The following is a 288358-nucleotide window of genomic DNA, read 5'->3' as shown; positions in this document are numbered from 1 at the left end:
TATTCCCTTAACACTGTTACAATATCAGAGCTTTGAGTAAAAGTATTTCAGTTGTGTGATTAACTTTTGTTCTTAACGCCATGTAACAATTACGAAACGTTTCAGAATAAAACTTTTTAACTAATCAAACTTTTCTTAAGGGTATTTTACTTGTGAAATAGCTTTAAACAAGAAAGAAATATATTGCAGAGAAATATATTGACTAAACATTTGAGTGAAAGCAACACAACCATGTTAAAATGCTAGTATCTCAATATGTTAAGAAGTGTTCTGAATGAAAATTATTTAGTTTTAAGAAGTATAGGCTTAATTTTTTTAGATATTTTGTACGCTCTATATATGAGAAGTTAAATGGTGAAATTTAGTTATTGTACTTTCTTATTTCCTATGTTAAACGACATTATAACGATAGTATGTTTAGAGTAACTGTTTATATTATTCAATGTACACTTTACCGTCTTGCTGCTTATTAAATGACAATGTATCAACGATAGAATTTGTAAAAAAAAAAAAAGTTGTTCCTTTAAGAATTGTCTCGATTTCACGTTTGTTTATCAACAACGTATCAACGACAAGAATTTACTTAATAAAAGTCTTTCCTCTATACTTGCAGTTTAATATCAACGAATCTAAACCCATTTCAAGAGTTTACTAGTTAATGATATTAGATCAGAGAGAAACATAAGGAGTAAACATGTGTTACCTCGTGTACTGCATCATAATAGAATTCGTAGTAATAATCTTAAGATACGATTATCTTTCTACGTGTCATCAGCTTATTAAACGACGTAACTATTAATGACAGGTTTTGTGAAAAATGTTTTTCATATAACTATATTTAAAGCTTAGCTTGTTTAACAACGCTGTATCAATGTCGGAGTTTAAAGAGTAAAAACATTTGTTACGCATTTAGTTTAGTAGTTTCTGCTTTTCTGAAAGAAGTTACGAGATATTTCAGTAAAATTTAACGTTCCTAAACTCATTTGCAGGAAATCCTGATTATTGAATAACATTAAATCACAGACAACGATTTCAAAGATAAATTCACGAGTAAATATTAGTTTTATGTAGTGAATGGCATCTCGTCCTATTTAGGTTTCTCAGCTTGTTGACGGACAGATTATCTGAATGATTCCTATGCGACTGTATATTTATTTCAAGTAATTTCTACGTTTGATAATAATTTATCAGTATACGAAGTCGATGTTCAAATACAGTCATTCTACTTTCGGATTTCTTTTGTCAAATGACGATGCATCGATAATACGTTTCTCTCTTTTTTAATTTGTTTTTTTTTTTTTTTTTTTTTTTTTTTTTTTTTTAATTACGACTTGTAGATTTTGTGGAAGGTTATGAAGTTCGTTTCAAGTTTCATTATCTTCCTTTAAAAAACTATATCATTATCAAAGCCTATTTATTAAAAATATTGCTGTTATGCTAATATATTATTGCTTATTAAACGACGTTAAGTTAGTACGAGGTATTTGCGAGTAAATGTTCAATTCTGGTTATTACATGACATTGAATCAATGACAAGTATTTCTGAAACAAAATAATAAGTAAGCTTTTGCTAACTTTTAATGAGTTCGTATCAAACTTACCGGTCACGCAGATTGAAGACTCCTCCGTTTCCAGGGTCCAACTCAAGATACTGTGCCAGGATGTCGGCGCCCTTGTACACGTTGATGATCCAGAACTGAGCGGTGTAGGTGACCGAGTTCGAGTCCGGAAAAGTGGCGATGGCCAACCCGTGGAACACGATCTGGGCACGGCGTGCTCGCTCTTCCACGCTCACCTGTCGCCAGCCGTCCAGTAGCTGGATGCAGCCGAGACACGCTCCCACGGACGCCAGGAACACGACCGCACGTAGGCACGCCATGACGACACTGACCGCGGCGGAGGACTGACTGACACGGTGCGAGGCGAGCTTCCGACGCCGCAACTACCGCGCACGCGCAGGTAACTCGTCGCGCATGAGTCCTACAACATATCAAAATCACTCAAGTTCACTTAACGTGTATTTTTAATTACAATTGTACTTTAGAGTTACAACGACTGTGTCTATTAAATGGATATGTGTACAGATGTGCGTATGCTCCGCCAAAATTGTGTGGAAACAATTAAGTTTAAATAGGATAAACGTGACATTCGGGTTACTGTGACACCAGGTGTAAAATGTTGCTTGTATGAGATGCAATATTGCTATCTGTGATGAAATATAAGACCTACTTTCAAATACAATGTTTCAAGTTCTATTGAACTGGAAAAGTTAATACAAAAAATTGGCTTCATGCATTATCAAAAGTTTACATTTCAGATACAGTTTCAAGATTCTCAAGTAACTCATGATTAGTAGGAGAGAGAGAGAGAAGAAATGCTACAAAAACTAAGTCATCATTACCATCATCATTTTTATTACTAGGCATTTACAATACTTGAAACAAGCAGACAAAAAGGCAATTAAAAAGATTAAAAATGCATTGTAAATTATAAAAGACACAATAGGCATCAAAAACGTTAACTAAAAATAATGTAAGTATAAAAAAGCATAATAAAAAAGGTTATATGGTTTCAATCAGTAACTTATCGAAGTGTATAAGTACACAGTGAATTCTATCACATTACATTAAATTATATATTTCACGAATATTTTCAACTTTTAAATTTAATTAACTTACTTGTTTAGTATTATACATATAGCTCAACTGATGAATGATCGTTTGCATTTGTAAATTTCATAATCTGATTGGCTATGTATTGTATATTTTTAGTAGAGCCATCGATGTAGCTCAATCGGCAGACTCTCTGGGCTGCTGATCCGGAGTTGCGTTCGGGCTTGGGTTGGATCCCCCTTTGATAGGTTTCTTCCGAGGTTTTCCCCAGCCGTGGGACTGAAGCCGGATGGTCTATGGCGAGTCCTCGGCATCAACACCTTTGATTTGATTACCTGGTTGGGGTTTTCCGAGGTTTTCCCCAACCAAAAGGCAAATGCCGGGTAATCTTTTGGCGAATCCTCGGACCTCACCTCATCTCACTACATCTCGCCAAAATATTGTAACAAATTGTAAAATATTGTAAAAATTGTAGTAAAATACTAAATTGTAAAACTGTAAAAATTTGTAAAAATTGTAATTGTAATATTGTAAAATTTTGACTTGTTCCACATCTTAAAGCTTCATTGCTCATGTAACATCTATGGAATAAAATGAATGAATGAATGAATGACTGAATGAATGAATGAATGAATGAATGAAATATAAAGTCATCTTCAGGTAATAGACACGATAAAAGCAAACAAAATTGAATACAGGTGATATACATTAGGTGGACACTTGTATGCATTACAAAATTAAACGTGTATAATCTTTGTAAGAGAATATAAGTGTGGCTTTAAGTCACAACTGCATGCAATATATAAAAATTAATAGTGAGTTAAAATAGTCTTATAATATAAAGACCACACTTGGATTAAATTACATAAATGTTGTATTACTAATAACAGATTGTATGCTTATATTTAAAATTAAAGTGTAAAATATCTGTAAGTTTAAAAGCGACGAAATGTATCCACAAGTAATGCAATGTTCAAACAAGCAAAGTCTTTGAGATGAAGATATTGGCATTCTATGTGTGTTTTCATTCGCTCGTAGCGATGAGTTGCAAAAATATCTTAAATTAACCAAAAAGATGTTTGTTTTTAATGTAATTTGGAAAAGAGAAAAGCATGATTAGTACTTTATATTAATACAAGACATAAGACGCTGGTGTATCCAGATGTTGACGCCATCTCATCGCTGCGTTACAAATGTGACTGATCATGTATACAAGGAAACGAAAGGAAGTAGCTTGGCAAAACTACTCGATGAACGGTTATTTAGTGATGCGGTATAGGGGGTTTTGAAAGTTCGGAATCTGTTCATTAAGTAATTTTATGCTCGACCATGCCGAAATGTAGTAATTATACACCTGGTAGTAGCCCTTTAATGCACCTCATTAAAGTACATCTATTCATTATAGTTCAGTTGTTCAGCCAATGAGAAATCACCATTGCAGCATTATAAAACCGCAAGTATCGATTATTCTCGGATATGCAATCGAAAGACAACTAGCGAACCGTCACGGAGGCTGGAAATCCAATACTGTCGCAGAAGATTATGTTCTGTTACTATAATAATTAGCGTTAATTGTAAATAATATTCAAATAAATTCAATTTGTCATCTCGTTTTTCAATTCTAAATCAATTTCCAGGTTATATCAAGATTAATGTTCATGTTATTCTCTAGATTATATCAAGGTCAATGACATTCGTTCTTGGAAAAAATCAAAACTTTCGCGTCTACGCACATCTCACAATTTAGAAGGTAAGTTCCGCTCCTCACTTAGATAACCATAACATGAATACTTATGAATAATTTCAAGTTAGAAATATGGTCGAGCATAAAAAGTCGTATAATAGTAATTAAGACGCTCGCTTGCGCTCGTTTCATAAACAAACATACTCGCGTCTTAATTACTACCATTATAGGCTCGTTGCATAATGTACTAGTATATTATGATTATAGTTTCTGACGATGAAATACTCTTCTGCTGTATTCATAATTTGCTGGTCATTCACTATTTTCAAAATATGAATACTGTTTAGTTCGTGGTCTGTATTACCTAATCAAGTGTGTAGCTAATTTTTATTTATTTCTATTATTAATGAGTTTAAGAGTGTATATTTGTTCTCCATAGGAAAGACTGAAAACAAACGTAGAATGCCAATATCTACATCTCAAACACTTTGCTTGTTTGAACATTGTATTACTTGTGGATTCATTCCGTCGTTTTTAAACTTTTAGGGTGCTATTCATAGACATTTCGCTAGCCCGGACTACGAGCGTGCTAAACAGGATTCATATCATATCATATCGCTGAAACTGGTTTATGAATACGAAAAATGTTAGTTCGCTGATCATCCACCGAAAGCCCGTGCTAAGAATGTCTATGAATACGGCCCTTAGATATTTTAAACTTTAATTTTAACTTCGGCATATGTATGATAAGAACTTTCTTGTGTTTAATTTTAAATATAGGCCTACAATCTGTTATTAGTCACACAACATTTATGAAATTAATCCAAGTGTGGCCTTTATATTACAAGACTATTTTAACTCACTATTAATTGTTATATATTGTATGCTGTTGTGTGCCACACTTATATTCTCTTATAATGAGTATACACGTTTAATTTTGTAATGCATACAAGTGTTCACTTAATGTATATCACCTGTGTTCAATTTTGTTTGCTTTTATTGTGTCTATCATCCGAATATGACTTTATATAAGTTGAAAATATTCGTGAAATACATCATTTTTTGTGATGTGTGAAATATATAATTTAATGTGATGTGACAGAATTTATTCTGTACTTATACACTTCGATAAGTTGCTGACTGAAACCATATAACCTTTTCTATTATAATTCCAACTTATCTGAAACCAAATATGACTTTCAAATGAAAAAAAAGTATTAACATATTTTATCAGCTAATTTACATTATATTCGTGGTAACACATATCGCTACTGTTTGCGCATCACAACGTACACTATATATTACGAGTGTTAAATTCTGCCTTCTGTCGGAAACAACAGTTTTAATCAGTTTTCGTTCTACATCAGCTGACATAACTGGAGCATGTTTGAAACAAGCTAGTTTAGACGGGCTTTTAGCATGATTGTAATAGCCTATCACCCTTCATTATTTGGCAGATTTGTTTAATTTTCTATAAGCCAGCATTTAGAGACAATGCGTGTTTAAACTTTTCACTAATAACATTTAGGTAGGAGGGAGGAGATTTTAAGCATACTGCTATTACTTTTATACAGAGTGAATGTAAGTGATGTAATTTAATTTCAGGGGGTTATTCTTTGAAGTATTAAAAAAAAAAAAGAGTTTAATATAATTTTTCTCATTTTTGAAGCTGAAAAGGAACTGGCCATCCTACTCCACTATATCCTGGCTTAGTTTCTCATGAATAATGCCAAATTGCCATCACTTATGAGGTTCCAACCTGTCTTCGGACAGTTGAGTAAACAACAACAAATAGTTGCAACTTTTTTTTATTTTACTGGCCAGAAGCCATTTTTATATAGTTTTCTTTGTCTTACAGTTTTCCTTTTTTCTGTTTTCTTTTTCATAAACTAATACAAAGACAAGACCACTGCTCGAGGCGGAACTCGAAATCACAACCCTTCGGACGAGTGGTAGAGACATTCCGTGTCTCTATCGCATGCGCCACCCAGATATAGTCAACATTAAACTCGCATATACTGTAAGAGAATGGTAAATTGAAAGCAATCAATTTCAGTAGGTTATTTTACGACGCTTTAACATCTTAGGTTATTTAGCGTCTGAATAAGATGAAGGTAATAATGCCGATGAAATGAGTCCGGGGTTCAGCACCGAAAGTTACCCAACATTTGCTCACATTGGGTTGAAGAAAAAAAACCGGAAAAAAACCTCAACCAACCCCGGGCCACCTGGTTTCGCAGCTAGACGCGCTAACTGTTACTCCACAGATGCGGACGAAAGCAACCAAAATGTTGGTTGTTAACATCACTCAGAATAGCATACTTTCAATTTATTACCTACAACAGCTCATCAGTATGAGTAATAGTATAGGAGGTATGAAAGGTAGTAGTTTTAAGTGCCTCTTTCTGTGTTTTGAATGGATACGAATCCGTCTCAAACTTAAAACAGTCTTGCAAATCAAGCTTTCAGGTATAACTCCCTGTAAAGTTGATTTGAATAATTTCGATACCCGGCCCCGGAACAATTTTTCCCTCGAAATTATTTAAAACAGTCTTGCTCTTTCAGTTACTTAATCCGTAGGTATATAAAATTGATAGCGATTCATTGCTTGCCAGCAGATGGGACCATAAATAATATATTGCAATTAGTGAACACTTGCATACAGCGAGCAGAGACGAGTAAAGATGCGCTCACACGCCGCTAATTTTGCAGTTTTGTAGTAATAATACCACAGTCTAGTATATACAGTCACGAAGCTGAGTTGTGAGAGTGCTAGGAACAATAGACTGTGCCGGTACTATTTCGCATTATCTGTAATGAGGCGATAGTAGCGATCCTAGTGGGTAGCAACTATCTATGGATGCATATTTACTACGTATTGAGCTTCGTGACTGTATAAATATTAGACTGTAGTAATAATACTGCGCAACTCTTATACTGCGACGTGTGAACAACAGTGCAACCCGAAAACTAGAGGCTGCCACAGCAGCTGCCAACTACATTTACGTGCTGCACTCAGCATAGAAGTAGTGACGTGTGAACAGGTTCTCAGGGTTGCAACCACAGTATGTTTTTATCGTTTTTTTTTATTTCTGCGGTGGTCACGAACAGTGCTGCCTCCGAATTGTGACAATAATACTTTATTTATATTCTACGTAAGGATTATTTTTATTGTTTCTATATTTTATTTTAGTGTCTGACGTGAGCTTCGTGACTGTATAAATACTAGACTGTAGTAATAATACTGCGCAACTCTTATACTGCGACGTGTGAACAACGGTGCAACCCGAAAACTAGAGGCTGCCACAGCAGCTGCCAACTACATTTACGTGCTGCACTCAGCATAGAAGTAGTGACGTGTGAACAGGTTCTCAGGGTTGCAACCACAGTATGTTTTTATCGTTTTTTTTTATTTCTGCGGTGGTCACGAACAGTGCTGCCTCCGAATTGTGACAATAATACTTTATTTATATTCTACGTAAGGATTATTTTTATTGTTTCTATTTTTTATTTTAGTGTCTGACGTGAGCTTCGTGACTGTATAAATACTAGACTGTAGTAATAATACTGCGCAACTCTTATACTGCGACGTGTGAACAACAGTGCTGCCTCCGAATTGTGACAATAATACTTTATTTATATTCTACGTAAGGATTATTTTTATTGTTTCTATATTTTATTTTAGTGTCTGACGTGAGCTTCGTGACTGTATAAATACTAGACTGTAGTAATAATACTGACGTGAAAAATATAAATTATTTGTAGACTAGCCTACATTTGATAAATGTTCAACGTATGCAAAGTATCATGTGGTGATTAGATCTGAGATTTTAGGATAATTGCCTACTTCGTTCATTAAGCATTAATTTACATAACTTACTATTTTAAAATTACAATCTACATTTTTAATGAAAACCATGAAAGCTGGTAGAGTTTTATAGTACCCTAAAATGCTGTTTGAGTCTTTAGTGTATAGTTTATTATTTTAATGCCTAAGAATAATAATAATGATAATTTATTTTATTTTACCTGGCACAGTTAAGGCATTAAGGTTTTCTCTTCCACCAGGTTGTCAGATTTTAGATCTACCAAGGAGGAACATCCTTTTCCCATCATATAGTACTTACGTTTTGTCTTAAAGAAAGAGTGATTGGTACAGTTGACATTTTCATGACTTTACAAAAACAATGAATAAAAGATTATCCCTTTTTTATGCAGTTGAAGAAAGTAATATGAATTTCAAAATTGGAGTTTAATAAACAATATTGTAGGTACAGATTTCCAAGTACAAAACAATATTTATCTGGCTGTAAGTTACATCACGTTTCTCTGGCGTCTTTCCGAAGGACTTGTGGCAATAATTATGCCAAATTATTAACTTAATGACTTAATAACAGTTATGACTCATTAGATTTCCGCAGCTGTTTATTATTAATTGTAAAGCTCAAATTCCAAAAGATGATAGCACATGTAACAGAATATTATAACTTCAATGTTTATTAATTCATTAAAATTACATAAAATTTATTGATACTGAAATTCATATTTTTTTCTGTGACTTGACGTATTACTGCTCCAAACCCATCATTTAATATACGGTACCGTATACATTTTCAGAGCTTCTATACATATTTGTCACTGGATTTTAGCATTTTCATCCATTCTCTGAGTCATGCATTTCTGAACGCCTGTTTTAAATGTTTAGAAATATCATATTCATCACTGAATTCGCTGTCACAAACCTTACATTTACCAAAATATTATTTTTTTCCAATGTACAAACCTACATTGTTAAGAAAATTGATTTAAGTGTAACGTAATTATTTAGGCCTAGAAGAAAATAGTTAAATAGGTAACGGTAAAATTATACAAGTGATTTTAATTTGAAAGAGGGACTTTTTCTCGTCCCGTCTCGAATCGAAGTGGAACTCGGGATTTTTACATAATAATTGAGACATGTCCCTCCAAATCGGGAGACCTAGCAACCCTTCCACTCAACCAACAATTAATATAAATGCATAAGTAAAGCGTCTATTTCCACATAATTTTTAGAACATACACTTTAAAAATATTTAATACCTAGTATAACAGAAGACGAACTCAACAATGCACACCCCTTCACGTCTGTGCTGTCTACACTGTTACTTTTTGTTTAGTCAGCTGTTCGAAGACAGGTTTCATCCTCGTGACACCAATAAGGCATCATTCACGAGGGAACTAAGCATAGTAGGTAATGGGGTAAGATGATCAGTTCCTTTCCCTCTCCATTGCATACATCGCTGACTAGTAACATATTCCACTAACCATACTTCAGATGTATAGTAAAGTAAATCCATGACGCTACAGCCCTTTGAAAGGCCAAGACCGACCAGTCGGCTGCTGGCCTTACGTCCACATACCGAAGCAGAGGTAGACGATCATCCAATCAGAATGGAGGTAACGTGTGGTTAGCACGATAATCCCCCCAGTCGTTATAGATGGTTTGCGAAACCGGATTTTCACTACCTATCGTAGCTCCCCAAGTGCATCACGATTCTGGGTGGGCACCGGTCTCATACACTGGCCGAAATTTCATGAGAAATTTATTCCCCCATAAGGACTCGAACCAGCGCGCAACCGTAACGCGAGTCCTAGGCAGGCTGCCTTAGACCACGATGCCACAAAGCGGGACACTTCAGATGTATACAGACAATAAAATTGTTCTTCTTCTGACACATATCGTCAAATGAGATTTATAATCCAGCTCTGAAAGAGTGGCATCCACTCAGGAACCTATTTTCGTCTTCCTTAGGAAAGGTCCTACTTTTTGGAGTAGAATGGGGGTTATGGGTTAATATGAAGTTGGTTCTCGTGCAATGAGGTTGCCTCTCGAGCTGTGTTACTACCCGATCGCAATACATCAGCTAACTAATTTTTCAGTATTATATTGTACTAATGTCGGCCTGGTTGACGCAGTTGGTATAGCGCTGGCCTTCTATTCCCGAGGTTGCGGGTTCGATCCCAGGCCAGGTCGATGGCATTTAAGCACAGTAGATTTACTAGCATGTAAAAGAACTCCTGCTGGGCAAAATTCCGGCACACTGGAGACGCTGATATAAACTCGGTAGTTGCGAGTGTCGTTAAATAAAACATAACATTTTAACATTTATTATACTAATATGATTTTGTAATTCTCAATTATTACTCGTTTATTATTTATTTCATTTCATTAATGCTATACGCGTGAAACAAAATAAATCTTACAATTTAAAACTACACGTAATGTTTAGGGAACTATGTTTTCTATCATAACTTAACAAAGCTTCTAACCCACGCCACTTCCTTCTGATCGTCATCTGCTAGGAAAAGAGAACTGTCCCCACCCCTAACCCTCCTTTCCTGCCGGTTTACTTGTTTCGCGCAAGCGAGTGCCTCAGTTTACAGCTGATCTATACTATCTGATAACAGAAGCACATTATCAGTCAGAATCTCAGTAAGAGATAATACTGTTAATATGGTATCAAATTAACAAGAATCAATATTTTAAATTATAAGCAGCTGTTTCAAAACTCCTCAATTTATCGAATGACTAGTAGTTTTTTATATTTTTTTTAGTTGTTTAACGACACTATATCAACTACTAGTTATTTAACGTCGATGGAATTGGTGATAGCGAGTTGATGCTGGGGATTCGCCATAGATTATCTGACATTCGCCTTACGTAAAAGAACCCAACCAGGTAATTAAGTACAAGCGGGAATTGAACCCTCGCCCGAGCGCAATTCTGGATCGGCAGCCAAACGCATTAGTCGACTGAGCCACGCCGGTAGTAAGGTAATGGTTTTTCCACAATTGATTTAAAACTGTCAAAATTCAGACATTCTGTTTTCTTCATTACCCTGTGTTTTCTTAAGATAGAGATGCCTAGAGAAAAATCATCAAAGAGTAGGGCCTACGCCGCTTAACTAGTCGAGGTAGTCCCTTCGTAATCCGCTAATACACTTTAAATTGTTTCCCAGCTGTTTCTTCAGTCATACCAATATAACTTAGCGTGACATTACGAAAGTTTCACGCTAGTGTACGTTAGGTTTTGTTACCTTAGGTTAGCTTTGGTTAGATTAGGTTAGGTTTCGTTATCTTAGGATATTTCTGTACTATTGCGTTAAAACATTAAAGGTATAAATGTATTTACATCCTTGGCTTCTAGTTGAGTCATACTTGTCATAAACAAAAAAAAGTGTGCCAATGCCAAATTCACACAGAAAATTAGGGTCGAAAGTTGCTGTGAAAATTGAAGCCTGCGAAGAGGTGCAGGAATCTATGACAGGTTAGGTTAGGCTAGATTAGTTTAGGTTTTTCGCACGCCTTGTATATACGAATTTGTGACAGGTTAGGTTAGTTTAGGCTTTTGGTAGCCTTACATATACGAAGCAGTGAAGGTTAGGTTGTGTGTCTTGCATATATGAATGTGTGACAGGTTAGGTTAGGTTAGGTTAAGTTAGGTTAGATTAGTTTAGGCTTTTGGTATGCCTTAGATATACTCAAAATCATCTAAAGATGTGTCCTTTCTTCCTCTCCGTTTTCCTTTAGTAACGCTATTGCAAACATTTGCCAAAAGGTTACGTTAGCTTAAGACCCTCTATCCCGACTGTCTACGAGAAGATTCGGATGACAGCGACTGAGTTCGGGCATTTTCAAACGCTGGGAAAGGCTGGTGATTTTTTGTTTAGTAATGATGTTACTACTAGTCTGTGGCCAGCTAGTCCTATTGTTATATGTAATGGCGGATATGCAAACTAGGTCACATTAAGAAGACTGTGTTTATTTCATTATTATTTATTTTGTTTTATTGTTTTTACTGCTTATTCCATTAATATAAATTATGTCTATTTCAATAACATCGTATCGGATGTTTTATATTCTAGTTTCCTTTTTTCACTAGAAATTACTAAGGTAAATGTACCAAAGGCTGACACTTTAAGAAACAAATTATGAATTTTGCTTCATTACAGGCAAGTTAATTATTTATATGAGTCGATACAGGTACCAGAGAGAAGGTACTTATTTCTGTGAATTGGAGAATCACAAAAACTAAAGCTATATGAAAGCAAATATTTTTTTGCTTTTTACAAATACATGTTACTTGCACCAATAGCTGACACATCAAAAATCGCTTTGAACCAAAGGCTGACATGTATGTGCTCCAAAGGTTGACACTTATAAAACTTTTCTATATAAGTTAGATTAATTTATCACTGACAAATAAAACATTTATATTAAACAGTAGAAGGAAACTTGTCTTTGAAATATATCATACAATGTCCAAAATTCGTAATACCGTTCATACAAAATTATCAGACTTTGAGGTCAAAAGTCAATGTGACACGGTGTTTTTCAATTTATTTCACTAGATTTATTTCGTTCTTATTGTCATATTTTGAAGGACTGATTTTCTCGAGGACAACCTTTGAGTTATACCATTAGATTGTCCTCTGTCGCCATTTCCCTCCATTGTCACTCATTAACTATACTTTAACATGAGCTGTAATTTCGTTTCTGTTTAAAACAAGACCCGGGAAAAATTCTTCTTCATATTGCACAAATATATAATCATTTACTTTAACATTCATTGAAGCAATGTTAGAAAAGCTAGTTGACTTCTCTACACCCCTGTGATCTCCTTCTCTTTCGGATTCTAGCAACACATCAATAGAAGATTCAGATGATTCTTCAGAAGGTATATCATTCCTCTTTTATTTGGTAGCACCTTTTTCTGTTCCTTTGTCTGCTTGTTTTCTTCTGTTTTCTTTCGTCTTTCTTCCTTTTCTTTTCTATTTGATCCTTCTCTTCTGTACTCTTTGCATGCTATTTTTTCCACTCATAAGATGTCGTAACTGATAGAACCGTCTCTTAATTCTTTTGTTAGGTGTGCTTGTTCTCTGAGGCAAAAATTATGTCCCCCCCCCCCCCAAGGGAAAAGGAATCATTTGACCACAACTACTTACTGTATTTCCTTCTTGGACTTTGTATCCTGAATGGTCATTTCAAGCATTAATCGAGCCTGGGATAGAACTTCAGGAGTGTGTTCTGAATTATAATTCAGAAGTGATTTCAGTGAAAGTAGAGATTTTTTATGATGAACAAGAAAAAAATATTATTCTTTACTAGCAAGGAACCTCACAGTGACAAAAATATTTATTTTACAGGAACGAATTTAATTAAAACCAGAATTCATTCATTCATTCATCCATTCAGTGTTCTGCCCAAGGGCAGGCCTTTCATTGCAAACCCAACTTTCTCCAATCTTTCCTCTTTGTCTCCGCATATGATCCATACATCTTAATGTCGTCCATCATCTGGTATCTTCTTCTGTCCCGAACTCTTCTTCCGTTCACCATTCCTTCCAGTGCATCCTTCAATAGGCAATTTCTTCTCACCCAGTGACCCAACCAATTCCTTTTTCTCTTCCTGATCAGTTTCAGCGTCATTCTTTCTTCACCCACTCTTTACAAAACATTTCATTTCTTATTCTGTCTGTCCATTTCACACTCTCCATTCTTCTCCATATCCACATTTCAAATGCTTTTATTCGCTTCTCTTCACTTTGTCATAATATAACCACAATTATTAAAATTTTAATTTTAAACACCGGTACAGATAAAAACGTAGTTAAGGAAAGTATTCAATGACTATGATAAGAGTTTATGGAATTCAGAGAGAGCAATACAAGAAAAGAATTTGTTGAAATAGACTATTTAAAATGATTACTTGGGGGACAAAAACTTCTGTCAGTCTTAGGAACAGAAGTTTTGAAACTGCTCTCATAGTTGACACCCCCTGTCAGCTTTTGGTACAGAACTTCCTATTGGCAATAAATTCAAATACCAGGTTCTTTTAACGTTTCTGGAATAATATAAACAAAAAATTCATTTAAATGTGATTTTTTTCATTTCACCAAAAGCTGACACATTGTGTCAGACATTGGAACATCTGTGAAAGTAGAGTACCAATGGCTGACACCCCTGTGGCAGGTTATTCTAGCTTCATTTACAAACGAATCATGTTCCTACTATCTTATGCATACAATTTTACATAGTCAGTGTTAATAACTACTTAAAATTCCACATAAAATTGGCATTTATTATTAAAATACTTATATGTGTATGCTTAATATTTTGCTTAACAATAAAGGGGTATTCCATGCAAAATGCTCAACAGTCTACTGTTTGCAGCATCCATCTTGTTAAAATCAGGTGTATTGCCAGAAGAATACTGTGAATGTTGCCAAGATAACAGGAAGTTAAAACATGTTCAGAAATTCTGTTTCTGACTACATGTAAACTTATTATGACACATTGAAAATGAAAGTGTCAGGCTTTGGGTCAGTGTCAGCTTTAGGTGCAGTTACCTTACATATTCACTTTTATACGACTTGACTCCTGGAATTCCCAGGGATGTCTAATGAAGGGAAAATAAATTTTGACAGTACTGCAACAAACAGGTAAGTAAATTGTATAAATTATTTCTAGCTAGATTCTTTACAAGGTGATGCCTTCTTCTAAAAATATACCTAAGTCTGCCATAAATTTCGACTGTCGACTTTTTTTTTCGTAAGGAAATTGAAGTCAAAGTTACTATAAAACGTATTAAGAAAGACTGAAACAAGGGAGTTAATTTAAAAAAGTACACTATTGCCTTTAAACAATGTTTATTTATGTCAATTAATTTATGTCACTTGACAGTCCTTTGCACTTATTTTTTTGTTTAACAGTAGCCTGCGTTTCATACATAGTTCATTCATGTTTGCTGATTTCAAAATCAAACATTTGCAAACATTTATACAAATAAAAACAATAACTTTAATATTAACTTATGAAGTAAATCGTAGATAAATTATTGTTTTTACATTATGAAATAAAATTTGATTAAAATATAGGGCTTCTCGACAAAATTTGAGAGGACACCGGTCACCTAGGCCAAAAAAGGAAACTGTCTCGTTTTTTACGGGACGTAAGATAAGCTTAAATATAGCCTACTGTTAATAAATACTATCTACAAAAATTCATTGTTTGTACTTATGAAGATCATCAGTTTTACATTTATTATCAATTTAAACGATTTCTAAGTATTCAAAACGTAGCTTTTCAGTAATATTTTCTATTGAGTTTATTTCCCGGTGATTTTAAATCTCGTCATATTGAGTGACTTTTCTGTTGAGCTATATAGCCTATTTTCACTTTTAAAATGATGCAGGACACAAAATTATATTGACAAAGGACACAGCTTGGCATGGACAATTTGGAGATCATATTGCTATGTACTTAACAAATAACTTTTAAAGAACCCAGAGGTTCATTGCTGCCCTCACATAAGTCCGCCATAGATTCCTATCCTGAGCAAGATTAATCCAGTCTTTACCACCATATCCCACCTCCCTCAAATCCATTTTAATATTATCCTCCCATCTACATATTTTATAATATGTTAGTATTCTTTCATATTACCGGTTGTTCTGTATGGTTGTGAAACTTGTACTCTCACTTTGAGAGACGAACAGAGATTAAGGGTGTTTGAGAATAAGGTGCTTAGGAAAATATTTGGGACTAAAAGGGATGAAGTTACAGGAGAATAGAGAAATTTATACAACGCAGAACTGCATGCATTGCATTCTTCACCTGACATAATTAGGAACATTAAATTCAGACGTTTGAGATGGGCAGGGCATGTAGCACGTATGGGTGAATCCAGAAGTGGATATAGAGTGTTAGTTGGGAGGCCGGAGGGAAAAAGACCTTTACGGAGGCCGAAACGTAGATGGGAGGATAATATTAAAATGGATTTGAGGGAGGTGCGATATGATAATAGAGACTGGGTTAATCTTGCACAGGACAGAGACCGATGGCGGGCTTATGTGAGGACGCCAATGAACCTCCGGGTTCCTTAAAAGCCATTTGTAAGTTAATATTCTATCTTTAATTTTTTGTTAAATTTCACTGCTTCTATACTTTGTGACCTAGTAGTGTGTAAGAGAAGGCCCTATGCCCTTAACTCTGCCAGTATAAATAAATAAATAAATAAATAATTGTTATTATTATTATTATTATTATTATTATTATCAGGGAACGGATTTATATGGACTAAAAATATATGAAATATGTAAATATATATGTAGTTATTTTTACCAAAATATGGAATTAAATATGGATTTTTACCAAAATATGGAATTAAATATGGACTTAAAATTATAAAAAAATGACTATGTACGTTAAATATTGGTACATTTTAATCAAACTAAACAAAAAATATAATGGACGTACCTTATCTTCCAATGTAGTTTCAACAAAACACAATTTTTATTGTCTGTTACCATAACAATAGGTTACAAACATTTCTTTCAAGTGCTGAAAAGTGAATCTTCTTCTATTGTCTCTGAGGATAGATTTATACTGACTAAAAGAGCGTTCGACGTCACAAGAAGTAACTGGTACATAATTCAATTTCACAATGTCTGCTGGGGATAAGTCCAAGTTAATCTTCACTGTTGATTCACCACTCATCACAGCAACAACCTTTTGTAGTTCTTCGTATCCAGGGTTTTTTGAAAGTACAGTGTCCACCTTAGCTCTTACTGCATCTGCAACTTTACCTCTACCACGATTCAGTTGTTCCACAGTACTATTTATAATTTCAAAACTTTCAGATAGTGAAAGGTGCCTATTTTGGAGACTTTTGAGCGTTTTTATGATGCATGAAAATGTATGCTGAATGTGAGCTAAGTCATTCTTCACACTTATGTCACAGGTAACTGTTTTCGCAGTATCAATTGAGACTGCATCTTCAGAGTCCAATGCAAGGAGAACATTGTTAATAGAGTCTATATGTTCGGCATAATATTCAACTGCTTCTAGCCATGTACCCCATCTAGTTAAAATTGGCTTTGGTGGCAATGGAATTTCAGGGTACATTTCTTTCAACACGTTAACTCTACTGGGAGCTTTGAGAAATACTTTTTTCACTGATGAAATCAACAAATCTACTTTAGGGAAATTGTCTCTGATCACTTCTGCCACACGATGAAATGCATGCGCCACACAAGTAAAATGAGTCAATTTAGGATATACAACAGATAATGCTTGTCCAGCTTTGACCATATAAGGGGCAGCATCGCTAATAAAGAATAACACATTATCGTACATAATACCCTTTGGCCACAGGATACCCATAGCTTCGTTGAACAGTTTAACTATAGTTTTGTTATTGCACTTTTCTAGAACATCACAATGTAAAAGAATTCGTTCAGAATATTGTTCACTTAACAAACCGATAACTACATTACCAACAAGTCTACCTTCTTTGTCGGGAGTCTCATCAATGGAAACCCAAATTGAACTATCTTTAATTTCATCTCTTATCTTCTGTATTGTCTCATCGTAGATGGATGGAGCATACGTCTTCCTAAGTGTTGACTCATCCGGGATTGTATGTTGAGTATATTTTTCAAGGAATTCCCTGAAGACCTTATTCTTTAGTTTGTAGAGAGGAATATCAGCAGAGATGAGAGAACGGCACAGGTCGATGTTAAACTCAGATCTTACATTCGATGTTGTTGGTTGTGTTAAAAACAATTGTCTCTGCTTGGAATTTAGTTGTTTGTTGGCCTGATGTTTACTAGTTGTAATGTGTTGTTGCACCAGGAACTTTTGTGTAGATGATACTGCACACTGACACAAATTACAAAATAATATTTTATTGTCAGTTGATAAACCATCTTCTTTAAATTCTGAAATGTAACTTGTTAGTTTTGATTTTAAATTGACTGAATGACGTACTTTTGGCATATTTACCGTCTTTATAGTATGATTTACAAAACTGAACCTATGTGTACTCTGACTGGCATTTAACTGTTGAGCTGCACAACTGAAGTCTGTTAAAAATTTTAAATTAAATTAATACAGTTTTGTAACTTACTTTCCCATTGTTGATAGGACTGCTAATTTCAAATAACTCTGATGTTAAAGGGATTACTGAACATGTGTTTAAATCTCTATTGTTGAAATGTATTTTTAAAAGTTAATGGAATTTTGTTTTGTTTTATTGTTAAACCTAATATAATATGGACTGTTTTATATGAAATATGGAAAATATATGGAAATTAACGAAAATATGTACTAAACTCTAAAATATGGAAAAATATGGAAAATAAAAGTAGGATTTTCAACCCTACACATTGTGAAACATAAAGATAATGCAAAATATAAATTATATTAGCTTTATAAGTAAATATGTATTTACATATAAATCCTTTCCCTGATTATTATTATTATTATTATTATTATTATTATTATTATTATTATTATTATTATTATTTCTCAACCTCACCAAACGTCTTTTTCCCTCCTGCCTCCAACTAACACTCTATATGCATTTCTGGCTTCACCCATACGTGCTATATGCCCTGCCTATCTCAAACGTCTCAATTTAATATTCTTAATTATGTCAGGTGAAGAATATAATGCGTGCAGTTCTACCTTGTGCAACTTCCTCCATTCTCCTGTAACTTCAACAATCTTAGCCCCAAATATTTTTCTAAGCACCTTATTCTCGAACACCCTTAGCCTCTGTTCCTCTCTCAAAGTGAAAGTCCAAGTTTCACAACCATACAGAACAACCGGTAATATAACTGTTTTATAAATTCTAACTTTCAGCTTTTTGAGAGCAGACTGGATGACAGAAGCTTTTCAACCGAATAATAACAAGCATTTGCCATATTTATTCTGCGTCATTTATATTATTTATTACTGTTGCTCCAAGATATTTGAATTTTCCCACTTCTTCAAATGATAAATTTTCAATTTTTATATTTCCATTTCATACAATATTCTGGTCACGAGACATAATCAAATACTTTGTCTTTTCGGAATTTACTTCCAAACCTGTCTCTTTACTTGCTTCAAGTAAAATTCCCGTGTTTTCCCTAATAGTTTGTGGATTTTCTCCTCCTCCTCTTCTTCTTCCTCTTCTTCTTCTTTCCCTTAGTTTAACCTCTCCCTTTTAGGTTCTTATTACACGATCCACGCCTCCCGGGTCTTACAGGGCCGAGACCTGTCGGGAGAGGCATTTTTTAAGTAGGTTATTTTACGACGCTTTATCAACATCTTAGGTTATTTAGCGTCTGAATGAGATGAAGGTGATAATGACGGTGAAATGTGCACCGAAAGTCCAGCACCGAAAGTTACCCAGCATTTGCCCATATTGGGTTGAAGGAAAACCCCGGAAAAAACCTCAACCAGGTAACTTGCCCCGACCGGGAATCGAACCCGGGCCACCTGGTTTCGCGGCCAGACGTGCTGACCGTTACTCCACAGATGTGGATGGAGAGGAATTGATCTATGGATCACATACATACTTTTTTTGGCTACTCAAGGACATGGAGGGTCTCCCCGGATAAGGGATCATCTCTATGCCAGGGCCACCTCCGATACAACACAAACATTTAAGACATTACACATCATTCACTCACACATATGAAAGGATTAAGGGAAGGATTGCCGTCCATGGCCGGACTTTCAAGAGGTACAATCCCGGCATTTGCCTGGAAATAACTGAGGAAACCATGAAAAACCTGTTAGGATTGCCATCCCCCGGGATCGAACCCCGGACCTCCCGAACGCAAGGCCAGCCCTCTACCACGCCGCTAGCCCGTTCGGTGTGGGTTTTCTCCTGAAGATTTATTAAAATGCAGAATCGAAAAACTATCCCAGCGTTGGCAGAGAGCCATTGTTAATGTAGGAGAATACACTTACTTACTTACTTACTTACAAATGGCTTTTAAGGAACCCGGAGGTTCATTGCCGCCCTCACATAAGCCCGTCATCGGTCCCTATCCTGTGCAAGATTAATCTAGTCCCTACCATCATATCCCACCTCCCTCAAATCCATTTTAATATTGTCCTCCCATCTACGTCTCGGCCTCCCCAGAGGTCATTTTCTCTCCGGCCTCCCAACTAACACTCTATATGCATTTCTGGATTCGCCCATACGAGCTACACCTCCTGCCACGGCCTACTTGATGAAAGGCCACCGCACTGAATGTGGCAACGCCGCTACAATGCATTTTTGGGGGCCGACATCTGTCACATTATAGTCTGCTTGAATGTAAAATGTTTCTAAATTCTATCATGAAATAAAAGTAGATTCTCAAACTTTGTTGGATATGTATTCATAAAACATTAACCATGTTATATCAGTGAGCAAATTAAAGACGATTCCAGCATATAGCCTACTTAATATCTCACAATTAAGGAAATAATTCAGTTTTTAACGCCATGTAGGCACGATAATACGTTTCATTATTATTGTCCGAAATAATTTTGTTATGAGCTTTACAAACAATGATAATAATAATGATAATAATAATAATAATAATAATAATAATAATAATAATAATAATAATAATAATAATAATAATAATACAAAATTGAGGTAACACAAGTCATTTTCTTGCAGGTCTGAAGACTGAACTTAAAAACATAACATTAATTAATTAAAAAAGGCATTGTCCATAATTGTTACATTTTTATTTAATAGGGTTCGGAAACTCTTTCCATCAAGAACTGATGGAAAAACTATTTTGGACAACTACTAAAATGTACATAGGCCAAATAGAAATTATTGGGACGAAATTCAAATACAATCTGCTGAGTCATTTATACTCGAACTCACACTTTATAAAGTCGAAATTGCAATAAAAAACCTGAAAAAGTACAAGCCTTCAGCTATAGATCAAATTCCGGCAGAATTAATAGGCTACAAGAAGGCGGTAGCGCATTATCTAGCGAAATTTATATGCCTGTATTAACTATTTTGGAAAAAGACATTGTACCAGAATAATGAAAGGAGTCCATAATTGTACCTATCTTTATAAAAGGGGAAAAGACTTACAGCAGTAACTTTCGAGGAATTTCACTTTTGTTGACTTCGTGCAAAATTTTGTCCAATATTCTTTTGAGAAGATTAACTCCTTACTTAGATTAAATTATTGGGGATCATCAGTGCGGTTTTATGCGTAATATGTCGACTATAATTGACCAGATTTTTTGTATTCGACAGATATTGGAGAAAAAATGGGAGAATAAGGGTAAAGTACATCAATTATTCATAGATTTCAAAAAGGCATATGACTCGGTTAAGAGAGACGTTTTATATAATATTCTTATTGAATTTGGTATTCCAAAGAAACTAGTTCGATTAATTAAAATGTGTCTCAGTGAAACGTACAGCAGAGTCCGTATAGGCCAGTTTCTGTCGGATGCTTTTCGAATTCACTACGGGCTAAAGCAAGGAGATGCACTATCACCTTTACGTTTTAATTTTGCTCCACATTATGCCATTAAAAAAGTCCAGGATAATAGATAGGGTTTAGAATTGAACTGGTTACATAAACTACTTCCTTATGCGGATGACGTGAATATGTTAGGAGAAAATTTACATACTATTAGAGAAAACACGGACATTTTACTTGAAGCAAGTAAAGAGATAGGTTTGGAAGTAAATCCCGAAAAGACAAAGTATATCCTTATGTCTCGTGACCAGATATTATACGAAATGAAAATATAAAAATTGGAAATTTATCCTTCGAAGAGGTGGAAAAATTCAAATATCTTGGAGCAGCAGTAACAAATATAAATGATATTCGGAAGGAAATTAAATGCAGAATAAATATGGGAAATGCCTAATATTATTCGGTTGGTTCAGAAGCTTTTGTAATCAGTATGTTCTCAAAAATCTGAAAGTTAGAATTTATACCGGTTTTTACCAGTTGTTCTGTATGGTTGTGAAACTTGGACTCTCATTTTGAGAGAGGAACAGAGATTAAGGGAGTTTGAGAATAAGGTGCTTAGAAAATTATTTGAGGATAAGAGAGATGAAGTTACAAGAGAATGGAGAAAGTTACACAACGTAGAACTGAACGAATTGTAGCTATTCTTCATATTCGTATTAGGAATATTAAATTCATACGTTTGAGATGGGCAGGGCATGTAGTACGTATGGACGAATCCAGAAATGCATATAGAATATTAATTGGGAGGCCGGAGGGAAAAAGACTTTGGGGAGGCCGAGACATAGAGGGGAGGATAATATAAAATGTATTTGGGGGAGGTGGGATATGATGGTAGAGACTGGATTAATCTTGCACAGGATAGGGACCGATGGCGGGCTTATGTTAATGCGACAATGAACCTCCGGGTTCCTTAAGAGCCATTTGTAAGTAAGTAAGAAAGTAAGGGTTCTGCAATATATCATGGAATTCTACACAATATTTCTAATTTTTCCTCTTTGCCAGAGCAGCTAGTACTTGCAAGATCATTTTAAATTTTGTAGTAGGCCTATTATTGAGTAGTAGGCTACGACAGATATTATTTGTTTACAAATATCGAACACTGGTTTGCCACAACGGCAGACATCTGAAACTAATGTACTAAGATTTTCATCCTCATGTGATCCTTGTTCCACCAATTTAAACTACGCCTACCTTTCGTTAAAATATCAACATGTCTCAAATGACAAAGAATTATGTATGTGAAATTATCTCTACATACATAGCTACCTCAGGTAAAGATTAATATTACTGATGACAGTGATATCTTCTGTAAGCAATCTTCCAATCTGCCACAAATCTGAGCCCCCATGTAACGTTGCCACAATTACAACGCGGTGGCCTTTCAATCAAGTAGGCCGTGACCTCCTGCCCATCTCAAACGTCTGGATTTAATGTTCATAATTATGTCAGGTGAAGAATAAAATGCATGCAGTTCTGAGTTATGTAACTTTCTCCATTTTTCTGTAACTTCATCCCTTTTAGCCCCAAATATTTTCCTAAGCACCTTATTCTCAAACACCCTTAACCTCTGTTCCTATCTCAAAGTGAGAGTCAAAATTTCACAACCATACAGAAGACTCGGTAATATAATTGTTTTATAAATTCTAACTTTCAGGTTTTTTGAGAACACACTAGATGACAAAAGCTTCTCAACAGAATAATAACACGCATTTCCCATATTTATTCTGCGTTTAATTTCCTCCCGAATATAATTTATATTTGTTATTGTTGCTCCAAGATATTTTAATTTTTCCACCTCTTCAAAGGATAAATTTTCAATTTTTATATTTCCATTTCGTACAATATTCTCGTCATGAGACATAATCATATACTTCGTATTTTCGAGATTTACTTTCAAACCTATCTCTTTACTTGCTTCAAGTACAATTCCCGTGTTTTCCCTAATAATTTGTGGATTTTCTCCTGAATATTTATTGAAATTCAGAATCGAAAAGCAACCCCAGCGTTGACAGAGAGTCACAGATAATGTAGGAGAATATATTACGATCAATTTCTGTCTTGTATTCATCTCAAATAAAAACTTTTGTGACAACGAAAAAACACTACGAACTTTTAATCCAATAAAACCGCTACGAATTTATACATAAACTTAATTGTAGCATGTAAGAATTTGGAAAGTTTCCTGCAAAGTATGATCGCATAATCTACAGAGTAGTGCTAGTTCTCCCTACTCCGACTCTATTTGCACCTACAATCATTTTTTGCGTTAGACAACATGCTTAGCTACTACTTTGCACTGTCACTACTCCCGAGGGGCCAGAGCCGGCAACTGTGCTACCAGACCGGAAAGGAGTAAAGCGTGGTCACAGTCACGAGTCCCACAGGTGTTATTAATCGTATTGTCTTCATCCAGAGTTCATCACCTAATGTGACTCCCCAATTTTTCCGATCACGAGACTGGGTGGACCCCGTTCCATATCCTATACCAGACGTGAACAACTAGCCAACTTTCGGAGTCGCGCAATCTAGGGGAAACTTTGAAGAGAGCAGCATTTATTTTTTTGACGTTATAATCATATTGTGAATTTTATTAGTTACAACAATGTAATTTATTCGCCACAACAATAATTCTTTTCTACAATTCACCTTAAACGCTCTCGTCAACCATTGGATCTTCACTCAACACAGTATTCGTTATAGCACTCCACCGACGACAATGACAATTTACTTGGACTATTACGCACAACAATGAACTGTTAATCTTAACTAATATTTACAAAGCACTATTTACAAATCAGAACTATCAGTTCTCAGTTCACAGTTCTTCTATCTCAGTCACTCGAGTTCACGGTATCTCGAACCACAGACCTTCAGAGACAGTTCACTGTACTCGAACTCGGGTCCCTCCAACTGCGGTCCACTGCACTCGAACTCAGGTCCCTCCAACTGCGGTCCACTGCACTCGAACTCAGGCCTTCGGATGCTGACGCAGATGCGGACGCACACTCGAGTCGAACTCCGGCTGGCTTGCTTGCTCTGGCTTTCTCACTGACTGAATAACTGAAAACTGGAAAATCTCCTCTAGTTCGCTGGCGCCTGCTCTTTTATAGCAAAATCATAGTTGCGAGAACCTTCTACAGGTGTGTAGAGAATTATCTCGATATCTCTACATCGACAGACGTCTGGAATAGTCGAGAAGGTCGTTCCACATTCACTGCGTTAAGTAGCAGCTGCGCGCGCAGACTCGCTCCACTCTCTCGCCGTGTTGGCCCTTTCCCCTCTTCGCCGCGCGCCATTACAAAGTGCTCCGCGCGATCTTCTCTCTTGCGGGACGCTGGTCGTGAGTTCGAATCTCACGTCGCTGTCACAATATTATAATCATAATATTATAACTCAACATTTCGAAGGTTAAAATACCATCGCTATCAAGTGGACCAGTCACTTTTTTTTATTTTAGTAAGTTATTTTACGACGCTTTATCAACATCTTAGGTTATTTAGCGTCTGAATGAGATGGTGATAATGCGGTGAAATGAGTCCGGGGTCCAACACCGAAAGTTACCCAGCATTTGCTCATATTGGGTTGAGGGAAAACCCCGGAAAAAACCTCAACCAGGTAACTTGCCTCGACCGGGAATCGAACCCGGGCCACCTGGTTTCGCGGCTAGACGCGCTAACCGTTACTCCACAGGTGTGGGGACCAGTCACTCTGGTTCAACCATTTGTAAAGATTTTTATGAGCAGAATAATTTTTAATTTGTTTATTTTACGATGCTTTATCAAGTGCTATGTTATCCAGCGTCTGAGTGATATGAAGGTAATAAGGTCAGTGAAATGAGTCTAAAGTCCAGCCTCGAATGTTACCCAGTATTTGCTCTTAATAGGTTGAGGAAAAATTCCGAAAAAAACCTCAACCAGGTAATTTGTCCCAACCAGATTATGAACCTGGGCCCTCTCGTTTCACGGTCAGGCATGCTAACCGTTACTCCACAGCGGTGGACTATGAGTAGAATATCCTCACCAATATTTTTTTCTTGCTCGAGGAAGAGTTCGATACAATTTTCAGAACGTCACGACTACTTGACAAAAACATTAAAAAAGAATCGAAATATCTTAAAAAGGCGGACCGCATAGCAGCGCCGAATACGCTCGCGACTAGTGAACGGGACGTACCGGGTCATATGAAAAAAAGACAATCGAAATGTTGGTAGTAAAATTCGCAACTATATTCTTTAAGAATTGAATGCACTAGTTAGTTAAGTGCAAGATTTACGGAGTATAACGGCTGTCTTTTGAATGCACAAAAAAAAAAATGGATTTTACAAGATATTATATCAGGTTATCACAGCGAAATGAAGGAAAAATATGTGATTCAGGGATTATCATTGAAATCGAATTTCGCGACAATCTTCGCCACATTATAACCGCATTGGCTTTGTATTGGGAGGCCGGGTAGCTCAGTTGGTAGAGCAGCTTGCTACGGACTGGAAGGTCCGGGGTTCGATCCCAGGTGGTGACAGGATTTTTTCTCGTTGCCAAACTTTCAGAACGGTCCCGAGGTTCACTCAGCCTCCTATAAAATTAAGTACCGGGTCTTTCCCGGGGGTAAAAGGCGGCCAGAGCGTGTTGCCGACCACACCACCTCATTCTAGTGCCGAGGTCATGGAAAGCATGGGGCTCTACCTCCATGCCCCCCAAGTGCCTTCATGGCATGTTATGGGGATACCTTTACCTTTTTTACCTTTTTTATTGGCTTTGTATTTTTGGTTCTTAGAAAATACGGTAGCTCGTCTTTTTACGAAAAAAAAACTCTCAGCGGCCATAAAATTATTTACTGCTTTGATGATAGTTTGTTAATTTTATGAAACAAAACTATCATAAGGGCCATGGCCGACTAGAAACATCACTAAAGAAGCGATAAACCCATTGTATTGTGGTGAAACAAAAGAAAATGAGAGCGAGGTTTCAGTTCGTATGCAATATGTATCTTTTCACTTAGCTATCCTTTTAACTAACCCACTCTAACCTTGTCACAATCCTCGTCTCCTGTCATTTATCTATTCCTTCAACCAACCTAACCTAACCTTGTCACACCCATCAGTCCCCTGTTACTTATCTATCCCTTCATCTAACACTAGCAATATTTACGCAAATACACGCCGTCGGAGAGAAAACATAGTCGAACACGAGGTTCTTTCAATGCTAACGAGAGTGTATTTAAAAAGATTAATAAAGAGCAACATAATATTAACGAGAGTAAAAATAATAATAAAATAAAGAACAACATAATCCCAACGAAAGTATATTTTTCAAAATACTAATAAAGAATAACGTAATACTAATGAGAGTATTTCATAATATTAATGTCTCATCACCGTCAGTGCGGTGCGTCTAATTTACCACTAACATAATATGTCATCAAACCCTACATAATTTTGTCGCTAACAGTGGCGGTATCTCTCAATAATGTCCAGAACGAGGGAGTGGAGAAGAGAAAAAACCCTATTTCTTCTGGTAACGACGTCATAGGCAAAAGCCATGTCCATATGTTGGCAATATTGTGTACCTGGTATTGTACTTGGTTACCATCGTAACGGCACGGGTGAAAGCTGCGGTACCTCTTTCTCCAGTCCAGCGAAAAATTTCAAACTACACCTCTTCTGAATAATATTGTGTATTTGCTTTTGTACTTGGTTACTATCGTAATGGCACGGGTGAAAGCTGCGGTACTTCTTTCTCCAGTCCAGCGAAAAATTCCAAACTACACCTCTTCTGAATAAAATTGTGTAGGCCTACTTGGTTACCATCGTAACGGCACGGGTGAAAGCTGCGGTACTTCTTTCTCCAGTCCAGCGAAAAATTCCAAACTACACCTCTTCTGAATAAAATTGTGTAGGCCTACTTGGTTACCATCGTAACGGCACGGGTGAAAGCTGCGGTACTTCTTTCTCCAGTCCAGCGAAAAATTCCAAACTACACCTCTTCTGAATAAAATTGTGTACTTGGTTACGGGTGAAAGCTGCGGTACCTCTTTCTCCAGTTCAGCAAAAAATTACAAACTACACCTCTTCTGAATAAAATTGTGTAGGCCTACTTGGTTACCATCGTAACGGCACGGGTGAAAGCTGCGGTACCTCCTTCTCCAGTTCAGCGAAAAATTACAAATATTTATTTAATGTACCGAAGTGTTTCGATAAAACGTACGATGAAAGAGTAGTGGAACGGAGAAAAATTCTCTCCGGCACCGGGATTTGAACCCGGGTTTTCAGCTCTACGTGCTTATGCTTTATCCACTAAGCCACACCGGATTTCCATCCCGGTGTCGGATCGAATCGTCTCAGTTTAAGTTCCACTAGAGGGCAGGCCACTAGAGGGAACCCAAGAGGTGGAACTTAAACTGAGACGATTCGATCCGACACCGGGATGGAAATCCGGTGTGGCTTAGTGGATAAAGCATAAGCACGTAGAGCTGAAAACCCGGGTTCAAATCCCGGTGCCGGAGAGAATTTTTCTCCGTTCCACTACTCTTTCATCGAAAAATTACAAACTACACCTCTTCTGAACAAAATTGTGTACTTGGTATTGTACTTGGTTACCATCGTAGCAGCACGGATGAAAGCTGCGGTACTCTTTCTCCAGTTCAGTGAAAAATTCCAAACTACACATTTTGTGAATAAAATTTGCACCAACTCATGTGACAAACATTGGCATATAAACACGAACGTTATCATTCTTTTCCATAGTGTAACAATAGAAGATGTATGTACTGTATGTGTTCGCAACAGCGCAGCGGCAAGTTCTTTGACTGCAATGTAAACCGAAGCAAGGATTTATTTTTATTTTTTTATAGCGGGTACTGTCATTGCAAGTTAACTTGAACCTTACATCCCCTAAGTCTGTCTTTGGAACTGCTCGGTACGGCATGTACTCATCAACGTAACGGCACGGCAAGGATGCCCCTCCCTCGGGTAACGTGACTCTTTTCAGAAAACGTTGGTTCTTTTACCTTACGGCTCTCTACTGTAAAAGAACTTGGTTCAATACAGACATCATCTTCTCTCGATACTCTGGTTTTGAGAGGAGAACGTAGTTTCGTAGCAAGCTTTAATTAACCTGTAATGAGTAAGTATTTAAATATATTCGTGTGTACACTCCTCTCTCATCCGGGCTGGGGACCGGCAATGGAGGAGTTACTACAGCTACTTCTATACATTATATAGGCCTCCATGACTTACACCTTCAGCTAATATGTACATATTCTTATAACAATATTTTACAGGCTTATTATTTGAATTTACATTAATTTACAATTATACACAATCCATATCCCTATCATTGCTGTCATCATCGGTTGTTCGAAAATTAATTATTTCGCCAATGGCATCATCCATTCGGAATTATCTTCTTAATCGTAGGTACTACTTTCTGAACAAGATAGAATTCTTCGATTGTATCCCGAATAACATGTTGATCGAAGTCGTCCACTTCAACTTTACACAAGTCTAATTCTGGAACGAAATAATATGTTCAATAGAACTATAATAAAATAATAACTTGCAACAGTAATTCATTATGTCGCACTCAATACACACACTATTGTACATAACTATTACAGCAATAATTTCTAAACATTACATACCTATTCTTTCCCGGAGTAGTGTGAGGTTCATTCGGTTGTAATTCAATATTATTTTTAATTCTCTTCACGGAACTACTATTTTTCCCAGAGTATTTAGCCGCTTTCTCATATTCCTTAGCAAGAGGTTCCAGTAAATATTTGTTTAATTTTTCCTCCTCGCAACGCTTAATTTTATTATATTTGCGATAATTTCTCTTTCTCGGCTATGGATAACAGCGTTACTTTTTCTCCGCGGTGGTGTGATTTCACCATAATTACTACCCTGTGGTTGCTGCTCCATGTTAACACTACTGGTACGCAGTGAAGGAATTAGTTCTATGTTTCTTGACAAGAGATTATGCTGCGGAGCATGCGCAAACAACTCAGTTGGCTCCACCCGCGTTACGCGCTTCCTTCCCTCTGCCCCTCTGTCCCCGCTCAGAAGGTTCAAGATAACTTGCAATAACAGTAGATACCTCTAACTCTTCCATTGACGACAGAGCCCTCGGCACAGATTTTTGCGGATCTCGAAGTTAAGTGACCGAACTTGAAACTACCGAGCTACCGTATGTTGTCAGAATGGATAACCACGCGATAAGCAGATGCTGACGTTAAATGACGGACATTAAAACACTGACAACATTATTATATTTGACATCCTATACAAAACTGCCACACATAAAAAAATTAACTAATCATCACACACCCTTCGCATAATGAGCTATTACAATGTAACTTACACTTTAAAAGTTAAAATGCACTCGCGAATGAAGTATAAGTGTAAAAAGAAAAACAAGATTGCTAACAAATTGGGAAGCTGTGAATCACATTTTTATAATTTTTAAATCACCGGAGAATAATATTAATAGCCGTCCACATCTATGGAGTAACGGTTAGCGCGTCTGGCCGTGAAACCAGGTGGCCCGGGTTCGATTCCCGATCGGGCAAGTTACCTGGTTGAGGTTTTTCCGGGGTTTTCTCTCAACCCAATATGAGCAAATGCTGGGTAACTTTCGGTGCTGGACTCCGGACTCATTTCACCGGCATTATCACCTTCATCTCATTCAGACGCTAAATAACCTGAGATGTTGAAAAAGCGTCGTAAAATAACCTACTAAAATTAAAAAGATATATATTAATAGCCCACACCGTGTGCGCAACGAACGGTGCCGAGAGAGCGATTGAACACCCAACACGTGGGAATGAGTCATTCACTGTAAATTATAAAAACTGGCAAGACAGCGTTGTTGCTATAGCAACAGGCCTTCTGCGATATGTGAAATTCAGTTTATACTGAACGTCTCGCCGGTATGATGATGCTTATGATGACGATCGGGGGCTTGTTAATGTGCCTACAGAAAAAAAAATCCTCAAACACCGCCTTTGTTCACCAAAACTTCCACTTGCACTCACCAACATAGAACCCGGGTCTCTTACGTACAAAGTCAACGCTCTGGTCGTTCGACTACCCGTACCCACAAGTAGGATATAATGAGAATTATTTCAAGTAAACGTTAAACTGTCATCATTATTACATTCATCGTGATTAATTTTTACCTCATTTTCTGATTATTACTCAGAGCAACGAAGTAGCGGTACCTATAGGGGAGCAACTTAGTGAACTCCGTTGGTCTGCGCATGCGTCAATCTTAAAGAGTGACACAATATATTATTCACCTCCTCCTTCGTATCTGTCAGCCAATGACGAAAGAAGGCGTTACTTACATAAACTTTGAATGAAGCAGAATATTTTCATATCTTATATACTTAATAATAACTAAAAAAAAAAAGTAGTCGTCAGATTCTAATAAGGAAAAAAGCATGTTGAAGAGTATTGTTTGCAAATTTCTAAGATGCTTGGGTCGCCGCAATATAACAAATGTAAGAGTTATTATTTGAGGTTTGTTTTATACTATTGTAATGTCAAGTGTGGTAAAATATGTTTTTGAAGTATAAAATCAATCAACGATAACTTTTTTTCCTTGAAAAGATAAGTGGTAGTTGCAGTGTATGAAATCGTCTAAATATATTAGACCTATACTTTATGTTGAAAAAAACATGTTAATAGAATGAGTCTACAAGATATTATCACTTAAATGTTTATGTCTGACTGGTCGCGGTCCGTCACGTGGCGCGTACATAAACATTATTTATCTTCAAAACCCAACAGAGCTTTAAAAACAAGCATTTATTGCTTTGTTTGGTTTCATTTACTTAAGGGCAATACTAAAATGTTTAGCCAGTCTTTTCAATTGTTTTTGTAACAAAAATCCCACTTACCTTAAAGGAACGATTCTATCGCCGCCTTTTCGCAGAATATGGAAAAGACGAGTGGAAGAAATGCGTTCATCACGTTGAAAATAACTAAAAACAATATTTTTGTAGTGCTAATGTATTAGACAGTGAAACTGACAGAATAATTGCGTTAGCAGTTTAAGTGATAGCAGTGATACATCAGATGACTTGTCAATCAGTGCGACAATTGTCCAGATTAATGGAGGAAGACTCCGCCTCCAGCGCAGCGGTGAGGTAGTAACCTCCTTCAATGGAGTTATGCCAGTTGTTAATGGTTAACCTATAGTTAGTTTATTATTGTCGTAAGCATTAGAACGATGCTACATACACACACTACTTTATACGTAAGTTCTTTACAATCATAACTCACAATATTCAAACGCTTATTTTTTGGCAATTAAGCAAAAACTTATATCTGACTAAGGTACCATTTGGCAGTAATTATTTTAAATATGCCATTTATTATCATTTTAAATATTAATTACTTTTTTAAGTAAAATCGTTTGTTTTATATCATTTTATGAATTATTAAAGAATAAATAATTTTTTTAATGTTGTCAGTTACGTTATGATTCTAGAGGACTCACATATATTATATATATATATATATATATATATATATATATATAATAAAACACAATATAATACGTTTCCTCTAATTGAGGTCCTGGTTAATATGTACATCTATTATCAGGCAGTACATCTCACTTGACGGTATGTGTCAGAGGAAGAACAATTGTTTGTATACATGTGAAGTCCGGCTAGTGTAATATGTTGCTAGTAAGCGATGTATGCAATGGAGGGAGAAAGGAACTGGCCACCTTACCCCATTATGACCTGGTCTAGTTGCCTCATAAGTGATACCTTCTTGGTATCATTTGTGAAGTTGAAACCTGTCTTCGGACAGTTGACTAAACAATACGTAGTACAAAATATCAAATTCCAATATTCAAAGAAGATAATTCAAGAAATGTGTTATGTCTAATATTGTAAAAAGGAATTTCAGTAATTATGTAGTAAGAATCCCCAAGCCGTCATCTTCCCGCAAAAGGGGTCCAGGAAACATTTTCCCGTTAAAGTAAAGAGGCTGATAATGTCAATCATAAGAAAAACATTAAAAATTTAATTTATATATATATATATATATATATATATATGTGTGTGTGTGTGTGTGTGTGTGTGTGTGTGTGTGTGTGTGTGTGTGTGTGTGTGTGTGTGTGTAGAGAGAAAGAGAGAGAGAGAGAGAGAGAGAGAGAAGTACAACAAGGATGTCCTTTATCACCTACCATGTTCAACATCTACTTGGAGAATTTGGTGAAAAACTGTTTTTAGAACATGGGAAGGTTGATAGTAGGAGGAAGAGAAATAAAGTGTATGATTTGCTGATGATATAGCGTTGTTAGCAGAAGAGGAAACTATATTAAGGGATATGTTACTGGAGCTAAATGAAAGCTGTGAGCAGTATGGGATGAAGATAAATGCAAACAAGACGAAGACCATGGTTATCGGAAGAAAAATAAAGAAGGTAAACTTGCAGATATTAAATGAGGCAGTAGAACAAATGAACGGCTTCAAATATGTGGGATGTACTATAAGCAATAATATGAGCTGCTGCCAGGAAGTCAAAACGAGGCTAGCAATGGCAAAAGGAAGCTTTTAATAGAAAATGGAGCATCTTCTGCGGACCTCTGGAAAAATAACTAAGGAAGTAACTAGAGAAATGCTTTGTATGGAGTGTGTTATTGCATGGGGCAGAAAAATGGCCATTACGACGAAGTGAAGAGAAGCGACTAGAAACATTTGAAATGGAGAAGACTGGAGCGTGTGAAATGGACAGACAGAATAAGAAATGAACCTGTGTTGGAAAGAGTGGGTGAAGAAAGAATGATGCTGAAACCGATCAGGAAGAGAAAAGGAATTAGTTGGGTCACTGGCTAAGAAGAAATTGCCTACTGAAGGATGCATTGGAAGAAGTGGTGAACTGGAGAAGAGTCCGGGGCACAAGAAATCAGATGATAGCCGACATTAAGAGTTATGGATCATATGTGGTGACAAAGTAGAAGGCAGAAAATAGGAAGGATTGGAGAATGCTGGGTTTGCAGTGAAAGACCTGCCTGGGGCAGAACATCTATGTATGTGCCCTAGACCTCTATTGCTGAAATATGCCCTGGCCGATGCTTACTACATACAGGTAATTACCCAGCATGCAATATGTAAAACACTGTAGCCCAGCTATAGTTCCAAGTCATAGAAGTTGCGGCACGAAAGGCACACCCTAATGAAATTCTCTGTATCCGCCTATGCAACAGTATATGATGCATAAGATAAATTACTGTCTAAATTGGTACCAAGTAGCTTGACAAAGAATGTGGATTAATGTTACAAGAATTAGGCCTACTTAAAGCAATTATTAACCATCTCTGCGTTTAAAGCAAAGCTCGTAAGGAAAAAAACAATCCTTTTCTTTTTTAAAAACAGTGTCCAATAATAGTGGAGGAAATAAGCAGTAAAGCGATTTCATATTTGAAAAGTATGGTTAGATGTGTATTCCCCTACCTGTCAGACGCGAATGTTGCAGCAATCATGTAGTAGGCACATCATGAGTTTTTCTATCCGAACGTGTAGAGACGAGAACTGCAGCAAATCCATAACAAAATTATATCCGCGGGCGCGCTTTGCTTCCCGCTGCACGAAATATAAAAATAGGTGTTGTAATGCTACAAAGAATCGATTTCGATATTTTCATGTTTTGAGCATTCCCAATACCGAGGAAGTTCTTCTAGGCGTGTCTTCTGTACCTTAAATTACAATATTAATAAAGCGCCAACATTTGATAGTGTTTTATATCTGTTTTTTCAACCACTTTTCCATAACTCACTGGCCTGAACACACTGATTCGCATGACTTCACTCACTTACCAGTTTTTTTATCGTTAGAATTTCTACTTAAATGATAAAACAAAACACTCAGGAAATGCACAGATTAACAGGTTAGACAACATTACAATCCCAATACCTGCTGTGATACAGTCTACTATTATAAACTGGAAATAAACTGGAAACCCTGACGTCCCAGAGCGAATATTCAATATATTGTTCTCTCTTTTTAGCAAAGTGTTGTCCTTGTCTCTCTGCAACAAATGCATATACTGTGCACATTAGCTCATCGTAATCTTTAAAATTATCTGCAAACCCAAAACTATTAATGTAATCTATATTATTTCGATGCACATTATATATTTTAAACTTAGTTCTCAACATTGGAGAAATGAAAACATGAAATTCATATTAAACAAGTAGAAAAATAACACGATTTATAACGAAATACATTAGCGTGCCTACGAAACCTGCTTGAAATATAGCGTAACACTTCTTGTAAGATATCTTCCCAACACTTACGCATTATAAATGAGGATTCGCTGCAAGAGGGTTCTCTTGATTCGCTGTTCTGATGTGTACTACTGCATTTGCCACTAGGTATATGAAGTGAACGTTCCGCCTGTGGCGTCGTGGACTAAGGCATCCTGCCTAGGACTCGCGCTACGGAATGCGCGCTGGTTCGAGTCCTCAGGGGGGAAGAAATTTTCTCATGAAATTTCGGCCAGTGTATGGGACCGGTGCCCACCCAGCATCGTGATGCACTTGGGGAGCTACGATAGGTAGCGAAAATCCGGTTTCGCAAACCAGCTATAACGGCTGGGGGGATCATCGTGCTAACAACACGAAACCTCCATTCTGGTTGGATGATCGTTCATTTCTGCTTCGGCATGTGGACGTGAGGTCAGCAGCCTGCTGGTAGGTCTTGGCCCTTCATGGGCTATAGCGCCACGGATCTGAAGTGAACTGCACACATTGGAGGTCACCTGCACATAATGGGGCGCGCTTCCATACCTGTATAGGGGCAGCGGCATTTTTCTACGGTTAGAGCCCAGTGTATTAATCGAAAAAATATCATACAAACATGCGTTCTATTCTCAATATTTTCTAGCTCCTAATTTTGGATTAATACACACACACCTAAACTGGGCTCTAACCTTAGAGAAATGCCGCTGCTCCTGTACGGAAGTGCGTCCTATTAATGCTCTAACCTTGATTTCCCTTCAGCCTGTGTTATCGGTCCATAATACTCAACACAAAACCTTCTCACAATCGATCCAGAGGAAATGTACATGTTGTTTCTTTGGTATACTGAGTCATAGTGCCATGATCAAAGGCATCATGCCTAGGACTCGCGTTAAGGAATGCACGCTGGTTCGAATCCTCATTGGGGAAGAATTTTTCGGTAATTTTCTAGTATCGGTGATCGGATTTATGACGTCATATATAATTTCCAAGCCGAGGTATGTGACAAGGTTAGTGGGTTAGTTGGAGAGATTATTTAAGTCAGTGGTCATCAGCACTCGCTGAAATGGGCAAAGGGTAAGCAGAGTCGTCCCGGGTGCCCCATCGTGCAGCAAGAAGAGGTAGAGAGCATACCCGCTAGCAGCTACGAATGCACCATCGTGCACTGTGTTCTCCACGGTTAAGAGACACTAACCCCAGGGTGCTCTGTGCTGATGACCGCTGATTTAAGTGATATGAGGCTGAGGAATTGTGTAGTGTGAGGAGATACCAAAGTTTCACAAAACTTTTTTTATAATAATGACGATGATAATAGTGCTTTATTTTTTCTGCCGCTTCCACTCAACTAGAGAATAAAAAGGAAACACATGATAGGCCTATATGCGATCACTGATACTAAAAAATTACCAAATTTTCTCATGAAATTTCAGCCAATCTATGGGACTGGTCCTCACCCGGCATTGCATTGTGATGAACTTGGGAAGCTGTAATAGGTAGTGAAATCCGGCTATCACAGCTGAGGAAATTATTAAGCTAACCACACGGTACAACCATTCTGGTTGGATAATAGTTCACCTCTGCTGAGGCATGTGGACCTGAGGCCAGCAGTTGGCTGGTCGGCCTTGGCCCTATTGTGCATTGGATTATTAAATTTGTTTCTTTGGCAGTCATAAGAATAAAAAAGGCTGATGGTATTTACTTGAGTGAAACCTGTTTTCTGGTGCTCTGTATTTCTATCAATTTTAAATACAGACTGACTGTGAAACAAGCAGGCCTGGATTCAAAATCTAGCTGGGACAAGTCACCTGGTTCAAGTTTTTTCAACCCTTTAAGAGCAAATGCTGGGTAACTTTTGGCACTGGACCATGGACTCATTTTGCTAGCATTATCACCTTCATCTCACTCAGAAGATAATCATAGCAGTTGTTACAAAGCAGTAAAATAAACCAATTATATACAAATATTTGTTAAAAAAAAAAGTAGTCTAATAGTAAAAGTGAATACAATATCGACAGATGCATCATGGAAATGTGTAAAAAATTCATTGTGCTTCAATTTAGCCATAAAATGTATAGATTAAGTCAACTACCTTAATTTTGGGAATAAATCATGTTTTTTGAGTGCAATAGTCATTCTCTGTTTGCATTAATATAATTCATATAATTTTTCAACATTCCTGAACAGTTTCTGTAGTTGGAAACTGTTGTTGTTATCTAATGCCGGGCTTTGGCAACGAAGCGTTCTTGCTCTCCAATATTTCTCTGTGCTGGATCCATCAGGTAGAACTTCACAGGTTATGAGATGATCTTCAGTCATTTCTTCTTCTTTGTTGCATAGAGGGCAATTTGGATTTGTGTAAATTCCTATTTTATTCAAGTGTTTGGCCAAATAATCGTGTTCTGTAAGCAGTCTGAATTTTGCTACTGCAGATTTACGTGGGATTTCTGGAATAATTTCTGTTTTTTTTTTTTTTTTATTAAAATGCTCTATTTTTTATCTTTGGCTTTGGTACATAGTGCTTGGTTTTGCTTGATTTTATGTTTATTTTTAATTAGTAAAAGGTAGGCTTGTATTTGTATTCTGAATTAAATTGGATCCTTTTTTGGCAAGAAAGTCAGCAGTTTCATTTCCAGCAATTCCGCAATGTGCAGGTAATTGGAAACTTAAATACAAAATTATGAGTTAATTCATGTTTATTTTTCTATCACACTATTTCTCCATTTTATCAACGTTTCCTTTTTATCTACTACTTCCCTTATCATCATCAGCCACCAATGCCACCACCACCGCCACGGTAACATGTGAGTCAGGCATCAACCTTCTCACATGGAGGAAACACGTGGTGTTTGCGATTTAATCCTTGCTTTCGCGTATTGAAGAGTATATACAATTTATGCTGACTTTTTCTTTTTAAGTTTAAGCATAATATCAGCCAAGTACCATGGATTTCTAAAATGGTCCTCAAAAACCTTTGAAACAGCAGAAGATATAGAACCAGAAAGGAACGAAATGGTAGATGTACCGGTAGCTTCATTTTTTAGAGTTATCGAAGACTCTGATACTTTTAGCTTTGAAGCTGATACATCCAGCCTTCTGTACATATCAGGTTACGCCTCTTTCAAGGTATCCTCAAAGTTACACTGCTCACTTTGTATTGATTACTTGGTAGGGAAAGAAATCAACAGTAAAGATATTTATTTTGACACTTTGAATCTAGGAGGACTTACTTTTCCTTCAGATTTTGTACTTTACCTACTTTGCAACAATTGCTTACTGCATTGTAAATACATTGATTTCATGAAGAAAAGTTTGTAAAATGTGGAAATCGAAAAAAGTTGTTGATATTACTCTCAAAAACAGTCTTGTGTAGTGATGCTGGTTTTGTAAATGATGTATGTTCATGTGGGATGAGGTATGTTGAACTTGGTGATAAAATACTTTCAGTCATTATGAACATAGCTAAATAATTATTCGAAGGCAAGGGATGATATCATAACTGTCAGTAAATCAGTGTATGGTAAGAGAAAATTGCAGACATTTTAGAAAAGGATGGTGAAAAATGAGATAAAACGTATTTAATGTAGTGTATAACCTAGGCCTAGGAATTGTACAGTATGTGTTTGAGTATTTCACATAATTTAATGTAATACTGTTTTGAAAAAGAATATAGAACTGCTGTATAGATGTTGAAAATAAGATTAAAATATCTGATAATAAAGACATGACTCCTTCCTTGTAAGTTATCTACAGCGACTTTTTATAAATTAATATTATTATTGAAGCTTGAAAAAGGTGCCCTAGCCTAACAGGATAGACCCATTAATTCTGGCTGAAAACCAACATAGGCCTACGACATAAATAAGATACAACGTAACAAAATGTTTTAATATACACGCCTATGAATTGTACATGTTTAAGTTTTGTACAAAATGTAATGGAATCAGGGGCGGCTTTCGAAGAGGGGCTGCGGAGCTGCAGCAACCCCAGACATTTGTGGCCCTTGTCTCGTTTTATGTTGTGAAAAACATTTATTATACAGTCTTTATCTAGCAGCTCGAATTTTTAAAAACATTTCGCTCTCAATGACATGCACGCAATTGTTAGTGAAGTCACTTCCTCCCCTGGTGCTGCCAGAGCGAAACCAGAGACAAGGACTGTAGGGTGAAGCCACTTCCTCCTCTGGAGCTGCCAGTCTCGTCTCGGATGCTTTGCGTGTTAGTTTTACCCCTCCTCCCTGTTGCCCCTTGCCATGAATCCAGACTTTCCAGGCGCTGCAAAATTTGCAGCAGTTTGTCAGTAGCGTGGAGTTTTAAATACATTTTCTTTAACAACAATGTTTAATTCTGTACAATATTTACAGTCTATTCAGTTCAGTACCTTAACAATTCAGGAGAAATGTGAAATTAAGTGCCCATCAGTTGAATCTCATAATGGAAAGAGCCGCTAAACAAAATACAAAGGCTCGCATATTTTTTTATAATTTATTCAATATCCCTGATGAAAGAGAGATGGAACGGAGAAAAATTCTCTCCGGCGCCGGGATTTGAACCCGGGTTTTCAGCTCTACGTGCTGATGCTTTATCCACTAAGCCACGCCGGATACAATCCCGACGCCGTTTAGAATCGTCTCAGATTAAGCTCCATCTCTTGGGTTCCCTCTAGTGGCCGCCCTCTGCACTACGTCATAGATGTCTATGAACGCAGGACCGAAGTCCATACATGTGTTGAGGTGCACTCAGATGAGTGACTGTTTGGCCGGGATCCGACGGTATGGGCGCCGTCTTTAAATCACAAAGTGATTTATTACGCATATCATATATATTTTGATGTACCGAAGTACATATGATATTTCCACGCAGATATTCTGCGTCATCACATGATGAAAGAGAGATGGACTTCGGTCCTGCGTTCATAGACATCTATGACGTAGTGCAGAGGGCGGCCACTAGAGGGAACCCAAGAGATGGAGCTTAATCTGAGACGATTCTAAACGGCGTCGGGATTGTATCCGGCGTGGCTTAGTGGATAAAGCATCAGCACGTAGAGCTGAAAACCCGGGTTCAAATCCCGGCACCGGAGAGAACTTTTCTCCGTTCCATCTCTCTTTCATCATGTGATGACGCAGAATATCTGCGTGGAAATATCATATGTACTTCGGTACATCAAAATATATAAAAAAAAATATATATCAATATCCCTGCTTTCTTCTCTCGATCTCCATACAGTCTGTATTAGATTAATGTGTTTCAAAGACAATTCCATCAGCTGGGGCAACAAGATGGATTTAAAATAAGAACAGTAAATGTTGTTCATGAGAAGAAGGAGCCATTGCTAGAATGTTTTCAAACCATAATGAATCTAAAACAACTAACATCACAATAAATGAGGCAAGCGCTCTGGTGCGTACTCTTGAATATCCTGAATTCAATTTCTGGCCCAGTTATTTTTTTTCATTTATTGATGTATCATGTATATATATTATACAACAAACTACAACATCGCCAGTTAGATATTTCTAAGGTTCAAATCTGCATATAAAAAATTAAATTATGGTTTATTTAACGACACTCGCAACAGCAGGGGTTATATCAGCGTCGCCCGGAATTTTGTCCGTAGGATTCTTTTAAATGCCAGTAAATCTACTAACATGAGCCTGTCTCATTTAAACACAACTTACAAGATAAGGCGCATGGATGTAATCTTTAAATAAAGTAAGTTGCTTGGTTTATTTTTGTATGCAGCCCCCCTTAATTCAATACCCACGAGCCGCCACTGAATAGAATATATTTATAAACAAAAAAATAATAATAATGAATACACGACATACGGGTTGTACGATTAACTTTTTAACTGTTTAACTGTTTGCTTCTGATGGTGAAGTACTGTCACTTCCCATAATTATGGTCCTGGAACACAACTATGGTCCATTCAAATTTTGTATTCTATAACGTAGTACCTCGTTTATCTGTATTTTTGCTGTACTGTAGTTTGAAGTCAAGTCACTGCAACTATTTACAAACGGTCTATGTTACTTCTATAATGTTCTTTGAGTAGTTGTATCATGGGCCATAGTTGTGTACCAGGATCATAGTTGTGGGAAATCATGGTATGACAGCAGTATGACTAACAAGAGCAGACGACACAGTGTTGCCAAGTTGGGGAATCGATCATGGGTAAGGTTAATTAAGCGTAAATATTGTGTTGCTAGCCTTGTGATATAGCATTGTGGTCTAAGCCATCATGCCTAAGACTCGCGATATGGAATGCAAGCTGGTTCGAGTCCTCATTTTTTTTCCCCGTTGTTGGTAACTCTATAGCATCTATTAGATGCTTTATGGTTGTGCTAACAGATGGAGTTACATGTCAACAATGTGATGTTGAAACGTGTGTTCAGGTTACTGCCCAGCGACAATCCTGATGTATTTTTATATTTGTACTGATTGGTTAATTAATATTAACCCGGCACACTCACAATCATACAAATTTCCAGACTCTAGACACCCAGTCAATTCTTCTTCTTCGAGTCCTCATGGGTAAGAAATTTTCCATGAAATTTCTGCTCTTATATGTTTATCTAGGATTGTGATAATTTGTGGTGCTACAATAGGTAGTAGCAAAATCTGGTTATGAAAACCAGCTATAATACTATAAACATCATTGTGCTAACCACACAATACGTCTGTTCTGCTGGGATGATGTTGAGGCATGTGGATATGAGGCCAGCAGCAAGCTGGACGCTCTTTCCCTCCATGGGCTGTCATGCCACGGATGATTATTATTATTATTATTATTATTATTATTATTATTATTATTATTATTATTATTTATTGTGTTAGTGTTACTATCTTTGTTACTCATTTTAACAGTTCTATCTGTATCAGTTAGTCTGATTCATGCACGATTAACTTGAACTTTGCATATTGTATAAATGAAAATTTCTTATATTCGATTTTTTGTGATTTGTGAAAAATTCTGACATGAGGACAATTTGAAAATAGGTTTCGAATTCAGTACGAAATATCTGATAAGAAACACTTTACAAATCGAAATCATAAGAACAAAAGTTTCAAAATACAGGACAGTGTAAATTATTGCAACTTTGCTGTTAATTTTATACTTACCTGCCTCAACTATTAGCTCAGACTCAATGGATCCTTTATTCTTCTGAGTTTTGAGTGTATAACATGATTGTGTTATGATATAGTAAGATATATGTGCAGAGACCCGAAGTATAGTACCGTATAATATATCTGCATTCGTGCCCTAACTGTAACCTGCAGAAATTTGTCAGCATTTTTCCTGATGTCAGTGACTTTGTTTTAAAGTGTAGAATTACATTGAACTTTACATTAAAACAACAAATGTCTCAGGACTCAGGAGGTTATGTATTAAATAAAATAAAAAGAAATGAACACCATATTAATATAGTCAGCATGTGTAAAAATGTGCAGCATTCTTAACAACACTTCTAACACCAAATTGCGCCTGGTTACAACTGCCTGTTGGTCACATTTAGGAACTCCCGAATTTGAGCTACATTTTTTGGATCCTCCCGGCTCCTGTATTGATATCCTAATCTTCCCGTATTTTTCATCAGTCATGATTGCTAATTTTTTTAATTTAGTAGGTACCAATCAATTGATGGTCTATAATGTTTGGTGCAAATATATTACACGTATCATTGTAAAGAGTTTTTTTTTTTCAGCTTGTAAAGCAAGATAAGAAATTTAACATACTGTGTCATCATATTGACAATTAATAAAAATAAGTTAAAACTAAGAAACATGCATTGTTTTATGGTATAGATATTAATGTAATAACTATTGTAAGCCAACCGTATTCAATTAGAATTAGAGTCTGGCTGGGCGGAAGAGAAGGCCTGTTGGCCTTAGCTCTGACAGATTAAATAAATAAATAAATAATTATTATTATTATTATTATTATTAAATTATTATATTTAAATATTATTGTACCTACCCAACATTGTGACATAACTGATATTTGTATTATAATTAAATAGAGAGTATGATATTATTTAATGTAAACCATTCTTATTAGAACTGCACTCAATCATTCAGATTAGCCTGGCATACGAGCCCAATAGAGTAGGCAACTTCTCTGGTCTTACCCTGATGATGGAACCTGTATGTAGTTCCAATATGTTGGAAATGTCAAGTTCCAGGAGACAGTGGATCACCCGAAAGCCTAATTCTAAGCACAGTGACCGTGAAAGCCTAAAAACTCGTATAAACCATTCTATCAATGGATTCTGGTTTCACACACCAAAAGATTGTGCTAAACTTTGCCATGAAGAAGTCTCCTGTAATTTTGTGATCGGAAGTTGGTCATCCTAGTCACATTTGTCTCGAAGACTTGTGTGCTGACCACTTTATTTACAGAGAGCTGCATGCACGTCTACACTGTATGCAAGCTGCATTGCACATATCACAAGATTCAAACAGCTTTAACATATCAAAATATTTACTACTCTCCTAAAAAACCTGTAAAATCAATTAAAAAAAAAGACTGTCACTGCAATTACCTCTATCATTATTATCATCTGTTGTCCGTTCTGTTACAGTTTCACCAAATTGGGGTTTTACTTTAAAATTTGTTTTGAGTTTCTGCTAGTATCATATTATTCCTCCAATGTGACCCTTCCTACTGTTATGATAATTCAGTACCTTCTTTTCTTAATTCGTTAAACTTCAATCTGTTTAAGATAAGTCATGAGTGAAAGTTGGACCAAATTTGATAGAAATTTATTTTTAATTTTTTTTTTTTTTTAAGTCTTAATAAATACTCCATACTGCAGAAATGTCCAAAGAAGAAAAGAAAGAGAAGTCTGAAGGGACAACATAAGGAGCAGGGAGTTTTGAATAATTAGGATACATTAATTTTTTTTTAAATTTATTTTTAAAAAATGCTGCGTCTTACATCATGTAAAAAGTTCCAGGTGTGGTACTTTTAGTCCTATTGAAAAAAAAATTTTGCAGTCAAGTTAAGAAAAGTATGAGGATCAATAATAGGTTTTGTGTTCTGATGCAAAGGTTAATGAAATGCACATTTCATATGTTTAATTATGTATTATGATTATTTTTATTCGATTATGAAAAATCAGAAAAGAAAAAAATTTACATGTCAAACTAATCAAGATACATAAAAAATTGATATAAAATTTAAAATTTATATCCATGGGGAATGTCTTCACAAAAAATCAACACACAAAAAAATTATAACATGGGGAATATTTTTTGTGACATAATTGAAAAAATATATATATAAATTATTTTATAACTCAGAAATTATTTAGCCTACAGATTTCAAATTTTGTCAGATTTTTATTGTAATTTATAAGAATGTGTGGTAAAAATTTCAAAAGAATTGGGTGAATAGTTTCAAGATTTCCAAATTTCACTCATGATTTACCTTAAAATGAATTTAGTTCAAAAGTTTGAAGACAACAAGCACCTTTTCTTCATAAATTTCATTTCTGTAACTTGCATAATTCTTTTGTCTTGCTGTCTTAATATTCTCTGCTATCAATCTTATAGGCTATTGTACCAATCTTATGAAAATCTGAAACCTGTAAGAAAAAATGCAGTAGAAGGAAAATAGAAATTCGTAGGAATGATTGAGAAATAATATGAACACTTAAGTTGTAGTTCTGTACTTGCAACAACTATTGTACACACAGTTTCTCCTAACAATATATATTACTCTGCCATCATTCCAACAGTATGCAGCGACACAAACACACACATATATACTTGAAAATTTACAGCTGCAGTAATGCTTTCTACAAGATGTGCTAAAATCCTCTGTCAAATACATTTCATCAACTTGCCATTGAATAAGTTGCCCCCTGTGATAGTGTTTTTGCCTTTTTATAACGAGAATAAAATTTAAGCATATCTCTGTTATAAAGAATATTCGAAATATTCTAAAAAGTTGCTGCCTGTGATTGTGTTTTTGCCCTTTTATAACGAGAATAAAATTTAAGCATATCTCCGTTATAAAGAATATTCGAAATATTCTAAAATGTATATATAATAAAGCACAGATTCCGGTGTTTATCAGTTCACTGCTTCCTTAATACATCAGAAATTTTTACGGTACCACTATTTGTAGATCAAAAGGAATACATAAAAGCTAAAGGCTCCATTGATTAAGTAGTTATGGTGAAACAGTAGCTAATTGTTTGAAAGAATAATTAATATAATATCAATTAAAAGAAAAACTGTAAGTAACTTCACTTTAAAATAATTATACACAGTACACCACACAAAGGCAGTGAAGCAAAATAGTATTCTGCGATACAAGTGTGAGATGGGAAGTGAATTATAACAGATCGGAGGAAAAGTTTGAAAAAATGAGCTCTGCTCGTTTTTTTAATTTCCGAGATTCTGTTGCACTACACACACATGTATTACATACCATTTTTTGGACGAGCATTAATTTATATTAATTAATTAATACCTATATTTTTATGTTATATTAATTTTAGATAAAGACTGATTTTGTTTCCTTTGAATTTATATTTTAACAGGGCTTTGAATGTTGTTGCTATGATAAAAGGCTACTGTTTTTATGTATCATGTGGTTATAATTAAATTGACAGTGTTCAGTGTGGTACAGCACGGACTGTAACGATCATAGAAGTGTGAAACCTCGTCAATATGCTAATTAAGCAATGCGCTCGCGAATTATATTAAAAAAAATTAGTTCCAAGTCTTACCACCAGTGGAAATATGGCGCTGTAAACAGTCAGAACGTGGTATTGGCGCAGGAAAAAGGCAGGAAAGATTAAACACATGAACACTTTGCAGGCCTGTTAGGTATACAGTGTCATCTGCATATTATAGGGACTTGCTTGTGCAACACATGATTCCAGCTTTGCAAGAATACAACTGTGACAACACCATTATTTTCTTGCAAGATGGTGCAACACCACATGTCGCTCGCCAGGTAAAAAATTTGCTGCGAGAAACTTTCAGTAAGAACAGCATCATCTCTTGGCAATTACCAGATGCGTGGCCTTCAAGATCCCCTGACCTAAATCCATGTGACTTCTGGTTGTGGGAATATTTGAAAGATCGTATCTGTCAGAGACATATCCGGTCTCTGCCTGATCTAAAGGCTAGCATACGACACGTCGCTCTGATTTTACCAAAATAATATGCTGCGAGCAACTGTCAACCATGCATGTTACGGATGCAACATGTTGCTGAGGTGGGAGGCCATGTTGAAGTGTTTATAACCATAGTTCCTAATAAACGTGCCAGAACTTTTACCTGCGCCCATACCACGTTCTGACTGCTTACAGCGCCATATTTTCACCTGGTGGCAAGACTTTGAACTAATTATTTTTTTTTTGCATAATTCGCGAGCGCATTGCTTAATTAGCATATCTACGAGGTTTCACACTCCTAAAATCATTACAGTCCGTGCTGTGCTACGCTGAAACCGTCAGTTTAATTATAACCACCTGATACAATTTCATTATTGTGTTTTGTCTTCCTGCACAAGTTGTAAGTTACAAGATTTTCAGTTGATCTTTTCAACCATTTTAACCTACACAGTTCCCATCTCCAGGACATTGGGCAATAAATCTTAAGAAACTTATATTCTTAAAAATTAAAATGTAATAACTTCTTGAAAGAGATAGCTGCCCACTCAAAATGAAATTACATAAACAGAACAAAAATAGTTAATTAAAATTATTAGCATATATGAATTAAAATATTATCTTCTTTGGATTGATCAGTAAGCTGTATCTTCAAGGTAATCCTTAGGAAGGACTACTATAACATTTTGTTAGCTCTCTCTACTAGCTTTGATATTAATCGTAGAATTTATGGCACAAATGATTGTAGATAACGATTATGCTGATGCAATGGAATGTAGTGATATAGTGTTCAGACAGTAATAGCAATGGTAGATTCATTCTGTTATCCAATGCTGTTTGAAGATTGTGTGCTGTGTGGAGATTTCACTATTTACTGAAAATAAATGTCAGTTTCAAAACCAAAAAACGTCCACGAAAACTTGTGTTTAGGGAGGAATGGGAGGATAAATATTTGTTTCTGTTGTCAAAACGAGAACGTGAAATGTTTTTTTGTGCTTTAAAATATCAACAGCAGTAATATGCTACGACATTATATATCATGTCACAAAGGTCGTGACTTCATTACAGGTAAATTTAACAGTTATTAATATGCAAATTGAAGGAAATTAATACTGTGGGATCCATGTCAAGTGACAGAAAATAAGTTTCATTTTCCATGTCTGCAGTCAATAGGGTTGCCAACTTTTTTTTTTTTTGAAAGAAAATACGGGAGATTAAGGAATCAACAAAGTTTTACATAGAAAACTGACAAATTATTCCGTTCAATTATTAAACACCAATTATACACTTCGCCAGCTAGGCTTAAATTAAGAGTATTTTGAGATAGATTTTTTCAGTGTAATAGTTGAAGTCGATTACAGTTTGCAGCTCTGATTTGAGTAGATGTGTCATGCTCCTGTTTCGAATATCTGTCCAATTATTGTTCACGAGATAAAACATCCTCTTTGTGGCAATATTACTACTTGGTATGCTTACAACAACACCAGCCAGTTTTTCTAAATTTATAATATTAATATTGTTTGATTTTAAACAGGTGAGCACTAAAACACATTTCTGGCAAGCATTACTTTCTAAAAAGACAGCACATTTCAATGCATCTCTTGAACAACAAAATTTATCACATAAACAATCATAATTCATGCCAAAATCAAATGTCTAGAATAATGATTTTTACATTACGCAAAAATAAGGGAGAAAAATGCTTGAAGAGAATAAAAATACGGGAGCCGGGACATTGTTAAAAATTGGGGCAAATATGGGAGAGTTGGCAACCCTAGCAGTTAATTCCAAAGTTTTCTAAATAAAGAATAAATAAGTACTGCGATATCCCGGAAATTTATACTGACTGAAATTTTAATGCTGTATTTCACTTGTACTGGAGGATGTGTCACTGTGAAATTTTCTCGTTGAGTGATGATGATGAGATGGTTATAGACTATGCTTAAAAAAAAAAAAAAAAAAAAAAAAAAAAAAGTAAATAAGCAGTATGACAAACAGTACTTCGAGAAAACCCATCCATCATTAATTTCAATTGGGCTCACTATGATTTGAACTTTGGTTTCTAGCAAAGTATGTTCTTGTTGTTGTTTTCTAATCCCAGGCATTTGACAATAAAGTCAAGTTAATGTGGACCTCTTGTACTTCAATATGTTTAAAAGATATTGTCATGGTCAGCCACTGAAGCACAGATTTTGAGGTGTTCCGAATCCATTTTTTTGAGTTGCACAACGGGCAATTAGGGGACTGATATATTCCATTTCTATGCATGTGCTTGGCCAAACAGTCATGGCCTGTTGCCAATCTAAATGCAGCTACAGACGATTTGCATGGTAAATCGGGAATTAACTGTGGATTATATAGCAAAATATCAATGCTCTTACTTTTCAGCTAATGACACACCTTTTTTTCCCTCTAGCAAATGATGTACATCAACTTCCTAAGGACTGCAAACTCTATGTCCGGATTGATGTAAAGTACTGAACAAGAGGATTTTTTTTATTACATTTACACTAAAGCTAGCATGCGACTTTCTGTTAGTTGTTAAAATATTTTCTTTCTCTGTTACAGTATTTTCAAAATCAAATTTAATTCACATAGCAAAGAAAATGGGCCATTTCTATACAATACAATATAAAATCTACTGTCTTGCGTATCCACAGAAGCAAACATGAAGGTTTATGGCTGTATGGTCACACAATTCAGTCTTGACAGAAAAACATTTGGAGTATAATTTAAACTGACAAAGTGGCCTTATCTTCATAGCCCTTCCAAAGCTCACAACTGCCGTCCAAGTCCATCTACAGTAGTTACACAATAAAAGGCACATCAAGACTGGGCCATGAAAACAAGGTGCCACATCGAGTATTGAGGACTTTGTTAATGTGGAAAATAATATTGTCTATCCCACAAGCACTACTCGTCACACTTATACTTGAACACAGTATTTTCCAGAAAATAAGTTCAAAGTCATATGCAATAAATCTTACAATAGTTGAAAGTTGAAGTGCATTTAACTTGTAAAGTCTCCACACGCAATCAGAAACTGTCTAGTACCTATATGTCAGTGCATCTTTAATAAGACATTCATTAGAAAAGCTTACAGCAGGCATGTTCAGATGGGTCTTTAAACGAGGTGCAACAGTGATGTAGAATATCTTTTAAGCATGTGCCTGCATGCGATTCTGAGATTTTAAGTCACTGTTGCACCTCGTTTAAAGGCTATAATTTCCCCTGCTGAATATGCATGAATTATAGGAAGGGTGCTGGTCAGCAGAAGTATATTTTTCTGCTACCACGCTTTCATAATCTAAACATTAATTGTTCTCCTACTTCTCATTGTAACTCCCTTGTATCTCTATCTTCATCTTTTCGTTCTTTCCTTTTCCTTTCTCTACCTTCACCTCTCCCCCCTATCTTTTACCTTGTTTTCATCATTCCTTTCTTTTACTCCTCCTTCACTTCCTCTTGTGCTTTTCCTCTTCTTCGTCTTCTTTACTTTTTGCCTCATCTTTTTCTCTTTTTTCCTCCTCTAAACCTTTAGTGTATGTGTGTATCCACACTGGAACATACTCTTCCCCAAATAAAGGATGAACCGACTCTTTGTGGTGGAAAGTCAGCACAATTCACAAGGTCTTGTCAGTATTTTAGAATGACACCTGCCTGCGGTGAGACTAAAAGGCTGGACAACACTCGTCTCTCTATATCGCCTCAAAGGGTCATACGGTTAGTATTTAAATACAGATCTTATTGTTATTTAAAATCGATTCCTTAATGAATGTTGTTAAAGACACTTTAAATTTCATTGTTATTGTTAAGAATAAAAATCACCCTATTTACAATGGCACTGTAAGAACTACATTATAATTATTATTTTGTTGAAACATATTGTGAAAATAAAGCCATAAATTGAAAATTTTCTACATTTCATTTACAGTTGGGAAGGAAATGAAAATAAAAGTGAAACAAACCATCTCTGTTCAGTTCATTTCCTTTGTCATAAACAAAATAAAAATTAGAGCATTCTTTCATTTAGCTATTTATATACCTCTATTGTTACATGTGTCTTTTAGAAACCCGTAAAGAAACTTGATCCACATTTAATAAGGATATATTTGAATCGGTCGGAGCTAAAAGGAACTAAGTCAAAATATGCAGTTTTGGGTTATGCAACAACTTGAACAACTGATGTCATGCGCATCGAACGGTGGAAGAAGGAACTAAGACTTTTAAATATTCTTTTGTCTTCTGTAGCATAAAATATGTACATTTGTGTTATTAGTGAAAAGTTTTTTGCTCCTCCTGAAAAGTTGTGAAAAGTGGCTTAGTTCCTTTTAGCTCCGACTGATTCATTTTCTATTACTGTTATACTGATGGATCAAACAGTTGTCTTCCTCCTGATTCGTTATGTTCAACACGATCGTCTTTCATTACTGTCACATCAAAGAATTGCGAATGGCAGTCAGGGAAAAAGGTTTCGTTTTATAGCTGCTGCAGAACTAGAGATAATAAAATACTTCGATGCAATGAAACAGCCAAAACACCTCAAAACAATGTATACCTATACATGGAACAAAAACAAGTGAAGAGCAGCACACTAATCGACGAACACCCAGCACCCTATTGGTGTTTCATAAAAGTAGAGCTTAAGTCCAGACCGATGTCCTTTCTTTTAAAAACGCTTACATTACAATCACAAGTACAAAAAAAAAAACTTCAGTTTGATTTAGAACACATCTTTGTCCGCACTTGGTATGGGGTACTGTACCAATGGATTGGATGTAACAAAGAGGTTGAGAAAAATTATCATGCTTTGCGCCATTCTGGCAGCCAAAACTCAGCAACTGGAGGAGCTCAACGATTCTTGATAAACTGACCTACAAAACAGTAAACAGACAACTGCAAATAGGGATTGGAAACAAAAGCAAAAATTTTGATTTCATTTCAAAATGTCGAAAACATTTACAAAGAAAATATTTAAAATCTGATAAGATTCAAATGCGGGAAGAAATAAGGCAAAACGATGAACAAAATGAAGAGCTACTCAGTGGTGAAGTGAACACAGAGGTGGTGGGAGCACTGCAAAGAGCCGACTGATTATTAAATTAAAGATAATTCTGATTCTGCAAAAAAGCAGAGACAAATGACAGTCGAGTATGTGCAGAGCCATATTGATAGAATCCATATTTATATGAACCTCAATTCGAACTGAATTCCCATTTACATAGACAAACTCAATTATTATTTAAGGTATTCATCAACTCTAGAAATGGCAAATTTCTTCAAAACTTTGGTAAATAATGTTTTAGCCTCATTTGGAAGCTCATTTCTTCTAGTTTTCAAAAATATATAGATTGTACCCATTATCTCAATAATTTCATAATTATTTGGGCATTTATAATATAAGCACACTATACTTTGTACACCATATGCCATCTTCAGTGTCGTTTTTTCCTATTTCATATTTTATGACATTTGTTATTCTTCCCACAGATAAAAAGTAGACTTCCAACTGAGGTATTAATTAAAGCTGAAACATGTGGCTATGTTGTAAGCTCAAATTATTATTTTCAACCGATTATAATTATTTTTTCCCAAAAATATGCAAATAGGCTTATTTCCAAAGTACTCATATAACGTGGCACAATTTCTGAATGGTTCAAGGTAAATAAATAATTTTAGTGTGTAACATTCTCCATATGTAAGAGATCATTTTGGTGAAAGAAGTTTTACATTAGGTCAATTTCTAATGGAGTTAGGTCGATCCAAAATGTTATTATTTAAAAAAAAGTTCTTTGGGCTCCCAAATTCGAGTTTCAAATTTCAGTTATATATATTATTTAGTTTACTCACAAAAATCATGTCACAAAAGTTTGAAAGACATTAAGGAAAAAAATGTGGATTTCTATCTTCAGAGTCTATGTATATCTTAAATTAATTTAAAAACTACAATCTGTAAAAGTGATAATTACGAAATTGTATGTAAACCATTGTTTCATTTATAAGAACCCATGTGACAAGATGTATTCTTCATTACAGTATATTCTCTTGATTTATACAGGGCTTTTGAAAAGACTGCAGTGGACTATACTGGACTTCATGTTGTCAGCAAACAGCTGGATACATTAAGAAGATTGATTTCATTCCAGAACTTCCCAGTCTAAATAACTAATTATTTAAATGGAATTCAATTTAAACAAAAAAAAACGTCAATTTAGACATTCAGGGGGACGTCTGAAACCAGGTTACTTGCATTATAGATTTCACGCCCCACCTCCACCCACCCCCACTTTGAAATTTCAAATAGCACCCCTATATTTTTATACTTAAATATGAAAGAGCATTCAATTGTTTAAACACCTCATTCTTTTGTTTTCTATCATCACCTCGCAACCTGTATTTTTATTATTATCAGTATATTGTAGGATGAAAGCAGCTTATTTTGTGTAGTTTCCTAAATTTAATCAATAAGAATTATTTAATTATGTTCCCTCTTGAAGGGTATATATCATTTTAAAATAACTTAATACACAAATACAACTATTTCATGAAATGCTCAATAAGTTTTTCTAGCTTTATTCTCTTCAGCTCTAATCAACAATAACAATCCAGGTTTCCAGGCGACGATAGAAAACAAAAGATGCGAAAACGAATGAATTCAATTTAAATAATTAGTAATTTAGATGGGAAGTTTTGAAATGAAAGCCCAGCGCATGCACGTACGTATGCACGCACACATAAGGGCTGATCAAGAAAAACTGAGACTGAATTTTTTTTCACAGAGTTAGTTAGTGGTGTTTAAAAAGGGCGAGTCAGCTACTATGACTATTTGCACCTTTATCTAAAATCCTTCACAAAACAGAAACACAGTACAATAATCAGAATGCTTAAAAGAACTAAAAAGGATTGTCACATTTTTCACAGATGTTTATCACTCTAATGTTTACATGATCTTTTTCTTCTACTTGAATGCACTTGTTACAGTGTTTCTTCCAGTCCTCGAACACATGATGCAGGCCATTCTTTGTCAGATCCTTGGGCATCAACTAAGAGATTGGCTAGTTCTTCTATGCCCACTAGCAACGAATTAGACTTTTCCTGCCAGAAGCAGATATGTAAACGACAGTTTAAAAACTGACCCATGGTCAAATGTCTATAAAAATGCAGTATATGGCCGCTAGGATATTTGAAAATTTATACTTTCATCTATTATGCAGGAAATATTTCTCAAGTATATATCCAGAAAATGTCACAATTTGAAGTATTTACTACTAATATTAAGCCATTACACAAAATCCATACCTGTTGGGGTGTAGAGGAAGGGAGCATAATTCTTCTCAGGACAACTGAATACCTACAGGCAAAAAGGTTATAACACGCATTTTTTTGTAAAATTAATTTTTCCATTCAAAATGATTATGTGCGCCATGAAAACTTTATTGAGTTAATATTGGCAAACCTGATATCTTGCTAGCCACATTTCAGCTGTGAATGATTGTGCAGGAGCAGAAAGGTTGTAATCAGTCTGTAGCTAAAAGGCTGTAACTTACAATGTAAGCAACTATTACAACCTTTTGCACAGGAAAAGACATCGTTTTGTTCACTTTAGAAAATGAAGGCCTTTTTATGTTTTTTTTTTTTTTCCTTTTTTTTTTTTAACTCAACATATTGTTCTGTTATACATGTGCTATGAAATGCACAGTAAATTTAGGAAAGTTTTTCAAATAAAATTCTAGCAAGAATTCAATTTTTTTCTCTCTCTCTCTCTACTGTAAAATTTAGAATTTTCATGTTAAAATCATTTTGCTCAGATTCTGTGTTTCTTTATGACGTGTCTAACATCAACCCTGACTCCATTCTGAAGGTTTTCATGCTTTGCCCTACCATCACCTAGAGCAGACCCATGCATGCTTTGCCTGTACGAGTGTGCTCTTGCCCCACTGGCAAGATGAGTCTATAGTTCAGCTATCTGCATCAGTGGCATGCATTGTACATTTTTTTGATATGGAATGTTTTAAAGTTCAAGGAGTAATATGCTACATAAAATACAATATTCTCATTAACCTACAATTTTGATCAAATCAGTGACGCATTTTTAATGCTAAATTCTTAATAATTGTACTACTAGCAGTAACATGAGCTGCTGCCAGGAAGTCAAAAGGAGGATAGCAATGGCAAAGAAAGCTTTTAATAGAAAACGGAGCATCTTCTGTGGACCTATGGAAAAAGAACTAAGGAAGAGACTAGTGAAGTACTTTATGTGAAGTGTGGCATTGTATGGGGCAGAAACATGGACATTATGACGAAGTGAAGAGAAAGAACTAGAAGTATTTGAAATGTGGATATGGAGAAGGATGGAGCGTGTGAAATGGACAGACAGAATAAGAAATGAAGCTGTGTTGAAGAGTGGGTGAAGAAAGAATGATGCTGCAACTGATCAGGAAGAGGAAAAGAAATTGGTTCGATCACTGACTGAAAACAAACTGCCTACTGAAGGATGCACTGGAAGGAATGGTGAACGGGAGAAGAGTTCGGGGCAGAAGAAGATATCAGATGATAGACGACATTAAGAGATATGAATCATATGCAGAGACAAAGAGGAAGGCAGAAAATAGGAAAGATTGGAGAAAGCAGGGTTTGCAGTGAAAGACCTGCCCTTGGGCAGAACACTATGAATGAGAACATTTCAAGTATATATCTGCTCATACATTAACTTTCACATTTCTTTAGCAAAACATATTTCTGCATCTCACAGTCCTGTATGACATGGCAACAGACTGATACATTTTCATTATGTTAGGGAAAGATTCTGCTGCAGACATGATTAAGCATTCGTTAATGATATCTCCATCATCAATATTTTTAAGAGGCCTTGCTTAATGTAAACAAATGCAGTAACTAACCTGATAAGCTGGCTTGCTATATATCTGTTACACAGTGTCTCTCTAAAAGAAAAATGCATTTAAGATGCAATAGACATATTGAGGCATAATAACAATGGTTCCTGGGTAGGTCAGTTGGTAAGAGCTTTGGTGCATTCAGCCAAAGGTCCCGGGATCAATACCCGGGCCCCAGAACAATTTTTTCCTTCAAATTATTAAAGTCTGCTTCACAGGGAGCTTTACATGAAAGCTAGATTTGCATAATACATACATTACTGTAGGTACGTTAACAGAAAACCACAATTTCAAGTCACACAGAGTTTGTGTGCACTCAATGCGGGTTTCTCGCATCTTGTCAGCCCACTCGAATTAGGTGGACATAAAGGAAAGAACTGAGACGTTGTCGAGTAAAGTTCCTGGGCAGCTCTGTTGGTAAGAGCTTTGGTGCATTCAGCCAAAAGTCCTGGGATCGATACCCAGCCCCGGAATAATTTTTCCCTTCAAATTGTTCATTAACACGAAATGTTCACCAATCCACAATCTTGGGAAAGAACACACTCCAAATACAGTGGATATGGGTATTCATGTAGTTGGATACATACACTAGGAAGTAAAAAAGTATGCATTACCAAGAATATTACTCTCAAGACTCGAGTCTTGGTAACAGATCCAACAGTTAAGTTCCCCTTTCCTAACCTTCATTATTGAAATTGATATATAGTTCTGAAGCAAAAAAATATTTCATACCATGCTGACATGAACGTCTTAAATCATACTTATTTCACAGTAGTGTTTGCATCCAACTTCTGTCTCTAAAGAATATCATGTGAAATGCCACTAAATGATGATTAGATCCTAAAGCTAAGACCATGCCCAGGATTTGTAAAGGAGGCAGGGCTTGAAGAGGGGAGCGGGGATTTGAGAATGAAGTAGTTCTGATATTTTTGCTGTGCATGGAGAAGGAATCGTTCATGATATCAAGTGGTGTGTATATCTCTTTTATTGTATATCACACTAAAATATTTCACTTTCTAACACGTTAATTTCTTCCCAAATGGAGGGGGTAATCACCCAGCCCCTTCCCCCTTTTGCACAGCCATATCTGAAAGAACTTACTGGTATTCACACTTTTACATTAAAGTTCTGAAAACCCATAATTCAAGTTTGAACTGTTTCATACATTACAAAACAAGCTTCCCACCCTCAATGATGTCAATAAAAGATAATAAAATATCGTTTCCTTGACAAAGATAAAATATAAAAATAGTTGCCTTTGTTGTCGAGTAGTGATACTTTGTTCATCAAAATATGTCTAATTTTCCTCTCGTATTTAGATACTAAAATATTCGGAATGTTTTTTTTTTTTTATTTTTTTATATATATTCAATGCAGTGGCATTTGACTGGAGTCATTGGCTGTACAATGGCGATTAAAACCAAAATGAAAGATAAAAAACAAAATAAAGCGAACAATGTGCAAAGTGAAACTACGAAGGAGGGATGTCAGCACTGCTGCATTCTTTCTCTGGCCTCCCAGTATCTATCCACAAAGCTGACATATGAAAGCGCTCGACAAGTCTTAATGTGCCTTGAGTCCATGATATTCGGAATGTATGTAATTTGATTCTCTCCCTTTTAGCACATCTAATCAGAAGCATCAGCACAAATGCTGCTATTACTGTAGGCCGATCTATAATCTCTATACCCCTACAATCTGGGTTCCATGCAAACCAAACTTCACTTCTGAACTGCATGTAGGTATTGATACAGGTTGGAGGTCAAGCTGTGGGGATCCCCTGTTGCCTTTATTTCCTTCACATTTCATGAAATTTCTTTCACCCAAAATGTTTAGTCAAGAAACAAAGGGATTTTGTTTGCACTTTATTTCTTTTGTTTTGGAACAATTCGAACATTTTACGATATTCCCTTTCTAATACCTCACTCCATGTACTCTTGTTTGCTATGCTGGATTACAAAGTCCATTTCAAACAAATACCACAACATGTGATGTAATAAAGTAATATGCAAAATGTATGGTTTACCATAATCATATGTCGAATATGACTTGCGCATTAGATTTAATATTTCCAAGCACAAGTGCAGACAGCTTCAACTTCATTTAATTCCAAGTGACAATATGAAGGGTTTCAAATCAGACATGACTAATCCACATGAAATAGTTTAGGAGATATTCAAGGTTTAAATTCAACTGTGAACGGTTAAATCCACATGGTGTCAAACTTAACTGCACAATTCGTTCTATTACTAGTAAAACCAATTAAGTCCGCTTTTTGTGTAAAATAAGTTAAGTATAATCCCCAACTTGTCTTTCCGTGCTCTGTATTCCAGTAAAATCAAATAAGTCTGAAATGCTGTAGGTAACAAACCAATTACTTTATTTAAAGAGTTTATTATGATTTTTCGTGGATTAGTAAAGTTTCAATTGTTGTTTTTACAAAACTTGCATTACTGAACTTAACTGGTTTTACTAGCAATAGGACGAATTGAGCCTTCAGTAATGAAGAAAACAGCCATTCATGTTGACCACAAGGTAGATTACGATAAGGGTGATTAAGATAAGAAACTTCATTTTTATGTATTGTGGAATAGTCATGTCTGGTTCGAAACCCTTCATATGCAAATAACTAACCGCCTTTAATCTAAATTCCAGTTCCTCCCTTTCCTCTAAGAAAGTGGGACTAATGCAAAACTATTCGTACTTAAGAACAAAGAGTAACAATTTTTTCATTATATATTTACGCGTTTTAAAAGTGATTATGGTGTAAAAGTGACTTTTGTATATTGTTCTGGTTATCTTTTTCATCATCATCATCATTATTATTATTATTATTATTATTATTAATATTAATCATCATTATTATCATCAATGCTTTTCATCTGGAGAAAAAGGTGGTGGAACTCTGTGTAGAATATATTATAGCCGAAGGGAGATTATTACTTTCCAGCGCATGGGAATTTTGTCGTTTTTAATCTCCTTTCCATCCAACTTTAAGGTCTGGTTGCAGATATGCAATTCAAATCAGCCCCTGATCACAAATCAGTTGACATCTGATTTATTTGATTATTCATTGTGTTGCACGAATCTTCAATCAACTTGTCTCGATTTACTAAATCAAATCAGCCCCTGATCACAAATCAGTTCATATCTGATTTATTTGATTGTTCATTGCATTGCACGAATTTTCAATCAACTTGTCTCGATTTACTAATTGCTGATTTAAGAAATAAATGCATTTGGCAACCATGCCCAATTTGATATTCTTTAAGAGGAAAAAAAAAATGCATTTAGTGGCCGCTGGTCAAGAAAACATTGATATGCTGTTTTGTTGCTTTTCGTAGAAGTAAAACCAAATACCTTACTATAATAATACTGAACAGCTAGCAGTTCTGCGTGCGAATGGCACAGGTGCTGCTACCTAGATTGCAACGTGTGCTGAAACCCCAAAGCAAGCTGTAATCTACTACAATGTAGATTGTTACTGGGTAGTAAATAGTTTTATTAATTAGTGCTGTGTTCAAATGTTAGGGTGTATAATATGTGCTGTTTATAACTGTTACAATCACAGCATTACAAACTGTTTCAAATAGAATTTCTTAAGTGTCTCGTATATTATTCCATATTAGTACCTCACGCTTTTAAACAATAGTCCAATTCCCGCTATGTTAAGTATATTTATATTTGTGGACGTAATTCCACACCACTCTGCTAGATGCCAGGTCCGCAATATTTCGCACTCATGTCAATGCTGCTAGTATACAGCTGTCCAGTATTATTATAGTAAGGCATTTGGTAAAACAAGCAGATTTCCATCTATATAGACTACAGAATACAGTAAAAGAAATGAACCGAACTAAAAACGAGAGGGGCAAAATTTTTCTGATAATGATAGAGCCTTCTTATTAAACATCGTACAAGGCTTTATGACTAACAGAAAATAAGAACACGAATGGTATTTGAATGATGCAGAAAATAAAATATAATTTTCCGATCCCAGTCTTGGAAATCATGAAGTCTTTCACCATATGTCAGACATCACTTATGGATACTTAGCAAATATTTGTTTGAAAATTTATTCATCATGAGAATCTACTAGGTCATATTATAACAATGTAACTACCTATTTTTAACTATTTCTTATATAAATAACTATAACTGCACTAGAATCAACATACACTTGGTCAGTGATCAGTCAGTCACTACTCAGCAAAAATCTTTTCATCAAATCTGATGGAAGATTGATTTCCAATCAAATAGGTACTGACTGTTCTTTCTGCAACGAAAATAGAAGTGATAGTCAATCAAGTCCTCCTTGATCGTTTATCATATCCGATCGATGTTTCTGCAACCGGGCCTAAGACTTTCAAAATCTAAGTGGAGTTCAAATAAAAATATTCAAAAACATAATTATTAATACGTTTCTCAGTTCTAAGATAAAATATACAACAAAAAGGTGCCATAACATCATTCTGGCATATTCTGCCAGAAAAAAAGCACTGATTATTATTATTATTATTATTATTATTATTATTATTATTATTATTATTATTATTGATCTCGCAAGCACGGAATACCGACAGAAGGAATGCAAATGAAACACTGCGATAAGGAAGAGCAGGCAACAGGAAAGGTCACAAGATAACTTGAATGATATTCAAGAGTACAGTTGGAAAAGAAATGACATCGATAGAATCAGTCTTGCATTGTGATAGTTACATTACGGCTTTAGTTTGTTCCATTGCATGTGAATAGGTGTCTTGTATCGCACGGTATTATTATTTCATTCGTAAACATATGTTGCACATTTAATTAGCTTCGAATTTTTCTCTTGCTAAGTTCTTTATTTCCACAGCAGTCCTCATTGGTTCATTTTCTTGGAAGAGGCAGTACTTCCATCAGCCTGCACCTCTCCCCCCTCGGAGTGCCTTTACACACATCAAAACAGACAGCAATGCCACCACTGTTTTTCAATAATCGTTCCTTGCGCGATCTATATTATTATATCTACCCTCTCTCCCAATCAGAAGTTTCTAATCCACGTGCCATTGAATGACTTTGGCAGTTTGGGAAATTTTCATAGCTTTCTTAATTTTTGGTACCACAGAATCAACAAAGATTGATCAGTAGAGATATATGCTGTGGAAAGTAGGAGTTATAGGCAGATGATGTAATTTTAATTAACTATCTTTTAATTACTTCAAGAACTCTTTCTGGAAAGTGCTGTATTCATTAATTTACATAATCAAACAAATCTTCAACCATTTCAAACAGAGGCCCCCATATCAGTCAATAATTCATCCACACAACACATACTTTACAAAAAAAATACAACAATAATAAATCCTCATCTTACCAGAACTAGTAGGTAAGGAAATAAATAAAGATTCATTACACCTACACACACACACACACATACTCAAAAAAATTATAACAACAATAGGAAATCTGCTGCTGCAGAAATCCTGTTTTGTAAATTCATGTGAATCGTTTTTTATGCTTTATCCTACAGTTCTTTTTTTGTAATTATTATCACAGAGCATTGACATCATTTCTTACAAAATAACACACTCGACTCAAGCACACTGACACTTTTAACACTTAGTGATGTTCTAAATGTGCGCTAAAATGATTGGAATGTTTACGTCACTGTTCTCAATCCTATAACGTCATGGATTCGATGTTTTCTGTTGCCCCCAATTTAAAAAAAATAATAATAATAAAATAAAAAAAGAAGCAGCAAAATTTTCAAGCCTGACCAGAAAACAAGTAATGTTTTAATTGAAGATGCTCATCTGTTATCTTTGGTATCTTCTCATTGACTTTACTACATTGTACATCCTAAGGACTCTTCTGGAGAGAGCAAAATCGAACTAAACGCCCGTTTAAAGCTCTATGAATGGGAGTCAGGTTTCCATGGTATTTATTCAGACACTGGGCATCAGGGATGGGAGAACTCTAAGTTGTCAGCCATTGCTACTTATGAGATTATTTTTCTTCTTGTAGCCCAATGACAAGCAAAGAGTATTATTCAATAAAGTGTCAAATAGAGGAGAAACAACGTATAAAACTGAAAATACATTTTAAAAATATTGTATGTGGATTGCCCAGAAATTAATGCCTCACATATTTTTTATCGGCCAAAATAATACGTTAAGAACACGACATTTGTTGGTACTAGTTATTTAAGCAAAGTTTCAACGTGTTCTGAGAGATAGCAAAGTTGCTGCAACAACGCAAAATGGAATCAATCAGTGAGACTTGTCACAAACAACGTGCTCTAATAGAATTTCTTGATTCAGAACAAGAAACTGTGGTTAATATCCACAATAGTTTGTGTGAAGTCTATGGAAGGTTTGCAATTAACAGAACACAGTCGGCTGCTGTGCAACAACAGTGAAGGCTTCAGGAAGAGGAATAATAAAGCTCAATGATCTGTTGCGGTCTGGAAGACCAGCTACGGTTGTTAGCCCTGATATGTTTTAGCATGTTGATGCTATCATTTGGATTGACACATTACAAGTCTACAACTGGGACTCAAGCTTTCAGTCAGCAGAGGAAGTGTGGAGGTTTCTTATCATACTCTCGGATATTCAAAGGTGTGTGTGAGATTAGTCCAGCTAACTCTCACAGTCGAACACAAATCTCAGAAAAAAAAGACATTTCTTCTGAGTTGTTGGCAAGTTTTGAACCTGAAGAGGAGGCCTTTTTGTCACGAACCATAACAGGTGATGAAACTTGAGTCCATCATTTTGAGCCAAAAACGAAAAGACAATCCATGAAATAGCATCATCCTCAGACTGGTACAGACAAGGTAACATGCATGCTCTTCTTTCTCGGTGGCATAAGGCCACAGAAGTTGATGGGGATTACGTGAAAAAATAGGGTGCGTAGAAAAAGTAGCCCTTTATAATTATCATTTTTCTGAAATAAATATGTACTGAGGAAAAAATGTGCGGCACTACCTTCTGGGCAGAGTAATAACATATTTCCTCCAGTTGGATGGAAAGTATAATGGAAGCACCAACAGCCATTATTTTAATATGATGTTAAAGACGATGTATAAATATGATGTAGTAATACAGGCACATTCTACCAAACACATCTTGTAGCAGACTTGTCAATGAAGCAAGTAAAAATGTGTTTATAACTATTATCAACATTCAATATTTATTACAAGTTTTTAAAAAGTTTCCAAACAAAAATTATGAATGAATTCAAAGAGTGTTAGCATCCAGTACACAACCAAAGTTTTGTAAAATCGTTTGAAAATTGCATCTATTTCATCAAAACATCAGTTTAATCAAGCACAGTCCGACATCCAAATGAATGAATACGTGCAGGAAAATGCTATTTGCTGGTACTTGCTCTATTAATAAAACTATGAAATAAGTATATTGGCAAATTATGCTACATTATACAAGCAGTCTGAAATCTGCATCTAGATCTTGTGCAAGTGCATTAGTTTGCGAATTGAGAGGCATAAATTAAATCACAGGTGCAGATATATTCTTTAAACCTTTTTTTTTTTTAATATATATAGATTTTCAACAATGTATCAGGTGATGTATCATTCAGTGTGTTAGAAGTAAAAAATCTAGACTACAGCCAACGATAAAAGATTACGAGGGGTGCTGTAGACATGTTATAAATTATTTAAATAAACACTTTCTAAAAAAAGGCTGGTTCGATGTAGAGTTTTGCAGACCAGTTCATCACAACAGATTCAACAAAATCTGATTCATCCATACATAGAGAGACTAGATACAAAGACTGGCTCAGATAGCAACATAAGGCAATTTTATTCTTGCAGTTCCATTATAGCTTCGAGGTCAATTTACAATTTACTAACAATTCACATTAGAATATTACACCATGCCTCTAAAAAAATGTTAAAATTTATATGGGTAGCGATTCAATTTATGTTTATGTAATCATGCATAGGACCTTGAGAGCAACATGTTTACATTTTTTTTTTTTTTTAAATCAGACAAGTCATGGTATTTCCATGGTTACAATGAATTTGTTTCCATCTCTATTGTAAAAATGACTACAAGATTGAGGGCAGAGCAAACACGACAGACTGCAGCATGGATGGTGGTGTTTCAGTCCCCTACAATGGTTCACAAAAAATATGAAGCCTACTTCAACAGTGATTCACCATCTAGATTAACTATTTACCGCATTTTTGGCAAGTTCGTTGCAAGCTCAGTTGCTGAGTGAACAGCGGTCGACCACATATAGGCCGATCCCTTGGAAACATAGTTGCTGTACAAGAGGCTTTCTAACACAGTCCAAAAAAATCAACAAGACAATACAGTGCTAAATCTGGTCTGTAAATTATACAGGTCGATCTCTTGAAGACAAGGTTGCACAAAGACGGATTGGTAAAAGAGGACCAAAACAATGGCCAGCATGTTAACCGGATCTTAACTCACTGCGATTTTTGGCTGTGGGGTATCCTAAGAGACCATGTATATGCAACCAAGCTATGTAATGTTGACAATTTAAGAGAGAATAACGGATGTAATTGCAGAAATTCCACAAGAAATGCACATCCAAGCTCTGTATTCCACATGAAAAAGGTTCATTACATGTGCTGAACATGAAGGAAACTAGTGGAGAAATTTTGAAGTTAGTGTACATAATTAATTGTAACTGTAAGTGTAAACATTTTTTACAGACATGCTGTATATTAATTAATTCATATGTGATGCTTCTGATGACGAAGATAATGGTAGTAGTAATAATAATAATAATAATAATAATAATAATAATAATAATAATAATAATAATAATAATAATAATGTGGTGATGACGATGTTGCTCATTACTAAGCTTCGAGACTTTGGACCCAATAGAGCAGTTCAGTGGGAAATCCACATAACGGCACTGTGTATAGTGGTAAAGCATACGGTGGGTAAGGGTACTGTAGAATGAATACCAACAAATACGTAAAGGAAAACGCTCTGGATTTGAAGATTCTGACGAATAATTTGGTTTTCATACAAACCTATTTTCAAACCGTGTCTGAAACTATTACACGATTAGAAAAGTCAGAGCAAGAGATGCTGGAAGCCCTCAAATTAATTGAGGAACTGAAAGAGAGAATTAATGAGACACCAAGCACACCGGTTATTCAACGTGTAAAATAGAAGTGCAAATCAATTTTATGTAAAAATAACGGATATGGAACATTGTGTGATATAAACAGCAAATTAGTGGACATAGAGTCACCCAAGAATAAAGGACTGTCTCTTAGAGATTGCAATGATATTAGGTTTTTTCGTTTTGCTCCTATCACATCATGCAACGAAGAGCACAGCTTTTACAGTACAAACTGTATTTGGCAGATAACCGAAAAAGATTTATGTTTGAGAGACTGAAAATGTATCTTGTAGTACATTGCAATTCGGTACTGTAACTCCACTTCCTAAAAACGACCAACAAGATAAATGAAGAAATTAAAATTGCTACATGTTTATTTCCACCATTAACACTGTGTATAATTAAACAAAAATGCTTATAAAAGGCAGGACAATAAATGCTTTTGACATTCTTTTGACACTGTCATTGTGTAATGTATATTTACTTTCAGAATGTACATATGTGTGTGTTTCCCCATACTACCGTACTCTACTCTAAATAGCAACATTGTTACCTCAACACATCTCTACCTTTCACTACCTGCAGTGAGTCAACAACCTATAGTACATGCACAGTAAACTTATTGTATTGGGTCCCAAGTCTCGAAGCCTGCTCATTACAATGTTTCAGTTTGCAAACAGTGATACGAGGAAAGCACAGACAAAAATTTCAAACAAGATTACAGAAGCACTCAGCACCAAGTTGTCTAATGTGTTTAGCATGGATAATATGGTACATTATTAAAAATGTCCTATGAAAGGCAGGCAGTTATGATTACACATCAGCATAGCAGCCAATGTTTGAGTTACAGTCCTTTTGCATTCATTCTTTCAGATGTCAGATTGTTCCTTAAGACGTATCTTTAAAGACTACTCAATTGTAAATGTTATCACTTCAAGACAAATATAATCACTTGTTATGGTGGTTATGTATTACATGCTTTCACAGCATTTCCAATATGGCACTCTTAATTAACTTTTCTTTTCTGGCCTGCAGAGAAAAAAGTTCTCCCACCCCTACTGTAGATACTACAGAAATAGTCGTGTTTTCCACAACTCTTAAATTCGTTTTAAACACACTTGTTCAGTGTTTTTGTTAAAACACTCACACACTCGCTCTCTCACTCTCTCCCTTGTGCTAAAGAACAGCAACAAAAAAAAATAATATTAACAAACCTCAATACAAAATATATGTATATGTATATGTATGTATATACCCTTTCTGGAACATTCAGACCTTCGTGATGTGAAGTCCATGAGTCTACACTAGCTTTCTTCTCCTGAAAAATACTTATTGTATGAAAGGGGAAGAAAACTCTTGTGTCTGGGTCACTTCTGTTTCCTCCCCCTCAAGTCTTGCATCTTCTTTGTCTCTTCAAATCCTGGGTTCATTCCAACTTGAGTCGTTTGCTGAATTCTTCTTGTTGTTTTTCTTTCCACTCTGGTTTCGCCTTCATCCTCTTCAACTGACCATCCCTGTGAGCAATAATGACATTGTTTAATTCACCCCAAATTTCAGCACAAAGATGATAAATTCTGCTGTTACTGGTTATACAGGGTATTTCCGGGCTGGTGTTACAAACTTTCAGGGATGATGGGCACATATATCAATTTCAGATAAAGAACCCTGGTCCGAAAATGACTGAGTCGAAAGTTATAAGCAAAAATAGGTGTGTGGAAATGAAATTGTAATTTCGCACCACGTGCCCTCCTTCCCCTTTGGAACAGTCATGGAAAGATGGTATGGGCCGGCTGTCTCCTACATGGATACTTAACCCAATACAATCTGTGAGCTTGTCTACTGTTCCCATTGGCCTATCCTCATACTCGTCTTCTTTCACTGTGGCTGTTCCTCGACTTTGGAATTCCCTACCGTAATGTAAGAAACTGTCAGATATCAAACCAATTTAAGAATAGACTGAGGAAATATTTTTTAAACAATTCTCGTTGATAATAATGGTTATTTCAAGTTTCTAAATGATTAATGGTTATATATATCACAGGATAAATATTTAAATTATCTCATAATTATTATTATTATTATTATTATTATTATTATTATTATTTTTATTATTATGATCATTATTATTATTATTATCATCATCGTTATCATTATTATCATTATAATTATCATTATTATTAATATTATTATTATTATTATTATTATTATTATTATTATTATTATTATTATTACCATCGACATTAGTATTACTCGACCGAGGCCAGTGGAGTCCTGCAGCCCGGAGCACCACTTATATTGCTGCTGCATTCATAATACATCACTGGGATAGTTCACAATACACTTATGGCTCCACTCGCCTCGGTCGAGTAATACCATATCAATGGATTACCATTTGTTCTCATCATCTCAAAAATGTAAAGTTTAAAAATAGAAACAAATCCGACCATACTTCATGCACTTGTCAAAATAAACTAAAATTGACAAATCTCACAGATAAACTTCTGAAGTCACTCGTCATTAATCATGTTTTGGAAATAAAACTGTGTTTGTTACTACTTTTCTTGTTACTTTTCTGACTTATTGCTTTAAAAAACAATAACATTTTGAACTCACCACATGAGGTCAACAAGTCCACCTTGACGAGCAATGACACTCTTGACTCTATTGGCGAAGTCAATGGCACTTTCGCCTTCCTGTTGGTACATGGGAGGCAGATACCACACGTCGCACACAATGGCCCAGCTGGTCATCATCATATACAGGTACTGCATCATGGAGTAGCGGCTGCTGTTCCAGAACGCATCTCCAAATTTGGGGTCATACTGCAAGCACAGACACATTAGTACATATACCCAACCATTCAGCCAATCATTCCATTATCAATAAACACTTTGTTCATTATACCATCCATCAAACCGTCCATCCCCATCTTTCCACCCATCCATCCATTGTCTTTCCATTCATTCAACCATTGTATTTCCATTCATTCAACCATTGTATTTCCATTCATTCATCCACTATCTTTCCATCCATTTATCAATTGTCTTTCCAATCATATAACCACTGATTTTGCACTCATACGAGGGCTGGAGCATAAGTCATGGCAACTATTTTTTTTGTGAGAATGCAAGCATGGTTCGAAATTTTGAAATATGCGAATGAAAGAGCAGAATATGAGTATGTACCATTTGAAAGGGCAATATGTATACCACACCCAGTGCATTTCGAAATGGAGGATCAAGGTCACGTACAAACCATGCACGAATCACTGAACTGAACTGTGATCTGAAGTACTGGTAATTCCGGCTGTTCCAGCCGACTTTAGTTGAGGAAAATGGTCCAGGGTTGGGGGTAAGCACACATGGCAAATGCAGTCCATTGCTTGATCTTGATCCACTAGTTCGAAATGCACTGACAATAGTGGGGTAGGATTGGGTATGGCAGGGATCAAACATCCATTAACTATGCAGCATCATGTTACTCGTGCTTAGTTATTACAGTAGTTGGAGTATTACAGCACACATATCCACCCTAAAAATCCATCGGGTCACATCAATTCTCCATGGTGGTCGACTCACAACTACATTACTCATTACGTGTAACATTGCTTTCTGTGCAATAACCATATCACACTGTGATCCCTGTAGTGATGCGACCACATACTGGTACTATTGATGCATAACACAGCAGTCAACTCAAAACTGAATTTACATTGCTGTCTGTGTGATAACCTCACACAACGTGGATTTAGAGGAAAGAGCTGGACATTGCTGAAGATGACATCTCATGATAGTCATGATATCACTTAACTTTAAAAAAAATATGTATCTATAGTTGCCATAACTTATGCCCCAACCTTTGTACAACTATTGGTTTTAAATTCATACAATCACTTCTTTTTACTCACAGCACTGACAGATTTATGATATGATATTCAGTGTTTACAGCAAATTCAGTTAATGATCGTCTGCAGCATCTTTGTGCCTACTAATTCCATTGACTGTGGAATTGATATCTGACATAGGAAACTCACATTCTAACAATAGATCAAAAATTATTTTTACACAATTTTCTTCAATATTAGCTTACATCATATGAATGTTATGTATGTGATACAGAAGAATCTCTCTTAACTGGCACCAAAGGGACCAGGCTAGTTCCAGTTACGACATTTTGCTGGATAATTGAATAAATACCGGTATAAAGTTCGTATTTCATGGTGCCAAATGTTGAAACTGTAGCCATATGAAGCTTACTTCTCTGTCACTTGCTCATAACTGAATAAACATAAAAATTGCGTGGATTTTCCTTATTAAAACAAATCACACAACCCAAATAATACACTAATTCCATGTTCGAATATTTACTGAAAATGAAAGTTCATGCGAACTTCCTAATATGGCAACATGACGGCCCGAACATAATTAACTAAACATAAAAACTGTGTCGATTTTCTTTATTAAAACACATTACACAACACAAATAATACACTAATTTTAGGTTAAAATATTCACTGAAAACAAAAGTTCGTGCGAACTTCCTAATGTGGCAAAACTGACTGTCCAGACTGTGGCAATCTCGCAGATTTAACTCCCCCTCCCCCCAGCCAAAAGTGCCTTGTTTTGGTTTTGTCAGTTATTTAGGTGCCAATTACGAAGGATTTTATTGTACAAACTAACATTCAAAACTACACATAGCCCATGAAGTTTACAGTTTGGGTTTTCACTTCATACATATGTATTCTAAGCATATAGCATACTTTGAAAGATCAGAGCTAATTTAATAGATTTGAAATCTTAAGCTGTTTCAGAAGTTAATTCGAATCCCTTTTGATGGTAATGGGTATATCAAATATAGAGGCAGCAGATCACAACTTTTTCTGCCATTAACTCTGCAATCTTTGAATGTTGTATAATTTGTCTTTACTATACCTAGGACCAATTTCACTAACATGTTACTAATCCATAATTAACTAATTGCAATTTAACTTGAAATTGGAAGTTAAAAAATATTTAATTCGTTTGCATTTCACCAAACCAATATGCATTTAAAATAAATTCAATTAATTTAATTCCCAATTAAGTCATCACAACCTGCTGTATAGTAGTAAAATTATAATTTCGAAGGCCATATGCCTTGCCAATGTAGACAATGGCCTTTTTTAGTGGGTTCATTTGTTATATTACAACAACAGAATGTAACCAGAAATGAAGGCAAAGAAGAGAGTGAGGAGCATTTTTTCAGAAATTCAAAAACATTTATTTTTGGAGGTGATCTCGTAATATATAAAAATTATAGAAAACAATATAAAAGCAGATGCAAGAAAATGTCAAGTAACAAGCAAAATGCAAAGACTTGATGGATTTGCGCCATTCCAACACCTTCAAATCAATGCCTGCTGGATCACATCCTATGGCTGCTTACACTGCTCAATCAACGCTTATGTGCGAGTAGCCACTAGGTGGCAGGTAGTGCCCACCACTGTTAGGAATAATATTAATAGTGGAAAGCACTACCTGCCACCTAGCAGCAGAATAACTTTAATTGAGCAGGCAGTTTACACAGCCATAGCTCAGTCTAGTAGCCTATATACAGTCACGAAACTTGAGCTGTTGAGGGTACTAGGAACAATAAACTATGCCGGTACTATTTTGCATTGTCTGTGATGAGGCGATAGTAGCGATCCTAGTGGTTAGCAACTATCTATGGATGCATATTTACTATGTATTGAGCTTCGTGACTATATATACTAGGCTGTGATCCAGCAGGCAGTGCTTCAAATACACTATTACATCATAAATTTGTTATTCATATTACTTCAGTTGTTGTATTTTAGGCAACCCAAAATTAATTAAACATTTCTTCAATAAATACATAATTTAAATATGAAGTAGGCCTACTTACATATCAGTTGAAATTCTAACTCCCTTCTATACTACATATTCAAATATGTTGTTCTTGTTGTTTTCTAATGCCAGGCGTTTGACAATAAAGTCATTTGACCTCTTGCACTCCAATATTTTTCAAAGATATTATCATGACCAGCCACTGAAGCACAGATTTTGAGGTGTTCCGAATCCATTTCTTGGTTTGAGTTGCACAATGGACAGTTAGGGGACTGATATATTCCAATTCTATGCAGGTGTTTGGCCAAACAATCATGACCTGTTGCCAATCTAAATGCAGCTACAGACGATTTTCGTGGTAAATCGGGAATTAACTGTGAATTTTGATGCAGAGAGTTCCATTTTTTCCCTTGGGATTGTGTTATCAAATTTTGTTTGTTGAAGTCTAAGTATGTAGATTTAATAAATCTTTTTACAGAGTAATACGTAGATTTAGTAACAGGTCTGTAAGTAGCAGTGCTGCCCTTCTTTGCTAAAGCATCTGCATTCTCGTTTCCCAGGATTCCACAATGGGATGGTATCCATTGGAATACAATTCTTTTATTGAGTGATATTAATTGAGAGAGCATTTTAGTTATTTCTGCTGTTTGAGATGAAGGTGTGTGTTTAGAGACGATTGATAGAATAGCTGCTTTGGAGTCTGACAATATAACTGCATTCCTAAATTTACTGATGTGGCATAGAAGATTCCTGAGACTTTCACTTATTGCAATGATTTCTCCATCAAAACTTGTTGTTCCATACCCAAGAGATCTATAAAGTGAGAAGAGACAGCACGTAACACCTGCAGCGGCACCTTGTTCTCTGGAGATCAAGGATCCGTCAGTGTATAAATGAAGCCAGTTTTGTGGAGGGTATCTAATATTAATTGTCTCTAAAGACAATTGTTTTAGTATTTCAGTGTTTACTTCTGATTTCAGTATTTCTTCTGTTAAATTTAGATTATATTCCATATTTAATAGAGTTAAAGGGTTTGGTTTAATTTGTAGGTTTTCTTTTAAATTCGGGATATTGATTTTCTGTTTTAATTCTTGAACAATGGATATGAAACTTTTTTGAGTTTTCAATCTACAGAGAGGACTGTATGAATGCCAATTGTTTCCTGGTAATCTAATAAGTTTTTCATATTGAATCAGTGCTTTTTCTTCTATTGTCATTTTGATGCTGTTAATATTAGTGAGGAATCTCATAGAATCTATTGGAGTTGTTTTGATTCCACCAGTAATGATTCTGAGAGCTTGGTTTTGAACATATTCTATTTCGTTTATGAAAGGTGAAGTAATTAAAATTTCTCCGCAGTATGTCAGCATTGGCTGTATAAACATTTTGTATGTAGTGTTCAAAGTATTCCTAGAGCATCCCCATTTCTTTCCTGCTAGTCTTTTTAGAAGGGAGAATCTTTTACGAGCTTTTTCAGAAATGTATTTCAAATGGTTGCTCCATGTTAACTTACTATCGAAAATAACTCCAAGATATTTGGATTCATAAGTCCTAGGAAGGTGTTGGCCATTGTATTGGATATTGAATTCTCTTTCTTTTTTACCAAGTGAAAATATTTGGTAGTTACTTTTGCTTAAATTGAGTGTCATCAAATTTGATGTATTCCATTCATGTAGTTGATTCACTCCAATATTCAAATATTCAGTTCTATGTTTTGCTTAACCTAAACCTCATTTCTACAACTTTACGTCCATTTTATTCAAATAATCTTCTCTTTCGGAAATTATCCTTGCCCATCTTGGTAAGAAATCATAATTTTCAAATGTCACGTCCATCATTATCTTTGTCATTATGAAAATTATCGCCGTTAAAGCAGGATTAATTATTTAAATTTCCAAATATTGACCAATTAACTTAAATGCAGTTTAATGAAAGCTTAAAGCCTGTGTTGGTGAAATGCATTGCCCCTTTAAGTGTCAATTATATGAACTAAGTGACAAAGTTAAATATGCTTGATGAAATTGGCCCTTACATCATGAACTTACTGATGCCATGACGTATTTCAATAATTAATTTAATATAGATCCATGGTGTCTAACCTTGATTGCCACAGGATAGATGACGCTGCCCACTTCAAAGCTCCCCTTCTTGAATTGCATGACTGAAGTGTTGTTGATGCAGGTACCCTCTGGGAAGATCAGGATTGGTGGATTCTTGGGATCTGACACGTGCTGCCTTAGTCTCTTTGCTACTGCCTCTCTGTCCTTTACTTCAGACCTCTCAAACCAGATGTGAGGGGAAGCTCTCGCTAGTGCTCTTTGCAGGATGCCCAAAAAACCACCATGTCGCTGACCAATCTAAAGTACAACAAAAATAAGTTAATGTGGCAAGGTAGTACCTTCTGGTCTACATGATTCTGAAATAATGTTATAGTATAGAAGAATGCGGGATTTCTAACCATATATTGAGAATTAATATTTGCAATATTTCAAAACCACTTGTATTTACAGATTCCATTATCTGGATAATGTAAACCAATACGAAAAATTTCCATTTTACTGGATCAGTGTTATGTGGCTAACTCAAGAGAATAAGAGGTTACTCCTACAATAGGTACTATTAGCCTGGCTACCAGGTAAACTCAGAGTCAAATGATTAACTTAAATGAGCATTTGAGTGTTATGTATGATATTGAAATGATGTAAAATGCAATACTTCTCAAAAGTTAGAGCATCCTTGTAATTAAAAAAAAAAATTGGTAAAATGAACACAAACTTTTATTTGACAAAACTGACTGTTGTAATAAGTGATAAAGGATTTAAAAATAAATGTTTTGAGACCTGACTTAACACTTTTTTATTCCCTTTTCATGTTCTTGGAAATGTAGCATCTTTAAAGCATAAGTCATGTATTAAGAATTAGCCACGAAATCCCGTGAAAGGCAAGGGCCTCCTGACTATGCAGGGTGGCTTCTCAAGCAGTTCCAGGTTAGCCACTCCGGGAATGATGGTCACTTTTGTAATGTAATAGTTTGGGATGCTGTCTGGGTTAACACTGAAGGGTCCACTGTCAACTAGTCACTGTTTGGGGCGCAAGTCACTTTGTGATTAGTTTTGATTGTTGTCGGTCTTTCGCTGTTATTGATCATAGATGGCCGAATCTTGATCTAAGTTTGTCTGCCCACCTTATCTTCTGTCTTCTAGCATTGCGTTTGCCAATCCTTGGGTCCCATGTCATAAGGATGTGTGTCCATCACGTGTCCTGCCCATTTCTTCTTCAGCTTGTCGGCCGTTTCTGCTGCGTCTTTGAGATGTGTTTGGCTCCTTAGGTCTTCGTTACGTAGTCTGTGTCTGAGTGTGATGTTCAGCATCTTCCTCTCCATTTTCCGCTGGCACTTCCTCAGCATGTCCCGCTCTCTTTCTGTTAGAGACCATATCTGTGCTCCATATAGGAGAACTGGAAGGATGCAGCTGTTCATGACTCCACTTCTTAATTTTAAATTGTAAGCTTTGTCTGTCAGAATGAAACTGTGGCTCCAAAATCTCTTCCATGCGTTTCTGATTCTTCTTTGAATCTCATTCTGTCGTCTGTTGTGAAAGGACATTAGTTGGCCGAGGTAGATGTATTCAGTCATGTAGTCTAGTTGTTTGCTTCCTATTGTGATTGGTATTTTGGAGTTGTTAGTCATGACTTTTTTTTCTGTGGGTTTAGTTGTAGTCCTACTTCCGTGCTGAGATTCTGTAGCTTCACTATCATTGCTTCTAGTTTTTTGGTTGACATGGCTAGGAGTACAATGTCGTCTGCAAACCGTATATTAAGCCATGTATACTGATCATCAAATAAATTTGTAGGAAATTGAAATACACGTGGAAAGTTTTTAATGTAACTTCAACAAAAAAACTCAGCACAATAATTGGGTTTTATCAAAATTTAAACAAACCAAGATCGAAAACTGCCAACTTTTAGCATTACTACAGTCCAGGAAGTTTTAAAAGTTCCAAAACATTATTCAGTCAGCCAGCAGCTCAAGCCTAATGTAATCACTGGCATTCCTTTTCATGAAAGTGCAGTGCACTTCCAATCTGCAATCAGTTATGAGTCAGATTTCATTGGTTGTATACTACAGTCGTCAGTGAGATTTCATTAGGGAGTACAATAGTGTTGTGCAATGATAAGATATTAACTGGTTGTCATATATTCATCTTGAAGATGCACACCAAATGCAGAAATATGATTTTCAAGGACTATGTTCCAAGGAAGCTCTTATTTGATCAAGTTTTTCTTCTGTAAGCACGACTGCAATGTACAAACCTCATGGTCGCCTATTTTCAACTCACTCTCCCTGCCCAGTATTGGTAAAGCTGTGCTCTGTCCAAAATTCAGCAACTTGGTAACAACTAACTTAAACTTGAAAAATACTACATTTCCAAAAACAAAAAAATGGTAGCAGCTACAGAGTTAAACTAGGTCTCAAAACGTTTATTTTGAAATCATCTATCACTTATTACAGCCGCAAGCTTTATCAAACAACTATTTCTATTGATTTTGTAAACTTTTTAGCTTTACAGGGGGTTTTCTAAACTTTTGAAAAGTACTGTATCTGAATTGGTCTGTAATATAATTGTTGACAATTTATTAACTGTTGTGAAAATCAAACAGGTTCAAATAGCACCTTCATTAAATCAGCAAACTAAGACAAGTGACCAACATCACAAATTAGCATGCATGAGGTCTTGAGTTTGTTTTCTTATGTCACTTTCTCTTGTTATTTTTTAATTGGTTTCTACCTTACAATAGTTTTATATTTTATTTATAATAATAATAATAATAATAATAATAATAATAATAATAATAATAATAATAATAATAATAATAATAATAAATGTAGTACAAAGATAGACTCACATTCACGTGATGTACCCTGGAAACTAAATATTTCGGCTAAGTAGTCTATCACAGCACAAAAGAAATGAATACCAATAATTCTATTACCTAATTAATTTTTATTGTGTTGCTGATGATTTATCTGTACTTATGGACAATGACAAACTGTCAAGTCCCACTGCATTTGAATAAATAAATAAATAAATAAAAAATAAAAAATAATAATAATAATAATAATAATAATAATAATAATAATAAAGAAAAAGAAAATAATTTTGGGATTTAATGAAATCACATAAAATGTTCAAAATGATAACTGGCAACCTTCTGCTTGAATAAAGGCTCCACATTTAGAAAATAAATTTCTTGTGTACTGATGGATTGCACGAAATTTTAAATTTCAGTTTTAAATTCGTCTGAGTTTCGTGAATTATCCAATTATGGACTGTATATGCTGTTATCTTGCTGAAAATAACTTGTGTTTTCATTTTCCTTTAGTTCTCTTCAGGAAGAATGGTTAAAAAAAAATCTTACTTATCTTTCAGAATTTACAGGATAATTTAAAAATCGGACAAATTACCCTGCAAGCACTCGCAGCATGCTACACTTCCATTTCTACATCATAGTGTCATTCTGAACATAGTTATGTGAATTTTCTGTTTTGTTGATTAACATGACCATTTAAGTGAAACTACATTCCATGACAAAAACAAATTTGGATCAATTATAGCGTCATGAACTTCTTGAATTTTCCAATTGCAGAATCTAGTCCTTGCAGTGAAACCTGCTGGCAGTGATCTGCAAATCACTCGAATACAGTATGGTTGGAAAGTAAAATGTTTTATGCTCTCTGCACTGAGACACCAACTTCCTGAGATAATCACTAATCTTCGTCCAACACAGAACCCTTATTACGTCATGCGCGAACATCTGGATCGATTCATACAGCAGATTTTGGATATCTGTGACAAAACTTACGAATGCACATTTTAACTTTAATAATTTCAAGGAAAAAATTGTTCCAGGGCCAGGTATCAATCCCGGGACCTTTGGCTTAGCACATCTATGCTCTACCGACTGAGCTACCCAGGAACTACACCCGACACAGTCTCAATTGCAGTTCTGCATCCCAAAGTAAATACTACTTCCTGACAATACTTCCAATATAACAACTTTATACAAGTTTTAATATCAGTACATACTACAAAACACAAAGAAGTATTATTATTATTATTATTATTATTATTATTAAGCCACCAGTGTGGCTCAGTCGGTTAAGGTCCTTTCCTGCTGGTCTGAAGTTGCGCTCGGGTACGGGTTCGATCCCCGCTTGAGCTGATTACCTGGTTGGGTTTTTTGGGTTTTTTTCGAGGTTTTTCCCAACCGTAAGGTGAATGCCAGGTAATCTATGGCGAATCCACGGCCTCATCTCGCCAAATACCATTTCACTATCACCAATCTCATTGACGCTAGATAACCTAGTAGTTGATACAGCGTCATTAAATAAAGAACTAAAATTATTATTATTATTATTATTATTATTGTAAATTTAATATTAATTGTAATTGTATTCTTCATATTGTAGTTGTAATCCCATGGTAGAGGGGAAGAAAATGCCTGATGGCCTTATTTCTACCAGGTTAAATAAATATATACTTTCCCGGGGGTAAAAGGCGGTCAGAGCGTGGTGCCGACCACACCACCTCATTCTAGTGCCGAGGTCATGGAAAGCATGGGGCTCTACCTCCATGCCCCCCCAAGTGCCTTCATGGCATGTTACGTGGATACCTTTACCTTTACTACTATTATTACCACTACTATTACTAACCACTTCACACTCGGGTACAAAACATATTTTCCTCACCACAAATACCAGTACTTCCAGAACCAAGAGATAAATTTTAGACTATACCGGTACAGGTATTGCATGGACATTCCTTGGTTTGTATGCACTCGTACGTAAGCTAACACTAAGGACCAGTTATATAAACAATTGATCTCAGATTAAGATATCAAATTAATCTTCAATTATACTTAATAGAGAATTTTTGGTTGCATAAATACTAATGTTAGGTTATTTCATCTTAAGATTATGTCAAATATAAGTAATTGACAAATGTTCTCAAGTTAATAATATTAACTAAAGTTTACAGAAAATATTTCCAAGAGAAAAGTTTCTCCTTATAAGTAAATGGTGAATGAAGTTAATTTTCATTGTATTTTATTAATTTTTAAATTTCGAGTGTGGTAAACGATGTTATACGCATTTTTAACCCTTAAATTGACAAAGTATCCTATAGGATACAACAGGTTAATAGGATATATGCTATAATTTTAAATTTAATAGAACAATAGAAAAAAAAATTGGTAGGAAAATTAAAATTTCACAATACTACAATATTGTACAATATGATTTGATTGTAAAATTTATACTGTTCATATAGGCCTACTCTTTTTTGTTTCTTTATTTATTTTTTTTTTTTTACCTCTAGATTCATTGTAATTATTATATTGTGTACTTTGTTTGTAATCTTCACTGCTTGTCTTGAATTGTTCTGTATATGAATATTGTGGTCGTAAAAAGTTATGTGACCTAAAATAAATCTTAACATATAAAATATGGACATTGCAATAGTTGTTTTCTTTACAGTCCGACAAGGTTTAATAAACTAGTGTGAGAAATGAAGTTTTGCCAATTTAAGGGTTAATATATTTTTTTTTTCTATTTAAGTCAAATTACAAATTTATATATTTATTTCCATGTTTCTGATTATTCTGATATTATGATGATGATTATGATGACGATGACGATGACGATGATGATGATGATGATCTGTTGGGATGTCTTCGGAGTATCTAGAGAAAACCTGTACTGCTTGGACTACAGGCTTTCCCAACAGAAGTTATGAATTCAGAGTAGATTGAACAGAATTTGAGCCCAGGCTACCTGGCTTATAAACCCAGTGCGCAAGCACTAAGCCACCATGGCAGTACTTGATAAGTTGTATGAAAATCACCAAGAACAAACATTAAATTAAAGGAAATCGCTTTCGATATTAATTTCTAATGAATGTTTCAAAAGATGGGTGTCATGAATCATGATTTTAAAAAAGTTTGAAATTTCTGCATTAGGCTACAACTGTCTTCACCAGTCAAAGAAGACTGAGTGAGATCTATTAAGTGTCATTTCACTAGGAATGCCCATGCATTTCATCACTCAACATACCAGGGCATAGCAGTTGTCGCAGGCAAGGACTAGAACATCAATGGGTGAAGTGTGGTTGGCGACACAGATACCACACTTAGGCCGGTTCTCTGGGTTATGGTACGTGATAACGGCCGAGAGGGCGCTCGACAGCACGCCGAAACACATGATCGAAACGTGGTTGTTCAGCCAGCGCTTGAACGCCCCCTCGGGCACATAGCCCACTATGCCCGTACAAACTGTCAGCCACATCACCTGCAAGCAATCCAACAATGACCCAAGCATTGCCCCACTACACATAAGCCCTGCTACTGGACAACGACATGTAAATGTTAATTCAAGAGACAGGAGCACTGGAGTCTTGTCACATAGGAGGGATTTTCTTTGCATATTTCCACTGCAGTAAATAAACCTGGAAAAAAATATATATATTTCGAGACCTGAACATACCATGCAAAGGGAGGTGCCTATAAGCTGGAGAATTACAACAAACTGCTCGTATTTTACTGACTAACGTCTAAGAATTCTGAAATTATATGGAAAGTATCATTAGGTTTTAAATACTGATGTAAAATATCAACGAATTTATTGACGTATAAATAACCAAAGTTTACTGAAGAAATTTGCACTGATGAGGTGAAAGAGGCGTGATGAAAATAGCAGTTATGATGCCGTGGTGCGATTCAGGGCTGATTGTGTCAGTGTGACTTGAGATACAGAAGTGAGCAGTACCTCATTCTGTAGCTTAAATACAACACTACAGAGGATATAAATGCCATTTATCTGCGAGTTAAATACGAGACCCAGTTTGTGAGAGTAGTGGTGAAAATTTCAAACATGGCCAAAAAATTTGGAGGAAAATATCGCGACCAACAAAATGCACTAAAAGGGGTGACCGAAGGTACAAGAATTCAGAAAAGACTACATATGTCAGAAGCCGAACGAAAATGAGAGTACAGAGCCCAACTGAAGGTATGCACAAGCATGGAAATTCGCTTCAGTGTGTAGTGGAAATAGAGCTAGGTTTGACAGTGATATTATGATGTTTCTGTGATTCAGATTTTTGTAGTTTTTGTTTTATTTTTATTGTTAGAAAAAGAGAAATTAAATGAGAAATACAATTTATGGAGGGAGAAAGGAACAGGCCATCCTACCCCTGTCTCTCCTGGTTTAGTTTCCTCATGAGTTACGTCTTATTGATGTTACTTATGAGGTTCAAATCTGTTTTCGGACAGTTGACTACATAACAACAATCTATTTCAATTCTTTTAGCACCAGGCAGCAGTTCTATGTTTAGAAGTGTGCGTTTTTTTTATTTTATAGTTCACACAATTACTACAACTTTTCTCACGATTCTAGTTGTTGCCGAATTGTTGTAACATCGTCTTGGTTGAGAACTGGGCCAGCGTTCATGAAAAGTACTTTACTCAAAATAACTTCAAGCATAAACTCAGTAAATACCAGTATAACATCATGAAACTACCTCATATGCTGGTGACATAATTGGAAAATACGTTTGGAAAATTCCAGGGTAAGTCCCATGTTATTTAACATGTTAGAATGGAAAAAGAATGTTAAACCACCTGACCATATCCCAACCACAGAATCCATATCTGTAAATACACAATTGTTAACCTACAGAACATAATGACTATAACAAGTACGATACGTCACAAACACAGAGTTAATAAATTAATTAATGATGCTTCCAAATCACCAGCTGAAAAAAAGACGACACAACTATAGTGACAGCACAACCCAGCACCCGACAACACAGTCACCGCTGACTCACCAGCGAGAAGCAGTTCTCTGTGGACAACATCACTATGTCGATGGGCGAGGTATGGTTCGCGACACACACCCCACTCGATGTTGGCTGGTACTGCTTGTTGTGCACCTTGATGATACCAGACAGCGAGCGAGCCAGAATGCGGAATGTTATCAGATATGCATGCTTGTGCATCCAACGCTTCACACACCCATCGGGCACCGTGCCCACCACAAGGCTCGCCACCACAATCCAACATGTCTGAAGTAACAATCTCAAATTCACCACGAGGTACTTACTAATACAGTGTAGTTAGATGCTCCAGTTCAAACTTCGGAGTTTTAATACATATAAAACAAAACACATAACACTTAAACAATGTAATAAAGATGAGAAACTGGAGGAGTAGAAAGTGAGAGGAGGAAGTGAAAAGAAAAGAAGAAGAAGAAAGAAGGAAAATTGAGAAAAGATGAAGAACGAAGAAGACAGAGAAAAAGGAGAAGGAACATTATAAATATTTATAAACATCTTAAATAAAAAAAAGATACACAAATGCTGTTTGGATAAATACTTCAAAATGTTAAATATTGCCTTTAAATTTTAATTACATACGTGGCAAAACATAAAGAAGACAAAGCAACATTTTAGATACAGATAAATGCCTAGTATCGAAAGTTATTCAAATTATAAGCAACAAAATATGTATACAGTAGTACCTCGATTATCCATCACTCGATTAAATGATCATCGGATTATCCGGTGGTCTTACCACTTTGTCCCACCCAGATTAATCACAAGAGCCCAGCTGAAATTCGATCTGCTCTCTTGAGTATAAAGGATCTAGCAAGAGACTCCGTCCGAGGTTATTACTTAACAGTAAATACGGCACTAGTCATGTCCAGGACTTCAAAATCGAAATGTGTATAATCTTGACTTTGGGGAACTTTCAGACAAATTTCAAGGGTTTGAAGAGAATGACGGCAGTTGGAAGTTTATTAATGAAAGATAAAAATGACCTTTTCTTTGATGTGGATGAAGAATACGACTATTTTGACTAATTGTACGAGGTACGACTGAGCTGTATGTTGTATGCAATTTTGTAAGACTATTTCACTGAAGAGAAAAAATAATTGGGAACTTATAATGTTGGTTTATAATTAAAATTCGTCCCTTTTAGATAAGTTTTCTTAATTTATTATGTCCTGGACTAATATGAAAGAAACATGCTTTCAAGAGGGAGGGGAATGCTTTTAAAATCTGGAAACTATACTTGCCATGGAAGTCATAATTTATCATCTTGAGTTTCACGTATATGGCACAGTTATACTAAAGTAATATAGGTTTATGGTGTGTGGATAAGCTTCAGGGCTTCTACCGCGTTGTCTTGGAGTTATTGGCTGACGTTTCGACCGCTGTGTTGTGGCCATCTTCAGAGCAGTTGTTGGCTCAACTGCTCTGAAGATGGCCACAACACAGCGGTCGAAATGTCAGCCAATAACACCAAGACAAGCGGTAGAACCCTGAAGCTTATCCACACACCATGTACACCAGCCGCAGAAGCCTACGCGAACACTTAATATAGGTTTAATTTTATTAACTTCTTTGTTTGTTCGACAAAGGAAGTCTTTTACAAGTATCAATTAAACAGTACTGCAGTAGCATTAAGAAGTCCAAAAGTGCTGCATACGTGTCAGGTTTGAGTGAACTGTAGATAAATTAAGTTGATATAATTTTCAGCCGCCGCATTTATTGATACAAGAATAGGGCTATCTGCTGCCGCGCCGGCCAAAGATCAAATTTCTGCTGACTTTAAAATATAACAAAGTTGTTTCTAACAAATGTCATCGTGCACGTCTTATGGCGATGACAGTGTTGATGATAAAGAAATGGGTGGTGATTTGTGTTTCAATCCTGAATGTCATTGTGGATGTGAACAATAATTAGTAGCATACAAATCTGTCTTTCAGGTAGTAGCTCCCTGTAAATCAGATTTGAATAATTTCAAGGAAAAATTGTTCCGGGGCAGGGTATTGATCTCGGGACCCTTCACTTAGCGCACGAATGCTCTCCCGACTGAGCTACCCCAGAAACTATACACGAAATTATTCAAACCTGCTTTACAGGGAGCTACCACCTGAAAGCCAAATTTGTATAATATATTTCGTTACTGGAGGTACGTTAATAGGAAGCCACAATTTAAGTCACACAGAATTCATGTGCACTCAAAGTTGGGATATGGCGTCTTGGCAGCCCATCTGAGTTGTGTGGACATAAAAGGAAGTGTCGTGTATAGTTCCTGGGGTAGCTCAGTCGGTAGAGCATTCATGTACTACGCGAAGGGTCCCAGGATCGATACCCAGCCCTTGAAATTATTCAATAATTAGTTGCATTTTTAATTCGAAATAAAATTTATTGGTAGACATACACACACACACACACACACATATACATACATACATACATATAATATTGTCATCTTGAGCTATAGGTTTCAGGTATACGACGCGGTTATATCAAAGGAATACGAGTTTAATTTTATTAACTTCCTTGTTTGTTCGACAAATAGGTTATATATATATAGGTTTATTTTGCGATTATTTATCAACTGTGTAATGACATGCCGGCCCGCTTGTTTCAGTCAGATATGCTAAACATTATTACACAGCGGTGGACTAGAAATACATTAGGAAGTTGAGAAATATACGACAATTGTATGCTGAAGTACGACAATTTTCAAAAGTTAGTATGACGGTTTCGATTCTTTTATCTGGAAACTCTGGGCTGGATACAAACTTGGCTTTTTCCAGACATGAAATAAAAAATGACATTACTGCTGACACTGTGTGTGTGTGGCTACAAATGTGACAAAGACGATGGTGAAGGGGAAGAAGAGATAGTGCCTGAATTGTGTGTTCCACTACACTGAATCAGCTCAAGCACTAATGAGATATTTGGAGCAAAAAGATGACTCTTCATTTCCAGACATTGTCTTATTTCGGAGAACTGGAACGGAAATCATAAAAAAAAAGTTGTTGGTAGTTCAGAAAAAAAAGTGACAGACTTCTTTAAAAAGGACATAAAAATAAGGTAAGAATAATCAGAATGGATTATCCGTCTTTTTCGATTAACCATTCCTCCACTCCACTTTATTATGACAGATAATCGAGGTTCTATTGTATACTTTTGTTGTAAAGTAAAAAATTTATTTAAAATTTTCTGCAGTGTTTTTCGAAAGATTAGATCAGAATCCTAAGTTCACAAAAAATCTAGTACAATGTCCAAAGATTCTACTGGAGTATTTAAAACAGGTAAATTGCAACACAACATGAAACCCTGCAAATAAAATATATAAACAGAACTGCAACATATGAAATATTGTCTTCATAGTTCTACCATTGCTGGAACTCTGCTGAAATCTAAAATCAGGTATGTTAGCATACAATACAAAATAACATGACAAATTAATCGGCAATAATGCTCAAGACTCAGAATACAAAAAATATGAACAGAAGCTGCAGTTCTAATGTTTTGCACTCTTGTACCAGGATTTCACAAATTGCGGGTTGAAGGTCAAAAGTTTTAAAGTCATAAAAACAAGTTGCAAGAGTTTCGCAAAAGTGTGGACAAAGTTTAAAAAAAAATACGAATCAAGTTCTTTTCTTGGTAACAACAAACTGTGGAATTACTAGACCATCCTCTCTTCTCAATTTCTGGATCAGCAGTGTGTTAATTACAATGAAATCTAATGGAAGACGGAAGACAAATTATAGGAAAATAAACAAAACAAAAAAGAGAATGTGAGACTAGGAAAAAATTAAAAGGAACAAGAAAAGCAACGAGCTAAGAAAAGAATGAGAAAGAGAAGAAAGAATACAAAAAAAAAAATTAAGTGACAAAACGAAAATAAAAAGAATAAGATGAGGAACAAAAGGAAATAGAGTGAGAAAAACAAAAGAGAAACAGAAGAGATAAAGACAGAAAGAAAAGAAAAAAGAGATCAAAAGGGAAAGGAATAATAATAATTATCATTAGAGTAAAACTGAATGCTATTTTTTTCAGTTCTTCTAAAGTACTCGTATGTGGATGATTGTGTACACTTTGTCTTTTAGCATTTCCTAGAAATAAAAGTCACAAGGGATTAAGTTGGGAGATCAATGGGGCCACACATTCCTACAGATCATTCTATCCTCAAAACTTTATGAAGTTAGTCCACAGAATAGTCAGCTGAATGTGCTGTATCAGAATCCTATTGGAGAGGGAGAGTGTTTTTCCTCTTTCCTTGACTTTCATCTCTGAAGAACTCTAATAGTGCTATTCATGGACATTTCGCTAGCCTACGCTACAAGCATGCTAAACTAGCACCGGCTATCGACTGGTTACTTGTACAGGATTCATATCATAACATATCGCTAACACTGGTTTATGAATACGAAAAATTTTAGTTCACTGATCATCCACTGGAAGCCTGCGCTAAGAATGTCTATGAATACAGCCCTAAAAGGCAAAATGTACAAGAATAATCTACATAACCTACAAGAACTGAAAAAATTACATCCAGAAAAACATTGCCTGCATTTCTGGAGAAGTGCACTGAATAAAGTGTCACTTCTTAAATAAGTGCAAGAAATGTTTGGAAACAGAAGGCAGACAGCTTCAGCATCCCTTTCTTAACTTGGGTTTGTAAATGATGTTTAAGATGAGATGAGAGATCAAATTGTGAAGAAAAAAAAAAATGAAAATTTGGTTTTTGGTCTCAAATAATTATATTGAATTTTCTGCGTATTTTTTTTTTTTTAATTTCGCAATAAGTTTTATGTGTGAAGTGCATTTCATAACCTCTCCTATACAAATTCCATCCTCACCTATCAGTGGTATAACCTGTTATTACAGACGAGACTCTGGAGACTGTTTAATCAATACTGAGAAAAAGCAGTATTAAAATGGTCCATAACTGGACTTTTCACTAGCCTATCACGGCGAAAGAGCATCTTTTGGGTTGCGTACAGAAGATATAGTCGGTGGATATACTTCAGTAGTCTTTCTAGCTGGGTTCAGTGAATCTGTTGACCAACAACAGCTGCGATCCTTCAAGTATTTTGGAGGTTGATAATGAACAATGTAGTTGCCAATTCATGAAAACATGGCGTTCATTTAAGAGACTGATTACAGTAAGCTCATAATGAAAAAAAAATATTGGGAAGAAAGAAAGAGAATAACTTTGTTGTTAAATAGACAGCATTAAACACAAAATACATTCTCATCCTAAACTAGTGCATAAATATCTCTGAAGCTATTTGGCAAAAATAGTTGTGGTTGGTGCGTTTTGTAGCTGAATGTATGTTTCATACATTGACATTGTTGAAAGCTGATTTTAATGTGAATTTTCAAAATAAGTTTAGTATTCTGTGTTTTTGAAAATACAAGTTTTTCTACTGTTTACTTTGTTGTTCATTTCTCGGTAATTAAAAATTCAGAACATATGTAACTTTTTCTCAGAAACTAAGATAGCCGGGAACCACCAGTGTAGCTCAGTTGGCTAAGGCGCTTTCCTGCTGATCTAGAGTTGTGCTCAGACACGGGTTCGATTCCCGCTTGGTATGATTACCTGGTTGGGTTTTTTCAGAGGTTTTTCCCCAACCATAAGGCAAATGTCAGGTAATCTATGGCGAATCCTCGGCCTCATCTTGCTATCACCAATTTCATCGATGCTAAATAAGCATGAAAATTTTACATTGATTGCTGAGCTCTAGTTTCAGGTTATTTGGATAAAAAAAATGTTTGTGTATAATTGTAATTCCAGTTACAAAGAATACAATAACTAGGGCTCTGATTTTTAGGTGCTAAAAGTCGGGAAAATATTTATTTTTTGAGTGCTAAAAATCGGGAAAATATGTGACAAAAAATGAAAAATATTTTATTATGTTTCAATTATTTTGTGTGAATATAAACAATATGCAGTACTCATCAGTATAAATTATGCTGTCTCGCCAACTTCTGAACAATTTCAGTATACAATGAGATTCATCCTCAAGTTGTCCATCACAAATGACTAACGATTATCGCGGAACACTGCCTTGTACTTGGAAAAAGAGCGCCCTGGCCATTGAGAAACAATATGTACTCCCTAGAGACATGTTTATGACTGGAAACGAAAACAGAGGCAGCTGACGTTTATGAAATTATAACCGCTTCCTGAATCAGCATTATGTTAACTTACAAGACAAACTCCTAAATGACACATCATTGTTTGTGTGTGTTAGTTACAGTACAATTTTTTAGTGGTGACAGCTCTTACTTATCGCTTGTGGTGAGAGAGCAGACTGCATTTCCACAGGTCCACAGATAGGCAGTGTCTAAGCAACTGCACTGAACATTCGGGTGACGATTAATCTGAAATGGGACTTTTGTCGAAAATTATTTGATGAAAACTTAATTTTTATGTATTTTATGTGAATATATGAAAATATGTATTTACATTTAAAAAATTCAAAATGTGTTTTTATGTTAAATAAAATTTAAAATATATACTCAGGTGTTCTTGTCCAAAGCTTAAAACACAATTACGAGTTTCTATTACAGTTCAAATAAAATATTTGTTTACCTAAGAATCCTAGACCTAATAATAACTTATTATTTTCATAAAGTCACTGTTTCTAATACCTCTGATTGAGGTTCTGGCTGATATGCATTCTATTATCAGACAATACATCTCACTTGACGATATGTGTCAGAGGAAGAACAATTATTGTTAGTATACATCTAAAGTCTCATTAGCGTAATGTATAACTAGTCAGTGATGTATGCAACAGAGGGTGAAAGGAACTGGCCACTCTCCCCATTGTCTCCTGGCCTAGATGCCTCATGAGTGTTGTCTTGTTGGTGTCACTTGTGGGGTCCAACCTTTCTTCGGATAGTTGATTAAGCAACTCTTTCTAAACAAGAGCTCAGCACTTCTAAGATAATAAAGAATCAGCAGTAAATTTCCACAGAGGTATCTATAATATTTTCTGAGATAAAGGTACTTAAAGATAATTAAACACTTGTAATTTTTTATCTAGTCTATTTTACGACGCTTTATCAACTTCTATGGTTATCTAGTGTCCGAGTGAGATGAAGGTGAAGATCTGAGCTAGGATTCGTATGTAGTAAAAACTAAAAATTTTAGTCTGTATAGTTTATAAACATGCAAGCCATGCCCCACTCCTTATACTTGCCATTCTTGTCAGTCAGTACTTCCATTAGTTAGCACTAAGGGTCTTTAATCCTCTTAACCATCACTTACAAAACAACGGGGGGTTTAAAAGCTGCACTGTCTAGTCCTTGTGACTTTTCTTGCATTTCGAGTCTTGTCAACCAGGCTTAAAACCTTCTTAACCGGCATCACATCGACTCAACTATATTTGGCGTCATTCTTTGCTCTTACTGCATATAAGTCCTAGATCTAGTGATGATGCTAGTGAAATGAGTCCAGGATCCAATGCCGAAAGTTACCCAGCATTTGCTCCTAATGCATTGAGGGAAAACCCCAGGAAAAACCTCAACCAGGCAACTTGTCCCAACCATGATTTGAATCTGGGCCCACTTGTTTCATGGTCAGATATGCTGTTACTCCACAGCAGTAATAACCTAACTGGTAAAATGGTAATATCTCCTCTAAACTGCATATATTTAGTAACAGTTTGTGGTGTGTCGAAATACCAATACTGCTCAACATATTACTGATAGCATGCTCACCGTGTAAGCAGAGTCTTCAAGCAGCTCTGCTGAGAGCCAGGCACCATATCATGGTTTCTCAACAATCTATTCACCCAATACTTTAGTTTCATATTTACACCACGAAAAAGAAGTCCTCCATTCCAGTGGCAATAGATGTGTGTCTATTCATCTGCACACAATTAATAATAAAGTGGGGGAGACAACTATTGATTCACAACCAGATTAAAAGAGAATGGCATCATTCATATTTCTTATATGAGCTCTGGAGAACAAAGAAGTATACACGAACTTTGTAGCAAATTTAATCAATTTCACATACTATTAGATTACAATATATAACTTAATTGATATTATTCTTTCTTATCTTTCAAATAACAGAGATAATCTATGATATTGGAAGAAACAAGTGTTCAACATAATTTTTTTAAGACTATTATCTTGATGATTGCCATTCTTTGTTGTCTATAGATATTATCAAGCTGGCCAATGGAAATTTAAGCAAAGATCTCTGAATCATCTGTTACCAAGTCAAGAATGAAATAATGGACTGCCTAGGCATTCAATTTTGAGTGAGTTTCATTCGTCTTTATTTATTAACAAAGGGATCTTTCACATGCGGTAATTATACTACATTGAATTAATGGATTTATTTCCTCATCCAAGAGAAGCTGCAATTTTTTTCATCTAAATCCATCACCCATAGCCAAAATCTGCCTAATTCAGAAATGGTAAACACAGCAAACACTAAACCACCAAGAATTACAATTCGAAAATGCAGAGTATTTTAGTTTCTATAGTACAATTCTTTTAATACTTTCCCTAAATAATGGTCTAAGGCACAGTCGCACAGATACTTTATAAGCCCATAAAGGAGGCAGTGCGCATGATCAGAGGACAAGGACCTGGTTCACAAGAGAACGACTAGTTGAGGTTTTCCCTTTGTAACCTGATTCAAAGTTCGACATATATGTTGACATATATTAAGTCAACTGCCATTATACTCAATTGAATGTGCTCCTTGTATAATGGCAGTTGACTTAATATATGTCAACATATATGTCGAACTTGGAGTCAGACCACAAAGGGAAAAACACTGGAGGAGAAGGATTCGATCCGGTGCTGTAGATTGAACTTCGGCGTAGCTCAGCAGTTAGAGCACTTGGTACATAGAACCAAGGATGCGGGCTCAATCCCCATCGCTGGAGCGAATTTTTCTCCTCTAATAACCATTGTAACCATAATGAAATTGAATTAACAAATTATTATCTACATCCCCCCCATCCCTTTCTGAGGAGGGGAGCTGGAAGGCTTGCACCACAGATCTGAGGCTTATTGTGCCGACCTCCTTAATGTGAGATAATTATCAAAGTCCTTAGGACTGCATTCCTGTGAGTAGGTGATTCACTGCTTGGTGCCATTTTATCAATTCAGCTACGGCATTCAGGTCTGACAGTCTCTCCCTGTTGATATTCCTAAGCCTCCTCAGACTGATGACATCTGTTCGCAAATCACGTACTACTTCCTACAGCATCCTATATTGACCTGAAGATCGCAGCACAGTAGACACCGTGATTCACCATCTGCCCGAGGGAGCTACACAGACTGGTGGCTCCCTGGTCTGCTGTGAAAGCTCCTATGTCTCCGGGATCTATGCAATTTCCCGATCCCCAGACAGATGATCTACTAGATCTTTTGGTCAACCTGAAACTATCGTACTGAAGACGATACATGAAGTTGAAATTAATGAAGGCGAAATAGGTCCGAGGTCCAATGTTGAAAGTTACCCAGCAATCCTACTTCAAGTGGTTGAGGAGGGAAAACCTTGGTAACTTGTCCCAATCAGGATTTGAACCTAAGTCCGCTCGTTTCACGGCCAGGCATGCTACCTTTACTCCACAATAGCGGATATTACTTATGTTAATAAACACTTCGACTACTTTACACACTCCTTCAGAAAATATACTCGCATAGTTTCCTTCTCTGGTGTTTTTCGGCCAAAAATTACAGGAAAAAGGGGAAGGAATTACATGGTAATATATGGTATGTCACATGCATGGTGCAACAACTTATAAGAAAAAACCACGCATTGTGTGTTTAAGCCGAAATTCTGATAAGATTCTCTCCATTTTCTTGTATAAACATGCAAAACATCACTTGCTAGACTGCAGTGCCAAGACACAGTAAGAATGTTATCCACAAAAGCTGGCGAACTGCTTGCTGCTCACTGTACAGCCTAGAAAAGGCATGCATGTTGTCCCTTAAGTTCTTTCTGTATTAAGAGTTTGTACTTCAGGAAAATACAGTATGAAAATTCTGACAAAATGAAACATCTGCCTCATGTTCCAATACAAGGTTCATAGACCCATAATCTAAGGCTTAAATACAAGACACTTACACCAATGAAACAGATGAGCACTCTCAAGGGTAGCAGAAAGCAGTAGCGCATGAAGAAGCCAACCATCCAGATGAAACTCAACCTCCAGCTGATGAACTCATAGTGACGGTTCGTTCTCGTCAGAAGATTCCATGACTGCAACATAAACCAATATTACTCAGTCACATGAGTTCAACTACAGCCTATTTCACAAAGTAGTAGTTGAATAATTTCAAGGGAAAAATTGTTCCACGGCCGGATATCGATCTCGGGACCCTTCACTTAGAGCGTATTCCGAATCTCACCAGTGAGCAATCCGATGGCATCACGGTGTTCCGAATTCCACTGATGACGTCATTGATGCTCCACCAGTGTCGCACTGGTGCCATCAACTTGCAGAGGTGGTGGCAGTCTCCATCAGCCGCCATCAGTGAATCTGACTGGTTCTTGTATAGGGCGGGAATTAGCAGATGAATAACATCGTGCACTGTTGTGTCATGGCAGTGTGTTCTGCTTTAGTTCTGCTGTATTGTTTGTAATGAGCACAACGTAAAAACAATATGTTAATGGCTTATGAGCGAACATGTCAACAGACCCATTATTACTACTGGTTCAAGAAATAAATTGTTTATGCTATCTTTTCTTTGAACGAGATGGGAGTACGAAAATTTCGCAAAATGTTGCTAGCGTAGCACAGACAACAACTTGTACAGTCGCCATGACAGTCATCAATCCTTCCAGCAATTTTGTTCCTTATTTCGCTGCAACGTGACGTCATTGATGCCACCGGACCGGTGAGATTCGGAATATGCTGTTAGCACACGAATGCTCTACCGACTGAGCTACCCAGGAACTATACACGACACAGTCACAATTTTTCCCTTTATATCCACACAACTCAAATGGGCTGACAAGGCGCCAGAAACCCAACTTTGAGTGCACACAAATTCTGTGTGAGTTACTTTCTGTTAACGTACCAACAATAACGAATATATTATGCAAATCTGGCTTTCAGTAGCTCCCTGTGAAGCCTGAACCTCATAAGTGACATCATAAGACATCACATATGAGGCAACTAAACCAGGAGATAATGAAGTAGGGTGGCCAATTCCTTTCCCTCTCCATTGCTTACATTGCTGACTAGTAATATGTATAAAATTGGAAATAAAAAGTGCTATGAAGTATTAAGTTGCAATTTTCTGTTCCATAAATTAATATTAACAAATCCAATGTGTCAGAATTATTTCCCTACTATAAGGCTCTTTACTTTCACAGCTATGTTATGTTATCACTTATATGTTTCCCTCATGCACCTCACGCTGTGTATGCCCGCGCACATAGACATAAATACACGTGCGTGCAAAAAGACAAAAAACACGAGCACGCACACGCACGCACACACACACACACACACACACACACACGCACGCGCACACATACAAAACACATCGCGCGCAAAAAAAAAAACACACACACACATAAGAGAAACAAACACACACAAACACACTGTATCAGTACTGTACACATACAAAAAGTTATGTGATAAAGTACGTAGTCCATATTGTTCGAGGTCCTGCCTCCTGGCCACTGCAATCAATTTTCCAAGAATCACACGTGTGCGGAGCACATCACTGCGACTTTGAGCAAAATTTTCCATCTTGCGCTAAATCACTCCTCAGGGTGATGTAACATTCAAGGAACAGCGCACGGCCTCTCCTTGACCTTCTGATTTGTTTTATCAGTCTCTCACACTCTCGACTGAACAATGGGGGGGTGTTCCATAGGAAGACAACATTTACGGCTTACGCCAAGATATTTATAGCGACAGCTCAAGTGCCTTGCATTGAAACAATCTGAGGTGCGTTACAGTAGGCTACGTTAAATCACAACTTTTCCATACAAATGGGGAAAGTAGAGTCTTTGTTTCTGTATATGCACATCAGATAATTTTTAACTAGTATTGGGTCAATTACATTCAAATCTAGGAAGAAGGGAAGAAATAAATCCAGAGGAGAAAGTAGAGGAGAAAAACAAGAAAGGAAAATAGAAGCTAAAAGAAATTGGTAACTTTCGAATTGTAATGACTCAATTACGTGCAAATCGAGGAAGAAATAAAACAGAGAGAAGAAAAAGGGGAAATACAGGGTAAAAGGAACTGATAACTTTCGAATTATTGAGTAAATTTCGTTCAAACCTAGGAAGAAAACACGACAGAAACAGAGAGAAGAAAATAAAGAAGAGAAACATGAAAATAGAAGATAAAAGGAATACATAATAAGAAAAACGAGGAATATCAGAATCGAAAGAAAAAGCTAAAGAAAAAACAAAGAAGAATGAACAAAAAAGACAAAGATAAGAAATAACAGAAGAAAAGCAAAAAAAAAAAAAAAAAAAAAACAGCGAAAACAAAATTCAAAGAGACTGCCTCTGTGGTCTGTTGGTCAGCATCCTGGATCAGGAGGTCCCGGGTTCGATTCCCGGGCTGTGCTCTCGGTGAATTTTTCTTGAAGAAGAGGAATTCCCTGGGTGTCTAGAGTCTGGAAATTTGTATGAATGTGAGTGTGATTGTGAGTGTGCCGGGTTAATATTAATTAAGCAATCATCACAAATATAAAAATACATCAGGACTGTCGCTGCGCAGTAACCTGAACACACGTTTCAGCGTCACATTGTTGACAAGTAACTCCATCTGTCAGCACAACCATAAAGCTATAGAGTTACCAACAACGAAAAAAAAAATTCAAAGGAAAAAGATAAAACGAGAATGAAAAAAAAATTAAAGTAAAACAAAACCAGAGGGACAAGAAAACGAAAATGTGCGAAAAGAAAACGAAAATAGAATGAAACAACAGCAGAAAGGAAACGATAACAAAAGCGACAATAAAAACTAAAACAAAAGCATAAGAAAGCAAATAAAAGGAAACGGAAAGAAGTTGAAGGGTAAAGAAAAAAATGAAAAAGTAAAGAGAATATAAAGTAGAAATGAAAAAAAGAATGGAAGGAAAGAAAAAAACGTAAAGGAAAGAAGAAAGAGAATAGAAAAGGCAAACAGGAGAAAGAAAAGAAAAGGAGCCAGAAGAGAAGAGAAAAAACGGAAGCAGGAGAGAGAAAAATGGAGACAGGTGAGAGAAAAGAAGAAAGAGGCAGAATAGAAGAAAGAAATTGGAGGCAAAAGATAGGAAAGAAAAGGGAGACAAGAAAAAGAAAAGAAGAGAGAGGTAGGAGAGAGAACAGAAGAAATAAGCAGGAGAGAGAAAAGAAAAGGGAGGCAGCAGAAAGAAAAGAAAAAGGGAGGCAGGAGAAATAAAAGAAATGGAAAAAGGAGAAAAAAAAGAAAAGGGAAGCAGCAGAAAGAAAAGAAATGGAAGCAGAAGAGAGAAAAGAACAGGGAGGCAGAATAGAGGAAGACATGGAAGGAGGCAGAAGAAAGGAAAGAAACGGGAGGCAGAACAGAGAAAAAACACGCACGCACGCGCACGCGCACGCACACACACACACACACACACGACTAGGCTATATAGCAGATTGGTCATTCCTATGTTATGAATTGGCAACATATAAAAGAGAACAACCACCAAGATCTCCAATGTCAAAAACGTATTTTTTGGCAACGACCGCTAGGTGGAAGTCATGCTGCAATCTATTATCACAGTCTAGTATTTACAATCACGAAGCTCAATACGTAGTAAATATGGATCCATAGACAGTTGCTAACCACTAGGATCGCTAATATCGCCTCATTACAGACAATGCGAAATAGTACCTGCACAGTCTATTGTTCCTAGTGCCCTCATAAACTCAAACTTCGTGACTGTATATACTAGACTGGGCTATTACTCCATGCAATTCCATTAGAGTTATAACGTGACTTCTTCTGCAGTCGCTAGATGACAGCATAATGAAACTGATAAAAGTTGTTGCCATGAAAGCCCATTAAGTTATATGTTATCAGCAATGAAACACAGATTTCACTATAGTTCTCATTTTCTTCGTTCTTACCTTAGAACGTTTGATTAGCCCGTTTTACAGTTACTAGAATGGAAGAGGAACCTCCACGTAATGATGGGAAGAAAAGAAAGAACTAAGATAGAAAAAGGAAAATGGAATAAAAAATGCAGGAAAGGGAATGAATAAGGTCAGTAGAAACTAAAAATAGAGAAGCTGAAAGAAAAGAATAAATATTAGGAAAGAGTCAAAATAAGAGGAAACGGCGGGGGGAGGGTGAAGAAAAATATAAAATGTAGTAATATGCAAGTATGATGAAGTGAAACTGCCCACCTTGAGTTCTTCGGCCTCGAACCGATGCGTCACCTGGTCCTCGATGATGGCTTCAACGCCGGCCTTCACGTATTCCAGGCAATCCGACAGCTCGAACTCTCTCTTCAGCGTTTCGAATGATCTTCTCCGAGGGAAGTTCTGTCAACGAGAAAAACAATGTGTGATCTAGTGTTATTATAGAGTTCTTTACACAAACTGTTCTTGCTAAGAAATTGCACCATAACGGTAGTATATTACTGTATATAGCGAATCCAGAAATGCACATAGAGAGTGTTGGTTGGGAGGCCGGAGGGGAAAAAGACCTTTGAGCAGGCCGAGATGTAGATGGGAGGATAATATTAAAATGTATTTGAGGGAGGTGGGATATGATGGTAGAGACTAGAGATGAACAAAACTAACAGCCGCTCTCGCTCGCTGTGTTCGCTGCATTTGTCTTTCAAGTCTCGGCTCGTCATTCTCGTGCGCTTCGAGTCTCGCTCGTCATTCTCGAAATAGCATTTGGTCGGCGTGGAAGGATTTCGTAACTTTGAATAACATACATCATTGAAATAAATAACGTTATAAATGTTTAAATGAGACAAAAAGACAAAACAGAACAGTATCTTAGTCATCAAAATGTTCTAGTTCTATTATATGATATTACCTATGGTTATATAAATAAAAAAAAATCTCAAATAAATTTGCATTTCTAAGAAACATAAAATATAACATTAATATATTCTTACTTGAGATTGCACACTTGATCTTAAACATATGAAAAGAAAATTCCTAGCCTTTTAATAAGGACCTAATAATTAAATAAAGACTGGGGAACGGATTATTATACACTGAAAGGTAGAGATGATGTTTCAAATAGGCTACTTGACTGTTTATACATACATAAGTTGCCAAAGTAGATAAAAGTTCAGTCAGGTATAAACTGCTGACTTCGGGGGATGATCAATATCGAGTCTCTGAAGACTCACAACCAGTCTTTACGTCAAGGACGCGACGTAATACAACATTGTCGTGAGGGTTTTCAGCTTTGCGGGCGCTGTTAGTCTCGTTTTCTCGATTGTTGTTTATCTCTAGTAGAGACTGATTAATCTTGCTCAGTATAGGGACCGATGGCGGACTTATGTGAGGGCGACAATGAACCTCCGAGTTCCTTAAAAGCCGTAAGTAAGTATATTGTATAGTCCTATGTATAGAAAGTCAGTATGTCTAAAAATAATTTTAATTGAAGATGCATTTACATCAAATTCTTTGAAACCAATGTTCCATTGTCAATTTTTCTAGTTGGTTACTTAACGACGCTTTACAAACTACTACTAGGTTATTTAGTGTCGATGGAATCTGTGATTATGATTATGATGATGATGATGATGATGATGATGATCATCATCATCATCATCATCATCATCTGTAGCTCTAAAATTCGGGTCGAGCCATGGCGGCTTCCTTCAGGATCTTTCTCCATAAGCTTTTATCTTTGGCTGTCATCCACCAGCGTTTAACACCAAGCTGGAATTTGTGATAGCGAGATGGCATTGCAGATTGAAACGTGAAGTACAAATTAGGCAAGTGAACAAAGACTAATTGTATCAACTAAAATGAGCTGTGTCTTGCATAAAACTAATCGCAAGTGCAAGATAAAACATCTTAGATTAAATAGTTAAGTTTAGAAATTATATTAAAAATTGTATATCTATGTGTAAATTATAAAGTATGTAATATAAAGTTTCAATGATTATATGTATGTACTTTTTTGTCTATGAGCTATAATAAATATCACTATCACTAAGATACCGAGATGGTATCTGGAGAGATGAGACCGCGGATTCATTATAGATTATCTGATATTTGCCTTAAGGCTGGGGAAAACCCAATAAGGTAATCAGCCCAAGTGGATATCGAACCCATGTCCGAGCGCAGCTCAGGGATCAACAAATAAACGTGCTACCGCCTGATATATATTTTTTATCATTCTCACGCCAAAAACCACTTTTCAACAGTGCATTTCGTCACTGGCGTAGCTCAATCGGCAGAGACGCTTGTCTGCTGACTGGAGCTGCGATCGAGCGTGGGTTCGAATCCCGCTTGGGCTGTTTACCTGGTTAGGTTTTTCCCGAAGTTTTCCCCAACCATTAGGCGAATGTCAGGTTATCTATGGAGAATTCTCGTTCTCACCTTGCTATACCACTTCCATCGACGCTAAATAACCTAATAGTCTGATACAGCGTCGACAAATAACCAACTAAAAAATGTATTTCTGCTGACAATGTTCACGTCTTTGAAAATCTTGAAATCCATTTGTGGAGCATTACAATACTTTTAAAATGTTGTATAATGAATTACAGTAATCAGCAGCAGGTAGTAGTAGTAGTAGTAGTAGTAGTAGTAGTAGTAGTAGTAGTAGTAGTAGTAGTAGTAGTAGTAGTAGTGGTAGTGGAGTTGTAAGCCTATAATAGTAGTAATAGTAGTAGCAGTAGTTTGTTACCCAGGAGTGGAGCGCAGGATGAAACGGCAGAGGGGAAGTAAGTGATATGAATGCTTCCTACAATAGCGATAGGTTATTATTTGTTAACAAATAAACAGACTTCATCAGTTGCTGTTCACTGCTTTCGTGCTTAATAAGTGAAAAGTTTATGTACGTCGTGCTAGATTAAGGAATTATTAATAGTCATTTTTTATTAAAATAAGAATCAATTGATTTCCATGTTTTCGGCAGAGTAATAACCTAACTACTGGAATGTTTATCTGAGTGATGTTCATCATAATCAGCACCCACAGTTAAGAAGGTCATATTCAATAGTAACAGTAATAGGTTACGTGGTCGTCGCAACAGCAGAGCAGTAAACGGTACGTAATTAATTGAGGGCTTAGATGGAAGAAGAGCGTAACTCAGAAAACATAGTTTTGAGATAATTAACAAAAACTATCTGTACCGCGCATCTCTTGCTGGAATATGACACTATTGATATATATTGTAGGGTAATACGTTCTCTTGTGATTACAATGAGTTCCATGGTTAATGTTTAAATATTGTACGAGAACGAAGCATTCAATTTTTTAAATTACGTCCTTCTTCCATACAAGAGGGCTGAAAATAATGCAATACTGTTAACTGTTCTATATTTCTAATATTTCTATAGGAAAGGCTAAATGTAGGTATATAGGTACTAAAATAATGAAGATAATTACAATGTATGTTCTACAATATATATATATATATATATATATATATATATATATATATATATATATATATATATATATATGTTCGTTTACTAAATTTTTATCACAGCATTCAAAGTAATTAATCCCACTTATTTCACGTTATCATTTTTTAAACTGAACGTACCTAGAATATAGGCTTACAAACACTATACCACTTTATGTGATCTAATAACCTAACATAAACAACATCTAGAATCTTGTGAGGCCTATTGGAGTGTTTGCCTCTCATATCTGTCATTACAGTATCATCTAGTTTCACTATATTTTGTACAGTTATCAGTCGTTTCTTAGATATTGTAAACAATGACAGAATAAAGGACTTGCATAAAAATTCTTCTCAGTCAAGATACAGTATACCCAAGAACATTCTCGGTACTGTGGTTTTACAGTTGTCTGACGTTGCTTAATGGTCCTCCTCTCCAAATATCCCATGAGAAATGTAGTCTGTTGGTTTTTGATTCCAGTTTCTCAAAATCATCAATAGAAAATGGCTTGTTCCTCTGTAGACATCTCATATTTATTCTGGCAGCAACTGGCTTAAATGTTTTGCTGCTAACCTGTCAAAAATATGGTCGTTCCTAAATGACTGACTGCTAGCCTGGATCTAACATTTTATAGCACTGCATACGCCTATATTTATAAGTACCTTATATTCATTCGCCATTGACAAAAATAAATAGAAATACTGTATTTCTTTCACCATTTTTCCTGACCTGCTTGTGTAAGCTTTGCCGTAATTTCGTCGTCGTTTACTAGATTATTGTTTCATAGTTTGTTCAACCGTTTCCGTTTTCTACTTTTCCGTATATAATTCATTTTCACGGATACTTTCAACATCAGAAATGTTATATTCGCTTCCCTTAGGCGAAAGATAGGATAGATCAGAACATTCGTCAGACAACGCGAACACCCTTGCAGTTACCTTCGCCGGTCCTCGAACCACAGTAGTGAGATGGAAGACGGACGCAATTCAATAATACCTCTCTATTGTAATCTATTGGGAGTAGAGGCATAACATTGTGGTGGTTAGTAGAAACACCGCCAAAGAACGCATATAGCCATTTTACGGATAAACACCGTAATTCGAATTACGCCCTTCTTCCAGCTAACCCTTCAATTACTAATACTACTTTCTAGTGGTTACTTTTCAAGAATATAGGTTCTATTTGTAAGTCTTTAATTATAGAGAATAAATTAAAAAAAAAATCGAGGTTGTTGACCTCAAAATCGCGATTTCGAAAGAGCTATAAGAAAATGTTATGAAACGCTATGTTTGTGTAACGAATATAGTATTTTTTTTAATTCAAGCGATACAAAACAAATTAAACAGCTCAAGGTCTTTCAAGCTTCTTCATAATTCATTATGTGATGACACAGATTTCCGATAGCATATGTTTATATTGCATGCATACGTATTTATATCTCTGTCTCTTGTTTTATGTCAACGAAACAATATTGAAGGCTCACCTGATGGTAACCTGACCTGCATGAGTCATGCTTACATCATGCCTATCAGTTGCAAGCAGAATGCAAGCCAATACCATCGAACACAATAACCTGTTCCAAGGATAAATTAATAACCTAAAACGTAACTTCAGTATTATTATTATTACTCTCGGTTTTCTGTGTCATAAATAAACTTAATCTTAAATGCAAACCGCAAGATTATAATTCTGACTTCCTTCGAGAGGAAAGTAGCGTTATAGGAGGGCAGCTCATGTTTATGTGTTTATTATAAGAAAATTATCCATCTTGATTACAAAACTTTTAACACTATATCACTCTGGAACACATACACTCTTTGACTCCACATTATACTACACAAACACACCCCCACAGGAAACAAAACAAAAGGCGCCAAGACAGCAACAACCAGTTCGGAAGATGGCCAATAGCAGGCCGAAACATGTTAACAAGGTAATATAAAGTTTAACACGTGAAAGACACATAATACGTTTTCCGAAGAAAATTATCATTTTATTTAAAATTTCTGAATATAGATTGATTTGTCATCACTGTATACTATTTTCGTTAATGTAATTTTAATTGTACTTGTCAATTTTTGTATTTATTAATTCTGTTGCCTTAAGGGGGTAGGTACAGCTTACAGCAGTAAAATTGTGGAAATATCCAACACTTTTTTCCTCCATTAATGTATCTTGTACAATAAAGAAAATTGGTATGTGTAAAACACTGTAATGCTTGCTGCAACTTTTGTGAATCTGCGAGTATTATGACTTTGTTATCTGCTAAGAATATCGTACTAAATTAGGGTTAAATCATCGAAAACAAAATTGAATAACCACGTTTGAAAATACACTAAGTCCAAGAAACCAAGTTTTACAGGAGAGATGATTACTTTCGTAACAAATTAATGACTGTGAAAGCGTTTTATAGAATTGAAGAAATGGGTTGGAGATGGATCACCTTAGTTTCCATTCTCACCACGATTTGTGTCACCAAGAAGACTCGCAACTGTGTAAAAATGCTTTTGCGGTTTCGATGAACTTAACTGGTTAAATTATTTAAAACTTTCAACTATTCTTTCAAAACATGGATATATTTTTGTGAAAGTGAAATACAAATATTTATGACGAAAACAAACTCTTACTAAATAGTAATATCATCATCATCATCAACATCATCATCATCGTCATCATCATCATCATCGTCATCATCATCATCATCGTCATCATCATCATCATCATCATCATCATCATCATCCCACTGATCCCATAATGTATCAATTTAAAAGTTACAACTCAATAAATTTACGAGAACTTCTAACTGTATCAGAAATACGAGTAGACTTTTGGATATTCCATCATGTCGTGGAACTTAACATTTCCAACGTTTCGGTACTAGGCCATGGCAAATAGGTATGTGACCAGAGGGGTCGCCTACTTTGTTGGGCTCGTTATGTATGGCTACCCCAAACAACCAGTAACGATAATTATTTTCTAATTCTTATACAAGACAACTGATGGAATAAAATGAGACATCAGAATATATTTTTTTAGTTGGTTATTTAACGACGTGATATCAACTACTAGGTTATTTAGCGTCGATGAAATTGGTCATGGTGAGATGGTATTTGGGGAGATAAGGCCGAGAATTCACCATAGATTACATGACATTCATCTTAAGGTTGGAGAAAACCTCGGAAAAACCCCAACCAGCTAATCAGTCCAAGCGGGAATCGAACCCACGCGCAAATATAACTCCGGATCAGTAGGCAAAAGCACAACCGCCTGAGTCCCGGTGGTCTCAGAATATCATTTTTATTTGGGTTATTTTACGACGCTGTATCAACATCTTAGGTTATATTTAGCGTCTGAATGAAATGAAGGTGATAATGCCGGTGAAATGAGGCCGGGGTCCAGCACCGAAAGTTACCCAGCATTTGCTCGTATTGGGTTGAGGGAAAAACCCGGAAAAAACCTGAACCAGGTACCTTGCTATAAAAAAATGCATTCGGGATTAAGTTCCAGGACATAGTGGACTACTCAAAGTCTATTTCCGATTACATGCACCGTCAAGTCTAAGAACACATATTGTGGAACTGCATTTTCTGTTCCAGAAAATATTTAACATGTCTGACATATTATTAATACACATTTCCTTTCTGTTAGTTGTAGGTGGACCACCACCGTCCTAATCATCATCATCTCCTTGCATTAGACATACTTACTTACTTACTTACTTACGGCTTTTAAGGAACCCGGAGGTTCGTTGCCGCCCTCACATAAGCCCACCATAGGTCCCTAGCAAGAGTAATCCAGTCCCTACCATCATATTCCACCTCCCTCAAATCCATTTTAATATTATCCTCCCATCTACGTCTCGGCCTCCCCAAAGGTCTTATTCCCTCCGGCCTCCCAACTAACACTTGCATTAGACTAGACGTATTAAAAAATATGTATGTATCTAATGCCTACCCATTTCACTTCCGTAATTCGGGCTCCGCATATTGCGGATAGATGGCAGAACTGTAACACATTTTCAAGTTGCCCATCACTTTGGCGGGTCATGTTATGCGTGATGTGATCTGTAGGGAATGGGTGAGGATGATGAAGGTGAGGAAGAGAGAAGGAGAAACCCAGTGCCATTTTTTTAGAGTGTTTGGCAAGCTGTTTTAAAAAATATAGACCTGTAACGATTACTCATCAAGAAAAAGCTTGAAAGTATTATTATTTGACCTCGATCCTCTCCCTCCACTGCTCCAAATGACTGTCTGAATAACTATAGGCCTATAGCTGGGATTCATATGTAGAAAAAGCTAGTATTTTTAGTCGGTATAGTTTATAAACATACAAGCCATGCCTCCCCCCACTCCTTTTACATGCCATTCCTGCCATTCAGTACTTCCACTTGAACCATTATTACAGTGGCGAAGCTAAGGTTTAAATAGTGGGCAGGCTGAAAAAATCGGCTTACCTTACTTTTTTTTTTTACACCAGATATTTCTCAGCTTTTCTATCAACATTTTGTGACACAGATCCACAAGAAAATAATGACTACTCATTTTCACCCCCAAACAGAATACAGGTATAAATATATAACTTAATTATCTCAGAGCACCCTGTTAGCAAAGGATATTTCTTATACCATGAAAATTGAAATTTTCTATTTTGTCTTCCTCCATCCGCTACTTCAATATGTAAATGTAGTGTCGACCTCGATCTTCGTAAGCTCATTTTGTTTCATAAGCACAACTTGAAAACGGTTTCTCTTTTAATTCTGCAAATAATGACCTCAATGTCCTCTCACAAGCAAACATTCTGATGAGGGCAGATAAAGTTAAATTTTTTCTTCCAGCATGTTAACAATGTCAAAAGAAGTGCTTATACAAATTTTGGCCACGCAACCGCAATTACGAAGCCGTCCAGAAAGTGATTTTCCCTGTGGCCGTTTGCCAAAGAGAAAAAAAAAGTTGCATGAAACGATTTATAGAAACAGATAGAGCAATTGTTGCGCCATTTGTCAACATATCCCCCACTGTAATTGAGACATTTGTCATACCATGGGATCAATTTTTGTATCCTTGTGTCGTAGAAGCCAGCTGCCTGGGATCAGAACCAGCGTTTGACAGCCGTCTGCACTCACTGTCGATCCCATGATATGACAAATGTCTCAATTCCGGTGGGGAATATGTTGAAAAACAGCTCAACAATTTCTGTGTCTGTTCCTTGGAGAACTTATTTTTTTACGGTCCTCGTAATTGAGGTCGAGTGGCCAAAATTTGTGTAAGCACTTCTTTTGACATTATTAACACAGTGAAAGAAAAAAAAAACTTTTTTATCTGCCTCCATCATAATGTTTGCTTGTCAGTATGAGCCATTTTACACAAAATTAGTATGTAAAACACACACACACGCATGAAGCTAACACTCAACAATGCAGCGCATTCACAGAACATCAACACAGCGCGGCGTATTACATTATATCGTGGTTGAAGCTAGCCGCGCTTCCTACTACTGAGCCGCAGCGAATCGATATCACCTCCTCCCCGGTCTCCCCTCAAGGTTGCGAGTATCTTTGCCTGTGGGCGAGACCATCGCTACGAGGCTTCTGCCACAAGCCTCTTCCACTGAACTGTGCATCGCATGACTGCCAACAGTGAATTAATATATGGAAGGATCAGAGTGAAACCAAGTGTTACGATCGATACATCGTCATTACGAACATACTTGTTACTAGATATACTAATAAGTCAAATTTGTAGGCTAAGCCTTAAAAGCCTCTTAAGAGCTTCGCCACTGGTCTTCAGGGTCTTTAATCCTCTTAACCATCACTTACAAAACAGCGCGCGGTTTACAAGATGCATTGTCTAGTTTTTGTGAATAAGTCCTCTGTCGTTGCATTTCGTAGTTTTGTGAACAAGACTTAAAACCCATTTAACAGACACTAAATCCACTCAACTATACTCGGTGTCATTCTTAACTTTTAGTACATACAAATCCGAGCTTTAATAATAATCGGAGTGGCGAGTACGACACACACGAGTAAAATAACAAACACGCGGTGAGCGGTATAAGCTTAAGTATGAAAAGGTTGCCGCCATTAGTTCGAATGGGAGAAATTCGGTTTTTACTTTTTTTATTTGTTTGTTTTAATTTGATTTGGATTCTTTGGTTGATTCGTTTCCTTCTTTGAATTTTTTTATATTTTGAGTAATAATTTAGTTATATTAAATGTAATAAAGGTAATTTTACGATTATACCATTAGGGGGTGTGAATGGCCACTCCTTCCCCTGTCAGTGCAATGCAACTTTTCCAACATAATGCAGTGGTTGGCGTGCATGAATATAAATACAGTACCTGTTTTTTTAAGATGGGATGTGACAGGAGCGTTGCGATCGGAAAAACAACTGAATATCACATAGCATGGTAGGCCTGTTGCTATGGTAACAACGGTTGAGTTGCCAAACTTGTCGTTCCCATGTGGCAAGTGCTTAATAGCTCTCTTGGCGACATTTATTGTGCACACAATGTTAGCATTGGTACATTTCGTCTTTGATTCTCTATCGATTTCTGTATTGTCTTCTTAACTTCACGTCAATTGTCAATGAATGTTTTAACGTCAGCCAGCTTAACGTCAATTGCTAGCTTCCATCAGCTGGCAGCGTGGTAGTCGATATTGGCAACATAGCACTGTAGTTCCAAGCTCGGCCGCTTAACTGTCATGTCCCATCTTTCAAAAAAACAAGTAGCCTATAGTAACTCACATGCGTAACAGTCGCATGATCCTCCTCGGCCAGATGGTTGCTGGCGCTAGTGTAGTTCTGCTCGGGGTCCGGCACCAGTATCAGGTCATCTCTGCTGATGAGGCTGGTGCTGTTGTTCGCCAGAACGCCGTTTTTCAGCTTCTTGTCCGTCTTTTGGCCAACATGGTTGCTATGACTCACGTGGTTTCTCACCACTCCGCCATTCTCCTTGGCGTCGCCCTGTCCTTTGTCATCGCCCTCGTCTTCGTCCTCGGAGTTGTCGCAGCTGTGCAGTCGCACCTTCTTCGCTATCTCGATGTTCTCCCGCCCATACTGCAACAAATGGATCCCATGTTCAAAATATAATAACCCTGCTGTATGATTTACTGCATGCTAAGATGAAGTGAGTCAATTTTCAACAGTGAAAAAAAAAAAAAAAAAAAAAAAAAAAGCAACTCTTAACAAAAGGAAAACCGAAGCACTGAAGAAATATCGCTTAGGAGTAGTTTTGTCAAATACAAATTGCACATGATCTGCTAAGGATCAATAATAATAAAATAATTATTAGTTATTTATTCATGTACGGTTTCGCTCGCCGACTCGCGCACTCTAGGTTTATCCGTTCATCCAATACCATGCATTCATTCTCTCATTCATGTTATCTATGATGAATTCAAGAGGATTTCTTCCTCTAGAGTTACCGGTACGTAAAGAATCGGCTGTACATCAAATTCAGAACATCTCTACGAGATATGAAACGTCGCGTAATCCCAGCTGCGAAAGATAGTTCAAGCCCACTGAAGTAAAGCAAACTTTGTAAATTGTTTCTTCATGTATAGAAAATGTAGGCTACTGCAGTGTCTGTATCCATGTAGGCAAAAATAACCTTTGAAATGTCTCGAAATCGTTATCGAGAGTAAAAGGTAGTCATTTTGCCAAATTACCGCCCCCTCTTTTCTTCTCAAGAAATGGATCTTTTAATGCCCGAATCTTCAATTAAATGTTGGTCCCATGCAAGTGGAATCCTTGTGGTAGAAGAAGACAAGTACATGTAGGGAGTATTAATTCAACAAAATCTTTCTCGCAGAGGTAAATAAGTTAGTGTGATGATTATTTGACTCAATCTGGTGAACAGATATGGAAATAATTATAAAATTTATTAAATATAACTTTAGAGAAGAAAGGTGGTAGAAAGATTATATTTTTAATTTATCTGTCTCTAAAAGTGGTTTGAATTCTCAATAGAGATTTTATATTAATATTACCGATTATTATTATTATTATTATTATTATTATTATTATTATTATTATTATTATATTACTATTATTATCAATTTATTTCATACATGCGGTAACGGGACTAATGAAATAATATTGCCTCTTAATAATTTATTATGCTGGCTAATGGGTAAAATGCTAAAAAATTATAATTTTCAATTTATTGTTTCAGGATAAATCACTTTTTAATTTTATTTAAATGTGAAAGACACAGACAGTTGAAGGCCAGATTAGTTTTTATGTAAAATAGGGTTTTTATGTGGGAGGGAAAAAAAAACTCAAGCGCAGTATCTATGCATTATAAACAGCATGCTGTGCTGAGTACTATCCTCTGTTGGGAGACTAGATATCTGGAATGTGTGTTTTAATTTGTCTGTTAATTTTAGCCTATATATATATATATATATATATATATATATATATCCCTAAAACCATGAAATTTTCCCAATTTTAGACAAACAGTTTAATATTTCCCCTTTTTTCTTTTCTGTGGAAACGATGACAACATTTCCCCGCAAAAGGGAAATTTTACTCCACTCCTTTTCAGACGCTTCTTCTTTCCAGTCGGTTATTTAACGACGTTGTATCAACTACCAGGTTATTTATCGTCGATGAATTGGTGATAGCAAGGTGATATTTGACGAAGTAAGATCGAGGATTCACGATATAATTAATTACCTAAGATTCGCCTTAAAGTTGGCGAAAACTTCGGAAAAAATCAAATAGGTGACTAGCCCAAGATGGAATCAAGCCCATGCCCGAGCACACCTCCGGATCAGCAGACAACAAAGACGTTGTAGTTATATATCGCAGACAACCGCCTGAGCTACGCTGATGGCCGGACTTTCCTTAAAATATTATGTAGTATTATATGTAATAAGATGAGTAATAACACTAATAACATTATATAAACATTATTTATATTGTATTGTAAAAACATGCACAACATGGCAAAACACCTGGTTCCTGTGAAAGGAATCTCCCTATAGACTTGTTTATGACGCGACCTGATTCTCATGTTTAATGTATAAACTTCCAGCCTTGACTCTTGCGACTCTAGAACTGGCGTGCTGTCTACCACCTCACTGACTTGTTGCTGGTGTGTAACAAAAAATATTTAATATTGTAGAAGTTAATATTGTAGAAGAGGTCGAAATAAAAGGGGACGAAGATTTTTTCAAACAAGGCGAAGACCATGGCTATCGTAAGAAAAATGAAGAAGGTAAACACGCGAATTCGAAATAAGGCAGTACTTACATAGAACAAGTGGACATCTTCAAATACTTGGCGGGACTTGGGATGTACGGATACGGAAATAAAATTCGGAGCTCCCTTATTGTAGAAGTTTCGCTTACAACACACTGCGCATGTGCAGTAAACAAGAGCCCCTGTAGATATGCTACTTTTGGACAGTCGTGCGAAATTATTGCCTATATACAGGTGGACTCCCATTAAGACTCGCTCCAAATTTTAATTCCATATCTATACGAGTACAATTAGTAGTAACATGAGCTGTTGCCGGCAAGTCAAGAGGAGGATAGGAATGGCACAGAAAACTTACAATAAAAAAGAGCATCTTCTACGGACCTTTCAAAAATATCTAAGGAAGAGACTAAAGTGACGTATTTCATGTGGAGTTTGGTATTGTATGGGGCAGAAACGTGTACAGCTGTCAAAAGAAAAAGTGGCCGCTCTCCTGTATCAATGTTCCCTTCGGGTATCTTCGCTACAATTCGGAGACAGGCGATGTTACATGTTGTTGGACCACGTTGCCTGATATCTACAGTTATAATTGAAGTATACTGTGTGTTATTCGATAGCATATGGTAGCGTTCAGGCGTCTTATTCATGAGGTCCTGCGTTCGACTACAACCTCGTGCTTTTTATGTCCTTTTTTGTTCTGTTTTTGAGAGAGACAAACTAGACATAATGGCTCCTTTTTCTTTTATGATTATTTTAATAATTAACATCAGGTTCATTAATATATTATGCCATGACTTTATCATTATCATTATGATATTGTGGCTGCAAATGGAAAGAAAAAAGATTTTATTCTCAATAAAATATCTTTCGTGGCATAAACATAACAAATTTACTGGCGTCGGCCTTAAAACATTCAAACAATTAATCGTTCAAAAAACAAAACAAAAGGCCACAATTCAATATTTAGTCTATCTTCCTCTTATCTCGATCAACTTGCAGTCGAGTGGGCATGGAATTGACTAGTCTTTGCAAATAGCGACTGTTCTGAGACACGATATTCCAGGCATTCTGAACATACACACATAAATGTTCTGTCCATGGGCAGGTCTTACATTGCAAACCCAGCAATCTCCAATCTTTCCTATTTTCTGCCTTCCTCTTAGTCTCCGCATATGATCCACATATCCTAATGTCGTCTATTATTCTTTTCAACCAGAGACCCAACCAATTCCTTTTTCTCTTTCTAATCAGTTTCAGCATCATTCTTTCTTCACTCACTTTTTCAAACACAATTTTATTTCTTATTCTGCCTGTCCACTTTACACGCACAGTTCTTCTCCACATCCACATTTCAAATGCTTCAATTCGTTTCTCTTCATTTCGTCGTAATGTCCATGTTCTTTCCCCATATAATCCCACACTCCACACAAAGCACTTCGCTAGTCTCTTCCTTAGTTCTTTTTCCAGAGGTCCGCAGAAGATCCTTCTTCTTCTATTAAAAGCTTCCTTTGCTCATGTTTGCAGTTTTCTTAGGAAGGATAGGCCTAAATGCGGTAACATCCCGTTGCTTTCCGCACACCACAATCTCTTTCCCATTTTATTAAATTCCAAGGGGCCCAAGCGTGGAGATGAGGAGAGTGGATTTGACTAATTGGGCCCTCCGGACTTCACCGAAAGTCACGGCAAGGGTTAAATATTAATTCTATCAGGATGTTTGACCCGGTCAGAGACCGGGAAATCTCAATTAGCCTTTGCCCCCAGCATCCTGGACTAGCTTCTACGAATCATCAGAAGATCTTAGAGTGTGATTGGGCCAATTTTTCCAAAAATGTTTCCACACTTTTGCTCTCGTAGCTCAGCGGACGAACGTCGGAATTTAGATGTCAACGTCTCAGGTTCAATTCCTCGTTACTCCTTTTCTTTTTATTGTGGTTCAATTGTATGTAATAATACAAAAAGAAAAACTAATACCAGTATTATGCAACTGGATTTTTCCAAACCTAATATTAAATTTATATTATTTATATCGCTAAAGAACGATTACAATATAAATAACTTGAATATTATTTATACAGTCTCACTAAAGAACGATAACAGAATATAAATGATAAATATCGGTTTGTTTAATTAATATATTGCGAAAGAACAATAACAATATAAATAACTTGAATATTGTTTTATAATGCTAATGAAGGAAAACAGAATATAAATGATAACTTGAATATTATTTAAATCGCTAAAGAACGATAACAATATAAAAAACGTGAATATTATTCATATCGGAATTTCACAGATTTATTACAGATGTATTTAAGAAATTGTAGAAGAATAGTAATTAGTAACAGTGTCCTATTTATTCTTCTTGGAGCCAAATTTGTAACTTTTAAAAGTGTGGTTACTATGTTGAAGTGTATGTGTTGTAACGGATGCTTGATTTGTTATGTATGTGAGTCAGTTATGTGATGCTTGATGTCGTCGCAATGTCGTAATTATGGTTTGATTGTGTTTGTGTGACTATTGTGTATTAATGTATGATGTATGGTACGGAAAGCTGCATATTTGTGTTATAGAAGTGTTACGTATGTGTGTTGTTAATGTTTTTGTATGTTACAAATTGATACCTGATATTTGTTTTGCAATCGCAATGCCTAATTTACGGATTGTTTACGTTTTGTTTACATCGCGTAAGCTAATTTAATTTTCTTTTCCATTTCTCTTTATGCTTATCTTTTTTGTGTATAAAACTATAGCCCTAACATACATATGTAAAATACGGCTAACCCCCATTGGAAATACAATAATAATTATTATTCATATCGTTATAATACGATAACAGAATACAAATGATGACCTGAATTTTGTTCATATCTCTAAAGAACGATAACAAAATATAAAAAACGTGATATCCATAAAGAACGATAACTGGATATAAATGATAATTTGAATATCATTTACATCGCTAAAGAAAGATTAAAAAATAAAATGAAAACTTGAAGAAGGCCCGAACCCACGACCTTTGAATCATTAAACAAGCACTCTACCGCTGGTCTACGAGGCGTAGATATGGAACACTTTCATAGTTCCGGAACTGCTTGTACAAGCACATGCATCGTGTAACATCGCCGCGACCCGAAGTGCACTTTGAAAATATTCGCTGTTCACGAGTGCGGCCACTTTTTTTTTTTTTTTTGACAGCTGTACATTACGACGAAGTGATGAGAAACGACTAAGAAGCATTTGAACTGTGGATATGAAGAAGAATGGAGAGTGTGAAATTACACACAAAATAGGAAATGAAGCTGCTCTAGAAAGAATGGATGAAGAAAGAATAATACTGAAACTAATGAGGAAGCGGAAAGGAAATTGGGTGGGTTATTGGCTAAGAAGAAACTGCCTGCTGAAGAGTGCACTGGAAGTAATAGTGAACGAGAAAAAAATGTTCAGTGCAGAAGAAGATATCAGATGATAGATATTAAAATATATGGATAGTATGCGGAGATGAAGAGGAAGACGGAGAATGAGACTGGGGAATGCTGGATTTGCAGTGAAGGATCTGCCCTTGCACAGAAAACTATTAATGAATCAATAGGCCTACATAAAGGAAACTAAATGTTTGCGTGAAGTCCGTAATTTTAGGCAAAGTAGTTGGCAGAGCAATATAAGATTTCAAACAGTTCTTTATTTACATCATGTTCTCTTCTAAACCGAGACTATACTGTAATCTGTTCATGCACTCAATTTCTTTTGTTATGCTGTAACAACTTCTTCATAACCAATTTTCATATATTTTTCCCTATGAATGACAGGTACATAGCTTTACTTAGAATTAAGTGTAGATAGTGGGAGAAATGAAACAAGGAGATCAAGGAGAGTATGAAGATAACATGAAGAATACAATAACATCATTGTTTTAATTTCCATATTTCTTCCTAGAGATATTTACTTCGGCTATTACTTTTTTACTTGGTTATTTAACAACGTTGTACCAACTACCGGGTTGTTTAGAGTCGATGGAATTGGTGATAACGAGATAGTACATGACGAAATGAAGCAGAAGATTCGCTATAGATTGCCCGACATTCGCCTTACGACTGTGGAAAACCTCGAAATAAACTCAACCAAGTAACCAGCCCAAGCGAGAATCGAACACACGCCCGATCGCAACTCTAGATCAGCAGGCAAATGCGCTACCGCCTGAGCAACGCCGATGACGGCTATTACTTTTCATCCTAATCAGTCATCTTAGAAGAGAGAGGCCAGAACCTTGTCGACGGCCTGTATTTTATTTCTAGACTGAAGACTGACTTCAGACTTATTTTTATTTTGAGTTTTAATGTTAATTAATGTTCGATCATACAGAAATGTTATAGCATTAATTAAATTCAATTGTATGTTATAACTTGCCAATAGTTTCCTTATTTAGACCTGTTTATGCTGTCATAGGCTTTCACACAATCTAAAAACAAAATTGCGGTATACACGTGAATTATAACTTCTTTATTTCTGTTAGTAAAAATTTCAAGCGCTAGTAAGCATTTAAAATGTTAACATTGTTTATTATAATAGACCTACTATTGACAGAATCAAAATCCACAGGTACTTGTGGTTTATAATTTATTCTTACTACGCCTAAGTATGGGTGGAATGCAGATGGATAAGCTAGGCAAACTTACGTGTATTTATGCCATCCTAAGTGCCCACTGTGCTACCTGCAGAATGGAATTGTGACGTAAAGGAGAAATAGCTCTAATTTGTTTTCATAATTCTTTCATTCAGGGACAGGATTCATTTACTTGCCGTAAATCCATTACAGCAGTGGTATTTCGCGACACACGAGCAGCGTGGAGGAGTAAGGCGTGGTCTCCCTCCCCTTAGCCATCAGGCCGTTCATTCATGCCCGTGTGCACCATTCTCGATTAAAATTTGACCATGGTTAAGTCGGCACTTGACCATCTTCAACGCCAATTTGCGGAGCATCAATCTCGATCAAAGTTAAACAAGCGAGTTGATGATGATTAAATTTGATCACGGGTCTGGGACCGATTATCTTGAATTGAACATGGCCAAATCGAGAAAACCAAAATGACGGCACTATTTGACGTACTTGATGGAATTGACGATGAAATGATGTATCTTGAACACGCAAATCACTGCGGAAATAACAGAATTGGTGTTATTGTAGAAAGAGCAGGCTAAGTTTGTAGATGAATAATAGAAATGTTCTTTTTTCTCAAAATAGACTAATGTTTTATATATGTTTCTGCTTTGGAAGATCGGGACTTTACTTGAGGACAAAATATTATTTAGGCCTAATTGTCCAATTTTGTTAACATAATAATAAAGTAGTTATCCTATGCCGGTAATAATATAGCAAAACTAAATGACCATTTTGTAGAATGTGAGATTATCACTTATTAGCTATAGATTTGCCGTTTGAAACTATTAGGACCTACATGACGTTTTGGACAATTAGGCTATTTACGCTTGAATTAAGAGAAATTTCACGGATACCTTCCTTTCCCTCTTACTCCAAAATCCCAACCTTGTGAACACAAAATAAATGGATAAATTTCAGAACAAGGATACTTTCCTTTCCCTCTTACTCCAAAATTCCAACCTTGTGCACACAAAATAAATTGGCACTAAAAACACCCTTTTCGTTATGCATGATGATGCGTATTCGACATACACAGACGAATTGCTTTATATATATATATATATATATATATATATATATAATTGTTAGCGAGGTATCCGTATACTGAAATTTTCCCAAATAAATGATTGGCACTGAAATATGTCTTTTCGTAAGCAAGATGATGAACATTCGACAAACACATACAAATCTGCTCGTTTTAGTAGCCTATTTCAAGATAATTGTCAGTGAGGTATCCGTATACTGAAATTTTCCCAAATAAATTATTGGCACTGAAATGTGTCTTTTCGTAAGCAAGATGATGAGCATTCGACAAACACATACCAATCTGCTCTTTTTAGTAGCCTGTTTCAAGATAATTGTCAGTGAGGTATCTGTATACTGAAATTTTCCCAAATAAATTATTGGCACTGAAATGTGTCTTTTCGTAAGCAAGATGATGAGCATTCGACAAACACATACAAATCTGCTCTTTTTAGTAGCCTATTTCAAGATAATTGTCAGTGGGGTATCCGTATACTGAAATTTTCCCAATTATTATCAATAATATGAAATAACCACTGTATAATTTACGTTACAAATTATGTGAAATTATGTAAACACGTATAACTCATTGTGAGGTTAAATCCAACCAGGTAGCCTGCTTTTCTCTTAGAGAACTTCCGTCAGTACTTCATTCTGTAATATGGATGCGTAATTGCTGACGAGTTCTAAAGGAATTCCCACTTCGAGCTGTGAGAAGTTCGGTGCTCTTTTCTTTTTTCTTCCATGATTATTGAAACTTATTATTTGAAAACTGCGAGGATGTTTGAAAGCAGTCCGACAAACAAAAACGAAGCGATAATTGACAGAGTGCGTTCGTTCGCTGTTTTATACGCGGTAACCTAGCGCTCAGATGATTCTTCTCAAGCGAGCGTGCCGTCAGCTGACGGTACTGAGTTGATCGAGGGAAAATGTGGTGCACCGCATCTGTAACTCGATCACTGTCAAGAATTAACCATGTTTCCGTGATTGCTGATAAACGGGCTAGATGATCGAGAATGGTGCACACGGCCATCAATGTTAAGCAGTTTTGGTATCATCCCCTCCTACCTTCCCCTTTTATGTGTACTGCGGGCTGCATTTTATATGACGTAATCTTTGCCGACCACTGAATTACAGGTATCTGCCAGTTATTTTTGCTCCACTTGCATTCGGAAGGAATCATGCTGAATATTTTATCGCGAACTTGACAAGCATGATGAACCAACTAGACAACATTAGTAGGAGGTTCTAGTTTTTATTAGTAAGAACTAGTATAAAAGAATTCAGGTAAAAAATTAACACATATTCTTACAATCTGCTGATTGTTTCATCAGCGTTGTTGTAGAATAAAGGTACCGAATAAAAAGACTGCTACTTTGTACTTCATAATAGTGTGAAAGTAAAACGTGACATCATTGCAGAATGAAATAGTAGAAGACGTGAGTTATGAAGAGTGACAACAGCAACACGTGTTGTGGCAGGCGGAGAGTTTGATTGAGATGTCTACCGTCAAACGAAGGCCCGAAGGCGATGGCACAAGGCGGAAATTTCCACAATGGCGATGGAATGCAGTCAAGACTTACGTAACCGCATTATGGAGAACGCTGTTTGTATACTTGAAGTGCGTTAAAAAAGATTGCGATTTTGAAAGAGGACACTTGTATGATTTTTAAAACTTCCACCATTTTCATCCAAAACTTGTGACATTTCAACTACTATCATCTGTTCAAAATTTGGTGCCACTAGTTATAATAATTTTGAAATTAGATTTTTTAAATATATTTTATCGACATCATTAAAAAGGCTGCTTGCGTCAAAGTTTTCAAAATGATTAATTAATTTTTGCTCAAAAGCTTGAAAACGGTCATGGAAGTCATGGAAATAAAAATTAATTAGCTTTTGAGCTCAGTCTAAATAGAGAGTCACAATTTTGTTTAATTTCATGAATTTACCATTACAGCACATTTTATCTAAGTGTAACATTAATATGCCCAGAAGGAAATTAATATTACTATTTCATATAAACGCTAATTAAATTTTATTTACAAACATGTACGGTAGCCTAATTGACCTCTGTGAAAAGTTTCAGACCAATCTGACAATAACTACTGCGCAAGGAGCTCTTTTTATTCAATAAACTGCTTAAAATTTTAAAATCAAGAAAACGTTAAAAAAAAAAAAAAAAAAAAAATCTCTCAACTCTCTTGTGCGCTGTGTTTCACTACATTTGATTATATGTTTAGATATTTTAAAACAGTCTCAGATGTAGCCTAATTACGATCATAAAACAAAAAAAAGTGGATTTTCTTAATTTTTCAGCATTATTTCACCATAGTGTCCCCTTAAACATTATTTAAGGCTCCACACCCTAAATTCCGTGTATATTTGTACAATAAAAGAGAAATGTAATTGATCATAACTTACCCCCGAATTAAACTGAATCGTGAATTGCAGCAACCCCACTTGTCCATTTAAGTATTTTTTTCAGCATGCACAAAAAACTTATTAGCTTCATTTTGGTATTTTGAAGTGACTATTTTTTTTTATTAAAACATAATAAGTTCTAGTGTTTGATGTACATGAACTTCATTTTTTCTTTAATATTTTCTGGGGAAAAACCTGAATTGCCTGGATATGTGGAGTTCTGCAATTCACAACTAATAACAATATTTGTGTTTCTTTAAAATAATTTTTAGGTAAAGAATACGGAGAAGGACAATTTTCTTTACTTTATAAAGAGCTCTAATGTATATTTAAGCAAAGAAATTTTAAAAAATACAATCATACAACAATGCAAAATTATGTGAATAACAGATTTAGTTCCTCAAAATTCCTTTAATCTTACACAAAAAGAAAAGAAGAGCAAACTGATTTTTCGTTTTTTAGTTTCTTAAAAAATTCCACATATCCTGGATCTGTGGTGTTCCTACAATTCACTGTAATTTATTGCCGCAATGAAATGATCCTATGGGATTTCCGTACTACTTGAAAGACCTATGTATCAATATTACAACCGTATGAAAAACTGAATTTGAGAAAAAATGTGACTTGCAGGATTTCTGCAATTCACAATTCAACTATGGTCCACGCGGTGAAGTTCCTGAAAATCAGTTAACCGTATATCAAGTTTCCACAAACCACGGATTCGTGAAATTAAAAGCAAAACTTTTATGTTCAAACCTTTCCAGGTCAAAATATTGTAGTTTAAACTCGCATAATAAAGTGACATTTTCTCTATAAGTGAAATTTTTGTTTTAGCGTGAATTTATTCGAAGTTAATGTTTTTCAAGGGGATTGTTTTACGAAATTTTAATTTGAATGTCCCAAAAATATGCCTACTTATTGGAAGTCAAATATATGCATAGATTAATACAATAAACTTTGGTGAAGCTACGAACTTCGCCACACTCGAATAACTTGAATCGAACATAGTGTATGTAATGCACGTCGCTAATACTTTCATCATCTGTATAATCACACAAATATTGTCACCGAGCAACTGTGAGTTATTTGAATATTATGTGAACAATGTATCCTAATTATAGCTACTTTCTGCCGGAAATTGGTATAGTAAAGACTGTCAAATATTTTTAAATTAATATGATGTACCTATGTGTACGTGTATTTCTGTAAATTTCACCAGAATAAAAATATTATTATTATTAATCATATTTTGTAATAAAAATTATCTGTCCTTATATCTAACTATAACTTCACAAGATTTGTTCTAAAATCCTTCCTTACTCAACCAAAAGCATGAAGGGATGGAAGGGAAGAGTAGGAGAAGCCGACGAATTTCAAGGGCACAGATCACACAAGGAGTACTGTACTCCAACCACGAGAAAGTCTCCAGGGAATGAGAAGGAGCTGGGTGATGCTGTGAATGAATGTTGATGTCATAAGGTCACACACGTGGGCACTCGTATCTCTATTGGCTAGCTCTCACAGCACAAACAATAACACTATACCCTAGTTACAAAATTAGATCACGGTTAATCTCCTGGTCTTTTAATCCCTCCATACAGGAAATAACATATGCAGGAGAGCGCATGATTTTTAAACTGACGTTATAACTCTAATATTATCTATCTACTTCGCTCCAATAGATGACGCAATAGTAAGCACATTCCCTTCACGGTTTATCTCCTGGTTGGAGAACAGTAAATCCGAGCGAACTGAACAGATCTGCTTGTTCAAACCGAAGTCACGCTCGACAAACTTGAATCGAACATAGAGCTTGAAATGCACGACACTAATGACAACTCCATGGCAATTTTACTCATATTTGTTGACAAAGAATCATACTACAGAGAGTTTGTGCACGAATCTACAGCTACTCATCTTACGTCTTCTAACTCTAACAGATTCTAAATGTCTCTCTCAGCTGACAAAGCATTAAATGCTTTGTCAGCTGATAAATTCTATCCTCTTTAAATCCCACAACTACAGAACTGATTACATGAGCATGACACAGCAGTGTACTCCATTATACCGTTAAGCACTAAACTCAGCCGTGTCTCGGATGACCCCAAAATGCCAAACAGTTACCTCTGTCTCGAAGAATGTATAACATTGTTTGTAAACACTTCCCTCTGGGTAGTGACAAGGCATAGTGCTAGCAACTTTCACATTTCGAGGCTTTGAACAAAATACGTAAATGCGCTCAGCTGTGCCACGAGACAGCTGTTGACCAGACCAAAATAGCTTGGCCACAATCGCAACACAATAAATTTGACAAAAATATATCACAAGCACCAAAGGATAGCATAAAAAAGACAAAAAAAAAGCAGCTTCAATGGTTCTTCATTTACAAACTAGCTTCTAGCTTTCATGAAATCAATAATTGTAAATTAGACAATTTTATTACGAATTCATGCTGTAACAATGCAGTACAGGCCGATTATTTAGTCCTGATAGCTCAGCGACGCGAAAGACGGATAGTAATAGGAGTAGTGGGCAGAACTCCTGAGTAGAGATAAGGGCGATCGGTCGGTAAAGGAATGCAGTACAGCTTAATTGTACTAGAAACATACCGCTCTACCGCACAAATGACATCAGATCGCTTCGAAGACAAGCGAGTGACTAACCCAAACACCCCTTGACGTAACTAAATGGACTCGCCTGTCCCAGGCGCACATCTCCGGCGACTGTCAGGACTAAATAATCGTACTGTCACTTCCAACAGGATCATAAACATGATGAAAACAGAGTAACTAGAGTAATGGCAGTCCGTAATTTGTTGCAAAAACTGGAGCAAAGCAGGTTTGCCACACAGTGTTTGTTAAACGAGTTCATTTCGTAACTTTTGATGACATAATGATGCCTCAGGAAATGCATTTCCACATACCTACGTAATTCCACGTGTCAAATACAGGGATTATTTTTTACGCCGGATCCTCAAATGGCACATTACGCCTTTCCAACTCTATACTCCTTCCAACTAGAGAACGAGGTAAATGTAAACAAAACCACAGTCTGTATTTTTGTATTACTCCTCGGACACACGTGATTCACAGCATGAAAGAATGCAGACGGAGTAGTTTACGTAAACGAAGACAGACGAGTGCCATCGCTTTGGCTGAATATGTTCATAGGGCATAATAGAAATACAGCATTAGTGTGATAAAATGATTGACATAGCCAGCATAGCTAGTTTTATTATGCTGCATATCTTTACGTAAAACTACGTACGGGTGCGAATGCTGTCGACAGATACACAACTTTACTATGCTGCATATCTTTACGTATAACTACTGTACGTATGAGTGCAATCAGCTGTCGACAGGTGCATACTGTACCTTTATTATACTGCATATCTTTATGTAGAACTACGTATGGGTGCGATTCAGGGGATAGGTCCATGGCTTTACTGTATACAGTACATTTACGTAGAAAAGAGTTAGGCTACTGACGAACAATGCGCGGAGAACAAGGGGAATATAAGGAGAAGGCGGATACTAGGCGAATACAAGGAGAACAATGAAAATAATAGGAGGGGAATGCAAAGAGAACGACGGGAATGCAAGGAGAACGAGGGGGAAGAAGGAGAACGGGAGGAATACAAGGATAGTATGGGCCATGAAAGGAGAATGGAGGGAATAGGTACATGGAGAACGGAGGGAATAAAAGGAGAACGGAGAGAATACAAGGAGAATGGTGGGAATAAAAGGATAATGGTGGGAATACAAGGAGAACGGAATGAATAAAAAGAGAACGGAGAGAATAAAAAGAGAACGGAGAAAATAAAAGGAGAACGGAGAATGGCGAGAATACAAGGAGAATGGTGGGAATAAGTTTTCAATAAATATATTAATCGATTCTTATTGGAAGGTCAAATAATTGAATTAGCATGAACAATTGCCCCTGCAGTAATTCCGGGAATACAAGGAGAATGGCGGGAGTACAAGGAGAATGTCGGGAATACAAGGAGTATACGTGGAATACAAAGAGAACGGAGGAAATACAAGGATAACGAGGGATATGAAAGGAGAATGGGGAAATACATGGAGAACGGATGGAATACAATGAGAATTGAGGGAATAAAAGGAGAATTGTGGGAATACAAGAGGAACGGAGGGAATACAAGGAAAAGGGGAATACAAGGAAATGGGGGAATACAAAGAAAACGGGGGAATACAAGGAGAACGAGGGGAATACAAGTAGAACGGGGGATGCAATGATAACAAGGAGACAAGGATGACGAGGGGAATGTAAGAATAACGAGAGGGATACAAGAATAACAAGGGGGAAACAAGAATAACAAGGGGGAAACAAGAATAACAAGGTGGATACAAGGATAAGAAGTTGGATACAAGGATAACGAGGAGGATACAAGGATAACATGCGCCCAGAAGTTAAATTTGCGTCCCGTGAATGTAAGAAATGAGCGCTAGTATAATCTAACCAAGTGTTATGTTGTCGCGGGGAACGTTCGTACTATTTAACAGTATTTACTCACCACGTACAGTCGCGGTCGTTGCTAATTTAAAGTTCATTGTGCACAATGTCGACAGAAAGAAAACTGCGTGGTCAATATAAAATATAAAAAGGAATAAAAGGGTAACAATTGGGGTTGCATTTTCATGTCGATGATCAATTCCCAAGTTAACCCCCATAAATAGTGAGAAAGACTTAGTTCTATGTCAAAAAAGTAGTAAACGAATAGCCCTCAATTAATCCGCTGAATGTTACAGTTTCTTTTCTCGATTTTTCAGTGAATTTCCTCACTTAAGTTTCACGACTCCAGATGGAGCCGCCTAATCAGCCATGAACTCCTCCTCTTCTTCCTCCTCCTCCTCTCAGCAGCCAATGTTACACATACAAACGATGCTCAGAATTACTCCTTAATTATGTAAGCTGAGGACAGCAACATTATCTTAAAGCGACAAATTCTCTTTCAATGTTCTCTACTTCAACTTCTCAGAAAGCATCCATCATATTACGTCTTTAATTTGATTCAGTAATTGACTATATAATATGCAGAAAATACTCAGTGGACGAAGAGTAAAGTGTGATGTGGTCAAAAGTCGGTTTTTTTTTTTTTTTTTAAGGTTACTCTATTCAGTAGTTATAGGTATCCAACAAGGAAAATTCGGTGCGCAGAAACCAACAGGCGTGACTGCCTCGCGCAGATGACGTATGCTCCCGTTTCAGCATGATCTCTGCAGGGAGTCTGAGCTGAGTTTTGTTTGTAGGATACCTATAGTAAGAGCAGTCTTATAGTGGTTGAGTTCAGCAGTTAAGGTGATAATTTTTTCTTGAAATGATCAATTTATTTTTATTTTTATTTATTTTAACTAGCTAGCTAGGTAGTGAGTACAAATTAAAATTATAAAACAAAAATGTTTCTAGTCACTACCCTAAGAGCCAGGCTCGTGTACGTTGTGGTCTTATCCAATAATATAACATAAAATTTACAAGGACAGTTTACTAAATACAGTAAGTAACTTAATTGAAATCAATAAATAACACACAAGAGCGAAAAAAAAAGAGAAAAACAGAGAAAAGAACACATTTAATATACATTGACACTCAGACAGAAGCCAGTGATATTTAATAAAAACATGAATATAGTCGACAGAAATAAAAGGTAAGAAAATACCCACATTTGTTAATATTATATATTATGAATAATTGAATAATTTTATAAATTTCTATGTCCAATAAACAATTCGTCAAAAAAGAATCCAGAACCTGTTTTATGCGATAACCATGAAAGTCTCTACAATGTTTCGTTGAGAAAATGGTGTGCATTTTCAACATTTGCGCCTCATTGTGTCCATAGACTCTAGCACTGTGAGTGCATCTGGTCCATTCAAGACAAGATGTAGGCAAACTTCCAAAAACGAGGATCTATGAAAATCCAGGAAACAATATCGATCTACAACATTCCCTAATTAACTAGTGCACCTTTCAATCACTTTCCAAGACAAATATTGTTTCTTGCTTCAGGAAAACAAGACACTGGGCACGTAATTGTTACAACTCCGCTGACAAAGCCTTTCTTTGATCTTCAGCAAAAGATTATTTTAATTTAATTAAATTTATGAATTCTTTTATTAAAAGGTTTTTAATTTACTTTAATTTTATATTTTAATTTATTAATTTTCTTTAAATTTGATTTATTTTAATTTAATTTATTATAGGCAATTCGTTACCTCGTGAAACCTACTCGCGCGTAAGAGAAAGAAGAAAGTGGACAGAGAAAATTCTCTTCCTAGCTACGCTTCCACATGCAACTAGCTAGCTCACTTATCCCCACCATAGGGTTCTTACAATGAGCTACGGCGCACGTATTCATTTGGTTTCACGGGAGAACGAATGATCTATAATTTATCGTAATTTAGTTTATTTTCATTCAATCTTAATTCATTTTAATTTAAATTAACTCTTCAACAAGACATTCTGCAGACAGCAAGGCATACCTAAACTACCACCTGTGAAAAATACATTCGGCAGCAGATGTAACTAATCTACTCCTAAATTTATACCTGAACCCAAAGACAGTCTCCTAAACTAAAACATCAGTTGCACCACAACTGTCCGTCCTTATCCCAAAGCAAAGTTTATGACGAATCCTCGGTCTCATCCGAGCCCCTACAGCCGAGGCCGCGCAGAAGTTTAGAGTAGGGACAAATTGAAGCTTGCGTCCGCCGCCATGCTTTGGGAGAAGCACCGGCTAGCAGACGGCTGCACTATACAATGCTGATTGTTTAATATATATGTTTGGTATCTCTTATAAATCAATCTGAATGGATATATGAAAAAAAAATCTTATTAACATTTAAAGCGACCACGTTAAAGATATAATCAAGCTTATTTATCGTTATTTTGACATGAAACGAAAGAAAACTGTAACAATTTGATACCGTAACTAAAGATGTTGTATAGTTATTTGACAACATATAGAGCGAACAGAAATACAAATGCATATTGTAGTAATAGTTCAGATGAAAAGAAAATTATTAGTATTAACTATTATTAACAAAACACTGCCTGTGTAAGACGTTACATTAGGCCTATATTGTAAACACGTTTGCTTTGATGTGGACGAGAAATGAACAATTATTATTTATTCGCTTCCATATCACATAATATAGGCTTACACCTGTAAAATAGAAACACGTACCTAATGTTTTAGTTAGAAATATAAGTAGGCCTACCGTGCAATAGCTTATTATCACAGCTGTAGTATGAAATGAACGTCACAAGCATGAATTAGTCAATTAGTCATATAATAGAACTCGGGCCTAGTGTACAGAACATCTTGCCTATTATTATTATTATTATTATTATTATTATTATTATTATTATTATTATTATTATTATTATTATTATTATTGACTTCGTTAAATACTGTCTTACAACATTTGTATGTAAAGTCATGTTGTACTGATAACCTTAAGCTGTGTTCTAACATCTGCTCCTTATGTAGTACTTTCTTTTATTTGGTTATTTAATGACGCTGTATCAACTACTAGATTATATAGCATCGAGTAGTAGGTTATTTTACGACGCTTTTATCAACAGCTTAGGTTATTTAGCGTCTAAATGAGATGAAGGTGATAATGCCGGTGAAATGAGTCCGGGGTCCAACACCGAAAGTTACCCAGCATTTGCTCATATTGGGTTGAGGGAAAACCCCGGAAAAACCTCAACCAGATAACTTGCCCCAACCGGGAATCGAACCCGGGCCACCTGGTTTTGCGGCTAGACGCGCTAACCGCTACTCCACAGGTGTGGACTGTAGCATCGATGGTATTGATGATAGCGAGATGATATTTGGCGAGACGAGGCCAAGGATCTGCCATAGATTACCTGACATTCACCTTACCATTGGGGATATAAGAAAAACCCAACCAGGAAATCAGTGGGAATCGAACCTACGACGGAGCGCGACTCCGGACCGACAGTCCTTAGCCCACTGAGCTACGTCAATAGATCTTTATGTACTTTTATGGTCAGTTTAACAATTTTAAAATATGATTCTCGGGAGGAATCTGGGATTCATTTTCTAAGATATATGTTCCTAGGCCCTAAGTGTAGAAAGATTGTACAAGTGTTTTACTTCTAGAGCACATTGTTTTCACACGATGTGGTAATATGCCATTGAACTGTCAACATCTGTATAATCGCTCTTTCACTTAAGCGACATATTTCTATAATCTCAGATGATGGTATGATAAGACTCCCATTAGTCTTTCGTTAAAAAAATAAAAGAGATTTTGTTTACTGCTGGTAGGCTACGTTCCATAAATTGGGTCTTTAGATTTATTACACCATATTTTTCTTAATGATTTAACAACTAAGCCAGCAATGAATACAATCACATTTTGACAATATTGTGTCATTGAGAATGATGTAAGAATGGGGGAATTGGAATCAATGTCTGCAGTGGAAGAGTCATGCCGCCTCTGATTCTCAAAACACTGAGAATTATTATTACAGAGCATTAGGTGTTTGGAAAATATCATTGGGTATATAGACTTTTTAGCGGACAACCCTCTCTTTGTAATATAATTTAAATAAATTATTTACGTATTTTCTAACGTATATAAAATAACGTAAGTAAAAATATTCCATGTATTCGGTCATAGGAAATAGAAATAAACTAATAAGTCTATTTATGAGCAATATAAGGCGTTTATATTTAAAACAATGCTTAGTTACAATATTTAGATTTACTTCTGTTATTTTATATTATACGTTAGAAAATACGTAAGTCAGTTTAGTTATATTACAGTGAAGGAGGATATCCACTAAGAAAACGCCTATATACTCAATGGCATTTTCTAAACTCCGAATGCTTTATAGAAACAATCATTCGTGCTCCCAAAACATGGCATCGCGCGAACCTGCGCGAGAGGTTTCAAATTTGTACACGACACCAGCGCCAATTGTGTGTCTAGATATATAACTACAACGTCTTTGGTCTCATCTCACCAAATAATATCTCGCTGTCACCAATCTCATCGACGCTAAATGACCTATTAGTTGATACAGCGTCGTTAAATAACCAACTAAAACACACTGCAGTTTCAAAACGAGTAATTTCCCTTTCTTACAAGATAATATATTACGATGTACCGAAGTACATACGATATTTCAGTGCAAAAATTCTGCGTCATCATATGATGATGGAAAAGTGGAACAAAGATCCTGGCCACTTAGTCACTCGTAACGAGTGAACCTCAGCACATGTGTGGACATTTGTGCCAACGGTCATACATCTATGACGCAGTGCATGAGGGTAGGTTACTAGAGGGAATCCAAGAGGTGGAACTTAAACTGAGAGGATTCGATCCGACACCGGAATGAGAATCCGGTGTGGCTTAGTGGGTTGAGCGTCAGCACGCAGAGCTGAAAACCCGGATTCAAATCCCGGTGCCGGAGAAAATTTTTTCTCTGTTCCACTCTTCCATCATTACACGGATAAGCTTGACAGATTAGTGAAAGATGCTGCTAATTTTATCAAGGAAATTACAATTACTACATCAAGACGTGCCACAAAATAGAAAGAGCGTACATGTCAGCTGCCATAAAGCCTATTCCACTAACTCCTGAGAAAGCTTTGCCTCTTGTTACAAAAGAAATATGTGACCTCTAACTACTGTACAAAGTTTGATCAAAATCTGTTAGAAGATAACTTATTAAATTTGTCTAAATTCGCCCCTATAATGGGGTAGTTTCCTTTACACAAATATAATTACCTAGAGCTTGTATACAAAACAAATATGTTACCTGTTACTGTATAATTTTGATGAAAATCTGTTTCGTATGAGAAAAGCTACTAATTTTACCTAAATTCACCCCTACAAGGGACAGTTTCTTTTATAAAAGTGTAATAAGAGTTTGTATAGAAAACAAATATACTACCGAAAGCTTTCGAACACATCCTCCATAAAATGTAGGCCTATTTATTTTCTTTGGTTACGAGTTTATTACAAATGACTCTTAAAAATACACGACTATATCATCTTGTTAGTATTCTGTTCAAGCTTTAAATATATTTTACGATACTTGTTGCAAAGCAGTTTGTTATAAGATAAGATACAAAATAATGGATAAAGTATTTATATACGTACTTATCTGTTTACTCGCGCGTTCACTTGAAAACTTTCTAGCGATTATCTATTTGCTTGTATATTTACTTTTATCGGTTAAAATTTTCACCTACATGATTATTTGCATACAAATTTGTTTACTGGAAACTTTGTTTTAAACATTATTTAGAAGAGGTTCTGCCTGAATCTGAAGAGAAAGATAGGACCAACCTTCGGAAAGTTGTTAATCATTCCATAAACAGCAATGGGAAAAGTCCGAAGGAAACAATAAAAATCCTAATTACTTTTTCACTTACTTAAAACGACTTTCTCATTTTATTTATTTCAATGCCCAAAGAGACACTTTATTTAAGTACTTATTATACTGTCTGCACTTATACTATTTGCTTAGTCAAATGAGGCAGTAGAGCAAGTGAACAGCTTCAAATACTTGAGGTGTACTATAAGCAGTACCATGAGCTGCTGCCAGTAAGTCAAGAGGAGGATGGCAATGGTAAAGGAAACTTTTAATAGAAAGAGGAGCATCTTCTGCGGACCTCTATATAAAGAACTAAGGAAGAGATTAGTGAAATGTTTTATGTGGAATGTAGCATTGAATGGGGCAGAAACATGGACATTACAATAAAGTGAAGAGAAACGACTAGAAGAATTTGAATTTTTAAATATGGATATGTAGAAGATTGGAGCGAGTGAAATGGACAGACGGAATAAGAAATGAAGCTGTGCTAGAAAGAGTGTCAAGAAAGAATAATGCTGAAACTGATCAGGAAGAGAAAAAGAAATTGGCTGGGTCACTGGCTAAGAATAAAAGTGCCTACTGAAGGATACACTGAAAGGAATGGTAAACGGGAGCGTTCGGGATAGAAGAAGATATCAGACAATAGACAACATATATCCATATGAATCCATGCGGAGAGTAAAAATAGGAGTGGAAAATAGGAAATATTGGAGAGTGCTAAGTTTGCAGTGAAAGACCTGCTCTTGGGAACAACATTTTGAATGAATGAATACTTAAACACTTCCATATACCTGCATTTTATAGTTTTATGTAGAGCGATCGGTTTGGGTATGGGCATACGTTGTTAGCATAGCGAGGCGTAGACAGTAGTAATATCTAACTGCAACGTCAGGAAATCTCTAAATTCTCGACATCAGTGTTTACACGTAAATGTCATACCGGTACATAAAAATTCTTTATTGTAGTGTATACTTTTCGGCTGGCATTTCTATGGTCTAACAATCTAATTACACAAACACACAGAGAAATTACATTTCAAAGAACTAACACAAAATACCGAAATGTCTTGAACTTTAAGGGACTTATCACAATGCACGACACGTCTTTAATTTCAAGAGTCTTATCACACTGCATACTGTATACATGCGAAGTAAGTGGCCTTGATGTGATGTGATATCAGTAGATTGTGATTCGACCCACTCTCTCTCAGCCCAGACCCCAAGCGAACATTCTATCCATTTGCGTATGTGTTTACTTAAAGGAGTATTTATATATTTCCGTATTTCTTTGTTTAAATATAAATTTTGACTTATTTATTTTAATGAGTTATACAATTTTAAAAAACTTAATTTTGACTTTTTTTTTTTTGTTTATTCATCTTAATGAGTTATGCAATGTTCATTTATTTCAAAAATGTAATTATACATGTGTTAAAACTCAGCCATTAATTAAATAAATACTAGCAATTACATAGAGAATTTGGAATCCAATTTTTTTATAATACACACTACTTTATTATTATTATTATTATTATTATTATTATTATTATTATTATTATTATTATTATTACAAAACATTATTTTATATTAAACTATGGGATATATTTTATGTATTACACAGTGTGTAAGGAAACGTACTACATTAATTTGCACAGTTATAGGCCTAGATGAGAAAATTTTGTCAAATGCTTTTGTACGACCAATAGGTAATCTATATACAGTATTGAGAAAGGGATAGTCTAAGTGTAATTCTACTTGAGGTACCATGACTGTATAATCCGTTTCTAGAATCTGTGGAATTTAGGAACCGAAACAAGTCCTTTGCGCAAGTGGTGAATGGAGGGGACTAGTCCAATGACCGCTCTGGGGGAAAGCATTGATTGAAGACGAGCGTCTAAAATGCCACCTCTACATATCACCTTTTGTTACGCGCATCTTGTCCCTTACCCGCAATACACTCCCGCACTGATAGGCTCTGTCTATTCGCTTGTCGTAGATTCCACTCAAATGCATCGATTTACTCCACAGAGTTCAGAAACGGAGGGTAGTAATACCGGTTTTCGAAATATATGCTGTTTACGACTAAATGCAAATGAAACGTGGTCATATTATCTTACTCTACATTCCTTACAAAAGAACTCTGGTTAATGATTAGGGGAAGCCAGGTAAGTAGTCACCCTCAACAACACATACGACTACCGCCGCGCCCCACCACAGCAACCGACCGGATTAAGAAAGAAGCACCACAAATGTAATCTCCGTTTCCAGACAAAGTTAAACGAACGACAGAATTTGGAAATCCGAAAATTACGGGAAGGACAAGTTGGTCCGTGGTCCACTTCGTCTAGGGCTCATCCTGATATGTCTTACAGCCTTATGGAAACCATGAGAAAAGCACAGGCAGGATGAGTGGCCTCAATTTAGACAAGATTCTTCGAGAGAAACTTTGCAGTGTCAATCGAGACGTTGGCCCCCATAAACAATAGTCCGCAAAACAGGGAACTCATGGGATAAGAGAATTTGACTATGCTCAAGAGTCGAATGCAATTTCTAGAAGAATACGGAGCTGGTAAAAATATACAGATTTCGAGTCCGACTTTGATATACAATATTAGTTTCCAATAAAATTTATTTCAGAACAGATTTCTGCTTTACGAGAAATCTACAATAACCATTTGACTTATCAGTACAGTTAAATATAGGTTATATAGCCTACATAAGAGGTAACCCTATGGTTTATGTGATTGTGATGGAATGTCGTACAGTACTACTTACCATTATTAGAAGCAATAGATTTTCGCATTAACTATAATCATGGACTAAAGGTGAAAAGGGTTTTCTTTGTGAATGTGTACAGTATGTAATAACATAATACACCAATATAAGCGACAAATATGTTTTGCAGCCAAATAAGACATTTTGTGAAGGAAAAAAAGTGACAATTCTTTCTTAGCAGATGGAAACTAGAATTAAAAATACGCACTGCACTGTCAAACAGAAGGATTTAACAGCTCACACCTACCAAACACCAGGTGCATGAGGGATTTTCTAGTTTTGGGCCAAATCCAAAATTTCAGTTAAGAAAATGGGTCGCACCACTGCAAATACAGTCCATAGCAAATACAGTAAATAAATTAATGTATTAATGGCAAATACATTAATTTGCAAATTTTATAATGTGAGAGTAGATTGAGAGGAACGTGATAGGCCTACAGTGTCCAAATATTGTTATCAAGAATAAAGAACATCTGAGACTAAAACAAAACGACGGGCGTCAACTGAACGTTCATTTGATTGTTATAAAAAGCCTGAGATACAAGCAAAACATATTCCAACATTCTGAGAAAAATCAGAAAACGTGATAAAGTTAAGTTTAATAATTAAAATAGCTTGGAAACACCTTGTTTCCGAGGACCACAGGTTGGTAACCGCTGTACTGGATAATTTTATTTAGAGTCGATGGAATTAGTGATAGCAAGATTATATTTGGCGAGATGAGGCTGAGGAATCGCCATAGATTACCTGACATTCACATCAGTTGGAGAAAACCTCGGAAAAAACTAAACCAGATTATCAGCCCAAACGGGAATCGGACCCACGCTCAAGAGCAGCCCCCTATCAGCAGGCAAACGAGCTACCACCTGAGCTACGCCAGTGCCATATCGTAAATAAGAACGACCAAACTATAATCGTGTTGAGCTTTTGCGAAGAAGTCAAAACCGTAAGTTTTGTGTAGCGACTCAAAAGCACTGCAACAAACTAGCGGTTGGCAAATTATTTCTCAAAACCTCCCAAACAGGGACAGGGTTCTTAGTGACCTTAGTCATGTCTGTAAGTTTTAAACAGGATCAATTTAAACCACAACGATGTTTAAAATGTTTTTTTATCACGTTTTATTGGATTAATTGGTTTTATTATCAAATTAAAAAGATTCTTGACACAGATATTAATAACAAAAATGAGAATACAAACAGATAATAATAATAATAATAATAATAATAATAATAATAATAATAATAATAATAATAATAATAATAATAATAACTTAACTCATATTTTTAGTCTTTTTAAAATTAAATACTTTAGAGCTAGAAAGACTGCTAGTAAATTTTCTTCACAATACATGCTACAAATGTAATATAGCAACACTAATAACAAGAGGGATAAAACTTTAAAATAATAAACACCTTTTCTCTTGTCATTTTGAAAACTAGCATAGTTAGTTAAACTAGAAAACAAATATCTTCCTCATTTCTTGCTGCTACACTAATCTTCCTCAGTAGTTGCTTCATCAGATATTGTAGGCTCTGCATTCGCTGGTTCAGAACTAGTGAACTTAAGATTCCATCTTACCATTACAAGTTCCTCCAATCTTTCAGGACACAGCCTATTTCCGAGTTTTGTATGAATGTTGCCATGAGCGGACCAGTTTCTTTCGCATGCAGCCGAAGAAGGTGGCACATTTAATATTCGCGAATCAATTGAATATAAAGCCTGTCCAGAACATAAGCCTTTCCACTACAGACTGCTGTTTCATAATGACACCAAATGCTTGAACGAGGTCTCATTGTACTCACGAGCTTACACAGCACGACTGGTTACGGACTACAAGCGCGCACTGAACTGATCAATCAGCTGTATTATGAATTTGTGTACAAACAAGACATCCAACAACCACCAGCATACACCAACAACCCTAGCGCCTAGCACACAGAAGTAAAACGCCCGGATGTATATGCAAAATGGATGCATACATGATGTTTGGGTTGCATTCAATAAATCCAATTAATCCTAGTAAACAGGGTTTTGAGCCCATAAAAACCGATGTATACCTATTTAAACGGATTAAAACAGTTTTTTTACGTCACTAAGTGACCTACAAATCTAAGATAACAGTACTCTAAACTCAGGGGTGTGCTTGCAATAGTTGAACAAAGGGCTCGCAAAAAAAAATAAGAAGTGTCAGGCGGCCAGCGGAGACATACGGAGGAAAGGAAGGGGAAGATTATGGTTACTTTACTACAGCAAAAACAATAATAATAATAATAACAATAATAATAATACCAATAATGACAACAACAACTTTCACCGATGGTTCAGCTCAGCTGCGAAAAACGAAGTTTCAGTAGCGAGGAGACGATTTCTCAATCACGACAGCACAAACGAGGCTACGTTCCGTTCTTTCACAGGTTTGCCGATAATTTTAATAATCAATACACTGGACACATGTGAAACGGACAGGGAGAACAAGAAATGACGCTGTGCTGGAAAGAGTGGGTGAAGAAAAAATAATGCTGAAACTGAACAGTAACAGAAAAAGAAATTGGCTGGGTCATTGGCTAAGAAGAAAGTGCCTACTGAAAGATGCACTGGAAGGAATAGTGAACGGAAGTATAGTTCGGGACGGAAGATACCAAATGATAGACAACATTAAGAGACATGGATCATATGATGAGATTAAGAGGAAGGCGGAAATTAGGAAATATTAGAGAATGATGGGTTTGCAGTGAAAGACCTGCCCTTGGACAGAACACTATGAATGAATTAATAAACTGCACAAATGGGAGACTGTAACCTTAGACTACTAGTATCAAAAGTTAGTGGCAATATCATTCATTGCACTAAATCCTTTTTCAGCTTCCGTGCTGCTAATGGTGATAGAATTCGCGATTTTTTGGCTTTGGTTATAGTTAATGGTAAAGAGGCGTTATTATTCCCTGTTGCGTTATCCTCCACGAAATCTCGGAAACCATAACAATAGAAAATATCTCAGCAAGCAGAGCAAAAGGCGCTAAATTCCTGTATTTCCAATCGATCGCTTTAGCACAATGTAGAATAGGAGATGGTTAAATTAGAAAAGTGCTTTATTGATTTTTCTTCGCGAGCTATTTTAACAAAGGAATCGGAACAAATTTAAATATGTAACAAAGAGCCCGCGCGGAAAAAAAAAAAAAAAAAAAAAAAAAAAAAAAAAAAAAAAAAAAAAAAAAAAACTTCTTGCCCTCGACGAGGTGTGAACTAGAAAATTCCTGATCAGATGTCAACAAAGGAATGCATCTTACTGTACTGCCCAGTGTTTCCAATCTGTGCACTAATTTCGTCAACTAATCGTTATTTCCGGTCGCTAATTCGTTAAATGAGGCCATTGAGCTTGCGACAGTTTTCGTGTTGGGCAATGTCATTCTGGCGTGCAGCACCTCACAGCATAATAAAACTTTTACTGTCATGTATCGCAGAGAATGTGCCACTTTCTTCTGTCATAACATTGTATTACATTCTAATTACCGATCTACACTGCGGTGAGTTCGCTATTATTACTTTATTACCTTCATTATTATTATTATTGCTGTCCACCACAACTTTAGAGTCAATAACACCTGCGGTCTTTTTATCAAAATAAGAATGAATGCGATGCTATTTATACGCCTCGCCTCTCTGCTTCAAACTTATTTTGATAGGCCTACTTACTGTTACATAAAGTTAACCTCTGCCAAAACCATTAAAGAATGTCAAAAATGTTGTACAAACAATAAGAATGGCTTCCTCCATTACATTTGGTCGTGTAGGTACATGATGAGATGTGATACGAGAAGAAAAATTTTCCCTCATACTTTTCCCGAAAAATTTTAGCCCGATCAAAATATTGCTTGCTTTGCTCTTTTTCTGACAGACTCGAAGGCTTTACGTGTATTTTTCACTCATCACCAGTGACGCAAAATATGAAATTTCATATTCAAAACCAGTGGTCGTCGAAATGGGTAAAGGGTATTCGGTGCAACATCATATGCCCTTCGTGCAGCAGGCAGAGAGGGTGAAAACATACTCGCCAGCAGCTACGGACGCACCATAGTCCAGTCTCTTATCCGCGGTAAGAGACGCTAGCCCGAGGGTGCTCTGTGCTGATGACCGCTGTTCTAAACCATTCCTGCTAGTTGTGTGGGTACAAGTATTTTCACGAGTTACGATGAGTGAAATGGAATTAACGCCAAAAAAAATCGCATTTCGTAATGTTTTGACAAAGTTTCAGTTTCCATAAAAAAATACAGAGTGAACCATAAGTAATGTCATTAATTTCAGGGAGTTACTCTTTGATATATTTCAAACAAAAAAGTTTAATGCAATTCTGCTCGTTTTTGTTTACTTTTCGAATTAAAAATTGTTCTACATAAAGCATTTCACAGCGTTTTGGGGAAAGCCATTAATAAATTATTGAAAGAATTTTAATTTTGTGCCTTAAATGAGCAGAAATTTGATGTGAACAAATGTAACTTTCTGTTCTGAAAAGAAATGTTAAAACGTAACATTTGTCCTGATCAAATTTCTGCACATTTAATGAACGAAACTAAAATTCTTTCGTTCTACAGAGGAATTTTACAATGTATTACACTGTTGGTGTTTGTATCAAGATGACGCTTAAGCAAGGGGCAGTACGTTAGTTCGTAATCGTACTATTGCAGTAGTAGTACCACAGTCTAGTATATACAGTCACGAAGCTCAATACGTAGTAAATATGCATCCATAGCTGTTGCTAACCACTAGGATCGCTACTATCGCCTCATTACAGACAATGCGAAATAGTACCTGCCACAGTCTATTGTTTCTAGTGCCCTCATAAACTCAAGCTTCGTGACTGTATATACTAGACTGTGGTATTACTGTAACATATCAAAGAGCTCACAGTGGAAGATATGCTCATTTCTCAGAAGATATTAATTTTTGGACCTATATTTGTAGAAATTTTATTTTTTATTTTGACGTAACTTATACTACCTCCTCTCTAAATACTGAAACCTTTTTTTTTTTAGAACATACTGTGTATTGCTATAAAGCAAATATTTCCGAATTTCCATCGTTTCAAAATGTAATACATAAAATATGTAACAGCACACGTCATATATCCAGTTTCTCTCACCGAGTGAAAATACAATAGGTTCATTGGAACAGCGGACAAAAATGTTGAGAAGCACAAAGACGTTTTATAGTTTAACCTAGACTCACTACGAGCGCTGTTCCTCGACCAAAAATTGAACACTTTCACGCATCTCCATCTTGGGGCAGAGAGCCATGTGATTACAATATGTTTACATCACAATTCCGCTTAATTTGAAATAACATAGAAGGTTATTCAGTATTATTGAATGTGTTAGGAGTAAGTGCGTATTAATTTAATCAATAGTGTGTGTGTGTGTGTGTGTGTGTATATAGTGTTTATATAGTTTAAATGAATCGTTCTCCTGTGATATACGTGAAATCACAGTGTAGGCCTACTATTGTGCTACATATGAGGCCTATACAAATAGCATTTTAATCATATTTCTTTGTTATAAGTGAAACCATCGTGTGCTATTGTGCTGCATACAACTGTACAAATAGTGTTCTTTTATCATTTATTTTCATCGTACTCCTATATAAATTCCGTAAGTGGAATCATGGTGCATAGTTGTGCCGCATACAACTGTACGAATCGACGTAAGAAGGATTAGGAAATTTCTTTTCACAACTAAGTTAGTTACATATATTGTATTAGGATATTGTAAAATGACTGAGAACATTAGTACATACTTATTGTGTTAATAGAAGAGAATGTTTTATAGGAGTAAGCGCAAACTTTCTTTTTAGGTTTCCATTGCAAAAGTCTGAGCTTCTCTGTAAATGGTTATCTGCTGTTACACGCGATAAATTTATACCATCAATTCACCACCAGTATTGCTTTGCACAAGAAGATAGTTAGACAGCACCTCTCTAAATCAATTTTGGGAAAATTTTAGAACACGGACTGCACCTACCAAATTATGTCTTAATATACTAAAAAGAGCACATTTGTCTGCGTTTGTCGAATGCGCATCATTATATTTACGAAAAGGCACTTTTCAGTGCCAATAATTTATTTTGTGTGCACAAGGTTGGAATTTTGAAGTAAGAAGGAAAGGGCGCAGTCCGTGTTCTGGAGTTTATCCTCAATTTTATTTATGAATCAATAAGTGAGTGCAAAATAAATCTGGTTAAGTATTTTCATACTATCTAGATATGGCCTAGTTACAATATTTTGACATTCTTGCACATATTCGATTTAATAATAACAGTTGATGCATTTCCTTGTTTATTGAAATATTTATTATTAGGCCTAAGCAAAATGCACACAGTGTGCAAGATTAAGTTAATGTCCTAACTCGATTAATTAAATATTTCAGGAACTCCATCGGTACAGATTTGATGAATTGTGTAAATATGAATAGGCCCAATCACGAAGACAAGAATTTTTAATTGACAGTTTTAGCATAACACCTTAATATTTGTTGTTCACAAAGATGACGATTACTGACTGACAGTTCCAGTTTCTCCAATTATTTGCTGTTGTAGACTACTATAGGTATGCAGGTGATTACGTTTCACTGTTTATATTTGTTTTTATCCTTGTTACTCTTTTAGCTTATATTTGGTTGTTTTTTATGGTATAGTAATAAATCTTATGGTCAGTTTTTCCAAGTAATGTTTAATTTGGCTTAACCAATGTTAAATTAACAGCTGGTTTATTTTTAACGTTTTGTTAAGATGTTTTCCATTTTTCCAAATTATTTTGTTTAAAATAACCAACACTTAACTTTAACTGTCGTTAATTCTATTTTAACTACTCAACAGCAGTTGGTAATGATTTTGCATATATAAGACAACTTCTTATTGGCTGATATTATTATTTAAATTCTGTACTGTGGAGTAAGTCATGAAACATGTGTAAAATCGTAACCTATTACAGTAGCCATGATTCATACAGTACAGAGAGTTGATAAATGAAAGTTGCATTGACTGCTATTGAATAATAAGTATGGTTATATTTTATAACGCTAAATATGAATTTCTGTTTAGAAAAATCTCAGCATTATGACCACCAGGTGACAATAATTACACGAATGTGTGTGTAGTCAACTGTACACAAAACCCCGAGGAGAATTCCGTATCATAAAATTCTCTAATTCAGGTCCATGTATAAATTATATGTAATTTCGTCCTAAAGAAGCAATTGCTGCTGAAACATTTTATTATTTACTCAATGCGTATTTTGAAGCACTATTGACATCGGCTATAGTTGAAGAGCTAGTAACATAGAATCTAGAGTTAATAGTAGCTGGTGAATTGGAACAAGTGGCCTATTTCAACTAGGTAACATGCAACTGAGTTTTATTTTAAGACATGAAAGTGATTATTATAACTACATACCGGTACCTAAGAAATATTAGTAAATTAATACATAATGTGCATTCAAACATAACAAAACTTAATTGGTATATTAACTTTCATTTATCAGAATTATATTATAGCTAGCGATAAGATATGTTTGCACTGGCTTTAAAACAGAAGCGAAAGAGCTGGATTCTTGGAATTTATAATCGTTTTCTTTCCGATGGAAATTTAATTTTCCAGCAGGATAATCACCCCGCGCACACCGCCATAAACGTTCAAAGACGGTTCACGGAAAAGCATGAAACAGAGGAGGATTGACAAATATCGAGACATCCCACCTCAAAATCCAGATGAGTTCTGGGATCAAGTTCTGGTTACCTGGGAAGATTTCGCTAAGAACCAGAACTATTTCCGCGATCTGGTGGACTCAATGTCCCGAAAATGCCAGGCAGTGATAGACGCCGGTGGCATGTGGACAATGTATTAGATCCACATGTGTATTTCTTTTATTTTTCTTTAATTTGTTTGTTTATCTTTGTTTTATTTCGGGAAGAAAATTGATCTCCCAAGAGTTTTTTAAATTCTCCTAGTGGAGCCAGAGTTGCGAAATAGTAAGTTCCACTACACAAAATTATAAAAATGAAGAAAGGTAACATGTATAAAAATTAGTTACGTTAATAAAAAAAAAAAAAAAAAAAAAAAAGTTATCGCCGAGAATCGAACACGGTCCCCTGGGATGGCAAATCAACACGCTACTGACTACTCCATCGGGGTGTCATGACGTAAACAGCGCGACGAGGGACATATAACTGCTAGGCTTGAAGTCTACGGACACAGCTCACATACAAACGTAATCGTGTAAATATTTCAATGTTCAGTACTAGTTAATGTTTCATTTGGACTGATTTACTGAAGCTTGGTGAAACCGCCCCTTACTCTAAACATTCCTCAAAGAGAAACATAACATGTTATTTTCACAACTTTTGTCTGAACAGCTGTGGTGTTATCCGCCATGTTTAACTGTCTGTTAAATGAGTTAACGGCCTGAAATCCTACATTTAAAGTTAACAAACGGTTAAGAATCTGTTAAGCCAAACTGGTGTTGAACAAATGGAAAAACCGTATTTAACAAACTGTTGAAGGTTTAACAGTCGTTAAGTGTTCTAACAATACTTGGACAAACCGGCCATTAGTGTCTTTTGCGGTTGCGTTCTATCAGCATTACTTTTCGTCCGCTATTTTTCACGACTGCAAGATGCACACAATGTGCAAGATTAAGTTAATGTTCTCACTCGGTTATTGAAATATATTTCAGGAAGCCCATCCTACGGATATGATGAATTATGTAAATATAAATACCCCCAAGTCACAAAGACGACGACGATTATTGACTGACAGTTGCAGGATTAATATCTTTGATTATTTGATGTTATACCACAAGAATGCAGGTAATTACGTTTTACTATTTATATTTGTCTTTATCCTTGTTACTCTTAGGCTCATGTTTGGTTGTTTTTATGTTGTATAGTAATAAATCTTAGTTTGTTTTACGATTGCGTTCTATCAGCATTGCTTTCCGTCCGCCTCAAGATGGCGGCGAGCGATCACTTCAATTTGGGTCCAGTCGTATCTTCTGCGCAGCCGGCAGTGTGGTGACTTGGAAGCACACACAAAGAATCCTTACGAAAGACGCTAAAAACGAAGTAGAGATCCCTGCATAAGCCATGATTAGTGATGTTGGTGTAGGTTAAACAGCGATTATAAAGATGAGATAAATCAAGATAACTAGACCAACCAAATCTGGAACAACAGCACGCAACAGTTCTCAAGAAAGAACCAAGCCAGAGCCAATTCTTCTGAAACTGCAATGAGCAATCCGCTTGATTCTCGCGAACAATAAAGGTGACATGGCACCGCATCTTGTGCTGCCACCTATCTGGAAGATTTCCAGAACAATTCTTCAGATTCTAATTTAGAACACAGAAAGTGTAAGGAGACTATTCTCCCCTGTGATGAATGGTCGCTATGGCAACTGTTCAGCAGTTGTGATGCGATAAATAAATGACTATTCAGTCGCGCGTACGGAAATTTCTACACGTATACTACAAAATGGGTTACAACATTTGTTTAGGTGCGACAGAATTGGGTTGTAAGAAGCATTTTTGTTGCATATGAAAATGGGTTGAACATTTCACATAGAAACGATTCAACAATATTGTTTTCTCTCTTCATGAATACAAAGTACTTCGATATTGGAAAAAGTCAATTTCCAGAATATTACGGAAATACACATTTTTAATGTCTTAACCGAAAGTGATCTATGTGAACAGCGATTTCTGGAACTGTTGGGAATTTTTTTGTTCATATCCAGTATACAGCCTATTTCATATGAACCCTGATCACCATGGTGCTCGCTCACTTAGTGTTACATGTGGCGATGCTCATAATCTTAAAAAGGTTGAGGAGCCCTGTTTTAGACAGTGGAGATCCTAGTGGTTGTTCTTTTTTATATGTTGTCATTTCATAACATGGGAATGGCCAATCTGACATATATAGGCCTATGTAATGAGGTGTAAGAGGGAACTACTTCACCGGTGGACAGGAGACAAAAAACAACGTAAAAAATTCACATAACATTTGTCTCATCTGATCTTGGTTACAAGTTACAGTTATGTTTGTTCACAAGAGATGTGAAGCTGCTTACTGTTACAGGAAGCGATGAAAATGGTCACCTTCAGTCTGAATAACATTATAACTTAGCACAATTAGATATCGCCATATGAATGTATCTGATGATGCCAAAAAAGGCGAAAACGTTCATAGAAATTATTCAATGTGTTAACGCATGTTAATAAACCACAAAAGTGGTAAGTCATATGACTGACCAATTGAACATTGTTTGTATTATTTAATAATTCCTCGTTATGTTTTATACAGTATTTTGCTTATTGTTCTTGAGAATCACATGGCTGCAGCGCAAGACGAAATTGCGGGGAATTTTTCTAATTGAAGTTATCAATATTGTAACGGGAACCATGTTCTGTTTACCCCTCGTTTTCTCGCGACGCAAACATTATATTATAAATCATAAGACTGGTAACTTGCTGCTGAATTCCAAGGGAGGAGCGAGTTGCAGATTAGGCCTATGTGTTTGTAAATGTAATTTCTTAGTTAACTTCATTTGTGAACTATAGATCCCATTCAGAGAGAGTGAGATGATAATTGTATTATTAGGGTGGGACGGGGTAATTTGGGTATAGTGAGGTAATTTGAGTATAAGACATTACCAATTTAATATACTATTGTCTATCATAGAGTCTTAAAAATGTGTGTTGATCACACTGATACTGCCTGTAAAAAACTTTTTTTTATTTACCAGTCTATGAAATAACCCGTCACATTCAAAGCAGTATTGTTGGGGAACCAGCTGTGATACAGTAACCAAATTAATGCATGTGCACATTACATATATTTAGAACATACGAGTACTTTTAATATTTTGTTAGTTATTTACAATTTACAAACATGGGGTAATTTAAGCACAATTCTAGGTTAATTGGTAGCTAACATAGTTTTTGTTTCAGATCATGCCACGTACGCATATTATTGATTGGCGGAAGACAAATATCCGAAGTGTTTTCTGTCTCTGATTTTAATGGGAGATATTTTAAGTTTACAAAATAAGTCCTATCAAGAACTTAAATTGGCTGAAATTTTTTTATCTTGTTAGGTCTAATTAAAAATGTTTAATGCCTACCTAACCTCTACATTCTGTTCTAGGAAACATGCACTAACCTATGGTTTGGATAATTCGATTTTGTGAGGACTTCGAAGCATGTTTTACTTCAATAATACATATTATACCCAAATTTTCCTATCCATGGGATAAACTGAGTATAGTTAAACTTAGGGCTATTATTATAAGAAGAGACCAACACACTTGAAAATGCAATGGAATTATTAAATAAGGTCGCAGTGCTAACATATAAAAACTGACTGGAAAATTTTATCAACAGCAATCTCACTAGAGGTTTTGATTTATCTAGAGAAAATCAAAACTCGAGTGGGATTTAATTGACTATTACACAATTAGAAGAAATAAAGTATTGTAATACAATAAAATATTAATTGACTTACTAAAATTCTATTTCATTAAGTTAGCTTCACCAAAACGTTTGAATGGAGCCGCCATTTTCAGTTGGCTATATAGGCGGTAAACAAATGACGATTGCAAAGCATGTTTTATAGTGCCGTGAAGAATTTGCAGTTTGAAATGTTGACAAATAAAGAAACAAAGGGAGGTGATAAAAACAGAAGTATATAACAATTAGAAGAAATAAAGTACTCTAATACAATTAAATAGGTATTAATTGAGTTACTAAAATTATATTTCACTAATGTCACCTTCACTAAAACGTTTGAACGGAGCCGCTATTTTCAGTTGACTATCTATGCGGGAAACAAATGACGATCGCAAAGCATGTTTTATAGTACCATAAAGAATCTGCAGTTTGCAAAGAAATAAATGCTAGGGAAGTGATAAAAACAAATGCTAGGGAAGTGATAAAATTGTAGCGATAAACGGCTATGATTGGTTGTAACACATCCTTTCGTACCGTTGTATTGGTCAAAAGTAGTATGACGTAGTAAAAGTATAATAGTCATGGTAACGGCTATGCGTCTGTATACTTTAAAAAAAGGCTGTTTTTATACCCAAATTATTCTAACTCACCCTATGCTTTAAGTTCACAAATCTTCATTAACCTAACCTTCGAAGTACAAGGCTATTCAGAGCCGATGAGATGATAATTATAATTGTAATTCTTTATTTAACGTCACTTTTAAACTATGTGGTTACTCAGAGGCGATATGAAAATAGGTGAAGGAATTGAAAGAGACGTAATATGAGAAGACTTGTCCCGCAGTTCAGACTCGCGGCATCTGCCCTAGTTCGATCCATTTCCCTAACGGTGTAACGCCTAACGTGATTTTAGGTGCGTGGATCATTCGCACTACTGTAGTAGTTAACAGCTGCAAGGAGAATCTCTTCGTGAACGACCTTGTCGTACACGTTATGCACACTCATCTCTGATAGCGGAGGTCCTAGTGTCAACATGAAGCGATTACAATCAGCTGTTACCATGTCAGATAAGATTCAAGTCAGCTGCACATCGTGACCTTCAACTTAAAGTCGAGATGCTCGGTCGATCTTTGACCTATTTTCACCTTTAGTTTCTTTTATTCTTCAGCTTTTCCTTTCATCTAGTTGGTTCTTTTCTCTCTCTTCTCGTTCTCTTTTTATTGTACTTAATATATTTCACTTTTCTCTTCGTTCTCTCGTCCATTTCATCAAAATCTATTTTCTCTTACTTCAATCTCTCTATCCTATGTCACATATTTTGACATTTTCTCTCGCCCTCTCTTTTTCCACTTCACTCACGCCCCATCCTCTCCTTTCCGTCCACTTCTCTCACTCTCCTCCACGTCTCGTTCCCCTCCCTCTCCTTTTCTTCCACTTCACGTTCCCTTCCCTCTCTTTTTCTTCCACTTCTCGTTCCTCTCCCTCTCTTTTTCTTCCACTTCTCGTTCCACTCCCTCTCTTTTTCTTCCACTTCTCGTTCCTCTCCCTCTCTTTTCCTTCCACTTCTCGTTCCCATCCCTCTCTTTTTCTTCCACTTCTCGTTCCCTTCCCTCTCTTTTTCTTCCACTTCTCGTTCCCTCCCTCTCTTTTTCTTCCACTTCTCGTTCCACTCCCTTTTTTTTCTTCCACTTCTCGTTCCCCTCCCTCTCTTTTTCTTCCATTTCTCGTTCCCCTCCCTCTCTTTTTCTTCCACTTCTCGTTCCCCTCCCTCTCTTTTTCTTCCACTTCTCGTTCCCCTCCCTCTCTTTTTCTTCCACTTCTCGTTCCCATCTCTCTCTTTCTTTCACTTCTCGTTCCCCTCCCTCTCTTTTTCTTCCATTTCTCGTTCCCCTCCCTTTCTTTTTCTTCCACTTCTCGATCCCCTCCCTCACTTTCTTCCACTTCTCGTTCCCATCCCTCTCTTTCTTCCACTTCTCGCTCCCCTCTCTCTCTTTTTCTTCCACTTCTCGTTCCCATCCCTCTCTTTTTCTTCCACTTCTCGTTCCCCACCCTCTCTTTTTCTTCCACTTCTCGTTCCCCTCTCCCTTTCTTCCACTTCTCGATCCTCTCCCTCTCTTGTCTTTCTTTTCCTTAACTTCTTGTCTCTTTTGCCTTTTCTTTTCTTTTTCACTCGCCTATTTTATTCTTTTCCTTTTCCTCTCATTTATTTTGTCCTTTCTGTCTATCCCAACACCCTCCACTGTATTCCACAGTACTTTCACATCTAGTTTCATGCGCACACACGCGTATTATGTTATCATGACTTGATGATGCAACACTAATTAGCATAACAAATGCTAACTTGTTGTCTTGAAAACTTCGTTGTTTACCTACGGCGTTTGTACTTAACTGGGGACATTACATAATTACAATTACGGTACCATCTTATCGTCTATGAATAGACTCTACTCTTTAAAAGAGACTTTAAATATATAATCATTAATTAATTATACAGCGTGAAATTAAGAGGAAGCCTGAGCCAGACTCAGAGGCGGGTCTGTGAGGAAGACCCGGGCCAGGGTTCTAATTCTGGACACCACACCCGACATCCAGTGTGACGTCAGTATGTTTACAAGAGACGCGACCTTGGGCACAATGGACAGGTGCCGCGCCCCAGTTCGTCCATGCTTACAGCTCAAGAAACAAACAGTCTTTCACCACCCATGAAAGCGGGTGATCTGCTACTTTGCTACTATACAGGGTTATTCACGAGGATTTACCGTCACATATGAAGCTTATTTCTGAACTCATAAACACGAGTCCTAATCAATATTTTCAAAGTTACACTAATTTGAAGTTGTTTGTAAAATATCATCATCCTTTAGCTTTAAGAGTAAAAGAATGTTACAGATAAAGAATTAACTATCCAGGAGTACCATTTCTTTAATAAGCTAGTATTCTGAAGCTAAAAATGTGTTGTGAATTTCATAGCTGCTTCGTACAGATTTTTAACTACAAAATTACATTTTTCTTACGCATTTATCACAACAATTATTGTTACAAATCACGGCACTCTTGTAAATTCTTTAAGACTGTATATTAGGATGCATAATAAAAGTGTAAAGAATCAAGTTTCCAAAGTCGTATGATTTGCAACAATTTTTATGATAAGTGCGTAAGAATGATGTAATTTCTAGTTAAAAATTGGAAAACAAAATCTGTATAAAGCAATTAACAACACATTTTTGCTTCAGAACACTACCCAATTAAAGAAATTATACTTCTGGATAGTTTATTCTCTATTTGTAGTATTCTTTTACTCTTAAAACCAAACAAAAAAGGTATTTTACTAATAACTTCAAATTAGTGTAACTCTGAAAATATTGAGATTAGGACACATGTTTATATCACATTTTTTTGCTCGGAATGTCTTCGAAAATAAGCTCTGTAAGTGGTGGTAAATCCTCGTGAATCACCCTGTATAGCAATGCCTATCTCTGACACCAGAAATAGAAATGAGTGCTGACACACTAGGAAACCGTTAGTAATCATTATTATACTGTATTATTTATATTATTAATAGCACTAGTAGTCATACTAATACTGTAGTACAGAAGTAGCAGCAACAGCAATACCGGTACCAGAATATTTTACCACCTTCATTCACTGGTTAGGTCATTAGACCTGTTCCGACTTAACTCCATCGCTTCCTAGGTCTGCCTACATCTCGTCTTCCTCTTGGATGTACCGTACTATTTGTTTAGGATATCGTTATTTATATATTCAATTTATGTGAACTTTCCAGATTTGTATATATTTTTCTATTTAGTCTGTTACTGCAAATATTTGAAGGTCTTGCCTAATTTCTATAATTATTTTCAATCCTGTCTTTTCTTGTACAGCCTTTAACGGAACGTAAAAATTTCATTTCTGCTACTGTTTTCTTTCTTATATCTTGTTGCTTCTGTATCCAATATTCATAACCATAGAGTAATACTGGTACTAAGATCGCAGTTGGGGTTTTTCTCGACGTCCCCCCGTTTTTCCCCATTTAGGCACCTACATCATTCCGCCATCATACTACAGCATTCACCAATCGCCGACTGGCGACGCACAGAGGGGGCTGGCCTGCTCGAAACCTGGGTACGCAGCGAACCTTAGTGTAGTCAGCCGGTGTGAGTTTGGGAATGCGCCCAGCTTGAGGGTTAGCGAAGTAGATCGTAACAGGTCGTAGTTCTGGACCATAGTGCCCCCTCTCGTAAATTCCATTCCAATACTGGTACTGCTAATGGTTTATAGAATTTCGATTGTCTCTTTTTCATTGCTTTTTTATTTAATGATCGTTTTATCATTCCATATAATCCATGAAATTTTGCTATCTTATTCATTATGTACTGTATATCGCTGTCACAATCAAATAAGATGTCATATTCTTGACAATTAAAATGACCTAATTGCTCAATGATTTTGTTCTCTACTGCAATTTTGGATCTAATTTGTCTTGAAATGCCGTAACCTTGTTTCTTTTTTTTTTTTTCCATTGAATATTTTGAAATTATATTGTTGACATATTTATTTATTTATTTATTTAATCTGGTGAAGTTAAGGCCATAAGGCCTTCCCTACAACACCACCAGAATACAATTACCTTACACAAAAAAAACAATGTAGAGACAAGAAATAAATAAGAAAAATAAATAAAAATGAAAATAAAAATACAAAACACAAATACAAAAAGGGGGAGGAAAAACTAATACAAGTACAAAGATATAATCGTAATAGGTTTAAAAAGTACTAATATATCAATTGCCTAATATAGTAGTGATTAAAAAAGTAACTGATTGTACAAACTTCAAAAGAAACAAAACATAACAATTTCGAAACATTTACAATAAAGTAAAAATATTCAGTTTACTACACTGCACTCTACTCAGTAAGAAGATGCTTTGAATTGAATTTACGGGAGGGGGCACTATGGCCCAGCACTGTGACCTGTTACGGTCTACTGCGCTAACCCTTAAGCTAGGCGCATTCCCAAACCCACACTGGCTGACTACACTAAGGTTCGCTGCGTACCTAGGTGTCAAGCAGGCAACACTCCTCGTCCCTAGGGCAGCCCCCTCGTGCGTCGCCAGCCGGCGATCCGGGAATGCTATGGAATGATGACGAAATGGATAAATGGTAACGGAATGATGTAAATGCCTAGTATGGGGAAAAACTGGAGAACTCCGAGAAAAACCCAACTGCGACCTTGTCCGCCACTAGTGTCACTATGGATTTTTCAATGAAAAATCCCAGACCTGACCGGCACTCGAACCGGGCCACCTGCGTGACAGGTCAGAGGTCTGACCACTCAACCACAGCAGGAGGAAGAAGATGCTTACTACGTTTGTTCTTCAATACTGTTAAATTCCGACAGTCTCTGATGTCACTGGGTAGGGCACTCCACAAGCACGATATTGAGATGTGAATTGTCTCGAATACGTTGCAGTCAGCCTCGGTATAGCGCTGACCTTCTATGCTCGAATTCGGCCTGGTTGGCGCAGTTGGTAAAGCGCTGGCCTTCTATGCCCGACGTTGCGAGTTCGATCCCAGGCCAGGTCGATGGTATTTAAGTGTACTTACATGCGACGGGCTCATGTCAGTAGATTTACTGGCATGTAAAATAACTCCTGCGGGACAAAATTCCGGCATACCGTCTACGCTGATATAACCTCGCAGTTGCGAGCGTCATTAAATAAAACATAACATTTAAACATTTCTATGCTCGAGGTTGCGGATTCCATCCCGGGCCAGGTCAATGGCATTTAAGTGTGTTTAAATGCGACAGGCTCATGTCAGTAGATTTACTGGCACGTAAAATAACTCCTGCAGGACAAAATTCCGGCACACCGGCGTCGCTGATATAACCTGCAGTTGCGAGCGTCGTTAAATAAACCATAATTTAATTTTTGAATACGTTGCTGTTTCATACGCTGGTTTGGCTAGTAAGCGGCTATTTTGCGTGCGTGTGTGTAGAGACTGTGATACTATGATAGGTAATTTAAGAATGAAAATGTCTACATTCGTTTAGCCGAAGCCAGTTTAGGTTTTGGAAAGATGCGATAATGTGGTCAGAACTTTGCAGATGAAGCGAACACTAGAATTATGAACACGTAATCTTCGCGATTGGTTGACAACGAGTAGTCAGTAATAATCGTAATAATCAAAATTGTATGTAACTTAAAAATATTCCTTTGCAGTTCGTTTTCTGTATTTAGTACTATTTATTGTCTGTTAATCACGATATACTAGTTTTAATAATGTTATATTTTATTAGTACTATCAAAGTCTAGTATATACAGCCACGAAGTAAATATTCAACCACAGATAGTTGCTAACCACTAGGATCGCTACTATCGCCTAAATACAATGTGAAATAGTACCTGCACAGTCTATTGTTGCTAGCACCCTCACAACTCAAGCTTCATGACTGTATATACTAGACTGTGGTACTACTATTAATCACTACTATTATATTACAAATATTAGCAGCTTCTTAATTTTGCACAATAACAGAGAGTGGATTTAATTTAATATGTCTCACTTTCTGTCCGTAGTAACAATTAAAACATACAAACATTGTGCAAAACTTGTTATGACATTTTTAACCACTAATTAAAGGACTTGACGAATGAAGGCAAACACCTGCCGGCAAAACTATTTTCGTAACGATGACGTAATATGATGAAATACAAACCTCACATTATGCATAATTACAAAACAACATCGATTCTCCACCATTATTAATTTCCTGTAATTGTCCATTTCCATTTTACAACTCAATTACATCACTACCAACTGAATCACACAGTACTACAGCGCCGAATTACCCACATAGCTTAAAAATAATAAAACACCCTCAGAAAAACGTTTTAAATAAACAAAATGGCTGCTCACATATTGTATCAAGGAACAGTGACTAGAGTGAGTCACTAGACTTTAGTAAAAATGAATTTTAACAACGATCCTTGCGGCAACTTCTATAACTTACGCAAATTTTGCACAGTAACATTTCGTTTGATTAGAAAGAATCCAGAATCCCTCGATTTGTAATATTACAAACGCTGTACATTAGACCTACGTTATACTTTAAGCCCTTATCTGTTCCAACTCTAATTACAACTGATCCAGCCAGCTATTCTTTGCAACCTATCGCATTGAAATACCCCTCGAAAAGTCTCACGTGGGTATGTAAAGGAAAGACTGGTCCACCGCTGTGGAGTAACGGTTATCATGTGACCGTGAAACAAATGAGCCCGGGTTCAAATCCTGGTTGGGACAAGTTATCTGGTTGGAGATTTTTCCCTAAGATTCCCTCAACCAATTGAAGCAGAATTATTGGGTAACTTTCGGTGTTGGACTCATATCGCCATCATTAATTCAAATGTCATTGTCATCATTACTATAGTCCGGGTTAAGTTCACGGTGCGACACTCTATATTCGCACAAGAGCGTAATCTTTGAGATGGGCAGAGCATGTATTACATATGGACGAATCCAGAAATGCAAATAGAGTATTAGTTGGGAGGCCAGAGGGAAAAAGACCTTTGGGGAGGCCGAGACGTAGATGGGAAGACAATATTAAAATGGATTTGAGGGAGGTGGGATATGATTGTAGAGACTGGATTAATCTTACTCAGGATAGGGACCGATGGCGGGCTTATGTGAGGGCGGTAATGAACCTGCGGGTTCCTTAAAAGCCATAAATAAGTTATAATAATAATAATAATAATAATAATAATAATAATAATAATAATAATAATAATAATAATAATTTTTCGTCAATTTTACATCCTGTTACAGACCAATGCGGTGTAGGTGAAGGTATTATTTTTCAAGCAACACTGGACAAAAATACATTATACGCTTTCACATAGTCAAGGCGACAAAGAACAGTAATAATGTTAGTAATGACTGTTTGTTTATTTATTTATTATGCATATTAACGTGCTAAATAGTCAACAGTGGTTAATGGTTATTGCAATATTATTATTATTATTATTATTATTATTATTATTATTATTATTATATTATTATTATTTGTTGAAACAAGTACAGTAATTGCAAATCTTTCATAAGATGCAACAAGTGCCACTTTATCTGTAAAGTAAATACGACTTTTACAGGGATTTAATATGTTGCAGGCAGTTGTGCTTGCTATTGTTCCAAGGGAAGATAAGGCGCAGGAATTCAGATCTTAGAGAGTGAGTAAGTGGGCACTATCACCAATGATCTCAATTCTGTACTGAAAGTTCAATGACGATCACAACTGATGAGAGATCAATAAGTGGGGCAGCGTTGCCATATCTCCGGCTCGTACGGCCTAAAGTCTCTGAACTGCAAAGCAGTTAGCTTTAAATAAAAATCGCAACAGTTTAAAATGGAAGTCAGAGTTTGTGCATCAATCCCAGCCTTGTCACAGCGGACATTTTAACAAAGGACAGGATTTCGAATCCACAACGATCCTCTCAATAACAGGTTGTTACACTGTGATCCATGAACGACCGCTTATCTACTTCTTATCGTTATCATGTGACACAGAATCTTCAGTTTTAATTAATTTTATTATGGGAAAACGGCTAGAGAGCTGGCTTTCCACTCTAATAAATCTGGTTCGAATCCCTATGAGACCATGTGGATTTGTGGTGGTCAAAGACGGTGCTTGGTGGGTACTTCAGTTCACTGTAATGGCATTCCACCATTGCTCCATTATCCGCCATGCGGTGCTATGTAGTTCGCCTGCCACGGTGCACAGAGGGTAACGCTACAGTGGCAAGATCCAAAATTACGGCGTGTCACTCCTAGATGAGGACGCTTGGGTGAATGACGCAAATAAAGTACCTGCCGTTGGATTAAGAATAATATTTTGTTACATCGTTTCCATACATTGTGTACTGGAATTCATTTATCTGGTAATTCACCTCTTGTTCTTAGTCGTCGGTCAGTCAGACGCCAGTAGTCATTTTAACGTCACCGATTGATTAATATACTGTCCTCTAGACAGATAAAAAAAAGCCGACAAGGAATGGCAACTTTGCGTAATGTCATGAATTAAGACACCATTTGCCGCCCTAAAAACATTTCTTTCTAAGTTTTCAATTAACCACATGCGTATTTGTATAGGGTATCGTACAGTACATTTCCTTTTCTTCACTTAAGAAGTTGAGTACAGCTTACAGCAGTAAAATTTTGAAAATATTCAACATTTTTTTCCTCCATTACTGTATCTTGTACAATAACGAAAATTAGTATGTGTAAAACACTGTCCCGCTATGTGAAAAAATATTTTTACAAATTAAAAAAATTACTTATATATTTTTTTTCAAACTTCAGTTCACTGTGCAGTGATGAAGCGTTTCCCACATAACTCAAAAAATATCCAACATTCTGTGATGAAACGTTTTGTGTGTATGTATGCATGGCATATCTACAATATGATGCAAGATCACTTCTCTACCTTTGATAGATTGTCTGATAAAAAAGAAATTATTTTAAAAAAATGATCAAATATCAGTATTTTCTTCTAACACAAAATAAAAAATATTATTTATTAAGGAATGTAGTTGAAAGAGCATGATATTGTAAACATGAGTTTCGGCAATAAAATAAAAGAGAGACAACATGTAAAAGTTGACAAGTTCATGAGTTATGAGGGAAACGCTTCATCACTGGACAGTGAATTTAATTTTGAAAAAAAAAAAAATATATATATATATATATATATATATATATATTTTAATCGTAACAATATTTTTTTTTCCATATAGTAGAAGGACAGTATTTTACACAAACCAATTTTCATTATGTACAAGATACAGTAATGGAGGAAAAGAATGTTGAATATTTCCAAAACTTTTACTGCTGTAAGCTGTACCTAACCTATTAAAGGCAAAATGTCGCAATTTATATATTTAATTAGTGATAATAAAAAAGCTGTTCTATAAAAATGATGTATTTTTCCGTTATACGTTTTACATATTTCGCTACAATTCATTCTTTTATCATTTTACCAACGATATTTCTGTTTACCTATAGTTATTTTCCCCGATACGGAATTCAAAAGAATTCCATAAATGAAATCGTTTATTGTATGCTTACGTAAAAATATAAATGTTTATTTCCTCACCGAATATATATATATATATATATATATATATATATATATATATATATATATATATATATATATATATATTACAATCCCAGAAAGTAAGGTATCTATTTTTGTACATGATTTGTACGAGTTAAGTATGAATATAATGTAATTCTATATAAATTCATATAAAATAGTACATCGCAATCACTTGGAATATAATTTTCTTCTTTACGAAGATCATGGATATCGATAGGCCAACCTAGGGATCAAAAACTGGTATGTTCACATATTGCAATCTTAGTTTGAAAAAATAATCTTATTTTCAGAATACTTTTAAACTAAATGAAATAGGCTACCACTACTATGTTTCCCTGTACTGAATGGATAATTTTGACCTGTGATGATGCATGTGGATGTGAGGCCAGCAGTCAAGGCTCACCTTGACCCTCCGTGGGCTATCGCACCGAGGATATAATAATTTTAATTTTTTTAACGAAATACAACATCTCTTAGCGCTTAACCCTGTGTTCACGACCGGGCTAGAAATCACTAGTGTCGAGAAGCGTTAGACCGCTTAGTTCTTCAGAGACTTTCCAGATTGCACCACATGCGATGGATCTACATTACACTCAATTTTTTTAAATTATGTTTTATTTAACGACACTCGCAACTGCCGAGGTTATATCAGCGTCGCCGGTGTGCCAGAATTTTGTCCCGCAGGAGTTGTTTTACATGCTAGTAAATCTATTGAGATGAGCCTGTCGCATGTAAGCACACTTAAATGCCATCGACTTAGGCTGGGATCGAACCCGCAACATCGGGCACAGAAGGTCAGCACTCTACCAACTGCGCCACCCAAGTGGACCTTTACACTCGTAAAGAATGAGTAATGATAATTATGATGATGATGATTATGATAATGATGACGATAATGGAGAATTGTTGGGATATCACAGAAGAACCGGCGTACCCCGGAGAAAAGCCCTGATGCCTAGATCAACACTTGTTACTCAGGGTGGAGTGGGATTTCAACCCGGACCTCTGGCTTAAAAGCGTAAAGCGTAAAGCGTAAACAAACTTGACAATGGAACTGTTTTGGAGTCAATAGTGACACAGCCATCAAAAGTTATAAGACGACTTACGTTCAATAAGCTAGTGGCTAATGAGAGTACTAAATGAGAATACATGTGCATTTCTTTAGGTTGTAAGCAAGGAACAAAGAAAGCAACCAATTGAAAAATGTTCAGGAAAAATAGAGAGGCAAATTTTCAAATTCAGAAAACGTTCCTTGTCACATCAGTAGTCACCACAATGTAATAAAATTACTAATAGACCTACAGTTTCTCTGATGTGTTATAAACATGAGTCCAATGTCTGGTAATGCGGTTGGCCCTGTTACACACGGCCGGCAGAATGATCTCCCAGATTTGAATTGACCGCCATACAGGTTTCTTGATACTAGCGCTTGAGTGACATATTATTATACTGTATCTTTAAGCAGTACAAGCCTAGATCATATATGTAACCAAGATAGGTCGGCCTTATAGGCTTTGACGTTAACAACTTTTGTCAGATTTACTACGCTGTCATCTAGTTGTTACATAAGGAGTCACGTCATAATTCCCATTTGAATTGCATTAGCGGCTGCACTGCCATCTCGTGTTCGTTTACGGCGGACGGATGGCGATCCTGGCGGTTGTTCTCTTCAAAGTGCTGCCGATTTTAAGATAGCGATGAGTTATCTGTTACATATATGATGTAGGGCACAAGTCATGCCATTTCAGTTACCATCATGATGTAAATAGGTGAACATCGTGAATTTTATTGTTGAGCATTTAAAAAATGGTGATTGTGAATGCAACACTGTGGCAATTTCGTACCCATTTTATAGTAGGTCGATACGAAAGAATTCCTGATAAGAAAATCCTACTGATATGGGTGAGAAATATCAGACAGTTCAAACTTTCAAACAGAGATCGTTCGTAGATGTCGCAACGTTCGGGCTCCCGAGAATATCACAGCATTGAGGCATGCTGTTACTGTTACCACATCTCCATCGACATTCAGCCATTAAACATGCTCTGGTATTGGGAATATCTACTTGGAGTGTTACAGAAATATTACACCTATACCTCAAGTTCCATCCCTACAAAGTTATGATGGTTCAGGAACTTCGGCAACGTGACTGGCTCAACCGCCAAGACGTTTGCGAGACCTTATAGGAAAGGAAAATGGTCCAGGCGATGCTGTTGCGCTCAGTAGCGACTAACAAGCAAACATTCTGATGGGGACAGATAAAAATGTTAAAATTTTTCTTCCATCATGTTAATAATGTCAAAAAAGTGCTTATACAAATTTTGGCCACTCGATCGCAATTACGAGGGCCGTGAAAAAATAAGTTCGCTAGGGGCCGTTAACAGAAAGGAAACATGATTTCAATGGAAAAATTTATTGGAACAGACACAGTAATTGTTCAGCTATTTTTTCAACATACTCCCCCCGGAAATGAGACATATTTGTCACATCATGGGATTGACAGAGGTCAAACGCTGGTTCCGATCCCAGGCGGCTGACTTCTACGACACAAGGATACAAAAATTGATCCCTTAGTATGACAGCTGTCTCAAATGTTGACATATAGCGCAAAAATTGCTGTATTTGTTTCAATAAATCTTTCCATGAAATTGTGCTTTTTTCTGTAAACGGCCCCAGGGAAAATCACTTTCTGGACGGCCTCGTAATTGCGGTCGAGTGACCAAAATTGTTATAAGCACTTCTTCTGACATTATTAAGATGTGGTGGAAGAAAAAAAATTAACATTTTTATCTGCCCCCATCAGAATGTTTGCTTGTAAGCTCATTTACATTTTGTCGGGCTGCGTCAATAAACATAACATTCCATATTGGTCCCCAGAAAACTCTCGAGACATACATCAGCGACCTCTCCAAAGCGAGCGTGTTACTGATTGGTATGCTGTTGCACAATTCGGAATATTAGAGCCATGCTTTTTTTGAGAAGGACCCACAGTCACTGTTTGAGCAGTGTACAGCTCGTGAGGCCAAGTATTTGGACGGTATTATCTTTAAAACAAAGTGATATCAAAATGGCAAACATTGTTCTGTAAAATAAAAACTCTGAATAGTATCTATGTTACTCTTGTTATTTATGTTTCCAATCGGGGAGATCATGCTACCGGACTCTGTACAAACTTCTGACCCATATTTAAATTAAATTTACAAAATCCAGCTGACCACTCTGTTTTACAGATGGATAACCTTGATATAATAAAGCCGTAACGAATTCCTGGCATAAGCTGTAATATAAACAATTGAACCTGAAACAAAGCATTTATTAAATGAAAAAAATAAATAAATAAATAAATAAAATTTCATTAAGCAAATATTGTTACAGGATAAAAAATGTGTTTTCCACTACTGTGTGGTCGTTTGGAGTTGCAGTAACTAATCCTGTTCTCGTCACATGTCAGTCTTCTGTTCAAGGCCTATTCATTACTGTATTGTGACGAGAAAGAGCAAGCAGGCATGGAGACGCTGACACAGTTCTCATTCAGTTCGGTTGCATCATCCACTTCCTCGAGCTGTATGTATGTCTTCCTAAATTCAGATGTAAATGACTACTCACTCTGAACTTCTCTCTACGAATGCCGACATGTTCTGAATGAATTTTACTCAATGACGCGTTCGATTAGTCGTCAATGAAGACTTTTCTCCTCATGGTTCGTCTTCAAGAGACTCAAAGTATACAACGCACGAAATGATGCTGCTAATAAAAAATACATATTTTTTACGGAAATCTGCACTAACAGCATAGAAAACATGGGTTTTGTTTTGCCGTCTCTGTGTGCAGCGATTTTTTGTGAACTAATGGTTCATTTTCTTCAATAATAATAACTTTACACAAAGAAAGGGAAACATCTGCCTGACATACCAGGTGACCATTTAGATCCAGATTACAACACACGAATTTAATTTAACTAATTAACATGAAGACGATAAGTACTAACTTGGAAACTATAGCCTACTAACTATAAAAGCTGTAATAAAATTTTGATACAATAACATTAAAATGTAGAATCTATCTACGAATCAATATATCCAGGTGCTATGCACATAATAACATCACGTTAGTGAAAATACATTATTATTCTTCATTTGAAATGAAAAAAATACACAACGGCGATCCAAGCCAAGAAACATCGGATTATTTTCTTCGTTATATTGTACCTATGTCATGCAAAATAAAATAAAATACTTTTTTTAGTAGGTTATTTTACGACGCTTTATCAACATCTGAGGTTATTTAGCGTCTGAATGAGATGGTGATAATGCCGGTAAAATGAGTCCGGGGTCCAGCACCGAAAGTTACCCAGCATTTGCTCATATTTGGGTTGAGGGAAAACCCCGGAAAAAACCTCAACCAGGTAACTTGCCCCAACCGGGAATCGAACCCGGACCACCTGGTTTCGCGGCCAGACGCGCTAACCGTTACTCCACAGGTGTGGACAAATGGCATACTCAAAAGATATTAATTCATGTAATAAATTACTAATGGGAATAATTATACAATAATTATACACAAATGCTTCTACTTTCTATTGTAATATTAGTCCGAATTTTTAGCCCTTTCGTACACACGACTGCGCTAGTAGTAAAGAAGCTCTTTAAAAAAAAAGTCGATCACTCGCTAGTTGTTAACTTCCCATGTAATGCGTGGGTGAATTTCCACAGAAACAAGCTCTTGCAAAGCTTTAAATTAAAACAGAAATAGCCTCAGAGTTTCTAATTATGTTGTTTCGTTTAATCAACTGTTCGAAGATAGATCTGGAAAAACTCATCCAGGTAATCAGCCTAAGCAGGAATAGAACCCGCACCCGAGCGCAACTCCGGATCAGCAGGCAAGCGTGAGCTATGTCGGTGGCTGAGAATTTGTAATATAATTAATGATTCTTGAAGTGCGTTTCCAACTACAGGTGATTTCCAGAGTATGAGAATGGTGGCAGAATGTAATGATTTTTTACCAACTAACGAACGAGTCCAGTCGGAGACGAGGAAGGCGTGTAGTCCGTACTTCAGTACTTCACCTTGAACTACACGTTTCCTTGACTTTCCTTTCTCGCAAATGCGTCTGACAGCTGAGAAGAGAAGTGCTCGCTGCTCGATACACGCTGGTCAGAGTTCTCCGCCCGCTGATTGCGTCATCACTGAAGATGTGCACCTTCTCGTGCGTCACACGTGCCGGCCGAGTCGTTCATCCAATTCTGGCTCTAATCGTCTATCGAATAGAACTGAATAGAAATTTCGTCACACATGCCGGTCGAGTCTTCCATCCAATTCTGGCTCTAATCGTCTACTGAATAGAACTGAACAGAAATTGAATCTATTCTAATACAGTAGTCGGCATGGATCATATTTGAACTGAAGTGCCGCATGACAGCGAGACCGCTCTGGTCATCCATTCAGGCGGCCTGAGTTCTATTCACGGCTTGGTCATGAGACGACAGAGTCCGTGGTGGACAAAGCAGACATTGCAGAAGGAATTTCTACGGATACTCTCGTTTCCCTCTTTTTGCACCAACATATTCCACCTCGTCTTCATTTCCTCTATAATCCGCAATAGTAAAAATAAGTTCGGGTGAAGTCTTCGGATTAGTATTATAGGTCCTCAATACTGATATAGAATTTAAGATCTTTGAGCTCAGCGCCTTGGGGTTTATCAGATACCTACTCGTCTAGGAATGGGATCTGGCTGTCAAAGTTGAGGCAGGATGGCTGCCTCTCAGCATCGGATTCACAAATACTATCGAGGCTACCTGTCGGACTGAAAAAGATTATCGCATATACCACGTACAATGGGTAGAGGCTACCTTCTATGGTTTATGAAAAGTATAAACAATTCTGCAAAAAGAATTGTTTTAGTTGGTTGTTTAACAACATTGTATCAACTACTAGGTTATTTAGGGTCGATTGAATTGGTGATAGATGAATATTGGAGAGATGAGGTCGAGGATTCGCAAAGATTATCTGACATTCGCTTTGCAGTTGGGAAAAACATCTGGGAGGAAAAAAACCCAAATAGGCAATCAGCACAAGAGGAATTCAATCCCACGTCTGAGTGCAATTCCCGATTAGCAGACAGGCTGGTGGCAAGAAGAAATCGTTTTATCGGAAACATAAGGACTTCTGACCATAATAGCCAGCTCATTTCATTTACCTCTTCACTTTAGAATTTAGGATTTCCAGTGCGCCATATTGTGTTTTTGATTTATAATAATTTTGTTTACTAACATCGGTATATTGTTTAAGATATGTTCGTACTTACCGGATATATTGTTCATGACTACTTAATGTAAACAAAATAATTGAGCGGAAATCGCTGTACACGGAAAGGCAAATGGGAAAAGAAAAAAAAAAACTTTTTTGGTTACCAGGAATGCTGAAAACTTGCATTTTCACGAAAATATCTAAATCATTGTTTTACAACCCAATACTGTATTTTATCATACGGATGTATTAATGTTTAGGTCATCTGTGACTGGCTTCAATTTCACGCAGCAGATTGAGATGGGAAAATTCGCCCTCTTTTGCAGCCAATCTTTACTCCATATTCGTCTTTTTGTTGAACGACTCTGATCGTGCTCTTCTTTTGCCAAAACTACAATAGTAGCAGCAGCAGCAGCAGCGGAAACCAAAGCTATTCTAGTATAGCAGTATTATGACAATTAATCGAGCCTGGAACTAAAGATGTTAAGGGACGATAACTGAATAGGGGGTAAGGTTAGCAGTACTTCTGAGGTGAACACATTCGAAAGAAGCGACTTCTGACGTCTCTAGTGAAGAACGTGAAATGTACAGGGCCAGAGCACGGACAGTAAACGGGCATTACAGTTAAGTACGATGCAAGTGTTGTTTATACTACTAGTAAAATGGAAACAGAGTTGAAGACCTATGTGACAACGCCACCTTCACTTATCGTGTGATACTGGAAAGCCGAGTGATGGATTCAGTTTCTATACACTGTTATAAGCGAGCAGTGGGTAGAAGAGTGTTCTAAAACATTAGTATTCAATCTGAGGTACGCGTACCCCCAGGGGTACACGAGATCGCCTCAAGGAGTACGCACCCCACTGACTAGGTATGTAAAAATGCTGACATATTCATTTTATTATACTTGTTGATAATTATTGCAATTTATATATTTCCTTTTACAATATCAACTCTTGTTTTCTTTGCTTATAACATTTTACATAATTCATTACTAATATGGTTGCTTCAATAACTACTATACAGAGTGATTCACGAGGATTTATCATCTTTTACGGAGCTTATTTCCGAAGATATTCTGAGCAAAAAATGTCATATAAACATGGGTCCTATTCTCAATATTTACAGAGTTACATTTCGTTATTGGAACGCATTGCTGAGCGCGTGATCTTGGTCAGCGTGAGCGCTACGGAAATCAAAGGTAGCTGTATGGAGTTAGGTAGAGCGACGAGTGCCGTTCACAAGCGTGCGGCCAAGTGTACCCAAGCGGACGGCGACATTTTTTAAACTGTGTTGTAAACTCTCCAAGACTAAATTAGGATGCAAAATTGAACTGAAAATAAATAAGTCGGTGGAAGCGATGTGATTTGTAATAATTGTTGTGATTAGTGCGTAAGAATAATGTAATTTTCTAGTTAAAAATAGAAAAAGATGTCTGTATGAAGCAACTAAGGAGTTCACAGCACATTTTTAGCTTCATAATACTTGTCAATTAAAGAAATGATACTTCTGAATGGTTCATTCTCTATTTGTATTATTCTTTCACCTTCAAACTAATGAAAAAACGTATTTTAAAAAAAACTTTAAATTAATGTAACTCTGAAAATATTGAGAATAGGAATATGTTTATATGAAATTTTTTGCTTAAAAGTCTTCAGAAATAAGCTCCGTAAAGGACGGTAAATCCTCGTGAATCGACCAATAATAATAATAATAATAATAATAATAATAATAATAATAATAATAATAATAATAATAATAATAATAATAATTTAGGTAAACATTGTATTACTTTCTTGTTCTAAGAAATATTTTGTCAATTAACTGTTTATGTATAACTTACTTAGAATTATTTCAATCTATATTTATGTATGGTATTATAAGTTGGGATGGAACTTATAAATCCAACCTATATCCGTTAATTTTACTAAAGAAAAAAGTATTAAAAATTTGTTATTTTCACAGAAATCTTAATAACTTTGAAAGGCATAAACATAAATATAGAACTAAAAATACGAATTCTCTGCGTTTGTCTGAACCTAAATGTAAAACCAATGCAGCTTTTTATCATAGCATGAGTCAAGGTCCCAGATTATTAAACGAATTTTATTCTAATAATATTTTAACCACGAATCCTCTCCAAATTAATAAAAAAATATATAAAAAATTGTATTGGATTTATAGTTTGGGTTTAAACATATTAAACACTTTTTAATCTGTATTCACTCTCAATTTTTATTTTATTTTTATCTGTATTGGAATCCCCTTCTGAGCACGAGTCTTACTCATTCAGGAGTGGGATAGTTTATCTTACATTGTATTAGTATTCAGTTCAAACTTGCTAGCAATAATATAAGTAAATAAATAATAATCATAATTTAATTTGCACTCCTAGAGTGCTAGTCATAGACATTTCGCAGCACGCGGTACGAGCGTACTAAGCTAGCCCCGGCTATCCACTGGTTACTAGTACAGAATTCAAATCATATCCTATCGCTAACACTGGTTTATGAATACGAAAAACGCTGATCATCTACCGGAAGCCCGCGCTAAAAATGTCTATGAATACGGCCCCTAGTGTTTAGTTATTTCTTATATAATTGCAATGCAGTTTGGGGGTACGAAGGTAGAAAAAATTGTATTTTGGGGGATACGCAAGCAAAACAGGTTTTAATACCACTGTTCTAAAATATACGAAATTGTCGAAAATCGATTATTTGCTTGCGACAGCTGTAATAATAGCAGCACCAGTAATAAGAGTAGCAGCAATGTAGTTCAGGATGTTTTGGCCTGCAAAAGTTATTCATCGTAGAAGTTCAATGTGGGCAAAAAATGGTCGACGAATTTTGTCTGAAGCTCTCTATAAAGAATAGGACTCTTTTACGTGCCGTAAATCTACTTCACAGTTTCACTTTCTTTCCAGAGGAAGTCATTCCAAGGATTTATTGTCCTTTAAAATCCATCACCATCGACTGGATCTGAACCCACAAACACGGATCCAACGGTTAGTACTTTAACCGCGAGACCACGGAGGACAACAGCTGTCAGATGAACAGTGGAAAGGACTTTGGTACATCTCCAAAGATGTCTTAACGAGGCTCATCTATAAGCAATATGGACTATTTCTTTGCATATCCTGTACTAATTCTGACATTAATACCACTATTCCATTTCCGTCCTATCATCTTATCTTCTCTAAACTATTCTTCATAATTTGAAAATAAAGTTAAATACATGTTGTAATTGCACTATATTTAGGCTACTGTACACAATAATAATTGCGTTAAACAGAATTAGAAGCTCTTTGTTTTATCATTTCGACTGCGTGACTACAAAGCCAAGACCGCTAATCTCAATGGGACAATAAGCAATTTGTTTTCGAAACTTATCGGTCATTGATTTCTTATCGGTCGACTAGTGACGCAGGTGATTTATCGGCCTTCTCCCACAATCAGTGCGAAGTCCTTCATTCTCACATACAGGTCCTAGAAACAATGACAGCAATTCTTATTCAACGACAATTTTCAAAAAAGACTATTCAAAAGCGATCTAAATGGTTCAGAAGTCGGATACAGCGAGCGATGTCTGAAAGGATGGATTCTGAATCGAGAGATAGTCGGACGGACAGACGCCTGTATACAGAGTGATTCGTAAATGAAAATATTAAATGGGTGTAATGTAGCAGTAAGAACAAGACTAAAATATCATGTAACACTTTTTCTGGAAGTTCCTTATTTCAGAATTATGTCACAATGAAATGGATAGGTCGTGGAGGACCAGCTGGTTGGCCAGCCAGATCACCGGACGACCGCCCTGTACTTCCACTTGCAGAGTCATCTGAATTCACTAGTCTGAGTCACTGATATTCCGGACAGAAAAAAGCTCAGCGACAAATTGAACATAGCTGTGAAAGTTTTCGGAGCGAGTGTCTAAGAGAACAGGAAAATAACTTCGAACACTTATTACATTTATGTGCCCTCATGCTCAGCAATGGCCGAAAAATGTAAACAGATCCTTGCGCTCCAAGCTTAACTGTTTCAGACAGAACACACCCCTTTTATGCTGATAAGTAAACACGGGAGACTCTGCGGCTGATAGTAGAAAAGGAGTTAGTCTTTGAACTGGTAATACACAAAGACTAACACCTTTCCTACTGTCCGCTACTGCGTCTGCCGTGTTTACTTATGATATAAGAATAACCGCGGGCGTGTTCTGTCTCAAACAGAAAGCCTGGAGCGCAAGTGATGTTTATATTTTCAGATAATTTCTGAGCATGAGGGGCATTGTAATTTTTACAGAATTCTTGAGAGAAATTATTTTCAGTTTGTGTTGAAATTGTGTTTCCTTCTTTGCTATATAACTATGAAATAAACACTTTAAGAAAAAGTGATTGAGATCGTTTTAGTCGTGTTTTTAAAGATATATCACAACTTAATATTTACGCTTACTTATAAATCTCCCGTTATATGGAAGGACGGACGGATGGATATGTGGATAAATATATGGAGAGAGAAACAGATGGGTGAACGATCATATGGATTGAGAGATGGACGAAAAAGAAATGATTATTCATTCCTTGTGACGAACATTTAACCTGTGAACTTAGCAACCGAAGTATACGCTAACTGGACCCGGAAGGAAGTGTCTAGCCACAACTTCCTGTATCAGATAGCAGGAGACTATGGGAATTCGTTTCTTCTGAGAATCCAGTGGACTCTATTCGACACTATTTTTTTACTTGGTTACTTAACGACGCTGTATTAACTACTGGGTTATTTAGCGTCGATTGAATTGGTGATAGCGAAATGGTCTTTGGCGAGGCGAGGTCGAGGATTCGCCATAGATTACCCGACATTCCCTTACAGTTGGGGAAAACCCCGGAAAAAACTCAATCAGGTAATCAGACCAAGCGGAAATCGAATTCACGCCCGAGCGCAACTCCAAATCAGCAGGCAAACGCGTTACCGTCACAACCAATGCCCGTACCTTCCCTTGACGCGCCATGCCAGTGTCGGTCACGTTTTGGGACGACTGTAAGGACCCGTTCTCACGGTACGCGAATTGCTAGAAACGGGCATTTGTTTGAATCGATTTTGTGCAGACAACAGTGTACACAAGTTTCGATTTTTTCCCCCGCATAACTTAAATTTCATTATGCACGGGAAAAAATCGAACCGTGTATACACTGCTATCCGCACAAAATCGATTCAAATAAATACTCGTTTAGAAATTCCCGTACCGTGTGAATGGCCTCCAATTTGTCGATAGAGTCGTTCCGATAACCTATGTTGTCTTATATATTAAATACTAAGGTGATTCCCAAGAACCTAAATTCACTTCTGAAGTAGAAATGCATAAATAGAAACTAAAATTCAGATACATAGAACTGATGTTAAATATTTCAGAAAAATTATTCATCTAGGTTTTCTTTATTTTCATAATGTAAATTACTGTGCAATATTCAATCCTTTTAATATATTTATTTACTATATAAACATTCTGTATTCAAAATTAACAACTACTAAAAGACCTTAGTTTCATTGTATGTTATTTTCCCAATAGCGGACACTTCTTGATACCGGACATTTTTTAATTCCCGGGAAGTGTCCGCTTTTGAGAAGTTTCACTGTACTAGGTTATTTACCGCCGATGGAATTTGTTTTAGCAAGATGGTATTTGGTGGGATGAAGCCGAGGAATCGCATAATTACCTGAAATTCGTCTTACAGTTGGGGAAAAGATTGGAAAAAACCCAACAAGGTAATCAGCCCAAGCGGGAATCGAACCCACGCCCGAGAGGAGTTTCGAGTCATATTATGTCATGGACCTGTTAATCAAGACAAGGAGTTCATTTTTAAGACACGAATTCTCCTCGTGATTAATGAAGAGTGAGTGTTGCCATGCAGCTCCAAAGTCGAAAGTGCGGACAGAAATTTACAAGTGCTTGGATAAGCCCCTTCACCGAGAGAGATTAAAGACTTCGAACCGATCTTACAAATTAAAGACAGACCTTTAATCGTACTAAATTCCAGTAGCTATGGAGTATCGTTTAACATCAGCCGGATGTCTACTGCATCAAGTCCTTCACGTCAAGAGGCATAACTACGAACAGTTGGAATATGTGACTAAGATTTTGGGACAAATTTTCTTCAAACAAATTCTTTCCCTATATCATTCCTCCACAATTTCTACTTTACCCTTTCAGAGTAGAAAAAAATTTGAAAAAATTCTGTTTCATTCTATTTCTTCGAAAATAGTGTGAGAACTGGAGAGTATACTGAAGGAAAATTCGATACACAAAAAAGAACAAGATTAAATACAATGTAACAATATTGTATGTGAAATGGGAGAACGTACAAGGAAGAGAAGAAAAAGAATCACGAATATCGCTCATAAATTCGGCTTATACACCTCAGTTAACAGTGAATTACGTAACTGCTCTTATAAATCAAGTACACTGATAACTTTAATCGAGAGTTTTCCGGAGTTAAATGTAGATTTAGCAGCGCTTGCAACTATGATAACTTCATATTTAGTATCTCTCGTTGTCCTCAGTGTCTCACTAAAATTTTATTTACTAATATATTAGTTAATATATAGTGGGACCTGTATTGAACAGCCATTGTCAGTTCATATAAAATTGATCTTTGAAAGGAATGGTCGCTTGACAGGAGGAGGTTTTCTTTTCTCTTTTTTTTTTTCTTTTTTACAAAAAAATAATGACAAACTACTATACTTAGGTAGATATACAGAATGAACCGTAAGTAATATCATTAATTTCAAGGGGTTATTATTTGAGATATACTATTTCAAACAAAAAAGTTTATTTGCTAATTTTTGCTCCCTTTTCGAGATAAAAATGGTTTCATATGAAACATTTCATGGTGTGTTTTGGGAAAGTCATTGATTTAATTCCCAATATGCTCAGTGAATTTAAGAGAGAACTGTACTATTGATCAAAGATTGAAACAATTTTAGTTTTATTCTTTAAATGTGCAGAAATTTGATCCGAACAAACGTAACATTTTAAAATTCCTTATCGGTATGAAAAGTTACATTTGTTTGGATCAAATTTCTGCACATTTAAAGAACAAAACTAACACTATTTCAATAAATTATTATTATTATTATTATTATTATTATTATTATTATTATTATTATACACTGTTCTCTTAAATTGACTGAGCATATTGGGAATTAATTCAATGGCTTTCCCAAAACACACTATGAAATGTTTCATATAAAATAATTTTATCTTGAAAAGGAAGAAAAACGAGCAAAATTGTATTACACTTTTTTGTTCGAAATATCTCAAAGAATAACCTCCTGAAATTAATGACATTACTTATGGTACATCCTGTATAAAATATAAGAGCTAGAAATGTATAATTAATTATGACTTGTGTAAAGAACTTTATTATTACTTTATTCTGTAACTCATTATTTCTGCTTTAGAAAATCATAAATTGAACTCAGCGTGATTTTGTTATTTTTTTTTATTACTGTATTTCATTTTCTAAACTATCCTTCAACCTATTGAAGTTAATTGGTATGTTCTCCAGTTCCACAGTATTTCAATGGAATTCCACTCGGTTGTATGTTCCTAAATTTCATTTCACTCCTGAAAGATAAAGTGAAGTACCGGTATTCTTATCAAGTTCTCAGAACGTGTTTAATGTATTGAACTACTGCATTGTAAAATTTTATTATAATATAATAACTGTAATTTTTAAATCTGGTCTCTTAGAGGTAAAACGGCTACTCAATGACGGGTCAGTGGTCTGAGAAAGGTGTGGTTCTTAATTTTAATTGGTTTATTTTACGACGCTTTATCAACTGCGATGGTTACCTAGCTTCTGACAATGAGTGAGATGAAGGTAACTATTAATTTTTACTACGTCATACTACCTTTGACCAATAAAACGGTACGAAAGGACTATTTAAAAACAATTTTATCCCTTTTCTAGCATTTCTTTGTTTTTATCACTACCCTATCATTTATTTCTTTGTTTGCCAATATTTCAAACTGCAAATTCTTTACAGTACTATAAAACATGCTTTTCGATCGTAATTTGATTCCCATATAGATAGTAGACTGAAAATGGCGGCTCCGTTCAAACATTTTTGTGAAGATAACATAAGTGAAATAGAATTTTAATAAGTCAATTAATATCTATTTTATTGTATTAGAGTACTTTATTTCTTCTAATCTTTATATACCTTCTCCTGTTTTTATCACCTTCCTACCGTTTGTTTCTTTGTTTGCCAACATTTCAAATTGCAAATTCTTTAAGGTATCATAAAACATGCTTTGCGATCGTCATTTGTTTACAGCAAAGACAGTCAACTGAAAATGGCGGCTCCGTTCAAACGTTTTGGTGAAGCTAACATTAGTGAAATAGAATTTCAGTACATCAATTAATATTTTATTATACATATTAGAGTACTTTATTTCTTCTAATCTTTATATACTTTCTTCTAATCGTGTAACAGTCAATTAAATTCCACTCGAGTTTTGATTTTCTCTAGATAAATCAAAACCTCTAGTCAGATTACTGTTGATAAAGCCAGTGAAATAAGTGCAAGGTCCAGCGCCGAAAGTTACCTAGCATTTGTCCTTAACGGGTTGAGGGAAAACTCCGGGGAAAAACACAACCAGGTAAATTGTTCCAACCAGGATTGGAACCCGGGTCCGCTCGTTTCACGGTCAGACATGTTAACCATTACTACTTTTGTCTACAGAATGTTTCCTGTAGTAGCAAGGATGACGAATTCAAGGCTTTTTGATGAAAGAACCTTTCGTGTAAGTGCACAGTCATCCCAAATGTAATATGATTAAAACAATTATCATCATTGGTATTTGGTGTGATTATCGAGGTAAATAATATTACTGGAGGACTAGATGTAACTTCCGCTACAGAAATTGCAACCGCAGTCAGCTGTGGCGGCTATGGCAGCCAATTATTGCTAGACATGTCCTTTATACTCGACCACGTCTTTTCAGAGCTTGAAACACTACTGGCATTGGTAGAGCACCCAAAACAATAAATTACTCCCCATCTGACGACACAAGAAGATGAAGACGAAGATAAAAGTAATTCCGAAATGCCTTTACCAACAGAAGTATCCTAAAACTTATTACGTTTTCATGGAGTATTCAAACCGATTTGAATAAGCTTAGAGTATTGAAACTTTCATGAAAACGGAGATTCAAAACGATTTGAGTCTCAAGATAGATACACCTAAAACTGAGATCGGATCTTATTCAATACGGATTTAGTTGCACGAAAACGCATATCATAGTCAAAAGTATCTCAATATGCAACGATCGTCATTTGTTTGATGTGTCATCTGTTTTATCAAGCGCGAGCGTAATTTTGTATGTTGAAAAGTCGTGTTATAATACGTAATATTTTGTATTTCCCTGAAAGTCATTATTACCATTCTTCATGAACAGACAGAATATTAAATTGTCATGCGCCTCATTAAGAAAGTCAACATAGTCTACAGCAGGGATGAGACGATATTAGCTCCCAATCATGGTAGAAGAGCTCGTACTTGATCACGAGCGCATAGCGCATCCACTATATAGCGTTGTAACGTAGACACAGGGATGTACATGCACATGCAGCGAATAAAGGCAGCAATCATTACAAGAACTTGCGTTACTAAATTTCTGGCTATGTAATAGGGCTAATTATTCAGTTGTTTAATATGTATGTATGTATGTATATATATATATATATATATATATATATATATATATATATATATATATATATATATATGAACAACTCGCAAAGGGAAGGGTTTTTTAGGAACAAAAAGAGAAATAGGAAAAGTTAATTGTATATAACCATTTTATTGTTAAAAGTAATTATTTATTATGTAAATACTTCACTTCATTGGTTAGGAGAAACTAATAGGGTCTACCTGCTCGACGTGTGTGAACTCTAAGTACTTTTCAGTATTTGTTGAAAAAATAATAATGACAATATTGATTGAAATAGAGTATATTGATTGTGTGATTGTGAAAATGTAGTCCTTACTCTCCAGTCGTGATTATGTAATGAGTTTTCTTAGAGTGATTTGTGAGATGCACGTAACACGAAAAAACAAATTGATTAAATTAAGATATTGAGAGCCATCGTAATTTTTGGGGTCAATCATTTAAGGGGATCTGTATGACTTTTAAAGCTTCCACAATTTTCGGCCAAAATTTGTGAAATTTAAACTATATAAACAGATCTATAATAATATCATCTGTACAAAATTTGGTGCAATTAGGTCTAATAGTTTTGAAATTATATATTTAAGTATATTTTATATTGACGTTACTAAAAAAGCTCCTTCCATCAAAGTTTCCAAAATGTTTAGTTCATATTTGCTCAAAATCTTGAAAATAGCTATTGGAATAAAAGTGAATTAGCTTTTTGAGCTTAGTAATAGTATAAATTAAAGTGCAATCAAAGATAAAATATTATTTCTAAATTAAAGAAACACGTAGTCTAATAAAAGTAAATATCCAGAAACAAGCAACAAATAAAACATAAACAATACATTTAAAATAAAGAAATAAAAGGAATCTAGATACAATCTACTGACCCAAATGTAAATTAATTTACCTTCGATGTCAATTCCAAAATCAATTTATTTCTCTCTTCTCCTGAATAATTCCAATTTTTTTTTTCATGTTGAGTCTCATAATGCCGTTTTATGTTGCTTTTTTTGCAAATGATATTTTTTTTACACAACAAACACAAATATTAACTGTAATTTTATTGTTCATATTATAGTTGTAATCTCCTGATAGAGGGGCAGAGAAGGCCTGACGGCCTTATCTCTACCAGGTTAAATAAATAAATACTAATACTAATACTGGACTTCATCACCATGTTCGAAGTATAAATATTGTATCTTCCACTCTTCCTTCAAAGCTTTAAGCGCTTCCGTTCCGTCATGATGCGCTGTGTTCTAAGATCTGTACATCCTTTAGCAATGTTTACAGGTAAAAGAGCTCCGAGCGCGCGCAGCGGGCATAAAAGAGCTCTCGCTCGAAATTATTAGTCACTATCGCAAGACTGGTCTACAGCCTGCAGGGTAGTCAACATGCTAACATGTTACGCAACTTTTGAAACTTCAGCTTCTGTATTCAAATCGTTTTCAATACGTATCGAAAATTGCACGAAAACAGAGATAGGAGGAATCGTATTCTGTACGGTAAACGTATTCAAATCGATTTGAATACTCCATGAAAACGTAGTAACTGTATCTACGTAAAGATTAACTTTTTAGTCCTACAGAATATCCAAATATCTTGGAGCAACAGTAACAAATATAAATGACACTCGGGAGGAAATTAAACGCAGAATAAATATGGGAAATGCCTGTTATTATTCGGTTGAGAAGCTCTTATCATCCAGTCTGCTGTCCAAAAATCTGAAAGTTAGAATTTATAAAACAGTTATATTACCGGTTCTTCTGTATGGTTGTGAAACTTGGACTCTCACTCTGAAAGAGGAACATAGGTTCAGGGTGTTTGAGAATAAGGTGCTAAGGAAAATATTTGGGGCTAAGCAGGATGAAGTTACAGGAGAATGGAGAAAGTTACACAACACAGAACTGCACGCATTGTATTCTTCACCTGACATAATTAGGAACATTAAATCCAGACGTTTGAGATGGGCAGGGCATGTAGCATGTATGGGCGAATCCAGAAATGCATATAGAGTGTTAGTTGGGAGACCGGAGGGAAAAAGACCTTTAGGGAGGCCGAGACGTAGATGGGAGGATAATATTAAAATGGATTTGAGGGAGGTGGGGTATGATGATAGAGACTGGATTAATCTTGCACAGGATAGGGACTCCTGGCGGGCTTATGTGAGGGCGGCAATGAACCTTCGGGTTGCTTAAAAGCCATTTGTAAGTAAGTAAGTACAGAATATTAATATTAATATTAATAGTAGTAGGCCTAACTGTGTGTTATAGAAACATACAATACTTAAAGAAAATGCTACAATGTTCAAATTACAATTCAGTGAACTGTAACCTGCTGTATTATTTATTACTAGAGACAGAATTTTCATGCAAATGCATATTTTTATATAAGCATGCTACAGTTCTCAAACTTTGTAAATATTCGTTTCATTACTTAGTTGTTCGACATATGTATATTTTTTCCATGCATATTTGCATGCATGTTTTTGTCTTTTTAGTGGTAAATTCATGCATAATGCATGTTTTTTTTTTTTTTTAATAATGCATATTTTGAGGTTTATGTTGCATATTACGTCCATTTTTATATTTTCATTGCATATTTTATATTAAATCGCATGATACTGCATTTATAAATGTTGCCTCGTAGAGTTTGGTATTTCTGAACTTACAATATTTGAGTACATGTATTGAAAAATATAAGTGAAATGCTAACGGTTTGCAGGGTTTCTACCTGAGGACTTTGAATCTTACCAGCTAATCCTCTCATTGTATTGTCACACTGGAATTCCACACTACTATTCTATACAACTCTTACCCTAAAACTAAAATTATTATTAGAAGAATGCCTTTTCTGCTCCCTCTCATACTTTGTAGGTTGGCGACAATAGCACTAACATGCTTCCCTTAACATGCCTTTAATTTGGAAAGGTAGAAGGTCTGTAGTAGGCTACATGTACAGTTGTTTTGTGAATTAGCTACTGTATTTGTGTTCTGCGGTGATCTGTGAAGTGTTGTAATGCCCCCGATTAAATGTTCGAGAAGAGTGCCCGTGTGCACCATTCTCAATTAAAATTTGACCATGGTTAAGTCGGCACTTGACCATCTTCAACGCCAATTTGCGGAGTATCAATCTCGATCAAAGTTAAACAAGCGAGTTGATGATGATCAAATTTGATCACGGGTGTGGGACCGATTATCTTGAATTGAACATGGTCAAGTCGAGAAAACCAAAATGGCGGCACGATTTGACGTACTTGATGGAATTGAAGATGAAATGATGTATCTTGAACATGCAAATCACTGCGGAAATAACAAAATTGGTGTTATTGTAGAAAGAGTAAGTTTGTAGATGAATAATAAAAATGTTTTTTTTTCTCAAAATAGAAAATAGACTAATGTTTTATATAAGTTATGTTTCTGCTTTGGAAGATCGGGACTTTACTTGAGAACAAAATATTTAGGCATAACTGTCCAATTTTGTTAACATAATAATAAAGTAGTTATTCTATGCCGGTAATAATATAGTAAAACTAAATGACCATTTTGTAGAATGCGAGATTATCACTTATTAGCTATAGATTTGCCGTTTGAAACTATTAGGACCTACATGACGTTTTGGACAATTAGGCTATTTACGCTTGAATTAAGAGAAATTACACGGATACCTTCCTTTCCCTCTTACTCCAAAATTCCAAACTTGTGAACACAAAATAAATGGATAAATTTCAGAACAAGGATACTTTCCTTTCCCTCTTACTCCAAAATTCCAACCTTGTGCACACAAAATAAATTGGCACTAAAAACTTCCTTTTCGTATGCATGATGATGCGTATTCGACATACACAGGCGAATTGCTTTTTTTTATTTTAAAATAATTGTTAGCGAGGTATCCGTGTACTGAAATTTTCCCAAATAAATTAATGGCACTGAAATGTGTCTTTTCGTAAGCAAGATGATGAGCATTCGGCAAACACATAAAAATCTGCTCTTTTTAGTAGCCTATTTCAAGATAATTGTCAGTGAGGTATCCGTATACTGAAATTTTCCCAATTATTATCAATAATATGAAATAACCACTGTATAAATTGCGTTACAAATTATGTGGAATTATGTAAATACGTATAACTCATGTTGAATTGTGAGATTAAATCCAACCAGGTAGCCTGCTTTTCTCTTAGAGAATTTCCGTCTGTACTTTTATTCTCTAATATGGATGCAGAATTGCTGACGAGTTCTAAAAGAATTCTCACTTCGAACTGAGAGAAGTTCGATGCTCTTTTCTTTTTTTCTTACATGATTATTGAAACTTATTATTTGAAAATTGCGAGGATGTTTAAAACAGTCCGACAAACAAAAACGAAGCGGTGATAGGTAGACAGACAGACAGACAGACAGACAGACAGACATAGAGATAGAGATAGAGATAGATATAGATATAGATATAGATATAGATATAGATAGATAGATAGATAGATAGATAGATAGATAGATAGATAGATAGATAGATAGATAGATAGATAGATAGATAGATAGATAGATAGATAGATAGATAGATAGATAGATAGATAGATAGATAGATAGATAGATAGATAGATAGATAGATAGATAGATAGATAGATAGAGTAGTAGAGTGCGTTCGTTCGCTGTTTTATACGCGGTAACCTAGCGCTCAGATGATTCTTCTCAAGCGAGCGTACCGTCAGCTGACGGTACTGAGTTGATCGAGGGAAAATGTTGGTGCACCGCATCTGTAACTTGATCATTGTCAAGAATTAACCATGTTTCCGTGATTGCTGATAAACGGGCTAGATGATCGAGAATGGTGCACACGGCCAGAGATCTTGTGGCACAGTGAATCAAGGGAAAAGAATATCTTAGAAATTTGGAAAGACTGTTAGTAGTACATGGTGCCATTCGAAAATAAAATGTAATTTTCAATTTTGATAGTGCATATTTTCAGGTCTCTTTCCTGCATTGTGCATATTTGGCCATTTGATAGTGCATGGATGCATGCATATTTTACGATTTGATAGTGCATGAAAATTCTGTCTCTATTTATTACCAGTTATTTCGAATCAGTAGTACCGGGTAACAGTCGACTGACTACAGATCCAGGCACGATTTACAAGTTGAGACAAGATAATTGTAAAGATTACGATAACTTTTGTTTTTTAAAACTAATTTTAAACATATCAGCATATATCGTAGATAACTGCATAATATGTAAGATAACTGTCGTTTCAGAAAAAGGGTAATACACTCTGATACGTTTTATGAGGTACCTACACAAGGATTCAGTTTTTCTTTATCATCGTATGAAAGTTTATAGTTTAGTTTATGTTCTTAAATTGTTTTTAATCAGTTAGGTATTTAACAATGCTGTGTCAACTGTATCTAACGTCAGTAGAGTTTCTGATAGCAACACGATATTAAGAAAGATGATTCAGTGGATTTATCGTAGAATTATCTGACATTCCCCTTTACAGTTAAGCCTCGGAAAAAGTTCAACCAGATAATAAGACCAAACAGGATTCAATTCCACGCCCGAATGCAGCTTTGCTACCGCCTGAGCTACGTCGGTGCCATTTCTTATATACTTACCAACAAATGGCTTTTAAGGAATCCGGAGGGTCATTGCCGCCCTCACATAAGCCCGTCATCGGTCCCTATCCTGTGCAAGATTAATCCAGTCTCTATCATATCCCACATCTCTCCAATCCATTTTATATTATCCTCCCATCTACGTCTCGGTCTCCCCGAAGTATTTTTCCCTACGGTCTCCCAACTAACGCTATATGCATTTTTGGATTCGCCTATACGTGCTACAAGTCCTGTTCATCTCAAACGTCTGGATTTAATATTCCTAATTATGTCAGGTGAAGAATACAATGCGTGCAGTTCTGCATTGTGTAACTTTCTCCATTCTCCTGTAACTTCATCTCTCTTAGCCCCAAATATTTTCCTAAACACCTTACTCTCGAACACCCTTAACCTCTGTTCTTCTCTCAAAGTGAGAGTCCAAGTTTCACAACCATATAGAACAACCGGTAATATAATTGTTTCATAAATTCTAATTTTAAGCTTTTTTGAGAGCAGACTGGATGACAAAAGCTTCTCAATCGAATAATACCATTTCATATTTTAAAAAAATAATTTATAATGCATCCAAGTAATTTTCCGGATTGCACACAAGACACGTTCACTCATTCATTCATTCGTTTGTTGATTCTTATTATACACTGTACGTTTTAAATAGATATAATAATTCAGCACACTATCATTACTGGCTACTAGGCCTACATATTTTTCTCTGTTAATTTAGATTCATGACTTGCTACCCGTTCGCCGCGGTGGCTCTGAGGTAGTGTACGCATTGCACATCCAAGTGGTCAGTGATTCAATTCCCGGAGTAGGCTTTGGAAGATATATATCTTCCGTCTATGGGACTAGATGGTTGTCCGTTGTTTTGTGATTGTCTTGTGATGTCTACGCGGTGGCCCTGTGTTATGGCAATCCCACATCCTGGGAGGCCCGCACAGTAAGTCTATGGACCCGCATTATGTAGATGTCTAGTGTGAATTCAGAGACAATAACATCCCTTCCCTACACCGCAGAGATCCATAAGTCGGTACTACAGGGGAGGTAAAACGAAAAAAGAAAGAAAAAGGTAGATAGAAAGAAAGGCATGCTACTTCCAACCCCCCAGTGCCCACCCTCTTCCCCTCAGAATCGACAGACTCGTCAAACGGAGTTGTGGATATCAGGCCCCGACAGTACATTACAATCCTTTAGATCAGTGGTTGTCAGCACTCGCTGAAATGTGTAAAGGGTACGCGGTGCTGTCCCGTGTGCATTGTCGTGCAACAGGGAGAGATAGAGAGCATACCCGCTAGCAGCTACGGAGTGAACTCTAGTGCACTATGTTTTCCGCGGATAAGAGACTAGCCCAGCGTGCTCTGTGCTGACGACCCCTGCTTTAGATTAATGGTCATCAGCACCCGCTGAAATGGGTAAAGGGTATTCGGTGCAACATCATATGCCCCGTCGTGCAGCAGAGAGGGAGAGAGTACCCGCCAGCAGCTACGGATGCACCATACTGCAGTCTCTTATCCGCGGGAAGAGACGCTAGCCTGTCGGTGCTCTGTGCTGATGACCCCTGCTTTAGATGTTATTACAGGGTTTGTCTTCCTAAATACCACCTTACGAAAAAAATGAATTGGTTTGATCTAAGAAGAAACTGCCTACTGAAGGATGCAGTAGAAGGAATGGTGAACGCGAGAAGAGTTCGGGGCAAGAGACGATATCAGATGATAGACGACATTAAGGTATATGAATCACATGCGGAGACAAATAGGAAGGCAGAAAATAGGAAATATTGGAGAATGCTGGTTTTGCAGTGAAAGACCTGCCCTTGGTCAGAAAACTACGAGAATGAATTTCTTATCTATCATGATATTATTGGAAATAGCACATACAAAAAAATATATCGATCCATATTAACTACAAATTGAGTAGAACTACTTAAACGTAAAATTTAACTTGAAGGTGACCATCACTCATATACAGTAAGTTAAAATAATAGTTTGTCTCATTTTTACTATTCCTGGCCCTAATTGGATGAACTATCCAATACACAGTGTCACATTTCGAACACACGAAGTGCAAACGTCCACAAAATTGCATCCATTAACACACACATAAGAATAGATACAAATTACATGGCAAATTAAAAACCTGCAAAATCTATTAAAATGTAATTAGTGAAGAGAAATAAATGGATTTCATAAGCTGATACCTTAAACAATAAAATGAATCATAAGAATGGAATTTCTTCTCTCTTTATTCAACGGACAAAATGAATCCCATCTCCACCTCCCCATACAAAATTTAAAAAACACTGAGTTTATGCATGAGTATTTTGTTTATTTTATTGCGTTCATTAAATCGCAAAAGTGCTTCTTGGCAAGTTAACTTTATGTGTTTATACAGCGATTTCTACTATTAGTTCGTGTTCAATATCAGCGAGTTAACTCACACAGGAATTTTGCACATGAAACACAATCATTTCAAACAATTCGGATGGAAAAGGCACGTAAGTAAAAAAAAGTCGAATTTTCTGTTGTACCTAATCACATAAGTCAAGTATTTTTTTCTAATTTTTTAAATAATAAAATGTCTTGTATAAAAAATTGAAAAGGGTCTTACTTTAACCAACATATATGAATTTCATTATTACACTTATATTCAGTTAAGAGTAAATTAAAAAAAAAAGTCTCTCCTGAAAAATGCATTCTTTTTTTACTTATGTGTCTTTTCCCGCCGACCAAATAGTCATTAACAGCAAAAAAAAAAAAAAGTCACGAATTTGAACTTGTCAATACTTTGTCATTACACATGTTGCGTGTTTAACAACAATTCGTCCACACCTGTGGAGTAACGGTTAGTGCGTCTGACCGCGAAACCAGGTGGCCCGGGTTCAAATCCTGGTCGGGGCAAGTTACTTGGTTGCGATTCTTTCCGGGATTTTCCCTCAACCCAATATGAGCAAAAGCTGGGTTACTATCGGTGTTGGATCCCGGATTCATTTCACCGGCATTATCACCATTTCATCCAGACGCTAAATAACCTGAGATGCTGATACAGAGTCGTAAAAAAACTCACTTAAAAACAACAATTCAACCCATTTATCACATTTCCAATTAAGTATTTAAGTGGAGAATACTTGTAAATTTTAGCAAACAAAAAGTTCATAGCACTTTGCGCCAAAGTACCAATCCAAAGCAAAATAATTTAGACAAAATTCTGGAAAGAGTGAATGAATTCAATTATCAAGACAGGATGTTTTTAGTAATATAACAAACCTGGATTCATTAAGGTATTATAGAGAAATGAAAACTTTCTGAGAACAGGAAGAGTATATCAGATCATACACAAGAGAAGTGAGAGTAGAACTAGTCTGGTGGAGATTAGGCTCGTATTTGGAGACTCAAAAATAGGAGAGGTAATGTGGGTAAGGATATTTGTCCCCTATGCGGGTGTTTGGAAGACGCAATCCATACTCCTAAAATGCAGAGCAACAAAAATGATTTGAGAAAATTAGCGAAATAGAAAATATATTTTTTAACATGAATGAGAAGATAGGTTAAAAAAAATTAGTGGGCCGTTAAACAATAACAAAAAAAAATAAGCAAATTTCTGTTGGGACTTAAAATTATATTATTATTATTATTATTATTATTATTATTATTATTATTATTATCCAAATATTGTAACCCTATTTTACTCTTTGGTATATTAGACTTGTAGTTTGTTACACATTAAATACATTATATAGAAATAACATATAACAGTAAAGAAAGCTTGTAGGTCGTAGAATGTCCCTTACATTAATGTCCAGTCGATATTAGGTCCAATGACAAAAATGTCCACACTAAATATGTGTCCAAAGACAAAAATGTCCACACAAAAAAATATGTCCAGTTTTCTTTTGCCAAAATGTCCACGCATTATTTATGTAAAAAAAATTATATGTACTTATTTTTACATTTTCGCCAAAAATTCAGTTCTAGTGTCCCTAAAAAAATTGTATTTACTCTCGGTTTTCATAAAAAAAAAAGAGATCGTAGCTGAAGGAGCATGATGTTAAAGTGAGGGAAAAACCATGGGACTAGTTTTACCTTACGTAAACAATTTTCCTTTGTAGTCAACAAGAAACATGTGTATTGCAACACATGATGACGTGAATAAACTATGGCATAATATAATATAATATAATATAATAATAATAATAATAATAATAATAATAATAATAATAATAATCCGTGGCGCTACAACCCATGAAGGGCCCAGACCGACCAGCCGGCTGCTGGCCTCACGTCCACATGCCTAAGCAGAGGTGGACGATCATCCAACCAGAATGGAGGTATCGTGTGGTTAGCACGGTGATCCCACCAGTCGTTATAGCTGGCTTTCGCAACCGGATTTCGCTACCTATCGTAGCTCAAGTGCATCACGATGCTGGGTGAGCACCAGTCCCATACACTGGCCGAAGTTTCATGAGAAAATTTCTTCCCCCATGAGGACTCGAACCAGCGCGCATGATATAATAAACTAAGGGTACAGTAATTGAAGGATTCAAAGCCATAGTGGGCCAAGCGCCATTTACTAAAAACTGAGAAAGCAGGGTTAAAGTTAAGTGAATACCATAGTTTAATGAAGATTGATATATCATTTAGTTTTAATGTGTAGCCTATGCTTTATATTACTTGCTACATGTTTCCATTGAATTATGGTAATTACTTCATTTTAACCCTTGTTTTCTACGGTTTTAGTAAATGGCGCTTGGCCCACTATAGCTCTGAACCCTTTAATTGTAGCAGTCAAGGGATAACGAGAGGAACTCTCACTCTGAGGTGCGATTAAGCTTGGGCTCGAATCCCGTTTGGACTGATTGCCTGATTGTTTCTTTTTCTGCAGTATTCGCGTTGCAGATGGGGGAAAAATCTGATAAACATATTATAAATTCTACCGATGCCTTATAAACAGCGTATTTAATATTATAGTATCATTGTATATCCAGGTTCAAAACAATCTGAGGTTATTTCGTACTACCTCATTACAAGTCAGAAGAATATTCTCTTTACACCTGTCACAAACCACTATTTCAAGTAGGATTGAACCCCTCGCCTGAAAACAGGATCCCTTTACGAGGACTGCATGAAAAATGACGGCAACACTCTTTTCACGTGACTAGAACACTCAAAACGTAACATGTGACGAACAACCTATTCCCAGCGCAGGATTAATTTGCATTACACAAAGGAAAAGATCTGCGTCATTTCTGTCAAGGCGCTGAGAAGCATATTTACGAACTTTGAACAACGTAAATGGATAAAAATTGAAGTTGAGCATGTTTGTAGCGCAGAAGATTCTTAGCAAAGAACATAATGAAGTATGTGGCAATGACACAAGTGTCCTATAGCACAATTACAAGATAGGTAAACGCATTTCGTCGAGGTAGACGAAATGCAGACAATATCGTATCATCATGCTGCACGTCCCAGTATTTCACAGGAAATGGTGCAACTCTTCCAAAAGTTATTCCATGTTGATAGACACTGGATAACATGACAATTGATTCGAGATAGAAATAAGTAATTTCACAACGTCTCACATTTTGCACAATGTTATCGGCATACGAAAAATCGTAGAAAAGTGGGTTCCATCTCATAACAAGTACAGAAGTAACATACAGTAGGTATGTCATGCAAACTTTCATCTGAAGCGATATCGAAATGAGAGTGATGCAATTCATCTAATCATGAAAGAATTCTGACAAGATGGAATTGTGAAAACTCTTGAACATCCGCTTTAGTCCCAGAACGTTAAGTCCTTGTGGCTAAGTGACAGCCAGGATTTGGCGAAAACAGTTATTTTATTGCATCTCTGCCGGTGAGTGACCGGTAAATTTCAAGTGGCTTATCTTGGTCGTGGGCGTTATAACATTAAAAGCATTGCAAACTTCTGCTTTCTTTCTTCCCCCTCACTGCTAACAGTGACGTTGCACAGAGACAGCTACAATAAAAAAACTGTAGGCCTATTGTTTCTAACTCACGAGAAGAAGAGTGCGAGTTGAAGCGGCCAGGGGAAGTGTGTTAGTGATATGAATGCTCACATTGTGTGACGCAAAAGCGATATTATTCATTAAAATATGCAAACGTGATCAATTGCTGGCCATTGTGCAGTTAAAGAAGTGAGAAGTTAAGTTACTAATTAAAATTCGTACTTACTTATGGCTTTTAAGGAACCCGGAGGTTCATTGCCGCCTTCACATAAGACCACTATCGGTCCCTATTCTGAGCAAGATTAATCCAGTCTCTACAATCATATCCCACCTTCCTCAAACTCATGTTAATATTATCCTCCCCTCTACGTCTCGGCCTCCCCTTCGGCCTTCCAACAAACACACTATATGCATTTATGGATTCGCCCATACGTACTACATGAAACAATCATTAACAGATACTAATATTATAACTAATGTTTTCGACATGAGTAATAACCTGGCTACTGGGATGCTTATCTAAGTGATGTCTATCGTAACAGCAGCCACGGTCGTAAAAATCTCATTTCTTCCGCTCGTCTTCTCGTAACAATAAATTACTACTTGTAGGTATTTTATTCCTAATTTACATATAACATACACAATGTAAAAAAGAATTTTATACATGATGATGTAATAAACTAACATTTAACTGATTTTGACGAATTAGGCCTAAACACAATTAGGTTGTAGACCTACTTCAATACTCTTATTCTAAGTTCTAATACTTCTGATTAAAGTTGGTTAAAGTAGGTGAAGGAGAGAACTTTAATAATAATAATAATAATAATAATAATAATAATAATAATAATAATAATAATAATAATAATTTATTTTAGCTGGCAGACTTAAGGCCGTAAGGCCTTCTCTTCCACTCAACCAGCAAAAAGTGGGTTGGAAAGAGAGAGCACAACTGTTAACACAGGTTCTTATCTGAAACAAGGACAGATAAAAATGCGCGAACAAGAAATACTCTTTAGTATAATGTTTTAAACGATATGCACGCGTTTAAATAAAAGCGTCAAATGATTTATGCGGCAATCGTGTTCACCTTCACATTTTATCCCGATATTCCCACGCGCAGAATTTGACTTAGGCGAGTTGTAGGCTCTGTAAGCTTTTACTTATTGCTCTCAGAAAGAAGGTTCTGGGTTACAATTATATGACTCGAGTTTCTTATTTCTCAAGAGAAGAATGCTAGGGTCAGCATAACAGTATATTATGGTAACTCCATCACTTCACTTCATCATCAATTGGTAACTCTCACATATATCGTGTACTGCAATGGTCGGCATTTCTTGACTTAACACACAAGCAGAGTGGAGGGGTAATGCATGATCTCCCTCCCAACCGTTAGTCATAACTTGCCCATTAAAACTTACGCAGTGTTCAAATAAACCCGACAGGTTCAGTTGTAAAGAATTTCGCGTATGACAGACGAACATCTCACAGCTCAGTTAAAATTCGCTACATGCAGCTCGACTCCTAATTTTAATGAATTAATTACACATCCATCTTAATGTTCAAATTGCGTATAAAATAACAGAACTTCATTACATTATATTATATATTATGTTTTTCTTTTAAGAGTCACTTAATATTAAATTAAAATACACTCTTTTATTTTGGAATCGACGCTTAAATATAATTTATGTTGTATTTTTTGTTACTTACTTACTGGCTTTTAAGGAACCTGGAGGTTCATTGCCGCTCTCACATAAGCCCGCCATTGGTCCCTATCCTGAGCAAGATTAATCCATTCTCTATCATCATATCCCACCTCCCTCAAATCCATTTTAATATTATCTTCCCATCTAGGCCCTACGTCTCGGCCTCCCAACTAACATTCTATATGCATTTCTGGATTCGCCCATACGTGCTACATGCCCTGCCCATCTCAAACGTCTGGATTGAATGTTCCTAATTATGTCAGGTGAAGAATACAATGCATGCAGTTCTGTGTTGTGTCACTTTCTCCATTCTCCTGTAACTTCATCCCTCTTAGCCCCAAATATTTTCCTAAGTACCTTATTCTCAAACATACTTAACCTATGTTCCTCTCTCAAAGTGAGAGTCCAAGTTTCACAACCATAAAGAACAACCGGTAATATAACTGTTTTATAAATTCTAACTTTCAGATTTTTTGACAGTACACTGGATGATAAAAGCTTCTCAACCGAATAATAACAGACATTTTCCATATTTATTCTGTGTTTAATTTCCTCCCGAATATAATTTACCGTATATTTGTTACTACATATAAAATATGTCACTATTCATTATTCGGAAACATTTAGCTCGTAGGTGTTGAATTCTACCTCCTTCGCACACTGAATACAAAGCTCTCTGTCAAACATCTTACTGGTCGTTCTTGTGCTGGGGGAAGAAAGAGAATTTGTTGTTTACATCTTCAGATCATCAATACACATGAAACCTACAGACTGCAACTGCCACTCGTTCATTGGGGAGGGGATGTGGTAGAAATTAGTGTCCTGCAATGTTCGGACATGAAAGAGACAACCAAGACACTACAAATTTCGTCTTATTTCATATGAAAAACTAATAGCAAGATCTATGATAAAATTCTTAAGGAGTTAAAACATGAGTGGAGGGCAGCGAATATTTGTATAACAAGGTGGAACAAACATGACAAGCCTCCTTCTGCAGAGCGAACATCAGCGAATATTGAACTTCGCCAGACTCATCGAACTTGAATCGAACATAGCGCCTGTAATGCACGACGCTAGTAGAAATAGCATTTGTTTATACCCTCCGACCATCAATGCACTCGAGTGTACATTACTGATTTTGAAATGGCTCAAGTAGGAAGTTTTCTACGACATGCATGTCTGGTGCACTTAAGTATATTTGTACGGGATTTACTTAGTTGCAAGTTCTAGATATCAAGAACTTCATGCAGATGTGACGCATGATGAAATCACCGATTCCCACTCCACATGTCAACTGTCACGTTGTCCAGAGTCTGTCACAAGGTAACGACTAAAGAGATGCACTTTCTCCTCTAGGATGTTGGAATGTCCAGCACGAAGATTATCTGAATTTTCTCGACCTCAATTAAAAGTGTTTACTCACCCTGAAACTATGCTACAGAGCAATGCTTCATTATTACAGCCCTTGCTAACAGTCTTCTGCGCTTCGATCATGTGCTAATTAAATTTCTATGCAAAAGCATTGTTCCAAGTTCGTAAATATGCATTCGAACGCCCTAACGGGAGAGATTCGGGTCTGTTGCTTCGTATTACGCGCCCAAGTTAAATCTGCGTCCGGAACGAATGTGAATCACCGTTCCCTCTCCCTCTGGCCTTTGTGACCTATGAGTAAATACTAAGCCGATAAAGAGGTGTTTACTGTTCATGCCAGGGACTTGTATGAGATAGTGGTGAATACACGTGTATAGGAAGTGCTGAAAGTATTGTACCCGTATAAATATTGTACGAGTGTTAATATTATGTACCGTATTTCTTACACACACACACAAATATATATATATATATATATATATATATATATATATATAATCACTCATTACATTATCTCTTGTAACATGACCTCGCTCACAGGTGAAACAGTAGATTGTATACTAACAACTAGAGCAATTAGAGCTACTAGCGGTCGTCTCTTGCATTCACGGGACAAAAATTTAACTTGGGGGCGTAATACTGTCCTTTCCACATCACCAGCAAATGATACCTTGTATTAAAAATAAGTTCTGTTTGCATATGTTGTTCCAGTATACTGAGTGTCGAGTGTTCCACTCTCATGATAACACATCACTTTTCACTCAGCCCTCGGAAGTTACAAACTATACAGTTTATTTAAAAGTGCTGCCGAAGGTCCAGGATTTGTTCTCACCGTTGTCCAAATGCCTTCTATCAAATCTGAAAGGACACAAAACCAGCACTGAATTTTATTTTCAGAAGTGGTACTGTGCCATAATAGACCTACTGTTAACATTCAGATGTACTGGCTCATGTAGTTATTTACCTTTTAATTGTGGCAGGTCAGAAATACACTATTGAAAAAAAAAATATTACGGTTCATGTTTTCAAACAGGAATGACGGATTAAGGAGAAATGTTTTCCAAAAAACCATACGTCATGTTCGTATCAGGTATAATGAATACGTACGGTAAATAATAATAATAATAATAATAATAATAATAATAATAATAATAATGTTAATAAATAATAAAATATATATTGATGTAGTATTAAATGAATCATCAGAAAAATGTAAACCAATGGGACTGAAATTAAAAGAGATGTAGGCCTACACATTACTACTATTTAGGCCACTCCACTTGTCAGCAGATGTCCTTTATAAACTGGCATTAGATATCTCTATCTGCCCATGAGCATATATATATATATATATATATATATATAATTTGCAAGTTGTGGTTACTTCGGATGTAGAAGCTAATTATATGGGTAGAAGACTAGAGGATTAATATTCAAAATGGGAACTGAAAATTAATTGTGGAAAACAGAGTATCTAAGCACGGATCTGATGATCTGGAAATAAATGCAAAAAAAAAATTAGGATCATTCATTCATAGAAACGGATCATCTGATTTGGATATAGAAGGAAGAATCATTGAAACAAAGGAAGTAATTAGTATACTTAATCCAATTCTATGGGATATAAATATTATTTTAAAAAACTAAAATATTAATATATAACACAATAGTAAAAAAAATGAAGGCTGGCTAGATCGAGAGAACTGGAGAAAGAAAATATCTTTTGATTGAGGAAACCTGTGTTACCAGTAAATACTAATATTACTGCTGAAGACAAGAAATTGCTGCGACAACTATGGATACTTCTCCCTAGTAATACGTAAGTTGGATCGTTTTCCACTTTAACAGGAGTGAAGCTCTGCGTACATAGGCCTACTATTATAGTCGTGCGAGTGTAATGTTTCAAGAGCCAGATGTTATTCAGAATTTTACTCTGATTTCGTAAACCAAAAATGAACGCGAGAGATCGTTCTCAAACTAATTCTGACAGATAAGAGACGTTCCATAGTAGAGACACTGGAGAAATCGTCGTTTGTTTCCTGTCATAAAGTTTAAAGTTATGTTTTATTTAACGATGGTCGCAACTGCCTGAGCTTATATCAGCGTCGCCGATGTGCCGGAATTTTGCCCCTCAGGAGTTCTTCTACATGCAGTAAATCTACTGACATGAGCCTATAGCATTTAAGCACACTTAAATGCCATGACTTGGTCCGGGATCGAACCCGCAACCTCGGGCATAGAAGGCCAGCGCTATACCAACTGTGTCAACCAGGCCGACTCCAGGACTTTAAAAAAGAGTTAGAAGGCAGTAAGTTAAAAATGTACCAATTAAAATAAATATATAAAATGAACAATTGATTACATTTAGAAAGAAAAAAGTTTTAATGAAAATGATGGTTACTTCAAATTATTTTCACTCACATCATATTATTAAACCAAAGAAACCTCTTAAAAGTCTAAAGTGTATTTTTTACTGCATATATTTAAATTTTTAGCGCATATTTTAACAGTTTTACTGCACAATTGCATGGATATTTTCAGGTTTTTTAGTGCATAAAGTTCTGTGGTCTAGTTGTCACAGAAAATTCCTTTATATAGCAGCAGTAGCAGTAGCAGCAGCAGTAGCGGTAGCAGTAATAGTAAGGGGAGATGAGACTAATATATAAAAAGGCGAAGGAAGCCTAGCGAGAAACTTAATGTGCTGCTAAACCACAAAATTCGTTCAAAATATACCTTGCACTATCTTAGCACAGGCGTTCTCAACCATTTCTCGCGGGCACGAACGCTCCTGAGGTTCATTTTTCAATTCAAACTTTGTTGTACGAGGCAGAACAAATAGCGTTCCTATCCAACCATTATAATATTTTAGAGACGTATTTCACATGGTGTATTATAAAAATCAAGATTATTTAAGAGAATAATATGGTTGCTCGTGTGGAACTTCAATTGAAAGATATCCGGTCTTCCTTAACGCTGAAATAAAAGCTAAAAGGTAAAGGTATCTCCGTAACATGCCATGAAGGCACTTGGGGGACATGGAGGTAGAGCCCCATGCTTTCATGACCTCGGCACTAGAATGAGGTGGTGTGGTCGGCACCACGCTCTGACCGCCTTTTACCCCCGGGAAAGACCCGGTACTCAATTTTATAGGAGGCTGAGTGAACCTCGGGGCCGTTCTGAAAGTTTGGCAACGAGAAAAAATCCTGTCACCACCTGGGATCGAACCCCGGACCTTTCAGTCCGTAGCCAGCTGCTCTACCAACTGAGCTATCCGGCCGCCCCTAACGCTGAAATATTTATTTAAAAAGGAAAAATACACAGCCTTTGAGGAGCACATGATACAAACACACTCCAAATACTGCGGAATGTTTCTCTCAAATGTCTGGCTATGTTCGGGACAACCTACCTATGTAAAAAAAAAAATATATTTTTAGCCTTATGAAATACATACGTCAATCACGATCACGATTAACTAATTCAGATCTAAAGGACTATTTACGTGTAGCTACAAGCGATTTCTCCTTGCACATCACTAGAATTCTGAGTAACATTCAAGTCAGAGTCGTGCACAACCGGTTACGAAACATAGAAATGATACGGTATACAATACTGCTATAGAACGCCTGGCGCTACAGACAACATGCAAAGCTCTTCCGTCTCGCGGAGTGATCCAGTATTCGGTTTAACGAATGTCCGAGTCTTTCTCGGGTGAACGGCTATGGATCATGAAAGATAGACGACATTGAGCCATCCAAGAGTTTCAGGAATCGTTGTACGGACGTGATTATCATCGCGTACCTTTTAATTAAAGACTCTGAATTTTCTGTTCTAGTCTTCAAAACAAATGTTTATGTTGTGAAAGCCAAAAATTTTCTTGAAAATGTATTGCCCCTTCACTGTTGACGAAATGTTTGAACTTATCTCGTACGTCTCTTGCGAAGAAGTTTGAGGATCTTGGCAGTCTATGTAAAGACATTAAGTCCTCAGTACATCTCACAAGGTACTATTTCTCCAGTTTCAGTACTTTTCTCCTCACTATAGAGTCTAAAGCTTGTGTGGATCGATATAATAAATGAAATTTCCTTGCATGAAACCGTGTATCGCCGCATACCTCGAGGCGTCTATCGTGTATGGGACGCTTTAGTTTAGATCTACAAAGACAACTTCATATAATTTATTTTTCTAACCTTCAAACGAAATATTTTCCGCAGCTTTATGAGCAAAAGAATGTTTATGCTGACATGTATTTTTGCACAATGGTTTCAGCTTCTTTCTCTCTAGAATCTCCATACGCCGAATTTCTCAGTCCATCCATTCTTAAATTTTTATACCCTTCCATTTCTTTGCACCAAAAGCCATGCACGAATTATAAGTTTTTTTTATTTTGCGACTAACCATTTAGATTTACCACACAACTCTGTTTTTTTATACTGACCAGGATGAAGACAAATCTCAATTTTCATATTTAACTCGAAAATCGGGAGAAACAGAACTTAGAGTTTAATTAAACCAATGGAATTATAACAAAATAAATACTTCGGCAGCTATAGTAGTAGCAATGTTTTACCTTTACTTTGAACGCACTCCCGTCCACTTCTGACATACACTCTTGATCTAAACCAGGCCTGGACGCTATTAATTCAATTGAGTCACTACAGATTTCCCCTTAAATCCTCACTCCACCTTTCCCGTCTGAGACGAGTCGAACGACAGTTAAGCACTGCTCAGTGACGGATTGCATCATAGCTTTTATGAACTTTCGCTCTCGCTGGTCGTCTGAAATCCATCACTGATGCACAGTGCCCACTCTGTGTTTGTTTATAATGCAGTGTAAGCGAAAAGGACATGGGAGGGCGTTTCAGAGTTCCGTCCCACTTCCCCGTTGTGCCCAGGGCTGATCTAAACCATGTGAGCTGTTTCAAAAAACTGTTTTTGCTGAAGAAATGTGTATTTTTTAATTAATTCTGCTGTGTTCTTACAATTTATTACAACTTACACAAAGAAACAATTCATATTTACCTTGAAAATACAAAGAACACGATCAATGTGAAGCAATAATGAAACTAATGGAACTACAACAAAATAAATTTGAGTGTTGCCAATCCGCTGACAGAAAACTATCGAATCGAACGTTGAAAACCATCAATTCTAACACAGTTGTCAATTCTTGCCAATTACATCATGAGCAGTGTTAATAAGTTTCCATTTTACTGAAAGAATTCATTCCAATTGTAATTTCAAATATTTTCGTAACATGTTTTAACTTCGTCTGGTCAAAAAAAAAAAACAGTAAGGAAGCGCAGTTTCCTTAAAAGCGCTCCCGGAAATTAAGCATTGCATGTATCACTTGACCTCATCAACTGTGAACTCGCAGTCGATTCGATCCGAAGGCCTTAGGATGTAACTAACTGCACTTCAACACGCATCAAAAACCGGAGACGAGGACTTGTGTACCCCTGAATCCAATCGACAATGCAATGTAAATTATACCTTTTGCTCTAGCGGTCTCAAGCAGTGGGTAGCCTCTTTTTCTCCTGATGACGCAGATACAAACGTCTAGACCAGTAATTCTTACACTGTGGTCCACGGAACCCTGGAGGTCCGAGACGTAAATCAGGGGTCGCAAGGGAGTTTTAAAACTAAAATTTGATGTATTTTATTATGATATATAATAATAATAATAATAATAATAATAAAAATAAAAGAAAATACTATGCAATCCACAGCAATAAATACATCTTAATGTTCATAAATATGTTGTAATTTTAACTTCATTTTTAACCATAACAAAGCCAATTTTTTTAAATTAGTAAACTAAATTGAAATGCGTGTTATTATTCAGTTGAGAAGCTTTTATCATCCAGTCTGCTCTCAAAAAAGCTGAAAGTTAGAATTTATAAAACAATTATATTACCGGTTCTTCTGTATGGTTGTGAAACTTGGATTCTCACTTCGAGAGAGGAACAGAGATTAAGGGTGTTTGAGAATAAGGTTCTTAGAAAAATATTTGGGCTAAGAGAGATGAAGTTACAGGAGAATGGAGAAGTTACGTAACGCAGAACTGCATGCATTTTATTCCTCACCTGACATAATTAGGAACATTAAATCCAGACGTCTGAGATGGGCAGGGCATGTAGCACGCATGGGCGAACCCCCGAAATGCGTATAGAGTGTTAGTTGGAAGGCTGGAGGGAATAAGACCTTTGGGGAGGCCGAGACGTAGATGGGAGTATATTAAAATGGATTTGAGGAAGGTGGGATATGATGGTAGAGACTGGATTAATCTTGCTCAGGATACGGACCGATGGCGGGCTTATGTGAGGGCGGCAATGAACCTCTGGGTTCCTTAAAAGCCATAAATAAGTAAACTAAATTTGAGTTTGTAATAAATTGTAAAATGAATATACATTTGTTCGGAAGACGATCTATTAGAGGACCCTTAAAGAGATGGCATTAGGTCCAGAATTGATTGATATAAATTACTAACGCCACACATAGCCATTTGCGCCTTTTCCTACTCTTTCGCGGTTATGATGAAGAATCCTGTTCTGAGGTTGGGCACCCATTAGGTCGGACTCTGTTCGCCCTGTATGATAGGATAGGATGACATATGAGTATGGAAATAGACAGGATGGATGAAGATGGTGATAATGACGGCGAAATGAAGCCATAGCCCGGCGCCGAATGTTAAGGCTGGTTCACAATAAACCGGAAACGGAAACGACAACAAGAACTTGAACGGAAATAATGTTAAAATGAATGTATTTAAACGTGAGCATTCACAATAGTTAATTGTGAATACTCACATTTAAATGCATTTATTTTAACAATATTTCCGTTCTCGTTCTCGTTGTCTTTTTGTTCCTGGTTTATTGTGAACCAGCCTTTACCCAGCATTTTCTCTTATTGGGTTGGACTAAAACCCCGGAAAAACTTCATCAGACAACTTGTACCAACAAGGATTCGATTTCAGCCCGCTAGTTTTTCACTCAAACACGCTTACAAACACTACTCCAAAGCGGTAGGACTAAATAGCTCATTTTTAATGGGTTTATTTACCACATGAATTGAAATTTAAAAAGCTTATGCAGAATTGTAACAACCTAATTTAGCACAGTTCCAGTTAGGAAAATAGCGGTCTTGGACAGCATGTTCATAAACTGCGTGCTTTTATTAGCGAAACAGAAAATGCCTACTTAAGGGTGTACTGGAGGGAATGGTAACGGGAGAAAAGTTAGGGGCAGACGTATATTATATCAGATGATAGACTATATTAAGATAATATCGATGGCTAAGAAGTGATACCTCATATCTATAAAAATGGTAATTTAGTTTAACTACATTACTGTTTAGATTAACTACATTATTATTATTATTATTATTATTATTATTATTATGTTTACAAAATTTGAAAGTTAACTAATATTTTGTCCTCGAGTGGGAGATCTTGCAAAGCAGAAGCATAAATAATTTTTTTTGTCCAAACGTAAACAAACAATAACAACAACACTTCTCGTCTCTTACAAACATCTCAACAACAGGAGTGCACACATTCGCATACATTGACGTACGCCCGCGCAAAAACATGTTTAACGATAACTTCGAAAGGACGCGTCAAAAGACACAGGTTGTTTAACAAAATGGGTTCCTTATTGTTAGATATATCACCCCTCCGAGTTTGTGGCAGAGGTTTTGAATCACCCTGTATAGAAGCAGGGGACGACAATTCGAATATTCCCATGCGACGTCATAAGTCTTGACACATCGAAGTTTACCAACACTGGAAAAAGATAGCTAAATGTAAGTCATTGATAGTGGAGAATTGTTGCAATTAATAGCCTATTCTAATTTTCCAAACACAATATGCTTCCCCATGTTTCGGCTTTTAAGAGCACTTGGTGTTCCCTCACTCTACAACAGTCAAGGATGCAGCTACGCCCGCCACAGCGAAGCGTGTCTTTATCTTTTAAACTGCTCAGATTGGGGAGAGGGAGCGCAGTGTTTTCGCGTGCGGTGAAGCAGTTGGGTGGCTTCTACCCTCGCGACATCTCCTATTATTACTCACGCCACCCTAATTTCCAGACGTCTGTCTGCCTCGCCCTAGTTTGGCTTCCAAATAAGTACACACAGACAGCTGACTTGACTTTACCGCTCAATGCTATTCTTAGCAAGGACCTCAAGAATATGTTGACAATACCAGTTATAGTATTCTGGTATTCCATGACTTTCTTTATTTAGAAGAGTTATGGACAAAATCTTTACATATCGTAATAATCTTATGTTAAGGGGTTATATATTAATAAAATTCGTGATTTTATAATGTTCTGATATTGTAAATACTAATACAAAGACATCACATATTTTTAAATTCTCACTAACTCTGTTATTGCATAGAAGTTCAATCCACTAAACTTCTGTTTGCAATTTGTTATATTATTTCAAACAATACAATGCAGTATGAAACAAAATAATCAGAAAACAACTCAATTATATTACACTTCAGTTTCACGTTCGGATCCATATTCCCCATCAGAAATGTTACATGTAAAAAAAAACGCTTTTGAGGAAAATAAGATACAACATTTAAAAATGTTAGGAACAAAATCTTTACTTACTTACTTACAAATTGCTTTTAAGGAACCCACAGGTTCATTGCCGCCCTCACATAAGCCCACCATTGGTCCCTATCCTTATTGTAAGGTTTCGTAACAAGCTGTTTTTTTTTACGGTGGGTTGTTAGCCCTTCGCCCAACCTCCAAGCTGGAGGACCACCCCTTATTGGCTGTCCGCGACTGCTTATTCAATATATTCGCAGCTACCCTCCATATCTGAAGGCCGTCTCCTCTATCCACAACCTGAGGACGCGCCATGCCGTGGTGACAGGGACCCACAATACATGGACAAAATCTTTACATTTGGTAATAATTAATCATTATGTTAAGGGATTATGTATTAATAAAATTAATGCTTTTATGTTTTGATTTTGTAATACCAATATAAACAAAGGTATTAAATACTTTTAAATTCTCACTAACGCTGTTATAGCATAGAAGTACAATGCACTAAGATTTTGTTTGCATTTTGTTATGAGGCCTAGGCTATTTCAAACAAGCAAGCAGTATAAAACAAGATAGTTTAAAAACGTGAACTCAATCATCTGTCACACTTCAGTTTCAGATTCTGGCCTATATTCTCCACCAGAAATGTTACATGTTAAAATCTGTTTTTGAGGTATATAGAAAATTGAAAAGTAACTGCAACAAAATCTTGTGCTAAGCGGCTATTTTTAATAAAATGCATGGTTTTACAATGCTTTAATATTTTAATACTGATATAAACAAAGGTATTACATATTATTTTAGACGTGCAATGTAGTCTGACGAGACTGATTTATGAGAATATAACATATTACTAATTAATTTCTGTCTTCTGTTCATCTCAAATAAAAACTCTGTCACAGCGGCAAAACGCAACGAACTTTTGCAACAGTCCAATAGTTATCACAATTGTACTCTAGGAAAGATATGAACCCGGGTTTATAGTCTTCCGCTTATGAAAAGTCATCAACTGACAATGAATAGCAAAATGTGTCAATCTCGATCAACGAACCCCGAAGATATGGCGTGACCACGACCTTCAGCAGAAACACTACATCAATGGCAGTGTCATAGGTTAGCTTCAACAGCACGAAAAAGCGTGACACGCAACAACGCGTTACGCAAGCTGATCTGAGAGTTCAAACAACGCGAAAATCTGCTCACCCGTGTATTAACTGAAATATGAAAGTACAATATACAAAATGCAATTAAGTAATTATGAACGCACCCTAATTTCCGATTTATTAAGTTACCAACCGACGTAATTTCATTAAAACTTCTTTTCAATTCCTAACTTGATGTAACGGCTAAGATACATATGGAGCTTATAACTTACAAGTTATATAACGTTGCATGGAAGCTAAGACTATGAGTTCGACTCCCGTTCAGAGCATGAACGTTCGCCGCTGTCAGTCCCATATTCTGCATTGCTTCGGCGGAAACCTGGAGTCGAACTGACACCACGTAGGCTAATGAAGTCGCGGCACTGCCAGTCTAATGACAGGTCGATAAATTTAAAAGAAAATGGACTGAAGCAAGAGTATAGAAACCTTCGATATACAGAATGGTAGGTAATTAGCGCTAAGGAACACCACGTTATTACTTGCCAAAAAAAACACAATTAGGATTGCCATTATTATTATTATTAAGAAAAATACAGGGTGATCCGTTTGGGTATGGATAAAATAAAAGCACCGTAAAACATTTACTCCTGAACTTTATTTGTTGAAATTTTGTGCATATAACACTAAAAGATGGGAGATTCCTCAGAGCTCAACATGACTCATATTGTGTACCATGCACAACTCATAATGGTGATGCAATTCAGCCTATGTCCAATGTAACATGAGGGGTTATTTGTTGAAAAATTTTGAGTAATTTTTACTCTCAGATCATCAATGTTCCTAGGTTTCTGTGAATAGACAATGTCTCTGTTCGATACCACAACATTACGGAATCGTATTTAGGTACATTACGCACACCATACTCACGTCGAAATTCTCTTTGAACTCTTTTAACACTCTCAAATTTAGCATACCAAAGAACACATTGTGTCCCCTGTTGATTTGTAGTAGCCATTTTAATCATCTACGATTTTCATTTGTCCTTTCAGATTATGATTGTCATATATAGAAACTTCCATCTTTTAATCATAATATAACCAGCAAGAAATTTTTCCCACTATCATAACAACTTTATAATAATAAATTAATACGTATCCCAAACGTATCAGAATGTATAATAAAGGCGTGTGCAATAACAAAATACATGACCTAAATTTGAACATTTTCATATTTTTGTAAATGTGCATTAATAAGCAGTTAAGGAATTGTTTTGTTGTTTAATCAACTGTCCGAAGACGAGTTTGAACCTCATACGTGACATCAACAAGGCATCCCTCATGAAGCAACTAAGTTGGGAGATTATGGGTTGGGTGGTCAGTTCCTTGCCCCCTCCATTACATACATTGTTGACTAGAAACATAGTAGTATTAGTAGTATTTAATTAACCTGGTAGAGATAAGGCCGTCAGGCCTTCTCTGCCCCTCTACCAGAGGATTACAACTATAACATGAACAATAAAATTACAATTAATATTAAATTTACATTAATCAGACTTCAGATGTATACAAATAATTTCTGACATCGTCAAATGAACTGTACTGCCTCCTTTGACACGGAAAATGGTCGCTCACCTGTAGCAATTAACACGGGCAAATATTAAGCATCGCGGTCCGAGGATGACGTCAAGTCGTAGCAGCGACGTACTGGCATGTCACGAAACGACATATTCCCTACGAAGCCTTCGTGGCTTAGCGATAGAGCTCTTTCTTCTCGTTCTCTATTTAACATTTTTAAAACGAATGCGTATAAACATAGCGTACACGATAATTTCCGAGCTATTCCGAAGTGGGACTGTCTCTGAAGAGCGAATAATTTCTGTGTCGAAGGGTATACGTATCAGATAGAACCTCAACGAGACGTAGTTAAGTGATTATACATAGGCCTATAATATATAATCGTATACAAAACACGGAATGTGCTTGCTTAGGCGCGTCAAATTCGCTTCCGCTGCCTGTACTTGAAACATGTCCGGCGATGTGTGTTCAACTTCAATCGACCTCAAACTAATGCAAATATACCGATATCACAAGCCTACTTATTAGTGAGAAATTAACATTGCCCAATAATATAAAAAGTTAATGAAATTTGTGAATCAAGAAGATAATTTAAACAACCAAACATGAGAAAGTACCATTAATTTAGGCCTATACAAAACACTGGCGGAAGTAAAAACATAATATGTGGTAACGAAACATGAGCCACATGTCAATTAAAATAGATTTATAATATTCATGGATGTCGAGGAGGTTGGACGACCGCTTACGTACGAAAATATCAAGTAGGGAACACAATGGACTTTTATCCGAAGTGAAAGAAGAGAATGAAAATGAAGGGAACATGCGAGGAAGTAGAGGTGAAAGGAAATGAGAAAGTGGAAGATGAAGAGAAATATGAATAGGAAGAGACATAAGGAAAAGGATGAGGAAATAGAGGGCTAACAAAATCAGAAAGAGGAAATAAAATGAAAAACCAAAAAAAGAAAAATAGGGAAGAAAATTAAGAAAAAGAGGAAAACAAGCATTTTCCACAGCGAAAGTATTCATTATCATACAACTATTTTTTTATGGGAAACTTTAAAAACTTTTGCGATTATATCACATTTAATAGTCCAAGCAATTCAAAACAAATCTGTACACAAACAGGAAACAAAACAGACTGAAATTAACAGGAAACTGATGCAGCGTCCAACAAAACAAGCTGCATACCTCGAGGGAGCTACTGGAATTTCACCTGTCCACCCTTATCGCGAGAAATGGCGAATTCCGAACTTGCATTGACGTCGAAGAGCTTCAAGGACGATGTGACGAGACAAAGCGTATTCGCACTTTCTACACGTTACTAGTGTCACTAGCGGCCTAGTGATGCGTATGAATACCAACACGAGGCAGTATTACGAGTCTGTGATCACAAACATGTTTTCTACAAAGTGGTATGTTATAACGTGAAAGCGCTGTGTGATTGGTCGTGTGTACACAGAACTTGCAATACATTGCATTCTATACCGGATGCACCGTTAGTCATGTCATAAATTGTGTTGGATGATTTATCCAGTTTAAAAAACAACAAAAAAAGTCAAGCACTATTTTTCTCTATTTGCACAGTCTACCAGAAAAACTTGCAATTTTAAACAAGTGAATTGTACAATCGTGCAACGTTGTAATCAATGGCCGAATGCAAACAAAGTCTGTTGTGTTCCGGTGAACAACCCCTTCACTGGACGTATTTTGAATAGGGAGGTCATTGCCATGTAGATTGCTTTTAATGTTATACGGGAAAAATACAGATGGTGTATTTTTTAATTTTAGTTTTGAACGTGTGGAAAGAATTATTGCGATGTAGCGAAGTACATTTCCATGCAGGAATTCTGCGTAATCATATGATGAAGGATAGGTTGAACGGAGAAAAATTCTCTCCGGCACCGGGATTCGAACCCGGGTTTTCAGCTCTACGTACTGACGCTCTATCCACTACGCCACACCGGATTCCAATTCCATTGCCGGATTGAATCCTCTCAGTTTAAGCTCCACCTCATAGTTTCCCTTTTGCGGCCAACCCTTATGCACTGTGTCACAGATGTGTGACAGTGGCACGATGTCCAACACACTAATGTGCAGAGGTGCACTCATTACGAGTGACTAAGTAGCCGGGATCCGACGGAATGAGCGCAGTCTTAAATCACTAAGTGATTATATACACGGATCACATTATTGCGATGTAGCGAAGTACAGTAGTGGCAAAAAAACCGGACCGACCTTGTAGCTGATTTCAGAACCTTGTTCACAGTGACAGCACGATAGACTGGTAACTAAGACTTTCGTGGTTCGAATCCTGCCTGGGAAGGAAACTTTTTTTGATTCCTTATTCAAATTATTCCCAATACTTTTCAATTGCAGCGATATTTCACTACTTAATTTATTATTCCCAGAACATAAATTTTACCAGCTTCTTTTGAAATGGGCTACGTCAGCAGTCGAAACTACAACAATTTCAATAGATTACTCGCTATCTTGTGAATGCGAGCGTGGCATGCGCAGTGGCTCATTTCGGGGACTGATTATTCCATCGGTCCGGTTTTTTTGTTACTACTGTACATATATTTCCATGCAGGAATTCTGCGTAATCATATGAGCTGAAAGCCCGGGTTCGAATCCCGGTGCCGCAGAGAATTTTTCTCCGCTCCACCGATCCTTCATCACATGTAGAAAGAAGTTGCAGTTCTCCTTCAGCCAATTAGAAGTAGTTGCCTGTCATTGCAATTTTGTAAGTAGTTAACCGACAAACTTATATAATTACGTAAATCTTCAGAGCAATTGTTTACGTTTACATTTCTTGTTCTCTCCATCCCTGAAACAAACCTTCACGAGAGCTATACGTATCTGTTGACTCCAGGCAATCTTTTATAGCGGTCACAGTTCTGTACAATTTAAAATTGCTCTGAGGAATGAAAATTGCATTTGTTACGATCCTATGTTTGCAAATTTAAGAAACAAGACTCAAATTCGTTCTATCACCTATCAGAATTCACTGCTCTCTTAAATTAACTGAGGATTTTAAGAATTAGTAAATAGTTTTCCTAAAACTAATTCAGAACTTTTTTTCTCGATACGTAAGCAAAAACGAGTTAAATTTTATTAAAGTTTTCTGTTTGAGATATCTAAAAGATTAACCCTCACAAAATTAAAGGCATGATTTTCGGTTTATTCCATATACGTAAGATTATAGACTTTCTATTCCTATACTTTATTCCATGTGGCAATGCAGATAAAAGAAAACTACTACTAATTTCAAATGCAGTTATTATGTAGATTTGTGCGGGACTGAAGAATGATAGGCTGGATAAAAAAAAGTGACTCGAACCATCTCATTATACATACTAGTATATCAGAAAAATACCCGCATTACAATAGAACAGTGGTTCTCAAAATGGGGTCCACGGACCCCCGGGGGTCTCCTAAGCTCAATCTGGGGGTCCGCGGATATTCCGGATGGGGAAATCCTTTTCTTCCTTCAGAAGGCGGACATCTGACCCTCAGATCGAAATTTAGATATATGTGGATTCTTATACAATTTTCTTGCTCTTTTCAGCTATGGTGAAACCATATGCAAACTCTAACACTACATTTACAAAATAAATTGTTTTAAAATATTACAAAGAACAATGTGAAACAAAAAAGTGTCTGTAGATCAAAACTATGGAGACGACAGATGTCCGTCTTTGATATTAAGCTACTCATATATATATATATATATATATATATATATATATATATATATATATATATATATACATACATTGTTAATTTTTTCTTCCTTCAGAAGGGCTCTTTTTATGTGGCAGTAATTTATCGAGGGTAAGTAACTATAACGTCATTGGTCTCGAGAGCATTGGCTGTTGGTATAATTTTTTAATTCAAATTTCAAATTCAAATTTTCAAATTTATTTACAATTTACATTTGAATTGAATACATATGAATAGATACTCGAAATGAGCATATGCTCGTGCTCGGGTACAGAATTAGTTTAACTGCTGTTGTCTACAGCCTTCTTGTATTATTGCACAGTGTAAGGCTGTAACAGGAATTTTTTGTGTTCGTATACAAGTTTTGTCTATAGTTGATCGTTAGCTTAAACATCACCATAATTTGGATAAAGATGAACTCCAAGCAACATTCTGATGAGGGCAGATAAAAAAAAAAAAGTTACTTTTTTTTTTCTTTCATCATGTTAATAATGTTAAAAGAAGTGCTTCTACAAATTTTGGCCACTCGACCACAATTAGGAGGGCCGTAAAAGAATAAGTTCGCCAGAGAAAAAAAAAACACAATTTCATCAGAAAAATTTATTGGGATAGACACAGCAATTGTTGAGCTATTTTTCAACATATTCTCCACCGGAAGTGAGACATTATTTTGCCATATCATGGGATCGACAGAGAGATGCAGACGGCTGTCAAACGCTGGTTCCGATCCCAGGTAGCTGACTTCTACGACACAAGGATAATCTTTCCAGGTAATTGTGCTTTTTTTCTGTAAACGGCCCCAGGGAAAATCACTTTCTTGACAGCCTCGTAATTGCGGTCGAGTGGCAAAAATTCGTATAAGCACTTCTTTTGACATTATTAACATGGTGGAGGAAAAAACAAGTAACTTTTTTATCTGCCCCCATCAGAATGTTTGTTTGTCAGAGATTATTTTCCGATTTCCAATTCTTACAATATACGCATTCAAAATCCCTTTACCAACATGCAGACTCACAATTTCCCCGAAAAAGAGGAAGATCTGCTCGTTGATTTAATACGTGACATTGCTTTGAAAAACTTTTAAAGAATGTCAGCTTTTTTATTTTCGGCTGAAAGTTATGCGGAACATAAACAACTCTTGGAACGAGCCTTGGAACATTCGACGTTTCCCACGACTTAATAGTGTGAGCAGGCGTTTTCTACTCTTTCCTGTATTGGAACTGTTGAATGAAACCGAGTAAACGTGGCGGCAGACTTGAGATTAAAAATAACTAACATTGATCTTAAATATAAAGACATTTTAAGCACAAGAAAACAGTTCCGTCATTCTTGCCGAAGAAGTAAGATTTCTAAAAATATAATTGAATCCGTTATTGTTGAAAGGAACTAAGTCCACTTTTTAAAGTTTTGAGATAATCGAAAAAAACTTTTGTGGGTAATATATCGAAGATCCAACATATATTGTACACATATTTATATTCATATCACATATTTTTTTATGTGTACAATATATGTTGGTTTAATCTTCGATAGATTATCCACAAAACAGTTTTTTTTATTATCTCAAAACTTTAAAAAGTGGACTTAGTTCCTTTCAACAATAACCGATTCAATTGATTTCTTTTTCAGTATAATATTCTTATATTATACAAAGAAAGTATTGAAAGTAGAGTATTATTTTGCTTTACTATTTTAATACCAACTCTGCTGTTATATCAATGAAGGTCTACATTTTTTCAGAACAGTATTATATTAGGCCTATTTACCCTTTCGAAAAATATTTAATAACATTAATTATATTCACTTAATTTAACCCAAAACCTAACCTACCGACCATTCCATTAACAACTTTCAAGGGGTCCGCAAAATACTGATCTATGAAAAGGGGGGTCCGCAGTTTTAATGAGTTTGAGAACCAATGCAATGGAAGATTATAACTATGGCCAGGATTCATATGCAAATGCATATTATATTTACAGGCTCTTTTAAAGTCATGCAAAAACAGTTTTACATACGTTTTGAACATTTGTGATTACGAATACGCAAAGTTAATATTGCATATGGTCGTTGTTCCTGCAATAACTCCTATGTGACATATTTATCGATTTTTCAGATTTTTGCTCTATTAAATAACTAAAATAGGGATACAGCAAATAATAAAATCTCCTATATGTAATTATATTTCTTTCTTTCCAAAATTTAAGAATTCACGGTCTCCTATGTACTGCTGCCATAGAATGAATAAATGTGTTTTTCTTCCTACTCAACAATTTTATATTTTGCACATAGGAGTTTTGCAGGAGCAACGACGATATTTTTTTCATATTTTGGGTGTTTCTGCATATAATAGTCTATTTTGCATATAATATAGCATATTTTCAGGATTTTGTTGCACAGATCGTCATATATGCACACTTTGAATTTTTTCAGTTTTTTTTTTTTTTCAGTATATTTTATCTAAACAAACAAAGATCTATTGTAGCCTCATATGAAGTGCATTCAGTATGCCGACAACAATCAACTATGATCCCGTTTTTCTCAATGCGCGCGAAACGTAATATAGACGTTTGTTCTCGGTTAAGATACAAATATTCTTACTTGAGAGAAAAAGCTTAGTATCAGTCCAAGGACAATTTTATTATCAAAGTTCCAGATACAACACTGTGCGCATGTGTAGTGCTTGTAGTTGGGCAATATGGGAACACATGTTTAACCTTCTTGCCTACATACAAAACGATTCTCGACTAAGAATCGGCCCATATTTTGCTTCTAGTACTGTACATTTGAAATGAATTGTTAGAGAAAAAAGAGCGTTTTTAAGAAGATAAATTTTAACATATTCCATTTTATTAATTTCACATTTGTGTAAGTTTCTTTCTCATTTCCGATTGACATTATAACCTTTGCATTCTTAACTATCAAAATACAAATTATAATATTTAAATAAATAGATACTTACATGATTTTCATAAAAATCGCAGAACACGGTCGTTCTGTCTGTCCTAAAGCCTTCTTTATTTGTTAGGCCTATCAATTGCTTCAGGGTGCTCTGAAACGATGATTTTGTAGGTGGAATCTCAAATTCACAGAAAATTGTTACCGAAACTTGATATGTTACATTTATTTTGCATATTTCTGGTTTGATTTTGCATATATCAGATCTTTTTGTGCACATAAATCCTGGTCCTAATTATAACTATCAAACCAAATGGAAAAAGGGATCTAGCAACATCGAAAACAAGATTTAATTAAATATATTGAGAAAGAAACCGAAGAATGATTTAGTATCCGTACTATTAATAGATCTATAATAATTTTGGTTGCATATAATATATTTTCTCTACGATAAAAGTGTATATGACGGATAATAGATCAAGTCACAGTCCTAATTGTTAGTCAAAATCGTGCATAATATGTAACAGTACCATAAAATATTACCATACCAACTAAAACGTAATGACTTCTATTATGACGGTATAACTTGTGCCATAATAGACAGTTTTTCCCCAACTTACTAGCATTTAAGGTAAACGTTAACATCAGAGGATTGATGTCTTACGCATGAGTCACTTCCCCGTAACGGTAAACTAATAAGGTGACACGCGAATCCGATTCATTTAAAGCAAGGTGAAGCATGACAAGGCAGTGTCACCAATCGAAGTTTATGGAAAGCCGTCAAACTGTAGTTCAAATGTCGTTAGATTCCTTATTATCAATGGAGAAAGTTTTATTTTTGTGGCTAGTGGGTGCTGAAACAGTCGTTAAATTCATTTTAAGCAATAGAAAAATTGAAAGAAATTGTCGCCGAAAAACAGTTTAAAGTCAAAGAACTGGCAACACGGGCATAGGTTTAAGTTGGAGTGCGTGTGAACATAACCTCAAATACTATTTGTCACCATTTTTCATTACTTAATTGATTTTAAATCAAATCTAGACTTCCCCAAGCCTCTTTCCGGAATGTCCCTCCTTCTGTCAACATTATTTAATTAATATCATATCCAGGGTGTGAATTAACGGGGAGAATGGAGGGGATTTCCCCCCTGTTGGAAAGTTACCTCCTTCTCATAAATTCATATTATCATCCCTGCCAGAGATAACTTCTATCCCTCACACAAAATATAGTTCTTTTAATATGGGTATACTTTTTTTTTTGTACGGAGGAGGGATCCAAAGGCTTATACTGCAGCCTGAGGCTTATTGTGCTTACCACTCCTATTCTTATGAATGAATGAGTAGCCGAACGGCCGCGCTCTTGTACAAGTATAGCACGCCGCAACGTGAACTTAACCCGGGCTACTGTATGGATGATGATGATGATGATGATGATGATATGTAAATTAATGATGGCGAAGTGGGTCCGAGGTCCAATGCCGAAAATTACCCAGCAATTCTCCTTTAATTGGTTGAGGGAAAACCGCGGAAAAAACTCCAACTAGGTAGTTTGTCTCAACCAGGATTTGAACCCGGATACCATTTAAAGTAAGCAAAGAAAATAATATTGATGTATTATCATCACCGGCAAGCTGACAACAATCAATAACTTAGGAATTACACATCTTATCTTAAGCCTGCTCTTGGCTATAATTATTATAATGGTCAAGATGCAAGACAAGCAACTCAGTGCGACCAAGCGTTGAGCCGTATTGAATACAGAGGTGAGTTTATTCATTACTTTATTATTTTTACTTTCAATGTTTACATTTCATCACAGTCTAGTATATATAGTCACGAAGCTCAATACGTGGGAATATGCATCCATAGATAGTTGCTAACCACTAGGATCGCTACTATCGCCTCTTCACAAAGTGAAAGAGTACCGGCACCGTCTATTGTTTCTAGTACCCTCATCAACTCAAGCTTCATGACTGTATATACTAGACTGTGGTAATATCAACAGCAGCAATAATAATAATAATAATAATAATAATAATAATAATAATAATAATAATAATAATAATAATTTTATGTATGGTATTCTCTATCTAGGATTCTACCCCCCCCCATCAGAAATCTTAATTCGCACCCTGATCATATCATCTAATAAATTATCTTCAATGTCTCCAAATGCTGTGACCTGAAGCAATTCTTTCCTTCATTTTGTTGTCCTTACCGTATTCAATCACTCGTAACTGGGCATCCTCATACCAAAGACTGCTATTGTAGATTGTCACGTGACATTAGGGTATATCGTATCAAGAAAAACGTTATTACAAAAACTCTCTTCTGAGGAATAGTCATCACAAGATTCGATCCTTCCTAGCATCGGGTCTACAAGGAAAAAAAACTACGAAGTAGAAGAGGACGTCCATGGTTTATCCACAAATGGATCTACAAGGCACATTGACATCATCGCTATCCCGACAAGATCAGCAACTGGATTCATACTGACCCAACTGTAAGGATGGAAACATGTGAAAATCAACCTGCTGAGGTACCTATATCAGGAAAAATGCTATATATACAACCCCACTATACCATACTATAAGAAAAAATATCTAACGTTGATAGAAGTTATTGGATTACTCATTGGTGCTAGAGGGACAATCACAAAAAATATTCGCGCATTTTTTGCAAGCAGTTTGGTCTAGGACAAACTCTTGTTACCAAAGTGTATGGAGTGAAAGGATCTATAAAATTCATAAGAAACCATCTCTACATTTGAATAGACTGATCTCTTTCCTATGACGATCTGCTCACTCTTAAGTTGGGACATGCAACTACTGTAGTGCTAAATATACGACTGCAGCCATCTGATAACATGATAGATACTAGGAAAAATCGGTTTTTCTACTGGTATCAATAATGATTTGTTTAATCGTTTTCAGTTATAAATTTATAATTGTATTATTTTTTTCCTTCTCCATTATAATTTTATGGTAAGCTTTGTCCTTTAGGGAGCCTCCACTTGGAGGAAGCTGAATAAATAAAGTTTAGTCAAAATAATAATATTAATATTATGAAACTATATTTCGTAGAATAATATTTAATACATCACAGATGTCATAGTTACTCATTCTTCATAGACCATATCGTCGTTGTTCCTGCAATAACTTCTATGTACAAAATACAAAATTTTTCAGTAGGAAGAAAAAACACATTTATTTATTCTATGGCAGTGGCACATAGGAGATTGTGAACTCTTACATTTTCGAAAGAAAGAAATATAATTACCAGGGAAAGGATTTATATGTAAATACATATTTACTTATAAAGCTAATATAATTTATATTTTGCATTATCTTTATGTTTCACAATGTGTAGGGTTGAAAAATCCTACTTTTATTTTCCATATTTTTCCATATTTTAGAGTTTAGTACATATTTTCGTTAATTTCCATATATTTTCCATATTTCATATAAAACAGTCCATATTATATTAGGTTTAACAATAAAACAAAACAAAATTCCATTAACTTTTAAAAATACATTTCAACAATAGAGATTTAAACACATGTTCAGTAATCCCTTTAACATCAGAGTTATTTGAAAATTAGCAGTCCTATCAACAATGGGAAAGTAAGTTACAAAACTGTATTAATTTAATTTAAAATTTTTAACAGACTTCAGTTGTGCAGCTCAACAGTTAAATGCCAGTCAGAGTACACATAGGTTCAGTTTTGTAAATCATACTATAAAGACGGTAAATATGCCAAAAGTACGTCATTCAGTCAATTTAAAATCAAAACTAACAAGTTACATTTCAGAATTTAAAGAAGATGGTTTATCAACTGACAATAAAATATTATTTTGTAATTTGTGTCAGTGTGCAGTATCATCTACACAAAAGTTCCTGGTGCAACAACACATTACAACTAGTAAACATCAGGCCAACAAACAACTAAATTCCAAGCAGAGACAATTGTTTTTAACACAACCAACAACATCGAATGTAAGATCTGAGTTTAACATCGACCTGTGCCGTTCTCTCATCTCTGCTGATATTCCTCTCTACAAACTAAAGAATAAGGTCTTCAGGGAATTCCTTGAAAAATATACTCAACATACAATCCCGGATGAGTCAACACTTAGGAAGACGTATGCTCCATCCATCTACGATGAGACAATACAGAAGATAAGAGATGAAATTAAAGATAGTTCAATTTGGGTTTCCATTGATGAGACTCCCGACAAAGAAGGTAGACTTGTTGGTAATGTAGTTATCGGTTTGTTAAGTGAACAATATTCTGAACGAATTCTTTTACATTGTGATGTTCTAGAAAAGTGCAATAACAAAACTATAGTTAAACTGTTCAACGAAGCTATGGGTATCCTGTGGCCAAAGGGTATTATGTACGATAATGTGTTATTCTTTATTAGCGATGCTGCCCCTTATATGGTCAAAGCTGGACAAGCATTATCTGTTGTATATCCTAAATTGACTCATTTTACTTGTGTGGCGCATGCATTTCATCGTGTGGCAGAAGTGGTCAGAGACAATTTCCCTAAAGTAGATTTGTTGATTTCATCAGTGAAAAAAGTATTTCTCAAAGCTCCCAGTAGAGTTAACGTGTTGAAAGAAATGTACCCTGAAATTCCATTGCCACCAAAGCCAATTTTAACTAGATGGGGTACATGGCTAGAAGCAGTTGAATATTATGCCGAACATATAGACTCTATTAACAATGTTCTCCTTGCATTGGACTCTGAAGATGCAGTCTCAATTGATACTGCGAAAACAGTTACCTGTGACATAAGTGTGAAGAATGACTTAGCTCACATTCAGCATACATTTTCATGCATCATAAAAACGCTCAAAAGTCTCCAAAATAGGCACCTTTCACTATCTGAAAGTTTTGAAATTATAAATAGTACTGTGGAACAACTGAATCGTGGTAGAGGTAAAGTTGCAGATGCAGTAAGAGCTAAGGTGGACACTGTACTTTCAAAAAACCCTGGATATGAAGAACTACAAAAGGTTGTTGCTGTGATGAGTGGTGAATCAACAGTGAAGATTAACTTGGACTTATCCCCAGCAGACATTGTGAAATTGAATTATGTACCAGTTACTTCTTGTGACGTCGAACGCTCTTTTAGTCAGTATAAATCTATCCTCAGAGACAATAGAAGAAGATTCACTTTTCAGCACTTGAAAGAAATGTTTGTAACCTATTGTTATGGTAACAGACAATAAAAATTGTGTTTTGTTGAAACTACATTGGAAGATAAGGTACGTCCATTATATTTTTTGTTTAGTTTGACTAAAATGTACCAATATTTAACATACATAGTCATTTTTTTATAATTTTAAGTCCATATTTAATTCCATATTTTGGTAAAAATCCATATTTAATTCCATATTTTGGTAAAAATAACTACATATATATTTACATATTTCATATATTTTTAGTCCATATAAATCCGTTCCCTGATAATTACATTATAGGAGATTTTATTATTTGCTGTATCACTATTTAAGTTATTTAATAGAGCAAAAATCTGAAAATAGATAAATATGTCACATAAGAGTTATTGCAGGAACAACGACGATATTAAACCATCCATCATTACAAATTTGATGTTATTTCTTTGTTGTTTTATAATACTGTCGCACAAAAAACAGCGTATATAAACACGTTTAAAACGTTACACAGTTATTGCACTCGTCAAATTTAGGAACCTAACATTGACACATACAATAAAGTCAGCGCGTCTGACCGCGAAACCAGGTGGCCCAGGTTTGAATCCCAGTCGGGGCAAGTTACCTGGTTGAGGTTTTTCCAGTGTTTTCCCTCAACCCAATACGAGCAAATGCTGGGTAACTTTCGGTGCTGGACCCCGGACTCATTTCACCGGCATTATCACCTTCATTTCATTCAGACGCTAAATAACCTGATATGTTGATACAGCGTCGTAAAATAACCCAATAAAATAAAATGCAATAAAGTGTACGATTATGAACTACAGTACTTTCAGTCATAACATACTACTTTAATTCGGCATTATTTTCATTCATATATTTTGTTAATTTACTTTATAAAGTCTCTGAATCAATGTACGAATTTCAAAGCCTACTAGAGGACAGAACTCCCGTAAATAATTTGGACACCCCCTCCGAATCACGGCAGTGACAGATGCAGGCCACGCGACGACGGCTATCGACCGATTTGATCTACGAGTATTGTGGCGTGTTGCTGCGGAAACAGAAGAAGATCGCATCACACGAGCATCACGCGCGAGTCGACAAGTGACGAGCGCGTAGCAAATCAGACTTATTTGCCATTGTTGCCAGATCTGCGCAGCAGGTTAGACATTGTACGTTGCAACTGTAAATTCAATGCTTATTCCGTCGTTAACTGTCAGCAACAAAACAATAATCTCATTTTTACTTCATTTTCTTGACGGTGAGTGAGATGTATGTCATTTTTAAGAAGTCGTATATACAAACATCTTAAAAATTACTATTATTATTATTATTATTATTATAAAACAATTTTAGTACTATCCTGAGAGTGATCTCGTGTTCAGGGGAGGATTCAATACATAATAAAATTACTTAAATTACAATAAATACATAAATTACAATAAAATACAGCATCTTAAAAATAATAATATTCACTAATAACAAACTGCTTACATACATTTATTCTTTTTTTATACAAATTCTTGGATCCTAGGTCTAGGATTCAATGCAATACACAATTACATGGCTAGATTGTATAAATAACATCTTAAAAATTAATTTTAAAAGCCTTGGTTACGTAAAGAATAATTCTTTCACAAAAATTATTTCGAAGGCATAGTTTATAATTAATTATAGTACTTTGTTTATAGTATATTGTTCTAAAAATTGACAACCAATTAAGTCGTCAATTTGTACGTTATTTTAAGAAACATACTTGGGTAAAAATAATATTTTATATGTAGCATTCCCGCAATAACTGACACGTAGAACTATGTACATAAGTCGTCCATCGTTTCATTACCTTTGACCGTTGCGGCACTGATGTTTTGTTTACGTCCACTCTGAATATACTGTGCGGGAAGAAAATATGTGATCAGGAATTAGAAGTACGTGTAAAAACAAGTATCCTCGCTCAATTAATACGCAACCACAGTCAAAGCGGACGCTTTCCTTTTAAGAGATAAGATAAGAGTTTGTTTATTGATAACGTCTTCTCAGGTACCGCTCCAATCACAAGCAGCGTTAACAATGTTCACCAATGATGTGTATGCGTTAACATTTTCAAATGACATGCCCATGTCAACTCCTCATGGAATATAAAACAACTTTTCATATCTCGAGTTGATTGATGACCACAAAAAAGGTTAGTATTTTTCATTTCAATTTTAATTACGAGTCATCTTGCAGATTAATATCGGTTTAAAAATAATTGCAACTAGGGATAATCTTTACAACGAAAACGTGACAACACCGCTTGACATTAAAGTACCCATTATATATATATATATATATATATATATATATATATATATATATATATATCCAACAAAATATTTGTCGGTAGAAAACTAAATCACCGCGGCGACCAAAGATACACAATATAAACATCTTCATAAGTGACTTACTGGTAGGATTAGCTTGGCAGCAGATGAACTAATTATCTTAATGGCTATATCCTGTTTATATTTCTTTAACTGATTATGATTTAATTCGAGGGGAATTACAACATAAACTCTCTCGAATAGACTATGTCGAATATAACCAAATATCGAATAGATTTACACAGACAAGTAGGTCTACTATGTATGTATGTATGTATGTATGTATGTATGTATTTATTTACACTGCAAGTGGGCAAGCACCCGGTGGCAGTGGTAGAAACTATGCCAGAAAGCATAATTTCGATATCAAAAGATGCTCAAAATGTATTTCTGTGAACACGAAGCCAACTTTTGAAGTGAAATTATCATTAGGTAGGGTACGTACCTAACTCTGTGAAACATAATTGTTTGATGCACCGGACTTTCCATGCTGTTGCTAAGGGATTGTGTAGTCTACAGTATGTCGGTGATTCCCAACCTTTTTTGACTGACGACACACTTCACTGAACGCCCACGATATCGCGACACACTCATTTGATTTTATTATTAATAATAATAATAATAATAATAATAATAATAATAATAATAATAATAATAATAACTAGCACTTTTTTCTGGAGAAAAAGGTGGTGGAACTCTGTGTAGAATGTTTTATAGCGGACGGGGAGATGATTACTGTTCACTGCACGGAAATCTCGTCGTTTCTAAAATCCTTTTCGTTCAACTAAGACTTTCAAGGTCTAGGCGGAATTCAAAGAAAAATTATATTTAAAACAGTTATTCACACATATTTCGGTTCCATGATGAAAAATCAGCAAAAATGTACCGGAACACCGTTTCAGCGCGTTCTGCCAGAAAAAAAGCATTAATAACTTCTATGTACTGTTGTAGATAAGTCGATGTTAGCACGCAATTGAAAATTCTAAAAGAACAAGCAACAACTTGAGTGGCATTAAAAAAAAAAAAACAAAAGTATGTATCAAAAATACCAACCTATCTATGCGGGATGTCCGATAAAAGTTGTCCGATCAAAGATTATCTTTTTTGAAAACTCATCTATTTAAATTAATGTGAAGTCTGCGCTTGGTGGGTTACACAGAGTTTCTCTATACGTGCCCTTATGGTTGAAAAACTGAACTGAGCATTGTTGCGGGTGTTCACATTTCATTGGTAAAGTCTATCTCAAAATAGAATGTACCATATCAAAGACTTCGTTGTAAATAAAAAATGCGTTGTAAAGATACTTTCTGGATGGCATGAAATTTATTTTTCAAATCCAAAATTTCGCGACACACCGGTTGGGAACCCCTGGTCTACGTTGCTATGTTATCGCGTAAATAAAGTAGTTGATGTTTGCTATTTTTCAGCAATTTACACAAACTAATGCATAAATTAGTGGGGGTGGAGCAGCTGCCAGGCAGTGCATCTTCTGTGTAGTATCTTGATGTTATGCAATCGAAATCAGTAAGTGAAATTACGTTGTTGAGAAGCATTTTGCTAGAAAATACGCCAAAATCGAGGGCTGAACGAACGAGAGCGTTGCGTGAAAGCCTGAAAAAAATAGCTGAAAATTGAACCAAAACGAGAAATAAGCTGGAACTAGTTGCGAATATGCAGAGCAAGGAAAAAATGCATTTTCTAGCCTCTCTTCTGCAGTTCAGTTACAAAGTATAAACGATTTAGGGAATGGCCCTACACCATTAACATTCAACGAACAATCAACGAGTGCAATGCCTGATTTAACGGGTATCAGTGATTCAGAATTTAAAAAAAATGGTGTAATCTGTTTTGAGATATCTCTAATCGTTTTCAGGTTACTTAAAGATAACTGTCAATAATGACAGAAACATTAGTTACTGCATCCACAGATATTTTGTAACATAGTACAGTACTGAGGAAGCTTTGAAAAAGGTATTTTTTATGCAATTCTGGTAATTAACTTTTCCTGCTTTTTTTTTTTTTTTCCAGAAAATTTCACATGATTTTGAGTACTTACATGACCCCCTTTCCATTTAAAATTTCAAAGTTGCATCCACAATGGCGGCTTTTGAGATAGCTGAGGGCTAGAATCGAATGTGTCACTGGTAGAGTATTTGGTCTTACAAATACTGGTGACACCTATAATAATCGAAAATCAAGCATATGATTAAGCATTTAAAAAAGCATTTTATAAAATAAATTTCACCTAATTTTTGCAGGCCAATAGTGTACTTCTCACCTTAAGCTAACACAAATTCACCGTTTCATTTTTAAATTCTGAAGAGTATTGAGTATGAAAATGTTAAATTTAATCCTAACTTACAGTACCATACTTACTGGCTTTTAAGGAACCCGGAGGTTCATTGCCGCCCTCACATAATCCCGCCATTGGTCCCTATCCTGAGCAAAATTAATCCATTCTCTATCATATCCCACCTCCCTCAAATCCATTTTAATATTATCTTCCCATCTACGTCTCGGCCTCCCTAAAGGTCTTTTTCCCTCCGGCCTCCCAACTAACATCTATATGCATTTCTGGATTCGCCCATACGTGCTACACGCCCTGCCCATCTCAAACGTCTGGATTTAATGTTTCTAATTATGTCAGGTGAAGAACACAATGCGTGCAGTTCTGTGTTGTGTAACTTTCTCCATTCTCCTGTAACTTCATCCCTCTTAGCCCCAAATATTTTCCTAAGCACCTTATTCTCAAACACCCTTAATCTCTGTTCCTCTCTCAAAGTGAGAGTCCAAGTTTCACAACCATAAAGAACAACCGGTAATATAACTGTTTTATAAATTCTAACTTTCAGATTTTTCGACAGCAGACTGGATGATACTTACAGTATCATAACATTTTAAAATATTACTACACATTTACGGCTTAAGAAATTTCACATCTGCCGCAAGTATTCATTTCTTCATTCATTCATGCATTCCTTCACTTCTTCATTCCTTCTTTCATTCAATTCTTCATTCCTTCACTTCTTCATTTATTTATCTCTATTTATTCCTGCATTACAATATTCTTTTATACTACCTACAAGAAGAAAGTAAAATTTCTCATTAGATCACGATCATTGTTACAAAACCTAACGTCCAAAGAAGTGAATGATGGATAAGTTGAAATTACATGTTTTTAGCGAGAAAGGATTTTGAACATAATCCTTGAATTGTATTATTATTATTATTATTATTATTATTATTATTATTATTATTATTATTATTATTACTTATTGTCTGTCGAAATTCCAATATTTTCGCTTTAAACGGTTCTTAAAATTAAGCACAGATGTGTCAAGAGTAGGATGATTATACCAACTGGACTGTTGTTTTTAACTTGGGCTGGAAAAAGTTGTGGTTGCAACACTTTAATTGTACAAAACAAATCATTATCTGTCAAACGTAATACGTTCTTCATTCCCGACAAGATCGCCCGCGACCTGGTTCGTCCTTGGCAAACAGGTTCAACAAGAAATCGCATTTATATCACACTAGAAATGACAAGCCAATATCCCAACAGCCTCGTAACATTATAGTAATAGCATATGAAATTTATATGACAATTCCACATTTGTAAACATCCAAGTATGCCAACGACTTTATGTAACATATCCTATAATATAGGCCTATTATCCTATTGCAGATTTAACGCTCTATGTTGCGTTTGCTGGTTCACATCGTACCTAAGACATAGACATTTTTCTAATTGTCATGTTCTCCTCTTTTGACTAGTGGTGGTAAGTTCTTTTAGCAAAATTTGCCTCTTTTTTTATTGGAATTACTCTTCCTTGCTTTAATCTCCCGACTTAAAATTGGCTCCGGACTGGTGAAGTCTCTTACGGTACAAGAAGAGTAAATATACAGGATGATTCACGAGGATTTACCGTCCTTTATGGAGCTTATTTCCGAAGACATTCTGAGCAAAATATGTCATATAAACATTTGTCCTAATCTCAATATTTTCAGAATTACACTAATTTGAAATTGTTTGTAAAATATCGTTATTCTTGAGTTTTAAGTGTAAAAGAATATTACATCTTTAATTAGCTAATATTCTGTAGCTAAAATTGTGTTGTGAATGCCTTAGTTGCTTCGTACATTTTTTAAACCACAAAATTACGTTTCCTTACACATTTATCACAACAGTTGTTACAAATCACGCCACTCGACACTCTTGTCAATTCTTCAAGATTATACATTAGGATGCATAATTAAACTGTAAAGAACCAAGTTCCTAAAATCGTAAGATTTGTAACAATTTTTGTGATAAGTGCGTATGAATGATGTCATTTTTAGTTAAAAATTGAAAAACAAAATCTGTGCAAAGCAACTGACAACACATGTTAACGCAAATTAAAGAAATCAGCCTATACTCCTGAATAGTTCATTCTATATTCTTTTATCCTTAAAACTAAAGAAAAAGGATATTTTACAAATAACTTCAAATTAGTGTAACTTTGAAAATATTGAGATTAGAACAAATGTTTATATGACTTTTTTGCTCAGAATATCTTCGGAAATAAGCTCCGTAAGTGACGGTAAATCCTCGTGAATCACTCTGTGTTGAGTACTGTTGACTTATACATAAATTTCGCCTGTAATTAAAAGCTATGAAATTAAGGTTATGCGACTTGTTCTGGAGAAAATAATGTAATACATGTACAAAAATGTAATCCTAAAATTATTCTCTCTAGTACATTAACTCTATCGAAAGTGATAATATAAACTAAAATATTATTAACATTTTTGTCACTAGAAATGTTCTGAATCCCATATAAAACATGGAGAAAGACTATACAAGGTCATTAGAACTTTCAGATTGGGGGGAACTAAGTTGAAAGTGTATGATATCCAAGGCTGTACAAAAAGAACCCAAAAGCTGACGTACAACAACATCCCCATTATCCCAAACTTTAAAATTAATCTATTATCGAACACAAATTATGCAAAAAAAATGAACACGGTAACAATTATGATAAAGAAGATGGAGGTGATAATGGTAAAGGAGGGCGATGTGATGAAATGGTGGAATTATTGCTGGAAAAACTGAAGTACTCTGACAAAAATTAGCTGAACAGTGCCCTTCCGTGTCTAGAATTCCACTGGATGGCACTCGGATGTGGTCTGCCGGTCTGGTGCAGCTGCGGTTACAGAGCCGGACGACCTTGGGAATCAACTGCCGTTTATTGCTAATGCAGTGAACACGAGTGCAAAAGTGAAAGTCGCAGACGAGCAATGGATATCTACATTGCTTTCTCACACGGTAGTGTCCGCCTCACTTCCGATAGCTGCGAAGACCCTGATTAAACCTCCGCATGACGTATTTATGCAATTATTTCTCGATATTGATGCCACCATTATTCATTCATAGTGTTCTGCCCAAAGGCAGGTCTTACACTGCAAACCCAGCATTCTTCAGTCGTTCCTATTTTCTGCCTTCCTCCCAGTCTCCGCATATTAGTAGTATTACCATTATTACTTACTTACAAATGGCTTTTAAGGAACCCGCAGGTTCATTACCGCCCTCACATAAGCCTGTCATCGGTCCCTATCCTGTGCTAGATTAATCCAGTCTCTATCGTCATATCCCACCTCCCTCAAATCCATTTTAATATTATCTTGCCATCTACGTCTCGGCCTCCCTAAAGGTCTTTTTCCCTCCGGCCTCCCAACTAACACTCTATATACATTTCTGAATTCGCCCATACGTGCTACATGCCCGGCCCATCTCAAACGTCTGGATTTAATGTTCCTAATTGTGGCAGGTGAAAAATACAATGCGTGCAGTTCTGTGTTGTGTAACTTTCTCCATTCTCCTGTAATTTCATCCCTCTTAGCCCCAAATATTTTCCTAAGAACCTTATTCTCAAACATCCTTAATTTCTGTTCTCGCTCAAAATGAGAATCCAAGTTTCACAACCATACAGAACAACCGGTAATATAACTGTTTTATAAATTCTAACTTTCAGATTTTTTGACAGCAGACTAGATGAAAAAGCTTCTCAACCGAATAATAACAGGCATTTCCCATTTTTCTTCTGCGTTTAATTTCGTCCCGAGTGTCATTTATGTGTTATTGTTGCTCCAAGATATTTGAATTTTTCCGTTTATTACTACTGTCTTCAAAAGTGTAGATAACGCAAAACAATGGCTGTACGGCGACAAGAATAGAACAATGACATGACAAATGCCACCCAACACCGTCATATCTGTACTACACAACCCAGTAGGAGGCAGTGGACGTAAAATACCCAGAAAGAGATTCTACCAAGGAAAACAATTTTATTTGTCTATTTTCCTTGGAATATACGTCACAAAAAGGACCAAACGAGTTACCGAAAGAGATGAAGACTACTGTTGCAGTCACCATTGTCCACGTCACTGTTGTCATACCGTCCACATCGTTGCAGTCTGGGTCGCTATCGTCCGTGTCCTTATCCGTGCCATTGTCGTCTGTGACGCAGTCATCCGTGTCATTGTCATCTCTGTCGCTATCGTCCGTATCCCTATCGTTCGAACCATTGTCGTCTGTGTCCCTATCGTTCATGGCACTACTCTTGTCTTTTGTATCGCTATCGTCCATACCACCACTGTCGTCGTCTGTGTCGCTATCGTCCGTGCCAATGTCCTCTGTGTCGACACCTGCGACAATGAAGTCACAATGAGTGTAAATTTTCATCGTCTGTGTCCCTATCGTCCGTACCATTGTCGTCTGTGTCCCTGTCGTTCATGGCACTACTCTTGTCTTTTGTATCGCTATCGTCCATACCACCACTGTCATCGTCTGTGTCGACACCTGCGACAATGAAGTCACAATGAGTGTAAATTTTCATTTCAACAAGTTTTAATGCACAACCAAATGAAGAACCAATACAGGTCAGGATCGCTCTGTTTACAAGTTTAACCGCCGACACTCCGAAAGAAAAAGTAGCAGAAAAGATTTATTGAAGAAATGGGTTTCTGAAGACATATTTTTCTACTGATGGGAAAATCGTCTTCTGTGCAATATGGCTTTTTACACTTAGTACTTTAAATTATTTTAATTTTATGGTATTATTCTAAACTGTATTTTATTTACGTATATATTTAAATTTTTAGTGCATATTTCAACAGTTTTTACTGCATAGTTGTATGCATATTTTCAGATCTTTTAGTCCATAAAGTTCTGTGGTCTAGTTATCACTGTCCACGACACTGCCGTCATAATCTATGGCATTTTCGCCGTTTTCATTACTGTCTCTCTTATGCCACTAAACGCTGTAACATGTAAACAGTTAGTACTATTAATTTTATTTTTAGTAAACCGTGAATACACTCCAGAAGGACAAGAGTTTTGGCCACAATAGACCTCTACATTTCCACAATTATATACACAGCACAATAATTCAAACCGTAAGCCTAAATCCTGCCACGTGTGATCCTACATATCAAGATAATATTTTCAAAAGCTGTGAGAATATTTGCTTTCAGATCAATATCCGTGCACATATCTTTCTTTATAATACTCCAAACAAGGAGATCAGATAGTATTAGATCTGGAGAATTTGAAGGACACGTAACTGGCCCACCACAACCGCATCAGTTGATGTCTTAAAATCACGAAATTATTTTCTTGAATGAGGTTGTGTGTCATCCTGCTGGAACACCGAGTCCATATGGTTTTCATGTCGCAGCTGTGGTATGGAGAGAAAATGTGATCCATTTCTGCAGATCGCGTAATGCCCAACGTTTCATGAGGTAAGGGTAGAGTTTTAGATAAAGTTGATCAGTTGCGTATGGTATGGCGGTCTCAACACGTCTACGTCAAACAATGCGTGGCATGTTAACAGACCCACTTTCTTTAAACATGCGATATTAACTTTATCGACTTATTCGGAGCTCTCCGAACACCATACTTACAGCGAAAACGATGTTGAATTGATATTACACTTTCAAATTTAGATCGTTGCCTTGCAGTAAATGGCATTATGTTTGTTTGTTTGTTTTTTCCCCCACGCTGTTATTTATACTCGCTTTAACATCTCTGGTCATATAGCGAGTTAATCTTACGCTGTGTACTATCGCTGAGACTGGTTCTATTGTTGTGAACTAGATGGCGATTGTAGGTATATGTATTACTGACTTGTTATGAATATGATTTCGGTGATGAATGAGGCCATTGATATTCAGGGATGTTGTGGCTCGAATTTCCTGGCATTTTCCTTACGGTTGAGGGAAAACCCTGAAAAAACCTCAAACAGGAAATTCAACCCGACTGGGAATCGAACCCGGCCCCTCTGCGTAAAGGCATTACGTTCATTCAGTCGTTGCCAAGAGATAATCTGATTTCTTTTGTTCGTAAAATTGATACAAAACTTCTGTAACAAACTGAAATAGTTTCTGTATCACTCTTTATATAATTTTTATAGCGATTTTATTTTATGTGGTCCTAAAAGGATTAGACGGTATTTTTACTTTACATATTAAATTAAAATTTGCAGAACACACGAAACGAAATTATAAGCTTACGTGTTCAACATTTTTCTATTAATCTTTGACCCCAGTGATTTTTGTCACAACTACTTAAATATCTTAGTAAGACGAAAGACAATTACGAGGATCCCAAAATTAACTTCCGTTGAAAAATGGAAAGATTTTTTTAATAGGCCCTAAATAATTATATTTTATGACTTCGTATTGTCATGTTTTTTTCCGCTTCTCTCGGGGTAAGTCACGCAGGAAGCCTGTCTGGCAGGCGAAATGGCGAGCGGATGAGAGTACTCAAGCCAATCTGTTGCTAGGATACCACCGTAACACCGCTCCCGTCCATCGAATTACTTAGGCCTATGCTAATTTTTTTCGATAACAGTTCACAATGAGAAGGTAACAGGCAACAGTGTTTTAACTGGCCGATGTGTTACATGTGGTATAATAATTGCAGCTTAACATAAGAAAGGCGTATGAAAACAGAAGTAATATGCGACCAGGTCGAACGAATAATACAATTTTATAGAGTTCTTAATATCTATTGTGCAGTTCGCTACATGTCCATATCTGAGGCAATTTTCGACTTGCTCTACACGAACACCGGATGGGACTCCGGTGATGTGAGGTCGATAAGTCAAAATTCGAGCGGAATTTTACTATAAATAATGATAGGGATACATATCGATGGTGTTAAACAGCAACCTCTTAATAATGTCCAAAAAAATGAAGAAAATAAGATTTCACTCAATTCCCATCAAAGAAATTTTCCCGAATCATCCACAAACACATTTTAAGCCGAGACATGGATACAAACTTCACAAGAAGAGATTTAAAATTGTGATGGTGTCATGTATAGTTCCTGGGGTAGCTCAGTCGGCAGAGCATTCGTGCGCTAAGCGAAGGGTCCCGGATTGATACCCGACCCCGGAACATTTTTTCCTTGAAATTATTAAAACCTACTTTACAAGGAGCTACTACCTGAAAGCCAGATTTGTATAAAATATTCGGATTTAAATAACGTCATATATCAGACATTTGTTCATTTTCAAGATACTACAATGTTTCTTCGCTCTCCTGCAAAATGGAATTTTTTGACATACAAGGTTGATGTTCAACACTATTGATAGACGGGAAAATGAAAGCAAAATAAAATTGTAGTGTTTTTACGTTCTCCAACAGTCCGGCTATTAAATCTCGTAGCTTAAATATACTAACCGGTACAAACGCGAAACACTTCAATTTTTTTTTTTTTTTCAGTTAAGCTATTCATACAAATGGCTGTGTTTGCCAGTAGGAAACAATTGAATTGTTAATTAAACAAAATATCGGTATATTAGGCCTGCTGTGGTAACCAAAATATTTTCGATAGATATGGTTACCAAATAGCATAAACTTAGATCTTACAAAAGTAAGAAAACTGAAGTGTTTTTGCTTTTTGTGCCGGTGAGTGTAGTATTGCATTTATTTTGCGAAAGAACGTAAACGTATCAACAGTAAAGGCATAGATAGCTGCTAACCATTAGGATCGCTAATATCGCCTCATTACAGACAATGCGAAATAGTACCGGCACAGTCTATTGTTCGTAGCACCCTCACAACTCAAGCTTCGTGACTGTATATACTAGACTAGACTGTGCTATGACTATAGCACATTGCACAGCAAGACGATCAGCCTAACTTCTGTATCTGGCCAAAAAAAAGACAACAGATAAGAAGCACAAAACTGAAATGTGACCCACTTTCTGGTAACTGACAGCATAGGCATAGAATTGCACACCTAAAGGCCATCCGAGTTCCGACCATAAAACCGTTCGCGACGCGAATTTCCGGTCCCAATTCATAACACCTCTTGCCAAATGTGTAAACTTCTGTTTCAGTTTTACTGCCCAGCAACAGCGCAGGACTAGAAATCGTCCACAGGACTGAAATGTAATAGTGCAATAACCATGTTTACGCTTTCTCTATTTTATTACACTCTTTCCATTCCCTCTTTCTTCAGCTCTACTCTTTTTCTCTATAGATTTTATCATTCTTGTCTCTCGTAATCCTTTTCACCTTATTCATTATTTTCCACTTCGTTTCATATTACTCCTATCACTACTAGGTTATTTTTAGTCCGTTATTGAACGACGTTATATCAACTACTAGTTATTTATTGTCGACGGTACTTGTTATATCGAGGTGGTATTTTGGTGAGACTTTTTCAATGAATTGTCACGGGTTTCCTCGAAATTCTCCTTACCAGATAGTCAGCCCAAGCAGTAATCGAACCCACGCCCGCGCACAACTACCGATCAGCAGGCAAACGCACCAACCACATACTATTATGGCACTTTCCTAATTCCTCTATCTGGAAAAGCACCAAGTTCTCTACGACATAAAAATCCCCGATTATTGCGGTATGGTTTTCACTCTTCGGAAATCCCTCTCAATCCATCTACATGAAAACCCACAGTCTAGACGTCAACAAGGTGACGAAAACCATCACTTCAAATGAATACACGTCAAGAGTTGCCCATTCCATGAAAAACGTAATCCGCCAGTGTTACTCACGAATTCACCTCCAACAACTTGCATGGGCAGAACAAGCTGAACCCAAATTTTGTTAATATCTAAACATTTCTGTCTTTATCTGGTAATTTATTCCCACCTGATCTATATGTAGTGCTGAAATCATACGACAGGGGTTTATTTTTAATTAAATATTTCAGGTTGGACTGTAACTGGGACATAACGGGCTTTGGAACTGTATTTGACTATTCAAGATGGCACACAACAAGGGAGAATACGTAAGGGCATTTTACAGTTGAAGGGTTGGCGGGAAGAACGATGAGGGTCCATAAAATGAAAAATTTTTGTTAGAGATGCCATCTATTGGATTATGTTGAGAACTAATAGAGGCTTACATGGTTATTACAAAATCTCCAGGTGCGATAAAAAAATTAAAATAAATGACATTACGCATACGAATTAAAGCAGAGTGTTTTAGAGTTTAAAATTCATTTTTCTCTAAAGTTTGTTATTTGGACCTTCATTGTTCCCGCCAACCCTTCAGTTAATTACTGATTTATTATTAATAAAAAAATATCGACTAGTATCAGTCTGTTACTGTAGTGTATCAGTGTTAGTTTATCACAAAAAAATCCAGATGGAACATAACATTTATAAAAGTATTATAATTCATGAGTGGCACATTAAGTTTTTTTTTTTATTTCAGTAGGTTATTTTACGACGCTTTATCAACATCTGAGGTTATTTAACGTCTGAATGAGATGAAGGTGATAATGCCGGTGAAATGAGTCCGGGGTCCAACACCGAAAGTTACCCAGTATTTCCTCATATTGGGTTGAGGGAAAACCCCGGAAAAAACCTCAACCAGGTAACTTGCCCCGACCGGGAATCGAACCCGGGCCACCTGGTTTCGCGGCCAGACGCGCTGACCGTTACTCCACAGATGTGGACGCACATTAAGTGAATAAGTAAAATGAAACCTTCTAAGAAGTTACTTTTAATAACACAGTTAATATGATAAAGTGGATAAAAGCTAAGAAAGTAAATACAATTTTATGATTCTGCCTTATGAATACCTAATTATTTTCCACTTTTCACTTAAAGGTTTATCATTTTTTCATCTGGAATTGGTAGTTCACCTATGTCTGTCTGTTCAACTCCTATACGTTGTTGTGTTAGGTTTTTGAAAAATAGAAGATCCTACAGTGCATGAGGGTTAAGTTGGCGTGATTTCTACTGTCCTTGTCTGCGGTCCTTGTCTACCGACCGTCAACAGATGTAACGGGGAAAAGGTTTTCTTTTGTAGAATTCTTGGAATTCCCTTCCCTCCCTCTCCCTTAGCCCTTCTAGAACACACTTTTGCAAACCCAATTAGTGGATCTCTAAGTGGCGACTTGTCGTTGTTCGAGTTTATTTATTCAGTAATATTTGGTGAATAGTGAAGGAAGTGTGTGTCTTGTTGTACCAATATAATATAATATAATTCACAATTTAAACAAAATATTTTCGGAATTGCATGGTTTACCTGTTACCTTAAACATTGTAATGAGTGTTGTGCTCTTGTTTTTAATAATCATGGTAGGAAATATGGGAAAACGCGGGAAAGCCTTGAAGTCGGACAGTATGAACATGGTTATTAATACGTATACACAAATTCTTTACTGAAGAATATGAGGCACTGAAAGGCGGAAAGCAAGCAATAGCTGTGTTGAGTGTTATCGGAAGAACTGCTGCAGCGACAGGTATATCGTCTCGTAGTGTTAGCAGGATTAAAAAAAAAAATAAAAAAAAAAAAACAAAAAACCAAAGGGAGGCGCTAGAAAGTGGAAGCGTTCTGCGAACTCCAGGAAAGAAACGCCCAAACAGGACCCCTCAGAAAACTGCAATTGACTCATTTTCTGCCGCCACTATAAGACGAGTAATTTATCCTTTATATCGGACTGATTTGTTGCCTAGTTTGAAGGATATAAATGACGCGTTAATTAAGGAAAACTTATTCACTGGAAGCATATGGAGTTTGAGAGAGAAACCACGAGGAGATGGACACTACTGTATTTAAGAACTGGTTCATTAATCAATTATTACCAAACATTCCTCTCAATAGTATCATTGTTATGGACAATGCCTCCTATCATTCAACAGAACTCAATAAGGCACTGATTTCTTCAACGTCGAAATCTGAACTGCAGTCCTGGCTTCGTAGCAATAACGTTGAATTTGATTTACGATCCACGAAGTTGTATGAACTTGTAAAAACTAAAAAAGAGAATTTCAAAACATACGAAATCGACCAAATTGCGACAATCCATTCCCATACTGTAGTGAGACAGCCACCATACCTTTGTGACTTAAACGCGGACGAATTAATATGGGGGCGGGTTAAAAATGACGTTGCGAAGTATAATATTTCGCTCAAAAGTAAAGATGTGAAATTGTTGATTGAGAGCGCTCTTGCAAAAGTGACGGAAGATAATTGGAGAAAGAACTGTGAACACACAGAAAAAGTTGAACAATTTTATTGGGAAAAGGACGGACTAGTAGATGAAATTAGTGATCGGTTCGTAATAAATTTGGACGACACAGACACGGACGAGGAACTTTCTGGCGGAGAGGAGTAAGAATTTGAAGAGGAAGAGAGTGCCGCCACTGCTAACTCGTGGTTGTTGGAAGGAGTGTTGACCATATCGCCGTCACCATAAATGAGGGTAGAGAGAGAGAGTGAGTATTCTTTCTCTTTCTAAAAGGGACTAGACAAGTAAATCCTCATGGACTGTAGTAACTCTTCCATTCAAGCCCATAGTGATTCTTTAAAAGGGTTGTGACATGTCTCATTTTGTCTTTGTTTAGCTTCAGTCCCTTTTCAATTTCTGTGGGCTGAGTTTGCATGAATGACTTTCCTCTTCTGCAGGTAAGTTTTCCTACTCTAACATCAAGGTCAAGTTTACAACACCTTGAATAGTTACTGAACCCCTAGTGCTTTTCTTTTTGATAATGAGCCTTTTGCATGTCTTGAACTGGAAATGCCAAGCTGAAGGAGGCGTTACTGTATCTTTGACAGCCAGGTATCTGTACATCTGTTCCCAGTTTTAATATCACCCCAAATTGAATAGTAATTTGTTCATAGTCAGTATGTTTCAAGATAAGACTTCTTGTTTTAACTTGCTCTTCTATACAGCCAGACACACTATCAGGAGGTATGAACGAGTGGCCAAGAATAATCAACAGTAGAATAATATTCTTTGTAGTTATTGGGCTAATCATAAGCATAACATACCAAACATAATGTGGTTCTTATTTATTAATTCAGCAGAAATTACTGATTCAGGAAAGTGTGAACATAACATTATTTGGAACTGCATCTTTTATAAAGCACATTTTCCTACTGGACTTAACAGGCTTTGCTCCTATATATTCTTTCGGACATAACGTTTTATGGACCTGTAACAGTCAAGGACTTCATGGGTTCTGGAAATGTAGCCAACTTTCAATCGTGAATTTGAGTAGGAAATAACGTCTATAGTACTTGTAACTATGGCTTAAAGAGTGTAGACGTCATCTATTGAATTTTTTTGGACTTAAAGGCTTCTGGAAATGAGCGACTCATTTGACAAACTACAGTGAAACTTGAATTAAAAGGTCATTTGTAGTTCCATGTAAAACTGATCTTTTAGAGCGGTGGTTACTTAAGAGGGGGAAGCTTTTTTTCTACACAAATACTAATCCTCTTTATAAAATCATAAAATGAACTCTGAGTCGTTTTATTACTTTTTAAAACAATCCTTCAACATATTGAGAAGTCCATTGATATAAAATTACATAATTTTATTTAGATAGTAAGCAAAGTGACTACAATTCAAAAGTATACAAAAAAAATGTTCCTAGCCAATACCTGTAGCCACGTGTAGCCTACATCGTGTCTTAGCCAATAATATAACATAAAAACATATTATGTTCTCCAATCGCACAGTATTTCATTGGAATTCCATTCGGTTATGTTTTCCTTCTATTTTAAAACTGAATTAATCTGAGTTTTGCCACATTTAAACTTTTCTGCTAATTTTCTCTCAGATAAACCACTTTCACTTTCGAGAATAATTTCGACCCGACTCTCCAACGACAACACACTTATTTTTCTGAACAAGTTTTTACTCATAATAGCTTCACACTCTGCCAAAATGTCAGAATAAAATTAAACTGTTAAACAAGAAAACAAATACCGTATACAGGTAAATCCGTGGTCAGACCTTGAAGGCCGTGTACAGTGCAACAACCCTTAATGACAAACATTTCTCGATAAAAATGTCGCAGTCTCCACATGGGAATGGTAAGTTTGGCAACTCAACTGTTATCATAGCAACTAGCCTACCATGCTATGTGACATTCAATTGTCTTTAAAAAAAACAGGTAAAAGGTAAGGTAAAGGTATCCCCGTAACATGCCATGAAGGCACTTGGGGGGCATGGAGGTAGAGCCCCATGCTTTCCGTGACCTCGGCACTAGAATGAGGTGGTGTGGTCGGCACCACGCTCTGACCGCCTTTTACCCCCGGGAAAGACCCGGTACTCAATTTTATAGGAGGCTGAGTGAACCTCGGGGCCGTTCTGAAAGTTTGGCAACGAGAAAAAATCCTGTCACCACCTGGGATCGAACCCCGGACCTTCCAGTCCGTAGCCAGCTGCTCTACCAACTGTGCTACCCGGCCGCCCAAAAAACCAGGCATAGTGACCAATTCAGTTTTCAGTAACTGTGACAAAAACACGTTAGGGGTCGAGAACTGGAATTCTAAGAAAAGAGGGTGGAGTGTAGAGTAGGTCAAACTCTTTTGTCGTGCCAACAATCCTTTACAAACAATTGCAGGTCCAGTTGTTTGCCATACTGTAATCCAGACATTCAGTTCAGACTGTAGCTTCAGACATTCATGAAGCAGAAAAAAATATTTCTTGAATCAGTGTTCTTAATTCTAAGCACTGTTATGTGTTTTAATTATTATAGCCTATATTACAATATTTAATTCTGCATTTCACTACTTTCTACAATCCAGCACAGCATTTTTATTTTTCAAAATAATAATAAAAAAAAACATTATTACCGGTATATTAGGAAACTGCTGATCAGTAAGGTTAAGAAGTTTAGTTTATATATTTTTGGTTCTTAAATGAGTTCCGTGTGTATAACTTGCGATTTTATATTGTATGATTATTTAGTGTTTTATAAGGAATGTAATTATTTACAGTCGAAACGTTTCACACACACGGACAGAATTGCTGCGAAAGAACAACACTCGAAAGTGAGCGTTGTTTTTTCAATCCTTAATCGTATTAAAACATTTTAAAGAAATTCAATGGGAAATGAAAGACTGAATCCATTAGCTGTACTCTCTCCCTGGAGTTGCGTTATTTTCTGCTTATATAGTGTATGCATGGCGTTTTCTTCGTTTATGTGCTTTTTTTTTACGACCCAATATTATGAGACCCTCCAATTTCACTCTTCACGAGCCGCCACTAGGGACACCGATGAAGATTATGTTTGTAGTGTAAAGAGCCTGTTTTGTATCTTCCAGTATAAACAATTTAATTATAATTCTTGATGGCAAACAATGATATCTTGTAATTTCCCTCGTCTACAACGCTTTTTAACAGTAAAGTGTACACTATTTTGGTAAGTAATTAATAAAAAACCTCAACATTCATTGCATTCCTGATTTTAATAAGCCAAAAAAATTTAAAATTGTTCTCCTCTAAACTTAAAAAATGACATCAGCTTATGCCTTACCACCACAGATTTCTTTAGTGATTAGTCCCTTCAATGACACCATAACCAGGTTCAATTGAAAATTTATCGAGTTAAAAAAAAAAAAAGAAAAAAAAAACAGAACATACTTTACATCAGTATGACAGTGTATTAGGATCAAATCCAGAGACGGCTAAGGACATAGTAAAATAAAATATGAATTAGAGGAGTGTAACAAAGTTAAGCAAGACGATAGAGATAATGAAAATAGGTAAGGAGTTTGGTGGGGGAGTCTAGCTAGGATAGCGAAGTATAATATGTATAAAATTAGTGAGATCTGAAAATAAAATGTACACAAGGAACAGACATAATAACGAACATATTGGACAATGGTGTAGTTTGTTTTAGTAACAAGTATTATTTAGAAACAGTGTGTGTTCGATATAAGTGAACTGAAAATCAAGAACAGAGTTGTAAAAGTGCCAATTTTGAATGATCTAAATTCAGTTGTTAGGGTTTAAAGGTGGGAATACTGATCAATTTAAATGGGTCGAAAGTTAAATTACACAAAAGGTATATCTCTAATGAATGTAATTGTGGCACCGAATACTAAATTGTGACGTCCACGTTACATGGATGTAAATGTTGACAAAATATACAGGGTGTTTCCGAGGTGGTGTTACAAATTTTCAAGGATGATGGCGAATGGCACATGTATCAATTTGAGATAAGGAACCCTGGTCCGAAAATGACCGAGTCGAAAGTTACAAGCAAAAATAGTTGTGTGGAAATGAAATAATTTTATTCCTCTGTACACCTTATTTATGTGTATTTATCTGTACATCTTACACATACTGTATTCATCTGACGTTGTTTATGTTGTCTACTTACAGTATTCCATTCAGTGCGCTGTCTGAGGGATGGGGACAGGAAACTACACTGAAGCAATGCAGATAGCGTAATGTGTAACGGACATGGTCGGTACTGATATGCACGTCTGTAGACAGCAGTGTATGTGTACAAGTTGCAGTGTCCAGTCGATCAGTCCTAGTGAAATGGAGGAGTACATGAGAGCAGAATAAGCAGATTTGATTTTCGAATACGGATGAGCCAATGGGAACAGTAGACAAGCTCACAGATTGCATCGGGACAAGTACCCACGTAGGAGACATCCGGCCCATACCATCTTTCCACGACTGTTCCAAAGGTTAAGGGAAGGAGGGCATGTGATGCCAAATTACAATTCCATTTCCACACAACTATTTTTGCTTATAACTTTCGACTCAGTCATTTCCGGACCATTGTTCCTGATCTAAAATTGATGCACGTGCCCTTCGCAATCATCCCTGAAAGTTTGTAACACCACCTCGGAAACACCCTGTACATATATAATTAGGATCAAATTCAAACGTACGTTTGGAGGAAAAGGAGAGGTAGATGTAAATGAAAACAGAGTAAGGTCGAGTATAATATTCATACATCATATTCTTAGAAATCTACAGTCTTGCATTAAATATTTCTCCATTACAAAATGAAGCTTGAGCAATATTTCACTATATCACGGGGAATTTTTTCCAACAGCAGGCACATCAACACAAACATTACATCGCACATATTCTCTGTTCACTTCGTCTCCGTGCATACTGGAACGAAGTTGCCGTAAACTAACAAAACGTGCAGTTTGGTTGGTATTGATGCATCCTCAGAGACAAAAATTGCCGCGCAGTGATATAGCGAAGTTGTGTACGATCTGCAATAGGAATTCAAGTATTTTCTCTCATTAATACACATTACGTCCGTCAAACCTTGCAAAACAAGCTCCTCCCGTAACCTTGGAGCTTAAAGAAAGAAAGCAAATACAGCACTTACTGGACAGTGTTAATACACAACCACACACACAAAATGGTAAGTTAGCCATTTTAAAAGGTATCAACGCAGGTTATTCCGCATCAAGAATGCTGTTAAATTGAAAATGAAGAATGGCAGATAATTAAATATCTAAGCTATTCACTGTAAGTAGACTAAATTACGTCAGTGGAATGACGTCGTAATAAGATAGGCGTGATAGAGCAAAAAACTGTCCCATCGCCGCATTTTTTTTTTGTCATAAACCTGATTTTATTATTTTCAATTTCTATTTGTATGTTCAGTTGTTCTTTTATGTCATATTCATTCTGTCACTCGTTATTACTGTAGATTAAATTGCATTCGTGTATAATTTTTCTTGTAGTTGTATTGCATTTCTGGTGGTGTGGAAGAGAAAGCCTGATGGCCTTAACTCCACCAGAGTAAATAAATAAATAACCACTGCAGGTAATTGATTCCCGGATCCTTCTATCGCAAAAAGTCACCTAAATAGTGTATTATCCAGACAAAACCTGTCTCTCAGTGACTTAAACACTACCATCGCCGGCTGCTATATACTGTATACTATATACTGTATATAGCAGCCGGCGATGACACTACAAACCTTACAGAATCTTCCTGGAGTCTAATCTCGACCCTTCTGTTGGGAATGTTTCAGCTCACCACATGAAAGTATAGTCCGCGGACTACTAACAAATAACTCAAAGTTAAGTAATCGTAGACATTATGAACGCCTTACATAAATATATACGACAAGCACGTATCACCTACTCCGTTCAACATGTACTTGAAGAATTTAGTGAAGAACTGTTTTCAGAACATGGGAGGAAGAAGAATAAAGTGTATTAAGATTTTTTCATTTTGTTGGTAGTTTTAACCTATTGTATTAAGATTTGCTGATGATATGGCGTTGTTAGCAGAAGAGGAGATGGTACTAAGGGATATGCTACTGGAGCTATGTAAATGACAGCTGTGAGCAGTACGGGATGAAGATAAGTGCAAATAAGACGAAGACCATGGTTATCGTAAGAAAAATAAAGAAGGTAAATGTCCGAATTCGAAATGAGGCAGTACAGCAAGTGAACAGCTTGAAATACTTGGAGTGTACTACATTCCACACCTTCAGCTGTCACCTCTGTAATGCCAATATAACTTTGGTGACATTACGAAAGTTTCACGGTAGTGTACAGTCAGGCTATGCCTTGCATACACAACTTATAAATGACATTTAAGGAACCCGGATATTCACTGCCGTCCTCACATTAGCCCGCCATTGGTCCCTATCCTGAGCAAGAATAATCCAGTCTCTACAATCATATCCTACCTCCCTCAAATCCATTTTTAGTATATTATCTTCCCATCTACGTTTCGGCCTACCCAAAGGTCTTCTTCCCTCTGGCCTTCCAACTAACACACCATATGCATTTCTGGATTCGCCCATATGTGCTACATGCCCTGCCCATCTCAAACGTCTGGATTTAATATTCCTAATTATGTCAGGTGAGGAATACAATGCGTGCAGTTCTACGTTGTGCAACTTCATCCTCGTAGCCTCAAATATTTTCCTAAGCACCTTATTCTCGAACACAAGTTTGTTGATACGTCCAACAGTTTTGAGAAAACGAATTGTAATGTGTTGCAACGCTGCAAACAGTGCTCCTTGAGGTTATTGTTACGCAGTGGGGGTGGGTGTAACTGCAATCATCCACTCCGCAAGACTTGCGAGAGGAAAATGTAAACAAAAAAACGTCTCATTAGATACGTTTTCATCAAATTACTGTAGATAAAAACGCATAGCATTCCATGAATTAATTACGCACATTGTTTGGTTTTCAACATTCTTTATTACGCTATAACCTCCCTAATCTAAATTTTTTAATACCATGAAACTTATTTAACATTCACAATAACTTGTCTGTTGATTGATTTGCTTCTTATAAGTAATTAAGTTACAAGATAATAAAGAATGTAAGTACATTGTGACAAAACAAAACTTTTTCACACTTCTACAAACATCAAGACATATACATATAAATCATCTTTACAGTCCCTGATAAATTTTGATTACACACAGCAAACATCAATGATAATTATCTGTATGTTATTAAAATCAGATAGAATATTTTAGATCTAAATGATTAATAACAACCACTATTTGCATCAATGTCAGATAACATTCAGATCACAAGCGAACGTATACTACACGATTGAAATTCTACATGTATAATTACAACCAATCGACAACATAAGATCCATACTCTTCAGAAGATTCTTTGCGACTATCTTGCGGACTCCATGACGGAAGTAGCGTAGTGAAGTGCCGCTTATAAATCTGGCGCTCTGTGTAACACTGCCAGTATTGGTCCGCGAAAGATTTTGTTTCCATTAATCGCTTTTTAAAAATATGATACGAATATATTAGAAAACTGACTCTGAAATAGGCCATAAATACAATCTACGTGTAGAAATTTTGAGTGAATTCGACAGTAGTAACAACAACGACAGTGCAACATAAAATATATACAGAGTGCTGAAAAGCTAACTGGGTGGACTTTTGCAACCACTGGAGGAATCAAAGAAATCATATTTTATGACTATAGATTGGAAGCACTTCCTTAAAATGCTACAGGCCGTTAAAGTGTTTGTGTTTTAGGACGTAATTATTATGATAACCAATTTATTGTTACTGAAAGAGTACAAAAATGTTTTCTTATTCATTTTGTTGTACACTACAGGAAATGTTCAAAAGCACGGTTATCAACTTCAGTGCAAAGTGACAGGGATTATCTTATGTGCTCGAAAATGTCGACATATACTCTTGACTGCTGCTTCTGCAATACAAGCAGTAAGACAGATTTTTCTTTCTCCATTGTTTATCGTAAATTATGTTTTACCAAAAAATCATGTTGCATAAAATCCGGTGACTTCGGAGTCCAGGACAAATGATCAACTTTACGATATGTAAAATCGTAAGTTAGCATTTTCGACTCTCGGCTACCAGACAAATTATGACTTTTCTGATCCTATCATCCCAAAAATTATGTACAGTAGTGGCAAAAAAAACCGGACCGACTCTTGTAGCTGATTTCAGAGTTACAGATTCAAATTTTGCTAGTCACAAAACACATCCATCTTGCATAATTAATTGTAACAATGAAATGTATTGCATTTCTTCGATTCTTATTGTCTTTTGTTTCCTTCAGTGCCTCAAACTTACAGACGAAAAAACTTTGAGAGTTTTATTTTCATCTGGCATCATTATTACATTTCTACCTTTACCCGGCAAAGATAACTGCGTATTTTTACATTAAATAGCAGTACATACCTCTGGCTTCACTATCCATATTGAAATTACCACAGTTTGACACAATACACAGCACAGGATTCTTTTGTATCAGCTACAAGGGTCGGTCCGGTTTTTTTTTCTTGCCACTACTGTACACAAACTTGTTCTAGACTGTATATTTCGTTTGTCTTTAATATGTAAATAATTGTTTCATGCAATTTATTATAGAATTTAATAGGTTTTGTCCATTCTCCCAGAGAGAGAACAATTTTTAAATATCTTCTAGATACAACTCATCTTTCTAAAAGATGTTTGTAAATATAATGTACATTTCCAATAAATATATTCTATCATTTAAGTGAAGAAATATAGTAGAAATATTCTGAAAATAATATTACACATTACAGTTCAGGACTGCAGAATTTCTTGAATTTTGTGAAGAACTTGATTTTACTATTTCTTGAGCATCTTCTTGCACTCAAATTATACTTTTATTAATTTCCTCGTCCTTCGCGTAATCCTCTTCTTCCACTCCGTTGTCCCTAATTATGTCTATTATTACTTGCTTTTCAAGGAATTCGGTTTCTGGCGGAAATCACGAGTGGTCTTACCTTCTAGGAAAGTTAGTCATTAGTCATTCCATTTACAAACCCATGCCAATTTTATTTCCTGTAGCACATAAAATTCACAGGAGAATTTTTGTAATTAATTTCTCCTTTAATCATATTATTCAAGATTTTCTCTTTTCTACACATTCCCGACGATCCCCAAAATTAATTTCTATACAACATTATTTTGATTTTGCCTTTACCTTCTTTCTACTTTAGAACCAATTAATCGTACTTAAGTATGTTTGATAACCTGCAACATACAGCTGGGTCAATAATTACTCTAAAAACCCGACACCTCACCTGAATATACATCAAAATCCAGTCGTCTTCATGAAAAGCAATCAGCTAGCTACAGCTCGGCTTCATAACCAATATGAGAAAGTGCTTCACGAAAGCCTACCCCAAGTCGAAACTTATCCCTGAAAATCTCTCGGTAGATACCATCAGCTGGCTGACAGAGCCCATAATGGAGTAACGGCGCAACGAAATATTCAGAACAAATGTCGGCCATTTTCTTAAGTGTTAAACAGGCGGCATGCAAGAAAGGGGACAAGCCGCAACCACACAGACTTACAGCTTACTCTGTATGCTACCGGGGGCAGGCGCCCCAGGTTCCTGAACAAGAGATGATTGTCCTGTGAACAGAATCACAAGCTTATTACAGGCTACTACACAAAACACAAAACGCGGATCGCAATCACGTCTCACGGGTGAAATTGTTATTTCAGTTCTATTTAACGTCCCTTTCACACTACACAGGGTGAGAGGGGTATAACTGCATTAATTTTAAGAACAGAATCTTGAGGTTGTAATTAACCAAAAATACGAATGAGATTGTGGTATCTGAATAACGGTTTGGCCGAAAAAAAATAATTTGTGCTTGAAGTTTGACACCCATTTATGGTAAACAAATTGAGTATTAGTGTTTGTGTAAATAGCAACGAAGTAGTGCAGCCAAGTTCGCTGATATCACTCCTTAGGACTAGAGCTGGGGACGGAGCGAGTAGAACTGTTGAGTTACGGTACTCGGTTCTATCGGTTTATGTGCTTGGCAGCGGAGCACCGAAGTTACTCGGTTAACCGTAGCCGTTACCGGTCAGTTCAAACATTCGAACGAGTTCCCGTGTTTTACTTAATTCTAGCAGACAACAACGTAGGTACTGTTGTATTTAAATATTTTCTGCTGCAGGACAAATTATTTCCATATCCCCAAGGCGGGCTGAAAGGCCTCTAGTATTGAAGAGGAGTTCATCCTATTATATGACCTGTCAAGTGGACCTAATGAACATTGACAGTCTGAACATATTACTATACATAATAATAATAGTAATAATAATAATAATAATAATATATTATTATTCTATAATATATTATTATTATTATTATTATTATTAACATCACATTATAGTGTTTGATTAATATTAAAAATATGTTAAAAAAGATGTGCATTATATTTTTCTTCTATTTGTGTTTATTGGCTTTGACTTACCTCATCAGTCATCATTTTATTTGCATTTATTTCTACGAATTATGTTACCTAATTACTTTAATTTATCAATAATATTACTCTTCGCCAAAGAGAACATGGTTGTATTGAAGGCTAGTAATGTTATGAATAAACATTATGTTCTTCAGTTTAAGATTCCACATTTTATTGATTATTTCATCCACTTTCCGTAATAGTAAATAATTATATGTGTTATTTTTAAGTGTTTTAGGCAGCGTTTCATGGAGCCCGTTTCTTTCTATCTTCTTTCTTACTTAGCTGCAGCGTTTAACGTTTACATCAAATGTTAATTTATTAGCTGTTAGTATTATAAATTATTTTACCAATGTTATTTCGTCTGCCATATTATAACAACACTGAAAGTTAAATAGGCCTTTCATACAAAATAACTCCGCAAATAGTTGTAATCACGCAAATGAAACTTGCAACCGCCATTTTGCAATGAAGAGAAGCACTTTTTTCTCGTCAATTGGCAAAGCGAAAGCGCTTTACTACAACGCTTTTAAAAAACGCTTGATTTCACTTTCAAAGTACGTTCTAAAATCGACTCAATCTATCTAAATTTTAAATCTGCCGCCACAAATTTGTACTCGGTTCAACCGAGTAATGACGTCACAGTAACTGCTCCGAACCGAACCGAACCGCTCCGTCCCCAGCCCTACATAGGACCAGCTCACCTAATGAGTGAAGTCTACTGAGCCAAGCCCTTACGGGATCTAGCAGGCTAAATTTATTTATTTATTTATTGAGTACTGAGACGTATGAGTGGTAAGATATCAACGCGAAGATAACTGATAAAAATGCATTTACAGTATGACGGAAATTTAATCAGTTAATTTGCACGTTATTACACAAATGACGAGCTTTTCGAAGAAATGACAAAGGCAAATTTTTTCAACTAGTTTTTTTACTTGGTTATTTAAAGACGTTGTATCAACTATAAGGTTATTTAGCGTCGATGAAATTGGTGATAGCGAGATTATATTTGGCGAGATGAGGCCGAGAATTCTTCATAGATTACCTGACATATGCCTTAAGGTTGGAGAAAACCGCAAGCCGACTGAGCTACTCCGGTGGCTTTTCGGCTTGTTCTTCGCGTTGAAATCTTACCACTTATAGTTTTACCAAAAATGGGATTCAAACTTCACACAATTTTTTTTCGGCTGAACCGTTATGTCAGTGTTCCCCAAACTTTTTGAAGGTACGACCCACTTTTGGGTGAGATATTTGTTTGCGATCCCCTCCCCATTACCTTACCAGTAAAATTCCTTCACCACTACAGACAGATGATGAGGTGATAATCGTCATTGTAATCCTTCATAAACTACAGAGGCGTCAATCATCAAGACGACCACAGCGACAAATCACACGAAAAAAGTGAAACGCAGACAGACCATATACAAAATCCACTCTTTGGTATCAGGGATGATAACTTGCATAATTTAGCAATCACTTTTGCAACATTATAATGCCTTGAATTTTAATGATATAATGGACCACCAATAATGCATGGACAACCTGAAGAGAAATCTACTTCAAGTGCCCAAAAATTGGGAATTAGGTATAATGTTCTATTCATGCATGACAACGATCCAAAGCATACTGCCTTTTATACCAAACTATGGATCCTTTACAACATACCATCTTACTTTCGGACAGCTGTACAATCACCAGACAACAACCCCTTTGAACAACTCTGGGATTACTTGAAAAGAAAGCTCAAAACTAGGGAAATTACCACAAAAAAATCGCTGAAAACTGTAATCATGAAGGAATGGAATAACATTCCAGCCAGTGTGACCTCAAATGTATTATTTATATGTCCAGAAGATTGGAAGTTATTGTGAAATCAAAGAGCATCTACATAGTATTGAAAGTGAAAATAAAACTGTGGAAAATGTGCATAATTTCTGTGTGCTGAACATGATCACTATGCGAATACTTTCTGTTTGTTAATTTTGTGTAATAATTTCGTCCGAAACAAATAATTTCGTTTCTCTAAGTATTAAGAGGACTGGATACTGATTCCTCATTTCAGTACAAAAGTTTAATTCAATATTTCTAGGCTTTTAGTGTTCAGAGTAGAATAAGAATTTTCATGTTCGTACAGTAAGTCATTCTGAATTCAGTGGCGTAAAAGGCAAATAATCAGTTTCTTATTCAAATGCAAAAAAAAAAAAAAAAAAGTGCTAACTAATAACCTGTTTTCCCACTTCGCTAAATGTATCACATACTTTAAGTGCACATTACTTGCTACAACCTTCACTCATATTCTTTGTATTTTTTTAAGTTATCAAATAGCCACCGGCGTAGCTCAGTCGCCTGAGGCTCTTTCCTGCCGATCCAGAGCTCGGGCGTAGGTTCGATTCTCGCTTGGGCTATTACCTGGTTGAGTTTTTTCCGAGGTTTTCTCCAATCATAAGGAAAATGTCAGGTAATCTTTGGCGAATCCTCGACCTCATCTCTCCAAATACAATCTCGCTATTATCACTTCCATCGACGCTAAATAACCTAGTAGTTGATACAGTGTCGTTAAATAACCAAGTAAAAAATATCAAGTAATGCATATTGTAAATTCTAAATCATTATTTTAATATTTTACCCTTATTGGAACAGGAAAAACAAATCATACTTTGATTAACAATGTTTACCAATTTTTCAATCCATCTCTTTCCTCTTTCTTTTTCTTTTGTATTTTTGTTTATTTTTCTTACTTCTATCTCCCTTCCATTTCTTCCCGTTCGTACTTTCTTTATAACGCTTCCCCTTACTTTCCATCTATGACTCCTCCTTAGTTATTTATCTCTTTTTCATCTTGTTTCATTAGTTTCCTTGCCTGTGATCTTCACCGTCTTCTATACCCACTCACTGAGTATTTCTTTTGTACTCAAGAACTATAAGCAAAACACTTTACAATCTGGGCAGAATGGACAAATCTGTCTAAAAATTCAACTCGTACATGGACAAACACAGCTGAAAACTACTCTTCAGCTATTAAGGAAGCTAAAGCCCCCATTTTTTTATTTATAGCTATAATCTATGCAGAAGTACCGGAATTATATACGCTTCATATAAAATGATTACACAGATAATAAATCTAAAAATTACCGTCCCGATTAACCACACAAACAAGTTTTTCCAAAGCCCCAGAGTTTGAGGGAAATCATATATCAGCACATAAGACATCTGCAATTTCACACTCACAAAGCATCTTGCCGCTGCCTCGTGTCAACATGAAGGCAAGACCTTGGGACTTAACTCAAAACATTGTCCTGACTTCTACAAACAATTGGTTACGTAACACAGAACAAGCAAACTCTGGACTACGACTTCCAACCTGTGGTCTATCCGCACAGACGTCCAGGTAGTAACAAACATGTTCACCCATCCATTCAAGGGCGGGCAATGTCCAAATCTAACAACCGTCTATTACAGTACAAATGATCATTCAACTGTATTACTGTCCGAAGGTTAAAAAAAAATATTGCGATGTTGTAACAAATTAATTTTCAACTTTAAATGTCTACACTTTGCCCTCGACATCGTCATCTGTATGTCCTCTGGTACTATTGGGATTGCCAAATGTCCCGATATTGCGAGACATTTCCTATTTTTCCGTGTCTCGCTGTTTAAGATATTACCCATTCCCAAGTGGAACTGAAATACGCGCACGAGAAACAAATGTACCACGCACCGTGTTCGGACTTGAGGGGTATGCAAATTTAAGAGAATACTCTCCTACAGCTTTAAGTTTGTATTTTAATATTTATATTTGATCTAAATGTTATTTAACAAAAATGTTTTTATATTAAACTGTCACATGAAATGACACAGTATTATAAATCACGACAAAATAATGTAATAGTAGAAGTCCATTAAAATGTTGAAAAAGCAAGTCTTTAATTATTCCATACATCCATAGCCTCCTCAGTCCTATAGTATACTTCATACATGAATGTGATATAAGATGTATGTGCAGAAACCCGAAGTATAGTATGATATACCTGCATTTGTGCCCGAACTGTAACCTGCAGAATTTTTCCTCATGTCAGTGACTTTTTTTAAGTGTAGAATTGTATTGAACTTTAAAAATAAGAGAACAAATGTCTCAGGACTCAGGAGAATAGTCTACACTGTATTAATGCATTATTATTATTATTATTATTATTATTATTATTATTATTATATCATGCATTATGCATTATTGCATATCAACTGCAGTAAAAGTCCCTCTCCGATAATTTTAAGATCTGGCAACCCTAGGTACTACGCCGAGTGTTAAAAAACATTCAGTACTTTGAAAGGTGGTATATTCATCAAAAGAAGGAAAAAAAAGTCTAATAAACATGAAAAATTTGAAAGCCTCACGACCGTGGAGATTTAAACGGCAGGCATCAGTTCCTGGTCAGTCGTGAAGTCCACTTGCTAAACATTTCTGTCACGCTCGCTCCCTACTTCCCCTATAGGTGCTTGTACTGTAGTGAATCGCTTTATGTTACATTACGGAAGTTTTAAAAATATTCAGTAGCATTTAAAAGTACAGTATGTGTGTATTTAAATTATATATATATATATATATATATATATATATATATATATATATATAATATTAGTAGAGTTCGTTGAAGTGCAATATTAAGCTGCAATTATTAATAAAATGGCTCCAGTTACTTCAAAATTAAAAGGGAAGAAGCTTCATAATCAAATCATAGAAGTTATAAACAGTGTACTGGTGTTTATATCTAAAGAAACTTCTCAAGGAATTTAAATTTCTCTACATAAAGTTCAAGAGTAAGTGGCAATATCTACAGGCGTGTCCCGCAGTAGTGTAAATAAATTGTGACAAACGAGGAATACAGAGAGTGGCAACGGTACATCTTTCGAAATTCCGTATAAGAAGAAAATAAATAAAATAGAGTGTATTGAAACTACACGCATTTGATTAAAATATAGTGTGAAGGATAGTGTATGATTTTTACATCTCCGAGAAACGCGTTCCAACAGTCACTGCATTAAGAATGAAACTGAAAGACGCAATTGACTGTAACAGTGAAGATACTAGTGTTAGAACTGAGATAATTTAATATTATGTACAGTATGTCAGTGATTTATACATTTTCATACCACCTGCACTGGAAGCCTTGGAGCGATGACTCAGCATTGGTATTCTGATAATCAAATTTGTCACTTTTAATTGGTTACGACGCTTTATCAACTGCTATGGTTATCTATCGTGCAGTTGAGGAAAGGTTTCTCTTAAATGCCCTACTATGTCCCGTCGCTCTTATTTCCAGCAGCCAATCACGTTGCAGGTCGGCTATGATATACCTGCATTTGTGCCCGAACTGTAACCTGCAGAATTTTTCCTCATGTCAGTGACTTTTTTTAAGTGTAGAATTGTATTGAACTTTAAAAATAAGAGAACAAATGTCTCAGGACTCAGGAGAATAGTCTACACTGTATTAATGCATTATTATTATTATTATTATTATTATTATTATTATTATTATTATTATTATATCATGCATTATGCATTATTGCATATCAACTGCAGTAAAAGTCCCTCTCCGATAATTTTAAGATCTGGCAACCCTAGGTACTACGCCGAGTGTTAAAAAACATTCAGTACTTTGAAAGGTGGTATATTCATCAAAAGAAGGAAAAAAAAGTCTAATAAACATGGACCCTAAAATTAATAATATTTCCCGAGATACGAGTACAGTTCCCGCGAAAAATTTGAAAGCCTCACGACCGTGGAGATTTAAACGGCAGGCATCAGTTCCTGGTCAGTCGTGAAGTCCACTTGCTAAACATTTCTGTCACGCTCGCTCCCTACTTCCCCTATAGGTGCTTGTACTGTAGTGAATCGCTTTATGTTACATTACGGAAGTTTTAAAAATATTCAGTAGCATTTAAAAGTACAGTATGTGTGTATTTAAATTATATATATATATATATATATATATATATATATATATATATATATATATATATAATATTAGTAGAGTTCGTTGAAGTGCAATATTAAGCTGCAATTATTAATAAAATGGCTCCAGTTACTTCAAAATTAAAAGGGAAGAAGCTTCATAATCAAATCATAGAAGTTATAAACAGTGTACTGGTGTTTATATCTAAAGAAACTTCTCAAGGAATTTAAATTTCTCTACATAAAGTTCAAGAGTAAGTGGCAATATCTACAGGCGTGTCCCGCAGTAGTGTAAATAAATTGTGACAAACGAGGAATACAGAGAGTGGCAACGGTACATCTTTCGAAATTCCGTATAAGAAGAAAATAAATAAAATAGAGTGTATTGAAACTACACGCATTTGATTAAAATATAGTGTGAAGGATAGTGTATGATTTTTACATCTCCGAGAAACGCGTTCCAACAGTCACTGCATTAAGAATGAAACTGAAAGACGCAATTGACTGTAACAGTGAAGATACTAGTGTTAGAACTGAGATAATTTAATATTATGTACAGTATGTCAGTGATTTATACATTTTCATACCACCTGCACTGGAAGCCTTGGAGCGATGACTCAGCATTGGTATTCTGATAATCAAATTTGTCACTTTTAATTGGTTACGACGCTTTATCAACTGCTATGGTTATCTATCGTGCAGTTGAGGAAAGGTTTCTCTTAAATGCCCTACTATGTCCCGTCGCTCTTATTTCCAGCAGCCAATCACGTTGCAGGTCGGCTAAATTTAAACGTGTGCGTCTTGTGATTCGCTGCTGATGACGTTATGCACTTCCTAAGGTTCCATAAATACTTAATATGATCGCCCGCCATTTTGGCTCTTTCGTTGGCGTTCGCAGAAATCACACGAGGACGTTAATTGCCGCTCAATTATTTACTCAATTACAGTGCGTTTGATTTATTATCATAGGAGCTACGGCATGATAATGTTTAACGGTGCGGCAAATAGATTCCTCGTCTGGTAGCTCGGCAACGAGAGAACAAAAATGGCGAACGATACTACCTACATAGACTTTATAGAGCCTTCACTTCCTAAGGTGTAAGCAAAGAGGAGGAGTCACGCCGAAAATAACAGCGACGCCACTATAATTTGGAAAGCTCAGTATTTATCTAGGGATTAATATTCTCAAATGAATCAAATTCGCACCCTCTTTGTGCAAATGTTAAGTAGAAATTGAAATGATTATATGAAACGACAGTTATTTTCAGATGACGTTATAGACCCCATTATCATAAATCTCGGTGGTATCAGTGATGACAATTCCAGCTGTTAAGAATGAATCAAGTAAACAATGTGATATAGATAACTATTCTTATAAGCTTCAAATGAATTCACAGATGGATTTTCCAGTATCTAACCTTCGTTTTATTAGACAACAAAACGCAAAGTTGCGCTGCTCTCCTGTTTTGCAATAAAAGCAGAATAACCTAATTTAAAAAAATAACTGTTCATTATATATGGTGTGGTTAAAATAAGCACTGATTTTTGGTGCAACAAATCGGAATTACAATAGTCATATGTTTCATCTCTTCAGTAAACAACAGGTTGCACTGATAATGAAGAACAAAATTCAGAGACAAGTCAAGTAGTTGCACCTTTAGCATCAAAACAAGAGAGATCATTAGATACGGATCAGCTATCCACTGAGAGACCATCTCTGAAAATTAAGAGAAAATCAGCTTAGTCCCTTTGTCGTCTGAACAAGCGAAAAACAGAAAGAGACTTCAAGTTGCACAATTCTGTTGTTATAAACAGTCCATTCTGTTGTATTCCGCTATAAGACAGACGAACTGGTTCAAAAATATGATGTAATATATCATATCCCAATACAAAATATTGTTAAACACAGTATTTAGATTGATTCTTCATTATCGATACTGGTATTCATATCCTAGGTACTTCATAAACAATAAAGCATACACCAATCTGAGAATAATTTAAAATAATTTCTAAAATATAAATGTAATAAAGTGCGATTTAAATTTAATGTGATGATAGAGACAGGTTTGGTGTAGGCGAAGCTTCCAAGTTTGTGTTTTTGTACAAGCACGTAAATAAAGAAGCTACAAATACGACTGAAGAACTAGTTTAGAAAGGGGCTTGGTGTAAATAAAGCTTCTAGTTTGTGTTTCTGTTTAAGAACTTTAAGAATAAGTTATAAGACAGAAGAACTGGTTTAAAATATGTTGTAATGCATCGTACCCCAATTCAAAATATTAAAACACAGCATCTAGATTGATTCTTCATTATTCATCCTAGGTACTGTACATCATAAACAATGAGGCATAACTTACACCAATCTAACAATAATTTCAAATGATTTCTAAGCAAAAATTTAATGTAAAAAATCCGATTAAATAAAATGAATATGATTTTATTTTAAAATATCGGTAATTGATTTCGATTTTTTTTACACTATGGTAAACAAGGACCGTGGCGTCTATCATCAGAAAAGCTCCTGCTTCAAGCAAAGACAGTAGGTTTGTTCCAGCACGGTTCAGAATCGATTCTGAACTGCATGTCCATGCCCAGTAGGTCAATGTGCGCTCCAACAAGATAGAACTGATTCTGAACCGATTCCGAACTTCCAGTTACCTGTTCCAACCCAACAAAACTAGAACTGATTCCGAACCGATTTTGAACTCCCAGTTACCCGTTACAACGTGCTTTAGAACTCGTTCGGAAAGAGTGAAATGATTGGTTCTTGATTAAGAGCAGAAACTGGGAATTCTGAACTGTTGACGCATGAGCAGATGGTTTAGTTTTAAGTATGGTTAAAATGTTTCAAGACTAGAAGGTAGGTTAAAATAAAATAATAGTCCATCATGAGTGATCTGGAAGGTAAATTCGGAAGATGAATATAATTTTAATACCTATGAGAAGAAACCCCGAAGGCCTTGGCGCATGTGTCGAAAGTAGTTCGGTATTAGTTTGTAACGCGTTCTGAACTGCTTGTTGGAACAAACCTAGTGTAACACTTTTCATTGCCAAGGTCGCAGAGTAAAAACTTGCCATAAAAAAACAAGTCCCACAAGATGTCCGGATAATTATTATTCTCATCAAAATAGCGAAGTTGCATTTTTTTTACGTTCAGATTTAAGATGATGCGTTTCACTTGTTCCTTTTTTATATGTGTATAATTACAAAGACTAACTAGGACTAACCAGTAACAAGTTACATAATTACTGTTTTCCAAACCCCGCGTACAATGAAAACAAACCATAATTCTTTACAATGATATACCGGTATTTTTAAATTTATAAGCTTTTTCATGCAGAGCATTATTTTAACAGCTTCCAACAAAAAGAACACACTAAAGGCTGATTTATGACATCATTCCAAATTTGAGGTTCCTTCAAACTTTACCCTATCAAAGCATATTTTATGAATGAATGCATGAATGAATCTTTACTTAATAACTGTACAGTATGGTACAATTACAAACGTTTTACTGCAAAATTAAATTTTCTTTGATGATCTTAAACTACAGTTAACACGACAATTCTTGCAGTATCTAATTTCAAATGCAAAAGATTGGAACAGGAAATATCTGGTAATTATTTATATATATTCGGAGGGTTTCTAAAAAGTAGTGATGTTCATTCCATCTATAACCTCTCCTACCTAAATCCCATCCTCACTTTCACGAAGTGCAACCTGTTTATAAAAAACCGAGACTCTGGGGACAGAGTCATGGCGGTAAAACCAGTCTAGTACTGTATATACAGTCACGAAGCTTGAGTTGTTGAGGGTAAAAAAAGGTAAAGGTATCCCCGTAACATGCCATGAAGGCATTTGGGGGGCATGGAGGTAGAGCCCCATGCTTTCCATGACCTCGGCACTAGAATGAGGTGGTGTGGTCGGCACCACGCTCTGACCGCCTTTTACCCCCGGGAAAGACCCGGTACTCAATTTTATAGGAGGCTGAGTGAACCCCGGGGCCGTTCTGAAAGTTTGGCAACGAGAAAAAATCCTGTCACCACCTGGGATCGAACCCCGGACCTTCCAGTCCGTAGCCAGCTGCTCTACCAACTGAGCTGAGAGTACTAGGAATAATAGACTGTGCCGGTACTACTTCGCATTGTCTGTGATGAGGCGATAGTAGCGATCCTAGTGGTTAGCAACTATCTTTGGATGCATATTCCCTATGTATTGAGCTTCGTGACTGTATATACTAGACTGTGGTATAACCATTCCACCATATACTGAGGAAATGCAGTATTAAACAGTAGGGCCAGACGCTGAAAGATGGCAGCCACATCACTGGAAATACCTCCTGGCTAGCAACTACAGTGACACTGTTTTGTTACGCCGCGGGGTTTTCATTTCCCGTCGCCCGCCACTAGGAGCTTATCTACGGCCAAGCGGCGCCCCGATCTGCCGGCACTGAAACATTTAGTATAGGAATTTGTACTTACCCAGCTCAAAGTAGGTGTTGAAAATGTCCTCCACTAACTGCTACACACTGTTGACACCTTATGAAATTGTTAATTACTTAAAGAAGTTCTGCTTCACTGATTGACCTGATTTCAGCTCTTTGTATGCGGGTTTTGATCCGATATTAATTTATTTTTTTGTGATGAGGCCTATTTTCATTTAAATGGACACGTATCCTCACAAAATCATCGGTATTACAGTCAGGAGAAACCCAATCTTGTACTTGAAACACCTTTGTACGGTGGTGCAATAAACGGACACAGAATTTTTGGGCCTATTTTCACTCAGGGCACAATTACCAGCGAGCGTTATATGAATGAGATCCTTGACCCATTTTTAGATGAACTGACTTACGGAGAACGTCCTCAGTATATTTCCAACAAGACTCCCCCACTGCTCACACTGCCGAAGAATCCATGAGAGAACTGCGTCGAATGTTCGGAAGGAGAAATATCAGTAAACATTTTTGGGCTCTACGAAGTCCAGATTTAACACCATGCAATTTCTATCTATGGTGGGCACTTAAAATAGGGTTTATGCGAAAAGCCCGCATACAATGAATGAGCTTTAGAGCTGAAATCGAGTCAATCAGTGAAGCAGAACTTCTTGAAGTAATTAACAATTTCATAAGAAGGTGTCAACAGTGTGTAGCAGTTGGTGGAAGACATTTTCAACACCTACTTTGATCTGGGTAAGTACAAATTCCTATACTAAATGTTTCAGTGCCGGCAGACTGGGTGGCCGCTTGGCCGCAGATAAGCTCCTGAGGCGGGTGACGGGAAATCAAAACAGCGCGGCTAAACAAAAGTGTTATTGTAGTTGGAGGGACATTTTATTGCTTTCAAGTCTATCACAAAATATAAAGGTCGTTGGGACGTCCTCAAAAGCGATGAAAAGAAAACTTTGGTAGACCGTAACACTTATTCAAAGGACTACAACCTGTGAAGATGATAATGACTAGACCCCGGATATTTAGGCATTTATTTTGGTTAAAATAGGCAGGCATATAGGCACTAAAATAGTAAAAATAGGCAGTGAAATAGGCATTTATTATTGATGGAAACAGACAAATAATTAAACTATCCCATACGGTACTCACTTTCCTTGGTTACATATTACAACAAGATGCTTTTTTAAGTTGTCAACTGTCATAGTGAGCCGCCTGTCAGAGAGAACGTTTTTCATGGTGGAAAAAGATCTTTCTACTTCTACTCAAGTGATTGGAGCAAACTTAAAACAACTTATTTCAGAAGGACTGTCTCTACTTTCTTTCAGAGATCGGGAAAAACCGACTGTGTATTGTCTCAAAAAGAGGGGTGTGAGAGGGGATTAGAGACTTCCAAGTACGCGTGACATGCGTGCAAGCGACAACAGTAACGGGATCTGGAGACTTGCTTTTAATACTTCCCTCATCCCCTTTCTTTCGCTGGTAAACCCCGAAGTGATCTGAGCACCGAGGGTTATACTGTTCAAACATCTTTGTTAAGTGACATAAAAATGAAATCTGTAGGGCAGAAAAGTTTATGACTTCTTGGAAACATATGTATTGCTGGAGAATAAGATTTTCAGCAAATATTTGTGTAAGGTGAATAGGCCTATGTATTTTTAATTTGTACAACCGTTTTTTATATAATTTATGTAAGGTTTATTTTAAATGCATTAAAAATATATAAAATGTACAATAACGACGTAAAAAGGCTAAACAAAAAAGGCATTTAACCTTCAAATGGGCAACGGGAGCTAAAATAGGCAAAAAAAAAAAAAAAAGGCTAAATAATATCGTCCCCAAATGTGTGGAGGCGTGTTTATCTCTAATAGGTCTTTCATACATATACTCAATTTAAAAAAGGCATTTTGCCTGACATCCGGGCTCTAATAATTACATATTATATTAGGATTTACTTACATGGAGGAGGAAACCTAATTTTATATTTTATGTGGTGTGCTTTTCGTTTTCTTATCACCAGTTATTTTTAAAAATAGTCTTCAAATGATAAATTAAACTTGTTAAATGCATCATATTCTTAACTAACAAGTATTTTACCTAACCTTATTAGGTTCAATTCGCATTCGTTTCCATTGCAGGCATTATTACATCCTACTTATAAATCTTTTGATTTTGATTTTATTTCTAGTTCCTTCTCACATAAATGTAAATTTGGAACTTTTCCCCTTTCCTTTCCTGTTGTCAGACATAGTCACGTAAATTTAGTCAATTAAAATGACCCCAAACGAATATGATTCCGTTCTCACCCCTTTGTGCACCTGAAGTCGAAGGCAGATCCAATCTTCCAGCCATTTCAGTTTTTATATATCTATTTTACCAGCGATGAAAAATAAATTCAACCTACATCAGTTTTGAATAGTATTAGGGTTTCATTCTAAACCAATTTTGGTTTCTTTTTCAGATACACAGGGTGAGCACAACGTCGAATCCCCATCAGAAGAAAAAACTGAATAACACAAAGAGGGGTAAAATGCTCGCCAAACGAGTAACTGTTATGGCTGTTGTGAAATTGGCTGAGGTGGTCAATACATGAATGAGATAAATTATATCCGGGATTGATATTATCACAAAGGCAATTTGACAGTGAAAAGTAATGAATAAATCCAAGCGCATCGGCATAAGGAATTAATGGAGAACAGGCGAATTTGTTACAACATGAGTGGTACGAAGCACATTTCACAGCAGCCATAATTATTACCGCTTTGGCAAATGTTACCCAATGACATTTTGTAGAAGATGATCATTTTGTCTCAATCTTTCGTTAAAAGAAGGGCCAGAGGATATCAAGTACTGGAAATACAATTTTTTCAAATAATTATTTTAGGACGCTTTTGCATCTGCTATGGTTATCTAGCGTCTGAATGAGATGAAGATGATAATGCCAGCGAAATGAGTCCAGGGTCCGGCGTCGAAAATTACCCAGCATTTGTTCTTAATGAGTTGAGGGAAAACCCCGGAAAAAAACTCAACCAGGATTTGAACCTGGGCCTGCTCGTTTCATGGTCAGGCATGCTAACCGTTATTCCACAGCGGTGGACTGTAAATAGGAAAAAGAGACAACACAAAGGGAATCATTACTGATTTAAAAAGCATAACCTATTAGTGTATCTCACTAGAGATTGATTTAAAATGAGCTTAAAAATGATTAGGCTATGTGAATGTTATATCTTATCAATGTCGCAATTCAGTGATGAATAAGGAATAAGTTAATTTGACCGTTAATTCTTTCAAATATGCTACATCATACTTCATATGTTACAGACATAGACATTCTCCAGAACTTCTGGGGAAGATTTTCAACGCCAACATTCTAAACAAGTATGATTCAAGTCTTTAAGACCTGTTCCATAAAGGATCAATGTGGTAATTAATGGTCACATCATCCGTGTCTAGGTCGTCCAGTGTGTTTTTTGCCTCTGGGTCAGTATGGAAATAAATTATTCATTCGTTGCAAGATTTTATCCGAACTGTCTTACGCCTATATCAGTATGTTTGTGTTGTGTTGTGTTGTATTGTACAATATTCTCATTTCTGTACCTTTTTTAATATTAAATTTACAGTAAACATACAAGCATTGACATTGCTATATTATACATACATATTCATATCAATGTAATTTCTGTTACCCAATTTCTCATGTATCGGCAATTATCACAAAAATTTGGTCTGTTATTCAATTTTCAACTTCTTAATGCAACGCTTTTTGTTCTTGAAGCGATTTTTAATCAGATACTTCAGAAATTTCGCTTAGATCATGTACTGCGATTTGTAATCCATTCCCAGTTGTTCTTGTGCCAGAATTATCTTCGCAAATATTTTATCATATTTCTGCTGTAGTATCTTCAATGAAAAGTATAGGCCTAGACCTATATTATTCACAAGTAGCATAGCAATGAAAGATTGTTATTAAGAGCTCAACAAATCAGTAAAAATTAAATTCTCAGAAAGATTTTCTTACACACTACCGGTATGTATTATAATATTGTATGAAAACATTCAAACGTCTACAATCAAACGACTAATTTCTTAAATACCTATAAAGTTAAGATTGATCTACGATACTAACACGTGCCCGAGTGAAATTAATCACAAAAGGTAAAAAGACAAGAATATATTATATGACTCATTACTCCACATGCAGTAAAGCCATGGTGCATCCACTTTAAGTCATTCAAGTACCGGTAATACAATTCGCGGCACGAAAGACAATTTATAATAAATCGAAGCTCTCAACATGTCGACGCTATGAATACAAAATAGGTACGACAGCCAAATAATTGTGAATTAATTCGTTGATAACTAATGTGCGACTAATTAAAAAGTTATTTATTACGAGCTTACCCTAACCAAAACGATTTAACCCCAGTTTCCATAACTAAAACCATATGCTATTCTTATTTATTATGAGTTTACCCTAACCATAACGATTTAACCCCCGTTTCCATAACTAAAACCATATGCTATTCACTCATATATTTCTAGATGTTTCTCGATGAGATGGTTTAAAAATCTGACAGTGTCATTAAAGCAAAACCGTATGTTAAATAAACATAAGCATACGATTGTTAAACGAGAATGTCAACAAGAAGATAAACTTAATTTCGTCTTTACGGAATATTTTTCTCACTGATCACATCTAAATATTCAATTTCATTCAGCAATACAGAAACAAAACTTAGAATAATTCAAATAGGTCTCATATTCAAGCGAGATATGCTTAGCATCACTAAATTTAAAAGTATTATTACAAACTTACCTCAAATATTTTCAGCAATACTTTCACATATAAACGGCGAACTCCTAAAGATTTTCCAATTGAAGCCAAAAATATTATTGCTAATAAAAACATTAAAAACGGTGTTACAAGAATCGAACACGAAACACTTATTACACTCCATATTAACGCCATATTGCTACGATGATGATTGCTACCGACTGCTATTACTCGCAACCAATCATTCACAACCGCATCGCTTGGAATTCACATAGCCAACTACACTCCATGACAGATTTCGTGTATTTATAATCACTGTTGCAACAATTGCCAAGTCGTAGTTCAGAGTCAGCCATGGCAACTGAACAAAAAATTTAATTTGGTTTAAAAGAGTAACAGAAATATTACGACTTTACTTTTCACAAAATAAAATATATAACATTATTTATTATACACTAATAAATTTGAAAAATGTAAAATAGTACTTGTTTTGACTATTTCACGGCTTCTACGATCTAACAGTTCAAGACAAATTATTGCAGTCAGTATTGGTATATCACAGACCGTGGAAGACCTCCCGGACAAATATGGCTGACCAACCTGCACCTCTGCGAGTTTCTCCGCTGATTAGGGTTTGTAAACAATGTATTACTTATTCAGCTTAATATTAATTGCTAAAACTATGCTCAGAATTATTATATATTTCTTATTTTAATATGTAATTCTAGATATGGTACACTAGAGTATTACATAATTATAACTCGCTGGTAGACTATTTTATTATGACGAAAGTTGTAATATTTATTCTGCTGCTATGTAATTATGTGAAGTAGTATGGGGTAAAGATTACTTACGTCCTAGCCACTATACGAATTTGATAAAATACCTTGAAAATGCCTTGGATTTATAGTATTCATTAGTAGAAATTTGTGATCACTGGGAGAGTTGTAGGCGCACCCAACCCGCCCTAAATACGTACCTTATATACGAAAGTCGTCGCGCGTGAATTAAGAATACGGCCATATTTCGTTAATGTAACAGTGGGTTTCAGTGTCTCCAACATAATAGGCGTAATAATATTACATAAGTTACCTAATCTAACCTAACCTCATAATACTACACACCTAATCAAACCTAACCTAACACCTAATACTACACAGCTGTAGTAACATTCCTCACATTTAGTATAATTTCGTTTGCATGTATTGCCGAGCCTGCTGCTCGTGTCGATAGCCACGTAGTGAAAGTGGATCGTAATTTGCTGTACTTCACGTTCCTCCATTATTACTTTTTTAATAACTGTTGAAACATTGGTTAACGGGTACATGACATTTTTAGGTTAGGCCTGGAAAAATTAGGAGGATTTGTTTTTATGATTTATTTTAACAATATATTGTAGTATGGTCATCTTTCATAAACAAAATCATATAAAGGTAAAGGTATCCCCGTAACATGCCATGAAGGCACTTGGGGGGGCATGGAGATAGAACCCCATGCTTTCCATGACCTCTGCACTAGAATGAGGTGGTGTGGTCGGCATCACGCTCTGACCGCCTTTTACCCCCGGGAAAGACCCGGTACTCAATTTTACAGCAGGCTGAGTGAACCTCGGGGCTGTTCTGAAAGATTGGCAACGAGAAAAAAATCCTGTCACCACCTGGGATCGAACCCCGGACCTTCCAGTCTGTAGCGAGCTGCTCTACCGAGCTACCCGGCCGCCCAAACAAAATCATGTAATTTAAGAAATTATATATAGGCCTATATTCACTCACAAAACTTGCTTGAAGTCGAATGAATGACTTGCATTCAGCTTTTGGAGAAACTAGCGCTGAGTTTGTTCCGATGATTGCAGAAGGGAAAATCCGCTATTACACTACCTTGTTGCTGACATCAGAAAACAAGAAGTCACCATACTTTATCCAGCGGTATATGCAAGGCATAATAAAAACCTAACCTAACCTGTCGCAGATTCGTATATGCAAACAAAACAAAAGCTTAAACTAACCTAACCTATTATAGATTCGAATATGCAAGACATAATGTGAGCATACTATAGATTCGTATATGCAAGACATAATGTGAGCGTACACTAGCGTGAAACTTTCGTAATGTCATCAAAGTTATGTTGGTATTACAGAGGAGAAAGCTGAAGGTGCGGAAGTAGAGTACGAGGAACAAACTCAACGCTAGTTTAGCCTAGCTTTTAACCTGAACAATTCGTCGATGGCATCTTGGTACTGTTCTAGACCATTACATTTACTTTCTGATGACTAGGCCATCATTCCAACTGGAACATTCTCATTAGGTATGTTTTTATTTATTTATTTAGTTTTTTTTAAGTTTCTATTGTAGGGAACCATTTAGTTTATACCATTCATCGAACATATTTTCATTGAAACGTTAACTTTAATTGACAATCACTAGCGCCACAAAATTAGTATGAAAACCTACAGATAAATGTGTGCATATCCTTGACACTTGCTAATAGGCCTATCACTTATCCATGCAGCATTTCGAAATAGACTGGTTGAATAGTTTTAAGTTATCATGTGTTCAGAAATTTGGCAATAAAGCCATAATTAAATGTCATCTTGCAACCTATTAACAAAGAACAATGTTAGTAAATTGTAGCCTGTGGGAGAATTTCACAAATATAATCTCTATTTCGGTGAAGCCACAATTCCAGTTACAGCTAGACCAGGGCTGGGCACCAAGAGCAAATTCTACTCTCAATGGGAGCCATATAACTTCTCATCAACCCCTTTCTTCCCCGCCAAACACCATGCAGCATTGATGCCATGATGGATGAATATTAAGTATTCCTGTTTAGAGTCTGGATTCACTCCCGGTGCCCGGCCCTGAGCTAGACAATCCTGGTGAAGGAGAGTGAGCAGTCTGCGTTTTTCCACAGCAGATTTTTTAGACTTAGCCTATGGTAAAATGATTCAATTCCTGATAATATATTTCATGATGCATATAGCTTCAAAAATATAATTATAAATAAACATCACTCCAGTCAATGCTGGGAATACAAGAAGTCTGTGGAAAGATAAACTGTAGCACTCTAGCACTGGGCTACTGAAGAGGCCTGATTTTTGCATTTCTTACCAAGTTTGTAGGTTATTTCATTTCCGAAAGTACCTCAATGAATTGAAATTAATTGCAGTGCCTTTTATTTTTTTATCCCCTCTACATGCCATGAAGGTGCGTGGAAGTAGCGCTCCATGCTTTCATAACCTCGGCACTAGACTGAGGTGGTATGGTTGGCACCATGCTCTAATTGTCTTTTATCCTCTAGAAAGACCAGGTGCTCAATTCGACAGGAGGTTGAGTGGACCTCAGGACCATTTTGAAGTTTCGGCATCAAGAAAATTCCCTTTATACCACCCAGAAATGAACCTGGGACCTTCCAGTCTATAGCCAGTTGCTCTACCAACTGAACTACTGGCCATCATTGAAGCACAAACTCTGTTGAATAATGGCACTACATTCTTCAATATATAATGAAAATTTGTTCGTTTGTGTCCTTTCAATAATTCCTCACAACCTATACTTCAAGAATGTTAATATCCTGCAGTAGGTATTACGTCATACTTACTCTATGGCGTTTACATTCCTTGAAGGAACAGAGCCTGCCTAGCAATAGAAGCTCATTCTCTTCTGTCCCTGAGTTCTTCTCCTCCATGCCCTTATACCCATCTACTTTATATCTTCAACGCAGTGAGGGAAGTGGGAAAAAAACCAGAGGCGGTATGCTACCCCAAGATTTTCCCTTGGCATACCTCTATTTCAAAAAGGCATATCCCCTTCCTTATAATATAGGCTACACCTACATGATGTAAACAATAAATTGTTTCTTGCAATCAGTAACGCGAATCTTTGAAGCTTATACAACACATTATATTCCTTAGGAAAATAATTTCAAGTTACTGCAGTTATTTGCTATATTATTTTGCAATGTCCGTTGAGACTTATCATTTAAAATAATATTAAAGCTTCAAAGTGCCTTATTGAATTATAAATAAAAAGCAAGAATAACAAAAATGACAGTCACTAAATTGGTAGCAGTGATCACCACCACAAGCTACAGACCACAGCCTTCTATACTTGTAAGCATTCTAGGAGTTGACTTATCAAATAAACGTGTCTAAATACACGTTGAATACAGTTCCTGAAAGCTGTGGTTTCGATTTACGAAGCAAACAAATAGTACTCTTTGTTGTGAAGAAATGTATAAACAAATTTTTACGGATCACATTTTTTCATGACAGTATGTCATTTTTCACTAACGGTATGTTTTCTGGCCATAGAAACCAGTGACGGTATTCCATACCGGTGCATACCATCTCACTTCCCTCACTGCTTAAATGCCTTCAATCCATTTCTTCCCAGGTCTCCCAACACATCTTCTACCATTCGGCTTCTCTCTATAAATCTTTTTCAGTAATGATCCCTCTTCACTTCTTTCAACATATGGCCGACCCATCTCAACCTTGCGCTTCTAATTACACCCATTATATGCGGTTCACCATATATCCATAAAGTTTCTTGTTAGTTCTAATTTTCCATTCTCCATTTTGGGCCCATATATTCTTCTCAGAATTTCCCTTTTCCATGCCGCAATTTTCCGTTTCTCATTTATTAGTAAAGACCAGGTTTCAGAGGCATATGTAAGCATCAGCCTGATTCTTGTTCTATATATTTTCTTTTTCTCATTTCTTGAGAGATCCCTAGATCGTAACAAAGGTCCAATAGCATCTGTTTTCCGCCTGTAATCTTTCTTTAACCTCTGTCAATACCATATTATTATTAGTAATCACTAAAGAGCAGAATTTTAGGCCCTAAAAAGTAGCATTTTAGGCGCCTAAAATAGGCTCTTAAAGTCCTTTATTTAGGCTCTATAAAATAAAAACAGGCTTTTTTTGCTAAAGAATGTCACTAATATAAGAGTGTTTTTTATTCACCAATCACATTTCCATAGTTTACTTCACAGTAGATGATCAGCACCTATTGTGGCTATTGTGTCGCTCACTGCTGTACTTAACAAAAATGGTGAGAAGAAAGGATGGGGTTGTTATCTGTCTTGGAATGTAAGAGAATGCTTATTCGGGTACAACCCAGTGAGTTTGTGTTAAATTGCTGACAGACAGAAGAAGATATAATAATAATAATAATAATATATATTAATTTTTAACAAAATAATCTGCCCTCAGTGAGGGTGACCATAAAGATCCAGAATAAAAGCACTACAGAATAATTTAGAAAGACAAAAAAATTAAATACATGAATTGTTTAGTAAAAAATCCAGAGAAATGCAAATCCATGGCCAAAATATAAATGGTAATGTAATATTTGGATTGAATCCTTAATAATAATAATAATAATAATAATAATAATACTACTAATTTGTCCCGCAGGAGTTCTTTTACATGCCAATAAATCTACCGACATGAGCCTGTCGCATTTAAGCACACTTAATTGCCATTGACCTGAGTCGCGATCGAACCCGCAACCTCGAGCACAGAAGGCAGTGGCATAGCCAGATTAATTATTTTGGGAGGGCCAGATATGCAGAATTTAGAAAGTACCTGACCCATCTCCTGACAATGCCGCTGCCGTCAACTCTCTTGAAACTCATTCTCGGAAGTCTTATTTAATAACATGCAAAATTATGATAAACAATCATGCATGGCATACCTATACAAACGCTTTATAAGGTGAACTGGAGCTGTCAAGATTTCCTAGCAACGAATCGGCGATCCTTATGATGGGTCCTTCAACAAATCCCAACTTTTCTCCCTTTCAATGGATAGAATTGCTAGATTACAAAGCCTTGTGCTTGACACAATTGTCGAATTTTTCTTTGATTCAGAGCTTTGAAAAGTTTTATATCATTGCCTTAATGAAGGACGAACATTTACTAATATCCATTTTTGGAGACTGAGGTGCTTCCGATAATTAATTTTGCAAGAGCAAGAATATCATCTAAACATACCAAATAAAATAAGGTGTCACATTTTTCTAGCTGATGTAACAATCCAGTAGCCTCCACAGCTTCCTTCTTTTTATCGCTGCCAGACAACCTAACACAGTTAAATTGGCTCTTGAAGAAATGAACGCATTTTTGACTTCTTACCTTAATGCTATCGACTGTAACTATTGCTCTGGATCCATGGTTTAGTTTTAACTTTGAATATTTTCCATAAAAAAACGCAAATGTCGCATATTTTTTAGGTGGGCCTGGGCCCACCTGGCCCATTCGCTGGCTACGCCACTGACAGAAGGCCAGCGCTATACCGATTACGCTACCCAGGCCAACTGAAAGTTGGAATTTTAGGATTGAAAGATAGTAAGAATGAGAAGGGGTGGCCCGGAGGTACTTCTCTATTGTGTTGTTCACTGCTAGGAAGGAGTTGTCACCCATCTTGGAATGTAAATGGTACAGAATATTAAGAAAACTGTAAATAGTTACGAAAAATGATGCAAAAAAAAAAAAACCTAAAAATGGGAACTAACATCGAAATAGGCATTTTAAGCACTATAAAACCTCTTTATTTATACTTATATAAGTTATCCATGAAAATGTAAATATTAAAAATCTCAAGCCTGTATGTATCAAGGAGAAAAAATAGGTTTATGCCTAAATTCCACTCTCTAGTAATCACACTTCGAGATATTTAAAGCTCTGTACTCTTTCAAAATTGTTCCTTCCAATTGTTATGTTATTACAGTGGGTATTACGTCATAGTATACAAGAAATGGTTGTCAGACTTTACCTTTCTTTTTATAATGGAATAAATCTAATTTAGGTATTGAGAGATCTTCAGCAGTGTATATAAGTCGTATTAAATAAACGACTTATATACACTGCTGAATCCTCATATCTTTTGTTTTATTTTGTTCATTCTGAATATGCAAACCACACAGATATTTCTGTGCAAGAGAGAGACTGTATGCCAACTGTTCAGTATAAACTGTAGTTTTGACGAAAATATTTATTACAGTTCGGCAGGTGGAGCTTCTTGGCAGTTGGTGTTGCTTGGGGAGCGATTCGACATAGTCGCCTGTCCAAAAAGGAAGCAGCTATCCGTGAGATTGAAGACAAACAGAAGGCAGTTCGTGATGCTAAATTAGCTCAAGAGAAGGCGAGATTAGCGAAAGGTGAGTTACAGTACTTTTTTTTTTTTTTTTTTTTTTTTTTTTTTACAGAGAAAGGACCAAAGGCTTGCACTGCAGCCTGAAGCTTATTGTGCTGACCACTCCTGTTCTGCAAATGACTTTGTTGCCAAACTGCCACACACTTGTACAAATACAGCACACTGCACTGTGATCTTAACCTGGGCTGTGGTAATGATGACAGTGACTTTGAATTAATGATGACGAAATGAGAGATCCAGCACCGAAAGTTACCTAGCAATTCTGCTTCAATTTATTGAGGGAAAACCTCGGAAAACGCTCGAACCTTGTAACTTGCCTCAACCAGGATTTGAACCTGGATCTGTTCATTTCACAATCAGACATGCTAACTGTTACTTCACAGCACTGGACAGAGTTACAGCATAGTCTTTAATCAGTGCTGCCATGGAGGCCATATGGGACCATGCATTGTATGGGAACCTAGAATCTTTCAATGAACCTTATGGGGAAGAGAAAATTTTGCCCATATGGAGCCATACAGTGTATGGGTGCCTAAGTTTTATACATGGAAATGTGTACTGATCTTAGATCATCTCTTGTAGTTCCTAATAAATCTTCTTTGATGTTCATAAACATAAACAGTCCACCTCTACAATGCTGGTATCCAGAAGTATATAAAAATGGTATTTTTCCAGAAAAGCTACACCAAAGGAGGCAGTTTTCGTTTGCGTCACTGGCTTCTGTGTTATGTATATACTGTAGTGATAAACATACGATTTTAGTTTGCAGCTGCAAATACTTCAACGTATTGTTGTAGGTTAACACTCCCCCACTATTTGTTACTAATTACCAACATAACATGTGAGCGGTCCAGGACAAATTATTACGGAAATGGTCTATTTCCCTGGTATTGCGTTCTGAACCTCTCGAGTGTAATATTTGTAACAAGTTGAAGGGACTACAATATTGCGTTAGAATATACTGTACGGGGAAGTATCAAACGATTTTTATGTTGATTGTGACTACAGACTAAAACTAATTGTTTATCACTATATACATTTAACAGAAGCCAGTGAAGCAATGAGAAATTGTACTTTCTTTGGTGTAGCTATTTATTTACTGCTTCCTTGACATGAAAACATCCATCAAATGACTGTTGGAGGGAGGGAGGGAGAGAGAGAGAGAGAGAGAGAGGAGTAAAATGTATTTCAAGATAGAAAATAATAGGGGGGGGGGGGCGTATGGCCAAGAAAAAAATTACCATGTCAGCACTGTCTTTAATGTATTTTTTTCCTCCTTGCTGCAAAATAATTTTGCAGCAAGGAGGAATTATTTGAAATTGAAATTATTTCAAACCAAATTTATTCATTGGGTCTCTTGACCACTCATGAGTCAAGTTCCACACAGAGTTGGAATTGAGGCATCCTTTACAAAGATAGCTGTAGTCCAAAAATTCACCTCTGCGGTGGCTGAATGGTCAGACCTTCAGACTGTCACGCAGGCGGCCCGGGTTTGATTCCCGATGAAAAAATCCATAGTGACACTTGTGGTGGACAAGGTCGCAGTTGGGGTTTTTCCCAGGGTTCTCTCATTTTTCCCCAAATTAGACATTTACATCATTCCGTCACCATTTCTCCATGTCATTATCATTCCATAGCATTTCCCGAACACCGGCCGGCGATGCATGGAGAGTGCTGGCCTAGGGACAAGTGGGGTTGCCTGCTCGAAACCTGGACCAGAGAACCTTAGTGTGGTCGGCCAGTGTGGGTTCGGGAATGCTTCACCAGAGGGCTAGCGTAATAGACCTTAACAGGTCGCAGTGCTGGGCCATAGTGCCCCTTCCGTTAAATTCAATTCAAAGCCCAAAAATTGCATTCTTAAATACGTAATTAATAGTTCCCTCTAACAGTCTTATGTCCATCTCTTGAACTAAACATTCATAACCAAGAGCATTAATTCTTTATACTGTAATTTGCATCAGATTTAATTGAAAAAGCATTCAGAGGTAAAATTGTACACAGTTTTCTTCCCCTATTAAATTTAAAAAAATGTGTTTTCAGACTGGTTATGATTGTTTTTGTAAAAGATGCTTCACTTATTCTCAAACATCAATTAGAGCTACCAATCATGGTTCAGGCGGCAGCTTCTTTGCCTGCTGATCCAGAGTTGCTCTTGGGCGTGGGTTCGATTCCCTCTTGGGCTAATTACGTGGTTGGATTTTTTCCGAGGTTTTTCCCAACCCTAGGGAAAATATCAGGTAATCTATGGCGAATCTTCGGCCTCATCTCACCAAATACCATCTAGTTATCACCAATTCCATCAACGCTAAATAACATAGTAGTAGATACAGCGTTGTTAAATAACCAAGTTAAAAAAACATTAATTAATGCCATCCTGAAATCAAGTATTCCAAAACTTCTGACTTTGACGCTTATAAAACTATTACGTACTAATAATGCCAAAATTATTACATACATTGTATGGAAAATGATTTGTGTGTGATAGAAGCTTACCGATGTGCAATGGCGCCAACTTTTTAAAAACATTGGGTGGGTTCAAACACTTGATCTTAATTTCCCAAAAGAATCTCATAAATCCTCCCTTTAATAATAATATTTTTCGTAATATTGATGTGACTACGGATAGTATAGGCCTATACAATATACTGCAGAATGCTAAAAATAACAAAATGGAGATCTAAGAACGGTTTTGTAATGTATATACAGTAATTAGTATAAGGTCCAGGGGCTATGTTCCATTTATTATTATTATTATTTTTTTTTTTTTTTTTTTTTAATCCAAATATTGAAACCCTATTTTACCCTTGGTATAATATTAGGGTTGTAGTTTGTTACATGTGAAATACATTATGTAGAGATCTTGTAGGTAACATTCTTTTGGATTTTATGTGAATACCAATTTGTTCCTTCATACTAGTAACTATATACAGAAAAAATTCCCACATCTTAAGTGTAGTTCTGCACAATTATCCATTTTTAGTAGTTAAATAGAATGTTAAAAGTATATAAACATTTTAACTTGAGGACTTGAATTCTTTCTAACTATAAACTGATAATACGGAAGTGGACTCGCTATTACATAGCATGGAGTGAGGCAAATGTGTTTCTCCCTATGAATTCGTCACAAACATCTTCTAAATCTAACTTTTCAGCATTATCCTTATGTGGCACCTGACTATCGGTAGGAGAGATGAGAATAAAATGCACACCAACAATTCATCCTTACATATTGAAATTTTACTTACTGTAATTTACTGATTTCAATAAGCAACTATCACATATCATGTCCTTGTTTAGTCAACTGTTCGAAGACAGGTTTGTACCTCATGAATGACACCAGTAAGGCATCACCCATATAAGTTGGCACCACTGCAGATGTGGATTTGTTTGGTACTGTGTTGCCAGGTGTGGCTGTCATGAAACAAAACAAGGCTCATTTATTACAATTTTAATTGCACTTGCTATAAAAAGCAATTATTTGGGAAGGATGCAGTTCATATTAGGTTGACTCGTAAGTAATGTCGGTTTTTTTTTTCAATTCTGGTGTTTTGTAAGCATGTGACTATGGTCAGTTGTTAAGCAAAGAATATAAAATGGAAGTGATCAGGTTTGATAGTAGACTCTTTTTAAAACACTACTGGATACAAGGTTATAAAGGTGCTGCCATGGTTTGGAAAATATGTGAAGTCCAGGGTGAAAACATCATTTCTGAACATGTATTGATATTTATTATATAATAGATCACACAGTACATACAAGTAAATCAATTTAACCCTTACATTACACACTTTACAACAATTTTACACAAAGATATAGTATTATATAAATACAATTTCTACAATTTACATATTTTGTTTTATCTTGCACTTGCTTTTAGTTTTGTGCAAGACTCAACTCATTCTAGAATAAAAATAAAATAAGCTTTAAAAAAACATATTTGTTTGATATTCATTATTCTTATTTTTATTTATTTATGTATTTATTTATTTCTCTATTTATTTATATATTTTTTTTTCGTTCAATTCTATTTCATTTATTCTATCCATTCTAATTTTTTTAGTCAAAAAAAAATATAAACCTAATTGCTTTTGCAATTTTATGCTATTATTATTCATCAGTTTTTTATAGCTATTTCTTTATTTATTTGTAGAAACTTTTCTTTTATAAATTTCTTCCGTATATCTTCAGTATTTTGACATTCAAGAACAATGTGAATGTCATCTTCTCTCCGTCCTCATAATGGGCATGTGCCTTGAGATATAGTGCCTCTATTATTTCTTAATTTCCAAATCCCCAGTCTGAACCAGGCTAGTCCAAATCTTTCTTTCATATTCGTATTTTCTATATATGTACTCCTTCCCCATATTTTTTTATATTCTGAACATGTAGCACGACAATGGTTCCAGCATTTCAATAATGGAGGTGAAGATATAAAAGCTTTACAATACCTGGAAAACCTAATCCCCATTACAGTTCAATTGATAGGCCTTTCCCCTCTACTCACACTTTCTACCATAGTGAAGGGGAAGATGCTACTGTCCATCTCACAAACATTTGACAAATTAACTTTCAACACAGTGACAAATTCTATTATTGAAAATGTTTACCGGTAATCTATATTTGGAAAGTCTATATTAAGCATTTGTATTTAATTTTTATATCAATTGGCATATTAAAAAGCTACTGAGAGCAAATGTTTTCTTCAACACTAGTTCCTACTAGGGTTACCAGATACTCATTAGTGAAAAACAGGACAAATTAGTTCAAAAGCAGGACAAAGTCCATACACAAAAACATTTGTAGATATCTTATTCTTTAGGGCTTTTTCAGATTCAAAAGTCGAATTTAATTGATTATTGCTTGTTAAGTTGCATAGGCATATATTAAATAATTATCTGTACAATAAAATAATTAAAATACAGTTAAAACAAAAAAATACAATCACAGTACAGTACATTATAATTTCAACACTGTATACAGAAACATAAGCCTACCAGAGAAACACCGACCAATTTTTTTTTAACCAAATTTTACATGTAGCCACAAAAATTACTTCACTCATCATATACTGTATTTGCTGACAGATCACTGAAACATTGACCTTCGCTACACTCGGAAGAATAATTTCGTATGTTTACAGTTTTATTGATGCTGATTTTCAGGTGAAAAAATATTAAATGGGCTCAACCTCGTGTTACTGATGGTATCGCAGATCATGCTAAAATACAGACATTTAACAAATCTTCAAAAATAAATACGGACAGCAGGACAAACCTTCAAAATACGGACATGTCCTGCTAAATACGGACGTTTGGTAACCCTAGTTCCTACACAACAATATACACAAAGGGACAATCTGCACTGTGTCCCTCCCCCTGACTTCTTAATACAAACTAACATTCTTTAATTAAATCATTTATTAGTTGAAAATATGGTAAGGACAACACTAAAATATACTCAAACATGTAATGTCAAACATCTGTGTGGCTGTATTTTATATTCACTTATGTACTTTATGTAATATTTTATTTTCTTGTGTATACAGCTTGGGGGGCGGGGGGGTTGCAAGTATAAGAAATAACAGCTCCTGCTCTGTCGCTGACAGACTCAGGGCAATAAAAAGAGGAAAGAAATGCCTTCACATCCTCTCAGCTAGTATGAAATGTGGATTAGGGTATGGAATATTAAGAATACACGCAGAATTTTGGAAGAAAAACGACAAAAAATTATTCATAGATTGTCAGAAGAGCATGGTGTTTGAAAAGATATATCACCACATTAAGATGCTTAGAATATCATTCAGAAGTTGTAGATCTGTACCCCATTAATTCACACCTGAATAGGCTCAATGCAGAATGGAATTTGTCAACTTCTCACTATTCCCATTGATGATAGATTTATCAGAATTCTTACGTGATGAAAAATGAATATATTACTCCAACCTTGACCCTCAAAACAGTGGCTTGATCCCCATCAGCCTACCAAAGTCGTTATTAAACTAAAGAGTTCAGCTCCAAAGTAATATAATGAGTCTGGTGGAATTTTGAAGGTATGATTCACTAGGAGTTTGTTCCAAACAGACATGCAATTGTTGCGGATTCTAGAATGAGTTCATAAAGCTTTGAGAGAATACGTGGCATTAGTTAATAGAAATAGAATTTATTGCAACAGGACAATACAAAACCCATACTACTGAAATAACCATGGAAAAAATCCAGGCATTAGGAGAAATTGATCTATTACCACACCCTGCCTACAGCCCTGAGCTTGCTCCTTCATATTACCATCTGTTTCGATTAATGGCCCACTTCCTGCATGGAAGAAATTTCCAAAACTTGGAAATCATTGAAATGGATGTCACTGAATTCTTCACATCAAAAACCAGAAACTGACACCATTGTGGGATGATAAACCTCGCTGAAAGGTGGCACAAGATCATAGAATCTTTACTTTAAAGATTAAATTAATTTCTTGATACAACATAATCTGATATAATGCGGTGAAGAATATGTCCCCCAAGAGAACAATACTATTATTAAATTATTAGCAACATTCTGAGTTGTTAGAAATTCAATATGTTCATTCATTAGTTTGCATAGAACAATTCTGTATTCTACAATTTATCGCTAAATCTATCTCGAGTTGAGAGGGAGTCCTATGTCATTCTTAGCATCCTAATATTGTAATTCCACATTTCTCAATGTTTTAATTCCAAATAGTTTTGTGAAGTTCAGGAAATTCGTAGCAGTTTAGAATCAATTAAGTGCCAAATGAAGAGTTAATTCTGTAGCAGCCGATTTTGGTAATCCTCTCATAGATTTCTTTTTAAGCTCCCATATCTGGTCACTAGCAACCCTACATTCACATAGTATTGAGTCTTAACACATCACATATTCATTATATATGAGGTCTCGCCTACCTCATTAAATGGTGATAATTGAGTCTTAAGTTCAGTGCACGTGTGATGTCCCAGAAAAGAAAGCTTATTCATTGAGCCACAAACATAAAATAATTGATTGTGTCAAGAACAGAGTGTGAAAGGCAAGTTTATAAAGTGGGGACTGTATCCCAGAAGGAACAATTAGAAGATGGACGAAATAGAACTTAAATTTAGAAGTTTTGTCACTCTACAGGTCACTCTTCAATATACTATAGTTAAGCTATAGTGCAGGGGTGAAGAATGTCTCCCAAAAGTCATGTTATATCGGGCTTCTACTGCATTTTTAGGGTACTCTATTTCCCCTGAAATCAAAATTCCACCATAATTCACAATCATTCCTATCTTCAGTGCAGTTGCAACCAGAAACAACTGCATCATAACTGTATCTTGCCCAGGAGATGGGATTCATATGGTCAAAGCTGTATCGAAGAAAAGCCACAGGAAGCCTGACAAAGAGAATATGAAGGAATATGACATAGAATATGGGACAAGTTTGCTGTCATCTTACCCTTAATATTTGTTTTTTTTTTTTCTTCTTGCAGAGGAGTTGGACAATCTTGCGAGACAAGCTGGTGCCACACCTGAGCCTTGAAGCCTCTTTTTCTACTGTGTTCAGTTTAGTAAATTTCCTCCCAATTGTGTATAGATTAAAATGTATTTCAAGATGTAAAATATAAATATAACTAAAACATTTGCATAGTGGTTCCTGTCTTTTCCTGTTAAATATTCGTTGTAATGAATAAAAATAAGTAAAAACGTTTAGGTACTTATACTTTTTTAACACAATACTTTAGAAGAGTGCAACACCTTGACTATAGCAACAGTCATTAAGAAGTACAGTTTTATTATTTTTATAACAATTTCAAGTTCTACATACATTAAACAGAGCTTATCATTAAGAGGAATTCACAGGTACCGTTTTTTTATTATTATATCTCTGCCAGTGAGTGTAAATTTCAAGTGGTTTATCTTGGTCGTGGGCATCAGAGCATTAAAAATAATTGAAAACTTATGCTATCTCTCTTACCCCTCACTGCAAACTGTAATGTTGCACAGAGGCAGAGATATAATAAAATAGCTGTAGTCGATAATGTTATTAGTAGGCCTGAGAAATATATGCCTTTATACTACCAGTGCTCTTCATGCGCCTCTAATTTTGAGTACATCTCAGAGTGGGGTGAGTTAACACAGTGTCTTTCGTTTGTTTGAACTCATGCTTATCATCACGGTAAGTTAGTCTTCAGCATTTGGAGGTTGAAAGCAACTCCTTTGACTTCGAAACACAACTTTCTGCTAAAGAAAAATTTAAAGACATCATCTTCTTTGTTAAAGACAAATTGGACTATTTTAAAGATATTTTATTTTCTGTCTGTAGAAAATACACCTAATATAACATTGACAAGTATCAGCCTTGTTATTTCACTATGTTAATGTGATGGTGTATTACGTTTATGTTTTACATAATTTTTCATTTCATATATTGTTGCAGTGATTAACAAACCACATTTTCAAATTTTGAAAGGAGAATGATTGCCTGTTGCTAGAAAACACAGCCTTACATCTAGAAAAACTTCGTTCCACTTCTGGAGAAACAATGGAGGAATATTTGAAATACTTTATACAAGCATTATTTATCTCAAAATGTGTATCATTATTACAATTTCCCCATTTGAAATTAAGTCACAAATTTCGTTCTCAGCATCTTGCTATTATTCTTCTTTACAGGATGTTGCCTGTTACGAATAGCAGTATTCGGGCGTAATGTAACCGATCACTGCTGAACGAAACATGCTGAAGTCCCCCACCCCAACGCAATTACGTACTGGTACCTAAAATCAGAGTCATTAGTGACAAATACAGTCTTCAGTTGCTGTTATAAAAGCATTGTATACCAGTCGAAAACTGAAATTCTAGGAAAAGAGAGTTGAGTGTGTGGTAAGCCAAACTCTTTCTTCTGTCACGCCAACAGGCATTTACAAACAATAGCAAGCCAGATTGTGTATTGTATTGTAATCCAGACATTTTAGTCCAAATTGTAACTTCAGACATTAAGTTTACTAACATGTATTACATACAGTAGAATTTGATGGTGTTTGTGTAAGGGGAGATAAGACCTTGCACAAAAAATTACTTAACCCCCTTTACCTGAACACCATCGAATTGAGCAAAGATAAAAAAAAAAGTTTTAAGTGTGGAAGATAAAGTTAATGTTGTAAAACAAGTCGAGACTAGTAAAATGAAAGCTGATGTGTGCCGTGAATTTGCTTTGGTTAGGAAAGAATTAAAAATGATTAACAGATCCAGCATTTTGCAAAACTGAAGCAGAAAAAAATGACAGATTTCTTCAACCTATGTTCTTAATTATTGTGAGTATAGTATGTATTTTAATTAATATACGTTGCAAGGTCTGGAATTCGATCCTGAGTGACAGGATTTTCTAGTTTCCAAACTTCCAGAACAGCCCAAGGTTCACTCAGCCTCCTATCAAATTGAGTACCGGGTCTTTCTCGGGAGTGAAAGGCAGTTGGAGCGTGGTACCGACCACACCATCCCATCTCATTCTAGTGCTGAGGTCATGGAAAGCATGGGGCTCTACCTCTAGCCTCCCTCCTCCCCAAGTGCCTTCATGGCATATGATGGCGCTACCTTTGCCTTTTATCATATTTTACTCCGTATTTCGCTATTTCCTACAGTCCAGTGCTGTATTTTTATTTTTCAAAATATTAAAGCAAGAATGATGTAAAGTATTTTAAGAAGTTTTAATACTGTATGCCTATATAAAATTATGAATTAAATTAGGCTATTGCAGTATACAAAATACGTAATATTGTGAATGTATTTCTTCTTTGAAATTTATTTACTCTTCTGTATTTATTTAGTATTTCTTATAGAGACACAAGTTTTTTGCGACGTTACTTTAGTCCATTCAGTGACGCTATAACCAGGTTCAACTGTACTTACAAGTGTTTACTGATATTGATTCTTCCAGTAAACACTTAAAAAAATGTGAATGAACATTAGAGTTTACTTGTAACTTCAAGTAAATATTTATCTATCTATCAGTTACTTATGAGCTAGAAATAACTCAACAGTGTGAAAAATGGCAAGTTTGGCTACATTAGTAGTGTAAAAATATTTTTTTCACACCCACTGCAGTAAGTATGCTGTTATTACCTTGTTTTTAGGGAAGTAAATTAATTTTACCTTGATGATGTTGGTTGCTCTTGACAACTGAATGTCAGTCACATTACTTCCCTAAAGAAGTTAGTGAACATATGTTTCATTTAACAGTCTCATACCAACAAATAAAATAATACTCAACAGTCAACGATCCTCCCAACAGTTCTGCTATTAAATAATGTGAAATGAAGAAATATTTTTTTCACTTCTACTGCCGTAAGTATGCTGTTATTACCTTGTATTTAGGGAAGTAAATGGATTTTACCATGACAATGTTGGTTGCTATTGACGATGGGACATCAGTCACATTACTTCCCTAAAGAAATGAGTGAAAATATGTTTCATTGAACAGTAACATAGCAACAAATACAAAAATACTCAAAACTCGACAACCATGTCGCCCTGGATGGCAGAGTTGGTATAACTCTGGCTTTATGTGCCCGAGGTTACAGGTTCGATCCTGGCCCAGGTCGATGGCATTTAGTGTGCTTAAATGCGACAGGCCCATGTCACTAGATTTAGTGCCATGTAAAAGAACTCCTGCGGGACAAAATTTCGGCACATCGGTGACACTGATATAACCTCAGTTGCGTCGTTAAATAAGCCATAATTTAAATTTTCGACGACCATCCCAATAGAGCTAATATTAAATAATGTAAAATGAAATATATTTTTAATACGTAAAATGTGAGAGTGGAAAAAAACATTATATGCAAACTAGATCATATAATATGTAACAGATAGGTCATCGCTATGTTAAAATTGTTTGCACTTTGAAGAGAACAACTGCCAGGATCGCCACCTGTCTGCCGTAAACGAACACGAGATGGCAGTACAGTCGCTAATGCAATTAAAATGACGTGACTCCTTATGTAACAACTAGATGGCAGCATAGTAAACCTGACAAAAGTTGTTAACGTCAAAGCCTATGGGGTATATTATGATCTAGGTATGCAATTCACGAGTTAAGTAGAATTGACTACTTAATTGCATCCCTCGCTATTGGTGAGATGCAAACTCGTCCATAACTAGTAAAAATTACTTACCTCAATACATAAATAACTAATAATATGCAGCAGGTCAGTAATATTAGGTGTGCATGTGTGTAGTATACTTTGCAATATAGAGGCCAACAAATTAGTGAAACAAAGCTTCTGATCTATCCAGCACCTTATGCATTCATGCCCTCAGCAAGTGCATCCAAGCAGCCAAGAAACAAATTAATACACAATGGATTAATACATGGTGCAGAAGCGAAACAGGGTGCAAATTTCGCGAGATACATGAACCCTCAGACCAGTCCTTGTATAAAAATGTACCTCATTCCATAGTCACATTTACAGCCACAGCAAATACAAGCTCCTTAAGGGGAAATGTCGGTCAAAATGGTAAAAAATTACAAAACAAATTTTGTGTAATTTAATAGTACATAGTTTCAAGAACGTTCCCTCAAAATTTGAAGGCCAAATTCGGCCCTGATTATGGATATGGACAATTTTAAGGCATATGAGGTGCTTAAGGAACTGAAAACAATGTTTTACTTTGTCCGCATTTTCCTGCAACTTACATTTTTCAATACTTTAGTATTAGTATTTATTTATTTAACCTGGTAGAGATAAGGCCGTCAGGCCTTCTCTGCCCCTCTACCAGGGGATTACAACTATAACATGAACAATAAGATTACAATTAATATTAAATTTACAATTACAATTACAATAAAAATTAAAGTACAACAAGAATACCTGATTAATGAAAGCTAGACATTTTATCATAGAAATTAAGAACAAAGAATATTTTTGAATTTACTAAATTACAAATTAAACCTACAATAACAAAATTCTATAGTGATGAAATTACCGGATATTGAAATATTTTGTGATAGATTAAGAGAACTATTTACAAGAAACCATGTCTGAACGAGTCTCAATTACTGACCAAGTGCCTAGTAAGTTTGCATTTGAATTCAATTTTATTTCGACAGTCCCTGATGCCAGCAGGTAACGAATTCCAGAGTCTTGGCAGGGCTATTGTGAAAGAGGATGAGTATGAGGAGGTTCGATGGGATGGTATTGTTAGTATTGTTTCATGGCGAGAGCATGTGTTCAGATTGTGGTGGGAAGAAAGGTAAGTGAAGCGAGACGACAGGTACGAAGGAATAGAAGAGTTCAAGATTTCGAAGAGAAGGAGAAGTGAATGTAAGTACAGTTTTCTCAGGAACCATTTGTGGTAATTAGGTGAAACTTTGCATGCTAGCTTTTATTGAGTAGATTCACTTTATCTTGCAAAATAATTATTGTGAAATTATATGCTCTTTTATTTTTTACATTACAAAGAAGACTGATTTATAATCCATTTTTATAACATTAAAAATTGTATAAAAAGTGAAAGGAGAGGAATATGGAAAAGTCTCTGCATAAAATGTTATATTTTTGTGTTTTCTTATTAACCAGAAAAAATTTCAGATTTCATTAAACAGTTTCCATAATAAACGATACAGTACACGTGCATAGTAATGCATTATTTTTTTAATTAAAAAATTAAAATCTGGAGAAAAAATCATTACCACACAGATACAAATTAGTATGCAAAATTTCTCAGTTCTAGGTGCGATACACTAGAAGATATTAATGATTTTCTGAAACCTTGCATTTTGACTTACATCTCCCCTTAATTACTCAGGTATACTTATATAGCTTTAATTTATCAGACTTGCCAGCTTGGCCAGTATGCAGTGTAGAAGAGACAGTGATGCACATTCTATTAGAATGTTCAGTTCCATCTCCAACTGAATCAGTTATTTGGAAAGGCCATATATTATATCCATATTTTCAAATTTTACAGGGGTGAGTAAAAATGGAATAACATAAAACCATTAAACGATACTAGAGTCACTGGCAATTCGGAAGGCGGTAGTCTGCTAGCGTTTGCGTCGAGAGAGAGAGAGAGCAAGGCAGCTTACAACATTGCCATATTGTACTTCACACGCATGTGCAATACAAATAGCGCAGGAGATAATTTAGATTATCAAAAGACAATAATGACCTTAGCCGTTGATTACTGTAAGCATGACACCAAACAAACCATCTTTCCTTCACTAACAATAGTCTTTGCACGGTTCTCAATCCCACAACACATGCTTCTGCAGTCGTTTCTTGCGCGTTGGCAACGTTGCAGCCAGCATCAAGATGGCCAGAAACATTCTGCTTGTCAAAGCTTTTAAAATAATTATACACCTTAAACACTATTTTCCTTGCCTGCCTGTGCAATACTTGTCTTTTTACAATCTCTTCTTTCATTTACTTATCTTACACACACGCAGTAAATGTTAGTTTTACTTATCCAATGTATTGAAACACTCACATGTGAACAAATGAACTCGGGAAACACTTGTTATAGACTGATTCCCATTGGTTCTAAAAGTAATGTTAATTTCAGTGGAAAGAAACATATTTTTCATACGTGGAGATATGGCTTTTTCCAATTAAATAAAGACGGTTAGCAACATTATATTGTAAAAAGTCATATTTGATGCTCAGAAATATGTTTAAATTAAAATCAACAATAAAGAAGCAACAGAGGAGGGAAAGGTCATTCTTCATAAAATGACAATCACAGTCTTAGAAATTCTCTTCTACTGGACAACTTTGGTCTGTCATCGGCCATTGACACAGATTATTGTAGTTAAAGGTAAAGGCAGTCCATTCACATGCCATGGAAAGCACTTTGGGGACATGGAGGTAAGAGCACCATGCTTTCTTGACCTCAGCACTAGAATGAGGTGGTGTGGTTGGCACCATGAAACACTCACATTGAATCTTTGAGAGCACAGCAATACAACAAACAGCCAACACACATTGGAATAAAACATTGCATTTTCGGAGAATGCTACAAAGTACATGGAAAAGGTCATATATCCGGAGATATGGCCCTTTCGAAATAAACAAAGAAATTTATACTCCATTCTGCTGCATGTAGAAAGCTCTGAGAAATGGCTCTTTCACAACAAAGGAGCAGCTCTTTTCGCAGAACACATTTATGTAATAATATGAATTTTTGGAAAAATTGGATATATGGCCTTTACCAAATAACCGATTCAATTAGAGAATCTCTTAGACCCAGATCAGAGAAAGCAGATGGATTGAAGATTGTATTAACAAGTTGCCAAAGCTCTTCATCCAACCAATGGAGCATATGACTCTGGTAGAAAGAAGGAAGGATATACAGTGCATTCAAATAATCCCTTTGCCGGTCAAGTCTAATTCTTGGAGGTGCCAGGGAGTATTGACGATGTTGAACATAGGTTGGTCAGGGTCTTGACAAAACTTACTTACTGGCTTTTAAGGAACCCGCCCTCACATAAGCCCGCCATTCGTCCCTATCCTGAGCGAGATTAATCCAGTCTCTATCATCATAACCTACCTCCCTCAAATCCATTTTAATATTACCCTCCCATCTACGTCTCAGCCTCCCCAAAGGTCCTTTTTCCTCTGGCCTCCCAACTAACACTCTATATGCATTTCTGGATTCGCCCATATGTACTACATGCCCTGCCCATCTCAAACATCTGGATTTAATGTACCTAATTATGTCAGGTGAAGAATACAATGTGTGCAGTTCTGTGTTGTGTAACTTTCTCCATTCTCCTGTAACTTCATCCCTCTTAGCCCCAAATATTTTCCTAAGCACCTTATTCTCAAACACCCTTAACCTATGTTCCTCTCTCAAAGTGAGAATCCAAGTTTCACAACCATAAAGAACAACCGGTAATATAACTTTTATAAATTCTAACTTTCAGATTTTTTGACAGCAGACTAGATGATAAAAGCTTCTCAACCAAATAATAACAGGCATTTTCCATGTTTATTGTGTGTTTAATTTCCTCCTGAATATCATTTATATTTGTTACTGTTGCTCCCAGGTATTTGAATTTTTCCACCTCTTCAAACGATAAATTTCCAATTTTTGTATTTCCATTTCGTACAATATTCTCGTCAAGAGATATAATTTAATAAAATTTTAAAAATAATTTTATAGAAATGAGAAAGTTACACAATGTAGAACTGCACGCATTGTATTCTTCACTTAACATAATTAGAAATATTAAATCCAGACGTTTGAGATGGGCAGGGCCTGTAGCACGTATGAGCAAATCCAGAAATGCATATACTGTGTTAGGTGAGAGGCTGGAGGCGAAAAAAGACCTTTGGGGAGGCCAAGACGTAGATGGGAGGATAATATTAAAATGGATTTGAGGGAGGTGGGATATGATGGTAGAGACTGGATTAATCTTGCTCTGGATAGGGACCAATGGTGGGCTTATGTGCGGGCGACAATGAACCTCCGGGTTCCTTAAAAGCTATTCGTAAGTAAGAGATGAGCAGAAAATTGTATTTTTCTAATGTTTTTTACATTCCAGGACAAATATAACTCAATCCAGGACACACCGCTATCCAGAACAATCCTGGGAAATCCAGGACATCTGGCAACCCTGGATACATAAAATTTAAAATAAGCATATACGTTTCATGAATGATGAGAGCTAATGTGAGTTTTGCCTTACATTATTCTATCTGAAAATGAAATCCTGCAGTTCTGCTTGTTAAGCTAATCCATGGCGCCACAGCCCTTGAAGTGTCCAGACTGACCAGCCAGCTAGTGGCCTCACGTTCGCATAGGTGGTCGATCATCCAACCAGAATGGAGGTATCGTGTGTTTAGCACGATCATCCCCCCAGCCGTTATAGCTGGCTTTTGCAACCGGATGTTATGCTAATCATGTTCCTATAATATTATGAATCACATATGTCAAAATCGATGCCTCGGTGTATACTGGCTGAGTGTAACATCTTTCAGTAGTGTGGTGACTGTTGTATACAGGTTCGGTTTCTTTACTTCTTATATTGAAGTCTCGCTCCTCACTACTTATACAGTGCATCTAGAGATAGAGTGAACTTGCCGGCTGTTTACATGTAAATCTGGCAGTAGGTGCAGCAACTCTCGCCCAGTCCAAGGGCGCTGTGGTCCACTCTATCTCTAAATGCACTGTACTTGTGAATTAAAGTGTAGATTTATAATTGTTCAGTTTCTTCTCATTATTTTTCATTTCTCTTGCAGCATGAATAAATTTATTAAAAGAGGGAAATGTAAAATCGATGAAAAATGTGAAAAGAATGATAAGGTTAAACATATATGAGCAAGTGTTTTCTGTAACAGCTGTAACATTATTACTTTAATTATTTATTTAATAGCGTGATTCTCGTTTTTAAAGTTGCTGTTTTCTAGTGCCAGGCATTTGACAAAGTCATTTGACCTCTTGCACTCCAATATTTTTCAAAGATATTATCATGGTCAGCCACTGAAGCATAGATTTTGAGGTGTTCCGAATCCATTTCTTGGTTTGTGTTCTACATTATTATCTGAAAGTATATTGGCTAGTTCAGTCTTCTTAGCTGATGTTATACCACCAGCATTCCATTGTAAGATGTTTAGTTGATTCTGTATCATTAAAGTAGTCCCCGCCTGGAGATCCGATTGGGGGACTATTTTACCTCCGGATAATTTTACCTTAATGGTACTCATTTCACATTGGAGTGGTTAAATGGCAAGTTGTAGCCGATTTAAGTGAACACCATATTTTAACGTTTCGGTGGCTACTTATCCACATACATGCCCCAGAATGTCTGGAAGACCACACCAGCTGTTGGTCGACGAGTCCACTGAACCTAGTTGGGAGATCTTGTTGATCACCAACTTTCCCTCCTTAAGCCACTGGAGGACGATTTTAGTGCCATAGCAGGTCAGCACTAGGAAAAGAAACGTGGAAAGGGTAGGAAGGAAAGTGAAATGAACCCCTAGGTCTCGAATACTCTAATACCGTTGAGGTCGAAGAAAATAAGAGTTCAGTCAAAGGACTGGGTAGGAAAGGGTAAAGAGGGAATTAGGTATTGAATAGAGGAAAATTATACCAAATTCAGTCTTTGATGAGGTGTTCCGGAAAGCATAATAAAGTGGGGGGAAGTGAAATTACTCATATAGCTTATATAAATTTCAGTGATGTCAAAAGCAAGCGCATTTTATGACCTTGAAATCATTCACAGATGGCAGGTGCTAGGAAACGACGAAGAGATTGACAAGATGAATCGTGTAGATTGCAGAAGGATAGGAAATCAGTGATGTGCAAACAGTAGGCAGGCATTAAGAGCGTAGACGAAATGTGACCTGAACTGCATTTATAAATTTAGTACTGTTCTTAAGGACACATGTTGTTAATACTCATTAAATTAATCGAAAAAGGAGCAAGAGTGTTGATGTTTATAATATCAAGCAAATATTTCTTACTTTTTGCAATATTTCTTCTTACACACTGTATAATTTTCAATGAAAAGTGAAAATCGCTCCATATACCTCGTCTGTGAATGTAAAAATTTCCCTTTAGCGTATAATATATGAAAACACCAGAGCCACTTGCACTACCATATTGTTATGGTAAGTATTAATGTTCAATACACACAACAGAAAACAGTCCAAGTCCGAATTTGAAAAGAAACTAAATCTATCTCCGTTTACAGAGAGGGACTTGAAAGCATGAGGGTCATTCTATTAGGAGTGAGACATTTCATCAAACTTTTAAAATTATGAGTCAAGATGGAATTTTTATTTTAACCATTACCTATACTGTGTACTTCTTATTTACAAGGATATTTTGGTGGAACACTGTTTTCCTTATGAAACTGAGCTTAAAGTTATGGTCATCAATTATTGCACTTCATTTTTCATGAAAATTTGAGTGATTTTAGGGTCGTTTTTTTTTATATAAGTTTTTGTATCTCCAAAGCTCAGTTACACAATATAATCGGTAATTTTATTCTAAAATAGTCATTATATACTTTTTAAAATACTAGACATTGTATGACTTTTTCTTTGTATTTCATTTTATAATGTATTAATGGTATATTGTTATGTCTTCTTAGCATAAATTGTACTTCAAAATAATTTTTGTACCAACTAATTCTGACCAAGTGAGTGACAGAAATGTAGCAGATTTTTTTATAATTTAAATGTATCATATTTTTCTTCTTCTTCTTCTTCCTCTTCCTAACAGGTAATAATCCTAAAAAGAACTGCTCTGGTCTATAAAATTTTCCTTCCATCTCTTCACAGGGTGTCCTATTGATCTTCCTCCTGCTGGTCTGTAAATCAAGACTGCTCGAGGGATCCTTGTTCTAGGCATACACTTGACATGACTGTGCCAATTATCTTGGTATCAGTGTATCTACTGCAGTACTGATACCATTCTGAGTTCTTGTAAATCTATCCTACAAGAATTATATTCCTACCCAGTTATTATTATATTGTGTTGTCCAACAGAAAAAACCGTATCTCTCCAATTTTTAGAAGAGAAGAGTTTGCCATTATTGTGTGTGCATACACTATCCATGTCCTCGTCTCATAATGTGACAGTATATCGCAAATAAATTTCAATTGGGCAATGAAATAACTTATGAAATGAAAATAAGCAATTAAACACAGAAACTGTATAATTAAGAACCTGTGGTCAGAGTTGTTACATTGTAATGTGAGTGATGGTGGAATCACGCATGTGTGTTGCAGGCTGAACACATTGTGTATGACATAAGATCCACAGCAGGTCCAATCCTTTCTTGGTTCATTCAGATACTGTCACTGGTGACTTCGCTACCTTACACCTTTAACTGATCTTGCAAAGAAAGACAACCCAGTCAGTTGAGATGAACCCCACCAAACTGTAGCCTATTTGAGCCATTCACAAGCTCTTTGTTACGAATTTAATCTAAAGTACACTGATTTTAAATGACCTTTCATACTAGTGACAAATGCATCACACACAGCAGTAGGAGCCATCTTGTCACAAAAATAAAATAAAAAAAATTGACAACCTTTACTATACTGCATATCTTTATGTTATGTAGAATTATAGGTGGTGAGTGAAATGAAACTAGGTTGTGTATGCAAACATCATTTATTGGGCAACAAATTACAGCACTCTACAGATTCTATGAAATCATACAAAGCATGAACAGACGTTCCAGTTTCCTGAGGACAGTCTCCGAATTTTGCTTTCTGTCCCCAGACAAAATTTGTCCCTGAAATGTCCTCGAATTTAATATTATTTTCCCAAATATCTCCTGATTTTTACTGCACATCGCTATGATAAATTTTGCTAATGCAACTTTGCTGCTTTTTCATGATGCCATAATCAAAATTGAAGGTGAGAACGTAACTGCAGTCAAGTTTTCAATTGTTATCGAAGTTAATAAAAAAAAAATTGAACTCCAAGAAAGAAGCAAAATTTATTCCACCATACATTGAGCAACTTTTGGGAAACTTTAAAAGAAGAGATTCTTATTTTACAACTGAATTCTCAGTCTCTTATGAATTTTATGAAAATGCTGTTGCATACCCCAGTGCCTGGGTTATTCATTCACAAGATATCTATGAAATGTACTTGTACTACTGGGACTGCTTCTAGAAACAGAACAATTTTAAAAGACAATCTATTATTTTTCTTCAAATGTAGAAGGACTTTACCTGGATGAAGATAATTTATATGATGAAATTTCTTGCTTGAAAAAATATGCGACTTCAGAGAAAATGACAAAGTGGAATGAAGAAAATGCTATTCTTTGCTCAAAATTAAGTCAAATTTTTATTTTTCTGAGAAAATGATACCCTGTGCACAACTCCAATAGCAGAACTATCTCTGTGTCCTGGAAGTAATGCTTCAGTAGAGAGAGTTTCTTCAATGAACATGATGTGAACATCCCAAAAATCCAGAATGAGGTTAGAAACTCTTCCTGCCATGCTTGCTATCTTAATTAACTTCAACATGACTTGTCAGGAATTTGCTGAAAAATTGAGATCTAAAGAAGACTTGCTTACAAAATTCACTCACCTGAAAAAAAAATAGTAGCTTATTCTGTAAATAGAATGAGTATCAAATTTTCAACTGAACTGTGTAAAAACCAATGTAAGTTAATGGAAATCTAATTAATGTCAAAAGTATTTTTTTCATATATGTTGATATATTTGCCCGGAAATTGTCAAAAAATCTGGTAACCTTAGAATAGGCAATGATATGAGAAATATGTGGTGACTGGAGCACAAGCCATCCACGTTTCCTTCAAAGACCATGTCGATGCACAAGCCTCAAACCACACGTGCTGCACATTAAGTCCAGAAAGGCTGCATTCTCAGTTCTGGATACATACACTTTGAACTCGCCAGTGAGCAAGATAGACATGTCGTGGTGGCAACCTTCTGCAGCTAGAAAGTAATTGATGCTTGCTCATTTACCTCTACATACATCATAAATTCTGCATATTTTACATGACTGGAAAAAATATCCTTAAATAAAATAAAAAGTTGAACTTGCATTGCACATAAAAAGAAAAAGTTTAAGGGAAGGCATAGAAAAAGTACAAAGTTCAAGTTTTATGAAACACTCTGTAGGACAAGAGGAGTCATGTTGTCTGGGAAGCCATATTGTGACATTAGTGAGCTGCGATTGGTAGAAGGAAAGTAAATGAGGAAAACAAGAGAAAGACTGAATGAAAGAACTAACACAAAATTCAGAGACATCTGCATAATAGTAGATGGTCACTAAGCAATTAATAAAATATGTCTCTACTTGCTGACGAATTGTACCCCATATTTAAAATATTTTTCGTTACAAAAAAATTTAGACTTTTTTCGGCAAGGCCAAGAGAGCAACATTTTTATTTCGTTTTACTGATTTTTTTTTTTTCGTATAAACGAAATTCGTTAAATTGAAATATTTTAACATTAAATTATTATGGGGGAAAAGGCAAGGAGGCAAAAAATAAATTGGTAATACTGGCTTTCGTTATAACAAGATTTTATTGTAATAAATTCTTAAGAAACAAGAAAATTAAAAAAGCCCATACACCCCATATCAAACAGTCTAGTCGAAAACAGCCATCAAACATTTATGTTCTCACACTTTGTCCAAAAAGAATGAGTTTAGGATGGATTGAGATTTAGCAAGTAGCTCCACAATATGTAACAGCAACCTCCCACTATTACTATTGTATGGTAGAGATATGCTACTACCTTTCCCTGTAGTTACCATTCGACATCATACTTACAGGTATAAAAGCTAAGAATGCCAGCAAGTAGAGTGGATGTGGTATCAGTTGGGAGAGTTTTCTAGGCCTAATTTACGAGTCTCCAATTTTTAACTGTACATAAATGAGTCATATCAACTGCAATGTCAATCTTATAAACAGTGAGTCGGTATACATTACAAACAGCCTCCTGAGAATACAGTATATTATAGATCTACCATAATTCATACATGATTGTGATATAAGATGTATGTGCAGAGATCCAAAGTATAGTATAATATACCTGCATTTGAGCCCTAACTGTAACCTGCAGAATTTTTTCAGCACTTTTCTTCTTGTCAGTGACTTTTTTTTAAGTGTAGAATTACATTGAACTTTAAAAATAAAACAACAAATGTCTCAGGACTCAGGAGGTTAAGACTGTCAACAGTATCAGAATACTGACAATACATTGATAATAGTCTTAACTGTCATATACATGTCAGTGTGCAGGTTATTGTATTGTATTTATTTACATTCCATGATATTCGTACATCGCTTCACAACTAGAATATGGAACATGTCAATAAAATCTTAATAGCACTACAAAGTCTTAATTATAGTCACAAAAGGTTAGTATCGATACTCAATAATAAGACAGAAATATTCATGCAGCATTGTTGAGTGTCACCTACAGAATCGAAGGAGTGAGAAATTAGGCACTTCTTTAATTTGTTCCTAAATAATCTTATATTTTGAATTTGATTTTTATATACATAGGGAGATTATTAAAAATTTTTACTGCCATATAACCCACTAGTTTTTGACAACACAGTAGACTTGCCGATGGAGTACAAATGTAATTTCTTTGATGATTATTTATACTATGAACTGTTGAATTAGTTACAAACTTTTCACGGATTACATACAAGGAAGTTTATTAATGAGAAAATATACTGACAAGCCATGGGCATTATTTGTAGTTTCTTTTTAAATGGTTCTACAAGAGTCCCTAGGTTATAAGATGCTTGCTGTCATCCATGTGACTCAACCTATTGTTAGATTTCGGAGACTTGTGAATTAGACCTAGAAACCCTCCCAAATGACACCACATTCATCCTAGTATATTTGGTGACATTCTTAGCTTTAGTGACTATAAGTCTAGTTATCATTCCCATATTCTCGAGAGATGAAATAAATTATGAGTCTATGATAGGATTATCTATTTTTTCGTGTACTTGTGCTGCATAATTTAAAATGTTCACCATATCTAATCTATATGTGATAGAAAGAGACTTTAGAGTATATGGAGAATGGAACTTCTTTCAACTTTTCGGTTAGAAGAACTAGAAGGGATGAGTTAGAAATATGAGATCATCAGAAAACAGTTTCAACTGGAATCAGTAGTGGAGATAATGGAAAAGAAGGCAGTGCAATGGTTTGGTCATGTAACCAGGCTGGATAATGAAAGGAAACCGAAACTCATCATTGAAGCATGCTCAGAAGGGAAAAGAGGAAGATGCCAAGATTGAAATGGGAGGAGTATATTGAGAAACTGGTCGACAGAAGGGGAAAAGATCTTATTGAAAGTGTGAAACTAAATCCTAGAGTATTCATGAAAACAAGATGTCAAGAAAGTATGGTAGTGAAATACAATTCGATACTCTCAACTGTTTGGCTACTTAAGGAAAGTCAATGTGAAAGCAGTCAGTACAGCCATGGGTATTGGAAGACGAGTGTGTATGTTCATTCTGCTTGCTGCACCTGAGAGTGAAGACAGAGCAACCTGCAACATGAATAATAAAAATAAGTCATGCTAACAATTACGTAGTAAGTGTACCCTATAATATACAGCATGTAACTAAAATGAATGTCAAAATTTTAGGGCCATATTTATATAGGAGATGAAAAAATGTTACATGAACATTGATCCGAAAATGCTTTATTTCCTTTTTACAGCCATTTTTCTACAATTCTGCTTACACTGTATGATGAGGTACATTATGGAAAAAAAAAAAAAAAAAATTGCATACCATATGAAGAGTCCACTGCAAGAATCAATCAATCTTCTTAATGTATCCAGCTGTTTGCTGACAACGTAAAGTCCACTATAGTCCACTGTAGTCTATTCAGTTGTTTTTTTTCACGAGAAATGAGGGGTATTTTGATCGGTGTTCATTATAGATGCCTGTTGCTAGTAGCCAGAGTTGGGGTGTAGTCAATATATACTGCAGGGCTGTGTCTTCTGCAACTGGTACTGATGATTTTAATTTACTTCTTTTGTGGTTTATGGATGGACAGTATAGAAGAATGTGTTCCAGATCTTCATCATGATTATTACACCACAGACAAGTAGGATTATCAGAAATGTGAAATCGGTGTAGGTACAATTGAGTGACAATGTTACCTGTTCTGGCTCTTGTTAAAAATGTCTGAAGATGTCTGGGCAAGTTTTTGTACATTTCCAGGTCATTTGGTTTCTTTTGTAAAATTTTTCCTTTATCAGAAGAGAGCCAATTGCTTATCCATAGGTTTGTAAAATGAGACTTTACTGAAGCAAAAGCACTGGATAGAGATGTCACTTGAAGAGGTCTTGGTTGCAAATATGTTGCCCATTTTGCAATATTATCGACTTTCCCTCTCATGGGTACTCACCTTGTCGTGGTGAGGGGGCTTAAACTTGTTGTTTAAGCTAACAAGTAACAAAGAGGTACCCACATAAGCTGCATTAACACCAACGCAGTCCCACTATATATTTTTTTCCCAATGCAAGAATGATGGATGTCATTTGGAATACATTTTTCAGGAGAAGTAACTGAAAGTTTGAAATGCTTAGTGCTCAAAGCTTAACTGTGATTTTCCGATCATTACTGGACAATGACTATTAGTGTTAATGCCATATAACTTTCTATGTACATTCTATATATCTTAAGCTATGCATTGACAGTCTTGGTTCATTTTCGACAAGAAAGTGACATCCATCATTCTTGCAGTGAACTCTTCATATGGAAATATCATGTTCGGCCCAAACATTGTTGGTGACGTTTTGGTGGGACCTCATGTTCTTCCACTCAGGCTCAACGTAGAAAGATACAAAGTGTTCTTACAGTACACCTTGCTTGTTCCATTATACCATGTGCCATTAGCAATATGACGAAACACATACTTCATGCACAATGGAGCTTCTTCTCATTTCAGTGTCAATGTTCGTCAATTTCTAAATCAGACGTTCTGTGACAGATGGATAGGTAAAGATGGATCAATACCTTGGCCTCTGCGCTCTCTGGACCTAAACTCGCTAGACTTTTATTCGTGGTGTCATTTAAAAAAGTTTATGTATGGAATCCTGGAGCAAGATGAAGAGAATCTTTGAGTCTGTATTTTGGAAGATGAGACAATACAACATTCTCCAACAATACATCAGCGCATCTGGGATTCAATGCAACAGCGGGTTGATGCATGTATCAGTGCTAACAGGAGCCTTTTTGAGTATTTCCTGTAAGACAGATTTCCATGTGGTATATTTTTATTTCATAATGTACTGCATCATACAATGCAAGCAGAGTAGTAGAAAATGGGCTCTAACAAGGAAATAAAACATTTCTGGACGAATGTTCATAGAATATTCTTTCATCTTCTACCTATTTGATAGGAATATGCCCATGAAGTTTTGACATACATTTTAATTACATCCCGTGTGTGTGTGTGTGTGTGTGTGTATTCCAATATCTAATCTCTGTACACATTTCAGTAGCAATTTTTCTATATATAATTGTTAGCAGGTCACGCTCAATAGTTAATCTGCATCAGTTGCCCCACCCAAAAAAAAAAAAATGGAGTAGTTTACAGTATTAATCGCAAAATCCGACAGTGGACAGTGGTAATTCTGCAAGACGCATCGACCAGTCCACCATCTTTCTCACTCCCATATGCCAGCATTTTATGTGTTTATTACTATATATGTATTGCTTTTTGCAATAGAGGTCCAGGGCATATACTTTCCTAAATACGGTACGTAATTTAATGTGAGGTGACCTGGTTGATGCGATCTGTAGAATTATCACAGTTATCCTATTCATAAGTTTTATACAATTAATTGAAAGCACACATCCATCGAAATATTGCCATAATTGAGTTATATAGTCCTAATGGAATGAAATACAGAAGAAAGTGATTAAAGATGAACCAATGTTACTAACAACAGTCATTAACCATAATATGCTGTTGAGTTACATTTCAAAGTGCCCACTTTTTACATATGCCAATTATGCATTAACTCATCTTATGGTATAGTAGCACAGTCTAATATCTAGTCACGAAGCTCAGTACGTGGTAAATATGCATCCATAGATAGTTGCTCACCACTAGGATCGCTAATACCGCCTCATTACAGACAATGCGAAATAGTACCCCCACAACTCAACCTTCGTGACTATATATACTAGACTTGATAGTAGCTTGTTGCAAGGTAGATGTGGTGGGGGTAGAGGGGAAAGGTAGAATCCGTGTTTTGAAATTTACCCTCCCTATACGCTGACCAAACTACAACATTGTTCAAAATTTCACGTTAAAATTGTTTATAAGACATCTTCGATAAGGTCTTTCAACTAACGATATAAATTAATCGATTCGTGTAATACTTGAATGATTTAAATTTTACGAACGAATGATATTCGTATAGGCCATTACTATAAAACGTGTACAGGCGTACAGTAAGATAGGGCCTATTGTTGTTCTGTGAGTAATATGGACGACCCATTCCTACAAGATATTAACAGAATTTATCCTGTATAGGGCCAAACCGGTTTAAAACCAAATACAATGTGTGTTTATGTATTAGTAACTGTATTCCAGTGAACAACAGTACGAGTAAAAACAGCGAACAAGGTGAGTAGGTCTACTAAAATGAATGTATTAATACTTGCTCTACCTTCACTTATTTATTATAGGCTACTACTCGGGGAAGTTTGTGGACCTCACATTATACTTTCTACATGACCCTTTTATATTATGTACAGTATAAACCGTCAAAAACCGACATAGCCTAATTACGTAATTGATAACCCTAAAACTCATATTTCCACGCATATCCCATTGTAAATATAAAACTGGGGCATTTGCGAGTTAATGGCATGTTATGATTAATTTTATTACCCTAAAATTATACCTTCAGAAATTGAAATATCAATATAGTTTCATCATTTACTACCTATATTTCAAGGATCGATTTGTTACTTTGAAATATTGAGTGATGTGAAGTATTTGTAGTAATTAAGTATAGTTAAACCACCGTCTAGTAATCAAACTTAGTCGTGGTCGGGAGTAGTATAGCAGTTAGGCCTATCTTGCTTGTCACTGGATCCGATGTACGTAGATTCAAATCCGAACGAGGAGAAAAATTCCATATTCCTACCATGACATAAAACTAGAACTGATGTCTTAGTTGTAACAAAGCTTGAAATAAAGCAATAAATCACCGAGTAAACAGACAATATTGTTTCACTTGTCCAGGCTTACTAATACCCAATGTAATTTATTTGTCAGTCAACTTTACAATTCACAGTTATAGTATAGTAGACCTTCACTATATCCAATGTAATAGTCGTATGCGAGAGATTTTTGGCAAAATGTCAGTTACTTCTAGCTCTTAATGGCGGATCATTATCCTTCTCTTCGTTATGCTTATTTGGTTTATTTTACGACGCTTTATAAACTACGATGATTACCGAGCGTCTGAATGACATGAAGTTGATCAAATATCTCGTATCTTGACTATACGAGAGAAATGAGCCCAGGGTCCAGTGCCGAAAAGTCACCCAGCATTTGCTCTTAATGGGTTAAAGGAAAGCACCAGAAAAACCTGAACCAAGATTTAATTCCTATTCAAAAATTCCACCTTGTGCACACAAAATAAATTACTGGCACTGAAAAGTACATTCGACATACACAGACAAATCTGCTCTTTTAATATTTTAATATAATTGTTGCTGTATACTGAAACTTTCCCATTTACCCATACACAGAAACAACCCTAACCTCATTAAAGTATTATATGTCTTAAAAAAGCAATTTCAAATCCTTAACCCCACTAGCCATTGTTTGGCTATGTCGAGATGTGAAAACTAGTTACTATTTGTGCAGCCATACTTTGACTCTTGATTTACGGCACTAAATTCATAGCTGTAAATAAATTGCACTACTCTATACCTTCTGTCTACGTTCCAAAATAGCTGTAGGTCTGCCATCTTTCTTTTGTGCTACCAACAGTACCAACATGATTTTTAATCTATGGTACCAACATAATTTGACGCCAATTTTATTTCATAATTACTTAGTCTCATAATAGATGGCGATAGTGATGCAATATATTACTGCCCTCTTCTGAGGGAATATATTATTAGATTTCCAGTGAAAATGAAGGGCAATCCAATGTTGCCACGTTTCCTAACCCACAAAGCCAACACGCCACTTCAATGCATCGTCGATTCAACCTTGTTCATTAGTGGACCGAGGAAGTTGGCGTCCGCGAAAGCCGGCCGGTTCACTTGAAAGCCCTGCGACTGACTATGAGTCATTGAGATATCTATTTATGGGATGATATCACCGGAATATTCTCACGACAACTTTTAAATTAGAGTTGACGCAATAAGACATTTTATGCTTACGAGAATCTGCATTAGATGCACTTCTAACGTAAATTTGGACCATGTCAAGGATCGAAGCTAAGGAAAATACAGTTCGAGGAGAAACGCATTTGTACTTAATTTTTTTATCACTGTAACAATCGGACAATTTATCAGTACATTCATTCAGGTTATCATTAGTCCACCATTTAGTCTATCATCAACCAATCGATTTATAACAATGTAAGATTATCATTAAGGCGACCATTTTTTCCAAATTCAAAATCAGGACATTTAAAACAGAAAAAAGCAAGTGTAGCAGTAAAACAACATGGTTTTAATGAAAAGGCTGCACAATTATTGATTCTACAATCTTCATTCCTAATTTTGCTTCTTACAACTTATATATTTTGAAGAGTGGATTGATTTTAATAATACTTCGTTTTCCTGGATGTTCTTATAAAATTCCATACAAGATTGGTTAAAATTATATTTAGTAATGGCCATATATTTCAAAGTTTCAACATGTAATTGAATTTTTCCACTGCACTACATATTATTCAGCAAAGAAAACACACACGTTCGACAGGTTCCAGAAAACGGGAGACAATATTCTACCAACTTGCCAATATTTTTGTAGAAAACTTCATTTTCACTGAAGATTTTTAATATTTCAATCCATCTGATCGATACTGGTACAGAATGTTGTCTAATTTTTTAATCTATTGTGTTCTGCAGGGAAAAGCAGTTTTCATCAAACAGCTCACCTAGTAATTCGATTTTAGAAAAGTACAAAAGAATATAATCACTGCAAACTTGAATGTTGTCATGGGGGTTTAATGTTTAACAAAACCCAATTGAAGTTTTCGGTATGGTTATTAGATCCTTCCCATTCCTCTAGAATTGAATACATGTGTCATAAAATTCTACCACTTATTTTTTGAAAACTAAACTGTACTGGTTACATCCCACAGCTAACCACGACAATGTAGTGGTAAAATAAGTACGTATGGTCACCAAATAAGTTTACTAGCTAGTCGATCAATGCACCAGTCATGCTACCAAACGAGTTCACTAGCTATTCGATGAGTGGACCAGTCATTCTACCAAACAGTTCACTAGCTAGTCGATTTTTTTATTTTATTTTATTGGGTTATTTTACGACGCTGAATCAACATCTAGGTTATTTAGCGTCTGAATGAAATGAAGGTGATAATGCCGGTGAAATGAGTCCGGGGCCCAGCACCGAAAGTTACCCAGCATTTGCTCATATTGGGTTGAGGGAAAACTCCGGAAAAAAACCTCAACCAGTTAACTTGCCCCGACCAGGATTCGAATCCGGGCCATCTGGTTTCGCGGCCAGACGCGCTGACCGTTACTCCACAGGTGTGGACTAGCTAGTCGATCAGTGCACCAGTCATTCTACTAAACAGTTCACTAGCTAGTCGATCAGTGCATCAGTCAGTCCACCAGTTCACAAGTTAGTCCATCAGAGCACCAGTCATTCTACCAAAAAGTTCACCAACTATCACTAGTTAGTCGATCAGTGCACCAGTCAGTCCACCAGTTCATTAGTTAGTACATCAGAATACCAGTCATTCTACCAAACAGTTCACTAACCAGTCGATCAGTGGACCAGTCATTGAGTCATTCTACCGAACAAATTAAATAGCTAGTCAATCAGTGCACCAGTAATTCTACTAAACAAGTTTACTAGCTAGTCGATCAGTGCACCAATCATTTTACGAAACAGTTCACTAGCTAGTCGATCTGTGTACCAGTCATTCTATCAAACACGTTTACTAGCTAGTCGATCAGTGCACCAATCATTTTACGAAACAGTTCACTAGCTAGTCGATCTGTGCACCAGTCATTCTATCAAACACGTTTACTTGCTAGTCGATCACTGCAACAGTCATTCTACCAAATAGTTCACTAGCTAGTCGATCTGTGCACCAGTCATTCTATCAAACACGTTTACTAGCTAGTCGATCAGTGTAACAGTCATTCTACCAAACAGTTCACTAGCTAGTCGATCTGTGCACCAGTCATTCTATCAAACACGTTTACTAGCTAGTCGATCAGTGCAACAGTCATTCTACCAGACAGTTCATTAGCTAGTCGATCAGTGCACCAGTCATTCTATCAAACAGTTTACTAGCTAGTCGATTAGTGCAACAGTCATTGTACCAAACAGTTCACTAGCTAGTCGATCAGTGCACCAGTCATTCTATCAAACACGTTTACTAGCTAGTCGATCAGTGCAACAGTCATTCTACCAAATAGTTCACTAGCTAGTCGATCTGTGCACCAGTCATTCTATCAAACACGTTTACTAGCTAGTCGATCAGTGCAACAGTCATTCTACCAGACAGTTCACTAGCTAGTCGATCTGTGCACCAGTCATTCTATCAAACAGTTCACTAGCTAGTCGATCAGTGTAACAGTCATTCTACCAAACAGTTCACCAGCTTGTCGATCTGTGCACCAGTCATTCTATCAAACACGTTTACTAGCTAGTCGATCAATGCACCAGTCATTCTACCAAACAATTTACTAGCTAGTCGATCAGTGCACCAGTCATTCTACTAAACAGTTTACTAGCTAGTTGATCAGTGCACCAATCATTTTACGAAACAGTTCACTAGCTAGTCGATCAGTGCACCAGTCATTCTACTAAACAGTTTACTAGCTAGTCGATCAGTGCACCAGTCATTCTACCAAACAGTTTACTAGCTAGTCTATCAGTGCACAAATCATTTTACGAAACATTTCACTAGCTATTCGATCGGTGCATCAGTCATTCTACCAAACAGTTCATCAACTAGTCGATCAGTGCACCAGTCATTCTACCGAACAAGTTTATTAGCTGGTCGATCAGTGCACCAGTCAGTCTGCCAAACAATTCACTAAGTAGTCGTTCAGCAGTCATTCTATCAATCATTTCACTAGCTAGTCGATCAGTGCAACAATCATTCTACCAAACAAGTTTACTAGCTAGTTGATCAGTGCACCAATCATTTTACGAAATAGTTCACTGGCTAATCGATCGGTGCACCAGTCATTCTACAAAACACGTTTACTAGCTAGTCGATCAGTGCAACAGTCATTCTACTAAACAGTTCACTAGCTAGTCGATCAGTGCACCAGTCATTTTACGAAACAGTTCACTAGCTAATCGATCGGTGCACCAGTCATTCTACCAAACAAGTTTACTAGCTAGTCGATCAGTGCACCAATCATTTTACGAAACAGTTCACTAGCTAATCGATCGGTGCACCAGTCATTCTACCAAACAAGTTTACTGGCTAGTCGATCAGTGCACCAAACATTTTACGAAACAGTTCACTAGCTAATCGATCGGTGCACCAGTCATTCTACCAAACAAGTTTACTAGCTAGTCGTTCAGTGCACCAATCATTTTACGAAACAGTTCACTAGCTAATCGATCGGTGCACCAGTCATTCTACCAAACATGTTTACTAGCTAGTCGATCAGTACAACAGTCATTCTACTAAACAGTTCAATAGCTAGTCGATCAGTGCACCAGTCATGCTACCAAATAGTTCATTAGCCAGTTGATCAGTGCACCAGTCATTATACCAAACAGTTCACTAGCTAGTCGATCAGTGCACCAGTCAGTTTACCAAACATTTCACCAACTAGTCGATCAGTGCATCAGTCATTCTCTCAAACAGTCCCTTAGTTACTCTACCAAACCATTCTATTAAGAATATATCAGTTCTTCTGTCGAACAGTCCATTTCATCAGCCATTTTTTTAAAGTACACCAGCCATTCTTTGAAAGAATCTATCAGTTATTTCATCAAGCATCTGATGCTATAGTCAGTTAATGGAACAGTCTACCAGTCAGTAGATGAAACGGTTCACTCTCACTCTAGCAATCCGCCACTAGTTGCTTTAACAAGCAGTTCAACTCTTATTCTAACATACAGTCCGAAATTATTTTATCAAGCAGTTCACAGCCAGTCTATCGAACAGTCCACCATCCAATTTGTAAAACAGTCGAGCAATCATTCCACTGAATAATCTATCAGTCGTTCACTTAACTAATCCACTAGTCTTCTTATCAAACTGTCCACCAGCCTACCAATTAAGCAACCGAACTTTGTATCAAGCAACTCACCGGTCTACTATTATGTTGTCATTCTATCAAATAGCCTACCAGTCAATCTATTGATTACTCTATATATCAGTTCTTCAGTTGGTCTACCAATTACTCCATGAGATAATTTACCAGTAATTATTTATTGGACAACCTTGCAGTCAATTATTATCAGCCTACTAATTATTAGTAATTTAATCAAACAATCCACCAGTTAGCCTATCAATAATAATCTAACTTCAGTCAAGCAGTCGATCAACAGTCAGTTCAACGGTCGATAGGTCTGACATTGAATCATTGAATCAGCCCCTGTGGTAAGACCAGCTCTCCAACCAGCAAGGTCTTGCCCCTCTTCATGCGGGCGATTTTCGCAGCCCTCAGCTCGTGTGCCGGGTTCAAACCGTGTCGTGCAACTCTGAGAAGTCGGTATGATGTGAAAGTCTCGCACGTCCCAGAAACCCGTGTGGGTGAAATTCCAGCAATGTGGCTCAGTTCCCAACGCGTGCATCTGACACAGAATGTCAACTCATTCGTCGCAAACGCATATGAGAGTAATATTGGAAGTAACAAGTTGAAGTTCATCTTGCAAACAGGTCACTATGCAAGAGAAATCATCACGAACATTCATGTAATAAAGCTCCGTCAGCAGACGACCACAGTCAAACTACGATACGATCCCAGCAGATGTGTTATTTATGATGAGCAGAGCTCTTTGTACAGACTTCCTATGAACATTTCAATTTCCTCTTAATCGTTACTTCTTAATCGTTATCATAAACTTTGTCTCTGAATGGCTTTTACAGAGTATTTCCGAGGTGGTATTACAAACTTTCAGAGATGATGGCGAAGGGCACATGTATCAATTTGAGATAAGGAACCATGGTCCGGAAATGACTGAGTCGAAAGGTATAAGCAAAAATAATTGTGTGGAAATGGAATTGTAATTTGGCACCACGTGCCCTCCTTTCCTTAACTTTTGGAACAGTCGTGGAAAAATGATATGGGCCGGATGTCTCCTACGTGGGTACTTGGCACCCGATACAATCTGTGAGCTTGTCTACTGTACCCATTGGCTCATCCATATTCAAAATCAGGTCTGCTTATTCCGCTCTTGTGTACTCCTCCATTTCACTAGGACTGATCGACTGGACACTGCAACTTGTACACATACACTGCTGTCTACAGACGTGCATATCAGAACCGACCATGTCTGTTACACATTACACTATCTGGATTGCTTTACTGTAGTTTCCTGACCCCATTCAATATTTTAACGACATCACACATTAAATTTTAAAATCGAAACTTCACGAAATTTACGAAAGCTTAATCATTTTCAATCACATTTTCTCTAAAGTAACTGAAGTGCAATTATACCCCTTTGATTCTCACCCCTCAATTACTATAGGATGTCATCTCTAAATATCCTCTATGTTTATAAAAGTAACATTAAATAAAGAATTACGATTATCTATAATTATGATGTCTTTCTTTCTACATATCCTCTGTGTTACGAATAGGATTAATAAACAGTAACGGTCAGCGCGTCTGGCCGCGAAACCAGGTGGCCCGGGTTCGATTCTCGGTTGGGGCAAATTACCTAGTTGAGGTTTTTTCCGGGGTTTTCCCTCAACCCAGTATGAGCAAATGCTGGGTAACTTTCGGTGCTGGACCCCGGACTCATTTCACCGGCATTATCACCTTCATCTCATTCAGACGCTAAATAACCTAAGATGTTGATAAAGCGTCGTAAAATAACATACTAAAAATTAATGAACAAAATTACGATTATAACTATTATGGCTTCATCTATGATTTTCTCTGTGCCTGTAAAATAAATATGTTAAATAAAGAATTACGATTATCTATAATTATGATGTCTTCGTCTCTAAATATCTTCTGTGTTACGAAAAGGATCGTTAATAGACAAAATTACGATTATAACTATTATGTCTTCATCTCTGATTTCCTCTGTGTTTGTAAAATAAATATGTTAAATAAAGAATTACGATTGTAACTATCGTGCCTTCATCTCCGTATATCCTCTGTCTTTAGAAAAGGAACTTTAAAGAATTACGATTATAATTTTCATGTCTTCTCTTCTGGAAGTTCTTCCTGTTTGGAAAAGAGGCGTTAAAATAGAAGATTACGATTATAACTATCGTATTCGTCTCTGATTGAAAAAGTACGTTAAATAAAAAATTGCGATTGTACTTATCATGTCTTCGTATCTGAATTCCTTCGAGGCTTGAAAAGGAGCGCTAAAATTAAACAATTACGATTATAATTATCGTCTCCGTCTCAAAATATCGTCTGTGTTTTGGAAAGGTATCTTTTATATATATATATATATAATTATAAATTATAATTACCACAGTATATCCGTTTCTAAAATATTCTTTGTACTTTGAGAAGGAAATTTAACAAAGAATTGAAACTATAATTATCATTTCTTTGTCTCTGGATATGCTCTGTTCTTGAAAAGTGACATTAAATATATAATTTAAATATATTTAGTCTTTTAATAACCATGTAATTGGAAAATACACCCAATAAGTAATTGTAATTTACAATTACCTATCATCTTTGAATAGCTTCTGTAGTTTAAATGATACTATAAAGAATTTAAATTAGCTGTTACGATGTAACCACGAACATTTTGTATATAAAGTGTGCCACGTGTAGTTGTAAAGTTCATGAAAATAAGATGAAGACGGGGGGAAGAAGCACATGTTTTTAATAATTCGTATTCTAGGAAGAGGTGATAGGTCGATATCACACTCCGAGGGAAATAACATCAGACAATTCACTGGGAAGGACGTAGAGCCTTTGTAGAAGTAATGTCGAAGAGGAAAACACCTCTTTCCAGCTATGGACAAAACTTGTACCCTTCTAGTCCGTGACCAACCACTCGACTGAGCCTGTTTATTATGAAATATGAGGTTGAAACGGTGTCTGAGGCTAGATAAATACTACGTCCCGTTTACCGCATTTTTATGTGCTAAAAATGTAAACTATTTTATGTGGTAAAGAACGGTACAGAAATATTTGCCAAAACAATGAAAATATTTAGCCTCAATTGACTCAACTACCTCTTCTCTTATAAAGAGGTAACTTGTAGTGTTCACCAATAACAGCAAAACATTAGTTGCTCATAGTTTCATTAGCGTTGCAGTTTATTATAAAACAAATGCCATCCCAAAATTCTCGAATTTAAATGCATATCGATTTTCTCTGAGCAGCGTCCTCTACTGTGAAAATGTTCTTTCCACGTCACAGGACGCTAGCCTTGCATATTTAAAGAGCAGTAAGCCATGAACAATCACACCGTTAATTGCATTTAGGTCTACAGTTGTACTCTCCTAAACTTGAGCAATTTTATACTTTTTTTATAATCTGAAATTTGTTTTTTAGCATTTGCACTTTTGAACCTGGTATTGAATTCAGTTTTTCTTCAATAGACTGCACCTCCCTGACCGATTTGGAAAAGTTTGTGGATTTTTCTAGTTTTTTTATGTCACACAAAAAGCCAGATTTGCGGATATGACCGTCAAATAATTTTTTAACAAATCGTCTTTCAGTAAACCTTGCAGTATCTCATTCGACGATGCATCATTTCTGTCCTGTTTATTTACAACATTTGTAAAACTTTAAAAATGCTTGGCATGGTAGGCCTATGTTACTGTATTTAGCCATGTACCCCAGCGTGTTATTATGGTAGAGATGGAAGAGGAACTTAGGGATTTTTCTGTTTAAAGAGATAAAATCTTGAAGGCGCTCTAACGAATACTTTTTTTCTCATTTGATCCTAACCTATCCACGTTGGGAAATAGGATTTGGATATTTTCACATATCCTGTGTAGAGTTCGAACTACACAATGTGACATATAGGGTAAATTAGGGTCTGTTGGACAGTCGGGCATGTTGGACACTTTGTACTTTAACGTGTTACCTCGCCACTTGTGGGCACCACATTCTGCTAGAAGTCAATGACAGAAGTAGCCCCACTCGTGGCTACTTCCGTCATGGACTTCTAGCAGAATGTGATGCCCACAAGTGGCGAGGTAATATGTTAAAGTACAAAGTGTCCAACAGACCCTAATTTACCCTATCATTTTTGGAAAACTTACTAAAATACCTTCGGCTGCTTTTTTCATATAGCGTATATCCTCACATATTACTCTATATTCTCTAGCACTCTGTCAAGTAGTAAATTACTTCGTGGCATTCTTAATTAAACATTTTTACACTGAAGGAAACATTCGCGGGACTTAATTTATTTCAAATTTACATATTATTTTGAAATATGTATTAAAATTCATAATTTTATGGAATGTTAATAAAAAAATGCACTACGGGAAAGGTATAAATTATTTGTTTATGATGAAACATTTTCAAATATAAAAAAATTGGAAAATATGTGTTTTTATGTGAAATAAAATTCGGTTTAAACCAGAGCCCAGCAACTGAACGCTCGTGGAGCAGCGGGGAGCGGCTCTTCTCGCGAAATAGCTATTACTGCCAGCTCTCCAGTGCAAACAGCTGTGCAGAGACGGATTACAAATAACAGATACCTATCGCGCATAGATATAATAAAAATGTGGATCCACAGCTAATGTTTGTGTCTGACGAGGCATGGTTCCATCCTATATACATGTATGTTTAATAATAATTTAAATTCATGAACTTATT

General features: G+C 36.1%; 2 protein-coding genes across 6 annotated transcripts; one reads left to right on the top strand and one right to left on the bottom strand.

The window, feature by feature from the left end:
• Positions 1-53757: 53757 nt before the first annotated feature.
• Positions 53758-244838, bottom strand: Gpat4 (Glycerol-3-phosphate acyltransferase 4). 5 transcript variants are annotated; one of them, XM_069817943.1, is made up of 10 exons: positions 244583-244838; positions 228471-228524; positions 104018-104329; positions 94071-94208; positions 89814-89948; positions 79727-79963; positions 77956-78189; positions 71945-72202; positions 66613-66821; positions 53758-65513 (listed from the first exon to the last, which is right to left on the bottom strand). In XM_069817943.1, the coding sequence occupies exons 1-10, from the start codon at positions 244733-244735 to the stop codon at positions 65426-65428; spliced, it is 1818 nt and encodes a 605-aa protein (XP_069674044.1). In that variant the 5' UTR covers positions 244736-244838; the 3' UTR covers positions 53758-65425. The 5 variants fall into 5 exon arrangements, with proteins under 5 accessions (XP_069674044.1, XP_069674040.1, XP_069674041.1 ...); XM_069817939.1 differs by lacking the exon at positions 77956-78189 and having other exon boundaries at positions 244583-244837; XM_069817940.1 differs by lacking the exon at positions 79727-79963 and having other exon boundaries at positions 244583-244837.
• Positions 244839-245013: 175 nt separating this feature from the next.
• On the top strand, positions 245014-259397 carry ATPsynE (ATP synthase, subunit E). Its single transcript, XM_069817944.1, has 3 exons — positions 245014-245172; positions 251545-251701; positions 259180-259397. The coding sequence occupies exons 1-3, from the start codon at positions 245128-245130 to the stop codon at positions 259227-259229; spliced, it is 252 nt and encodes an 83-aa protein (XP_069674045.1). The 5' UTR covers positions 245014-245127; the 3' UTR covers positions 259230-259397.
• The last annotated feature ends 28961 nt before the right edge of the window (positions 259398-288358 follow it).

This window comes from Periplaneta americana, chromosome 2 (assembly GCF_040183065.1).
Source record: "Periplaneta americana isolate PAMFEO1 chromosome 2, P.americana_PAMFEO1_priV1, whole genome shotgun sequence".
Classification (NCBI taxonomy): domain Eukaryota; kingdom Metazoa; phylum Arthropoda; class Insecta; order Blattodea; family Blattidae; genus Periplaneta; species Periplaneta americana.
This window is presented reverse-complemented; position numbering and strand designations above follow the sequence as displayed.

Bases quoted from the DNA above. Each gene is read 5' to 3' on its own strand.
- Gpat4 (XM_069817943.1), bottom strand. From the start codon at position 244,735: ATGGCGTTAATATGGAGTGTAATAAGTGTTTCGTGTTCGATTCTTGTA. The intron at 79,964-89,813 runs GTAAGTGTCTTG...TTGTTACTTCAG, and splicing joins TGCTCATCTGTTTCATTGGT to ACATGTTGGATTGTGGTGGC. The intron at 78,190-79,726 runs GTGAGTCAGCGG...GATTGCTTGCAG, and splicing joins CAGAGAACTGCTTCTCGCTG to GTGATGTGGCTGACAGTTTG.
- ATPsynE (XM_069817944.1), top strand. From the start codon at position 245,128: ATGGCTGACCAACCTGCACCTCTGCGAGTTTCTCCGCTGATTAGG. The intron at 245,173-251,544 runs GTTTGTAAACAA...TATTTATTACAG, and splicing joins GAGTTTCTCCGCTGATTAGG to TTCGGCAGGTGGAGCTTCTT. The intron at 251,702-259,179 runs GTGAGTTACAGT...TTCTTCTTGCAG, and splicing joins GAAGGCGAGATTAGCGAAAG to AGGAGTTGGACAATCTTGCG.